General features: G+C 56.2%; 3 protein-coding genes and 1 long non-coding RNA gene across 9 annotated transcripts; 2 read left to right on the forward strand and 2 right to left on the reverse strand.

Annotated features, from left to right (window-relative positions):
• Nucleotides 1-906: 906 nt before the first annotated feature.
• On the forward strand, nucleotides 907-95,367 carry PARVB (parvin beta). Of its 5 annotated transcripts, XM_028115396.2 has the most exons (14): nucleotides 25,341-25,392; nucleotides 36,978-37,646; nucleotides 43,482-43,571; nucleotides 46,345-46,415; nucleotides 61,474-61,576; nucleotides 66,728-66,868; nucleotides 67,928-68,043; nucleotides 70,819-70,877; nucleotides 73,733-73,752; nucleotides 79,623-79,684; nucleotides 82,235-82,303; nucleotides 86,817-86,918; nucleotides 90,925-90,997; nucleotides 92,488-95,367. In XM_028115396.2, exons 3-14 carry the CDS (start codon nucleotides 43,526-43,528, stop codon nucleotides 92,562-92,564), a joined length of 939 nt encoding a protein of 312 aa, XP_027971197.1. In that variant the 5' UTR covers nucleotides 25,341-25,392; nucleotides 36,978-37,646; nucleotides 43,482-43,525; the 3' UTR covers nucleotides 92,565-95,367. The 5 variants fall into 5 exon arrangements, with proteins under 5 accessions (XP_027971195.1, XP_027971199.1, XP_027971196.1 ...); XM_028115394.2 differs by lacking the exons at nucleotides 25,341-25,392; nucleotides 36,978-37,646 and adding an exon at nucleotides 907-1,089; XM_028115395.2 differs by lacking the exon at nucleotides 36,978-37,646 and having other exon boundaries at nucleotides 25,305-25,392.
• Nucleotides 25,788-29,154, reverse strand: LOC114218364 (uncharacterized). Its single transcript, XR_003611189.2, has 3 exons — nucleotides 29,033-29,154; nucleotides 26,954-27,039; nucleotides 25,788-26,236 (listed from the first exon to the last, which is right to left on the reverse strand). It is a non-coding gene; the product is annotated as an uncharacterized LOC114218364 (long non-coding RNA).
• Nucleotides 95,368-98,008: 2,641 nt separating the features above from the next.
• PARVG (parvin gamma) lies at nucleotides 98,009-121,298 on the forward strand. 2 transcript variants are annotated; one of them, XM_028115722.2, is made up of 13 exons: nucleotides 98,009-98,056; nucleotides 99,529-99,623; nucleotides 101,882-101,946; nucleotides 103,718-103,820; nucleotides 104,781-104,921; nucleotides 105,842-105,957; nucleotides 107,420-107,475; nucleotides 109,822-109,844; nucleotides 113,111-113,169; nucleotides 113,367-113,435; nucleotides 115,471-115,572; nucleotides 119,474-119,546; nucleotides 119,996-121,298. In XM_028115722.2, exons 2-13 carry the CDS (start codon nucleotides 99,545-99,547, stop codon nucleotides 120,103-120,105), a joined length of 996 nt encoding a protein of 331 aa, XP_027971523.1. In that variant the 5' UTR covers nucleotides 98,009-98,056; nucleotides 99,529-99,544; the 3' UTR covers nucleotides 120,106-121,298. The 2 variants fall into 2 exon arrangements, with proteins under 2 accessions (XP_027971523.1, XP_027971522.1); XM_028115721.2 differs by lacking the exon at nucleotides 98,009-98,056 and adding an exon at nucleotides 98,147-98,416.
• A 52,978-nt stretch (nucleotides 121,299-174,276) lies between these two features.
• On the reverse strand, nucleotides 174,277-188,790 carry SHISAL1 (shisa like 1). The gene is made up of 3 exons (XM_028115643.2): nucleotides 188,547-188,790; nucleotides 184,968-185,181; nucleotides 174,277-174,598 (listed from the first exon to the last, which is right to left on the reverse strand). Exons 1-3 carry the CDS (start codon nucleotides 188,611-188,613, stop codon nucleotides 174,277-174,279), a joined length of 603 nt encoding a protein of 200 aa, XP_027971444.1. The 5' UTR covers nucleotides 188,614-188,790.
• Between the last annotated feature and the right edge of the window lie 92,227 nt (nucleotides 188,791-281,017).

The following is a 281,017-nucleotide window of genomic DNA, read 5'->3' on the forward strand; positions in this document are numbered from 1 at the left end:
CTGACCCTAGAGTCCAATTATTTGCCAAACGTTGGGGTTTGTAGCCCTGAAAGCTCCTTCTTGTCTGTCCCTTCCCTCTGCTACCATCTTGTACTCGGCCTCGGGGACTCGGGGCTGGCCTGTTCCAGTAGCTTCTGAGTTGCTCTCTGGCCCTGGCTTTTCCTTCCATCTCTCCTCTGCATCAATCTGACAGGCCAGGCCTCCGCTCAAACTCTCTCAGTGGCTTGGGGCTCTTCGAATGGGGCACTGATCTCGTTCCTTTCACCCCAAATGCTCAATCCATACCAGGCAATGCGCCTTTCCTTCTTGTCACTTCACACCCCTGGGTGCCTGTCTTTACTTAGCGTTTTCTCCCCATCCCTCTCCCCTCTGCCTGCTGAGTCTCCTCTCCCTTCACTGAACAGAGGCAGAGGCTTATTTTATCTGTGTCCCAGGTCAGATGGCCCTTCCCCGGGCAAGCCTCCTCTCCCCCCCACCTCACTGGGCTCCTAACCGCACGACCCGTGAGTCCTGTGTCACCGCAGGTTGCTTGTGCTGTCCTGGAGGGCAAGTCTCTGTCCCTGCGGTCCGTGCAATCCCACGGAGGACAGGGCTTGGCACCCACCGCGCTCCCCGCAGGAGCCGTGGCACCATCACCGGAACCCGCGGTCGCAGGGCGCAAACGTGTAGGACGAAAAGTGGCAGTGAGCCCCGGGGGACGGTCCCACGCGGCCCTCGGGAGCCGAGCCCCTTCACTTCTCGGAGGGGAGCGGACGCGCGGCCCGGGGGCTGGAAGTGGCGACAGCAGAGCCGGGGACAGCGCGGACCTCGGCGGCGGCGGCTCCAGGGCCGGGGGCGGGCGCGGGCGCGGGGCGGGGGCGGGCGCTGCAGCCGCGCCCTGCGGGCCCCTCCCCGGGCGGCGGCGGCGGCGGCGGCGGCGGCGACCGGGGCGGCTCCCACACGCGCTGCGCCCGCCGCTGTCCCCCGCGCGGCCCATGTCCTCCGCGCCGCTGCGCTCGCCCACCCTGCGGCCCCACAGGATGAAGAAGGACGAGTCGTTCCTGGGCAAGCTCGGCGGCACGCTGGCGAGGAAGAAGAAGGCCAAGGAGGGTGAGTGCGCCGGCCGCCGGCCTGCAGCCGCGCAGGCGTCCCCGAGCCCCGCCGGGGCCACGCGCCCCCGCGCGCAGGCGTCCCCGCGCTCCGTTGGGGTGGCTCCCCGCCCCGCGTCAGCTGCCCCCGCCGGGCCCGCGCGTCCCCGCCCCCTCCGGGCCCCGCGCGCGCGTCCCCGAGCTCTGCCGGGACCACGCGTCCCCCGCCGGGCCTCGCCGGGGTGGCTCCCCGGCCCGCGCGCTCCGGGCCTTCCCCGCCCCCGACAGACCCCGCGGGCCCGCGCGGCGCGCCGCCGTGACCTTCGGGAGCGCCCTTGACCCTCGCTCCTTCCTGCTGCCAAGACCTTTAAACACTGGCGGGGAACGTTCCCTCCCGGGCCCGGCCGCCCCCGCCCCGGCCGTCTGCAGATGGCCGCTGGTGCGGGAGGCGGACTTGGAGCGAGAGCCCGGGACCCCCCAGCACGTGACGTGGAGAGCGGCCCCGCGCCCAGGCTGGCTGGAGTCGCCCTTCGCTTAGCACCGCTCGGGAGCAGCCCCGCCTGCAGGCCGACGTCTAGCCCTGCGTGTGACCCTCCATGCGCAGAGCATTTACTGGTCACTTAGTGCCGGCTGGGTACGGGCCAGGGGCCCAGTTGGTGTTTTTGGTGCGGGAACCCCCCGCAGGGGACGCGGCCCTCGCCCTGGAGCCCGGAGGAAGGAAAGGGGCACAGCGCGTGCAGGCCACCCGCCCGGGTGGGGGGTGGGGGTGCCGCGCCCGGGGGCTACAGAGCTCCCCTCCCCCTTTTGCGCTTACGAAAATTATTCTAAAAAACTACCTGCGTCTTCTTACAGTTGAAAGTTTTTTCAGAGTTGCAAGGGCGGGAACTTCTGCGGGCCTGTGTGTGCTTTAAATACACCGCTGTTCACCAGGCCTCTCTGAGGACCGCATTCCTGAATTTTCCCTTTGTTCAGGCCTGGGGCAGATTCCGGATGGGTCTGGGTGAGCTGTGCTTGCTAGGAACAGGGCGCGGAAGAGGCAGCCAAGATAAGGCAGGTGGGGGAGAAGGCCCTGGGGCTGACCTCAGGTCGGTGTCTGGGGAAAGAAGGGACGGGAGAGGGGTGTGTAGACTGATTTCCATAAACCACCCGAGGCTGATTTATGCCCCAGAAAGTCTCCTTGTAGGTCCAGGTTGAGTGTACCCCAAGGATGCATACCCGCTGGGACACTGGACCTCCATTAATCTCTCCCTGGGACCTGTGTACTCCTAGGGATTCGTGTGACACTTCGACCTCTAGGGGACGTGTGTACCCCCATGCATTCCCCTCTGGGATTTTTATGGCTGGGGGGAGGAGTACCCTGGCATCTCCCATCAGGGATGCTTTTACCAGATTACTTGAGTCAGTTCCTTGTGGGTAGGGCCTTGTCATCCTTCCGTGGCTTCCAAATACCCCGGAACAAATTGGCCATTCCTCTCTCGCAAGCCTTACAGTTTAAGGGGCCAAACTGGCTTGTATTCGTCTCTTATCAAGTCATACCTCCTAAATGAGATGATAAATGACGGTGACTCCTCTGTCATTTCTGCTGCCTCGGTGATGTGTGTCCTCACCTGTTGTGACGTCGCCCTCGTCGAAAGTCATTTCAGGTCCCCTTTGTGACTTGGAACAGTTATGGACATAAATGCCACTTCCCTCTCCCAGTTTGTTTGGCCTGGGAAGCAAGGATAGCCCAGGCTCTTGCTTTTCTGGAACCGGGCGTCGGTTGTGATGAATACACAGACCAGTAGCGCGAGAACACAGAGCGCCGCGAAGAATGTTTGAAAGCGCAGGAGGGGAGAGAAGCGCTCAGAGCGGGTCACGTTTGGGTTGAGATCAGAAGGAACCGGTGAAAGAAATCTGCCACCGAATAGCAAGTAAGCGGAATGTTCTGGACTGTTACGGCTTTTTATGGGTGCCATTTATGCCCTTGGAATACGAAGAACATGTGCCTGAATAATGGGCTCGTCCCCAAGGGAAATGCTTCTTGTCTTTGCCTCTAGGAACTGGTGTGTGTCTAGTACCTTGCGGGCCAGTCTGGCCTGGTGTCAGTGTGCCTAGAGCCCCAGTAGTCCAGAGCATACTGTGATGAACAGCGGGGGGCATGAAAACAACAGCAGAAGGAGCAAGATGCTTTTGTGTGTGAGTTGGCTGGCTCTCCTGCCTCAGTTCTTAAAGTTTGGGTGCCTGGCCTGCTTGGGGTTCCCCCATATAAACAAAAGGCCGAAAACCCTAATTGGGCTCAGAGGCAGGAGTGGGGGTGGTGAGGCTGGGCTGGGAAGGGCTTAATGGCTTCCCGCTGGTCTTCTGGGGAGCGGGCAGCAGAGAGGCAGAGCTGGATGGGTGATGAGGTCCTGGATAAATGAGAGTTGTTAGTCCTCCCGCGGGCCTGTTCTCTTGGCAGCCTGCCCTCCTGATCTCTGTGCTATTCGTGCAGATTGTGAGCCGGGGCGGGTCCTGGGCCCCTGTGGGATGACACTCACATTTGCCTAGCCCGGAACCATCAGGAAGAGGGTGGGTGCTCAGAGATTGACGGGCGCTGTCAGGTGCAGCAGGGTTTCATTTTCCTTTTTGTTAGAAAGTTGACGGTGAGCTTAGGAGCCTGAGTGGTGGTGAGGCCCCTGTAAGGGAGGGTGTGAAGATTCAGGGAGGTTAGAGATTCCGGGAGCCTGCAGGCGCTGGCCTCTGCCTGCCCCTCCAGATTGTCAGAACTTGTGGTTGTGACAGGGCATGGAGGGACATGCTGGGGTGAACGTCCTGTCATCTTCAGGCAAGATCATTTTAGGAAATGCATTGCCCTGGGGTTTGGAGGAACCGATGCAGGAAGTGCCCGTGGCTGAATTCACGGCGTGATTCAGGCTGATGGGCTCCGGAAGGGAACCACTTCGGGTCATGTGGTGGCCCGCTTTAGAAAACAGAACTGTGACTAACTGCAGACATCGGAAAGGGTGGGAAGAACGCTTGACAAACCCCGTGGCTCCCCATAGAAGGCCCAGAGACTTTCAGGAGCAACTAATTAAAAGCTGGTTTGGACAGACTCCCCTTGCCAGGTCCCCCTCATGACCTCGGATGGAAGGCCCCAGAGGTCCAGCAGACCCGGAGGTGGGGCCAGGGGGCACTCCAGGGGCTGCAGCTGCCCTGTGAAGTCCCTAGAGGGGCGCAGCCAGCTCCGGGGCCAGGATGGCCCTGGATGCCTCCCGATCTCCTGCGCCGAGGACCTGCCCTCATCCCAGACACCAGTGACCGGAGCCCAGCCCGGAGGCTCTGTCCCTCCTTCTCTCCAAGGAAAGAAAGCATTTAGGAAGTTCCCCTTCTCTGACAGTTTTTTTGTTTGTTTCTGTAAATGTCCTTTTTATTTTTTTAAAGATTTATTTATCTATTTGAGAGAGAGATCACGAGTAGGGAGGAGGGTCAGAGGGAGAAGCAGGCTCCCCGCGGAGCAGGGAGCCCGAAGTGGGGCTCGACCCCAGGACCCTGGGACCATGACCTGAGCCGAAGGCAGACGCTTCACCGACTGAGCCACCCAGGCGCCCCTGTAAATGTCTTTTTTCCTAGCAGTCTCAGGCTCCCGTTCTCTGATGACTTACGGACCTGCAGCATCTTTTCGTGTGTGTATGTGCCGTGTGTATGTCGTCCTCTTTGGTGAGGTGTCTGTTCAGATCTTTGGCGCGTTTTTATTCCAAGTTGTTTGATTTCTTAGTGTTGGATTTCAAGAGTTTAGGTGCAGATCCTTTCTCAGATTAGGCTTGCTCCCAGTCTGTGGCTCGTCTTCTGCTCCTGTCCCCAGTGGTCTTCCAAGCGTTGGATGCGGAAGCATCGATCAATGAGCACGGTATCATGAGCCCTCCCTTGGGATCTAAATCTCAAGGGATCATGAGGCGGCTGTGACCTTGAACTGAAGGTTGAAAGTATTACATTTCTTCGGTAACGTGCAGGAGAGACTATTGTCTACACCACCCCCGTTAACGCCCGTGATCACCTTGACCTTCACAGATCGATCAGCTGTGTCGACGCCGCATAGACCCCAGCACAACCCACTTAAACACTACTCTGTAATAATAGGACCTAATACGATAGGACCTGGACAGAGATGCTATGTAATTTAGTCCTGAGACGGAGAAATTCCTACCTAGCTGCAAAGTCTATGCAAGGTAGAATTTCCCCCTCATTTTATAGTTGAGAGAACACAACCTTACTCAGTAGCCACTTCACGGGTTTAAACCAGTGGTTCTCAACTGGGGGTGATTCTGCCCCCAGGGGACATGGGTGGTGTCTGGGGGCACATTGTGCAGTCACGACTGGAGGTGGGGGTGCTCCTGGCATCTATGGATGGGGGCCAGGAATGCTGTAAATACCCCCTAATACACAGCCCAGTAAGAGTGCCGAGGTGGACAGCCCGACTGTTTCCTTCCTGGGCTGTCTCAAGAACTCCAAGAGAAGGCCAAGGGGCCCCAAGGGGTGGGAAAGCTACTCTGGGCCCTCAGCCCCGCTGTGAACCTCCCTAGCCCGGGGCTCAGCATCTGGGGCTCTCTGTTCAGTTCCTTGAGGGGGCGAATCCACGAGGCCTACCTGGGCCCAGGCACCAGTCACAGCCTCCTGGTGTGCAGGGCCCGGAGGGGGGCAGATTCCCAGAGTGCGGAATCTGGGTGAGAGCTGCTACCGAGAAGAAACGAATTTTTGACTTTTCCATGATAGCTCTGAGGAAATGTAGCCAGAAAACCTGAAAGGGGGAGGTGGAGGACAGCAGAGGGAGGAGGTCCCCCTGATCTGGGGCCTAAGGACACAGGTAATGGAGTCCTTACCCACACTCCCTGGCAGGCTGGGAGCTGGTGGTGGGCAGGGATGACCCCAGGCTCGTCCTCAGAGCTGGTGACCGTGACCTGTGGGGGACACACAACCTGGCCATGGTTCTGGGTTCCAGCTGGAGGAAGGGGGCCCTGGTTGCATGTAAAGGATGGCTGGGAATGGGCCAGAGGACGGGGTGGAGTATGGGGCTTCCCACCAGGGGTGCTGTCAGAGACCCCCCCCCACTAGCCGCTCTTCGAGAAGGGCAGGCAGTTCATGGCGGCAGGGCACCCCACATGTGGCGTGTGGGTCGTGGTCAGACGCAATTGGTGTTACTTTAGAAGGTCTGGAGGCCGCAGTGGGAGCAGTGGGTGGGAATGGGTTAGGAAGTGGGTGGGCGGGCGGGCATGCAGTCGCTGGTGGGCCTCCTCCAGGCAGCTGCAGATTCATGGCCCCACCCCTCTAAGAATGAAGACATTTTGCAGGAACACAAATTAGCTGAGGCCTGCCTTCTCTGCCCAGGCCCCATCTCCCGTTCCTTGCAGGGTGTAGTCGGTGCAGGGCTGACGCATCTGGGTCAGTGGTAGTTTGCAGCCGGTTGGGGACATTTTGCAAACTGTGAAGTGACTTCTGCGTGCTGTTTTATAGCAGATCTCAACAGCCCTCTGGTTTACCTTTAAAAATAAAACCGGAATAGTGTCTTTCTTTGCGGCAGCATACAGGAAAAGGATTTGTAATGAGTTTGGTCTCTTTGGCCAGGGACGTAGGGCTCTTGGAATTCTTTGCATTTCCGGGCACTCACGTGATCATTTTGGTGCTCTGTAGGACCCTTGGAGCATTGAGTGCAGGTCATGTTTAAGGTCAGTTGGCCTCTTCATCTGTGAGAAAGGAAAGAGTGGCTGGTAAGCCCGTAGAGGGATGTAAGTAGGTGAGAACCAGGGCCACGTACATGGTGGGTTCTAGAACGGTTTATTGTAAGAGAAACCAGTGTAGGTCCTGTTTGGAGCCACTGGGCCTGTGAGGTTCTCTGCAGAACCTGCCATGGAGGAGAGAAGCAGGGAAGCGATCCCTTTCTCGAGACCCAGATGCCTCTTGGAGCCGCTTCTGTCTGTTGGGGGGGGGGGGGGCAGCTCGTGGTGGGAGAGGAAATGCACTGTCTCTGCTCAGCTCCTGGATTGCAACCTATTCCTTAGGGGGAGGTGGGGTGGAAATCACTGGAAACCGCGGTTCTGTTTTTCCTCTCTCTGGCTGAGAGGAAGTGGCGTTCAGGGGAGCTTTTGGTGTGGCTTTGTAAGGTTTCCTTTGATTATTTATCCTGATGGCAGTCTTCAAATCCAGCCTTTCTCCTTGTTTGGTCCATGGTTGTTGGGAGGGGGGACATTTATAAGAGAAACCCACATAGGTGCATCAACTTATTCCAAACTGGGCTTTTATTCTTGGTGGCCCACTAAAATCCCTTGGAATTATTTGCTTCGGTAAGAAAGGGAAACTGATCCTGGGCCCAGAGCAATGACTTTTATGTTCCTTACCTTTCTGTACTGAGACGGCCGCTTTAGGAGTGGCTAACTCTGGTTCTCCTAGCATCTCAGCTGTCCCTGCATGGTCCCTGAAGAGTCGGGTCGCCCTGGCAACCCCATGCTCATTAGATGACCTCTGCTTTGAATTCCAGTCTCCACTCCCTGGAATGAATATTTATCGCACATCCCGAATTTAGCTTACCATCATGCTCCCTGTCCGGTTTTCAGAATAATTAAGGGATGTTTATAAGATATAAGTGGGTAAGTGCTTTCTGTGAGCGGTTTTTAAGTGCTCCGTGTGATTGATGCCCCCCTGCTGCGGTTGGCCAAGGGCAGGTAGGTTTACCTAGCGATTGTTTTCCAGTACCCTAAGGAAGCGTGCTTTCTCTTTGCATCAGCTGTACACTTTTTAGGTTTCAGATGCAAAATCGCTTTACTTCCTGGTGAGTGTATTTGCTATTTATTATAGTACATAGAGGCTGAAGGACAGATTAGTAAGCTTAGGAGTACGTTGCAAACATATGTTGGCGGGGTGGTGTTAATCTCCTTCTCTGCACTAATTGCTGTGGGGGTAAAGAGCGTAACATGGAATGCACTCCATTCTAGAAGTTTCTGACAGCTTTTGCATCCTTGAGATACTTCTTGGGTGACATGTACTCAAATGAGAGGCTGCTTTCTGGTTCGAATTAAGCATGGAAGGCGCAGCAGGCCCTGGCATCCTCTGTGGGGCTCACAGTACCTGGGAGTCACCGGATGGCCTCTGGGAAGCCGGGGGAATCCTTTATTTTTCTACCTGCTCTGAGAGTCGGGGCCGTGGGAACCCCTTTGAGGCTCCATGCGTCAAGCCTCGGAGCCTCTCTTCCTCATTCGTGAGGTGGGGAAGTGGAGGGAGATAGCACTCCGTGCTTCTGAGCTGGTTTGTCCTCGCTGATCCCCAGAAAGGCAGCGCGTTGGCAGGGCTAGCTCTCGGCTCGCCTTCTTGCTGGTTGGGTCCTGCAACTTCATCCCCGAGCCTCTTTCCTGATGGGGCTCACATGGAGCCCGGGGGCACTTGCCCTTAGGTGGTGTGAGGATACCTGCACTGAAGGAGGTGAAGCCTTATCAGCCATCGGGGGAGTGCTCAGTAAGTGTTAGTGATGATGTTGGCAAGTAGGGCATTGGCACGGACATCAGAGCTGGTTGGTTAGTCGCAGAGCAGGGGTGGCAAGGCGGCTTCCCCTTGAGAGCACACTCAGCTGGATTTGTGATGACTGCCTGTCCTTGTGTTAAGAAGGATTCAGAGGCTGTGCCTGGGCTCAGGGGGGAAAGAATGCTGATTCTGACGGACGCCGTTTCAACAGCTCTGGCTTCTTTCTTAATGTGTTCTAGGAAGCAGCTAGGTGGCTATTGGTAACAAAGTTACATAAATCCTTTAACAATATGCATTTGAGGGATGCGGGTGTTCTCCTTCTGGCCCCGTGTGACCACGAGGCACGGTGCCTGTGCAGGTGAGGTGTGCGCTGCAGAGAAATGGCAGGTTCCTTGCGTTTGCTGAGCAGCTGGTGTGTCTCAGTCGGATGCTGCGTCCCCGGGGAGTGAGGCTAGCTCAGCATTAGGAGGGAGGCTCGTCCGCCTCGGTCTCTGATGGTGCTCCCTCGCCAGCTTAAAGCCTTAGAACGGTTGGCAAACTCAAAGCAGTGTTATGCTTTCATGTGAGTAGTGGAAAGTGAACTCATTTGAGCTCAGGTATTTTGAAAAATGACCATTCTTGGTTTGAGTCTTTGACCCTTTAATTCTTAGGCAACCAGAATCCGTCACCAATGTTCGTTCCCCCCAAGTAAGGCCATCTTAATAGTTTATGCCTGTTGTTTAAAAAAGTTATGCATGTTCATACTTTTACTTGAAGACTTGTAATTCCAAAGGATCTAGGCTTTGCTCTAATAGTTCTTAAGAAGTTAAGGAGGAGGGGCGCCTGGGTGGCTCACTTGGGTGAGTGTCTGCCTTCAGCTCAGGTCCTGTTCCCAGGGTGCTGGGATCCAGTCCCGAATCTGGCTCCCTGCTCAGCGGGGAGCCTGCTTCTCCTGCTGCCTGCAGCATCCCCTGCTTGTGTGCTCTCTCTCTCTCACAAATAAATAAATGAAATCTTAAAAAAAAAAAGTTAAGGAGGGAATAGATGTTCCCTAACTCCTGGGGTGTGCTTGGAGCGCGCTTGAATCCAGGCCTCCCGGAAGCAGCTGCGGGGTTCAGTGGAACTGTGGTTGCCCTCTGTGTCTGCTGCTTCCACGGTCACCGTGGCATCCGCCAGAACCAGGCAGGCGCCGCTTTGTATGCGGGCAGAGCATCCTCGCAGCAGAGAGGATGGCGTTCGTAACTCATGGTTGGTACAGGTGGAATTTAAGGGAACTCTTTCCCAAAGCTTCACTGGAAGTGTTTTCACCCCTCTCTTTTTTCTTGTTTTGAAAATTAATACTGTGTTTCAAAGTGAGAACGAGTCCATACTTGATAATGGGTTGATAGAAGATAGAGAAATGAGGGAAAACATTTAAAGGGGAGAAAAAAGCCAGAATGGAGTCTCCAGCAGCCAAGCTCATGGCTAAGCCGTGGGGGGCCCTTGTGACGTTCCAGGCACCGTGCCCACACCGCGTGCATTATCTCATCTCGGGCTCACACAAAGCAGGGAAGTGGGTGCTGTGTGCTTATTCCCAGTTTGCAGATGAGCAGACGGGGCGCAGAGAAGTGAGGTCCCTTGCAGAGGTCACACCGCCTGCCGGGGAGATTAAAACCCCCGGCAGCCTGGCTTGTGCGTGTGCAGCCTTGCAGACCAGAGAGGTGATTCACCTGTGAGTGATCGTCCCAGCGGGCTCGAAGTAAAGCCGATTTCTTCTCTAGCATTTGAGATGCACTCAGCCACGGGGGCAGGAAGGTGCTCCAGAGGAGACAAATGAGATCCATTCGGTGCTGAATGGATTCGTTGGCATTTATAGAAAGAAGACAGACCCCCGGTGGCTGCAGTCCATATCCTCGCTGACTCTGCGTCACCTGCCCCGCCATCGGCCAGCCCCCCCACCCCCACCCCCATCTTCCTTGGTTGGGGCCCTCACAAATGCTGTCCCTCTGCCCCAGAGCCTTTCTACCCCTCGGCTTCAATGTTGATCAGCAGGTAGGGGCTCCTCTCTGCCCCCCACCCCCCACCCCGGGGACCACCACATCCTGCACGTACCTGCCCGGGTTGTTGGCTCAGTGCCCAATGATAAGAAATGGTCTTTGGCCACGAAAGGTGGTCTTTGTGTGTTTGCTGAGTAAGCAGGAAGCAGTCCGTGTGGCGGTTAGGGTCGTGGATCTTGGGGCTCAACTTCCAGAGTTTGAACCGATATTGCTGCGCTTGCGGCTTTGACCTTGGGGAGGTATGTGCCTTGGTTTCCTCTTCTGTAAAGTGTACTTACGCTAGGGTTATTGGGGAATTAACGTGGGTTATTAAACGTAATGGTGTAATTTAAACTGGGCCCAGTCAAGCCATGGAGTGGGAGAAAATATTCCGAGGGTTCTGGTACCAGTTCTACTCCGATCACCAGCTGCGGCTCCGACATCGGTCCTGATGTAGGCGTTCTTCCACCAGCTGGGGGGCCTATAATTCAGCTCCATTCTGACAGCGCCCACCAGGAGACAGTGTCGTTGGGCCCCACAGGTTAAGGGCCCAGCCCTATAAGACACAGTTGCAAGTCCAGGTCCTCACCTGTGCTGCTGACCGACAGTTACGAGTCAGAGGCTCTGACCCCCTCCTTGGGTTCCATGAATTAGTTTGCTGGCACGGCTCACAGGGCTCAGAGAAGCATTTCACTTGTCATCTCACCAGCTTGCGTGCAAGTTTGCCCTCAGGAGCAGCCTCATGGAAAAGATGCAGAGGGGGCGTGTGGGGAGGGGGTAAAGGTAGGGGTAGGAGTGGGAGGGGTTGAAGAGTTCCAACTCACTAATCCCAGGGTTGGTTCCCCTGGCAACCAGCCCTTTCCTAAGGTGACTGTCTCTCTCATTGATTAGGAATTGCTAGGGTTTTAGGAACTCTGGGCCGGGAACTGGGTTGAAAACCAAATATACATGTTTCTTACCGTAACTCAAAATTCTCACGGTTCCCAAAACACACATCTGATAAAGGACTGGCATCCACAATACCTAAAGAATTCCCACAACTTGATTAAAAAAAAGACAAAATGCAATAAAAGAATAGATAAAAGGTCTGGACAGATGCTCCACCAAAGATGTACGAATGGCCAGTATGCATCTAGAAAAGCATCATTAGTCATCCAGGTAATGAACCACAGATGAGAGCCAGATCCACTCCGCACCCACCGGGACAGCTGACGTGGTCGCCCAGGCCTTGGTGGGGATGTGGGGCTGCTGGGGCTCTCACTTGAGCCGGGGCTGGTACGGTGGTGCAAACTTAGGAAGTTAGTTTGGTCATTTCTTTAGAAACTAAACATATAATAACGCCCTCATGACTCATCAGTTCCAATCTGAGACTCAGGAAATGGAAGGCTGTGTCCATAAGAAGGCTGTACAAGAATGTTCATAGCAGCTTTATTCATAATGGCTAAAACCTGGAAGCACCTCGGGTGTCCATCAGTAGGAGCGTCGAGGAATGGACGGGGGAGGGGCGTGTGATTCCTATGACAGGAGACGACTGAGCCAATGAGAAGGGACGAAGTGCAGTACGAAGTAATCGAAACAACACAGCGACCCTCAGGGATGCCTAGGGAAAGAAGCCAGACCCCAAAGAGTATACACCATGCGGTGCCATTTCTGTGAAGTTCTCCAGTGGATAAAACTAAGTGATGGTTGTTTCTGAGATGGGGGTGGGGCTTGACTGGGGAGGAGCAGGAGGGAATTTTCTCCTTTATTATGAAAATATCCTCCATCTTGATGGGAGATGCACAGGGGCATGCATTTGTCAACACTCACTGGATGTGCGCTTAGAGTGTGCGTTTCGGGACGCCTGGGTGGCTCAGTTGGTGAAGCGTCTGCCTTCGGCTCAGGTCGTGATCCCATGGGTCCTGGGATCGAGTCCTGCATCAGACTCCCTGCTCAGCGGGAAGCCTGCTTCTCCCTCTCCCTGACGCCCCTCCCTGCTTGTGCTTTCTCTGGCAAATAAATAAATAAAAATAAAATAAAAAATCTTAAAAAAAGTGTGTATTTCATTGTATGCGAATTTTAACTCAGAAGAAAAAAGAACTATAAATAAAGACTGAACTCCAGTTAGTGATACATATGCTTAGGGGGAAAGGTATCCCTGTCTGCAACTTACTTTGAAATGCATAAAAAAATAAGATGGTGTGGTAGGTCGATTAATGGCCCCCGAAGATGACCACATCCCAGAACCTAGAACCTGTGACTCCATCACATTCCACGGTCATAGGGACTTTGCATATGGGATTAAGGATTTTGGTGTCTAGGTAAACACAGGGTCCTTTTAAGAGTGAGGTAGGGGAGTCAGTGTAAGGGAAAGAGATGTGTCGATGGAGAGATGTGGGGCTGGAAGCCAAAGAGTGTGGGCATCTCTCGAAGCTGGAAAGCAAAGAAACAGATTCTCCTTACACCTTCCAGAAGGAACACAGCCCTGCCAACACCTTGATTCTAGCCAATGCAACCCATTTTGGACTTCTGACCCTCATAACTGTAAAATACTACATTTGTGTTGTTTTAAGGCACTAAATTAGTGGTGACTTGTTAGGGCAGCGATAGGAAAGGAATACAGATGGATTGCTGGATAGAGGGATGGGTGGATACATAATGAAACAGTTAGAGAAAAGTGTTAGTGTAGACTGCAGGTGGAGGGTAGACAGATGCTCAGTGTTAAGTTCTTTACGTGTTTCTATGTGTTTGGAAATCTTTTTTTTTAAACATTTTATTTGAGAGCGAGCGAGCACGAGTGAGAATGAGAGAGAGCACGAGCAGGGGGGACGGACAGAGGGAGAGGGAGAGGGAGCGGGAGAGGGAGAAGCTAACTCCCCGCTGAGCACAGAGCCCGATGCAGGACTTACCCCAGGACTCTGGGATCATGACCTGAGCCGAAGGCAGACGCTTAACCAACTGAGCCACCCAGGTGCCCCATTAATTTGAAAATCTTAATAATACAATATTGGAATTGCCTGGGCCAGGCATGTAGGAAGCCCTCCAGGGTGTTAGCTATCCTTCTGACCCCTACTGCCGCTCCCCAGCTCCCCATTTTGCCCATCACATATGGAAGACGTGCAGGAAAAGACCAGGGGACCAGCTCGTGGTAAATGGGCAGAAGTAACAAAATAGAAGAGATCATCATGATGTATCTGGATAGGTGCTTCCATCCAAGAACATTTAGAGTAGACAGGAACTTAGGTGAAGGGCTGGGAACTCAGGACCTGGAAGCTCGTCCCTTAAGTCAGTTGTAATTTCTGCCTGTCGCCTGATCAGGTGCAGGCTGCAGGCATTTGCAGCCACGGGACAGAAAACACGGTGCCCCCAGAGCTGTCATCTTCAAAACATTCTGCTCTGCTGCTGCTTCTGAGAGTGTCTGCATTTTGTTAGGGGAAGAGGGTGTTTTAGTTAAGTCTAACTAGAAAACATATTATTAGTATAATGAGATTTTAATGATTTGAAATTTTGTTGGAGCAGCACGCAGAATTTCAATCTTATTGTGTGCAGCTGGGCTTTGCTTTTATTTTATTTTTTGCTGGGGCCTCATTGCACGTTTCTACAATTATTATTTAGTTTTGCTTTCGTAGAGCCCGGTTTTTAGGCTGCTCCTAATTTTCTTGCTTACCAGATCCCTTGGGAAAAAAAAAAAAGAATATATCCTTTTTGTAGACACTGAGGTATGAGTGTGTGTGTGTTGTAGAGTGTTGTTCCTGAAGGAGATGTGTGTTTGTTTAAGGTTTATGTTGATGCTCTGCTCATTATTCAAAATTGCCAGGCAGCAAGAACAACCCAAATCCCCATCAGCAGATGAATGGATCAACACAATGCAGTGTATCCATACAATGGAATACTATTCGGCGGTAAAAAGGGAGTGAAGTACTGATACAAGCCACAGCATGGATCAGCCTTGAAAACAGGACGCAAAGGCCACTTGTTGTGTGAATCCATAGTTAGGGAATGTACAGACTAGGCAAATCCACAGAGACAAAAGGAGTAGATTTGTGTTTGCAACGGGCTTGGGGGGGATGGGGAGTGTCTGCTAATGGGGCACAGGGTTTCTCTCTGGGGTGGTGAAGATGTTCCTAAATCGACTGTGGTGATGGCTGCACAACTGGTAAATATCCTAAAACTCGAATCTCACACTTGACAAGGGCGGATTGCATGGCACGTGAATTCTTTGTCCATCGAGCTCTTAGGAAAAACAGTGCTGGGCTGGGAGTGGAGCCCGAGCTTGTCAGTTCCTCTTCGACCTTACGTCAGTGTCCTTGCATGTCTCCAAGGTGGCGTCCTTAACCTGGGTGAGGGTGGGCGATCGGGACAGACTGGGCTGGTCGAATCTTCCTCCTCATCGCCCTGTCCCTGGTCCCTGCCCTGGTGGCGGCTGTCCCCTATCAGGGACTGGTGCTTGCTCAGTGGTCTCTTCCTGTCACCAATACGATGCTTTGGGGCAGGTATGAGGCTGTCCTCATTGGGAAAGCGAGAATGGGGACCCCCAGCAATTGCATGCACAGTCTTGCCTGACCTTGTGTGCTTGGGAGGGCGACTTTGAAAGGTTCTTACGGGGCCAACACATGGTCAAGAAGCTGTGAGCTGAGACAGTGTCTTTTTAAACTTACAATTTGACTGACCTGTGGTAAGAAATGCATTTTACCCAGAAACGCCAATTCAGACCTACATTTTCATATTCATGAAATCATAGCCTACTGTAAGTGAAATACATTGACCTTTTCTATTCAATTCCGTTTCATTTCATTAGAGAAATGTGCTGGTCACACTCAGCTGATTTTACGACCCACTGGGTCCAGATGATGGTTTCAATATGTTGCTCTGAGAGATGCAAGGAGGGAATGAGGTGGTAGGTGTTAAGGGAACCAAGGAATTTGAGGACTATTATTGTTGGGTCTGGTGTCGGATGCTCCAGCCTGGCTTCTCAAACTGTTCTTTGTTCCTTGTCGTTCATTATCCTTCAGCTTCCCAGGTGGGCAGTCGCTCATCCTTGCGTTTGAGGCTTTTTGCCTCCTTGGTTAGATTTATTCCTGGGTAGTTTATCCCTTTGCATGCTCTTGTACGTGGAAGTTGTCCATGCCCGGAATTCATCAAGCGTGCAGCCCAGCCGCCCTGGTTCCTAGCGGGCAGGGCCCACGTCAGTCGCCCATGCGCTGGTTCTTGCCACTGCGCCTTGCTGGCCACTTGGCTTTCAACCAGAGGGGAGGTCGCACCCCTGCTGATGGGGGCAGGGAGGGGGCTGGCTGCAGCTCGGGATGAGCTCCTGGCACTGGAGGTGGACGAAGCCAGCTGGCTCTCCAAGTGTCCACCTGGCAAGCCCGATAGAGGCCAGGGCCGGGGGCCTGGGATGGTGCAGTTGATGATCATTATGCTGTAAAGCAGGCTGTCTTGATCATGGGTTATCTCCTTATGCAGCACCGCCTGGGTCCGCCTGATTAAGAGAGCTGCCAAGGGGTGCTCGCTGCTCTGGTGATGTCAGCCAGAGTGGTGAGTTAACCACAGAAGGTGCTGCAGCATCCTGGGTGAGATCATGGGGGCTTCTCACCAGTTCCTTGTGGGCCGCGTGGAGGGCGCGTCCGGGAGCTTGGAGGCTGAGGCCCAGGTCTGCCGACTGAAGCCTTAGGGGCCTTGTCAGTGAGGGTGGGAACAGTAGCCTGGTCTCTTGATGGTTCTGAGGATAAAGTGAGGCCTTGCACGGAAAGGCTGAGCACAGAGCCCAGCGGTAGGGAGGTCCAGGGGCCCCAGTGTCTTATCTTCCTCTTCAGCTGTGAGTGAGCGAGCGCTTCCCTGGAGCCACACCACCCTCGGTGCTGCATGCTGTGGGCGCTGTTGTGACCCATTTCACAGATGAGGAACCTCAAGGACGGAGAGGAGAGTGCTCTGCCCCGGGGCCCAATGGTGTGGACGTGGAGAGCTGGGAGCCACGTGGAGCCTGAGCCTCTAGCCACCAGGCTGTACTCTGCCTTGTCACCCTGGGTCATTGTCACCCTCATTCTTGGTTTCCTTGCCTGTAAAATGGGCACAAGGAGGCCTGCTCTGCCTCCCCAAAAGACTCGTTGGGTGGTTTCACTCCAGACAACACCTCGGACGTGGAAGCACAGGGAAGAGTTCCGGGGGCCCTTAAAGCCACTCCAGGACTCGGGTTTAACGACATTTGGGGGGGTAGCCTTAAGACCTGTGGTTCCTCCAGCTGCCTTCTCTAAGGAATGCTGTGAAAATGGGGCCAGTGATTCATTCATTCATTCATGCATTCACTCACTCCTTGGTGCCTTCAGCAAACATTTGTTGGGCAGGCCTTTGTCTACAGCCTGGACTATGCCCAGAAGCACACATGCCTTTCTGCAGAGCAGGTGGGAGCAGAGCAGATCCTCCAGTCCTGCCCCGGGAGGGGGTACCGTAAAGCACGTAGTGGGGCCGGCCCTGGCCTGGGATCAGGGAGGGCTCCCCTGCAGAGGCGGCTCTTAAGCTCCCACCAGAGTTTGAGCTGGATTTAGCCAGCAGGGTGGGCGCAGGCAGAGGTCACGGCTTTCAGGAAAGCTGACAGGTCGGGGGGGAGTCACGTCCCCCCACATTCGTGCGCTGCAGTCCCAGCCCCCAGTAACTCAGACTGAGACCTTATCTGGGTAGAGGGTCTTTGGGGGAGCCCTGATCCAATGTGAACAGTATCCTTATAAAAAAGGGGAAATCAGGACATAGGCACGTGGAGAGGGTGACCCTATGAGGGCAAGGGAGAGCGAGCCCCCCCCACCCCCCGGCCGTGTCCAGCAGTGGCAGAGGTGCCAGGGTCCCGTCAGGTCAAGGATCGCGCCAGGGAGGCCTGCTCCTTGGCCCAGCCCCCTCTTTCAAGGTGTTTGTTTTTAGAGAGGAGGCCTGGCAGAGTGGGTGCAGCTCTCCCGCTGGACAGGGGACGCAGAGCTGTTAATTTGCGGGGGGGGGGCATTCAGTGCTGGGGGCCGCTGTTGGGGCAGAGTGTGGCACTGCTCATGGACATCTGTCTCCCAGTGGGCACTCGGGGCCCTTTCGACCACAGAGATGCGGGTGAGCAGCCATGGCCCCAAACCCCACAAACAACAATCACAACCAAGGTGAAGACCAGGGCCGGGGGCCTTGCCTGTGAATGAAGTGAGATTAAACAGCATCCTTCTGTGTGGAGGGAGGGACTTGGCTCTGAGCCAGCGAGGTCAGGCTTGTTTCGGCGGTCGGTCGGTGACAGATCCAGCTTGCAGGGTTTCAAGCAGAAAGGTTCGGCTTACGTAAGCAAGCCTAGAAAAGACGGAGGAGACGCCTCGGAGCGCCTGACCCAGGGATTGGACCCTGCTGTGCCCCTGCCCTGCAGGTGTGGCTCACTGGCTTCTGGCATGACAGGGGTGGGGGGTGGAGAGCCATGCCTCCTCCCTGAAGCCCCCACCGACTTCGGTGAGCTCGGTGTGCATTGCCGTCGAATGGATGACCCCGTCCACAAGTGGGAGAGGCAGTCAGCCGGGAGGGGAGCTCTTTCTCTTCCTTCTCTGTGCATTTCAGGCACCAGGCGAGAAGCATAGGTCCATCCCTCAGGGTTAGCTCCGGTCTGATTCAGTTCGGGTGTCGCTCCACACCTTGTAGCCAGTGCGTAGACAAATACCCTCCAAGTGAAATGTGAGCAGGGGACACACACGGCGCAGACAGCATTCTGAGCTCGATTAGATTTCTCCAGCAGTAAAGGGCCCTCGGAGGCAGTGTCCCCACCGCTGCGGAGGCCCCACTGGTGGGGTTTTCTTTTCCTCCGTGTTGGAGTGATCCAATTTTAAGCACCACTTCTGAGCCCACTGTGGCGAGGAGCTTTAGAGGCTGCAGAGGCCCTGGAGATTTCGGGCCGGAAGTCCAGCTCGAATTGGTACCTCATTCCTCTGGAAGGCGGGGGGCCCTTGCTCTGCCCGGGGCCGAGGGCCCAGCCACCCGCAACGCGGAGTGAGTGGGCTTTGGTGTGCAGGCAGTGTGGGCCTCAGCCTCGGCCGCCGCTCATCTCTGGCGGGGATGGGCTCCCATGCCCACCATGAACAAGCCCGCAGCGTGCCTCGGTCCTGGGGTGCTGGGCTCACCCAGATCCCTCCCTCCATGGCTCGGTCACCACCCATAGCAGGGTCTGCAGACTTCTGCAAAGGGCCAGATGGGCGGTATTCATCTGTGGCGACTACTCGACTCTGCTCTGAGAGCCATAGAAAATGGTACACGGATGGGCGTGGCTGTGTTCCAATAAAGCTTTATTTACAAAAACAGACCAGAGGCCAGATTTGGCCCCCCGGGGGTTTATGGTCCCTCGATCTGTGGTGTAGATTGGACTTGTCCTTTCTGTCTTCTTAAACTGTTACTGGAACAGGACTCCCAACAACCCCATCCCCCCTGCGACCTTCTGTGCCCATGAAGACTCTGGATGCTACAGACCGGTGGGAAGGCACGAGACCCAGGTCATTGTCCCCTCTTGGCTCGGTGACCTGCAGCTGGTCCCATTCTCCCAACAAGGGGATTGACGGCAACACCTGTCTTACCAATACCAGGATCATTTTAAGAATTAAATGTATGACTGTGTGAGAAGAGCCTTCGTGAACCGTGGAGTGTCTCCTGCAGGTGCCTACATTTGTCCCCAGGTGCAGAGAGGAGACAGTTGGGCAGAGACATTGTGGCCGGGCATTTACCTTCACCTGGGCCATGCACGTACCCCTTTTCAGTGCAGGGTGTTTGGTTTTTGTTGTCTGATCTGCGGAATAAAGTCCCTGGTGGCCTGTCTCTCTCTCTCTCTCTCTCTCTCTCTCTCTCGCTCGCTCTCTCTCGCTCTCTCTCTCTCTCGCTCTCTCTCGGTGCTGCCAGCTCCTGAGCTCCATCTGTGCTATGCTGATGAATGGCCACGAGTGGCGAAGTGCAGATCTTCCATGACACTTTAGCCAGGAGCCGTGAAAGTCTTCCTGCCAGGTCACGGAAAGGGTCTCATTTGAGGTGCCACGTAATCAAAGACGTGTGCTTTGTGGCTACACATTCCCTGCTGCAAAATACATATAATCCTTATGAAGTGAGGGGGAGGGCCCAGAAGAGCTCTTATATCTGGCTGGCTGTTTGTAGGCACTGGGGGGATTAATAACGAATAACCTTCAGCAGAGAATGTTCTGCTGGCTGGGCTGCCGCTGTGTGTATATAGCCTGTGACTCCATTCCTGGGCGTTCGGCCATTAAGGAAGCTCCGGAGGCCCGGCCTTGACCGGGAGCCAGGTGAGTGGTTCCATGTCTCAGGGAGCGAGTTTCAGACTTATCCGCAGAGGGGAAAAGGGAGAGAAGCAATCCCCACTTCCCTCTTGATGGAGGGGGCACTTTCTGCAGTTGGCATGCATTTGCTAGGGGAAGCTCATGCCAGGCAGCACTTTGCTTGTGTTAGCATCACGGAGCAGGCCCCGAAGGAAGGAGCCGGGAGAGGAGATTGAGCGGAGGTCTCTGTGTTGGGTTGAGTTGTGTCTCCCCCCACCCTCTGCCCCCAACCCCAAAGATGTATTCAAGTCTTGACCCCCAGCGCCTGTGAATGTGACCTCGTTTGGAAATAGGGTCTTTGCAGATGTGATTTAGCTGTAGGTTAGGATGAGGTCCCGGAGTGGGGTGGGCCCCTAATCCAGTGTGATTGGAGAAGGAGACTCGGTCACACACGGGGAGAAGGCCACGTGACCACGGCAGCCACAAGCCAAGGCGCTGCCAGGGACTGACTCCAGGGCGAGGGGAAGAAGGACCGTCCCCTGGAGCCGTCATGAGGGAGCATGGCCCTGCCACCTTGCTCTCAGACTTGTGGCCTCCAGCCTGTGAGGGGACGAGCGTCTGTGGGAAGCCCCCCGGTTTGTGGTCATTTGTTACAGCGGCCAGTACTGCGGGCACCATTGGAGTCTTCCTCTGGCCTTGGGCCTGCTGACGGGCTCCGTGGTTCTCCAGCCACTGAGGCCGTGCGTGACACTGGAAGGTCGCCCGTGGACGCGGAGTTAGAGGCCTTCCACCGGAAGTGCACTGTGACAGGTCCGCCGCCCGTGGGGCAGTGTGAACGCGGACCAGGCAGAGCCAGGACCCAGGAGAGGCCGAAGGACTTCAGACTCGCTTTCCCCCCGAGCTGGTCTGAGAGTGCTGGAAACATTCGTGTCCCGTCCTCACCCCTGTCCTAAATCCCCCGCCCCTGGGAAATGTGAAAAACGTGGGTTAGGAATTCCATTACCCATGCAAAAGTCGGGAATCTGTTCTTGCGAGGGTGCAAAGAGTAGATGCCTCAGACTTGATGAGCCAGCCGGTCTCTGTAGAAACCATCAATGCGGCCGCCGCAGGGTGAAAGCCACTGCGGATGATAGACACACAAACCTACAGGTGTGGCCGTGGGCCAGTCGAACCTTTTACAGGAGGAGGTGTCGGGCCAGATTTGGCCCACTGGCTGGACTTTGCCAGTCCCGGCATAAACCAACAATTGCCAGACCCCACATCTGTCTGACACGTTCTGCTTTCTAGAATGTTCTCCAAGAGATGGCCATTTAAAGTGTTCTGTTATTGCTACCTTCCACGATGATCACCTGAAGGGAGGATCAGAGCCCAATATGGGTAGCCCAGAGAGCAAGCCGAGATTTCTTTCCACGAGAGACGGCGGTGACGGCTTGGTGCCCAGAAAGTATGCCACGTGTCTGTCTTTTTATCTAGCTCCCTCCTTCTCGGGAACACGGTCATTAAAATATATATTGTGACATGGCAGCATGATTCACAAATAGCCCAGAGGTGGAAATAATCTCTATGTCGGTCGACGGATGATTGGATAGATGAAATGTGGTCCATCTGTACATGGCACATGATTCAGCCTGAATAAGGAAGGAAATTCTGACACCTGCTACAACACCTCGAGGGCCTTGTGCCAAGTGAACCAAGTCCCAGAATGACAAAGACTGTAGGATTCCACTTATATGGGGTCCCTAAAGTAGTCTAGTTCTTGGAGACAGAAAACAGAGTGCTGGGAGCCAGGGGCCGGCAGGGCGGGAAGGGAAGTTACGTAGTGGGGACGGGGTCTCAGTTTGGGAAGACGAAGAAGTTGTGGAGGTGGGTGGTGGTGGTGATGGTTGTAGAGAGCGTGATGGTATTTAATGCTTTGAATTGTACACTTAACAGTGGTTAAAATGGTTGAGTTTTTTTTATTATGTGTATTTTACCAGAATTTAAAAAATAAAGGAAAAAATCCTGGGAAACATATTGCACATACAGAAGAGCATGCGTATGTACAGTTTAAAGAATCATTTAAAAAGTACCCACAGTCCTAGCGCCCAGCTTAGGTAAGGTTGCCTGTACCACCCCGACTCCTCCCCCAACAGGTGACCCACCCCCATCCTGAACGTGTGCTTAGCATTTGTTTGCCTGTTACCATGCACGCGCACACGGCTGTATGTTTGGTTGTGCCTGACTTTGAACGCTACGTGCCTGGAGCCACACTGTGTGCATCCCTGTACTCTGGGGGTCCTTGTTGGGTGGGCCCTGCTGATGGTCGTTTCTCTGGCAAAAATGCTCGGTGTGTAAGTTTATCGTTCCATTTGTGGGAAAATTAAACACATTTAAGAGTAGATTGAATTAGGGGTTTTGTGATCGTTAGCTGCGTAAATGCTTTTTTGAGAAATGTACCCAGCAAGATCTAGCACATGGTGGCATGCTCACTAAATATTTGTTAGAACGGAGGATAATTTGATGAGCTAATCAAGTCATAGATAATGGGATTATTTGGTTCTAAAGCTAATGAGGTGACTGAGAGCAGGAACAGCTGCTAAAAATAATCCCGTGCTTGTAGAAAACCCAAAGACGAGAGAAGAAGCTCGTGCTGGATCGCAGCCAGGAGCCAGGCCTGGAGAGCTGGTGGGGCTGTGTCCCAGGAGCCGTCCAAGGGCCCGTTTAGGACCATGGTTTCAAAGCCTGCATTTATCAGCAGTCTGAGCAGACCTGTCTCAGGGGCGCGTCTGCCTCAGACAAGCTCGGGAAACTTTCCAGTGGATAGAAACTGGAGGCCAGCACTTTGTAGCCTATAGTGTGAAGTGCTCTGCGTTCCCGAGTCCCCATCCTCAGCCCCTGGCCCCCAGGGCATGGCGGATGGGGGAATGAGTCCTTCGTTGCCTTTTCCTAGTTTCTGGTGGTCCTCGGCTTATTGACACATCACTCCAACCTCTGCCTCTGTCACCTTCCCTCCTCTGTGTCTCGTTTCTGAATTTCCCTCTCCCTATAAGCACACCAGTTGGGCCCACCCTGACCCTCTGTGACCTCCCCTTAACTTGATAACACCTACAAAGCCCCTCTCTCCAAGTAAGGTCCCATGCACAGGTTCTGGGTGGATGTGAGTTCTGGGGTTCACAGTACCCCGCACTTAGTAAGTGCCTAAAACCCGTCAGTGATTATTACTCTTAGGATTATTCTCATAGATGAGCAAGTGATAGGGATAAATCATAAACACATAATCATATTTTATCTTGGTGCAGTATACTCTGGTTCATCATGAAGTCTCTTCTTGGTTTTGAAGGGAGAAGGAGGTTTGGTCTTTCTCTTTTCGAGAAAGGTGGTCGAAGCTGGGTGCTTCGGGGCCCGCATCCCCATGTTTCAGGTGCGGGTGTGAGGACACCGGACTTCACGCAAGTCCTGCCTGCTGGGACCGAACCGGCTCGGTGTCATCTGGTGACATCGGGGCCCAGACAGAAGTCGGGATGCTGCTGGCTCCCTGGAGCAAGGGCCCCAAAGACGGAGTCTGGTGTTGCTCAGGAAGAGAAGTGGTGGAGGAGAGGGAGGTGCTGGTCTCCGTTCCATCCATCTGGAATGCTGTGGGTTCCCATTAGACATGGTTCTCCTGTTCTCCCCGCCCCTAGCCCCCACCAGTCTGTTCACTGCATCTATGAGTTTGGTTTTTTTTTTTTTTTTAATCTATCTATATCCATATATATGACTCTTCCGGAGGAGACCTTGGGGTTCCCGATTCTCTTGTAGTTTTCAAGTTTTTCAGTTGGTTTCCTTTTAAAAGCTAGGCGGCCTCTTTCATGACTGACCCTCTGTGATTTCTGTCCCTGGGGCATCTGCTCGGCTGACTTGGTGACGCCGAGGTGCTGGGAAGTACCCCACTCCCAGCACAGACTCTGTGTGCTGGCCGAAGGCCCCTCTCCCTGGAGCACCGGTGGTCTCCCGCGGGGAGGTGGCCGCTCCGTTCACGGGCTGGCGAGGGCCTTCCTGCCTCGCTCTGCTCAACCCGGAGGGGCATCCCCCTGGGCACCAGTGCCCTCTGCTGTCCTGGCGGTGGGCTCTGTGTTAATTTAGGTACCATAGACCGTGTGGCTGAAGCAACAGGAATTTTTTGTGCTCACAGTTCTGGAAGTCCAAGATCAAGGTGCCGGTGGGCTTGGTTTCTCTCCCTGGCTTGCTGATGGTGTCTTCCCTCTGCACGTGCCTGGCTTCCGTCTCTCTGTGCATTCACATTTGCTCTTCTTATAAGGGCACCAGTCAGGTTGGATCAGGATCCACCCCTATGACCCCACTCCTCTTTAAAGGCTCTGTCTCCAAATCCCAAACCACATTCTGAGGTCCTGGGGGTGAAGACTGTGACATTTGAGTTCTGCGTGACCCCAGGTTTGCATCCTGTCTAGTGGGGGTGGACTGTGGGGTGGGGCAGGGGTGCCTGGGAGGGTGGGATCCTGATGCCAATGACTGCTCGTGGCCCCAGAGCACCTTTCTGGAACCCCGCCCACAGGAGGGCGAGCTCTGGGCACTGGTGTCTCTGTTGGGCTCATGCACTCCTGCCTAAGCAGACCTGGGGACTGGCCGATCCATCACGCAACACCCACAAGAAGACTGTGTCTCCCTAGGAGTTGGGGATTGCTAGGAATTAGCACAAATAAGAGCTCCTCGTGCGTCCCGGTGCCGGGTACCACAGGAGCCCGCTTATCCCTGTGACAGCCCCAGGAGCTCTGTTATGGTTGGCAACCCCCTTTTATACATGTGGAAACGCAGACATGGCTTGTCCAGGTCACCCAGCTGGTGGGTGGCTGGGCCCGGCTTTTGAAACCTGCTGCTGGTGTGTCCAGTGGCCAAAGTGGGGAGCAGATCTAGTTCTGCTCCCCGCTCCCCCCCACCCCCGCCCCCGTTCCTGGGCCCCTCCACCCTGGGAAGTGAGCACCATCGAAAGCAAATCTGCCAGCCGCCACTGTTTGGGTGGCCTGGGCTCTGGCTTAGGCTTTCTGTTTCTGGTGTCTGATTTCTGTTGTCGTGGAAACGGGGTGACAAGTGTTCCTCGTTAGTGCGGGGGTGCTCCTGACGGAGTTGGCAACTGGAAGGCAGCCTAGGGCACCGTGGGCCTGGCCTGGCACCCTGCCCCGGAGCCCGGCTCCAGCCCCAGGCCCAGAACGAAGGCTTATCAGAAGCCAGCATCTGCTGGGCCGTCCCCCACCCCCCCCCCCCCGCCTCCCCCAAGCCACATAATCGCGACTCTTGGGTCCCACTGCAAGAATGGATACTCCCTTCCTTTCTTCCCTGTGTGCTCTGGGTCGGTTTTCCTGGAGCAGTTTGCTTGGCCCAAGAGGCCGTTGGCAGCGAGGACAGAAATAGTGTTTTGTGGTTAGCAGAGTTCTATCATTTGAAAGCAGGCCCGTCCTCCAGGCAGCCCGATCCCTCGTGGCCTTCCTCAGAGCACCCTAAAGAGGCCTTTCCCACAAACTGCAAGTCATGGGGTCCCTGCCCGTGTCCATATATGAACGTGATGTGTGTGATCTGGGTGCCTGCCCCGTGCCCGCCGGCCTGGCGCTCATCTGCGTTTCTAACGCGCCCTCCAGCCGCACCCCCTCCGGGCCAGTGAGTGCCCCCTGTTTTCTGACCATTTTCAGCAGGACTCAAACCTGGGGTTGGCCCTAATTCCTGCTCTGCTTTATGGGGGGGGGGGGTTGTTTAGACAAGAATGGGCCCTGGGCTGACCGTTTGATTGACCGGGAAGGGAACGAGGATGTTGGCGTGAGGACGGTGGGGTAAGGGAGTCCTTGGGAATCTCCCCTTGGCTCCGAGGGACAGGAGCCTGCTGTGTGCACCGCGGTGTGTCCAGATGTTTCTGTCGCCCGGGGCGGGGTGGGGGGGCTCATGTGGGTCTTTGGGCCTAGAAGAATGGCGTTTGGAATGTTTTCAGGGACAAATTACAATGATGCTGCTTTTAGGGGCTGCGTGGCATGATGGATTTCTTTTTAATGACCCTTTGGTTCTGTCTTTCCCCTTTAACTGGCTGATCTTGGCCGGGATCTGGCTCTTGTTGTCACCACTGGATAAGCGATTCATTCTGTCTTCTCTTGTGGGGTGGCAGACGCCGGAAGGGGTTCGCGCTGAGCAGGCAGCCGTGAGCCCGGCCTGCTCGTTATCCGCTCCGATTGTGCTAGCCGGCACAGTGCCCCCGATGCTCCGTCTTCCCACCCGGGAAGGAGATGGTGGGACAGGTGATGCGCCTCGTGCGATCCTCATAAAACTTCACAGTTGAAACCGAAGCCCAGAGAGGCTAACTAAGCTGGCCAAGGTCACACAGCAGTTGGAGCTCTTCACGTCAGCTTGAAGGCCATCTCCCTGGGGCCTGCTGGGGACGGTAAGATGGTGGCCATTCGGAGGCCCCCGTGCCTCTGACACGGAGAGAGCTCCCAACGGATCCTCCTTCCCAGCCCTGTGGAGTAACAAACACATTTTCCCTGGGCTCTGCCTGGTTAAAAAAAAAAAAAAAAAAAGGACACTGGGGCTTAGGTCCTCAGGTGACCAAGATCGGAGCCCTTCCCTCAAGGAGGTCACAGGCTGATTTTTTGCCTGTGTCTTGATCATTCACATTGTTTTGAGCGGGCTTTTTGCAGAGGTGTGGGGGGCCTTTCTGGAGGAGGAACTAGCAGTTGAAGAAGAGCTTAAGGAGACTGGGTGCAGGGAGGCTCTCTGCTCACTCTGGGGCAGCTCTTCAGAGACAGAAGGCCTTACCACAAGGAGCAGAAAGCGGCTGAACCAGGCCGCAGTTTCTTCCCCTGCAGGGGTGGGGTGGGGAGGGATGTGGGAATGGATGGCTGATGGAAGGGCTTGGCGGCTGGCTGAGGGGCAGACCCTGCCACCCTCCCCTCAGGCCCGGAGGGACCTTGCTCTAGGACTTTCTCACTGAGGCGCGGGGTAGCTGCGTGCACTGCCCGTCCCCGGGGAGAGCCACGAGGTGCAGGAGCAGAGTCAAGGCTCTGAGAAATTCTGCAGAAAACGTCGTCTGTTTAGCTCTGCTTCACCCACTGCTTCCTCCGCTCCCTTGACCCCAGGCTGAATCCCTACCGCACCTGGGAATGCCCAGGTGGGTCAGTGGAGCCCGCTTGGCGACCAGAAACGATGGGGACAAACAAACGCACATCTTGCTCACCTGTGCCCTGCTGTTTGCCGCTTCCTCAGCTTCTGCTGGATGCTCACGAGCTAGTTTAACACGTGCTTTCTGCCTGGAAAGTACAGCTGCCAGTGGAGGTGGACGTCTGTGAAACTCTTGGTTAGGAAAGGGTCCCCAGGCTCCCAAAGCTTGGGGACCGACCTGAGTGTGCCCCTTCCTCTGTGGCTCTGAGGCCACCTGCCCGCACTCCCCTGCCTCCCACCCCCAGCCTACTCTGCTTGGCACCCAGAGGCCTTTTCTGGAATAATGCTGGTCATCAGTGTGCTTGTCACCTCCCCAGGCTCAAGGTCTGCTGCGCCTGAGGGCGGGGGGCAGGGCAGCTGTGATGGGGCTCACGATAGTGCGCACGCGTTTATTCTGGACGCTCAGCTAGTTAGATGGCAGGGTACAGGTCCTAGCTCCATCTCCTGCCGGCCTTGGGGCCGTGGCCATTCCTCGGTGGCCCTGCCTCTGTTCTTGTGTCCTGGCCCCCTCCCTCTTCCCTGCTCTTTTACTTAACTACAGGGATCCAGGACTATAAGAACTTTCTAGGATTTCTGAAATGCCCGTGCCTCCCCTTGTCTGCTATTTGGTGGAGAGCGCTTTGTCGCTGGGGAGACTTGGTTCCAGGATGAAAGTCAGCACTTGGCTGCCTCTCCTTGGGCAGGTCGCCTGCTTGCAGAGTCTCCGTCTCCTGGTCTGCAGGAGTGGCCCCGTCCCGGCGGTGGGGAGCCTGCGTGAGCTCCTGCAGGAGCATGTGGGGTGGGCAGGCTTCTTTCCTCCGGGGCGCCAGGCCCAGGCATCTCTGTCTCCTCCCCGCAGGCCGTCGCTTCCCTGCCGCCCTTGCGGATGGAGGAGGGGTTTCAAATTGGGGGTGGAATGGGACATGAGAAGGGAACTTGAGAATGAAGAGGGGGCAGTTTGTGGATCGGGGCTTCAGAGACACTGCTGTCTGCAGGCACTTGAACTTCACAACTAGGGCAGTTCAAGGAGTCTAGAAAAGACATACGGCCATGGTAGTCGGGCTTGGTGATGTACGTGCAGACACCCGGCTCCCTGAATGCATGGTGGGGAGCTGTGGATTGGAGTCCCGGGCCCCCGTCCTGCCCCGTGCCCTACAACCCTTGTGTGCGGAGGAGATGCTGTGTTGAACGTACCTGGCACGGTGCTGGGAGAAGTTACCTTGCCCACAGTCGCAGCCAGATGGGTAGGCTGAGTCCTCCTCCTCCCTTCCCGTCCCCCTGCCTGTGCCTCCCAGTGTCCTCAGGTTGGGGCCCGTGTGGGCGAAGCCGTGGCGGGGGGGGGGGAGCGGGTAGCCTTTCCTTCATCGGTGTGCTAACATGATCCTGCCACTGGGCGTATCGTGAGGCTGGCGAGGACCCTGACATCTGGGCTGGTGCATTTACTGTGTACGGCCACTTGAACTATGACCTCGAGAAAGAACGGGTTGGAACTGGCTGGGGCTGCTGCCTGGGACCCTGGGGGCTGAGACCTGGAGCAGCAGAGGTGGGACTGAGATGATGCCTAAGGCAGGTGCTCCGGGAGGAGAGGAGACAAGAAGGTTCAGGCCCGGGGAGGCGGTGGGCCATAGCTGTGGCCAGAAAGGTCAGGGGCTTAGCACATCCCCGCCTGCTCCCTGTGGGCCCGTTCAGTAGCCAGGTGCGGGAGGAGGGGGGTGTGGTGGCCCCGTTAGCTGCTGTGCTGGCCCCTCTGAGGAGCCCCTGGGGGAGAGTGGATTTGCCATCAAGAAGCCAGTCTTCTCAGGCCTCATCGTCACATGTGCGTGACCTGCAGCGCTCGGGGACAGTTGTGTTTCTATCTGCAGCGTCCGTCGGACTCCTCCCTGTGTGCTCCTTTATGTTTGTTCTGCCCGTGTGACCGAGGCCATGCCTGTTTCAATAACGGCTGTGTCCCTGGGGCTCAACCTGGGGTCTGGCGCACAGCAGGTGCTCGGTAAAACGGGTGCAAAGAATGTTCTGGGCCTTTTGAAATGGCATGGAGGAGCTGGGGCTGTCTGAGTTTTCTGGGTGCTGTAATGAATTCCCACAAGTTTAGGGGCTTGAAGCAACACAGACTTACAGTTCTTGAGGTCTGAAGTCCTAAAATCCAGGTGTTGGCAAGGTTGTGCTCCTTCTGGAGGCTCCAGGCGAGAATCCATTTTCTCGACTTCTCAGCTTCTCCAGGTGCCTGCGTTCCTTGGCGTGGGGCCCGCCCAGCGTCTGCAAAGCCAAGAGTGCCGTGTCTTTGCATCTCTCGCTGCTTCTGCTGTCTCATTGCTCACAGCGCCACCTGTGTCCTTTTTAGAAGGACCCTTGCGACTCCTTTGGGCACCCCTGGGTAACCAGGATCACTCCCCGTCTCAAGATCCCTGACTTAATCATATCTGCAAAGTCCCTTTTGCCTCGCAGAGCCACAGGCTCCAGGGATCAGGATGGAGACATCTTTGGGGGCAGGGGGGCATTATTTAGCGGGGCCCAGAGGCCCTGAAAGAAAACAGCTCCTACGAGTTCCAAAGAGGAACACCGGAGGGGAATGTTAGGGTCCTGAAACATTCCCTTGTTCATTCATCCACAAATTCACCATTAACCTGCTGTGTGTCATCGAGTACCTCCTCTGGACCGGGCCCCGTGCGTCTGCCCTTCCAGACCACTATGGACACGCATCCAGCAACGGGTGCATGCACATGCCTCAAACATGACCGTGCTTGAAAGGAAAGCAACGGGATGGGGCCCAATGGGATTGTATGGGGTGTGATGGGGAACCTCGCTTCGTCTGGCTGGCTGCGAGAGAGTCTCCACGGGCCTCTGGCTCCTAGCCACTCCTTTGGGGCTTTCCCTCCAAAGGCTGGTCTCCAGGAACCCGGGCGGGTTGTGAAGATCCCTTTCCTCTGTTGCCTGGAGTGTTGGATCCATTTGAGCGAGGGTGGGGTTGTGCTTGCCCAGGCGGGCCACCCGAAATGCTGCGTTGGCCCCCAGAGTGTCTCAGGTGAGGACGCAGCTGCCATCACCAGGACTGCCCCCGTTGGAAGGAGCCCATCTGCCCAGCAGACCGGATTCTTTAGTTCGGATGGAACCTTTGCAGATTGGTTCTGGTCTCGCTTCTGCTGGTGGAGATAGGCCAGTAGAGGGCGCCATGCTGCTGCCGTTTCCTCAGCCCCTTCTCTGGTCCCCCTCCCTCCCCCCCCCCCCCTTTCCGGGTCTCTGGTGGCAGGTGCACATAGAATCGCTTTTTTTTTTTTTTAAACGACTTAATGATTTAATCTTCTTATTTTCTCAGCAGAACACGCTTTGGACTTCCCTGAATACGATGGGACATTACTGATCAGATTAATTAATACAAGTTTGCAGCACAGGGACCCACCGAACTTGCTCTACCAGGCTTACTTCTGCATTGCCATTTCTGTTTTCTCTTTATTAAGCACATTTCTCTCCCAGTGCGTTAAGCTCGTTGGGCTCGCCTGCTCCTGGAAATGATCAGCAGATTTCATAACCTCCTGCTTTGGTGGGGCACCCTGCACCCTTTGGCTCCATGGGGGCCGTGGCCACGGCCGATAAGCACAAAGGGGAGACAACGGTGTGGCATGTTTGATAATTCTGGGTTTCTTTGGGGGTGGTGTCAGCCCTCTGCCCCCACCTTCTGCTTATTTTAGACTCTCTCTCCCTTTTTGTTAACTCATGACGGATTTTCATGACCAGTGATTAAAATTGCTTGCACATCCTCACCAAAACCTGGCACGATTGATGGGTGGAAATGTGATAAATGCACCATCCCCAAATCAAGGGAACAAAGCACACACATCCCATCCAGATTAGCATGCACGCAGCCAGGATGCAGTGACTGCTAGGTGTTTGTGCTAAGCGGGGGACTGAGAAAGCGGGAGGCAGAACTGGATGACCCTTTTGGGGGCCTGGGGAGGCTGGCCTCTGGATCGTGGATCCGGCTGTTCATCAGATAACCTATGCCAACGAGCGCCCATTAAATGATGGTGGCCCTTGAGGTCCTTGGGAAGCTGGGGCTCTTGTGCATACCCAGAGAAGCACATTTGCCTGGGGGAGCCCTGCTCCACCATCCTTTGCTCCTGGCGTGGGGCTGCATTTTGATTTCACTGTGAGTCACTTGAGCCATGCTGCTGAGCCTCCTGTGGCTTCCTTCTCCTGGTCGCTGGTCAACCATGCATGGTGGCTGGCCTCGGCTCCCTGTTGGTGCTTTGGGAGGCACTCTGGATTTTTCAGAATTAGCGTGGTGGTGGTGGTGTGTATGGGGGGGGGTCACACGTGTTGCTAGCACCATCCAGCTGCCATCCTGATGTTTTATGTAGAGTTGAGGCTCTGTTATAATTCAGCCTAATTAGTGTCTGTTTTAAATGCTCAGCCACCATATGAAGATGTTTGTGGTGATGCCTGAGTCGTACACGAAGGATCTTTGAGATTAGGTCATACCTGATGTGCAGTGAGACGGATGTTTCAATGTCTGGATTTTTTGAGAATTGGTGACGTGACGGTACGTGGCCCCTCATCACGTGAACAGTTAGCTTATGGGGCCATTATACCCCTGGATACTTATACATACCTGAGGCTTTCGGAGTCTGGTTTGGCTCGGTGCCGTCAGGTGGGCATGCCTGCTCTGTGCTGGGCCCACCTCTGGGGGCACAGGGGTGGTAGGGGTTGGCCTCTGCCTCTGGGAGTCTATAGTCTGGCAGTGAGACATTCACACACCCCCTCGGTCGTAACTGGGAGTGCAGGGGCTGGCTGTGAGTTCATGGCTGGACCTTGCAGCCTTTTTTCCCCCCCTAGATTTCATTTTATTTATTTACTTGAGAGAGAAAGCACAGAGGGAGAGGGAGAAGCAGTCTCCCTGCTGAGCAGGCAGCCCGACATAGGGCTTAATCCCAGTGAGATCATGACCTGAGCCAAAGGCAGATGCTTAACCAACTGAGCCACCCAGGCACCCCTGGGCCTTGCAGCCTTGCAAGTACTTGGCGCACTGGGTGAGCGTGTCAGGCGGGTGACTCTCTGTCACCCAGTGTAGGTGCTGATGGTCGGACAGGAAGGAGAGACCCAACAATTACCGCTCGGCTGCTTCTTGTTAAATTAGTTGTCACGACAACCTTAGGATCGTGTCTGGTTATTATCCCCCTGCAGTGGAGAGATAGTAAAAGACAGAAGGAGACAAAGCATGTACCCAAGAGTCTGTGGGTTCTCTATTCTGCCTGTACGGCACCCGCTCTGGGCTTGGGGGGTTTTGGATGAGGGACCCTTTGGAGGGTTGGGGTGGGATGCCATGGGGAGGGATTTGGGCTTTGTGTGGTGAGGCAGCGGAAGGTGGGGACGATCTGCGGGCAGAGGAATGGCTGATGGGCTGTGTTCTGGGGACAAAGTCTTGAGACAGTGTGGGAGGTGGACTGGACGGGAGGGACCCGGAGCTGAGACCTGCAGAGACTAGAGCAGACGCCGGCCACGCACGGCCCCAGCCGCTGTATCCGGTCCCCGAGGATTCTACCTGCTGCGTCTGGGAGGTGACTTGAATAAGCTGACCCACTTGCTCTCCGCTGGAGCCACCGGCCACGTCATCCCCTTCTCCCTACAGGATCAGTCATCCTTTATGAGCGAGCAGCCCGGGCCCCTCCCGTGTCCTGGTTTCTGCTCACCAGGTGGTTTATATGGTGAACCTGACATTTCACGTCCACCCGGAGCTCTTTCTTCCTATTCTCCTTCCCACAGACAATGCGTTTCTCTGTGGTCCTCGCATTTTGCTGATCACCCGGGGCAAAGGGGAAGAAAAAGCCTGATCTGGGCCGGGGAATTGTCTGTTTGACAGCAGCTTCTGAGCTCTAGCCCTTTTTGTATTTATACTTGAGCAACTTTTGGTATTCAGAAGACCTACTTTCCTGGAGATGGGTGGATGGCTTTGTTCTCGCTGGCCTCTCTTCCGGATGCCTGCAGCAGGTGGCCGGTCGTGACGCGTGCCCCAGCCGATGAGGTTTGAGAGTGTGGCTCTAGAGGAACCGTTCCCAATAAGCCCCTAACTGCAGAGCAGAATCCTTCCTCTGAGCCCTCACCCTCCACGCAGCCACATCGTAGTAATTGGGTCCTTGGTGACCCACGACTGCCGGGCTAATGTAAGCCTTAATGGAAACTCTCCTTTTCCACCCAATTAAATGGCTGGAGGTGGCGTGTTTTGCAAGAACAGTCTGTTCCCTGTTCTCCTGACTTTGCGTCTCTTACCTGAATTCTCCCATTCAGCTCCTTTTTGTCTATGTAAACACATACTCATTCGTCCCACAAATATTTATTGCATGCTTATCACATGTTAGGTTTTGTGCAGGCTGTGAGGCCAAGGTCCTGAGCAGCACCCGGCCCCCGTGCACTCCTGGGTGGGGGCAGAGAGCACGCCCACCCTGCAGCTGCACCGACAGGGGGTAAAGGACTGTAGTTGTCACGGGCAAGGGGAGCTGTAGGGAGCCAGAGGAGGAACCCTCCCTCCGTCTGGGGCCTGAGTGCACAGTGCCATCCGGACGAATCTGGGTGGTGGCGTGGAGTTAGCCAGATAGAAAGTGGAGGGCGTCTCTGGTGGTGGGGACAGTTGGGGCAGAGATGTGACAGACGTGAGTGGTTTTGGGATGGCCTTGTTAGAAGGTGTGTGTGGAAGTCGGGAGCTGCAGCCTGATGAGAAGTAGGGTCTGCTCATCAAGTGTTTGGGGGAGCTTGCATTTTACCCTGGAGCCGGTGGGAGCCGTTATGGGTTACACCAGGGACATGGTTAGCTTTGCGTGTCGGAAGGACTGCTGCCTCCGAGAGGACTCTGTTTGCAAATGACAGAAAACTCAAAGTGGACTAAGAACAAAATGGAATTCACTGGTGCCTTTTGACAGGGCCACCGGGGGCTGGCCTCAGGTAAGGCTTGATCTAGCACACAAATGGTGTGACTAAACTGTTCTCTCAGGTCTGTCCATCCAGTGCCTTCATTTCTGGGTTCTGTTTGGTGGTAGGATGATGGTGCAGCTTCCACTTGCATCCTTGCTGGGTCACGGCCACTGGGGAAAGTGCCCGTCTCATTCGGCATTCCCAGTACAGTCTTGTAGCTGTTGACTCTGAGCAGGCCAAACCAAGTCATTCCTGACTTGATACCTGTGTTCCAGGGAGTGTAGCACGCCCATTGGCTCCACACTGGGGCTGGGGGCAGGTCCCCACCTGGATTGTAACGCCTGTGAATGAGGGGTATGTGCTGGTTCCCTCCAAGGGAAGGCTGGGTTCTGGTTTGACCAGAAGAAGGTGACAGGATGCTGGGGAGGAGAAACAGCCGGGTCCAGGACAGTCACCTACAGAAGAGGAGAGGCCACGGCGGGGCCCATGGGAGGCTGAGTGGCCGTCCTGGTGACACCTTCCTCCCCTCTCCCCACGGCTGCCCCAGGGATAGGACACAAGATGCAGAATCTGAGGAGGGTCCTGTCCAGCCTCTTACTTCCTCCCTCTGTGGTCTTTGCATGTGTCTGTGTTTGGGGGCCTTCTGCCTTTAGCCTTCTGGCTCCAGAATCAGGTTATCATTTGCAGTGGCTTTGTGTGAGGTCAGGGCTGTGCCGTGAGGTTCCCTCTCTGAATTTCTCTCTCCCTCTGGATTGCTTGCCGTGTCCCCCGAGGCTGGCAGTGCTGCCAGGAGAATCCCAAGCACCCCCTGCTCCCCACGTCCCAGAGCCATTTCTACTATTGAACCCATTTTCCTAGGGTGTAGGAACCAGCCCTTTGGAAAAGAGGGTCTTGGGAGAAACCAGGGTGGCAAGTGAACTCCTTCATTATTGCTGCCGAAACATGCAGCTTTGCCTTTGGCTCAAGATCGAGAACAGGGATTCGGAGAAGGACTGAAGTTCTGTGCTCTCCCCACAGGCAGCAAACGGTCTGTATTTCCCGCTCTGATCCCACCGGAAGCGGGAAGATGGTGTGGTTTGGGGAACTGCAGGCCTTGGGTGGGTCGGATCCATCCCTAACTGGCTGGGCCAGCTTGGACGTGGCTCAGTGTTTTAGAGACCTCGTCTGTACGGGGAGCCTCGCATGATGGCACGTGTGGGGGGTGCCCAGTAAATCTCCTTCCTTCCTGGGGAGGGAAGCCTCTGTGGCAGGTGCCGGCCAGGTAGAAAGTTGTGGAAACTTGACCCCTGTCTTCATTTCTGAAAGGAATGTGAAAGTCGCTCGCCGGTTTGGATTTCAGGAGCAGACGGGGTAGGATGTCTACTAAGTTCTTACCGTTCTAGGTGTTGATGGCCAGCGCTCACCGACCGGCATCAGCAGCATCGCCTTGGGGCTGGTTCAAGAACACCTTGTCTTGGACCCTGCCTAGACCCGCTGGATCAGAATCTTCCTGTTAGCCCAGAAGATCCTAAGTGCATTGAAGTTTGGGAGCCTGGCTGAGGGCTCAGGAGGGTGCGTGGTTAGCAGAGGCCCCTGGGCAGGCTCTGGCTGACGATGGGAGCAGGGACATGACTGGCATCTGGGCGGTGACTGGGATATCCACGGTGTCGACTCAGGGCCGGTCCTGTCTCATCCCGCAGGGTTCCCTGAGGATGCGGCCCCCCAGCTCCCCTCCACGCCTTTCCCACGCTGACCCAGGCAACCACGCACTTCCCTGGGGTCCCCTAAGCCAGAGGCCATGGAATGATCTGTTTGGTAAAAGCACAGAGGAGCCGCAGATGGGCTTCAAACGGTGCTGGGGACAGGGTATTCCAAGGTTCTGAGCTGTGTAGATGCCTCTCGCATCCAGCAGAAGGCATTTCCCGGAGCCTGGAGGGGATGACAGAATTGCCTGGGGGAGATCCATTCCTTCACCCCCAATACTCGCTTCTCCCTTGCCTGCACACGAAGGCATGGGCGCATGGCCCTCTGTGACTTCCTCGGGGCTCTGCAGCAGACACACCGCTCTCCTGATGCAGGCCGTCCTGCAGGGAAGCCCCGGGTCTGCGGCCCGGACAGGCTCGGCTCCGGCAGGCCTCCTTCCCTGTAGGATTGGCTATCACGGGCTTCGGGCCCCACGGGGGCACCGACTCCTCCCAGAGTGTCTGTTTCTTGTCCCTTCTTTTGATTTCATCTCACAATAATGTAGGAACACGGTTGTGGCCCAGCCTTTCTGTCTCCTCCTTCCCTCCGCCCTCATCCCTTCGAAGTGACACAGCTCTTGTCATTTGGGAGTGGAGCCTTTCCTTCTTTTCTCTACGAATGTAGATGCGTACACCTAGAAATATGTAGTTCGGGGTTTCCGATTGTGCCGTTTGCATAAATATCCTGCTGTTTTGTTTTGAAAGCAGCACGATGTGTATTGCACTGAGGGCATCATGCATTCACTCCTTTAGAGCCTTCTCTGTGCTGGGCGCTAGGCCAGGCTGTGGGGTGGAAGGGGCCAGGCACGTCCTTCCCCTCCATCTGCTGCCGGCACCCGGACCCTCGGCGGCCTGAGAGCAGGCCCCTTCTGTCTTGTTCTCCTGTCCCCTTAGTGCCTGGCCAAGTGCCAACGCGGAGGTGGCCTTTGACCGGCGTTCATTAGATCAGCAGCCTGCTGAACCCGAGGCTTGCCGCTGCCTCAACAAGACAGATCTTCAACTGCGCGCTCTCAGTGTCGGGGTCAGTAACGCCCGCTGACCTCCTTTGGATTTTGCTTTATTGAAATGCTCACACATTTATTTTAGCCTCGAAACTTATTTCGCCTCGAGAAATGAGATGGAACTTCGTGCCCCAGCAGAGCAAACCCCATAAATCAGATGTCAGGCTGAGCCATCCTTACAGTGTGGGCCACAGTCTTGGGACTTTTTTATTCCTGTGGTGTTGTCAGCATGGTTCAGACACTCATCCTCAGCTGAGAAATTACTGAGAGTTAAACACACATAAATACACCGAGCTCCTTATGATGGGCCAGCATCCTTGGATTCCATTCCTCAGTGAAAACAAACCAGATCTGCCACTTTAAAAGGTCAAGAGGCTCTCTCTTGTATGTTTTCCCTCGCGGATCGCTGAGAGTAATTTCCCTCTTGTCCCACATCCAGGTCAGGAAGGGCAGCTGGACTCCTTGGGGACATCAGGTCCCCACAGCCTTTGACTCCGGGCCGGATGCCGCCAGCTATCCGCTAGAATCCTGAGAATTGTGGAGATTGAACCTGGACATCATAACCTCCTGGGAAAGAACTGGCCTCACACTCCCAGGCCTTTGCAAGCGTGGTAGCTCCGGAAAGAACTCCCCATCCCATGTGGCGATCGTAGCTTGGGGTGAACACTGTCTCTGCGGAGATCAGAAAGAGTGGTCCCCCCTTCCCCAGCTGTCCGGTCTGCTCTGCGGGACACCTTCCCTGGGCCCTGTTTTAACGGAGCTGTGAGATCTTCACGGGCCGTACAACGGGACTCCCTTTCAGCAGAACCACTGAGTGAAGAGCTCCATGGCTGGTGAATTGCATTATTCTGATCAACTATGACTTCTGCAGAGAAACGACCCCTCTGAGCGCAGACGGAAGCCCTTACTGTTGGGCAGAGGCCGGGAAAGCCTCACGGTTGGGTCCTCCTAAGCACCGGGAAGTTTCTGTCCCCACAACTGCCCTAGCCCGGCCCGTGGGGGCACATGCGCCTCTACCCTCCCTTCGTTTTCCTGGCAACTCCGAGGACCACTCCGTTCCCTTGAGGACCGGCCCGGCCTGGGAGTGGGTGTGTCTAGACCAGGAAGGGTAAGCGTCCAGAGCCGAGGCAGCTTTCCTGCCATTTTCTGGCCCCTCTTGTAGACGTGGATCAGGTGACGCGCTGTTTTGTGGGGGCTTTCTCTTGGGTCCGGTTCCCACGGCGCTGCGGAAAATTCTCCCGCTGCGGAAAATTCTCCTCCTAATCTTTTGTTCTGCGCGAAAACCAAGAAGCGTAGCTATGCGTAAAAAAGTCTCCACAGGTGGCAAAACATCACGGCTGTGTTGAAAGGTCAGAAAATGGAATTGTCACTGCTTTAGCGTCCGAGGCCGCGGCCCACCCCTCGGCAGGGCTTTGTATCCGCCACGGAGCCACACGGGTGAGCCCCCCGTGGACTCCCTGCACCCCATCTTTGCAGCGGGTGCCTTGTGATCCCCCTTCCTGCCCCGGCGCCCCTCGTGGAACGAGAGGCGGAGAAGCCTTTGTGTAAGTTTAGATTCACGTGTGTCCCTGACGATGACCTTGCTCTGTGAGTCGGGCGGTTTCAGGGCATGCGTTCTCAAGAATGTCAAAGGGGAAAAAAAAAACAAGGTGTCTAAAAGCCTGTTTTTTTTTGGAAGGAGCCTGGGTGTAAATAAATAAATGAAACCCATACAAAGGAAAAGATTAAAAAAAAAAAATCAAAGATGGAACCTTTGCATTTGGCCTGGGGTGCAAATGGCAGGCTCTTTATGAGATGCTTTCAAGTGTTGAGGTTATAGTTTCCAGTTCTTTCCTCCTTTTTATGTGCTTGTAATTCCAGGCAGGAGAGTTTTTTTTGTTTTGTTTTGTTTTTTAAGCCTTGCCCAGTCCTTGGGTGGGGTGATGGAAAAGGATCGGGCTTTGGAAGCATGCCTGTATACATCGATCCAGCAGATGCTAAAAGCTAGCATTTATTGAGCGCTTACTGCATGCCAGCACCTCATGGAGTCTTGCAATCTCTCACTGAGGGGTTCCCCCATTTCACAGATGGCAGCCGAGGTACAGAGCAAATAAGTAGCTTGCCCAGGATCATCAGCTCATCAGTGGTCAAACTGGGATCTGAAACCAGCAGACCGGCTCCAGGGTTCGAAGCCTTCTGTTGTACTGCTCCTCATGTGTGAAGACCTATGGTGCGCAGGAGCTGAGCCAGTGCTGGTGTGGGTGGGCAGATGGTCCAGGAAAGAGAAAGCTGGATGGCTGTGTGATGTGAGCTAGGCAGAGAGGAGCCCGGCTTGGGAAGGTAGCACCCAGGAGGGCTTCCTGGAGGAGGTTGCCAATAAGCTGAGGCTTGAAGGTGCGTAGGACTTAGCCAGGCATAGTGAGGTGCAGGACCATGTAGAACCGGGTTCAGTCCTGACTCTGGGGCTCACTGGGGGGTGTATATCAGGTGCCTTCACATGTAACAGGTGCCGGCCCTGCTAGGACCCAGCCGCTCCCTCACTTGTTAGGAGATGCGATGAATGGGTGTCACGGAAGTTGCCTGGTGCATAGTAGGTACTCAGGAAACATGAGCAGCCCTCTGTCCACTTCCCAGGGATGGGTGGGAACGTGGATTGTACATTCACTGCGACCTGAGGTTGCAAACTGATGGCTCCGGGTTGGCTCACAGAATTGGAACGATGTGCTTGCATTTATAAATTGGGAGATTCCACACTAAACCTGAAATTTGAGCTTTTCTGAAAGCTTGTAAGACGTGATTGCTGTCTGCATGTCCTGGTCTGCCCTCTGCCCCCGCTGAGTGAGGGGTGGCCGTCCCCAAAGGGGCACTTGTGATATCAAACGCCCCCCACCGCCCCCCCCTCCCTTAGCTCTGTCTTCTGACCTGGACTCCATCCTTCCTCTCAACCTCCTGGCTTTTCCCTCAGCCCTGTGTCCCCTGTGCGGCCCATGGCCATGCAGCCACACCCCTGGGAGGTGGACTTGGGTGCAGCAGGAAACTTTGCCATGGATTTCCTCGTGGCGGGCTGTCAGGTTTTATGTGGACAGGGGCATTCATCTCAAAACAATGGCGCGCACTCAGGAAATCAGTGTGTCCTCAGCCTCATGGCATCGAGCCCCCGTCTGTTTGAACGTCCACACCCGTTGTGCGCACCAGACGCCAGCTCTCCCAGGCCAGCAGATCTTTCTCCGTGATTCAAGGCAGCCGGCATTTTGCATCTTTGAAGTGTTCGGCTTTCTGGCAAATGGACCAGTACTTTAAAAAAGAGAACATTCCAGGGATTAACGGAAAGCCACTAAACTGGCAGAGCGGGGTCCTTAGGGAGAAGCCATGGTTCAAGAGGAGCCCCTCCTTCCAAATGTCAGACTGACCCTTGGAAGACGGTAATCAGATATAGACAGAAAGGTCCTCAGCAACGGGGCTGTGTCCCCTGGGGAACCCGGGCTCTGAGAAATAGAGTCCCCAAGAAGTGTCTGTCAAACCCTCCTGTGGTTCAGCATCGATGTGGCTGCGCGGTGGGCTTCCAGAATCCAGGCTCCAATCTGTCTGTCACCTGTATGCTTTGCAGAGAGTCCCAAAGTCCCTTCTCCAGATTCTTGCCATCTTTCAAAGTTGCACTCAATTGCTGCCTCCTCCAGGAAGCCTTCCCTGGTTCTTCCTGGGGTGCGGGAGAGCCACGCCTTCCCCTTCTCCACTCTTTCCTTTGTCCCTCTCTTGGAGCCTGCTTTCCCACCTCCATTCCTCACCTTCACAGAGCTTGTGCTCTGAACCAGGAGCTGAGCACTCATGGTCTCACTTACTCCTCAGAACTCCCTGTGAGGCAGATACTGCTGCCACTCCCATTTTACAGCTGGGGAAACTGAGGCTTGGCAAGGTGAAGGGACGCCTCCAGGCCACATTGCCTGCGTGTGGTAAAGTCGGATTCGGACCCCCGGCTCTGTGGTCACAGACCCGGGCTCGTCAGCGCTGGCCCTGCCCTTGTTTCCTTCGGAGCTTTGCACACAACAAGCTTCTTTGGAATGCGCTGTCGAGCCAGAGCCCGGGCGGTTCTGTGAGAGCGTTTCTCGTTTATTAAGGTCGAGAAATCTCGGGTCCTGTTTAGTGTTATCTTTGATGTTCAAGGGCGGAGTGGAAATTTCTGTTTCCATGTGACCCAGTTTCTGTGCTTTGAAAATGCTGTTTGCTTTCTCTTCCCCCTGCTCCCCGTGTCTTTGAGATCAGGCGGGAGGGCCCCCTGGAAGCATTCCTGCGTGTCCACCCTTCCGCCCTCCCCCTGTCGCACGGCCTGTGTCCCGGTGAGCGCGTGACTTGTGCGGCATCTTTCTGAGCCGAGTTGTGGGCTTGTCATGACTCACCTGTGTGGCTCACCTGCGCCACCCTCCGCCTTTTCTTCTTTCCCGGGCTGTGAACATAACCATATCCCCGACCACCTGGACCCGAAGGGACCCCCCTGGCCCCTTTGTCCTTCTGTGATATCGGCCTGGGAAATGGGACTTAGGCGTTCAGGGTCTCCGCATACACCCCGCTCAGTGTTTCAGGAGTATGCTCCTCGTGTATATGTGACTTCCGTGAAAGATCCCTTTTTCTGCCTTTGGAAGCTTTTTGCTGGCTAAGATGCTTCTCGTAACTCGTTACATAGTAAAAGCGATTGCTGAAATGTGGTCGCTGCTTTCGGAGCTGGCCTGGGCCCCCCGTGGGTGTCTGTGGACTATTGCTGGGGAGCAGGGTGGGGGCATCTCCAAAACCTACCTCTGCATCATCACACTTAAAGGGGCCGAGCGTTTGTGTGCGTCTCGCACAGGGTTAAGCTAAGGGGTCAGGGATACAAAGACGGCTGTGCGTGCCGTCTGTTCCTAGGACGTGCCCTGGGGAGGTGGGTGTGGGATTAGAGGGTGTGCGTGCGCGGGGCTGACCGCGGGGACGACTTCCAACTTCCAGACCAGGATGTTGTTGGCAGAGGGTCCACTTTTCTCTTTCTTTTCTTTCTTTCTTTCTTTCTTTCTTTCTTTCTTTCTTTCTTTCTTTCTTTCTTTCTTTCTTTCTTTCTTTCTTTCTTTCTTTCTTTCTCTTTCTTTCTTTCTCTCTCTCTCTCTCTCTCTCTCTCTCTCTCTCTCTCTCTTTCTTTCTTTCTTTCTTTCTTGTGGTAGAACATACATAACATAAAATGTATCATTTTAACTCTTCGTGAGCGTGTGCATGAAGTCCATTCATGGTGTGGTGTGACCGCCACCATCATCTCCTGAAGCTTTTCATCATCCGGCGTGGAAACTCCATCCGCGTTAAACACGGGCCCCCCTCCCCCCCGCCATTCGACTTTACGTCTGAGGCTTGATGACTCTGGGTCCCTCACTGTGTTTGTCCTACTGAGACTGTACCAGGCGTCGTGCTGCCCTCGAGGTTCATCCGTGTGGTAGCAGGTGTTAGAACGGCCTTCCCTCCCACAGGCAAGTAGCGTTCCGTTGTACGGGTAGATCGCCTCTCGCTCAGTCACCCACCCATCAGTGGGCTCTTCAGGTGCTGCCGCCTCTTGTGAATCGTGCTGCTAGGGGACATGGGGATGCGAGAGTTTACTCTGTGAAAAGCCTCGTCTCAGGGCCTTCTCTGGTGTGAGACATGGACATTCTCGCGCAGGGAGGAGGGCTGGCCATCCACGGAGCCCACTGTGTGCCTGGCTCTGGGCTGGACAGCTGACATTCATCATTTCGTCCTCCCAGGGGCCCTGAGGGGTGACTGGGACTTGCCTGGGGTCATACCACTAGCAGAGTTGGGGGGGACCGCCCCAGCCTGCCTGCTCCAAAGCCATCAGGCCCTGTCCCCTTGGTTACCCTTCAGATGCCCGGGATAGGTGGTGTGAACGGTTCGCAGTGACTCTGGTAGTGGAAGAGGAAAGAGGTTTTCACGTATGAGAAGTTTTCATGGAAGAGAAGGCCGGAGCTCACCGGTGACCCGGGACCACCAATGGGGAGGCCAGTCTGTGGCATGTGGTTGGGGACTGTGGCCCAGAGCTCTCAACCAGGGCTGTCAAAAGCATCAGGTGCCCAGGCCCCACCCACTGAATCGGACCCTGGGGCTGGAGGCTGGAGTCCCAGGAGTAGTTGGGCGCCAGAGGAAATGGTGGACAGGGTGAGGGTGTTGGTCCCCAGGGGTCCTGGTGGTGCCCTCTGGCAGATGTGACTTGAGGCGTTTTCCTGGGGGGCAAAGGATCCTTTCTGCCCCTGGTATCCGTGCTGTGCCTCTGATCCTGTAGCCCTCTGCACCCTGTGATTATTGAGTGTTCCCCCAACACACACACACACACACACACACACACACACACACACACACACACACAGGCTGGTGCTGTCCACACCGCAGGTCATGGTACCTCCAGCTCGAAGCCTTGGGTCCGGTTGGTTAGATTCTAGTGCCCCAGTGCTGGCCCTTATCTGCTCTCAGGCTTCTGTTCCCTTGAACCTGACCATTGACAATAGCATCACTGTAAATTTGGGACTTGCCTGTGTGCACGTTGGGAGCGGCCTCCACCCCCAGATCCCATGGCTGAGGACACAGCTCTCCAGGGAGCAGGGGAGAGCCCGCCATTTCAGGCCCTGTCTCTGCGGTTCCAGCTTGGTCTATCTCAGCAGGCCTGGGCGGATCTGGAAGCATCCAGAAGCTTCCGTGTCTTAGTCATGTATTCCAGAGAGCAGCGGAAACAGACTGGCAGGGCTTGGCGGGCATCGGGAAATAGTTGGCGCCAGAAGGAGGAACTGCAGAACGTATTCTCAGTTCGGAGCATTTTTGCTCGGACTCTTTCTGGGCGACAGGCCATTTAGGAATGTTTGTTAAATGCTTAAAAAGCAGGAGTTGATTCCTGCGTGTTTCCACTGCCAACATGCGAGGCCACGGTACTCCGTTGACACTGACCCTCGTTTTCCTTTCTCGACAGTGACTGACCTGCAGGAAGAAGGCAGACATGCCATCAACTCGCCGATGTCCCCCGCCTCGGCAGATATCCATCCCGAAGACACCCTGCTAGGTACCGTGGGCTCTGCCAACCCCCTGTCATGATGCTGCTGAGCTCCCCCGGTTGGTGAGGCTGAGGAGGAGCACCAGGGCCTGGTGACCAGACATCACACCAGGTGGCATCCGAGAGTCTGGGCTCTTAGCTCAAGGTCACGTTTAGAAAAGTCGGTAGGAAAGAAAACCCAGTCTTCCTTTGTAAGTTTCTGCCTGTCTGATTTCCAGCGTCAGTTGTATTAGTAGTTACGTACGATGAGGTCAACGGATTGAGAGTTGAACAGCGCTGAAAAAGACGGCTTGTTATACACCAGTTCCCAAGGTGGGGGCACGCCAGGGTTGGGCCGGAAGCAAGAGTGAGGGGAAGGCGTGGCCTTTCTTTTCTTGTGGGAAGGACTGGGTGGGGCAGTGTAGGCAGGTGTGGACTGGCTGGTTGGGATAATCTCGGGGGGCTCTAGGGGCTCTCCTGATTGGTGTGTCCTGGGCCCTGGGAGGGGCAGTGTCTCTAGGTCCCCAGGCCCCAAGGTGTCAAAGCATTCGAAAATATAGAAAGTAGGAAACATAATTAATACACCCCAATCTCTGCGCAAGCCAGAGCTGTCCCGAGGCCGTGGGCTTGCTGGGTGGGACCCACCAAGTGGTGAGGGCCCCGGTACCCACCTCCTTGAGGCCACATCACAGCCAGCACTGATGAGGTGACAGTCTGGACACATTTTTCTTTTTTTTTTTCCTTTTTAAAGATTTTATTTATTCATTCGACAGAGACGCAGCGAGAGAGGGAACACAAGCAGGGCAGGTGGGAGAGGGAGAAGCAGGCTTCCCGCTGAGCAGGGAGCCCGATGCGGGGCTCGATCCTAGGACCCTGGGACCATGACCTGAGCCGAAGGCAGACGCTTAACGACTGAGCCACCCAGGCGCCCCGGACACATTTTTCTTAAAGCGTGTTTTGGGATCTGATCAGTCTGAAAGGCAGTTGTGGAACATTCTGATTATCTCTAAACCCTGGTTCAAAGGGAAGTCCCGGTTGGTCCCTCCTTTGTGGTCTCCACGACAAGGCCAGGCCAGCAAGAGCGTGCGGAGAAATGCAAACAGGTTCAGCTTGGCGGACCTGAAGCCAAGTGCTGGACGAGGACCCTGAGATCCTGCTGGGGTCCACTGCGGCCCCTCTCCTCTTGGAAGAGCATGACTCTTCACTGTTCATGCTGCTGGTCATCTTCCGTCTGGCTGAAGAGCAGGCTCCTGGGTGACCCTCTCTAAGGGGAAATGGGGGACTCGCTCGTGGGTCTGGAAATTAGCTGGACACAGAACAGGATGCCCCATCTCGGGATGGATATCTGGCACTGGGTAATTCTTTACCGTGGGGGCTATCCTGGGTCTTGTGGGGTTTGAGCATCCCTGACCTCTACCCATGAAGTGCCACCAGCTGGGACAACCAAAAATGTCTCCAGACATTGCTACATGCCCCCTGGGGTGGGGGAAGGACACAGTTGCTCCTGTTGAGAACCCTGATTTAGACTAACAGGGGGCTAGAAGGTTTATCCTAAACACATGACAGGCTCTTGTTTTGTCAGTAATGCCTTGAACTTGCCTTTCCCTGGGCCATAACCCTCCTCATTTTGCCATCTTTATAAATAGCCGTTCTTGGGCAAGGGGAGTTGGTGTCCTTCAGTTTGTTCCATAAGGTTCTGCTTGTCCTGAAGCTCGTGTGACCTTGATAAGGACTGACCTGATCAGCACCTGGAACTGAGATCTGAAAGGTGAAGGGGATGTGGAGTGGAGGAAGAGGGTATCAGACAGGGAGCAGCATGTGCCAAGGTCCTGTGGCAGGCAGTGGTGACGCTTGCTAAGGAGCTAGGGAAGGCTGGAAGGGCTGGAGGGTGGAGAGTGCCAGGGACAGCTGAGGAAGTGAGGCTGCAGAGGGCCTTGGAGGCATGTGGAGGGTGCTGGCCTTGGTCCCAGGAGCACTGGGAGGCTGCTGAGGGCCTTATATCACAAGGGAGCCCCGTGTGTTCTCCTGTGTGTTACCTGGAACATCCCTCTCAGGCATCAGACCTGTATGACTCCAAAAATAGTTTTCCATTTTGTGAGTTTTTAAAATTTGCTACTGTGAATTGTGAAGCCAGTCCTGTCAAAGCCATTCTGTTCCCACTGGCACGGACAGGGGCCCTAGCTCTGTGGGAGCCTGGTCATCGCCACCTGTGTGTCCTGCGGGCTCTTCCCCTGCTCAGGTCCCGAGGCCTCCCCCTCCACGTCCCCGTGTGTGGTCCGCAGTGCCTCCCACGCCCTCTCCTTCCATGCGGGCGCGGCCAGTTTTGTTCTGGATGGTGTCGGGCCGTCGGGGGGCTTTCCTGTGTGTAGCCCCTCTTCCTCACCCTCATGCCAGCCCCTCTGCAGCGGCTCCTGGGCCCCACTGTCCGTAGATTGAGGCCTGAACATGGAGGGAAAACGGGTAACAAACAGAACAGAGCTGAACACATTTTATTGTGAAACATCATCCACCCCCTTCCTCTTTTTTTGCGATTTTTTTTTTCTAAATTTTTGGTCTGTCCTATTTTACGGAGCGGGGAGCTTTCTCGGTGTATGTATTTATTAACAGCGGCTGCCAGGAGCTTTTCCCCTGGATCCGATTCAGCCCGTGTGTGTGCTGTCCTCCCAGTGCGTGACCCACTGAGGGAATGACTGGCTTCTCTGCTCTCAGTCCCTCTCCCTGACTTCGGGCGAGGGGAGTTGGCCGTCCCCACAGCCCTGCCACGCCCCCTAGTGCTGACCGTGACTCTCTTCCCCCCCGGCAGAGGAGAACGAGGAGCGCACAATGATTGACCCCACCTCCAAGGATGACCCCAAATTCAAGGAGCTGGTCAAGGTAAGGAGCACCTCGGTCAGCACCTTCCTTCTGGGCTGTGGTGGGCGGACTGCTAGGCCAGGTAGGGGGGTGGAGGGCGAGGGGCGGGCCCTGGAGCTGGTCCCCCGGGTCAGGGAAGCCACGACGGGAGGGCTGGGGTCCCATGGCTAATTCAGAGTGTCAGCAGCAGCTTCCGTCTCCTTAGCCTGGTTTCTGAGCCGTGGCTCAGCGGTGAGGCTTTATTTGTGGTGTCTGTGCATCTTTGAGTGCTGATTGCAGTTTTGATTGTTCTGATCTGAACCACAATGGGGCTTCAAGAGTTAACCGCCCCCCCCCCCCCCATGGACGAGCAAAGCCTCGGGCGCTGACAGCCTCCTGGTCCCGTGAGACCCAGCTCCGCGCCAGAGCAGGTGGCCATGGAAAAGCTTTCACTTCAGCAGCCCGAGGCAGACACAGGTGACCCCCAGACTTTGAGGACGCTGTCTGTGACAGTCCATGCCACAGACACAGACTATTAGAAGTGCTCTTCAAAACATTTCTCCACCCGACGTGGCGCAGAACCGCGTTCTCATGGGGGCTGGTGCAGGATCAGGAATGCTTTCGCCAAATTGTCTCCTGGTACAAATTGACCTTGAAAAGGCCTGTGTTAGGGTCCACCCGAAAACCTTGATTCCTAACAACTGACATTACCTGGTTTACTTTATTAAGAACTTTTTTCCCTCGAATATTCACTCTGTTACTCTGAACACAAGAATGTTGGTGAGGAAAGGGATCCTGTTTTGAGCCACCAAAAGACTGTTATGGGGATGTTTCAGTAGTAGGTTTGCACTGTATCAGTTGGGCTTCTCCAGAGGAACAGAACCAACAGAGTGGACCCATCTATCTGTCTGTCTATATCTAGTTATAATAATTATTATGACAGATGGGCTTACGTGACTGGAGCCCCACGATCTGCTGTCCACAGCCAGACACCCAGCACAGCGGGTGCCGTGGTTCCAAGGCGGGCGGGCCAGGGGGGCCGAGGACAGGGTTGACGTGCAGCTCAGCCGGCAGGCCCAGGAGGGTGAACCCCACCTTCCTCCACGTTTTTGGGCTATTGGGGTCCTCAGTGGATTGCATGAGGCCCGCCCGTGTCATCCATGTCGGGAGAGGCTCCTCTGCTTTGCTCAGTCTGCCAATTCAAATGCACATCTCTTCCGGAAACATCCTCGCAGACCTAGCCAGGAGGAATGTTGAATCCGGTGTCCAGGCCTTCCGTGGCCCAGCCCAGCTGACAGGATTCACTGCCACACACCACCTTTTGGCTTTCTCCTTCTTCAGCGTTTGAGCAAAGCCAGAGAGTTTACAAGCATCGCCTCCCTGAAACACCCCCAGGAGAGCTGGTGCTGTCCTCACGTTCACATGAGGACAGAGGGGAGAGGCATCCCACCCCCCACTGCCCGGTTACACCTGTTAGCGGTGTGTGCGGGCCTGAATGGGTCTAGTCAGTGGCACCTTGTTCGCTGAGCCCGGGCTGAACGTTTTGTGCCGTGCATGGCCCTGGGCGTAGTGAGATGAACAGATCGCCTTCCTTCTGGTGGGGGCTGCTTCATGCTCCTCTCAGATTCACCTGGCCCCACATCCTCCGTTGTGCCGCTGTGACTCCCAAGCCCGCAGGCTGTTTCGGACCCCATGGGGTGAGGGCTGGTCAGCTGCTTGTCCTTCATCAGCCCATGTGGAGGGGTCCGCAGCGTCTCCGCATCCGGGGCCAGCCCAATGGGACCTGTGTGGGCTTGGCTTCTCCAGCTCTTCTGGATTCTGGATTCGGCTGAAGGACCATGCTGCAGGGAATGGGGTGTGCTGATTAGAGGGGCTGGCAGCACGGGCAAGGCCATGCCCCATCAGACAAAGCAGGACCAGAAGGCACCAGAGAATGAAAGCCTCTCCGTTACTTCCCCGCTGGGTGGTTGGGAGGCTGCATGGCTGAGCACTGACGGGTTTTCTTCTGAAGCTGTGGTCAGCTCAGGGGTGCACCTGCCTCACCTCCTTTCCTGCTCACTCTTGCCAGCCTGGGATTGCCCCCACCCCAGCAAGGGAGCAGCAGTGAGCTTGGCCCTGGGCTCTCTTTCTGGGAACTCAGGGGTGGTGGGCTGAGTCATGGCCCCCCAAGGTGTCCATGGGAATATTACCTCCTTATGTGGCAAAAGGGACTCTGTGGACATAACACAGGGCTCTTCGTTTGGGAGATGATCCTGGGTCACCCCAGGTGGGCCCAGTGCCGGCACAAGAATCCTTAGAAGGGGAGGGGCAAGAGGGATTTGCCCCCGCATGAAGGTGCAGCATGATGACAGAAGCAGGCGCTACACCGCGGGCTTGGAAGGTGCTGGAAGGGCCCAGGTACCAAAGATGCAGGTGTCGTCTGGAAACTGGAAGAGGCAAGGAAACGGATTGTCCACCAGAGCCTCCAGAAGGAGCCAGCCCTCCCAACACTGTGACCGTAGGGCGGGGCAGCTGATTTTGGACTTCTGACCTCCAGGGCTGTAAGACGATACATTGGTGCTGTGTGGGCCACCAAATCTGTGGTCCTTTGTTAGAGCAGCCGTAGGAAACTAAGACACCAGGCTAGGTCACCTGCCTTCCCAAACTGCTGCCCTCCCCCCCCCCCCGCCAGCTCCTGGCTCTGATGGCCACCTGGGCTGCGCCAGGGGGGCCTTGCAACTTCGCCAGGTTCCTGGAAGGGCCAGCTGCGAGACACTGAGCTGTCTGCTCCTCTGGCCGTCCCACCAGCCTGGAGTACCTGTGCCAGGAGATGGGCAATTTCTGGAAGGTTCTACCTGCTCTCAGACTGCAGGCAGCATCTTGAGGCAGGCTGGTGGCCTGTTTTTCTCTTTATCAAGCGTTTTCCAAAGCAAGCGGGTTGGCTGGCTGTGGATTGTTAGTCGCTGTGGTGGCAGTGTGGAGGAGTGTGCGGGAAATATCAGTTATCACCAACTAGAGCCTTTTTCAACAGAGACTCGGGCGGGCGGTGGCTCGGGAGATACATGGCTGAGCTTGGCTGCCCTTGGTTCACTCGTGTTTGCCGGGCATGTGGGGCCTGGGTGTACCCCTGAGTTGGGGTCTGCTGCCATCAGCAGCAGCTTCTCCTCGCTGGGGGAGTAGCTGGTCCCAAGGCCACTGTGGCCTGTCCCCGGGCGTGCGGTGGGGGGGAGGGCAGCCCAGCTCACGTCACTTCCTGCCTCCCCTTTTGGCTTGCCACTGAGCCTGTGCCCACCCAGGTGTGTGATACGAGAGGCCGGCCCCCAAGCCCACCCTCACTTCTGACACTAATTGCAAGTTTGGGGTCCCCAAGACGACCTGTAGGTTTGACACTAGAAAGACTCGCAGGACTCACCGAATGCTGCCATACTCGCTGTTATGGTTCATCATGGTGAAAGGACACAGGTGAAAATCAGCCAGGGGAGGAGGCACCTAGGGCAGGCCCGGGAGGGCACCGAACGTGGCGTTTCCAAATGTCTCCTCGTGGCATCGTGGACACCGTCACTTACTGGCAATGAGAAGACAGCATTCTCTGAGCATCGCTAGCCAGGGAAGGTCCCCAAGCCTCGTGGTCCAGAGTGTTTATTGGGGTGCCATCCTAGAGGCGTGTCTGACTGCCCTGGGGACCAACCTGTCTTCAGCCTTACCCCGTGATGAAGAGAGTGTGGCCCAAAGCCCCCACCCTAAGCCATGTTGGTCCTTTTTGGCCAGCCCAAGGCTCCCATGTAAACCATCTGGCAGGACACTCCAGCAGCCTAGAGATCACCTCCCAGAGGCTAAGGCACACACCCCCTGCGCTCTGGGCAAGGTTGCAGTCTGCACCTAGCCTGTGCACTTGCAGCCCCTGGCACGGAGAACTCTTCGCCACCTGTCCATTCTCTCCCGATATCCGCTCCTCAGAGACATGTTCTCCAGCCCCCTCCCCTCCTCCCCTGTGCTCCACACCCCACCTTCCTTGCCCTGGCTGGTTCTCTCCGCCCAACTTCCCCTGGCCTGGAGCGGTGCACTTCTCGTCTCCTCCCTCTCGAATGGAAGCCCGCGCAGCCAGTGTCAGATTTTGCTCCCAGCTGAATCCCCAGTGCTGGGAGGTGTGCCCGCACACAGTGGTGCTGATTCCCACTGGCAGGATGAGTAGTGAGTGCACGAGGTTGTGTGTCAGAACCACCTGCAAGGGCGTGCGCCTCAGGGACCAGGCGGGTCTTTTTGCCCCATCACCAGACCAACGGAGTTGGAATCTTGGGAAAGGGGCCCTGGGATCATGGGGCGAGGGTTGGGGGCCCTTGTGAATTGGATGCTGATGCAGGTGGTCCCAGGAGCCCCGCCTTGGGAACCGGGGTGGGGTATGGACGGCTAGTCTTGGTGGTTCCAACAAAACCACTCCATGTGCTTGACCTGCGTGATTCTTACTGCTTTTCAGACCCGCTTTCTGCACCGCGGACTCTCCTTGTCCACGCTGCTGGTTGGTTACGTCCGAGGAGGGCTGCCGGTGGTTCTTGGCAGGGATTCTGCTCAGAAAGGGTGTTTTCGGTGGGGAGCATGGGCCACACGCCAGCCTGAGCAGGTCAGGGGTGAGGTCAGCTGACATTGGCCACGTCCCAGTCTGGGCACCCGAGGGACATCTCTGAGGCAGCACGGTCAGTCCCCTTGTTTTCTTGCTCTGTTCTCAGTCGACTGCTCTTTTTCATCTCTTGTCTTGGCCCCTGCCCTGTCTCCCTCTGTAGACTTAGCCCTGCTGACCCTGCTGCCACGGGACTGTCACCGTTGAAAATATTGTGAGCTGCCCTCTGTTTCCTATAAAACAGAACCCTGGCTCCGGCTACGCCAGGCAGTATGAATATAAGGCCGTTCATTCAGAAATTCTCTTTGAGCATCTGTTGAGCCTACTGTGGCGTTTAGGGGTGAAGGGGTGAGGTGTGCTTGGAGTCTGGCTTCCTCGATTCAAATCCGGGCCCAGACAAAAGTGGGGGCGCAGTAGCGTTGTGAGGGGCGTGGCAGATCCCGCGCGATTGCCGTCTGGCAGGCGCTGTGGCGGGTGGGGAGCCCGGGCGCCGTGGGGAGAGGGGGAGGCGCAGGTGTGCCGTGGGAACTGGGAAGGGGGCACGAGCGTCCTGTGGGTTCAAGAGCCTGAAAGACTTCCTGCCACCCCCTCCCCGCTGGTGTCCTGTGCCACAGGCATTTTCTCCAGCATCCTCCAGAAGCTCCCTGGACTACTTACAGGGCGAACAGCTCGTGCAGCCCCGGGCAGATTGCAGTTAATAGATGAGATACTTTATGTTTTTAATGATCCTCGAAAGACAGCGTGGCAACTGTCATGCTTTCCAGAATGAAAAGCCAGAGAGAGGGCCTGCGCGCTCATAAGCACATTGGTCCAAGGTGAGCGGATTGTGTCGTTAACTGGGGTACACGGTTCTCCCCATGAGCAGATTTCACATCTCATTTCCCAGTTTATTGGACAAGACTCTTCCTGGCTGTGAAGTTCTGTTTTCTTCCTCCCTGTGTCCCTGTGAAGAGAATCAGCTGCAGAAAAATGATCCTCTGGGCGGAAGGCGGTGCTGTTGGAGCGAGAGCTGCGTGGAGACACCCCTGTGATGCGTCCTGGTGTTTGCACCCGGCTCGGGCCGGCCCCCTGCCTGTTGCAGTCAAGCCCACATCAGTGGATTAAGCAGCGACGAGCCTGTTTGGAAGTGATTAAAACATAACTGTCATAGCTTTCGGGAGACAGGCTGCAGATCCTGATTATCATTCAGAAGGAACGAGAGGAAACATAATTTTTTATTCTGCTTAAGGCAAGCCTGTAAAACATATGTGCCAAGGGCATCATTAATGTATGTCCTAGACATTTGCCTGCAGGATTTGGGGTTTGCAAATGATTGGTGCTATCTTGAAAAAGTCTTGCATGAAACAGGATTAAGACGGGCGAGCAGGGGAATAGAATTGCTGTGCTTTGTGGTGTCCGGGGAGGAAATTGCATCTCTGAAGGGGCGGCGGCAAAATTGGGTGCCAGATTGCTTTTGCTTCCCAGAGCTGACCCCCGTGGCCTGTTATGGGGAATGGGCTCTTCATCCCTTTTGATCCTGTTTTGTAATCGTTCAGGTCAGCGACCTGATTTCTGCAGCTGATTCTCTTCATGGGGACACAGGGATTTTTAAGTTTTCGTTTCTTCGTAACAGAAATGGTGTGTCTCGTGTGTTTGCTGGCAGGACTGAGCTTCGGGCGAGGCAGCCTCTGGGACCAGATGTCTATGTGCCCAAGAGACCGGCCCAGGTCTGTAGGCAGTGCTGCAGGTGGTTTGGGCACCTTCTGTGGGTCTGTTCCAAGTGTAGCCACTGGGGATATGTCACTGAGCAAAACAAAGGCCCAACCCTTGTGGAGCAGACAGGTCAGCTGGGGAGACAGATTTGGTGAATGAATGTATGGCCTGATGGCCATGTGTGCTTTGCAGGGGTCTCAAACAAGAAGCAGGGTGGTTTCCTCTCCCTCAGAGAGGTGGCTTTGAACTGAGAGCTGCTTGTTTGTACCTAGGGCAAGAGTCTCACCGCAGAGGCAAGAGCAAGTGCAAAGGTCCTGTGGTATGCATGTACCTGGCATGTATAAGGATGAACAAGGAGGACCGTGTGGCAGGAGCCTAGTGAACAAGAAGGACAGTGGTTAGAGATAAGATCAGAGAGGTGCAGGGTGTTAGACTCCCTGCAGGGTGGGGACCAGCTCTTTCTAGTAGCTGAGGGAGGACGAGATGGGCCTCCTGTGTATACCCTTCCTGCACATGCCCTTCCCAGCAAGCAGCTGTGACGCCTTCACAGCCCCATGTGGGGGCAGAGATGAGGTCATGTTTATATCTCCCATGCCTAGGGCGGTGTCTGGCATATATACTAGGTGCTGCTGGTTATGCTGAGTAAATCAGAAAGGAGCTTTTGACACGCCAGGATCTCCAGGGATGGTCGCGTTAACATATGTGTAGACCACTATGGCTGTTTAGAACCAAACCGTTTCACGAATCCTCAGAACAGCCCTGCAGAAGTAGGTGTGGACATCTGCATTCCAGAGATTAATCGAATAACTGCTTTGTTGAGATAGAATTCACATACCATCCAGTTGAGGGGTGACTAGTCTCCTCCCATAGTCATGCGACCTTCGCCTCAATCAATTTAAGAACATTTTCATCACTCTCAAAGGAAACCCCACACCCATCGACAGTCGGTCCCTCTTCCTTCCCACCCCTCCTGCCCGCGCCCCCCTCCCCCCCCCCCCCCCCGCCGATGGTAGCCACTCTGTCTCTGTGGAATTATTCTGTCCCCATAGACTTGCTGATTCTGGATATTGCACGTAAGAGAATCATTCAACATGTGGCCTTTTGTGACTTGTTTCTTTCACTTGGTGTAACGTTTGAAAGTTTCATCCATGTTGTAAGAGGTGTCAGTACTTTATTCCTTTTTATGGCTGAATAATATTCCACTGTGTGGATAGACTACACTGTGTTTACGCCTTCATCTGTTGATGGACCTTGGGTTGTCTCTGCCTTTTGGCTGTTTTGAATAGTGGATGTTTTGAATATCCGTGTATGAGATTTTGCATGGACATGTGTTTTCAGTATTCTCTTTTGGCACATACCTGGGAGTGGGGGTTGTTGGGTCAGATGATAATTCTGTATATAACCTTTGGAGAAACTGCCAGACTGTTCTGCAAAGTAGCTGCACCATTTTACATGCTTTCAGCGATGTGGGAAAAGTTTCAGTTTCTCCACATCCTTGCCAACACCTTTTATTGTATGCCTTTTTAATTATAGCTACCCTTATTGGTATGAAATGGTGTCTCACCGTGGTTTTGATTTGCATTTGCCTAATTGCTAGTGACTTTTCACGCGTTGGGGATGTGTGTGCTTCTTTGGAGAAATGTCTCTCCAGATCTTTTGCACATTTTAAAATTAGCTGTCTTTTTATTGTTGAGTTGTAAGAGTACTTTATGCATTCTAGATACAAACCCTTTCTCAGGATTTTGCAAAATCATTTCCCATTCTGTGGGCTATCTTTTTACTTGCAGGTATCTTTTTTTTTTTTTTTTTTTTTTTTTTAAGATTTTACTCATCTGTTTGAGAGAGAGCACAAGCAGGGAAGGAGCGGGGGGGGGGGGGCGGTGTGGAGAAGCAGGCTCACCGCTGAGCAGGTTGCCCGACGTGGGGCTCGATCCCAGGACTCTGGGATCTGACCTGAGCGGAAGGCAGACGCTTAACTGATTGAGCCTCCCAGGTGCTCCTTTGCTGGTATCTTTTGAAGGACAAAAGTTTTTAGTTTTAAGTCATTTTATCTGGTTTTTTGTGTGTGTGGTTTGTGCTTTAGGTGTTGTAGCTAAGAAGTCATTACTTAATCCAAGCTCATGAAGGTTTATTTTGCTTTCTAAGACTTCTGTCGTGTTCGTTTTTATACTGAGGTCTTTGATCCATTTCAAGTTGATTTTGATTTTTGTGTGTGGTGTATTCTTCTGCACGTGGACACCCAATTGTCCCAGCACCATTTGCTGAATTGAATTATCATCTTTACTGCTTTCTGTAGACTTTGGTGGGAGGATGATTGGTGGCCTCTCAGCTGCATTCTCTTGGTCTCTGTGTCTCTCCTTATGCCAGCACCACGCATTTTTATTACTGTAGCTTTTTGGTTTGGTTTGAAATCTGGAAGTGTGAGTTCTCCCAACTTTTTTCTTCTTCTTTGAGATTGTTTTGGCTATTTGGGAGCCCTTGGATTTCCATATGTGTTTTAGGATCTGCTTGTCAATTTCTGCAAAGAAGCCATCTGGAGAGTGATTTTTTTAAAGGGTATTTATTATTACTTTTTCTAACTACCACAGCAGCATAGACTGCTGAAAACCTGGAAGACAAAAATCAAACAGAAGGCAGTGGTAATTTTCTTTTATTGGTGTCCCTTCAGGCTTTGTCTTCTGTGTATATAGTTTTTCCTACACAAAATTTGGAATCGTTCCAGAGTTAGTAAATGTCTAGGGGCACTTTTGGATTATACCTTAGCAGAAACGTCTGGAACTGGAATTGCTGGGTCATGTAGCACACACAGGGGTAGGAATTGGTTTGTCTTCTTTTTAACAAAGACTCTGGGGACCAGAGAGGTTAAGTGACTGGCTCCAGGTCACACAGCTAAAACTCGGTGGGGCCTACGGGCAGCATACTGGGTTTTGTAGGTGGTGGTAGTGGTGCTTGTTTATGAGGCTGATGCTTGAAAGTTGTGATAGCGAATGCCCTTTGTATTAGTGTTCTGTTGATGTGTAACTAACTATCAGTTCAACAGATTAAAGCAACATTGTTTATTAGCGCACAGTTCTGCAGGTCAGAGGTGTGGCTGGGTTCTCTGCTGCGGGTGACATCAGGCTGAGTTCTTTTCTGGAGGCTCTGGGTAAGAATCAGCTCAGCCCCTAGAGGCCTCTCCTCTCCATGTGGGCCCTGCTGCCTTCAGAGCCAGCAACGGAGGCTCTCCCCTGTGCTTCCCCTTTCTTGGCCTGTGGTCTCTGACCCCTCAATCCAGGTTCAAAGGGTTCATGTGCTTAGGTTAGGCCCACCTGGATAATCTTCCTATAACAGCCTCATCATGCGGTGCACACCATCATCTTCACAGCCCTAAGGGTGATAGGGGCCTGTACACAGCAGGCTGGGATCTTAGGGGGCATTTAAAAATTTCTGCCTACAAAATCATTTTAAAGCTAGTAGCCGAAAATTATAGACAACACGAGGAACGTTATTAGTAGTCACTTATCTGGTATCTATAACCCCTTTAGGGCTCGGGGCTTTGCTGGGGGCTGTGGGGAGGCTAAAGTAGCAGGTGCTATCCCTGGCCTGAGGGAGTGCTAAGTCGGCCTGGGGGGCGGGGGTCAAGGGCCAGCCCTTTGTGGCTGCTGTGAGGTGCGGGGTGCCCGGCCCGGGTGGGTGAGGAGGTGCAGGAGCAGGGGATCTGCAGCTGAGCAGAAGGCCGGCAGCAGGGCAGGCTGGGAAGACTGTGGGAAGCTGGTGGGGAATCAGGCTGGCCAGAGAGGGGAACCAGGTGGGGGAGGGCTCTGAAGACCAAAAATGGGGGGTTAGGGTTGCTGAGCCTTGTGTCCCCACACTCATTTTTATCTCGTAAGTTTAAATGACACATTTTGCAAAAAATATACACCAGTAAAATCTCATCAAGCAGCCAGAACCGGCCCTGGGTGGGGAGGGGCATAGACGCAGGGGTCTCAGTTCTGTGGCTGTGGGAGTGGGTTCAGGGTCTGGGCCGTGGGTCAGCTTTAGAGAGCCACAGTGGGGGGCATTCCAGGTCTCTTGGTCTTAGGGGAGAAGCAAGCCATCCCCATCCCCTGTCCTGAGAAAGTGTGGTCTGTGCAGTTGTGCCCGGGACCGTCAGCAATGCAGGGAGGAGGTGGTTCTCTGTGACTCCAGCCCCGATGGAGGCGGCGTGGGCTGTAGCTTGGCTCCTGTGGGGCACCCGGTCCTCCTGCCCTGCCCACTGTGGGTTTGCCTTCTGAACGCCCCCGCCTTCCCTGAGACGTCAGAGGCATAGCTTCGCGCCTCCACGGCCTGGATTTTTGCCATTTCCCCGCTTGTGCTCCTAATTCATCTCTGCCCACCTCCCAGGTGGAGCGTCAACTCCTGGAGGTCGGGGACACCTTTGCCCCCTACCACCAGGCACGAGGCAGGTGCTCGGTGATAGCTGGTGAGTGGGATACTGTCACTTGGTTCCTATAATTGCTGTAAACTTGCTGATAAAAGGACCATGGTAGAGCTTTGTAGGATTCAGGGATCGAGGATGAGGTCCTTCTTGCCACGAGCCAGGTCGCTGGTGGCCGGGGGGAGACAAAGGGATGGGGCAAGTCTTCCTGTGATAGCTGGCAGCTGTGTAACCAGGGTCCTGGGAGGGTGGGTGATGGGGCCCGGATGGCTCGGTGGGTCTCCCCCCCCCCGCCCCCCCCCCCCGCCGTGGATGTTGGGGCGGGAGGGTGCAGATGTCCTCCCAGCTCCAGATGCTCCCAGCTGCTTCTAGACCTTTCCCTCCCTCCTTGAACTGTCTCCCCTTATTCTCCCCTTCCTCATTGGTGCCTCCAGCCTGTGGCACGGGTCTTCCTCTTGACTTTCTACACCATTCCCAAGACCTCAGCACCCTGGAGGCGTCCCACGCACCTGCCCAGCCACGCCCCTCCTCTGTCCATCTCCTGGTCCTCCATCCTGCTTCGCCTGCCCATTCCCAGGGTCATCTCCAACCCTTGTTCCTGCCCCACCTGTGCCCTCTGTCATGTCTGGGTGCTTCCCCATCCCGCTAATGCCCACGGTCGCTCTCCTCATCCACCACCCTGAGCGGCTTCACAGCTGCTGCCCTTGAGGCCAGGTGGGCATCTGGGGCTGGCTCTGCATCTCCCTCCCCCGGCTCCCCAACCTCGCACCTCCCTGGTTGTTCTAGGTGGCTGCACGGCTCATCCCCATCCTCCTTCCTCTCTCTGCTCAGATGCCACCTTCTCCAGGAAGCCCCCTGACCTCCTGGTCCCCGATGGCCACTGTACCCTCCCCATCCCCAAACCCTGCCTTATTTTTTTCAATAGACTTTATTTTCTAAACAGTTTTAAAGTTATAGAAAAATAGCAAAGGAGAGTACAGAGAGTTCCCGTATACCCCACACCTGATTTCCTCTCTTGTTAACATTCTAGATCAGCGTGGCACATTTGTTCAGTATTAATACGTTGTTAACTAAAGTCCCCCTTTTAATCAGATTTCCTCAGTTTTTTCCCCACTGTCCTTTTTCTGGTTCAGGCCCGCATCCCGGATCCCACGTGACAGTTCATCATGGATCCAGTCTCCTTAGCCCCTCTGGGCTCTGGCAGTTTCTTAGACTTTCCTTGTTTATGATGACCTTGCCCATTTTGATGAGTATTGATCAGGAATTTTGGAGAATGCCCCTCTATGGGAATTTGTCTGATGTTTTGCTCCAGATTGGAGTGGGGTAATGGGTTTTAGGAGGAACACCAGAGAGGTAAAGTGCCCTTCTCATCCCATCATATCAGGTCAGGGCACCTGCCATCACCGTGACAGATCCCTGTTGGCGTTTGACCTTCATCACCTGACTTGGTGTCTCTGTCAGGCTTCTCCACTGTACCCTGCCTTGTTTTTCTCTTTCACATTGATCACAAGTCTGAAAGTGTGTATATTTGTGGATCTTTTCATGTCGGATTAGAATGTAAGAACAGAGGCCCCATCTGTCTTGTTTATTCTCAGAGTCTCGCACAGAGTGGGTGCTCCGTAAATTGGTTATTCAACTTGGTGGCTGCTTCTGGCAGGCAGTGAGCCCCGAGTGCTGGGGACGGAGCCGCTGGTGCCATAGTTCCCACCCCCAGAGAGCTTCGGGTCCAGTGGGGGAGATCATTACACACGGAGATGTGTGCCCATTGTAAATGTGAACAGGGTCAGGGAAATGGTGCTCGGCTGTGCTGAGAGGGCGATGGGGCGCATGGCCTGGATGGGACGCGGCGGTCAGAGAATGATAGGGAAGTTTGAGACCTGAAGGATGAGTGAGAGCTGGCCAGGCCTTGGTGTGGGGGGGAGGTGTGTTCAGGTTGGAAGGAATGGCATGTGCAAAGGTCCTGAGGCAGAGAGGAGCTTGGGGTTCTTAAGAACACCAGCAAGGAGGCAGGATGCCCAGTTGGAAGTGGCCTTGGTTCAAGGAGGTGGTTTAGTCAAGGATGGTGAAGAGGAGAAGGTGAAAAGTTATGAGGTGGGCAGAAGTGGGGTGAGGGGTGAAGTCCAGGCTCTTCACACTGGTGGATGGTATTCTGTGTCTTTCCCAGAAGGGGAAAGGAGCAGGTTTGGAGGGAGATGAATTCTTTCAGAGATGCTTTTAGGGACACCTGAGCAGTAGGATTGCGGAGGTGGGGCTGCATATTTGGGGGTTTCTGACTTGGGGACAGCACTGGAAGTTGTGGGAAGGCATGAGCTGGCCTTGGAGAGAGTGGAGAGTGAGAGGAAGAGTTGTCCATGGCGAGGCCTCAGGAGGCCTGTAGCAGTCAAGGAGGACCCTCGAGGGAACTGGAAGGGAGGTCAGAGAGGAGGACACAAGCCGGGCGAGTGCGGTGTCTGTGGAGGCGGGTGCTGGAAGGCGGGAGGGGAGGCAGCTCAGCTAGGGGCTGATGGTGCAGTCATGGCCCTGGGCAGGGGAGTGAGGTCCAGCTGCCAGACCCCGGGCCAGGCTCTCAACCCAGGCAGCTGGCCCTGGGGAGGGAGAGGGAGGGAGGGGAGGGAGCCGGGGGTGGGGGCACGGTGTGGGAGAACTGCACCTGGCTCCATCTTGCTGACCTTTCAGGATGGCTTTGTTGAAACCAGAATGCCACAGAGCTGCTCGCCTCTTTCTTCCTCCAGACCTGCCTTTAATTTATGTTCACTTCTATTCTTCATGGGATTGTGTGTCTGATGTAATATTTTTGAGTTAGTGGGAAAACAGAAGATGCTTCAGAGAAATTTGCCTTGTGGCCAGTTTTGCAGGTTACATCTGTTTCCAAGGGTGACAGAGAACACTATATTCTAGACTTGTGCCCTTTCGTTTATCTTTGAGAAGGCCCATAAAGTCCCATCTCCAAGAGGTCATTGAGACCAATTAGGTAGTTTTATTAGTTTTGCCTGCACAGGAAAATCCTGCACTATTTTTGATCGAATCTGTTCGGGCAGCCATTTTATTTCGTGGCTGAAGCGGGATTGGCCGAAGGGAATCCTGTTTCTCCATAGATCTTTTCATAGCTGAAGCTGTCCTCTTTGATGATACATCGCCGGCAAGGAGAACGGAAACTTGTCGAGAAAAGTCTCCAGCGGAAGGCTGGCCTAGAGAAGCGAGTGCATGTCCACAGCAGCATGACTCACCAACGCCACGAAAAGTGGCGACAATGCAGATGCCCATCAGCTGTGATGAGAGGATCCGTGAAACCTGATAGATCCGTGTGCTGGGATGTCATTCCGCCACGCGAAGGAATAAAGTTCTGATGCGTGCTTAGGCATGGACGAGCTTTGAAAACATCATGCCCAGCGAGAGAAGCCAGACACAGGAGATCACGTATTTTTTTTTTAAAGATTTTATTTATTTATTTGACAGAGAGAGAGACAGCGAGAGAGGGAACACAAGCAGGGGGAGTGGGAGAGGGAGAAGCAGGCTTCCCGCGGAGCAGGGAGCCGGGTGTGGGGCCCCATCCCAGGACCCTGGGATCATGACCTGAGCTGAAGGCAGACGCTTAACGACTGAGCCACCCAGGCGCCCCGAGAGATCACGTATTATATGAAATAAAGTTGATGTGAAATTTATAGGAAATCAATCCCATTTGCACGAGATTGCATTTATATGAAATATCCAGAATAGGCTAATCCACAGACCAAGAGCAGAGTTGAGTGGTTGGAAGGAGGGGTCGGAGGGCCTGCTACTGGCTATGGGTTTCTTTTGGGGCGATGAAGTTGTTCTCAGTTGATTGTGGCAATGGGTGCATGATCCTGTGAAGACCAAACACCCCTGAATTGCACACTCTCAAAGGGTGAATTGTATAGGATGTGAATTCCGTCTCAATAAAGCTGTTGAAAAGAAGAGGCGCTCAGAGCTGTCAGTCACGGGCCATCTGGGGCTGCCTTCTCTCCACGGCTTTAGGCTCAGGGTGACGGGGGCCTGCTCTGGTGCAGACCTCGTGGGAGGGGAGCGATGGACGTGGTATGGGCCACCTGTCCTGCCTCGGGCTGCGAGGGGCGGTGCTGCTGTTACCCGTGTAACCCCCTCCTCCAAGCCACAGTGAACGGTTACCCTCATTTCCTTTTCCTGAGAGTGTCCCCGTCCACCCAAGCTCCTGCCAGGAGGATGCCCAGGGTTACCGCGGTGGCTGCCCTCCGCCGTCCCCTCTTGAAGTCCCACGGGAAGTCCCGCAGCCCAGGCTTCGTCTTTCCCTTCCTGTCTGCCTGGCCGCCATGCTGGGGCAGGTTTTGGTGCCCAACAGTGCTCAGTTCCTGGGCTTGCTCTGGCCGTTGCCCTGGTCTGCCTGGCACGGCAAGCGAGGCCATAATGCTCCTTGTCCTCAGGTTCTCATCGACTGGATCAACGACGTCCTGGTGGAGGAGAGAATCATCGTGAAGCAGCTGGAGGAGGACCTTTATGACGGCCAGGTGCTGCAGAAGCTCTTGGGTGAGTGCACAGGCACCCCAGCAAAGGGCCACCGTGGGGTGGTCTCCAGGCTGGACCACTCGATTCTCTGCAAGGTGGCATGGGTCAGATGTCTTCAGGGTAGCCTGAGCCCATGCTCCAGGTGGCAGCTCCTGGGCTGCAGCAGGCCACACCCAGCTTCCAGCACTTTCCCATGGGGACAGGGAGATGGGGCAAGAACGGTGCCACTTCCTCTGTGGGTCAGCCCTCCTACAGGGACAATGGGGAGGGAATGGCCCACGTGTCACGCCCTTGCTCAGTCTGTCCTCCAGAAGTACATTTGGAGGGAAGAAGTTGTGTTTGTCTTGGTTGTTCCTCTGTTGGACGAAGATTCACCTTGTGGCAGGTGTGGATCTAGGCTCTGGGGATGCAGTGGTAGCAAGGGGGGGGTCCCCTCGCCCCCCTGTCCCCCTACATTCTGGCAGAGGGAAGAAAGAGAAATGTTATGGGACACGAACAGATGCTTTAAGAGAGTGGCACGCGCTAGGAAGGAAGCCAGAGGGTCACGGGGCGGAGAGGGTTTGGGCAGTGGGGGTGGGTATCTGGGGAGGGGACATCTGAGCAGATGTTTGCACCACCAGCCTCAGAAGAACATTCCAGGCCAAGACTCGGATGTGAGGAAGAGTCTGGAGTGTTTAAGGATTAGTGGAAGGAGGCTGCAGGAGGTGGGGGAGAGGGGTCGTGGGGGTGCTGGACGGGGCCGGGAAGATGGATGAGGCCAGATCACATCCAGCAAAGGCTTTTATCCCAAGTGACAGGGAACCGCTAGAGCTTTTGAGCAGGGCCGGGACTTGATCTGAGCTAAGTGTTTTACGAAGTCACCTGGGCTTCTGGGTATAGAAGGCGGGGGTGTCGGGAGCAGGAGCTGAGATCTGTCAGGAGGCTGTTCCGGCAGCCCAGGCATCAGATGAAGTGGCTCAGACTAGGGGGAGGTGCAGACCCCGGGAGGGATCTTGGAGGTTGGAGCTGCCAGAGGTGTCAAGGCTGACATGACAGCCAGGTTTGTGGCCTGAGCAGCTGGGGAACCAGGAGCCCCTTGGGAGGAGCGTGGGGGTGGGGAATGAGGTTGGTGTTGCAGCAGCCGGGGCCTGTTCTACCTGAGTCAGCGGCCAGGTGAGGGTGGAGAGCTCGGCAGCACAGAGGTGATGCTTAGAGCCATGGTACCTGGGGGCCTGACCTGGAGAGGATGGTCCAGATTCATTAGGTGGCCTAAGGCCAAATGGCCAAAAATTTCTCAGTATTTGGCTGAGCCAGTCATCCCCATCTTGGAATGACTCCCGCGGTACAAGAATAAATTTGAAATGTTATCGGGATTGGTAATCGTTATCACCAGTTTATTATTAAAAATGGCAGTCAGGTGGAATCATTATATTGTATGCCTGAAACTAATGTAACACTCTACATGAATTAGGTGTGGATTAAAAAAAAGCGTTGGTCAGAGTTTTGATGTTTTAGATCGTAGTGTTGGTGTGGTCATTCCCAGGGTCATCCTCGGCGCTGTCGGGGGGCTTCGGTCCCCTCAGGGTCATTATACCGGACATTCGTGATGACAGATATTTACAGTAGGCAAGGGGTGGGGAGCGCATGGATCTTCGGATCCGCCAGCAGGGATTCTTCTGATGGGGTTGCTGCCCGGGTTACCAGCTGTCCTCCTTGTCTGCGGTGAAGACCGAGCTCCCCTTCGGCTCTTGGACGCAAAGAGCTGGCCATGGGTGACGCCGCTGTCTTATTGAAACGGTCCCTTGAGCAGGTGCCTGGTTCCCTGCCGGAGGGAGATACTTCCTAGCATTTTCAGAAGCAAACTTAAGAGTGTTGCACTCAAATTTTTTCCTTCCGATGCTTCTGCACGCCCCTGTGGCTTCATTCACCCAGTTGCTTGAAAAAATCGTGTCCTAAGCCTGAGTTCTAGCGGGGCGGGGCGGGGGGTTGCTGGTACCATCACCGGATCATAGGCCAGGCTCTGAATTTGCCTGTAAATGGTGCCCGGCCCTTCCCAGGCGACGAGTGACAAGGGGCATCTTTAGAGCAGGTATCAGGTAAGAATTCTTGCCCCTCAAGGCATGTCCTTTGGTACCCCCCTCGGCTGGCAAATGTCACACTCGATCTGAAGCTGCGTGATTGTCCGTCATCCTGCGTCGGCTGTGTTACCCTCTGTGTTGTGGGAGGCTAGTTCTGGCAGCTGACCTCCATCCCGCGTGAATATCTTACTTGAGTACTCAATAAGGTGATTCCAAAATCTCTCGTATGTCAAATGGGTTGACACACTCCTCTGTTGGAGGAAAAGAACCACGGAAGAGAATTTTCGGATCTGAACAGAAAATCAGCATGTCTTGCCTGGTTGTTGATTACTCGCTGCTGATGTCGCTGCACTGATGAGCTGCAGCAGGGACCTGTGTGAGCATATAGTCCTCGAGCCCAGGGTTAGCAGGAATGACGCCCGTGTGGACTAGACATTCGGCTTGTCACCGTCTCCAAAGGCAGAAGCCAAAGCCAAAAGGGAGATTGTGGCCGAGTGCCGAGGCCAAAGCTGACTTCTGTGCATCTGGAGAGAGAAGAAGGGTGCGGTTGGGGCCCTGGGTGGTCAGGAAGGGGTCAGGAAGAGGAGGAGCCAGCGAAGGAGTCTGAAGGGTCCAGCTGTAGGGAGGAGGCAGGGAGGGGTAGGGGAAGGGTGTTTCAAGGAGGCGGGAGTGAGGACAGAAAGTGGACCTCTGGATTTGGCCATGTGAGATTACCAAGGGCGAGTCAGCAGCAGGACCCCAGCTGGGTCCGTCTTCTTGAGAGCAGACCCTGGAAGCAGCTGCCGACTCTGCCCCATGGCAGGTTTCGGCGGGTGTAACTCTTCCGCAAGGTGGGCCACGTGTGGGCAGAGGGAGGGTGCCCCTGCCGGGGTCCCAGGAGCCTCCTGGGCTGGCTGTGGTCCTGCTTCTAACTCATTGCACTCCCTTCTTGCAAAAGGCAGGCCCTTCCCTGCACAGGGAGTGTTCACAGCCCTGCATTCAGCCTCACCACGTTTGCCTGCCACATCTGAGGATCCACCCCAGCTTCCTCCGTCCCTCTCTGTGCTCTGAAGCCAGGTTTGGCCGCAGCAAAGCCAGCAGAGCCCGGAGCCGCCCCTGGGGCCCATCGGCAGGCAGAGTGATGCCGGCGACTCAGGCAGCCAGATGTGTGATCCTCTCCCACGTGGCAGGGCTATAGCGGGACCAGCCTCAGGCAGCACCCAGGTGCAGCCAGCCTCCTTGGTTCCTGTCATTGGCTGAATTGTGTCCCCCCCGCCCCCAGAAGTCATAATTTGAAATCCTAATCCCTAGGACCTCAGAATGTGACTGTATTTGGAGACGGGGTCTTTCTAAAAGTCATTAAGTTAAAATGAGGTCATTGGGGAATGGGCCCTAAACTCATACGGCTGGTGTCCTTTTAAGAAGAAAGGATCAAGACAGACACACATAGCGGGACAGCCGGGTGAGGACACGGGGAGAGAGGCCTCAGGGGAAAGCAGCTCTGCCAGCCCCTGATCTCAGATTTCTAACCTCCAGGACCCTGAGAGAAAGTACATTTGCATTGTTTACGCCCCCTGGTCTGAGGTCCTCTGTGACCGCAGCCCTAACAGGCTGGTACAGTTTCCTCTCCGCCTCCAGCACGCCTCCTCCTTCAGCCTGGGTATCACGGCCATGTTCAGCCTGCAGGGGCTGCAGGGTTGGCTGGTGGAGGGGACGGCAGAGGCGTGCCGGGCTCCCCGTCTCCCAGCAGGCGAGGCTCTTGGACCACCCAGCTCTGTAACCCTCCTTCCTTCCCCAGGATCCTCTGCTCTGCCCTGTAACACATGGGGAACCTGCTGTGTATTTTCAGGGTGTTCATATGGAACAGCTGTGGCTTATCCAGCTAGGATCTATCAGATGCAGAGGGACATCAAAATATATAAACAGCAACCACTTCTAGCCCCTGCTGGATGCATTTGGTTGAGTTGCTTTGTTTTGCTTCTAGCACTCGCGGCTGCAGCCCGATGTTATGGAGGTGAGGCTGCCTCCCCCCACCGGGGAGCCTCTTGTCTGTGCTGCGTCCAGCCCCAGGACAGTGCCTGGTGCACAGAAGGTGCTCATGTAACTATTTTGTGAGCTAACGAAGGAAGGGAGGAAGGAAGGAAGCAAAGGAAGGAGCATCCCAAGCCCCACAGGCATTGCTCTATAATATTATCCTGGGGGGAATATTAAAATGGCTTGCTCTTGTTCTAATCGAGGGAGGGGAGGACATGGGGAGAGAACGCCGAGTTAGCGGGCCTCCAGACGGAATGCCGTACGCAGAGCTTTGCTGGGGACCACTTGCAAAACGGGAGCCTCACCGTGACCAGCCTGGACTCCACTGTCTGCTGTACCCCCCTTCAGTGCCACAGCCAGCAGCCACGTCCTGGCTTGCGGCCGGTTGGGCTCTGTGCCAGGCACCGTGGTCACCCTCCTGGGGAACAGGTCGCCATGTTCTGCGATGCTGCTGCTGTTGATTTGCTGAGGAGAGACATCCCATCAGGAGACACCTGGGTCTTAGAGCCCCTTCTTGCCTTGCCCCTTAGCAGGTGGGGGGCCCACCGAGGCCGGGCTCAGGCGGCAGTCGCCGGATCTCGGGCAGGTGTGGTGGTTCTTGTCGGGCTTGCTTGCTGGGGTCCTCCAGGTTGCTTCCGGCTCACTCCCGGGGATAAAGTCGTTCGTGGTGGCGTCTGTGAACATCTCGCCATCCTTACCGTGGTGTCCTGCTGTTAGAGACACAAGAGGACCCCCTGCACCGCCTCCTCCGCTCAGGCCCCGTACCCGTCCCTGCAGGTCCCCTCCCTGCCTCCCGGTTGCACCTCGAGTCATTTTTTCCATGTCACGTGCCTAGAATGTTCCCAAGTGGGACACCTCCAGTTCTGCCCTCGACCCCCACACCCCCTTTCCGCTCTGGCGTACTTTTCCAAGGAACACAAAGGACTAGAAAGCTCGGAGCTCCGTGGCTCCCCGTCCTGACAGCACCCCACTGCTCTGTGATGACCTGCTCGCCCCGGGCCGGGTGGGGGAGGGCCCCCTTGAGGCCGGGGCACCAGGCGGCCCTGAGACCCTCCAGCGTTTCCTGACGCCGTGCGTCTTACTCTTGTCTTCCTCGTTGCAGAAAAACTGGCGGGCTGCAAGCTGAATGTGGCTGAGGTGACGCAGTCTGAGATCGGGCAGAAGCAGAAGCTGCAGACGGTGCTGGAAGCCGTGCACGGCCTCCTGCGGCCCCACGGCTGGGCGCTCCAGTGGACCGTTGACTGTGAGTAGTCTCGGGGGACACCGAGACTGTCCCCTCAGCTCTCCATGCTGTCATTCATCGTGGCCTCTCTGGGCTTGCATGTTCAAAACCCATTCCTGTTGCTGCTGTATGGAAGGCAGCTAGGATAGGCCAAAGCCAGCGTCCCCGCTCTTGGGAGCTAGCTCCGAGGTGAGAGACAAAGTCACGCCTGCCATTGCCTTTTTTTCCCCCTTGCTTCCGAGAGGATAGAAATTGTTTCTGGTCGGGTGGGGCAGGGGAGGCAGTCTCCCAGAGGAAGGAGGGGAAAGAGAGAGAAGCTCTGTGGGGTTTTTGGAAGGGACCCAACCCCAGATACCCATGGCACCAGTGAGCAATGAGCAACAGCAAATGAGCTGTTCTAGCCATGACCCGCCGGAGCAGGTCCTCAGGAAAAGATTCATTCTGGCCTCTGGGATAAATCACAGAGCGTGCTGCCATGACAAATACGTGACATTGGGGTATTCTCAGCCAAGACCTGAAGCCAGAAAGATGAAGAACTAAAGCGAGAGGGTTCTTTGTTGGGGGCTGCCCCGCCCCCCGCCCCGCTCCATCCTCAGTGCAGGGGCAGGCAGGGCCTGGCTGGGAAGCTCTCCACCAGCCCCGGAGCACCATCCACCCTTGCTTGCCTCCCTTGTGCAGGAGGCTGATAGTGCAGAGGGAGAACTTTTAAGCGCCAGGGATAATAATGCACATTATTGTGACGGCTAAGTGGTCACGATGACCCATCTTCCACAAAATTCTCCCTTCCCTGTGCTAATTTCACTCTCCTGCCTGCTCTATCTCCTTATCACACCACCCAGTTGACCCCTTTTAAAAATGCTGTGCTTTTGAAAGTGGTTGCACATGTCACCTGAAAGCCAACAGGAAGGGAAAAAATTAGAAAGAAGTAAATTCGCACAAGGCGCTCATCATTTTCATTTTTCTGTGGCCGGTGCTTCCCCCCCCCCCCCCCATGGTTTTTCTCTGCGGTCTCGTTTGGATGCAATGTCTTTATTGCCTTTTCTGATCTAAAGCAGCTCCCTTCTTCCCTCCCCCGACAAGCAATTCATGGGAAGAGCCTGGTGGCCACCCTCCACCTCCTTGTGTCTTTGGCCATGCACTTCCGGGCCCCGATCCGCCTCCCGGAGCACGTGTCTGTACAAGTGGTGGTCGTTCGGGTGAGTATCGGGCTTGCCCTCCATGCTACCAGATGCTTTCCTCCCGTGGCTTCCCTCCCTGCTGCTGCTGCTTTTTTTTTCCTCCTAAGGGGCTACCTTCTATTTTCCCCTCTTGACAAAATGTGTGTCTCGCCCTGGCTTGGAGACAAATGATTGGAGCCGGAACAATGGCACTGATTTGGAGAGAGGCAGATTCAAAGGCATGAGTGTATTGAGGTTTAATTTACCAGATTTTTTTTTTTAAGGAACATTCATTTCTCTCCAAAGCCAAGTAGTTGGAATTCAGTTCTCTTGAATGAGCTTATTACTCACCGGAGAGGGTTGAGACCAGCGGTATGAAATAGATACCCCAATTAAAGCTCCTCTGCATCTGCTCTGCATTCTATCCATCATTCCCCACGATCTCTCTCTTAGGGTCGTTTCTCTTGCTTCCCTTGGAGAAATGTCACCGGGAGCCAGGGTCCTTCTGACAGGGACAGAGTAGCCTTTCCTACCGTGTCCCCTGCTTTTAAGGGGACAGACCCAGCCCTGGCTCTGTGTTTGCGGTCTTGTCCAGGAAATGCGTATGAAGCACCTACTGTGTTCTTGGCACCGGGCACTGGCTGTCGGGGACACCAAATGGGGAAAACACTCCGATTGCGAAAGCACCACTCTCCTGCCAGACCGATGAGGTTTCGCTCGGAACCCGGATGCCTGTGTGTTTATAGACTCGCGATGTGCAACTCCATGCTTTCCCTTGCTGGCCCCGTGCTCTGCGGGCTGCAGGGCTCTGGCTGGTCCCGGTCCTCCGAAGCCATCTGACCCCCCCGCCCCCGTTCCCCCGGGAGCTCGGCCCTGACCCGGTGGGCGGGAATGCCCCTTTCTGGCATCAGGCGAGGGTTACCCCCCGCCGTGTGGCCCTGCTTGCTTCCTAAGGCAGGATGTTTGTGGTCAGTGGTGGTGATGGGGTCAGGGACCATTCCTGCTGCCCTAGCCCTGGGCGCGCACTCGAGGCGGCCAGCCGGGAAAGGCTTCCCAAGGACACGTGGGCATGTGGTTCCCAAACCCGTGTCCGTCAGACTTGAGGCCCCATGAGCGCCGTACAGCTTGGTAATCAAGGCATTTCCTTTCAGGCCTGTGCTTTGGTCCAAGAAAATCTTTTGGGTTTTCAGGAAGTTTTACTGACTCAGGCAAAGCCTTCCTTGCTGGCGCCTCCTGCCTGACCAGGGTTACAGAAGGATTCTTTGGGCCACACCCAAAGGGGTATGAATCAGGGAGCGGGGGTCCCGGGAACTGGCCGGCCTCTGGCCTCAGAAGCCCGCCTCCCAGACCCCAGGGCCTGTCAGTCCACGTCCGCTTATCTGGTCGGAGATGGGAGATGCAAGGAATATGGGGGTCCGTGGAGGGAAGGAATGAAGACAGGGGCCTTGGGCGATCACTGGATTTCTCCGAGTTGCAGTGGTTTCCCCAGAAACCTGAGATTGTGCTATAAAGCTCTGAAATGCTTAGCTTCATGTGTCCAGTACCTCACCCTGGGCGTGGCATTATTAGGTGCCTAATACGTGCATCGATGCGTAAGTGAGTGAAGTGTCTCTGCACCTCCCTCGGTGGGCTCTCCTGGGGAGCCGTGAGGCCGCTGATGGCCGCCCAAGGGTGGTTGTCTGCATTTGTAAGAACCAGCCGTGAGAATTCCCTGGAGGCCAAGTTCAGGAAGGGTTGGGGAGCTCAGATCTCGGGAGGTGTCCACGGTGGGTGGTCCGGTGGGAAGTGAGTTCGCCGTTTCTCGAGGGGTTCACGTAGGGGCTTGCAGTGCTTGGATTAGCTGGCTGCCGAGCACCACCCTGAGGTCCGGGGATGTCCAGGCTGCCCCCCATCCCCGCCCCCCCCCCCCCCCCCCGCCACCATCACTGCGTCTTCACACCTGTGGGGCTTCCGGAGAAGTCCGTCACACACAGTGTCATGTCCTAGCGCTTCTATAGCAAAATACCATAACGTGGGTGTTTTGAAACAACAGACATTGTCCCCTCACCGTTAGGGAGGCCAGAAGCCCCACTCGGGGAGTTGGCAGGGGCCCGCTTCCTCCGAAGCCTCCAGGGGAGGATCCTTCCTTCCCCCTTCCTGCTTCTGGTGGCTGCAGGCAGTCCTCCGTGTTCCTGATTGTAGACTCATCTGTCCAGGCTTGGCCTCTGTTGTCCCTCGGCCTCTTCCCTCTATGCCTGCGTGTGTCTGTGGCTCTGTTTTCTCTTATAAGGACTCCAGTCATGTTGGATTTAGGACCTACCCTAGCCCCTTATGGCCTCATCTTAACTAGCTGTATCTGCAGACACCCTGTTTCCAAACAAGGTCACGTTCTGAGGTTTGGAACTGTCAGGACTTCGGGGCGGGGGGGCGCACCCTACTTAGCCAAGTGCGCATGTTCTTACACTGGGTACTTCCCTATGTTATGTGGGTTCCCTGTGCCCCTTACCTTTCCCAGCTGCACGGCGTAGGGGGTCCCTTTGGGAGCTAGGGTGTTTCTCCTGAGACCCCGTCCCCCCAGCTGCCGGCTCTCAGAGCAACGTGGAGAGCCTACGGGGAGGGGATGGGAGGGGGCAGTTTCCAGCCACCAAAAGGGTCACCCCCTGTGGTCACCTGCAGTCCGCCCCCATGGGCGTGGCTTGGATGCTGCCCCTAAGGTGGTCTGTCCCCAGGGCCGTCTGCACACAGCTCAGCTACCCTGCCAGTGGTGTCCTTTCTCCCGTCCCCTCTGCCTGCCCACGTGTTTATGTATTTATTTGTTCTTTTTGGGGTTTGCAGAAGCGGGAAGGCCTGCTGCATTCCAGCCACGTCACGGAGGAGCTGACCACAACAACGGAGTAAGTGGAAGTGGACCCCCCCGCTGGGGACCCACGCAGACGCAGGGGCCCATTTCCATACACGTCCCTCAACCCAAGGATGAGGTTTTCACACAAGCGCTGTCCGGGCTTTACGGCCTGCGTGCACTTTTTTCAAAGAGTTTTTTCCTCTTCTCTGGTGAGGAAGGGCAAGATAGCAGTTTGGTTTGGTATTTAAATGAGAAACTCTCCCAAATAGAAAAATACACAAACTACGTGCGGCACAGGAATTAGAACGTACTGAAGCTGCCCGACATCTTTTCTGGAGTGGCACCGAGAATGATAAGCAAGTGAAAATATAACCGATCCCATTCAGAATCTCTTAGGAGGAAAAGGCTAAGGGGAATTTAAAACATCGAGCTTTTGTAGGGTAGGTATGCCAGCGTCTTCAGAGTTTTCCGTGTGAGGATGGATTTCTTCTCCGAAGCCTTTGGACGTTTATTCCTTGTTCTAGAAGGCGAACGTCAAGAATGTCAGGTGGGCGGAGGAGGTGTTCAGACTGGTTAGCGACCCCTTGTCCCGGCTCATTTATTCATCCGTGCCTCAGCTCCGTTGGGAGAGGGAGCCACCCTTCTGAACCAGAACTTGGCCTTTGAGAGAGAGCTGAGCCGTCGCTCATCTCATAGAGAAAGCCAGAGGGCAACTTTTAAGAAGTCTAAAAGGCTTTAAATCTATTGAACGTAACAAATCAAATGGGCTATTTTGCGTGTAGCTTTTAGGCGCCCCCATGACACCCTGTTAAGGATCTTTAAAATTCGCTGCATTTGTGCCTCTCCACCAAACCCGGTTCAGATGAAACAGAACATTAAAGATTGATTGTCTCCATGAACCCTCCTGCTCCATTCATGGAGTGATTAATTACTGGGTCACCAATTGACGTCTGGTCTTTCACAGATCCAGGCTGACACGGGAGACCGCTCCTGACGTGGGAGCTGCTCGGTAAATTGGGGAACCATTGCCATGTGGCCTGATAGGCAGCACGTCTGTTCCAAGCCCATGGGGATTGGGGGTGGGGGAGGGGCGGCATGAGGGACAAGGGACCCGGTGCTCAGCCCGGTCTATAGTGGCTGTTAGGCCTGGCCTGTTTGGGAGCAGGAGGAGGGGAATGAGGAGTGGAGTGGTGCCTTAGTTATCCATAATTGCGTAACAAACCATCCCAAAACCAAGCGGCTTAAAACGACAGTCCCTTTATCTGCTGACAGTGCTGTGGGTCAGACCGGGCCGGGCTTAGCCGGGCAGGTGTTCAGTTCGTCTGGTGGTTGGTGCTGGCTGGTGGCAGGCCTCTGTCCCTGCACCTGTGCCTCGTCCTTAGGGAGCTGGGCTTCCTCCCAGGTGCCCTCAGGGTTCTGCCCCCTCCCCCCACAGTGTCCTCACATTCTGTGGGTCAGAGCAAGGCACAAGGTCATCCAAGGTCGGAGAGGGGGAGACGCACTGCCGGGCACGTTGCAGCGGGCCGGCGTGCAGGCCTGGGAAGGAGCGTGGCCACCTCCTGCAGTCTCCCATGGGGTTTGGTGACCTGAGGGAGGGCAGCTGGGGGATCTGGGAGCTCTGGAGTCGGGGCTCGTGGGTGGGCGAATGGCCCCGACAATTCACAGCAGTCAGCAGCACGAGGGCCTCCTGTGCGCCGGGCGCTGTGCTGGGTGCCCGAGAGGCTAAGGGGTTTGGGACAAGGGCTGGCGGTCTAGCTGGCCAGAAAGGCGTGTCTGTAGAAATGTGAATTCCAGCCCAGGCAGCTTGTAGGAAGTACTGTGTGGCCCCAGACTCAGCCTCCTGCCTGGTCTCCCTGACTCTGGACTTGCTCTCCCCAATCCCTCCTCCTCTGTGTGGCCATAGGGGATTGGATGGAGCATTTAAATCCTCAGGTGTCTGCAAAAACCACAAAGTACTGCCCCACCTGCCTCCTGGCCTTCCTGCTCTATCTGGCCTTGGTGCTCTGGCGGCCCACCCTCCCGCAGCCCCAGAGATTCTCCCCACCTTCTGTCCATTTCTCTTTCTAGAGCCGGCTCCGAGGTCCCCTTCTCCAGGAAGCCCTCCCTGTTTGCCAAACACAAGTGGGCTGAACTTCCTTTTAGTTCCCCTAGCGCGTCTCCTATATGTGACACCATGGGCTGTGTTGAAATGTGGGCTTATGGGCAGGGCCACGGGGTTTATGGGAACGGGGTGTTTATTTCTGTATTTCCAGGCGTGCACATAGTAGCTGCTCAAGAGAATGTTGTTAAATAAGATGGAGCCTAAGGGGACTTGAGTCTAGAGGGATTTGGGGATGATATAGAGACTTCCTTGCCTCTCAGGGGGCTCATGCAGGGGAGGGCCTGTGCACTGGGGACCTCGCAGTCCTCATGGAGGGACTAGCCTCTGCGCCTGGTGGTTTCAGCCTCTGCCTGCTAGACTCAGGGTCCCAGTCTGGGATTCTTCAGCACCCCTAAGTTTCCTGATCCCTGAGTGTGCAGCGTGCTTGCTCACCACAGTGGGACCCTCGGGTAATCTGCACCCTTGGACTTCAAAGCTTCCCATTCAGCGGCTCCAGAAGACCCCATTTTCTGCTGAACTGTTCTGCCTATTAACTGCTCCCATGATTTAAATTCCCCCCAAAACGGCATTAAAGGGGTGGTTTAACTGAAGGTGGCCGCTTGCTGCCGATCCTGTGCAGACATTTAGAAATCCACACACGCACTTGTCGTTTGTAATTAGAGGGACAGAGAATCTGTTAAAACAGGATTTACATTTTTACAAAAAGCCCTTCAACAGGGCAATTTGGGGTTCCCTTCATCGTGACCTCACCACACTGTGTTCTGAGCGACCTACTGACAGCTCTCTCTCTCTGTTCTCATTTGCAGGATGATGATGGGTCGCTTCGGTAAGTACCTGTGGGGGTGGGGGGCCCAAGGTCACGGGCACTTTGGGGCTGTGGCAGGAAGCTCCCGGATGCGTGGATACGCGCTGTCACATGGGGGTCAGGGCCCGCAGGACCCCGTGGGGTCTCCTGTAGCTCCCCCTGGGGTCTGTCTGCTTCTCCGACCTGCCACAGGCGGCGGGGGTGGGGAGAAGAAGAGCGTAGTGGGGGGTGGGAGGGTGGTTATTCCCGTTAGTTTCGGTGACTGTTCCCAAAGAGCTGTTCCCGACCCTGTGCCAAGCAGCATGACCCCATCTTCATCTCAGCAAGGGGTAGCAGATCACAGGACAGCTTGGGGCCGCACTTAAACCCTCGGGGTGGGGAGTGTGTTGTCCCGTCCTGTACCCCACCCCCCTCTCTGCCGCAGCCAGAGGCCATGTGAGTGAAACTCATTGCTTTGGGGGATATTTCAAAACAGAAAGCCCTCCACCCCCAAATACCACCTTCTGCAGTGAGCACGGCTGTTAGCAGGGGAAGTGGAAGCCAAGTAGAAGTTTTCCTGTGTGCCCTTCGAGCCTGCCCGGCTGGAGCTGGTCCTGCAGCTCTTGGGGGGAGGGGTGCCACCCCGGAGTCAGCCACGGGCCTGGCCACAGGGCCCCGTTCCCTCACGGGTATCACGGGAACCCGTGGCACGCCACTGTTGCTTGGTTGTGAAGAGGGGACGTGGCTCCCGGTGATGTCCTCAAACTTCCTGCAGTAGCCCGAAGGCCGCGCTGGGCAAATTCACCATCTTCACAGTTTTTAAGTAGCAATCCAGTCCTTTCCACGTGTCTTTGTTATTTTTAAAGAAAGGGAGAGAAAAGGCAGTGGGGAGTGGGGCCGGCATGGGCTCCCGGAGAGGACAAGGCGTCAGGCCCTGTGCCTGAGGGGGGCCATCAGAGCATCATTAAGTGTCTTTGATTTGCTGGGCGGTGTCCCGTCCCTGTTTGGCACAGGCCTAGTTCGAGGTTTGGGGGACCCGGGGAGCGTCCGTTCCGCGGGGGGCCGTGTGCTGCTTCGAGGGGGCAGGAGCTGGGCCGAGAAGCCCCTGCGGCCCTGCGAACAGTGCATTAGGGTCTGGGGTACAGGGTGGCAACTCGCTGGGAAACAGCCCGGTGTCACAGTATGAAAAATGGATTCAGCCACTCTGCCGGCGAGCACGGGAGACGCGTGAGCCTTTGGGGCCATGGAACCACGAGACGCCGGTGAATGTTGTTATGTTATAGGCTCACCCTGCTTAGGAAACGTGAGCAGGCTATTAGCGGGTGACAGGTGGTGAGTTCCGCCCCTGGCTTCTGCTGGCGCAAGCGCCGAGGTCCCCTGGGTACCCAGACCGGCAGCCTCTGCCGCAGCTGGGCCTCTGCCGGCCCTTCTCCCATGAAACCCTCCGGGGCCCCTGCAGCCCCTTGCCCACCGAGGTTGGACCTCCTTTCTGCCCCCCCCCCCGGATCCTGGTCCCCAGCTTGCCCCTTGAGTTGGGGGTCAGGCTTCTCCTAAGGCACCCCTTTAACCCTTCACTTCTCCTTACTGTCCATCTTGGCTTAAGCTCAAGCCACAGCCCTGGAGGTGGCCTCCCAGCCCTTCAGATCCCCCCTTTGCTTGCCCCTCGCCTCCTCCCCTGTTCATCCAAGAGCACCCCAGGCTGCCCCCTCCAGCTCTTGCCCTTGCAGTGCCCTCTGCTCGGAATGCTCTCCCTCTGGATTCCCCCATGGCTCACTCTTCAGCTCCTTCTCAGGTGGACTTCCCTGACTGCCCTGCCTCCGCCCAGCCTGTCTCTTTACTTCACTCGCTGGTGCTCATGGGGAGCTGCCTGGCAGACTCGGGGTGCTGGGACAGTCTGGGGACCCTCGGCCCCTCACCCATGGCTTCTTGACTGTAAGCATCCTGTGGGCTGGAGCTGTGTCTTCCTCAGCGTGCCAGCCCTGGGCCAGCCCTGGGCCACAGACATTCTAGGCGCTTCCACAATACCAGGTGGACCTTCCTTGGCTCATGTCTGCCTACTGGGTTTGGCAGGGGGTCCTGTTCTGTGCTCATTTCTCACCTGAGCACTCTGAGCTCGGGAGGGAGGGCTTGCCCTGCCCCCTCCAGAAGCCCCCCTTCCCTGAGTCATCCCTGTCCTGGCTGAGGTGGGCTGGGAGGCCCATCTCCCCAGAGGAGCTGGGCACTGCTGCCTGGTCTCCATGGCAACGGGCTTGCTGGATGCATCTGCATCTCCTCCGCGGGCGGCCCCTCCCCTGCCCTGGGCTTCCGGACAGGGGAGAAGTGGGGAGAAGCTCTCCTCCTTCACTCCCCATCTCCTCCTCGGGTCTCCCCCTTTCCTGCCAGCAGAGCTTGTGCCCCCACCGCAGCCTGACTGGGCCACCACCCTCGGGGCCTCCTCGCCCTGCGGGACCCAGTCGCTCTGAGCCTCCCTCACAGGCCACACGGCCTGCAACCCTCCCTGTCTTTCCTGTGCTTCTCTTTGTGCTTTCTGCTCCCTCGGTCTGGAACGCCCTTCCTCCCCTTCGTGTTCCAGCAAACCCCGGCTCAGCCTCACGTGATGCCTCCCTCCGTCCCCTGGCCCTTTGTCCATGGGCCCCGGACTTGTGGGTACCTCCAGGGACCAGGCTGCCAACATGAACGAGAGAAGTGGCTAGAACCCTAGTGGTCTTCTGCCCCTTGGCCTCTGTGTGGGGTGGCGGTGGGGCAGACTGGGGGAGCCCGCACCCCCACTTCCATGGGCGGCGCGTTGATGCCAGGCAGGCAGGGATGCGGGCTCAGTGTTGCCACACTTCCAGTTCCTGCAGACAAGCCAGAAATTCCAATTTATATTTTAAAAATGTGAAACAAAACCACTTTATTTGGACTGAAGTTCCCACCTGTGAGGGTTGCGCTTGGGCAGACACTGGCCCGTCCCGGCTGACTCAGCCCCTTTCTGTGTCCTTTCTGGCTTGTTTTGGCTACCTGTCCTCTTTTTTGCTACCTCAGTTTACCCATCTGCCTCCACCCAGCCTGTGTCCCTCCCTGTTTGTCCCTGTGACTGTCCCCAGAGTCTCCAGAGAGACATTAGGGAGGGCTGGAGTCAGAGGGCATCGAACGAACTGAGCCCGAGCCCCAGCGCCACGCTTGCCAGGCGGTGGGCTTGTCCCCTGATGCACCATGTGTTTCATTCTAACACCAACCGTGAGCTGGGGACTCTTTACTCCCATTTTACTGAGGAGGAAACAGGGTTAGGGAAGGAAGCAAGTGGCCTGAAGTCCCGGCACTTTGAAGGCGGGCGACCGGGAGCTATTTTAATTCCCGAGGCCAGGCTTACCGCAGGGGTGCGGCAGAAGCTGGCTGGGCGATGCTACTCCTGAGCCCTGGCTGCAGGTAAGGGCGGCACAGGGGCGGCAGGCCTCCACACCCTCCCGTGGCTCCCCTGCACGCCTTCGCTCTGTGAGCCCAGCGGTGGCCCAGCTAAATATACCCGGCTGACGTCAAGCTCTCTTCTGTTCCCAGGGTTTTTCTCAAGCTACATTTAAAGTTTGTATTTTGCTTTGTAAAGATTTAGCTTCCCCCCCCTCCCCCTTAGCAGGCTGTCATATTGACTGGGATCTGACTTAAACGATTGTAAAAATAATTTACAGCTGCCTTGGTAGAAAAGCTGGAGGAGGGGCACTCCGTGGGGTCGGGCCTTTTGGTTGCTGTTGGCTTTTAGGAGAAGGAAGCTGGGCGGTCCTCCCCCCTGAACACACGCACCCCCACGCGCGTGTGTATGCATGCCGTACACACACACACACGTCACCTGCATGCATGGGTGCATATATGCACACACTGTACACGCGCATGCATGCCTACCCCCATGCACGCGTGCATACGCACTGTGTGTACCACACACGCACGCATGCGCACACATGCCCCCACATGGGTGTGCATATACACACCACACGTGCTCACACACACACAGCCCTTCCACCTCCCCCTTCCTCTTTGCCTCCCACCTTCCCTCTCCCCAACCCCAAGGCCAAGGAGGATGCTGCCTGGGCTGGGCTGGGGCTGTGAGTTGCCTTCCCACACGCTAGACCTTGGACACCGAGGGCCTTCCTTTTGGGCCAGGCTGGGGGGAAGGGCTGGGACGCTTCCTCCAGGAGACCTGGTTCTCTGGCTTACTTGGGTATCAGGCCATCTTCTCTCTGATTTCTCCTTCCTTCTCCCTCTCCATGGGCCAGGCCGGGCAGTCCTGAAGCAGGCCCTGGGTCAGCTCTGGTTCTGGGCTCTCGACCATCTCCAGAGAGGCAGTGGAGGCTTCCTACCCCCACCCCACCCAATCTGGCTGGACTCCCCAGCCCCCAGAATTCCATGCTGGGGTTTGCCCTCAAGCCCCTGCTAGTAATAGTGGGTCTGTCTGCTGGCTGAGGTCCTTGGAGCATATGTTGCCACCAACACCTTGGGGGGACAGCTGGCTCCTGGAAGACAGAAGTCAGGGCCCCGGGGCCTTCCAGATGCCCTCCTCCCTTTCCCTCTCTACCCCGCCAGTGACTCCCCATAGGTCTGCCTCCACTCTGACGCCTCAGTCTTCCTGCCTGGACTCTGGGCTGCAGCAGGCTTCTGTCCTGCCTCCATGAGGCCCCATCACGGCAACAACAGCCTAGAACCAGGCACCCGGCTCCTTCTTAGCCACTGAGAGCCTTGTTGACCCGGCTTCCGGTGGCCTCACGTTGGAAAGGGAAGGCATTGATTCTGTGTTGATTTGGAGCGCATGGCGGGGTCCTCGAGTAGCAGAGTGGGTTGGGGCTCACCGGGAAGAAGGAGGCTGGGTGGGACACGACGGAACAGGCCGCCTCAGGCCCTGTAGGTGCTCCCACAGAGGGGGACACCCCTGGAAGGATTGCTGGAGAGAGATTCTGGGGCAGGGTTTCCTGGTTTGTTCATTCGTTCTGAGGCAGTGGAGGGAACAAGCGAGACAGGGGTTTCAGCCAGCACGGAGCTGAGAGACCAGCAGCTACTGTCCAGCAGATGCGTGATAATAAGATGTACTCTCAAGTAGTGATTAAGTGCTTTGAGAAGTGTACTAGGGCCAGAGGACAGGTAGCAGGCGTGGGGCACTCTTCTAGATGTGGATGGTCATGGAAGGCCCTTCAAAGGAGGTGACATCTGAGAGCAAGCTGGAGGAAGTGTGGCAGGTGAACAGCAGGTGCAAAGGCCCTGTGGTGGGTGTGTGATGGAGGAGAAGCCGGGGAGCCGGTTGGTGGAGTGAAGTCAGGGAGGGTGCATGTGTTGGGGGGGTGACTGCACCCACTGGATCCCATGGGTCACGGGAGAGGGAATGAATTTTATTCTAGGAGTGATGAGAAGCGGTTGGAGAGTTTTGGTGGGGGCAGGGGTAGGGAGGGGCAAGAACTGATCCAGTCTACAGTGTTCCTGCTAGGAGAAGGGATCAGAGGGCCGGGAGTGGAGGAGGGAGGCCAGCCAAAGCAGGAGGTTGCAGCCGCTGAGGGCTGTGGGGCTGGTGTGGGGCTGGCAGCCGTGCCGATCAGGAGACATGCTCGGAGGCACCAGCGAGATTTACTGGTACGCAAGGAGTGTGGGGAAGGAGAGAGGCGGGCAAGGAGTGCCTCATGTCGAGGACGTCCTGGGCGGGTGTCCCGAGTGCCACCTGTGAATTTCACATTACAGGATAGAAACGGGGTGGGGGGGGGACCTAGAAGCATCTTTTCCTTGATTTTGCTCTTCGACCCCACCTGCCCTTGGGTTCTGGCGGGAATGAAGAGGATTCTAGGTGGGTGGGGAGCGTAGGGGCGGGACATCCCCGGAGGTCAGGAGCTGCCTGGTCCCCGGGACGGGCGGGGACATTTCCATAAACCCTGCCTGTGCCTCTCCACTTGCCCACGCAGAGCGGGACGCCTTCGACACCCTCTTTGACCACGCCCCAGACAAGCTCAGCGTGGTGAAGAAGGTAAGCTCCGGGCTGGGCTGCTTCCCTCTGTGTCCAGGCTTCTGTCTACAGCATGCACTCCATGCCGGGAAGAAGGTGGGAACATGTTTGAAATCTCTGAAACGTTTGCCACATGGATTGAAGTGTAATTATAGTCAAAAACGTAACTACAGTGCATAAAATTAGCACCTTTTAACTCAACATCTCTGCTCCCTGGGTATCTTCCTGCCCACCCGCCCGCTTCTGTTGAGTGAATTAGCCAGCCCAGGCACCACCGTGGCCCTTCATTCCGACTCAAGGCTTTTTCTCAATGTGGAAATGTTTTTAAGTGTGTCAGCCTGCTGGCTCTTGCAGGCCTCATTACCACGAGGCTGTATTCACAACCTGCCCGGTGCATAGGCAGGCCTTTGCCGGCTGAGCTGCTCCGTGCGTGCATTTGGCCCATTTCCCTCCACAAAGGAGCGCAAAGACAGGCCCTTCATTAGCCCAGGCAGCCTACGTGTAGGCGACGGATGGAAACAACAGAAAAAAAAACATGCGAACTGAGGCTGTGGAGTCAGGGGCTGGGGAATGAGTTTCCAGGGGGATCTGCCAGGAGGGCTTGTTCTTACCCAGAAGGAATCGAGACTCAGCTCTCTGTCTGTGGAGTTACCTGAGCGCCTGCAGACATCTCACTTGGGGAGGCAGTGGGAAGATGGATGGACTTTCCACCTCCCTTTAGAAAATCCAAGGAGCAGTCATTTCTGCCCATGCCCTAGGAGGGAGAGGTCTTTGTCTAGCACAATTGCCCAGAACAGGTTTCCTAATGCAGGACTTCTCAGGACCTTTAATATGCTGGCATGCGTTTGGAATGCTCCAAGAGGGGACTCGGTAGGAAGGATTTTCCAAACTTGTTTGTCAATGGTTTGATCTGTTTGTTTATCTTGTGATTGAGTGTATTAAATTCCCATGGAAACTACTTTTGGAAAATGCTGGTCCAGCCAGGGACAATGAGATTATTAGTTCTTGGAAGCACTTTGCAAAAGGCTAGCAGAACGATCCCGGTGGTCCTTCTGGGGTGGAGCCGTCTTAGCGTCCTTGGGTCACGAGTGACGCACCTCGGGGCCTCTGAGCAGTGCCCCCCAACCCCTACCCCTGCCACATCTGGCTCCCAGGAACCCTGACAGAACCCATCCGTGAATGCACAAGAAGATTCAAATCTCCCCGCCCCCCACCTATCAACTGTATGACCTGAAGCAGATTATAACTCCTACCTCAGTTTCCCCATCTATCAGGACTGAGGCAGGACCCACCTCTCAGGGGTGCTGTGAGGGTAAAATGTCGTCATGTCCGTGCAAAGGCCCAGCGCACAGTACATTGGGTAGCGTTGGGTAGCCATGGCATGGCATGAGGTCTGTCTTTCAGAGATACGATGTTAATTTATTCTTTGAAAAGACGTATTTTGGGCACTAGGGACGAACAAGACAAAATCCTTTTATCTGCCTGACAGCTTCCTGCTTCCAGCCTGGCCCTTCCACACCCCCACATTGAGAGTTGCTGTGTTGGTGGCTCCTTGTACCCCAGGATAAAAGCAGGGGGACCCTGTCCACCTCTCCAGGGTCACCCGTCCTACCCTCTTCCATCCCATCCACATCCAGATGCCGCCTGAAGATCCCGAAGTGTTTGTGTAGGTGCTCGGGGCCTGGGTGCCTGCCCTACCCGCCCCTCCACTCCCATCTCCCATTTGGCCTGCCCCGCAGCCCCACTCAGATGCTCCCTCCCTCGGCACCCTGCGGGGGAACACACACCACCTCCTCGTGCTCAGCAGACCTCCCCTCCGTGGCACGTCTCACACGCTGGGCCTGGCCCCGACTTCTCTGTCATCCCCACCAGGTACATATGTGGAGAACTATGCCACGGGCTCTCCAGGTGGGACCCTGTCTTGCCGTCTTCATGCCGCGGTGCCAGGCAGAGTACCTGGCACGTAGTAGCTGCTCAGTAAATTTGAGTAGCAGGAATAAGGAAAGGCAGTCGTGTCGCGGGGTGGGGGTGGGGTGGGGTGTGGCTGCGTCCCCCTGAAGCTGGGTTTGCTGGGGGAGAAAAGTTACAGGCGACAAGTTTTAAACTTTGGCTAGAGAGGAGAGGCCGGTGGCCCTGCTTCCGAGATCAAGCTTACACAGGTCACTGAAGCGGATGAGCGTGGCCCCTCAGGTCAGCCTTCTCTCATTCCAGGTGGCATCTAGGACGCATCTAAAAACCCAGTCATCTCCCCCTGACGGTTTTGTCCTTCTTGAGGAGCTGATTGTTCTTCTACAGGATTGTTAAATATGTACGTGTGCGTGGATGAGCACGTGTGCGCCCGGGTTGGCGGACAGAGATGCACGTTCTTCTCCGACGGGGGTAGATGGAGGCATTGTTCCATTAAAACCAAGGGTCGCTGTGAGAACCCGAGCCTTTTATTTTAGCAAACGGAGGAGGTGACGGGAGCGTCTGACAAAGCCGGTGGTGCCCAATGTCCGATCCATCCCGTCGGATGGGAACGGATGAGCGGACTCTCTCACTCACGGCTCCTGTGTCTTTTTGCCTTCACAGTCTCTCATCACGTTTGTGAACAAGCACCTGAACAAGCTGAACTTGGAGGTGACGGAACTGGAGACCCAGGTGAGCAGTGCTCTGGGGTTCGCGTTTTCAGCCAGCTGTCCGATCCCGGGCAGCAGGCGCCATTCTTGTTCGTCTGACGAGGAATGGCCACCTGGCAGTTGGGACGGCAAAGCCCAGCTTTTCTGGCCTTCTCTCGGGCCCTCTGTCTTAATTTCCTGTGGCTGCTGGAACCAGGTCTCACAGACCGAGCGGCTTAAACCACAGACGTTTGCATCCTCACCATCCTGGAGGCTGGAGTCTCAGACCCATGTGGGCAGGGCTGTTGCCTTCTGAGGCTGTGAGGGGGGTCTCTGTGCCAGGCCTCTCCCCCCGCTGCGGGGTTTTGCTGGTGATTCTTGGCTTCTGTTGGGTTGTAGACGCCCTGCTGGGATCCCTGCCTTCATGGTCACGGGACACTCCCCCCGTGTATGCGTCTGTGTCCAGATTTTCCATTTTAGTAAGGACACTGGTTGTTGGATTAGGGCCCGTCCTGGTGACCTCATCTTAACTCCGTTACTTTCAGTAATGACTTCTTCCATATAAGGTCACATTCACAGGTTCTGCGGGTTAGGACTCCAACACATCTTTTTAGGGGGACACAGCGCAACCCTAACACCCTCTGATGCGTCACACCTCCCCCACTGAAGGGCCTTGGCAGGTGCAAGTCTAGAACGTTCCGTGCCCTCCCCCCCAACCCCGCTTCTGTTCTCCATCACCATGCTTACTGCGCAAATGCTCGCCGAATACCTGTCCAGTGAGTGTGCACAAAATATTTCTTTTGCAGGAATTATATAAAGTATACTCCCCCACTCCACTCAATGCTCATGCAGCATAGTGAAAATATGTTTCAAGCACTCAGCAGGCATCAAACCACAAAATATAATTTTCCCAGGATTAGCTGGGTGCTCGAATTCGGAGTTGTTACAGTTCTTGGTGCAGATTCCTCTAACCCCCAGCTGATCCTTCTTAAACCCCTGGGTGATTGCCTCTGTTCCTGCCTCTTTCTTTGCCTTTTCTCATTTGCTTTTCTAATTAAAAAAGTAATTCAGGTTCATTGTAGAATGTCTGAAAATGCAGATAAGCAAAACAAAAATCATTCCTAATCCCAATGCCCAGAGATAACTGTGCTGAGGGTTTTGTTCCAGACCTTTCCTCCACCTGGCTGGCTAATCACGGACTGCACGGGTCTGTCCTGGAAAGCCGAATGGACCATTTTTAATGAGTATGTTTACTTGTGCATCATTTGTAGCAGTTTATGAACATTGCACACTTAGCCTCTGATACTTGCCGTTCGGTATATTAACAGTCCCGGAGTGTCCTAACCTAAAAGTAACAGGCCTCTCTCCCTCCCCACCGTCTCCCTCCTTCATCCTCTCCAGACCTACCTGACTGCTGTTAATGGTTGGATGTGGGCTCTTCTAGATGTTTTATATGCACAAGTATATTTTGTTAATGACAGTGGATCATACCGTGCAGCTCTTTCCACATGTGTTCTTTCTTATGTAATTTTATCATCGGCATCTTTCTGTTGGAGGCTGTGCGCGTGATTCCATCTCATCCTTTTTCCGTTGCCCGGTCTGTTGGTCTGTCTGTGCTGCTCACCTCTGAGGACTGCCTTCTGTTCCGTCCTGGTGCACTGCGTGAAGCCCGCTCCTCATGATGGGGCGCTTCCCACTCTCGTGGCGGGCGGTGCAGGGGCTCTCTGTACTCAGCTGCTGGTGCCTTTGTCTGCTTCGGCAGGACACATTCCTGGAAGGCAGTGATGCTTTGCGGGCCCAGGAAGGCTTGCCCGCCTGAACGTCCTGGGCCCTGCGAGCCATTGCCGACTCTTACTTCCTGCTTGGCCCACATGCCAGCAGGAGTCGCCAGACACCCCGGACCGAGACTCTGCTCCTCAGTTTGCACTGATCTGGATGTACCCAGTGTCTCCTTTTTTCTCTATCACCACACTTAAAGTAGTATCCTATAAGTGTATTTAACCAGTGGTCCAGCAGAAAAGAGGTATTTTTATAAACAATGTTCATCATCAGGGAGACCTGGGCTCAAAGCACTGCTCGGGTGTGTGTGTGTGTGTGTGTGTGTGTGTGTGTGTCCGCACGTGCATGCGCGTGCGCGCATTCATGTCTTTTTCCCTCCTTTGTAAAACCGCGTCTATATTCTGGGCAACTTCCTAGCTGTGTGATACCAAGCCAGCTACTCAACTTCTCTGAGCTTCTCTCCTTATGTTGAGGGGGCAGCAGATACAGGGAGGCTTAATGGAGGTTATGCCTGTACAAGCTGGGTATTGATGAAGACAGTGCTGTGGGAGCCATGGGGGCAACCATGGGGGTCTGCGCTAGAGCACACACCCACCCAGGACTGATGTGTGCTCTCGGGAGTGTGAGCTGGAGGGTCGGTTTGCTGATAAGCCGCTGTGCTCTCCTGGCTCTCAGTCTCCTGGGCGCCCCCCTCCTTCCCATGCCTTCCTCTGCGGTCACCATCTCTCCCACCGCCCCATGCACGAGGGGGCCTGGGCTGCGTTTGGGGATGCCGTGGAAGGGAGCAGAGGCTCCCTACACCTCCCGGGCAGGTGCTGCGGGTGGGATCTTCATTCGTGGACGGCCTGGAAATGGGCCCATGCTGTGGAGAGAGCCGGTTTCTTTGGGCCTGTTGCTGGCGCGGTGTCCGTGGGGGCAGTCCTGCCAGCACGCTCTACCAGAGGGCTGTCCTCGGCAGGCCCGGGAAGGACGGCGTCCCTCTGCCTTGTGCTTTGTGTCTTCGCTCCCCTTCGCCTTTCAACATGGTGATACTGGACACTTGTGATTTGGAATTTTCATCTTTAAATCGGAGGCCTTGGTGGCCTGCCTAGGATGGTGGAGGGAACTGCTATTTTCAGTAAAGTCCTCCTTTGGCTCATCAGTCTCCGGAGCTGCAGGGCTCCTGGGTGCCCAGCCCCTCACGGCTGTCCTGCTGTCCTGCATGGCGCTCTTCTAGACCAGGGGACCACGCCGGCCAAGAGGGCTTCCTTTTAGTGTTGGAGGGGTCCTGTCGGCACGCGTCTGCTGTAGGAGCTGCCTGCTATGGGTGGCCGCTGAGCACCTGAAATGTGGCTGGTGTGATTGAGGAACGGAATTTTGTATTTTCGTTAATTTAGACATTTTTTTCAGTTTAAGTGTTTTGGAACTTGGTTATGTAATAGCGTGAGTGTACTTAAGACTGAACTGTATGCTTAAAAATGATCAATATGGTACATTTTATGTATGTTTTATCATGACTAAAAAAAAAAAAAAAAGTCAGCATACGCCAGACACAAAAGGATAAATCTTGTGGCAAATTCAGAGAGACAGAGCAGAGTGGTAGGTGCCAGGGGGAGGGGGATGGGGAGTTGGTGTTTAATGGGCACAGAGTTTCGGTTTTGCAAAATGATGTGAGTGCTAGAATTGGATGGTTGGTTGGATGGATGGATGGATGGATGAATGGTTGGTGGCACACAGTATGAATGGACTTCATGCCAGTGACCTGGATATTTAAAAATGGTTAAAATGGTAGACTTCATGTTACATATATTTTACCGCAGGAAAAAGAATAAACCAGCAACATTCAAACAAAAAAATGTCTAATTTCAATAGGTACATGTGGCCAGTGGCGGTCAGGTTGGATGGCACAGTTTGAGACATCTGGAGGCTGGGGTCCTCTCAAGTTCTGACCGTGCAGCAGACCCCAGCAAGTCTCGGCCCCTCAGAGGTGCCATCTCTGTGCTCCGTGGGGCCTTTACTGGTCTCCATTGCTTTATCTTTAAAGGGAGTAATTGTTCCCTGGCTTATTGGGGGTGGGGGAGGGCTGTCTGCCAGAGTGGGGCCTTTTGTTCTAGATTCCTGGTCCCCCTCCTGTGGATGGATGGCGCTGCTGGGCTGGGTGGCAGGGAGAGAGGTCTGGATTGAGGGCTGTAGCCTGCAGGCCTTTCCCTGAGCCAGTGCCGCCCGGTGTTCAGGGCCCAGCCAGGATGGACACGAGAGGCTCATCTAGATGGACAAAGGCTCGTGGTCACCGGGGCTCAAGCAGGGGAAAGTGTCTGGCGCTGTGAGCCTCGCTAGAAAAAGGTGCTCGGACAGCTGACAAAGTGAGCAGGTGGAACAGGGCAGCAGACCCCAAACCAAAGCATAGGGCACCCTGCAGGTCATGCAAGGATGGATCATTCCAGAAGCCGACACTGATGGGGTGCTCACTGTATGCTGGGTCCTCGTGCCAACCCTGAGAGATGGGAGCCAGTGTTACCTCGAGGTCCATAGTGGGGGGAGGGGCCCTGTGGCCAGGCTGCCTGCTTCCAGAGCCGTGGCCCTATCCACGTGGATGCACTCCAACCCCAAACACATGCATGGCCATATCCAGTCCCGAGTGAGATGCTCTACACCCGGGTCCTTCACTTAATTGCAGGTTCATGCCTGAGCGAGGCACGGATTTCATACTTTAAAACATTTTCCTTCTTTGGAATGAATGCAGAACATTCACCACCTCCCTGTACAGCCCGGAAACATCACCACGTGTTTCTCTGTAGTTTGCAGATGGCGTCTACCTGGTTCTGCTCATGGGCCTTCTGGAGGACTACTTCGTCCCCCTGCACAACTTCTACCTGACCCCAGACAGCTTCGACCAGAAGGTATGTGTGTGGTCTCCATCCTCAGAGCAGCCCCGGACGTGCTCGCTAAAGCGCACAGCCTAGACCTGCCCCCGATGTTCTTTTAGGAGTCTAGCTGGAGTCTTCAAAAAAAATAAAGCTGTCCCCAAAACGGTACTGCAATGAGACATAACCCAACCCTCAGTCATAGAAGTAAACCCATCAGTAGTGCCAGACATACCCGAGCACCGTGTGCCGTGTTCTCTTTGGGGTCTTTCCCATGGGATGATATCAATTTTAATCATGGTGGTCGGATGTTGTAGACTTGCAGATCCTTCCACTGTTGAGGCCATGCATATGTCACCTCTGGTTTTCCCAGCTGCTTCCGATCTCCCCAAGTGCTGTCCTCAGTCGTGGCCCAGAGTCCCGTGGCTCTGACACCACTGTCTCCCTGTTCCCCCCACTCTTGGACGATTAACTTGTTTCTGTTTTTTTATCCCCATTAAAATAATAGGGCATCTTCTCGAGTCTATCTATTGATTGATCTCTCTGTATATCTATCTCCATTCCTGTGGATTGTTTTCTAGGGGAAATTCCCCACATAGGATTGTTGGGGTCAAAGGGCCTAACCTTTGGATTTGAGTTGCTGAGCCCCCCGTGTCCCTGTCTGTGCCTGGGTGTTTGGCCTGCTGCTCAGGGCTCCCCGGAATGCAGCCTGTCCAGACAAGAGTTAGTGCGTTGCCTTTAGAAACTTGGCTTTTGCACTGTCCATATTGCTTTGGACTCACGGGCATGTCATTGGATTTTCCCAAAGTGCTAGACCCGTGAGTCAGAGAGGCAGACAATGCTAGCATGTGGTGGCAGCCAGGGAAACATCTGATAACGGGGCCAGTGTTTATCAATCTGCATACTTCTAGCACCTTCCAGGCGGTTCACTGGCGGCCAAATGTTGTTCCTGCCTCGCCTGCTGAGATGGAATCAGAACAGATTAGAGAGGGCCTGGCACGGGTGAGCCAGAGCGAATGGGGAGAGCGCGAGCCAGAGGGGAGCGAGCAGAACTCCGTCAGGAAACAAGGGTGCCTGTGCTATTGTTCTGGAAATGAGAACACAGATAATGTGGGGAAGAGGCTCATGCGTTTCCAGGCCCGACGGGGCTGGTTGCAGAAGCATTGTTCGGGGAGAGAGATTTCCTTTGTTCAAATTAATAATGATGCCGGCAGGAACGGTGAATCGAGCCAAGGGGCCGGAACTGGATTTCTTTTTTTTTTTTTCCCCAAGATGAGACTGTGCACATGGCAGGGTAGGGGAGCCTTCTCTCCGGCCCCAGCCTTAATTCCCTTTGCAACAGGGGTGAAAGTTTTTGTGGGTTGCCGCCCTGGCCTTGGAGGTGTGAGAGGCCCGAATGACCGTCTGCCTTCGCTTCGCCTCTGCCCGAGAGCCGTGAAGGAAAGGCTGTTTTAGGGGCAGCGTCCAGCACGCTGGGAGCCCGTTCATGCTCGTGAAGGGGTGGCTCCGCTCAGGGAGGACGCTGGAATTCCAGTGCATTCTTATCCAGCTTCCTGGATTCTCTCCCTGCCCGCCGTGGGGAGTGAGGGTCATCGTGGCAGCTACTGGCAAGTTCTTTGTGAGCTCGTCATATTTATTAGCTCTCGACCGGCTCGTGGGCAGAGACTGGCGTCTCCCCACTGCACGGACCTGAACTCGCTCCAGGCTGGGCCCCACAGCTGAACTCTCAGGCTGTGGTGGCTGCAGGGGACCTCCCACGGGGCATCTCCCCAGGGCCCACACGTTTGCCCCAGTGCTGGGAATCTGCAGCAGCTCTGCGTTTCCCGAGGGAGGGCACAAAGGTTCGGTGAGCGAAATCGGACACGTATCAGGGGCTGCTGTCCCCCAGCGGAGTGATGACCTGTGTTTTTAAAACAATTGCACTAGATTTAAAAAAAAATGAGACCAGACCCCCTAGGTTCCTGCACACAAACACACGGCACCCTTTGAGCTTTCTGAGACATGGATACGACCCGTGGCTTTTGTTTTATGATCTTACTCCATGGGAGCCACTTTGCTGAGTACCTTGTGCCCATCGGTCATCCTTCTGGAAGATTCCACAACATTCCTCTCTCTGGGGAGTGGAAGGCGTCCCGGAGACTCAGGTTCTTACCGGCAAATGCAAGAAAGGGCTTCACATTCTCCAAGTGCTTTCGCTCCTATCCCCTCATCTGATTCCCTCCCTGGGGACGAGGAAACGGGTCTCAGAAGGGCCGAGAGACAACCCAAGCTCCCACATTCAGCAGGGCAGAGGTGGAAGAGCCCACCCCTATTCTAGAACCTTCTATTCTTCTGTCACCTGGCCAGGTTTTCAAAAATCCCTTGACTTGCGGAGGGAAAGGATTTCAGGGTGTCCTGGCTGTGTGGCTGGCTCCCAGGGGTGGCATGGGGCTTTGGGGCACAGCGTGTGGCCTGGTCCCCTCGGGTCCGGGGAGCTGTTCGCTGCTCTGTGTGCCCTGTCCCAGGGGCCTGGGCTCAGGGGTGGCTTCTCTGCAGGCATGAGGGGTCAGTGGAGGTGAGGGGGTGGCTGGGGCGAGAGCAGGGTGGCGGTGACTTCCCATCGGGTGGTTTCCTCAGACTGAGAAGGAAGCAGAAGGAAAGCCTTGCACTACGGAGAGGTGGGTCTGGGCGAGAGCTGTTGTTGGTGTGGGGCAGGCGTGGGGTTTCAGGAAGCCTACCTGCTCAGCGCCGAGCAATTTCAAGGGGCCGTCTCTCCCTGTCCTAACTCCTCTCGGCCCCGGGGCCTCCTCTGAAAAGTGGCCTTGGTGCACCCCACGCCCTTCCTCTGGGCTGGGCTGGCTCTGTACACCTGGACGTCTGACACCCTGCTTGGCCTTTCCATTGGGCCTTTTCCGGAGGGCCTCTGGAATGGCCCAGGGTCCTCCGGGCCCCCTGCATCTGGTCATGTGCAGCCCCGCCCAGCCCTGGTGTGAAGGGCCTGCGGGGTCCGTCCCCACACGGGGCCCCTCCGAGCACCACCTGCCCAGTGCTGGTGCTGCCGAGGGTCCTGGAGGCCACTACGCGGTCCCTGAGCTGCTGGGATTTTGACCAACAGCGGGTTATTTTGTCAAACATCGTTTTCCTGGTTAATTATTAAACTACAAGTAAAATGATCATGTTTCTGGTTCATTTACCCTGAAATCATGAAGATATTACTGTTGAAAGGATATGTGACTAAGAGCCCCGGGGTTCTCTCTAGCTCGGACTCTATGATCTATTTTATTTTTGGTGCCCCCTCCCCCCCGATCCTACCCCCTAACAGCCTTTGCTCCCAGCAGATGGTTGGCTGTGATTTGGTTGATCACCTGGCGTCTCTGTGATTCAGGTGGATAAATGCAGCAGAGAAGGTGTTATTTTAAACCTCTTCAGAAGTTGTTAGTGGAATACAAGCTTCCAGCATCCTCGTGGGCTGAGTGGTACTTTTCATTTCAGGGAGAAGCCATGTGGGGGGTGGGGGTGGGGTGTCCACCTTCTGTGACATCTAGCAAGTTGAGGCCAGGACCAGGGCCCTGCTGCCTGCCCCTGCAGCCACCATTGGGCTGACTTCTGTTCCGGCAGGGTCCCCAGTGCCTGCCTGGTGCCTGGGCCACCACTGCCCCGAGAGCAATGTCCTGCCCACAGCAATGCACATACAGCTCTGGGAGACCCTTCCAGCACATGGTGGGTGGCCGCTCTGTGCTGGGGACAGTGCGTAGCGCTGGGTGTCTCTGGGAAGTGGCTTGTCCTCTCTGAGCCTTGGCTTCCTCGTCTGTAAAAGGGACAGAGTCACGGTCACTTCTCATCATGTGGCCTATGACAGAGCAGACACTCAGAGACCCCGGAGCCCTCTAGGGTAAGCTTTGTGCCTTCAGCCCTGCATCTCTGAGCTGCCCCCTGATCCCTGGTGAGGGGAGTAAGGACCATCTAGTGAACATCTTCTCCCGACGCCCCTGCCCACCCTGTGCCCTGCGTGGGGCCGCTTGGGTCTGGGAATGTGCCGATTCTACTTTTGCTTCCTTGGCAGGTCCACAACGTGGCGTTTGCCTTTGAGCTGATGCTGGACGGAGGGCTCAAGACACCCAAGGCTCACCCTGAAGGTAATGCCCTGCCCCAGCCCCACCAACCCCAGCTCCCGTGCCCCCTGTGCCCTTAGCTTCGGGGACCAGGAGGACTGTGCTGGTGGAACCACCAACACTGGTCTTTAGTAACTGCTTGACTTGGAGGACATGACCTCTGCCCACGAGCCTTGGGATCTGCATGTCCCTGCAGGTGCCGGGCTCAGGCTAGAGATGCTGTTTCACGCCTTGCAAGGATATTAAAGGCTTACCACAGTTTGATGCGTGTTGGGTTGATGTCCCTGCAGGGATGAGGCACGGTCATGCCGCGTGTGGGTCCGAGCCGCAGCGGGGAGGCACGGGCAGCCGGTGGTGGCACCACCAGGGCAGCGAGGCTGGGGAACCAGGAGCAGGCCTGGCTTAGCCCCCTGCAGCCCCTTCCTCAGACCTGCCCCTTCACAGAGGGCATCGGTCCTGCCGGCTGCCTCTGGTTCGGTAGCCACTGGTCTCCTCCCACTGCAGTGTTGGCCGGCCCGGGGGGTGGGGGGTGGCTGAGCCGAAGCCTCAGGCCTGGGAGACTCTGGGAGCCCTGGGTGCACGTGTGAACCCTCGAGTTCATTGTGAGGGTAAACTGGCCGGCAGGCTCTTTCTCCTCGGTGAATCTTGGTCTCGTTTGCAAAGGGAAGGCAGGAAAGAGGGTTGTGCCGGCTCTCCGTGCTTCCCCCCCCGCTCTGACAAGCTGAGATTGGAGACATTCTGGGCCTCGGTATTAGGACAGTTGTTGGTTCACGGCAACCACTCAGCTAGCCTTCCTCTGGAAGACATGCTATTTCTTGCTCTGGGGTTGAGTACCTGCAGGGGGAAAGCAAGACCATGATCTTTCTGTGGCCCGAGAAGGGCCTTGGGCATCACCTCATCCGATGGGCCAGTTTTATAGGCAAACAAAGACCCAGAGCAGGGAGGTCACTTGTCTGAGGTCACAGGGCAAGTGAGAAGAAGACCCAGGTGCCCCTCCCACCAAAGAAGGCAGCCTGGACTTCCTGGGCTGTCGGATCCCCTGAGGGTCCTGCCGTGGGCCACATCACATGGCCCATTGCTTGACCTTGAGGGGGCAGGAGGGAACCGCAGCTCCCACCCCGCCCTGCCCCAGAGGGCCCGCTCTCTGTCCTGGCACAGGTTGGCCCGTGGGTGTTGGACCCCAGTAAGCATCCTTGGCTGTTGGAGACCACACGTCCGTAGGCACCACTGGTCCCCAGACTTGCCCGACGCGGGTCCTAGAAGGGATGCAGGAGCATCCTGCCACCTGTCTTGCCATCCCAGGTGCTCATGGAGAGGGCTGGTGGCCTGGGGCCTCTCACAGCAGCCAGTGTCCTGGGATGGCGCTGCCCAGGGCGTCCTGGATGGGGTGGCTATCGGTCTTAAAACCGAAGCACTCTGCTGTGGACGTGACAGGTGCCCCGTCCCTCCCGCATGCCGGCACCAGGGCCCAGGTGCTCTCGCCCCACCAACGGCGTCTCTGTTTCCTTCCGCAGATGTGGTGAACCTGGATCTCAAATCCACCCTGAGGGTTCTTTACAACCTGTTCACCAAGTACAAGCACCTGGAGTGAGCAGGGAGCGGCGGAGACCCTGCAGGGCCGGGAGGCCCACCAGCCTTGTTCCCACCCCACCCCTCCCCCACGCCACCCGGCCTCTTCAGGTTATTGCTCTTAAGCTCCCCTGTGTAGCCCACAGTGGGCAGGATTCTGCACCCCAGTGCTGGCATGTGGCCCCATCGGTGCCGAGACACGTGTCAGCCCTGATCCCCCCCACACCCTTCAGCCTGTGTGTGTGTGTGGGGGGGCGCCCTGCAAGCCTTTCCATGCAGCAGTTAACGACCACGGCCATGGGTGATCAGAACAGCACCCACAGCTCTGAGGAGCCATGAGTCAGCCTGACTATGGCGGGGGAAATCTCCTTGGAAGAGAGGCCTTTTTAGTAAAAAGCCTTTTGTAGTTTTAAAAAAACTTCCCTCTAAAGTCCCGGGGGCTTTTGATGGGACAGGAGGGCCCGCCCCACATTCCGTTGCTTGACCAGCCAGTGTTTCTCCTTTACCTTTTGCACAAAAATCTAAGACCCGGGTGACCCTCAGTGCCACCGAGCCGGAGGCAGGATTTGCTGAAGTGGTTTCTGATTTTTTTTTTTTTTGGTGACGGCCAAGTGGGCTATGTCGGGAGCCGGATCTAAAGTGTTGCTTGATACATCTCAGGGGCCCTGTTTGGGAATAGATGCATTTTTAAACTTTTACAAAAAGCGGAGTCTCTCAGTTTGCAGGGGCCGCCGTTAACAAAGGGCCACAGGCGGGGACTTAGACAACAGGAACGGATGGTCCCCCAGCTCCGGAGGCCAGAAATCCAGCATTAAGGCAGGGCTGACTCCCCCTGAGGCCCCTCTCCCGGCTTGCGGATGGCCTCCCTTCCCCGTGGCCTCATGTGCCCCCTCCCCCCGCCGTGCCCGTCTGCGTCCTAACCTCCTTTTACAAGGACACCCGTCATAATGGATGAGGGCCACTCATATGACCTCATTGTAACATGCCGACCTCTGTAAAGACCCCATCTCCAAATACAGTGACATTCTGAGGTACCTGGGCTTAGAGCTTCAACATATGGATTCTGGGGGACGCAGTCCAGGCCTAATTGGGGGAATATGACGTCTTTACCCCCCTCCTCCCCAGTGTGGCATTCAACCCTGCTGGTATCCCCCGCTGAGCACCCCTGAAAGGAATGCTGTTTGCCCCTTCCCCCGCTCACTTTGGCTCAAGAGAGAAACGGGGCGGGGGGGGGGTGCCTGCCCTGTGTCACCCCCCCCCCCCCACACACACACGGCAGCCTCCTTCCTGGGCTCTCAGCTCTCAGGACAGGCCTTTCTCATCTCCAATTTTCACCTTCCTGCTGTTGATCGGAGCAGTCGTGCTGGTTGTTAATATTAAATCGGATGCCAGCGCTCACGACTCAGGAAACACCGATTCCCCTGTCCCCTGTCTCAGCTTTGCCGCTGCGAGTCTGATGGAGGTGGTTTCCCAGCAGGGGACAGAAATAATTAAAACAGTATTACGGTGTCTCCTGCGGGACGCGGCGACATTAAAGGGCCACATTGACAGAAGAACCAAGGCTGGAACAGTCTGTGCCGACTTCATTACATGTGTAGGATCCCTGCCGGCCGCCAGAGCCACGGAGGCCGGTCTCCTGGCCTTTACAGGCGGGTCTGGCCAGACTCTGCCCATCCCCGGGGGTCCCGGGGACCGAAGGAGGGGGCGCTGACATTTGGAAAGAACTTGCAGCAGCCTTGGGGTTTTCAGTGCAGGTGGGCAGCTCCGGTGGACTCCGTGCCTGGAAAAGGAGGCAGTGGTCCTGGGGGGCGGGGAGTGCGTGCGCTTCAAGCCCTCTGTGTTCCTGGTAAAAGGGATCCCTAGATATGGGCCAGCTGTGTCATGGTGCCAACTCTCTAAGGCCAGGGTTCCAGCAGAGCAGGTGATCTGTCATCCAAACTGGCTTTATTCAAGTTGGTTCCCTGCCCTGAATGCATCTCCTTCCCCCCGCCCTTCACTGTCCACTCTGAATCAGAGTTCAACGCGAGGCCTGGGCATCCGCGTCGGGAGTGCAGTCATGAGACAGAGAGCAGGGTGAACTCTGGGGGCGGCCTCTCCTGTGATCAGCCCTCCTGGCTTAGCGACCATAGCTGTGAGTTTCAGGTCTGTGATGCTGGGACATCTTCTTGGGGTAACTTGTGCAGAAGCCACTTCCCTTAATCTTGAAAGTTCTAGAACCCTTCCTCCTCAATTGACCCACCTTTTCAGTGCATTGTTTTTTGGTCGGGGGTGGGACCCCCCACAGGAACTAAGTGAAAGTGAGATCATTTGCGCCCGAGTGGCTCCGGCTCAGGGTCTGCAGGGCCCAAGTGAGGGCCCAGGCAGGGGCCGTGAGATGGTCACCTTTTATCCTTCTTGGAGCGGCTGTTTGAGGCTCCCACTGGCCATGGGGAGGCTACCTGCAGCTTTGCTTCCCCCGTGACAACCACAGGGTCTTATGCATGCAGAGCCCTAATGTCCTAATTGGATGTGACAAAGAGCTGTGTTTTAAAGGAACTGAATGCTTTTTTCACCCCCTTTTGCGGGCCCGTGTTTCATTGTCCTTTTAGCTGTTTTAAGCGGTGGCGCCTTTGGATGTCTGGATATCGAATAAAAGCCGCTAAACCCCTGGCTGTGTTGGCAATGCTGTCCGCCTGGCCGGCAGCGGGAAGCCGCGGCTCCTCGGGTCTGCCGTGGGCCCTGCCGTGAACCTGACCTCCCAGGAGCCAGAGCCTTGGTTAGGGAAGTGCTGTGCGGTGTGAATAGTGTGCTGTTACTTATTCCAATAAAGACCTCGAGAGAGCGGGGCTGTGTCTCCTTTTGCCTTCATGTGCTTGCTGGCCCTTGGTCGCGCCAGCCCAGTGCTTGGGCCCAGGAGCTTCCAGTCAGACCGGGAAGTGGGCCCAGGAGCTGGCGTGCAGCCCAGTGTGGGGGATGGGCCCCATGGGGGCTGAGGTCGAGGGGTTCCTGGGCGGGAGCCCCGGGGGAAAAGCTGAGTCACAGCAGCGGATGTGCAGTAAGGATGAGCCGAGCTGGGCGAGTTGGCCTATCTGTCTGGGTCCAAAGCAGAACGGGGGATACCGGGGGGCTGGTGGCGCCGGCTGGACAGCCCGCTCCAGGGGGATGGTGTGCCCCATGCGCTGCAGGACGAGGGGCCCGGGTGACCCTCGACGGTGGCCATGCTGTAAACCTTCCCTGCAGAAGTCATGGGGGGATTCAGGGGCATCGAACTTTCCTGTCCGCAGCGTTAAAACTCACTCTTGAAGTACCACTAACCGGCAGAGTGAGGCCTCGGTGCTGTAAAAATACTAAGGATCCCAAAGAGCTGCTGGGAAGGACCCAGCTTCGGAGGGACGCCTGGTCCAGCGCCACGTCATTCCCGTGCGACTTCTGGCCAGCTCGTTATCCCACACTTTCCGCGGTGGAAATTTCCCTCCAGTTTCCCTCACCAGATCCATCATCCCTCCCTCACTTAAGATCTGCCTTCCTCGACTGCTAACACATCCTTTATTAGCCCAGGTCCAGTGGCAGATAACTGGCGTTGCCATAGTTGCTTGAACAGGAAGGAGTCTAATACCGGAGATGAGGTGACCCCAGAGCCACCGGAAGGCTGGAGCCCCAGGCTGGGAACAGACCCCCCATCAAGGACTCGTCCGATGACCCCGCAGTGCCGGCGGCCTCTGCCCTGACCAGGAGGCTGCCAAGCCGCTGCTGTCTCCCGAGTCGTCCACGTTGGGCCAGATGTTTCCCGACCTCCCCTGAGGACCCCCCCCCCCCCCGCCGCGGTTTCTGCAGCCCTGGCCTCACCGACTGCCTGGGCGGGCGTTCTTGCCGCTGGCTTCCCCTGGGATTTGGCCAGTGGGAGGCCCCAGCAGGAAGGAGGGTGGGGGAGAGTGAGCGAGATCAGGGTGTTAGTTGTCCCTCTGCCGGGCCACCGTGGGTTGGCGTGCCCCCCTCTACCACAGCCCCTGGCTGGCGGCCGGCTCAGAGCTCCAGCCATCTCTTTCTGGGCTCTGGTGTCCTCCCTGTCCTCTGCCTTGCTGGGCTTTGGAGTTGCCCGTCTCGGGGGGCAGCACTGTCTCTTCTGGATTCCCTTAACCTGGCCCCAGCCAGTGCTTTATTAAGCACTCTTCAGTCCCCCATTCGGACATGCCATCTCTGCGGGGACTTGGCAGCACACTGACCCCCGGGCCACGCCGCGCCCGCCCCACTTGCCCAAACCAAGTGGGTGTGTGGGCACCACTGCTTCCCGGCCCACTGCGCCACAAACCCCGGGCTCGCACAGGGCCATCGGCGGGGGTGGGGGCGCCAGAAACAGAATCCTGCCCTTCTGTGTCTTCATCTGCAGGCGGAGAGGAAAGCAGCACCTGCCGCAGAGGCTGCCCCCAGTAAAATTAAAGCCCTTAGAGCGATGTCTGCTGCATCTTCAGTTACTCAATAAATATTAGCAGTAATAATCACTAATGCTTTCTGTCATTTTTGTAAGTTCTTGGGAGCTTACGAAGCAGGAACAACACCGCTTTCCTGCTCACGTGTGCCCTTGTTCCTGCTTCCCACCTGCTCTGCCCCTTTTCTGCCTGATTTGTCAGCATAGAAAGGGTGCTTGGCTTCCTGGTCCCTCAGCACAGTTGCTGCTGCCGTGAATACTCACAGGTTCATCCTGGCCCAGGAAGGTTCAAGTGCAGGACCCCAGCTTGGGTCTGAGCTGATCGCTGACTCTCCTGCCGTCCCGGGGCCTCTCCTTCTCAAACTCCTTAACACCTTTGCACGCACTGTTCTCTCAACCTGGAACATTCTCACACATCTCTAGCGGGCAAACTCTTACTCATCCATCAAGGCCCATTTCTTCTCTGGAAGAACTTCGTCCTCCAGGCAACAGTAGCCGGCTGCATTTATGCATAGAGTCCGCTTGGTGTCAGGCCTTGTTCTAGGCACTGGGACACAGAAGACCTTCAGAGCTGTGGTAAGGAATCCTAAAGACGACCGCTTTTAGATGATGCGGTTAGGGAAGGCTTCCTAAAGGAGGATGCATTTAAGCTGATGATGAAGGAACTTAGCCCCTTTAAAAGATGGGGCAGGGGCTTCTAGACAGAGGAAATAGTAAGGCATGTGGTGTGTTCAGGAAGCAGAAAGTCGGTCAACATGGCTGGGAGGTTTGGAGATGGGGATGGAGATCTAGCCAGCAGGTCCATCAAGGACATGCGCTGGGCTGTGCAGAGTAGATTTTATTTTAAGAACGATGGGATGCCATTGGTGGGTTTTGAGGGGTCTGGGACATGAGCATCCCAGGCAGGGGTTGGGGTGTAAGAGGCTGGCTGTGGGGCTCGAGCACAGAGGCTGTGGTCCAGGCCAGAGGAAAAGGGGAAGAGGGGTTGGCTGGGTGGGGCGTGGGGGTGGAGGGATGGCCCAAGGCAGGGCTTGAAGTTCCCTGGGGGTGGGGAGGTGGGGGTCTCTGGCCTCGGCGGCTGGCTGGCTGGTGCTGGCCACTTGGAGATGGTGAGGCCGGGGAGGGACTGGCTTGGGCTGCGTGGTGGGGAGGGGAGAGGGAGAGAGGGAAAAAAATTGCAGATCTAAGTTGCCTGCGAGGCATCTGAGGGCCAGGAGGTGTGGCTGGGTGGTTGGGGCTCTGGGGACACAGCTTTCCGGTGGGGCTGTGGAGGCAGCAGGCTCTGCGGCCCAGCGAGGAGGAAGCTGCATGCAGACGCCTCCGAGCAGGCCCTGCGGAAGCCACAGGCCTGGAGGAAGTGAGCAGCGCGTGGCCCCTCCAGCCCCCCACGGCTAGGAACTTAACTTTTATTTGGAAGCCAGTGATCACGAGCTACAAGCTTCATTCCCTGGTGTGAAGGAGGCAGCTGGGTGAGTCCTCCTGGCATCTTAGCTCACGGGAGCCCTCGGCTTGGGGCTTTCTGCCTCTCTCTAAAGCTCGGGAGTCAGAGCTCAGTGAGGGAGGAATCCCGGGGGCTTGTGGAAACGGACCCCAGAGGACACAGCCTCAGCTGAGGCTGCACAGGGAGGGAGTCGGGCCAGGCGAAGCCCTGAGCCCCTCTGCCCCTCCGGTCCCCCAGGGTTAGAAGCAGCCATTCCTCCCTCCTGGGGCCGGACAGGCAGACGGGCACCATCCCACTGCGTAGCCAAGCGGGCAGCCTCCCTTTCCCCCTGCCACCTCCCCTGAGCTTCATCCAGCGTGTGGGGAAGAGAGGGCACCCGGTTTCAGCTGAAGAAACTGAGGCCTGGGGCAGGGAGGGGCTGCCCGGGGCGGCTGACGGCTTGAGGTCGTTCTAGCTCTGTCCACTCCAGTGCCTTCGGTGAGCTCGGAGTCCGGCCCTGTCTGTAAAGATCTTTGGGGCCAGAAAGGGAGGGGATTTGTCCAGAGTCACAAAACGAGAATGAGGAGGAGCCAGCCTGGAACCTGGGCCGCCTAACCCCCAGGCAAGGCTCTTTCCTCTTCTGTGGCCGTGTCCTTTGAACTGAATCCTGTCCAAAAGGAGCTTGGAGGCCTATCCAGGGGGTAGGGTTGGATCCTCGCCTCAGGGCAGGATGGAGCTGCCAGCAGTGCCCTGGTCCCTGGGCTGGCTGCTAGGGTGATGGGGAGGCTGCAGCCCCGGTGAATGCCCCCATCTTTGGGGGCCTCCCTGGGGGCTATAGCTGGCCACCATTCTGATGCATGACACCCCAGCCCCAATGTCTGTTTGGGACCAGAAACGCTGGGGGAAGACGCAGGGGGTGAAGAGGGTGGCTGAGCAGGAGAGGAAGTGAGCCTAGGGGAACAGGAAAGAGGCCAGGGCCGGCTTCTGAATCTGCCCGGTCCCGCGGGGGGTGAGCCCGGCCCCCTGCCCATAGTGAATACGCGGAGGGGGCTGCACACACTCTGTAAATGTTGACCCCTCCCGTGCTGGCACGAGCAATGAGACCCCCCCCAAACCACAGAGAGGTCGAGGATGATAGCCTTCTATTCCCTGCACCCCCAGGGCCAGCAAGGGACAAATGGAGTCAGAGTCCTTGTACAACCTGCTGCAGCTCCCTAAGGTGACGGGCCCGCCGGCGGAGGAGGAACTCCCACAAGGTGCCGTGTCCAAGTGGGGCTGGGGGTGCGGACAGGGCGGGGGAGGTAAGGGTCTGCACGGGAGGAGCCCAACAGGCAGGTCTGGGCGCTGTCTTGCTTTCCAAGTTGTCATCTGCTTCTGCCTTCTGCTTCATCCTTGACAGCCGCCTGCCCCCGCTTCCAGAAACTTCGGCAGGCATCCCCATTCCCCTCATGACCGCACATCTCAGGTTGATGGTGATGTTAAGAGGAGATTCCAACTGCTGCTATTTATTTAGTAGCCTGGGTCCTTTTGCAAAGGGGGGGTGGCCGTAGGACGGGGGAATTCCGCAAGTCTGTTTTCTGAGCTTGGGGAGCTTGTGGCCGCTGCCCCTGAAACCTCCCTCCCGGGAGACGGTCGGAAAGGACAGGGCAGGTGCCCCAGGCCGTCCTCACCCTGTTGCAGAAAGAAGCAAAATAGGGAGCAGCCCAAAGGTCCTGTTCAGCAGGGGCTTTAAGCGAACTCACTGGAATTTATGTCACCTTTCAAACCTAAGTGTGATGACGGAGAGAAAGGGTAAGATAATAGAAGTGAAAGAGCAGAATGCAACTTGATCGAGATGCTGTGAAGACAGCCTTTCGAGATAGGCACTGTGGCCGAGAGACCCCTGGGGGCGGTGAGCGAGACCCTGGCGGCCGGGCGGGGTGGGGGGGCAGGTGTGGGGGTGGCCCAGTGTCACGAGGCTGACTTCCTTTGCTGTCCCGGGGCTCTCTGTTCATAGAGGGTTTGAGGCTGGAAAGTGTCATGAGCAAAACTGCTGTTAGCAGTAGGGTTCAGTTATTTGAAAAAATATTTATTTTTTGTTTTACAGTTGATTTAGAAATACTTGAAGTACTGGCAGGCAGAGCTGGAACGTGTGATGATTGAGAGCGGCAGGGCACCTGCTCAGGGAAGGGGTGGGGTGGGGAACCCACCCACTCCCCAAGCGTTGGTCCAGAGTCGGCTGGTGCCCAGCGGGTTAGATAGCCCTCCTTCTTGTCGGGAGATATGGGGCTGGGTAGTACTTGAAGGTTTTCAGAACGCCTAGGAAAAGTCCCCAGCTGCGTCATATGAAGACAGAGGCATTGCATTTTGTGAATTTGGGCAAGGCAGTCCCCACAAGGTGACTTAGTTTCCCCCATATTCATTGAGACTAAATGATCTTGCAGTTCCCTCTCAGCCCTGAAAAGGGTGGGTTCTGTGAGTCTAGAATGTCAGGAAGCTGCTGACCAGGATCCTGGGGCTCGGAGAGTCAGCCGGGGTGGCCTCCGGGTCCTGCCCACACCAGGGAGCCAGAGAGATGCAGGAGGACTCCTCCTCGACCCCTTGGTGCTCAGCCTCTGGGCTTGTGTGAACCCTGCATCTTCTTTTTTTTTTTTTTTAAGATTTTATTTATTTATTCGAGAGAGAGAGAATGAGAGCTAGAGAGCACGAGGGGGAAGAGGGTCCGAGGGAGAAGCAGGCTCCCTGTGGGACTCGATCCCGGGACTCCAGGATCATGACCTGAGCCGAAGGCAGTCGCTTAACCGACTGAGCCACCCAGGCGCCCAACCCTGCATCTTCTTAAGTGGGTAGATTTGCCAGATAAAACACAGGAGGCCGAGTTAAATTTGAATTTCAGACAAGAAATAGTTTTTCAGGCTAGGTATGTCCCCAAAATATAAATATTGTTGTGCCTGAGGATGAGCTGGTGCTCCTGAGGGAAAAGAGAGGGAAGGGCGTTTAGGGTGTGGCGGGAACAGGTTGGCAAAGGAAGAGGCGTGGAGGACCAGGCGTGTCTGGGAAATACGAGTCGCTTTAGATGTTTGATGCTCAGGGTGTGTGTGTGTGTGTGCGCGCGTGCGTGTGTGTATCCGTGACTGTGGGTGTGCGCGCGCGTGCATGTGTGTATCCGTGACTGTGGGTGTGCGTGTGTGCGTGTGTGTATCCGTGACTGTGGGTGTGTGCGCGTGCGTGCGTGTATCCGTGACTGTGTGTGCGCGCGTGCGTGTGTGTATCCGTGACTGTGGGTGTGCGTGTATCCGTGACTGTGTGTGTGTGCATGCGTGCGTGAATCCGTGACTGTGTGTGTGTGTGTGCGTGCGTGTGTGTATCCGTGACTGTGTGTGTGTGTGCCTGCACATGTGTGTGTGTATGTGTGAAGCACAGGACCAAATATCCCTCGTGTCAAGGTGCCTGCATACAGGTGACCTGCAGGGAGGGAGCTGCCCAGCTCCCTGCAGTGTCCCCACACATGTGTCATGCTCACCTCTGCTTCCAGGGGAAAAGAAGAAATACCTGCCCCCCACTTCCCGGCAGGATCCCAAATTTGAAGAACTACAAAAGGTATGGCAGCTTTCTGTGGTCTCTCCTGATTTCTCTGGAAGCAGTCTTTTCATCTTCTTGGGGTGGGGACAGCAGGCCACCCCCCCCGACCTCAGGCCAGCGGTGGTGACCCTGCAGGTCCCTGGCAGACCTGTTGAATGACTACATGAAAGAACATTTATTGAGCACCGACTGTGTGCCTTTACATAGATGATCCCAGCAAGCCTCACGACGGTCAAGAGGCATCTGCTGTTTTGCATCCCATGGAGCGAATAGTGAGGCTCGGAGGGGTGACCTGACCAGTGGGGGACACATGGCTGGCCAATGGCTGCCCAGAACTGGAGTTTGACCCAGGCCCCAAACTGTGTGCCCTTTCACCTGTCTGAGGCAATGGAGAGCTGGCAAAATGGGCAGGAACGGGCGTGAGTCACCCAGGTCACCCGGTTTCTCCATGGCTCTGAGTCTGCTGCTGTGGCTGCTGGACCAGCTGAGCACAGGCAGGCTCAGGCCTCCGTTCTCCTCCACCCTCCTTCTCCAGTCTCCACATGGCCTTTCTGTTGCCTCCTCCAGGGAGGCCTCCTGGCCTATACCGCCTTCCACCCCCAGACTGTGGCCATTTCCCATCCCTTCCTTTCTGCCTCCCGTTCCCTCGCTCCCTCCATCAGGCACTGGGCTGCAGGGTAGAGCCAGCACGGTCCCGCCTGGGAAACCTGATGGGGCACTGAAACGTCTTAGTTTGGGCTCCCCCAAGAGCTGATCCTGAGATAAGGGTTTGGGTGTAAGTAGTGAGTTGGCAGGTAATAGAGGAGACAAGGAAAGCAAGAAGGGAAGGGAGATGGGGAGGGAAGGGGCCCCTGGTGGAAACTGAAGCCTGCTAGGCCCCTCTGGGAGCAGGTGCGGAGGTGGAGGCGCTTGGCGGGGTTTCCTCACCAGCTCTGGCGTAGCTGGCGCTGCTCCCTTAAAGGCACAGGGCTCTGCTTCCTGCCCTTCTGGCCTGTTGAGCCCAGGCAGGGTGGGGCGCCCAGGCAGAGTTGCAGAGGGGGTGCCCCACAGCCGGAAGTCTGGGGGATCGGGTGGGACACCCACAGCCCCTGTGCCGGTGTCCTGGGGCTGCCACCACTAAGTACCATGAACCACGTGGCTTAAAACAAGGGGAGCTGATGGTCTCCCAGCCTGGAGGCTGGAAGTCCTAAGTCAAGGTGTGGGCAGGGCGGTTCCTCCTGGAGGTTCTGAGGGGGAACCCATCCCAGGCCTTCCTCCCGCCATCAGAGGTCTCTGACAACCCTTGGTGTCCCTTGGCGTGTAGACGAGCCACACCAATCTCTGCCTCCTTGTCACGGGGCCTCCTCTGTGTTCCCAGTATCATGTCCTTCCTCTCCTGAGCTCTTACCAGAGGGGCCTGCTTCGTGTCCAGATTTCTACCAACAGCCTCTTCGAGGCAATTTAGGCTTTTCCTATCAAGGGCCTTCAGAGCTCTTACCAATTATCCAGTCCCACAGCCACCTCCCCACTTACAGGTACCAGTTACAGTAGCTTCCTGGCACCGACACCTTGCACAGGACAAAAGACAGTCCCACCACGCCCTGGTCCCTGGGAGCCCAGAGTGGGCCCCTAACTCAGCCTGGGAGAGCAGAGAGGGCTTCCCAGAGGAGGTGACATTTGACCTGGCCTTGAAGGATGGGTAGGAGTTGGCAGGTGGGAGGAGGGCATTCCAGGTTGAGGTCAGAACTGAGCCAGGCGGGGGACCAGGTGAGGAGTGGTCCCGGGTCAGCCGTCCTCTTGGGGTCTGCAGGTGCTAATGGAGTGGATCAATGCCAAGCTCCTCCCTGAGCACATTGTGGTCCGCAGCCTGGAGGAGGACATATTTGATGGGCTCATCCTGCACCACCTTTTCCGTAAGTGGCAGCTCCCAGGGCTGCGCGGGTCTGGGCCCCAGCCCCCCAGACCGGCCCCACCAGGCCCCCAAGGGTGGGCTCCTCACTCAGCTTCACTCTCCTGCCCCCTGCTGAGTGTCATGTATGGAGCACCTGCTGTTTATAGGCTGCTGTGGATAACAAAAGAACACAGGCCCCTGGCCTCGGGCTGCCCCCCCGCTGCTGGAGAAGACAGGCCAGCAGTGAGAGCACCAGGGCGGGTAGAGGCGGGCTGGGCTCCTGCCCCGGGGGGGCCCTGTCTCAATCTGGAAACACCTAGTGCTCCCCAGGTTGCCTCCACTCTCAGGGCTGCCTCCTGGCCCCAGACAGGACCCCCACCCTGCCCCCAGGTACCCTACCCCCTTGCTGTTGAGATGTCAGGTTTGGTCTACACACCTGCCTTCTGCACAAAACTGTGAGGTCCCAGAGGGCTGGGGTGGGCCCGATTCTGGTCCTCAGCCGGCCTGGGAGCCCTTTGTAGTTGGCTACCGAATGATCCTACCAGCCCCTTCCCCAGCACCTGCCATGGAGCAGGTGCGGTTAATCCTCAGAAAAACTCTATCCTGTTAGTGTCCCCATTTTACAGACGAGGAAACTGAGAGGCCTAGTCACTTGTCCAAGGTCTCAGAGTGAAGAAGGCGGCGGAGTCAGGATCTGAGCCTAGGAGTCTAGGCCACACTGCCTTGCCGAAAGGAGGTGCACAGAGCTATGCAGAGGGCTAAGGGAGCAGGCACAGGGTGGTCAAGGTGAGGGGCCAGTGGAGGGCAGCTCAGAGGGTGTGGGCTTGCTCAGGTCACACAGCTTATGGAATGGGGGGTCCCCCAGTGCCCTCCCCTTCCCCCCACACGGTCCTCCCCCCTCCCTCCCCCTCCTCCCTCTTCAGTTTCCCTCCACCTCTCCCCCAACTCCTTCCCTGGCTCTCCCGCTCTCTCCTGCCCTTAGAGATGCTGACCGGGCTCAAGCTGGAAGTGGAGGAGATGGCTCTCACGGCCCCGAGCCAGAGGCGCAAGCTCGAGGCGGTTCTGGAGGCCATCAACGGCAGTCTGCAGGTGGAGGAGCGGCAGCTCCAGTGGAGCGTGGGAAGTAAGTGGGGCCTCGGCTGGGGCAGGGTCCAGAGGAGGGTGGGGGGCGCCTGGGTCCCTTTGCACCCATGACCTCTGTTCACCCAGCAGCTGTGCTCACCTGCCTTTGGTATGGGGACACCCCGGGGACTTGGAAGAAGCACGGCCTCCTGGGCAAAGTCGTGCACCTGTTGGGACTGCCGCGGTGTGGGCGGCATAAACTTGGTCAACCATGCAGCCCCTGTTTGGATCCCAAGCACCGCGAGCCCCCGCTTACCTTGTCAGATGGGTGCTGCCAGTCCTCTTCCATTAATTGGTTTAAGTTACACCTGCAGAGCTGGCTTGTGGGGAACAAGCGTGAGCACAGCACCCAGACCCGACCCCAGCCCATTAGTGGCTCAGTATGACCTTCCCGCCATTCGGAGCCCCACATTCCTCCCATTTTCCAGATGAGAACACTGAGGCAGAAAGGGGTTCGGTACCTTCTCCAGGGCTGGGGGTGATGAGGGAGCTGTTTTCAAGCCCAGTTTTGGTTGGGTCTCATGCCACTGCCTTCACCACTTGGTTTAAAGACTCACTTTCAATGACCAATGGGTATAATGTTGGCCCTGAATTAAGTCACACTCATCTGAATCCAGTAGTTTCTCTGGCTGGGACCCCACTGTAGGGCATCGGGTTACGCACAACTGTCAGCAGGGACTGCCTCTGAGACTGAAGCCCCGCCCACACGGTGCCTTGTGCTGCATTCGCAGAGCGGGGTGACAAGAGCAAAGGGTGACTGTTTTGGGTTCAGAATGAGTGTCTCCAGAACTCTGCCTTCCAGAAGTCTGGACGCAGAGCTCCTTGGTCTTCAGAGGGTGGTTGTGACCACAAAGAGAGCTCCATGTGGCCCCAGGTTTGGGCAGCCCCTCAGCTCTGACCTGTGCCGCCCCCCCCCCCCAGCCATCTTCAGCAAGGACCTGCTGGCCACCTTGCATCTGCTCGTGGCCCTGGCCAAGCACTTCCAGCCCGACCTGCCCCTTCCGACCAACGTCCAGGTGGAGGTGATCACCATGGAGGTACGAGTCTGGGCCTCAGGGGACCCCTGTGTATAGGCTGAGCATTTTGGGTCCATATCACCATACCCTGGATTGGGGGTGCTGCATGGGAGGGGGCTGACCCTCCCTTGAGATAGATCACATCCCTCCAGGACAGCCATGGGGGCTGGGCTGGAGCTGTGGGTGGAAGATGTCGAGAGTCCAGGGGGGCCATAAGTAGGTCTGCGGTCTGGCCAGTCCCACCTGCCTCAGTAGATAGCATCTGCTGGTGGGGGCGGTGTTAGGAAGGTCCTGGCTGATGGCAACCATGTCACATGGGCCATAAGTGGTCATCTGTTCATGGCCTTTTGGGAGCCTTCACAGCCTTGGCCCATAGTGCTGCAGTGTTGTCCCTTGGTCACTATGGATGGCTGTGACTATGCAAGGGAGCCTTCTCAGGTTTCTCCACCTGCACCTCCACCTCCACCCTTGCTCTAGCACACTCACAACTGGTGCTGAAGTTCATGTCCCTGGAACCCACGGCTTCTCCCTCAGGCAGAATTTGAGCGCCACAAATGGGCCCCCACCTACTCCTGCTCTCCATTACTCCTTCCCCCAACCTCCGAGTACCTGGTGAGCATTGGGACTTCCTGTCTTCGAGCTTACCGTTCACTCAAGTGAAATCATTCTTACTTTTTTCAAAACCATTGATTGAAATTCTCTACTAAATAGTGTTATGACTTTGTTTATCATTCTTATGTAAATCAGAGGTGACTTTATTCCTTCACTCCTTCACTTATTCATTCACTCATTCATCAATCCATCCACCCACCTGTCCACCCGCCCCTCTGTCCACATCTATCCATCCATCCACCCACCCACCCCTCCACCATCCATCCACCATCCATCCATCCATCCATCCTCCATCCATCCATCCACTCATCCATCCATCATCCATCCATCCACTCATCCATCCATCCATCCACTCATCCATCCATCTTCCATCCATCCATCCACTCATCCATCTACTCATCCATCCTCCATCCATCCAACCACTCATCCATTTACCCATCCATCTACCATCCATTCATCCATCCATCTCCACTCATCCATTGATCGATCCATCCATCCATCCATCCATCCATCCATCCATCCATCCATCTGTCCATCCACCCATCCATCTGGTCATCATTCATTCATTATTCAGATCAATTCATGTTCTTTGACTCCCTACGAGCCAGGCACTGGATGAGACTCTGGGGATATCTGGGGAACAAGACAGACATTGTTCTCATCCGCATGGGGCTCAAGGCTCATGAAAAAGAAAGACATTGAGCCAGGCCACAGTGATGAGAGCTGTCCAGGAACCACCTCTGAGGAGGGGATGAGGTAGAGTGAGCTGGGCTCCTTGGTGCTGCTCTGGCAACTACAGTCTGTTAACGGCTGGCATGGGTCCCTGAGTTTTCTGGAATTACTCAATTTCTGCCCCTTTTTTCTTTCTTAGAGCACCAAAAGTGGTCTGAAGTCAGAGAAGTCAGTGGAACAGCTCACTCAGTGCAGGTGAGGGAAGAACCAGAACCGCAGAGAGGCCAGGTTATGTTTTTTCAAGGACGGGCAGTGGGGCCTGAGGCCAGGTCCAATCTACCTGCCCTTTGAGGGAGGGGCCCTCACACCTCCCTAGCTTCCTCCCAGCCCCCAGAGGGCCTTGCCGACCCCTCAGGCCTGCTGGGAGCCCTTCCATCTTGCTGGGCCTCACAGGGCATGGCCCCTTATGGGCTGTTAGGCATGCCCACCCCTGCCAGCTCATTTCATCCTCTGCACAACCCAACAAAACAGGCAGAATTGGGGTTAGAAAAGGGGCTGTGGCTCCCAGTCCTGAGGTCACACCACAGCCATTGTGGGCCAGGAGGAATCCAGAACTGGGGTCAGAGGACCCCGATGCCATGTTGGTTCCCCTTTGCCTGGTGCCCAAGCGCTGGATATGGGTGAGGGAATCATCCACGGCAGGAAGATGCTGCAGTTGAGCACAAATGTTATAACAGGGTGAAAGAACCCTGCTGGCCTCCCATTGCCCAGAGACGAGCACACCAAACACTCCCTCATACCACCAACATTTATTGAGCGCCTACTGTATGTGGGGCAGGAAGCTCTGTCCTTGGGTGTCCATGTCAGTCAGCTGTTTACCTGTTTACCTCCCGTCTGTCTGTGCAAGCAGGATGCTCAGCCAATGAGCTCTTCCCTCTGCCCTCCTGGAGGGAAAGGCTCTCCCAGGCAGTGCTGGCCAGGTCTTTCTGGGTTGGTCTGAGAGTGGGCCTCTTGCAGGAGGTTGTAGGTTCTCCTTTCTCATCTAACATTTGCTAAGGGCCCACTGTGTGTGGGGTGAGCTGTGTAGCTCCTGTGACCCGTTTGACCCTCACAGAGCCCAGCTCGAGGAGTCAGTTCACTCCAGCTCATAGGGTTGGCACGCAGCCCTACCTGGGCTTAGCTCCCCCTCGGTGGTATATGAGCTGTGTGACCTTGGACAAGTCACCTCCCACCATGTTGAGCCTCCGCTCCTCTGAAAAATGGACACCATTCCTACCTCGTGGGCTGCTGTGAAGGTTATAAGTAATGTGTGCTTGGGGGCCTTCCTCCACCTGGACTCCCTCCAACCCTGGGGTCCCTCCAGTCTATGGCTCCTGTGGGGAGTGGAAAGTTGATGACCAGTGTCCGCTGTGACCCAAGCATGTGTGCTGAGCAGGGCAAAGATTAGGAGGAGGCTGACTTTTGCTGGTCCCTCATGCCAGGGGGTCCAGTTCACACGCAGGCCCGTTTAACCTTCCCCAGGGCACCCCGGGAAGAAGCCTTGCTCCCCTCTGACTCAGTGAGGCTGAGTGACCTCGCAGTCACTCAGCTCCTCGGCGACCCTGACCTGGCTCCTCCTCTGAGCCAAAGCTTCAGGGTCTGGAAATGAGTCTGGGGAACTTGAGTGGGAAGGTGTCATCTGTTCATGATGCCACATTCCTGCCCCGCTTGGGGTCCTACAATCATCCTTCTTCACCCCTTTATGAACTTGGAACTCTGTGATGGCTCCCCTCGGCTCCCAGCCGGTGTCTTGGGCAGCACGGGGGTGTCTCTCCCTCTGGCACCCTGGTTCATGCTGATGAGCTCCGGGTCTCTGCTTTAGGCTGCCCACTCTGTCCTGCACAGCCAGTCCCCTGCTGAGGGCCGTGGTCATGGCAGGGCGGGGGTGGGGGGGGCACCTGGCTCCCCTGGGACCACCTAGCCTGCCTTGGGCCCACACCCTTGCTTCTCAGGGGCGGGGCTGGCATGGAAAATTTAACACAAAGTCAAAGGAAAATGATTCAAAACAAGAAACACAGAGTGAAAGAAGCCAGACCCAGAAGAGTGTGTGCTGTGTGATTTCACCGACACGGACTCCCCGAACAGGCAAAACGCATGCACAGTGGGAGGGATCAGAGCAGTGGTAATCCTGGTTGGGGGGTCATGGGGGCGGCGGAGGGGAGAGCACGTGGCGGTGCTAAGAAGGGTCTCTACCTCTTTGGAGTGCTGATCCCACAGGGGATATGTAAAAATGCACCCGTGATATACAATTTGTGTGTCTCATTGCACGTATGACGCCTCCCGCCCCAACAAAAATGACAACCACAGAAATGACAAAAGCCAGACATAACTCAGTGCGGAAACCTCCAGGGAAGGGTATGGTCCTCTTTCTGGCTGTTTGCTCTGCACAAGGACCCTCCCTGCCTGCTTACGAAGCTGCGGGGGAAGAATGAGCCCACCAGCTTCGTTGTCAACTCTGCCCGTGCCAAGTCTTGTCATATGAAGAAACTAGATGTCTGAGGATGGTATATATATATTTTTTAACCATTTCTTTGCCTTTTTCCCCCTACAATTTCCCTTTAGCACAGACAAGGACCAACCTGCGAGTGAGTACTATTGTATCTTAAGGAGATCTGTTCCTCTCGGGCGTGTGTTGACACAGATGTGATGACGAGGGGTGACTTGCTGGGTGTTCTCACCCCCTTTGTGCCCTGCTATGTGTACCTCGAGCCTTCTTCTGGTCCATTTGTCCCTCCTCCTGTCAGTCCGTCCCTGGATCTGGCTGTTTCCTCTCCTGGTATTGCTCGTGTGGGGGAGAGATTTATAATCCCCACTGGTGGTGACTGTGGGGCTGTTACACACACGTGTGGACTCTGGAGCCAGATGGCCTGGGTTCGAACACTAGTGCTTCCTCTCGGCAGCTGTGCGGACCTGGGCAAGTGCCTTAGCCTGTCTGTGCCTCAGCTTTCTCATCTGTAAAGTGGGATTAATGACGGCACCCACCTCTTGGGCTGGTGATGAGGGTTGAAAGAATTTGCAAATGCGCTTAGCACAGCGTGGGTACCTCATCGTGGCTGGTCTGGGACGTGGCCGCTGCTCTCGTGACAGACCTCTTCACCCATTGACTGGTCCAGCCATTCCTTCCTTCCTTCCTTCCTTCCTTCATTTTTTATAATTGTTTATTTTAGTTTTCTTTCTTCTGTTTTTTTTTGGTATTGATGTGAACTCGTGGACTTTTTTTTTTTTTTTTTTTTAGAGAGAGAGGGAGGAGGTGGAGGGAGAGGGAGAGAGAATCTTTTTTTTTTTTAAAGATTTTATTTATTTATTTTGACAGAGAGAGACACAGCGAGAGAGGGAACACAAGCAGGAGGAGTGGGAGAGGGAGAAGCAGCCTTCCCACTGAGCAGGGAGCCCGATGCAGGGCTCGATCCCAGGACCCTGGGATCATGACCTGAGCCGAAGGCAGATGCTTAACGACTGAGCCACCCAGGCGCCCTGGGAGAGAGAATCTTAAGCAGGCTCCCCACTCAGTGCAGAATCCAATGTGGGGCTTGATCACATAACCCTGAGATCATGGCCTGAGCCAAAATCAAGAGTCAGATGCTTAACCGACTGAGCCACCCAGGCACCCCCAGAACGTGTAAATTTTTATTTGTTCCATATGTTTTAATCAGTGCAGTGTTTTTCTTTTTTATGCTGACATTGTACCATCTATAGCCGATGAGGATTTTATTTATTTGTCAGAGAGAGCACGAGAGCACGCACAAGCAGTGGGAGCAGCAGAGGGAGCGGGAGAAACAGAATCCCCACTGAGCAGGGAGCCCGATGCGGGGCTCGATCCCAGGACCCTAAGATCATGACCTGAGCCGAAGGCAGACGCTTAACCGAGTGAGCCACTCAGTGTCCCTCATTCATTCATTCTGCAGCCGGTTGGCCTGATTGGCTGTTCATCCATCCATCCAACCACCCACCCTTCTATTCATCTCTCCATCCATCCGCCCACCCCACCTCCTATCCATCTCTCCATCCATCCGCCCACCCCACCTCCTATCCATCTCTCCATCCATCCGCCCACCCCACCTCCTATCCATCTCTCCATCCATCCGCCCACCCCACCTCCTATCCATCTCTCCATCCATCCGCCCACCCCACCTCCTATCCATCTCTCCATCCATCCGCCCACCCCACCTCCTATCCATCTCTCCATCCATCCGCCCACCCCACCTTCTATCCATCTCTCCATCCATCCAACCACCCCACCTCCTATCCATCTCTCCATCCATCCGCCCACCCCACCTTCTATCCATCTCTCCATCCATCCGCCCACCCCACCTTCTATCCATCTCTCCATCCATCCGCCCACCCCACCTCCTATCCATCTCTCCATCCATCCAACCACCCCACCTTCTATCCATCTCTCCATCCATCCGCCCACCCACCAGTGCATCCATCATCCAACCATCCCAACATGGTTTTCCTCCCAAGCCCTCCCCACTTAAGACACATTGCTGTGTGGGACGGGGGTTCCATGAGGGGCACCCCACCTGGAGGGCTGGAAATAATGGCTTATGAGGGGCTTCTGAGAACAGGCTGAGGGAGGATGTGTGGGGGAGGGAAGGAGAGGGGAGGTGCAGGGAGGCTGGTGTGTGTGTGTGCGCGCGCGCGTGTGTGTGTGTCTGTGTGTGTGTGCATGTGTAGGGCAGCATGAGGACAGGGCTGTTGCTCAGGGAACAGAGCTTGCTGGGGGGGGCAGCGTGAGGGTGGGTCACACGGTGAGGGGCAGGGACAGGGAGCAGGACCTCCTCACAATGCTTTTCTAGCACATTCACGCTGTTCTGGCTCCTGTCAACTGAGCGCACGTTTGCCTTTCATTTCCTGGCTCCTTTAGGGACACAATTCCCCTGAGCACGGGCCAAGGGGTCTGGAAGGAACCACTGGTGTTTCCACTATGTTTATGGGTGCCTTTGGAAGGGCATGATGCTATCTGGTGCTACCTCTCCCTTTCACTAAAGAGGGAACCGAGGCCCAGAGAGGTGAAGTGACTTGCTCAGGGTTGCACAGCTGCTGAGTGGCAGAGTCGGAAGGTAATTTCCACTAGCTAGCTGGGGCATTTGGTGCCTGAGGACTGGTCTCCCCCAGGGAGATGCGTGGGCTGCAAATATTAGGAAGACAGCTTGTGGGAAAAGGGCATTCATCCGAGGACTCTGGTGTCTGAGGCGGGCCCAGGGCCTGAGCTGCTGAGCTGCCAAGATGCCTCTTTTGTTCCCGAGTCTCACAGGCATGACTCAGCTGCTGAGGGTGCTGGCCTTTTGCATGGTGCAGGGCTCGATGTCCTCATTCTGCCAATCCAGAAATGCTGGGGAGGAGAGCGATGGGCCGAGTGTCCGTGTGGGGCTGGCCCCTGCTCAGCCACCTATGTCTGCTCTGGAACCTGTGGGCAGGGCAGGGGACTGGGAGGAGGTAGGGCAGCTTCCCGAGGACGGGATGGTGGCGGAGCAGACACCTTAGGCATCCACTACAGAAAGGAGGACCATTAGTGAAGCCCTACTGTGTGCCCAGCCACCAAGCCAAGTGTGTTATGTGGCCCCAAATTTCATCTCTGCAATGACCCCATCTAGTAGGTATTATCAGCCATACTTTGCAGATGAGGACACCGAGGCACAGAGAGGGGAGGCAGTTCTTCCTGGGCCACACAGCCAGTGGAGCAGTGACCCAGACAGACCCAGGCCCGTTTTTTAAATTCAAGAACCCGGAGGTAGAACGACAGCTCCCTCTGGACTGGGGACCCTGAGAAACTTGTATGGAAATACAGTCCCTGTTTGGCCCAAAGATAACGGCATGGTAATGAGGTGTTTATTGGATCTGTCTGCAGAGGACGTCTTTGATGAATTATTTAGGCTGGCTCCGGAGAAAGTGAACACGGTGAAAGAGGTAAGAGAGATCAAAGCTCCCAGTTGCCCTCCTGCTTGTCCACCCTGAGTCCTGGGGGATGAAGGGGAAGGAACAAGGCCCTCACTCCTCACCTGCTGTGCTTCGGGCACCGCGCAAGGGGCTTTCTGTCCCCTCCCGAGCAGGAAGTTGGCAAACCGGAGCCCTGAGCCTTAAGGTCCTTGTCCTTCCTCGGGTAGGCCATTGTGAACTTTGTCAACCAGAACCTGGACCGCCTGGGCCTGTCTGTGCAGAACCTGGATACCCAGGTAGGGACTCAGGCGTGGGGCCCCCGGGCAGGGAAGGGCCATGGGGTGCAAGTTGGGGAAGAGGGTCCTGCGGGGCCCTGAGAGCCGGGGCCTACCGTCGTGTGGCCCAGGATGTGTTGCCTCTCAGAGCTCTGGGCTCCTCCTCTCTAGTGGTGGGGGGGGTATTGCTGGGAGGTAGCCTCACCAACCAGGGACACTGCAGGGATCTTGCGAGGCAGGGACTGTGGGTTCCCCCATGCAGTTGGAGCCCCCCTCGTGTGACTGCATTTGCTCACGGTGTCATGTGCCCGGCGCTGCCTTAGAGCCTCTCTGGGCCCAGCCCGGCGCAGCTGACTTCACCGAGTGCTGCCGTGGGGCAGGAGCAGAATCTTACCCAGTCAGCCGTGTGCAGGGGGCCACAGCCTTCCACGAGGATACTGTGCACCCGTAATGTCCCCTCAGCACAGAGGGGAACGGAGAAGCTGAGAGGCTAATCGTCAGCGCAGGGCCTTCGGGGGGCGATGGAGCCTGCTGGCCACTGGCCTCAACCACCTGCCACCCTGTTTCCGCCCATGCAGCGTGGTGGCCGTGGGCGAGTGAGGTGGAAGGCAGGTCTGGCCCCCGGTGGGCCAAATGGCTTATGGCGATCTTAGCCAGAGCTGCTGACTTCCGACACGCCTGGCATTAGCCAGCGAGGGACGGGGTGCCAGCTATCTAAAGGCAATAAAGCCCTCACTATGTGCCAGGCCCTGAGCAAAGTGCTTTACATCCAGGAACTCCTGAATCCTCCCGGCAGTCCCTGCGGGGGGAGCAGATACTACCCCGTTTTATAGATGAGGACACTAAGACACAGAGATGTCGATGAACTCATGCAAGGTCACCCAGCGATAGAGCAGAGGACCTGGGATTTGAATCCAGGGTGCTGAGGCCACAGTTTATGCGCCTCACCACGTCTCATGGTGGCCACAGGAGAAGCCCGTGTGTGATGTGGTGTGGTGACGTGGTGGGCTAGCGATACCAGGCTCTGGACCGATGGGTACCAGATGGACACGTGTGGCCTGGGCTTCAAGGACACCTCCTTCACACGATCTGTGTGGCCTTGGGTTGGACTTCTCTGAACGTCAGCCTCCTCTTCTTTTAGTATGAGTTTAAGGAGACCAGCCTCATAGAATTGGGAGCAATAAATAAGATGAGGAGCCTCTGGTGTTTACCGTAGGACCTGGTACACTGTGGACATGCCATAAATGCTGAATTTGGGGTTTTATTATATCTTATGTGGGGATATAAGGATGATCCTGTAGGTTTCCATTTTACCTGCTTCTCATTTTTCTCTCTCCCTTGGTGAAGGAATGGCGTTCGGAAAATAATGATATGTGGGAGCACTGTATGTAGAGACTGTCGGATAAAGGGAGAAGTTGAAGTCCCTGGTATTTTGGGGGTATTACCAGAGAATACCAGCAGAAAAGATTTCAGACCGAACTAATAACATCGGAAGAGACCTAATGTGAGGAAATTCTATTAAGGCCTTCGAGTGGTGGTTTTCCCTCCGATAGCTAATCTTGTGTTTTGTATCTTTGAAGAGATTGAGTAAGATTATGCTAGGATATGATATGCTGGTGGTGGGCTGACGGCTTTATCTCTGAACGTACAGCCCAAACAGGCAGAAATATTAATGTGGCAGCCAGCAAAATGAGCCCCGTGTGCTATTCTCTGCCTCTTCCGGAGGAATAATTTTACACTCAACTCTGTTTTCTCCTGTGCTCCTGTAGCTCATGGATCAGTATGTGGTTTAAAAAGCGATATTCAGCTATCTCACAAGATAATGTGTAAAGAACCTATTTTATGGAGCGTGTGGTCTGTGCCAGGTGGCCAGTGAGTGCTTGCTACTTGCTGTCGCCGATGTTTACAACACACTGCAAAGGTCGGGGATGTTGTCTTTAAGTCTCAGAAAGACAGCTGAGACTCAGAGAGGTGTGTGCCTCCTGCAGCGCCACACAGTCCGCGGGAGGCAGAGCGGGAGCCCTGGGCCGTCTGCCTCCAACACTCTCCTCTGCAGTTTGCAGATGGGGTCTTCTTACTCTTGCTGATTGGACAACTGGAAGGCTTCTTCCTGCACTTGAAGGAATTCCACCTCACTCCCACCTCTCCTGCGGAAATGGTAAGTTTTCCAGAGGTTTCCCTGATGTAGACCTTATGGAGTTGGCAATACCAGTCTCCTTATTCACTTCCAGGTGAAGTGAAGGGTGGAGGGGGAGTTTGTTTGGTTGTCCATATATCTACCCATCCATCCACCCATCTACCCAATTCATCCACCCATTCACCTTTCTGCCCATCCATTTATCTGTCTGTTTATCTACTCATCTATCCATCCATCCATCCATCCATCCATCCATCCATCCATCCACCCTCACACATATCCATTGACTTGCCTATTTGCCCATCCACCCAATTCATCCACCCATTTACCTACCTGCCCATCCATTCATCTATTTATCTACTCATCTACCCACCAACCCACCCACCCACCCACCCATCCACCCACCCACCCACCCACCCATCCATCCACCTTCACACCTCTCCATTGACTTGCGTATTTGCCCTTCCACCCACTTCATCCATCCGTTCACTTGCCCACCGATCCATCTATCTGCCTACTTATCTGCTCATCCATCCATTCACCTGCCCATTCATCCATCCATCCATCCATCCACCCTCACACCTATCCTTTGACTTGCCTATTTACCCATCCACCCAGTTCATCCACCTGTTCACCTGCCCACCCATCCATCCATCCATCCATCCACCCACTTATCTGCCCATCCATCCATCCATCCATCCACCTATCCAGCCCCCATCTGCCACCTGATCCTTCATTTCTTGAGGTCCTGCTTGGTGTCAGGCTGTGGCGTGTGGGTCATAAAGACAGTCCCACACAGCTCCTATTTTTGAGGGCCTTTTAGTCTATACCCACTGTACTCTCAGTGAGGTGTGGTTCCCCAGGGCCACGGTGAAGAGTGTTGGTTCCGGGTGGGTGGGTCCGTTGGGGACCCGGAGGAAGGAGTGGCTGCTATGATCTGAAGGAGCCTGGGAGGGCATAAGAGGTGACACATGTTGTTGATCAGCGTTTGCTTTGCAGAGTGAGGGCACCCCAAGGGGCGGGAACAGAGCATCAGCAAAGGCTCAGGTGTGGACAGAAGCACGGAAATCTCGGGGTTGCATCATCTGTGGTTTGCGCTGCTGCAGGGGTGGGCCAGGGCGTGGCAGGGGTCGGGAGTCCCCCTGTGGCCCCTGCAGGCTGGCAGGCTGCTTGGGGGATGGTTACACCAGTCCAGGCAGGGGGTTCTGCGTCCTAACTGGGGAAGCCGGGGAGAGGATGACAATGCTGGTGGCTTGCCTGAGTCCCCACGCACAGCCTCCCCGCCTGGCGGGCTCCTGTTCCTCTGCTCTGCTCTTCAGCCCGCCAGCCTCCCCAGCCTTCCCACGGGGTGCCACAGTGCTAGAGCTCCTCGCGCTCTCCCTGCTCGGGGTATCGCCCAGGCTGTTCCCCTGCCGGGAAGGCCCCTTCCACAAGAGACATCGATCTGCCAGTGAGGGCAGAGGATTCTCACTACTCTGCAGATGAGGGGCAGCACTGGACCCCGTCATCCGGCCCCACGTCGGGGCAGACGTGGCAGAGGAAGCAGAAGCCTCAGTCTGGTCCCTGCTCCACCACCAGCTCACGGGCTGCACCTCGGGCTTCTCGTTTCTTCCCTGTGGGCTCACAATCCCCGCCCTGCCCACCCCTCAGACCACCCAGACGGAGTCTGGAGGGTCACAGAGGGGAAGCATCGAGGGCGGGTGGTCCCTGGGGCCCCTGGCCTGCTCGGGACCGGCCAGGAGTCTTCGTGAGCATCAGCCCTACCGGAGGTGATGCTGGGGGCGTGGCTGAGATGTGCTAGAGCACTGGGCAGGTGGCGGCCTGCCCAGGACCCCAGGTGGCCTGCTTAGCTCTGTCCACGCCACGGCCGCTGTAGCCCGCTGGGAGGCACCCCCTTTATCTCTCCACAGCAGTGGCTCCTTCTGTAGAGCGGGAATACCAAGCAGGGCTGCAGGCCAGTTCCCAGGGCCAGCCTTGGGGCCATTTGTGGGAGAAGGAAAGATGTCTGTCCCCTTTGGCCTGCCTGTGGCCCTGGGGAGGGTGAGAGCCATAGTCCTGGGGACGGATCAGACCTGTGCTGGGCCACTGGGAGGGCCAGGAGGGTCAGAGCCCGGCCAAGGTGGCGGTGCTGACCCTACAGCCAGAAGGCAGAACACGGAGGTGGGGGAGAAGGCAGGAAGATGGAACAGCACGGGCCACTCGCAGGCCGGGGAGCCTGGGGAAGGGGCTCAGAACCGGGACCCAGAACAGCACAGGTGTCCCCTCTTTGTTACTCGGGTGTTGGGCTTCATGGGACTTCAGAGCCTCTGCCCAGGATTCGGCACACTCGCAAACCCCAGTTACAAGCCAGGGACAAGCGTTCTTACTCCTGATGTCCCTGGGGGCCGTGAGCCCGCTCTAGCCACCGATTTGAGAACCAACTTCCCAATCTGAGCCACACTGCATACAGGGGGCGAGAAGCAGCCTCTTTGCTCAGACCCAAGGATGAATTTTTGTAGGACATTGTAGGTAACCTTAGCCGCAGGAGCATATGATCAAAATGCCAAAGAGGTCATTAGCTGGAGGGCGGGGACCACAGCCCTCTCCGCCGGTGGGACACCCGAGGAGTCGTACGTAATCTTGGCAGAGTGGTCCCTCAAAATTGGATGCTTTATTCTCAGATCTTCCTTGCCACTGGTGTTTATGTGAGGCTGTCATCCCTTCCAGGAAGACAAGTGAGGGACAGAGGGAGGGAGGCGACCGTCTGCTCTGCAGAAATCAAAACACCGGCACAGGGAATCATGGGCTTCCTTCCACATTCAATTATTTCTCCCCGGGAGGATTTGAGCACATCCTCCTGGATTACAACCTTCCCTCAGCTCCGTGCAACGTGGTGGTTTTACTTTTATAATCTCAAGCCGTGCACGGAAGGGAAGTGACACCTGGGGTAGAGCATGCTGAGACGTCTCTGGAGACTGCAGGGCTCAGGTCGAGTATGGGCTTGATGAGCTGAAGCAAGTGTGATCATGTTTATAGTGTCAAGAGACGGTTCTAAGGGCACCAACTCCATGAGGGCAGGGAGGGGGTCTGGTTTGGCCCCTGCTACACGGCCAGCCCATAGTAGATGCTCAATAAATGTATTTTAAATGAGCGAGTAGACAAAGTGTTTCCAAAACACTGGTCCCACGAGGTGCTCCACGACAAGTGGATCCTATGGTCAAACAGCTTGGGAAACCGGCTTTAGACCTGCTTCGCCCCACACCAGGCTGCTGCCCCCAGGAGAAGGGCAGGGTCTTTTTGGTTGTATTGAGGCCCAAGGGAGAAACTAGCCACGAATAGGGAAAACCCCACTAACAGAGTGTGTGCTTTGAGCCAAGGGCTGTCCGGGCTCCCTTGGGCTCCCACCCAGCACCCCAGATCAGGACACGGGGGAGATGGTGGTGACTCCACTCTGCAGGTGAGCAAGGTAGGTCCAGGGGTGTCAAGCCACTTGCTGGAAGTTACCCCATGAGCAGGGATTTGAACCCACGAGTCCCTTAGCGTGGGCGGCTGCTCCAGCCTCCAGCCCACTTTGCACGGACATCAGAGTGAGACAGACCTGGTCCTGCCACTTTCCATCTTGCAAGCTCGGGTGAGCCCCTTGGCCACTCTGCACCTTGCTCTCCTTAGCTGTTTCCGATGGGCCCTCTGCTGCCCACGGTGCTGGGGCTCCATCAGAAAAGGCCAGGATAAACCTGTGTTCTTTTCCCTGCCTAAGTCCCCTTGCCTGGCAGGACTTACCTCTAGGTGTCACCTCCACCAGGAAGCCTTCCCTGACCTCTGGACCGGATGCCCCTCCCCATAACTGCCTCCCCACTAGAGGTGGCCTCCTTGAAGTGTGAGGCCTGGGGCTTGGGGGCCTGGGCCTGGGTTGGGGCTAACATCTGGTGGGGTCTTACCACAGCTGCACAACGTCACCCTTGCCCTGGAGCTGCTGAAGGACGAAGGTCTGCTCGACTACCCCATCAACCCCGAAGGTGAGCGCGTGGAGCATGTGGGTGCTGCGGTGTCGGGGGACAGCCTATGTCGGGGTGGTCCTCTTGCTTGGCACGGGGCCTTCCCACGACGGAAAGATGGCTTCCACCCACCCTGCTGGAGGAGGGGGCCTGGGGAGAGGACACAGGGGGCTGGGGACCCTGGGGCAGGCTGTCCAGATGGATGAGACCTTGAGGAATTATATGTGGGGGGCACCGCAAGAGGGGTGCAGGGGAGGACTGGGGGGGAGAAGGAGGGAGGCAGGGCCATGTGATGGGTCCCGGGACTCAGGCCTAGTGTGACCCACCGTCCTGTTTGACCCCGGGTTTAGCACTGACGTCCCGTGTCCCAGGAAGCCCCTCGGTCCTGGGCCAAGTGGGACTGTGGTCACCTCCCCCTCCTCGCCCCGGCCGAGGCCTCACCGGCTGTCCTGCTCTCCTCTGGCCCGCAGACATTGTGAACAAGGACGCCAAGAGCACGCTGCGGGTCCTCTACAGCTTGTTTCGAAAGCACAAGCTGCAGGAAAGCACGGATAGCTTGCCCCGTGGACCCCCCAATTAGCGGTCGCTGCCCCCAGAAGCTGCTTCTCGGAGCCCGCCTGCCTGCAGCAGCAGCAGCAGGAAGACCCACTGCCCCCGAGGGACCCGCCCCACCGCACGGCCCGTGCCCCCCGTTTCCTGTGTGTCTGCGGCGTGCCGGCCCCACCCCCACCCCCATTCCCGTGTCCATCTGAGTATCTTTGAATTCCGCAGGCAGGCATGGAGGTGTTTTGAGCCACCCCCTGGCCTCACTCAGTTAATATTAACAAGTATTATTTCTGGGAGGGATCTGGGGAGGCCGTAGTGTCCTGGGAGAGACGGTTCAATCTGCTTGTGTACGAGCTTGCCCCCCACCTCCCCCCCAGTGCAGCTCCCCTTCCCACGGGCTGGGCATGGAAGGTGCTCGGAGTCCCATCTCCGAGGGCACCCATGGGGGCCGCTGAGAGCCCAGTGATGCTGACCTTCACTCGGGCTCCAGGGCCTGACCTTGGGAGCAGAAAGGACTCTCGGGTGTCAGGGCAGATGGCCAGAGGCCCCAGCCTGCCCACAGTTAGCTATTGCTAGCCTGTCTCTCCCTCAGGGGGATGGACGTGGCTCCAAAACCAAGCCCCCGAGCCCCTTGGGGCAGTTAAGTGGGTTACTTGCCAGAGGAACCGTGGGCCAGGCCCAACCCCACAACGGTGGCAGAGAACCTTGCCCAGAAATCCCGAAGGAGAAATCTTTGTGGTCTCCCAGTCTGTCCCAGGGAGGGGACTTGCTCTCTCTCTGCTGAGACTTGGCACTTGCTGCCTATGTTTCTCGAAGAATAAGTCCCTGGAGGAGTGTTGACCATGGCCGTCCTAGTAGCCGACGTGGGGGGGGGAACCAACCAGGACAAGGCACAGGGGGCAGGGAGTCAGGCCTGGCGGGGGAAGGCTGAGGTGGGCCCCACGGGGCTGCCGCTGGGCTTCTCCCCTGCATTCCCAGCTCAGGACCCCCATCGAGGACAGAGCCTGCTAGGTCTGGGGTCATCACAGTTTGACGGCCTTGGACTTGGGGAGGGGCTTTGCGGTAGGGGGCTGGTGTGGGCCAGGCCATCTCTGCTCCCTGGGGCCACTGCCGCCGCTGTGCCCATCGGGAGCATCACCTGTGCCTCCTTATCCTCCGGAATATCTCCTGCTCTGAAACCTCCTTTGTCTGATATTAATACAGCGAGGTATCTTTTCCGTCTTTCTACTTTCAAACTCTCTGTGTCTCTGTATTTAAAGAGGATTCCTTACAGACACAAATAGTTGTATCTTTCTGACCAATCTGAATGCCTCTGCCTTTTAATCACAGGATTCAGTTTTTTTTTTTTTTATTGTGGTAAAATATACTCGATAAGCTGGCCGTTTTGGCCATCTTGAAGTGTATGGTTCAGTGGCATTAAGTACCCTCGAGCTGCTGTGTAACCATCACCACCATCCGTCCCTCGAATTCCTTCCATCTTGCCAAACTGAGACTCTGTCCCCCTTAGACAATAACTCCATCCCCCACCCCCTGCCAGCCTCTGACACCCCCCATCCCCCTTCCTGACCAGACCCACGGGCACAGCTTCCCTTGGGGGACCCACCCCACTCTCCATGTCCAAGTCAGAGCTCGCCCCTCCCCCTGTCCCACCTCCTGACGCCCCGTCTCAGCCTCCTGGCCCCCAGGCCCCAGATCTGTGGCTCATCCAACCCCCCTCTTCCCCCTTTCCCGGGGAACCAAGTCTTGCCCTCGGCTTGCCTCTCACACTCACACTCTCCTCTCTTCCCTCTGCCTCTGGAGTGGTCCAGGCTCTCACCCCCATGGGGGGGCCGGCATACGGTGACTCCTCAGCGGGCCTCTCCACCTTTTTCCCCTCTGACCCCAGCTCCACACCAACACTTGGGGTTTTTCTGTCCTGGGATCATGACTACATTAGTGTCCTGCTCTAAATCCCTCCTGGTCTCCAGCCTCCCCACAGCATCCGATGCCCTGGGCCCTCCCGGCATGCCGGCCTTGTGGTCTACCCCCTGCCCCACCCCAACCCTTCCCGTCTGCTTTCAGCTGAGTTTCCAGGCCTTTCTGCTGCCGCGCGCCTGCCCGAGATGCCCATCCCCCTGTTCCAGGAGCTTAGCTTTCACAAAGGGGCGATCCTTGAGGAGTCATCAGTGAGGGAGGGGGAACCCCCAGTGGCACGGGATGGACGCCTGGGGGTCCCGCCTGGCGCTTGGAGGTGGTGGAAGCCGTGGGTCTCACAGAGGAGACCAGGGAGGTGGACAGGGAGCCCTTCCCTCCGTTTAGCTGGCTGTCCCTGCCCCCCACCCCGGGGAGTCTGACTCCTGCAGGGGTTGTGGGGGAAGTGGGAAGAGGGATGATGACAGTGGCTGAACGGGAGGACAGGCAGGCCTGAGAAGAAGCTGGCAGTCTGGGGCCGGGTGTGCAAACAGCTTCAGAGTGACGGGAAATGCCTCGAAGGAAGGCCGGGGTGCTGTGGAGTTGAGCCGCTTCCCAAAATAATCCAGGGGGGCAGCTGTTGCAGATTCTGAAACTGGGTCTGGCTGCCTGAGCGGCAGGAAGCCCCGGGCCCCACACCAGCCCCACTCTGGGAACAGATGGCACTAGGAATATTTTTTCTTTTACCAAAGTCAGCTGGTAAGCGAACAGCTTGTCTGGAGAGAAGTGTGTTCCTCCCCACTCTCTCTCTCTCCGGCAACAGATCAACGCTTCTACCTCCCCTCCTCCAGTCCCTGCCCCTATGGGCTCTTTCTCTGTAAGAGGCAGGGGGGCATCACAGGCCATTCTCACCTGGGAGCTCATGGGGTCCTCACCCACGGGTGGGTTTAACTTAGGGAGAGGCCAGGGTGCCTTGATCCTGGGCAGCAGGTTCTGGGAGGCCTGGCTGGTTGGGCAGTGGTCAATGGGGATGTCCCGGACATGATTCTTCCAGGGAGAGCCAGCCAACTGATCTGGGTTGGCCAAAAACTGCACAAATTCATTCAATTATCCACAAGCATTTCAAATTGATCGGTATGCTTATTGCTTGCAAAGGTGATGCATTAAGGCACAGGTGGGATTTTACATCTGTACAAATCATTGTGCACAAGCCATTCCTAATAGACCTTCCCTGAGCACCTGCCAGTGTGCAGGCCCTGGGCTCAGAGCTGCGGATATAGAGACGGTCAGATGGAGGCCCTGTCCTGGAGGAGCTCAGAGCCCATTGGGGGAGGCAGGGAGGTGTGGTGGTTTCAGTGCAATGCTTGAGTCAGATTCTGGGCGGGAATCCTGGGTACATCCTCCACCTGCTCTGTGATGCAGGGTGAATCACTCACCTCCTTGAGCCTCAGTTTCCTTCTCTGTCAGATGGGGGCAAAGGAATCTGCTTTTTGTAGGGTTACTATGAAAGTTAAAGAAGAGAATCAATCTGACCTTGTAACATTGCTGGGCACATAGCGTTCAATAATGTCAGATGGCATCACCACCATCACCACCACCACCATTATCATCATCACCATCATTATTACCACTACCACCATCACCATCATCACTACTACCAGCACCACCGCCACCCCCATTATCAGCATCATTATCATTATCATCACCATCATCATCACCATCATCACCACCATCACCATCATAACCACCATGAGCATGACCATGACCATCACCATCACCATCATCACCACCATCACCATCATCATTATCATCACCATCATCATAACCATCATCATTATCATCACCATCATCATAACCATCATCATAATCATCACCATCATCATCACCATCATCACCACCATCACCACCATCACCATCATCATCACAACTATCACTATCATCATCACCACCATCACCATCATCACCACCATCACCATCGGAATCACCACCATCACCATCATCACCACCATCACAATCATCATTACCACAATCATCATCATCACCATCATCATCACCACCATCACCATCATCACCACCATCATCACTATCATGACAATCATCATTACCAACATCATCACCATCACCATCACCATCATCACCACCATCACCATCATCACCACCATCACCACCATCAGCATCATCATCACCATCATCACCGTCATCACCATCACCACCATCACCATCACCATCACCACCATCACCATCATCACCATCATCACCATCATCACCACCATTACCATCATCATCATCATCACCATCATTATCACCATCATCACCACCATCATCATCATCACCATCATCACCATCACCACCATCATCATCACCACCATCACCACCATCATCACCACCATCACGATCACCACCACCATCATCACCACCATCACCATCATCAGCATCATCATCACCACCATCACCATCACCATCACCACCATCACCATCACCATCACCATCACCATCACCACCATCACCATCATCATCACCACCATCACCACCATCATCACCACCATCATCATCACCACCATCATCATCACCACCATCACCACCATCATCATCATCATCACCACCATCACCATCATCATCACCATCACCATCACCATCATCACCACCATCACCATCATCATCACCACCATCACCACCATCACCATCATCATCACCACCATCACCATCACTATACCTGCAAAAACAGAACGGAAAGACCCTCCGTCCATGGGTTCTGGTGAGAATGCCATCATATGAGGTCTGGACCCAGCACATAGTTGGAGTTCAGGGCCAGACACTAAAGAGCTAGCTCATCAGGTAACCTTACCTGGATTTTGCATGTCCCCTGCCCCCAGGCTCTGCTTGTTGAAACCCACAACACTACTCAGCACTCCAGAGGTACTGGATAAATATTTGCTGGCTGACCCAATGACAGGGACTGCTTAGCTCTACTGGGGTGGGGCAGATGCAGACCTGATGCCCCAGGAAGCCAGTGTTAAAGCTGAGCTCAACTCTAGACTCACTGCTCTGACCTCCAGTTGGTCTCCTTGGCCCCTGGGTTCACTGGCCCCTAGGCTGGTGGGTTCACCAGCTCAGCTGAAAACACAGAGGCATATGGAGGAGCTCTGGCTCCGTGATCCCTCCCCTTTCCCCCTGTCATCTGGAGAGAAAGGCATCAGTGTGGTGTTGTGGGAAGTCCTGCTCTTCTCTGAGCATGAGTTTCCCTACTTATAAAATGGGAAGGATCCTCCCTGCTTAGCCTAATTCCCAGGGTGGGAGTCGGTAGGATTAACCGAAATAACAACGGGCAGGGCTTTCAAGAGTGCAGTTAGCAAAATAATAGCTGAGGCTCCCATTGACTGGACCTTCACACTTCTTCACCTGCTGTGGTCCAGACAGCCTGGCCGCTCACCGAACCTGCTTTCGCTTGCTCCTGGGCACAGAGTTAGACCACATTTCCCAGCCGGGGAATGAGTCCTAGTCACTGAGATGTGAATGAAGCAAGATGCAACATCGAAGAGGCTGGTACCCACACCTGGTCCCGCTATGGCCCTTGGTACTCCAGGATGCCTGGGTGATCCCCAGGTGATGCGGGCAATGTGGTGACCTTGGTAGCCATGTGCTGAAGATGGTGGAGCCACAGGTGGGATTGTTCTGGGGGGAGAGCTGCCTGCCATAAAGGAACACCAGCTTTGAATTGTACGTGAGCAAGAAATGCTTGAACTCACCTCTCTGATGGGTTGCTGCTGTAGCTGGGAGGCACCTTGACTATAACAGCTGCATTGACTTTGCTGGTTACTCCATTTTATTTCAATTATATAGGTTTTTGTTGCTAGAAGTTTTATTTGCTTTCTTTTCAAAATTTCATGGCCCTTTTATAGTCTCTTATTCCTTATTCATATGTTTGTTCCCTTCTTTTAATTCTTTAATTCCTTAGGCACCTTTATTTATGTTCTGTGTCTGATGAGCTAATGCCTAAAGCCTGTCTTTTTGGTCTGATGCTGCTGCCTGTTGTCTACGCTGACTCTTGCTCATGGTCCTTTCTCCCTTGTGTGTCTTCTGTGAGCTTTGCCGATGGGCCTTTCTACTTAATCATCAGAAACACTTTGAAGCCTATGTTGCAGATGGGAACCTCCAGAGATAATTCACATCTACTTCAGCCAGATACTGAGGGTCACTTCGATTCGGCTCCCTTTAAATTAAAGTCTTAGTCTGAGCGTTATGGGCCACACAGCTATATAATATCCACATTAGGGCTGGCTTGTGGTTATGACTTCAGGGGAGGGTTTTTTCCTTTCTTCCCATGCCAGGATTGATAAAGGCAAGTGTCCTCTTTAGGGTTTCCCCCTAACTTATTTCAACCGTGACAGCGCAGCCCTTTGGGGACCCCAGCTTTATGTGGCTCCCTGTCTGACTCTTGAGCAGGGCAGGCCCAGGCTTTCCTCTCACCCCAGAGCCAAGTGTGGTCAGGTGACCTGGCTTGGCCAGATGTCCCCAGGACAAAGCCAGCTTTGGCAGCAGCTTACCTCTGGGGAATTCCAGTTTCACTTTTAGTCCCCAGGCTTGTGAGAGAGTTTTCCTTCTCCTTGCTTGCCCCATGTGATGCATATTAATATTTATATTATACATATCTATGTGTGCATGCATATATATGTAAGAATACCTTCATATATGCATATACATATGTTACTTTTCTGTTGCTCTGCAGGGTGACCACTGCTTGGTGTATTAGTCCCTCGTACTGTGGGAAATGGGAGACATTCTCTGGTCTCACATAGTAGATTTCTAACAGGCAATAACGGATCTTTACAATTCTCTCTCTCCATTTTTGGGTCCTCCTTGAGTCTCCACCTGGAGGTTATCAAGATCCCCCTTGCCCCGTTCTGTCTCCCATCCTGGACCCTGCCCTGGGCAGCATTTGTCCATGGCTCGTCTTCCCCACCACACTGGTATATACCGCTAACAAAAGGCTTTGGGTGCTTTCTTCTCGGGACAAAATTAGTGTGGGTGTGCTAGGGAAATAGAATGTTCTGGGGGACAGGACCTGCCTCGGAGCACCGAGTGGGCTGAAGCAGCAGTTCTGGAGGAAAGAAATTGGCCTGAATTTCCCAGGCAGAGAGCGGCAAGAAACCAGTGTGGAGGAACTGACAGCCTGAGGTGGAGACAAGACCTCAGCAGCTTCCCCCAGGGGAGGCAGAGGCCCCCAGGTGTCAACAGCCAGGGGATTCTGTATCAGATCAGGCAGAGCTTTCCAATAGGCAAGGCCATGCCAGGAGGGTGTGGGTTGCCTCAAAGGTGCTGCCTGCCCATCTGTTGGGTGTCTGCACAGGGTTCTAGTGTCCTCTGGCAAGGTGGGAATGGAGCACTCCTAATGGGCTAGGTAGGTGCAGCCCATGGGGCCAGGTGCCTTGCTTGGACCACCCTGGGTCACCAAAATCTGGGCTGTGCTGGTCACACAGGCCCACCGGCTGATGTCCATCCACCCCTTAGGGCCTACGCGGACAGGCAGTACATCCTGGGCTTTATATTATAAACCAGGCAACCACTCAGAATTTACATGTGCGTGACTCATCTGGGCGTTCGATGCGGATTCTGCCTTGCTAACGAGCTCTGGGCGATCTGGATGCTGCCAGTCCCCGGACCACACTTTGAGTGGCAGCTCTAGGATGGTGGTTCTCATCTTGGCCACGCTGGGACTTCTGATCCTGGATCTCACCTGTAGATGTTCTCAGTGCCTGGTCCAGGTGCGGTTTGGACGCTGGGAGGTCTAGACCCTGTCCCCCTCTTCCTCCTCCTCTTCCTCCTCCCCTCCTTCCTCCTTCTTTCCCTGTCTTTCAGACCCCTCCCCTCCCACTCATGCAACAAACCCACGAGGCGCAAGGTCAAGGAACACCAAAGCAGACAGACTAGCCCTTAACCTCAGGGGTCCTAGGTCTAGGGGACAAGACCTTTCCCCCTTAGTCTCCCCACTTTAGGCCCAGGGTGCTTGAGCTCGAGATTCCGGTGGGATCCCCTCCCTGCTCTGGACTCTTAGAAGGGCCCCTTCTATCCCCTCTCACGCACTGTAAGTGGCCATATAGCCCCAGACCCAGTGTTGCGGGGAGCAGCAAGCCACCGGCGGGAATTTTGGGGTATGTGCGGTCTGTGATGTGGTGTAGACAGTGCAGTGATGAATCCTGGCTGACACAGGGATGGTTTCTGGAACAAGGGGCAGCCTTTTAAAAAGGCAGAGGGAGGGAGGGCAGGCAGGAGCCTCAGGGTCTGTCCCTTCCCCGGGCCCCTTCCAAGGTGCTGGGAGGGGCCTATGTCTCAGTACAGTCTGCCAGCAGAAACTACTTTCATGTTCCTTTTGTTAAAGTGCCCCTGCCTCCCCTTCCCCACCCCCATCCCCCGGCTGAACTGTAGATGCTTGGGCCCCAAAATTCCTGGACTGGGTGCTGCTGGAATGGGGTCGCTCCAGAAACACTGAGCCTCGTTACCCCCAGGGCTGGAACACTTTGCAACTTCTGCAGGGAGCCCCTCCAAGTCTCGCTTTGGGCCTTCTCCCTCTTCTGCTCAGACCTCCCTCCCTGCCATCCCACAGCTTGGGGGTCCTACACGTCTAATCCAGCCCTTTGATTCAACCCTCAAACTGCCCTCTTGCAACATAGGACCGGGCACCAGGGGAGGGCGGGGCTTTATAAGCAGGACTTCTGTGTTAATCTGGCTCTGCCCTTTATCTGCCTTGACCGTGGGGGGAGGGACTGGAGCTTTCTAAGTCATAGTGCCTCCTTTTAGGTGGAGGGTGGAGTCTCTTGATACCACTTCTTCCCTTCCAGTTTCTGTGGCTATCTGGTAACCCCCCCCACCCCCGCCCGCTCCCCGCCGCTTACCTGCTGGTCAACACAACAGCTGGAGGGGGCCATCAACGTCATGCTCCTGGCCTCTGCAGGTTCGGGGGAGGGGGGCAGCTCAGCTCTGCAGTGTGGGGGCCTCAGGGAGGAAGGCCAGAGAGGCTGGGGTGGTCAGAGCCATCCAAGGTGTCCCACAGGCCTGTCTGGTCCCATGCTGGGCCCGGCTGGCTGACCGGCGCTTAAGTACTGTGTGTGGCTGCTGGGCACGCTTTGGGCTTCTCACGGCAGGAGAGCCGGGCTCTGAGCGTCCCTGGAGGAAGCTGGTGGCCTTTGGTGACCCAGACTGGAAGTCCTGGGGCAGGGGTCCACCGGGGTCTGCAGCTGATGTGGTCACAAACTGCTGTGGACTCGGCCCTGCTGAGCTTGAGATGAAAGGGGCGGGTGTTTCTCAGCCACTCAGGCGAGACAGAGACGAGACCCCCGGAGGGGGGGGCACGCAGACAGCAAATGGGGCTGGAGACAGGCTTCGGCCTGAGATGAACCTAGCCAGTGACCCAGCAGGGGACGGTGCCTCAGACAGGCCCCATGGGCACCTCGGCTGTGTCAGGCTATTTTCTGATGGTGGACAACCCAGGTCCTGTCTTGGGTGAAGACAGAGATTTTAAAGGCGGCTTTCCTCGACAGCACGGCTTCTTCTGGGCCAAGTTGGCTTGTCCAGTGGGAGCTGAGAGGAAGACGGTTGGACACTGGCCCAGACAGAGAGCCCGGCCGTGACAGGCGCGGGGGGCCGGGGTCTGGGGCTGCGCCCTGGGGACAGGGGAGGCATGTGGTTGGACAAAGGACGCCTGCCCCCACTCCATTTGTAAATGAGTTTTCAGAGAAACCCTTACACAAGTGTAAAAGCCTTTAAATACACTTAGCTACGCATTTTACAAGCTGCCACTATTGGTAAGAATAAAATTCCATATAAGAAACATCGGCTTTGGGCAGAAATACCCTCCAATCAGCACATGTTCATTTGGTCACTTGCTGCGGAGCCTGAAGGCGCATGGAGGGGTTTGTGCTCGGCAGCCACTCCCTGGGCACCTACTAAGTGCCTGCTCCTAACTCTGTGGCTTGTGAAAACTTGGGATCCACACAATAGCCTTCAGTGGGAGTTCTCACACACTCATTTGGCAAGAGCCCAGAGAGATTGATAACATGCTCCAGGCCACACAGCCGTGATAGAGCCAGGAGACCCAAGTCTGAGAGCCCTGGGGTGGCCCAGGGCTGGGACTGGGGGCTGGAACCAGCCGCTCAGAGTCGCTTGACCTCGTGATGTTGAAACAAAGAGGAGGCCCAGGGTGAGGCCCCTGCCCTGGGCTGGTTGGTCCCCTAGCCACCCGTTCTGCTAGTGGTCTGCCGACTCTGCACCTGGCAGGCCGGCCCTCTTTCTGGAGCTCCCTGGGGCTGTGGTACGAAATTACCACCCACGGGGTGGCTCAGTACAATGGAAATGTATTGTCTCCGTCAGCAGACCAGAGTCCTAGGGCAGGTTGTGGGCAGGGCTGGCTCCTTCTGGAGGCTCTGAGGGAGAATCCGTCCCAGGCTTTCCGCGGGCTTCTGGTGGTTCCCGTGGTGTCCCTGGCTTGTGGCTGCGCCCCTCCGCTCTCCTTCTCACAGGGCGTCCCCTGTGAGTCTCTTCTGCGTCTGTGTCTCCAATATTCCTCTTCTTTCTCTTAGAAGGATGCCAGTCATTGGACATAGGGCCCGGCCTAAATCTAGGGTGACCTCATTTTAATTATATCTGCAAAGACGCGCTATCCAAATAAGGTCACATTCACAGGTCCTGGGGGTGAGGACGCAGACATATCTTTTTGGGGACTCTCTTCAGCACACTAGAGCAGGGACAGGAGTCTGTATGGGGCTGACCCGCAGCAGGGAGCAGTCGTGAGGGCCCTGGGGGGAGGGCTGGGCCGGGGGTGAGGCAGCTGGATCCCAGCTTGATGCAGGAGGGGCTCCCACAGAGTCCACTAAGCCTAAGCCGGGACCCCCAAGGCTGCCAGGAAGGAGGGTTTCCAGGGGTAGGGGATGGGGGCAGGTTCCACTCAGGGAGAAGGCTGCAGAGACCTAGAGGGGCTGGGGGTGGGGATGGAGGGCGTGGGGACCGGAGGGGAAGGGCACTGCCCGTGGGTAGCACACACTCACACCGTCCCTCTAGGCTCAGAGAGGAAGTGCAGCGCCTTGCTGCTAACTGTCCTGTGGCCCCTGTCCCAATTCTGCTCCTGGGACCGAACCGACCCCAGCAATGACATTGAAGATAGCCATCCACATCGGGTGGGGGTCCCCATCCTCAGAGGCCAGTTGGGTCCCCCCATACTACATCCTCTGTCCAGAACACTGTCCTCTGATATTCGCATGTACGGCTCCCTTTGGCCCAGTGTTCGTGAAGCTGTCACGGCTCCTGGCCACCCCTGTGACCTGTCCTGTCACTGTCTCACCCTGCCCTAGCACCTCTGTGCTAGGTATCTCCTCCCTGCTCTCCTTCTGCTGTCTGTGTGGGTTCCTGTTTGTCCACTGCGGGCAGGGACCCTGGAGGTCTTATTCACTGCATCCTGTGTCCAGAGCAGGGGTTAACACTGTTTTTCAAGTGAAAGAGCTTTCTAGCATTTTTGAACCATCTAACAATGAAATGGCCTGCTTGTGGTAGTGAGCTCCCCATGGTTGGTGGTATCCAAGCAGTAGTCGGATGAGCCCTTGTCAGGGTATGTCAGAGGGATGAAAGCAGGAGGTAAGGGGAAGCTGAGGGCAGCCCCAGATGCCCTCTGAGGGGCTCTGACCCTTCCCATGCTCCCCTCCCTGTCTGGGACCACCTTCCTGGGCCATGCTGGGTAACACCCTCTCCCTTCCTGGGCCCCAGCCTCCCCACCGTTCTAGAAAACAAGAGGTGGCAGTATCTATCTGATTGAACCACCCAAATGGAAAAAGCTGCAGAAGGAAAGACCAATATTTATTCATTATCATATTCAGAAATTAGGCTGGGGAGCCACAAATAGACATTTCTAGCGAGAGCCCGTCTGGCCCTGCCTCCCCGGCTCATATGCCACAGATCCCAGTCCCCGTCATGTCTTGCTGCCTCCCGCGACGGAGTTTGGCTCGAACATTTGCCAGCCGCTCTGGGTATTTTCTGAGGCCGTTAATGGGAAGGTGGGGGATCTGACGCGATCCGGGGAGCATGCTGTCCCCAGCAAGGCCCCACCCCAAGTGCCAGGCCTCTGTGTGGTCCAGAGGCTCCCCCTCTGGGAGTGGCCAGCGGGCAGGCAAGAAGGAGGGCGGGTGGGGTGAGGATGCCGGCTCAGCACGGCTTGGAAAGAAGGCATCCAGCTCTTCTGCCCATTCTCAACAGGCCTTCGCCCCGCTTCTGCCCTCCACGGCTGTCTTCTTCCCTCTCTGGAGAGCAGAGCTCCCTGAAAGAGCAAAAGCCCTCCCTATCCTTCTCGAATCCCCCAAAGCCCTCCAAGCAGGCCCCTGACCCCACGGATTCCCTGAAACGGCTCTGAATGAACTCAGCAGGGGCCCCCACCCCACTGTCAGACCTGGGCTCCCCGCCCGCCAGCAGCAGCCGACTCTGTGGTTGGGTCCCTCTCTCCTCCTGGCTGCCCTCTCCTCACCTGGCTTCAGGACCCCGCACACTCACTCCCCCTTGCCAGGGCTTCCTTGTGCTTGACCTTGAGCACGGTGCAGTGTCCCGGGACGCAGTCCTCTGACTGTGCCTCCCTTCATTAGCCACAGGCTCTCTTAGTGATCCCGCTGAGTGGATTTAATCACCATCCAGATGCCAATGACTCCCACATTATCCTCCAGCCTGGGCCTCTGTCCCGACCTCCAGCCAGGTTTCTAGCTGCCTCCGTGACGTTTCTCTGGGATGTGAACCACCTCTCAAGCTCAACACGCCCAGCGCTGAATTCCCGGTCTCCCAGCCTCGCCACCTTTCAGTGGCTCAGGCCAAGTACCTTGTGCTCACCCATGGTGCCTGTCCCACACCCCACACGCAATCTGCAGGAAATCATCTCATCTGCCTTCGAAGCACATTCAGGACCTGACCGCTCTCCACCACGCTCGCTGCTTCCACCCTGGTGCAAGCCACATTTATCCTTGCGCCCTGCAGTCCGTCCTCAGCACAGGACTCAGAACAGGAAGCCAGGGCACCTGGCTGGCTCAGTCAGTTGAGCATGCGACTCTTGGTCTTGGGGTCGCGAGTTCAAGCTGTAGAGTTTGCTTCAAATGAATAAATGAATGAATGAATGAGTGAATAAGATCTTTAAAATAACCCAAACAGGAAGCCAGAATTTGTGACTCCTCTGCTCAAAACCCTGCAAAATCTCCCACTTTTCACTTGAAATGCGAGTCGAAATCCTTGCAAGTCCTGCAAGGCCCTGTGTCATTTTCCTGGCCCTCCTCCAGCGCCCCCCACTCACTCCCCTGCACCTGGTCACCATGCCGTGAGGAAGCCCAAGCAGCCACGTGGAGATGACCATGTGCAGACAGCTCGTGGCCAGCCTCTTGGGGAGCTCATGCCAACCTCCTCAGCCTTCCCAGCACCCCAGAAAACCCACACTCTGAGCCCACAGAATTGTCACAGTAAATGGTTGTTGGCATTTTAGGCTACTATGTTTTTTGCAGGGAGCCCAGGTCTGACAGTGGGGTGGGGGCCCCTGCTGAGTTCATTCAGAGCCGTTTCAGGGAATCTGTGGGGTCAAGGGCCTGCTTGGAGGGCTTTGGGAGATTCGAGAAGGATAAGGAGGGGTTTTGCTCTTTCAGGGAGCTCTGCTATCCAGAGAGGGAAGAAGACAGCCGTGGAGGGCAGAAGCAGGGCTGAAGGCCTGTTGAGAATGGGCAGAAGAGCTGGATGCTTTCTTTCCAAGCTGTGCTGAGCCGGCATCCTCACTCCACCTGCCCTACGCAACAATGGATAACCTAACAATCGTCCCACGGAGGACCTGGTTTAAAATGTACTTTAATGAGGGGCACCTGGGGGCTCAGTCGGTAAAGCATTTGCTTTCAGCTCAGGTCATGATCGCAGGGTCCTGGGATCAAGCCCCACATCCAGCTGGCTCCATGCTCTGCAGGAAGTCTGCTTCTCCCTCTCCCTCTGCCCCTCCCCATGCGTGTGCTCTCTTGCTCTTTCTCTCTCAAATAAATAAATAAAATCTTAAAAAAAATAAGATGTACTTTAATGACATGAACACATACATGCATATATTATGCATAATGCCAGAATGTGTTAACATATGTGCAATTTGTTTTATTGGCAGTCTTTTTGTTCTGTTTTCCTATTTTGCTTGGCTCCCTTTCCTCTCTCCCACACATCACACCCTATGTCCTCCAACCGTGTCGCCTTATTCTTCGGAATGCTCGTGCAACCACTAATTAATGTGTACACACACATGTACACAGCTTTTGCTGGGGGCGGTCATTGTGCTGCAAAAATGGGATTGATATTATTCTCTCTGGTCTGTATTTTGCTTTTCTTATTTGGCAATTCTTTGTGAAAATCCCTCCAAATCCTCTGTAGAACTTCAAAATTTGTTCTTGTAAATAGTTGCCTAAAAATTCCACTGCATGGCCACTCCGTATTGGCCAGCCATTCCCAGGGCTGTGCTGGAGCCAGCACGTACTGGCTGGTGAGAGTCTATTGTTAATTTTTCAGGAATTTTGTGAGCCGCTTATTCAATGCAGTCAGCAAGAAGATTAAATTCCATAAACTACATATCAAATACATTCTATTAAAAAACAAAGGCAAATACTTAAAATGATCGCTTCCTAATTATCTTACTATAACTGATGCTCGAGGTTATGGACATCTACTGTCAATACAGTATAATGGCACGCTTTTGTGCGTCTCTTCCCGAGTTATGATCAGACACGTCATGCACCTAGTTTACAGGTGGCCGTGGTGAGAGGGTACACACCACGGAAATTGCCACGCATTACCCATTAGGGCTTGATTTATTGTCTTGGTGGTTGTCTAGTACTTAAGAAATGCTAACGTTGATAATGCAAATCAACGTCCAAGGGTGTCATGTTTGTAGCTATTACATTGGGAATCGCACAAAAAAATGGAGGAACGTTCTCTAAGGACTTGCAAACTTATTTAACTGGACAAAGAGGGTATTCAGGCCATGAACAGAAGAGTGAAGTCTCAACACGTCTTGGTTTCATTTTCTTCTTCCTCTTGCACTAAAACGGAATTATCCATGAAAGTTCACACTGGATCTACACTTGCTCACCACGGCCACCTGCGTTGGCTACAGGTACAAGAGTTTGGCAAAAACCAACAGAAGCACTCTCTGAGAATTATTTGACTATATAAAATTTATAACCAAGAGGATTGTATATTTTATTATTACTCGTAAACTCTGTGCCGCATGTCCTTTATGTTAGTTAATTTTATGATAAATAAAAAAATGCATGCTTTTTTCCCCCCTTGGAGATGAAATTGTTGATGACTTAACAGCACACCACTGAGTCTTTCCCCTGTTGATAAGCATCATTTTGCTCCCTTTCCCACTTGGAATTCCATTCCATCCATGCTGGGTCAAATGGGGTACAGCTTTTAATTTTAATAGATATTTTCAGATTGCTTCCAACAAAGGTCAGTGTGGATCCATTTCTAGCATCAGTGCACAAAAAGTACCCTTTTCTCATGCGGCTGCTAACGAGAAACTGACAGATTTATTTTTTGCCAGTCTGATGGGTGTACAATGGCAACTCTTTATTTCGCTTTGCTCCCCGGCCCCATGTCTGTGTGTTTGAAGGTCTTTTCATACATTTGTTGCTACTTGGATTAGTTCTGTGAATTGCCTCCTGGTGTCCCTTTTCCTTTTTATAAAAATTGGGTTGTTTATTACCTCTCGATTTGTGCATGCTCTCTATAAATTAAATATAAGCCTTGTATGTGTTCTCTGTATTTAAATCTCTTTTTCGCAGTGTTACCTTTTGCCATACAAAAATTAATTTTTTTGTTTATCACTCCTTTAGCTACACCGGGTGTCTGGTCCTGGTTAAGAATTTTCCTACATTGAGGGGCGCCTGGGTGGCTCAGTTGGTTAAGCGACTGCCTTCGGCTCGGGTCATGGTCCTGGAGTTCCGGGATCGAGTCCCACATCGGGCTCCCTGCTCAGCGGGGAGTCTGCTTCTCCCTCTGACCCTCTTCCCTCTTGTGCTTTCTATCTCTCATTCTCTCTCTCTCAAATAAATAAATAAAATCTTAAAAAAAAATCTAAAAAAAAAAAAGAATTTTCCTACATTGAGAATGTTCCTATATAACCCTTTAGAATTTCTTGCTGAATTGTTATTGTAAGTCTCTAATAGGAAGTTGGTTTTCAGATATGGCTAAGATAGGGGTCGACCTTTCTTTTCCCCTGGATGGGTACCAGTCAGTATCATTTGTAAATACTTGTGGCTCAGTCAAACAATGATAATAACTATGTATTAATTAATAATTCCTCACTGTATTGAAACACTACTTTTGTTATATTAAGTATCATATATGCTCACTTATATTTCTGTATTCTAATCTATTTGTCTAGTCTCAAGCCAGCAGCATATTGTTTTGATCATAGTGTCTTTACCGTATGTTTGCATCCAGAGGACTTTGGGAAGACGGTACATAACACTGGGATGAGGTCATTAAGAATGCTTCTTTCTCTCTCTATTCCCTCCTGGTGCATTGAGATCCAGGAGGCTCCGAGTGAAAACTGTGGACACAAGATGGAAGCACTTGGATCCCTGAGTCACTTTGTGGAGTGGAGTTTCCCTGTAGCTTAGTCTGATTGTACCATCTTTGCATGAGGGATGGAGGAGCCTTTATTTTGACCTCCGCATAGCCTTATCCTGTCCTGACTTACGTCGGTGTTGAGGCATCAAAAAACTAAAAGATACGGCATTAGCTTAGTGGCTGGTGGCAGATGCCAAGGAAACACTGGATCTGGGGGTTGGGGGTCAGGTTGTGGATGGTGACACATTCACCTAAGTCACCTCTGCATGAACCCATACCCTATTAAACTTGCAACATGAAAACAAGAGGGGAGAGAGCAGGAGAGTAGGAGTGCGTCTTGGCTGTTGACGACACTCAACAAGATTTTGCAAGAAAGACATGAGCTCAAGAAAGAGGTGGCTGTTTGTGAGTAGAAATAAAGACAATAGAGAAATTCCAGAAATCTGGGGCTTAGCAAAATTAGAAAGCCAAAAATAACTTGAGGGTGCCTGGGTGGCTCAGTTGGTTAAGTGACTGCCTTTGGCTCAGGTCATGATCCTGGAGTCCCGGGATCGAGTCCTGCATCGGGCTCCTTGCTCAGCAGGGAGTCTGCTTCTCCCTCTGACCCCCCACCTCATGTGCTCTCTCTCTCTCTCATTCTTTCTCTCAAATAAATAAATAAAATCTTTAAAAAAAAACTTGGAAAGGGATTTAGGGAGCGTTTGAACAATAAAGGCTCAAACTACCTCAGGGCAAAAAGCAGATTAGAAAAGTCCAGATAGACTCCAAGTGGCTGCCATTATATTGTGAATGAAACATGGGGACAAAATGGCAAGTAAGCAAAGTGGAGACCTGTATCCCAGAAAGACCTTTTGCACTGATGGATAGAACATGGAACTCATTGGAAACAAATATATCAATGTTTGCTACATTTTTGAGGAAACCATATTAGAGAGGAACCCAAAGCTTGGACTAAAATACTCGACTGTTGACTGTTCACTAGGTCCCCAGTCTTCTGTGGGCAGACAGTAGCTGAGATCCCACAGCCCCCAAAGGGCATACTCCCGAATATCCGTTTCAGGTGTGGCCAAGGAGCCTGATGGCAGGACATAGTCAAGGGCCAGGGAGAATGACCAGCAAGGTACCTTTTCAGAAGGAGCCTAATCAAGAAAGCTTGGCCACCCCAGGGTAGGGGTCTTGGCCCCAGGTAGGTCTGCCCAGCAGGGTGTGGGGATCCTATACAGCAGAGATGGCCACCCGTCTGCATTTTCTCCACATGGGAATGTTCGTTGCACTTGTCACCATCCTGCTCCATCATTGAATATGGGGTCAGTATCAGAGGCAGGGCATGTCTTTCAGTTTATAGGTGTCCAGAGCAAGAGGAGGTGGGCACAGACCCTCTGAAGAGCTCTGTGCAGGTCACTTGCTCCAAGAGCCGAGATTTCAAGCTGGATTCAGTGAGCACGGCAGTTGGGTTGACTCTCTCTCGAGGTGTGAGTGTGTCCTACACGTGGGACAAAGTGTGACTTGAATATTTGGGGACCACAGGAGGATGACTCTTCCTAGCTCCCTGGCAGTTAGGTGGGGCTGTGTGACTGGTTCCAACCAATGAAATGTGAGCAGAAGTGACACTTCTTACCTCCAGCCCAAAGTGTTGAAGAGCTGACAAGCGACCCTCGTGCTCTGTCCTTCCTCACCATGGTGACCCTGGAGGCCTCGGAGTGAGACAATGGTGAACAGGTCAGAGGGTGCCTAGGCTCCTGAATGGTGTATATTAGAGGGTTCTCAGCAACCCACATCAGATTTTGTTTGAATGACATATATATAATGCTTAGCTGCTGGGTTTAATTTAAATTAGATTATTTTGGATTTCTCACCTATGCAATCATATCATCTTGAAAGGTGGCATTTTAATTTCTTCTGTTTTAATCCTTACACCTTTGATTCCTTGTCTCTGTCTCACAGTGCTGCTGGGTGTTCTACAACGTTGGACAGAAGCGGTGAGAACAGGTGTCAGGGGCTTATTCCTGATCTGAAAGGAAAGCTTTCAAGTTTTCAAGTATCAAGATCCATAAGGTGTTTTTTATACGTTTTTCATGGGTATTGGCTATCTGGTTTAAGAATGTCCCCTTGTGCTCCAGCATTTTTAAACTTGAACGGGTGTTGACTTTATTATTTTTTTTCTGAGCCTATTGAAGTGATCATACATGTTTCTCTTTAAGATGCTGATGCTATGGGATCACAGTTATTGTTCTCTGATGTTCAACCAACCTGACGTTTCTGGGATACACCTGATTAGGTTGTGCTGAATTCCACCACGTGTTCTATTTTGATTGGGATTTTTGCATCTGTGTGATGACTGGGGCTTGCTCTGCAAGGGTTTGGTATCAGCATTCTTCTGGCTTCAAAAAAATGAGTTGAGGCCGTTTTATGCTCTTGAATGTTTATCTTATTTTTCCCTCCTGTTCTCCAGAAGAGCTTGTGTAAGATTAGCTTGATTTCTTCCTTACCGTTTTCATTGAATTTGCAGGTCCTGGAGTTTTCTTAGTGGGAATAACTTGCTTATGGATTCAGTTTATTTAATAATTATAGGGCTCTTTAGATTTTCATTTTCTAGTATCAGTTTCGGGAACTTGTAATGTTTTAAAGAAACTTACCTGTTTCTTTTCAATGTTCAGGTGTTTTGGATATGAATTTTCCTCTTATCTTTTTTGTTTTTTTGGATGTGTAGTGGTGTCTTCTTTTTCATTCCTAGTCTGGGGAACTGATGATATCCCTCCTTTGTCCCAAACCTGCCCACAGTGCTCCACAGCCCATTCGATCAAGTCCAAGACATTTGGCTGGGCACCCGAGGCCCTGAGGGATCTGAAGCCAACCTCTGTCCCTTCTCCTGTGTGGTCACCCTGCCCACAGCATAAGGGGCACCTGGGAGAGAGAGCGCAGCTTTCCAGGAGGACAGTCTTCATTCAGGAAGGTTGTCCCCGGCCCCTCTCCAGCGCCAAGTAGGGGAGGTGCATGAGCGTGTGCGTGCGTGCGCCTGCGTGTGTATGTTCGTGTGTCTGTGTGTGTGTGTGTGTGTGTACAAATGGTTGCATCCTGGCCTGGTCCTCCTTGCCTGGGAATAGGGGCATGGGGAGACCCCACACGGCTCTCCCAAAGAAATCTCCATGTGCCCCAAGAATGCAGAACTTTCCTGCAGCAGCAAAAACAGTGACATCAAACTAGCTCCTTCCCTGCCCCCTTTTCTGGTCCTTTCCCCCACCTTCCCGCTCCAGCCCAGATGCTGGCTGCCCTGGGGAGGAGAAGGATGCGCTGAGTCTGGTCTCCGCCCTCTAGGCCCTAGGATGGGACTCCAGCCTGGGGGGTTCGGAGGCAAAACTCCGAATGGTATTTGAGGCTGGAGCTTTGAATGGAACTGGATACAGCGCCAGCCCTCATGGGCAACACTGCTCTGGCCAAATTGTTCGTGGAGTTGAGACCCGTGCGGAAAGAGGGTCCGACGTGGCCCCCGTGGGTGGCAGGTATGGGAGGCACAAAACCCCCCTTTGCCCAATAAGGGTGTCTCTCCCTCCTGGAGAGCAGGGGTCCGGCCCTCCTCCGAGAACCCACAGGATGGCACTCGGTCATCTAGGGCCACCTTCTGAGCCAGGGATGGGAATCCACCTGCCAGCTCAGGCACAGGGTTCAAGGAGATAACAATGTGCAGCAACTGTCCCCAGCCCATCCTTTGTGCTCACAGCTCCAGCCACCACCCAGGAGACCGGATGGCTCTGTCTCCTTTCCCACCTGCTCTTGCCCCTTGGGAGGTGGTCCCCGTCTGGCATCTCCATCTGCCCTTGGGGCTGGACCCCTAGTGCCACCCTAGACAGCTCCTCAGCTCAGCCTCCCGGGCCGAGAACGGAATAATCACGAAGGCCGGTTCCCACGAGTGCATTTGGAAACGTTAAAGCACGTTTTAACACTGGGAACAGTTGACATGACACTCCTTTATTAAAACCTAAGGACATCTTTATAAAAACTACTGTATATAAAGACAAAAGCAGCGTAGCGCAGTGTAAAATACATTATTATTATTATTACATTATTATTATCAGGAATATTGTTGGTTTTTGGTTTTCCCGGTTATCAGCTCTCAGGGAGACCCTGTGCCTGCTCACGGAAGTCGGGGTGTGCAGGAGAGAGGAGCCGCCCTGTCCGACCCTCACCTGTGTGCCCTAGCGTGGCCGACCCTGGCGTGGACGCACCTGCCTGGGGGGGCGGGTCCTGGCTTGTTTAGGCGACTGAGCCCCTCCCCCTCGGCGTCCCACTCAGTTATTACACCTGACCCAGACTGACTGCTTGCCGATCTGATTGTGACGCATCCCATCAGCTTGAACATACAGAAGTGGGGAGAAACAGAAAGAACACACGTGAGAACCCAGGCGAGGCTCCAAGAAGACATTCTCTCAGGTCACCAGTTTGGTCCCACTGGATGCCCCCGGTGGCAGTGCCAGCCGCGACTTGCAACCACGTGCCCCAGAATTTCACCCACACCCAGGTTCGTCTGACTTCCATGGGCTCCTGCGTATTTTGTTGGATGGTGTAGGGCAATTCACAGGGCACCTCACTGCACAAACCTGGGGGTTGCTGTTCCCGATGCGGTCCACAGAAATGCTGTTCCTGGGAACCCATGACCATTTCCGTGACCGCGTTGTGAATGATGCCTCTGGGGGGTGGGCCCTGCCGCAGCCCTGAATGTCACCCTGTCAAGGGCAAACATATCAGGGTTTTGATGTAAAGATAGGAGTTTTTGGTACAGTGTGACTAAGGGTCAAAGTGGCTCACTCAGCAGGCATCTCTCTAGCACCATCTGGCAGGGTCCTGGGAACTTGGGTGGGGACAATGCCACCTCCAAGGCCACTCTCATGGAGGGTATAGGTAGGTGTTGCCCATTTGCTTTGGGGATCTGGGCGTTCCTAACTGTTAGGCACAACTAGTCACTTCTCAGGGGATCCCAGCCTCTCCCATGGACACACGCATGTTCCCTGACATCTCTGTGTTCGGCAGGAACCACGCCCAGATGCGTGCTGGGTTCAGAGCTGGATAAATATCTGTTGAACAGACGAAGGAAGGCATGCATGGGCGAACGGGTTTTCTAGGACCTTCTACCTCTCTCTCGCCTGACCGCTCAACTTCAACATCTGTTTTTCAGGCCACAGACCCCAAGGTTGTACCCATTCCCTTGACTGCCATCTAGGGCTGTGTGCGCCGCAAGGCAGGCTGGGACCCTCGTGGGCTGTCAGTCACACAGCAGGTGTGTGGTCTTTATGTTCTGGAGGGTAAAGGGCATCGCCGCAGCCTGGTCTGGTGATGGGCTCTGGGGGTTGCAGGTGGCAGTGAGCACGGTGTCACCACTCACTCGGGGGCTGGCTGCCCTCTGACCTTACAGCTGGTTTGTGGGGACCAGGCAGACACCATCTGATACTCACCAGGTAAGCGGCAAGGTCAAGAATTCCTGAAAGTCACCTCTATTATTCCAACCTCAGGTTCCCATAGCAGACGACGGGGGTGGGGAGGCATAGACGTCTCTCTGTGATGACACGGCTGCCCCTCGACACTGACAAGAAATGCCCCCAATAACTCCCCTTGGGGCGGTCACGTGAATTTGGATTGTTGAGGGATCTACTAGACTCTAGTGGACACGGTGGGCAAGATGTCAGCTGGGCTGGCGGATGGGGCCTGGGCTGGAGGGACGGCGGAGGGTCTGGGGGTCTGCGTGGGAGACGGTGCCAGGCACGGCCACACCCACAGCCTCGCTGTGACTGAAATGCTCTAGAGAGAGCTTTGGATTTGATGGTGAGCCAGGAAGCGTCTCTCGGCCCCACTCCTCACCATGTCCCTGATGCCCCCACCCCCAAGCCCTTCTTTCCAGCCTCGGGGACACACCTGAATGGTGTTTTGGACAATGAAGGGAAGGACCACCCACCCTCGTTAGCGGCCTGCCTATTTTTCTAAAGTATCTGAGACCGCAAGAGGGTCCACCTGCATGTGCACGTGTCTACGTGTGCGTGTGTGCATGCGTGTCCCTATGCATGTGGGGGTGCACGTGCGTGTGTTTTCAATTAAGGCCTGTTTCATACTGGTCCTGGTCAGCGTCAGACGGCCCCCTGGCCCCTGGCAGCTCCGGGCCCGTCTGCAGGAGCAGGCTGCTCCTGCCTGAGGCTCAGGGCGACTTCAGAGGTAAAGGTGAGGGCAGAGGGCCTGAGGATGCTACCTGGTATTGGTTCTGAATCGGTTCCAAAACACACGGATCACACCATACACCGGCGAGAGGAAAAGCGTCAGCTGCTTGTCCATGATGCACCGTTCCCAGTAGGAAGAGGTCCTTACAAACGGGAGTCAGGACACAGACCGGCGTCGGGTACAAACTCCTCGGTAAGGTATGTTGTCTTCTTCTTTCTCTGCTTTTTATTTTTCTTTTTGTACTATGATTATTTTATTGTTACAAATTACGTGGTGATAGCCAGAAGCTTGCAGTAGAAAGTAAACATAGGCAGCTTGAAAAACCGGGTTTGGGAGTCACTAAAAAACACTAACTCTGGAAATCTCTACTTGAACTTGTCACTACCCTGTGTCTTATTCTCGGGGACACTCTACCGATTGGCATGGTGGCCTGCCACAGTAGGGGGGGGGACAGGATTTTGCTGGGGCAAGCCGGGCTCCTGCAGGGTTTTGAGGAGCCCTGGACGTTGGGAGGGACGGCCCTGCGCACAAGTGCCTTCCCTGCGGCTGCCCTCCACTCGGGGCGCTCACACCCGGCGCCCCGTCTCACCCCTCAGCCACTGAGAGAGCCAGTGACCATTGTTCCCTCCTTCCCACGCACCCCCTGCCCCCTGACAGGTGGCAAACAGGCTCGGAGAGGAGCGAGGAAGGGCCTCTGCCCTCCGCATACTCTGTCCCGCACTGGCCGGCTGCGTCTGTGATGTCTTCTGAGCTACACGTGGGAAGCCTCCATTCCAACAGAATATTCCGTCCCAAGCCCCACGGGGTTATCAGTCACTCCCGAGAAGATTGCTGGCAGGGGCCAGAGGCCTGCAAGTTGTAATTCTCGGGGCTGCCAATCAGGTGGGTCCTGGCCCAGGCTGGTCTAAGTGAGAGTAGCCTCCGGCTCAGGCAGTCCGGCCAGGGAGGCAAGGCAACCAGCTCCTTCCCACCAGAAGAAGCACCCCCTGTGGGATCAGCTGTGTGAGCGTCACCCTGGACCACAGGAAGCCAGAGATGCCAGCCCCCTAATACCTGGTCTGACTCCTTCCTCTCACCGAGGGGGAAACTGAGGGCGGAGAAGGCACAGGACTGGCCCGGGCTCACATTACTCTTAGTGCAGAGCTGATGTCACAATCCAGGTCTTGTGCCCCCCCCCCCCAAACCTCGGGCTCCCCTGATTCCCGAGGCTCTGCACATTGGATTCAGGTGAGGGTTGATCCCCCTGGGCCGGAGGGCAGCTGTGCCCCTTTCCAGGGCTCCCCACAGTGTCCAGGGAAAGGAAGACATGCCCCTCCATACTCAAGACCCCAAAGTAAAGTTTTCCCACTTTGCCTCTGCCAAGCCACACGCTTGGGCACCCCTGTCCGGGGAGATGCATGGAAACCGTGGGTCTGGTCTGCCACAGCCTGCCTGGTGAACTGGGGCGGGTCACCGGACCCATCTGAGTCTCAGGTTCCTAGTCCACGAAATGAGGAGAGTCCTTTCCTTATGGAGCTGTTGAGGGGATGGAGAGCCAGGTTGCCTGGAAAATGCTTTATCAAAGGACAAGGTGTTGTGTCTGTGAGGCCTTACAGAGCCTGGACTCCCTCACCCTCAACCCCTTCTGCCCTCCCTCTGCGTCCCAGCCATCCTGGATTTCTTTGGTTCTTTGAAACCATCAGGCATGCTACTGCCTGAGGGTCTTTGTGCTGGATGCTCTTCCCCTGTGTCTAATGCCCGTGGCTGGCTGCTGCTTATCATTCAGACCTGGGCTTAAACATCACCCGCTCAGAAAGGCATTCCCAGACCACCCAGCCTTGACAAGCCCCTCACTAACAGATTGTTCTGACTGAATTCTCGGCCCAGCGCGCCCCGTCCTTATTCACGATTCACTTCTCCCCTGTCCTCTCTCCCCACCTAGCCAGCCAGCACCAGGAGCTGGGGCCTGCCCGCTCCCTGCTGTGTCTGGAGCGCAGACAGTGTGTGTGCAAGAGCACTGGGTCTGGCTGAGTGAGGACACGCCATCAGAGGGACACAAGTTTGCTGAGCCGTGTCCACCACGCTAAAAGCTGGGGGAGATCCGGTTATCACCAACACCAGTGGAATGAATGTGTCTACACTGGCAGTGTGGTCCTTGGGGATTTATGTGATCCTTTCCCAGGCAGTGACCTTCCGTGTGTGCACCTTGGGCAAGCAGTGTGGGTGGGTGGGGGGAGCTCTGGGGACAGATGTTATAGGCATCCGGGTTTACGTGGAAGTCTAGAGAGGAATGGTTTCTGGAAACTTCCCCTGGGGCTTCCACAGTCCTCATCACCGTGTTCAGCACAGATCTGTGTGTCTGTCTATCCCACCAGATGGCAGCCCCCCTCCAGGGCAGGGACCAGGCCTGCCTGACTCATGGCCAGTCCCTGTCACTGCCCAGCCTGGGGCCTGACACACAGCAGGTGCTCAACCAGAATTTGTTGTGTGGATGAGGGTTTCAGGGCAGTGATGGTGGAGAACTTGGGGCAACAGTCAGTCCACTGAGAAACTAGTGGGGAGATGTCCCAGGGATTGTGCTGAGGGGTCCCCTGGGATGGGGAGTGTGGACTTTGGGTTCCTACACCCCTACGATCAAACAGAAGGGCTGGTTTCCTCCTGGCTGTGTGACCCTGGGCAACTTCCCTTCTCAGAGCCATTTCTGCAGGGGGCTCACCACACCCCTCTCCCAGTGAGAGGGAGAGTGCATGAAGGCACACAGCCCAGTGCCTGTTCTGTGGATGGCCCAAGATGCATCATCCCCTATTATTACATTGTTATAGGAACAAATTCCATAAGAACCAACCCTCACTAACATCTTCAAATCCCCAGGGCCCTCAGACGCAGCGGGGCAATGCCTCATGCTCACTGACTCTAGTGGGTTCACGGCTGCCAGCCACAGCCAGAAGTTTGAACGGGGACGCTGACCAGGGCCCCCGCCACTGGTGGCCTATGCCCATTAGAGGACTCGGGGGGGACTCCAATAGAAACCGACCAAACAAACACACAAAAAGAACGCCCAAATCACATCCACCCACACCCCCCCACACACACCCACACCCACACCCACACACACCCACACCCACACACACACACACACACACACACACACACTCACATTCAGTATTGTGACACAGATAGGCCCACAGGCCACAGCTGGAGGGACAGGAGGCAAGGGGCCCACAGGTACGATGCACAGGCCTAATCCCTGTGGCTTGAATTAGCCGGAGCAATTTTGTGCTGGTCATCCTGAGTCCACAATGGCGTCACCTCTCAGAAGCCACCAGCCCAGAATGGGACTATTGCTTGCGGACAGGTGGCTCAAGACCCCCTCCCTTAAGATCCCTGGCCCCCACCCCTGAGTTTGCTCCTAATATTAGAAGTCCATGGAAGGGGCTTGTGGGTACAGGTGGCATTTCCTCCTCTGCCACCGCCGCAGCCACCTCGGCTCTCCCTGGGGTCTCTGTGGAAGTTGTTCTTCTTGGAGGCTGTGCCAGGTGCTTCGGGTCTCACCTCCCCCATCCTGAGGCACGGCAAAAGGGCTTTCTGGGGAAGCAGAAGGAAAGAAAATATCACACGGTGTCTCCTCCGTGGGGATTCACTGAGGACATTTCTGTTGGGCGTCATTGCCCAGAGAAGCCAGGTTTTCTCTGAGTGCATGACTTCTGGAATACTGAGAAATATTTGACGTTAAGACTGGAAGCCAGACAAGCAAGCCTGCCGCCACTGTGGCTCCAGTCAGTACCAGCACCCATGGCCCATGTAATAAGACAAGAAAAAAAAAAAAAGCATAGCATCTTAGGAGTGGAATAGAAGAACCTGAATTACAATTAATGGCAGATAATGTGCACAGAAAATCCAAGAGAATCAACAGGCTAATTATTAGAACAGAGTGTAGATACAGAGTTATGATCTTTAATCCTAGAGATAAGCAGATTAACTTATAAAACCAACAGTGTTCATCTGTCTCAACAGTTACCAGAGTGATTATGTGTCTTAGTTTAGGTCATCCCAGTTAACACCTGTTGTTTTGACATAATTTTTAATATTGTTCCCCTTTCATGTTAGTAAGTGTTTTCATTTGGATGATAAACTATATGGTCACCTTGCTATAAAAAAACTAGAAAATATTGGGGCGCCTGGGTGGCTCAGTCAGTTAAGTGTCTGACTTCGGCTCAGGTCATGATCTCACAGTCCTGGGATTGAGCCCCACTACAGCTCTGTGCTCAGCAGGGAGTCTGCTTGTCCCTTTCCCTCTGCCCCTTCCCCACCTCCCCACTCATGCATGCTCGTGCTCATTCTCTCTCTCAAAGAAATAAATAAAAATTTTTAAAAACCTAGAAAATATTAAGAACAGATACAGATACCATTCATAATTATAGTAAAAACCATTATGAGTCTTGGAATCATATCACTGGATGTGACCGTATCCTACAAAGCCATGGAGAGGAAACCAGGGTGCTCCTGGCACAGGGATGGGCCAGGACACCAATGGGCAGTGTCAGGAGGGTAAACACTGGCCCATGGGGCACTTACAGCTTTGACTAGCGAGTCCAGATGGCAGTGTGAATTCCCTGACCTATATCCATTTATAAGGGCAACTGCTCAGTCACAAATACTTACCTTTCCAGACTTCCTTGCAGATGGGGTGATCCCACAACCCAGTCCTGTGTAAGTGGAAGTCCCTTGGGAAGGGGATATGAATCCAGATAAGACCATGAGAAGAAGGGACACTCACTAATGTAGGTGAAGTGGAAAGCAGGGAGAAACCTGGTTCTGGTGGTGGCCCCTGACTTCCCCCCTCCATATCACTGCAGCTGGACTTCTGCTACTTGCACCTGATTATAGCTCTTAACTGATAAACCATCTTCGGCCAAGCTCCAGTGCAAGTTAGGAAGGGGGCAGGGGGGCAGGGGGAAGTTGAGGGAGGGGCTCTGTCAAAGCCAGCACAGCACATCTTTCCAGAGCAGGTGAGAGTCCAAGAAGCAGAGCCAACCTCCCTGCTCTACATCAGCAGGAACACGTGCATGGGCTAAGGGTTGGATTCTAGAGAGCCTTCTCTGCTGCTTTCCAGAACAAAGCCAGGTCCAATGATTCCCCCCACCACCTGCTTTATCTTTCTCCATAGCATCCATCTCTATTCAGCACACCACAGATTTTACTTACTGGTCTAATTTATTGTTTGTCTCCCCCACCTAGAAAGTAAGCTACAAGAGGGCCAAAGTGTCTGTGTGTCATGTTCACATCTGTATTGCCAGGGTCCGGAACAGTAACATAGCCAGGATCTGGAATATAGCTTCATAAATATTTGCTGAATGAATGAATGAACCAAGAAGTTAAAACCCAGATGGACCATCTTTCAAGTTTAACATCAACAGAAACACTTTTTGAATCTATTTTTGAAATATAGTTTGCTTGAGTCCTTCTTATATAAATTACTAGAGGACACACTTGGGATAACCAAGGCCAAATGGGGTGAGTGTGGCAAGGGCACCAACAGAGAGAATCTATTGAACTGTAGGACCATCTGAAACAAACCCAAGGATTGGGACTATTATAGGCAAGAATGAAAGAGAAAACAGAGAACTGGGGTAAATAACAATAGATGGCAGGGTAGAGGTGAGAAGCGGGGAGGGAATTTACGTAAACTATGTCTCCATCACTTATATTTAGGCATCTCAAGAATTGTTCAGAGGTTTAAGTAAAATTAGAGGCACAACAGTAAACAGGGAAAATATCATAAAATATAATCAACTAAAATCATTTGGTGGAAGGGAGAGAAGGGGAAGGAAAATAGAAATATATTCTAATTTGGACATTCTTCATATGTGGGGAGAAAAACACCGTCTAAAGCAAAAGAGAATTAAGGGTATCATATCACAGTAGAATTATAAAGCTAACCACAGGATCAAAAACACAGCTTTGCAAATTGTCAGAAGACATATACACAAAAAATAAAACAAAGATAACAGAGACCATATGGCGGAAATTGACAACCCCCACAAAAGCTATAAAAGCAGAAAGCATATCACAAACCATGACAAAAGTAACACCAAATGTATTTGCCATGTAAGTAAATGTTAATGAGCTATACACACTGGCTTAAAAAAAAACAAAACACTCAGACCAGATTACAAACAAGATCTACTGAAGGTAGAATGAGTCACACAGGTTTCACATAAAAGGATGGACGGATGATGAAAATGCCCCGGGGGACGACTGTTCAACAACGTCAATGTATTTAGTATCGCTGACCCACACACTTCAAATGGTTACGGTGGTAAATTTTATGTTATGTGTTTTACTACAATTAAAAAAAAATTAAAGGATGGGCAGAAACATAACAAACAAATGCAAACCAAGAGAAACCAGGGGTCTTGATCTGAATATCAGATAAAGCTGAAGTCGGGGCAAGAAATATTGAATGAGAAAAAGAAAGGATCTGTGCAGGGATCAGGCTGAGAGTCACCACGAGGATCTCAAAATAATGAATGTCTATGCACCAAATAACACAGCCTCTGCATTACAGATTAAGTTGACAAAAGCATAATTAAAAAGACAGGAGGCCAAATACCTAATTAATAACATAGTGTGTGTACGCGTGCGCGTGTGTGTGCATGCGTGTATGTGTGCATGTATGTGTGCGTGTGCATGTATGTGCATGTGTGCGCATGTACACGTGTGCATGTATGTGTGTGCGTGTGAGCGTGTGGTGCATGGGTGCATGCATGTCTGTGCATGTGTGGTGTGTGTGTATGCATGTGTGTGCATGCATGTGTTTGTGCATTAAACAGAATCTACCTTCTATTCGAATGTTTTTGAAAAAGAACACACAGAAAGTGACTATCAGTCCACAAAGAAAGTAAATTCCAAAATTTAAAAATCAGATAACATTCTCTGATCACAATACACTAGAATTTGAAAATATTTATAAGGAAAACCACAAAACAAAACTCTACCACCAAGAAATTTAAAAACTCTAAAATAACTCGTGACTCAGAGAGCCAAGAAATGAAAATTTCAGAATAGGTAGATAATAAAAATAAAAATACCATATCTCAGAACCTGTGGGATGCTCAGGTAATGCTCAGAGAAAAATTTACAGCTTTAAATATTGATAATTAATAAACAGAACATGAATTATCCAACTCAAAAAGTTAGAAAAGGCCAAATAAATTCAAGGAAAGCACAGGAAAGCAACTGATAAAACTGAAATGAAGTTAAAAATGAAGGAAGGAATAAATAAACCCAATTTCGGGTTCTCTGAAAAACACTGAAACGTTAGCTGTTGGTGAATCTGGAGGTGGAAAGAGGAAGTGGCCACGTGGCAATTACCTATACTTCTGTTTTCCATTTCTACTCCTCCACTGTCCCTTCTTCCCTCCAGACAGGCTTTTGCCCTCGCTATTCTGCAGAATTTGCCCTGGTCAAGGTCACCAAAGTCCTCTGTGTTGTTAAATCCAGTGGTCAATTCTCAGATCTTTTCTTACTTGCCCCCTGGGCAGCGCTGACCCAGGGGTCACTCCTCCTGCCTCTGGGACACACCGGACCCTTTCCTGGTTCTCCTCCTGCTTCTCTGGAACCTTCTCAGGCTCCTCCCCGGGTCCCTCCCCATCTTCCCATTTCCTCTCCTCTCCACCTCCACTCACTCCTGAGGAACTCCTCTCCTCGCAGGGGCTCACTCTATATGCTGATGACTCTCTGGCCTCAAGCTCTCACATTATCTCCACACTGTCCACCTGACATCAGCAACTGGAGATTTGCCACACCTCTCAAACTTAACCTTCTCAGAACTAAAACCTGGATCTTCTTCCCCAGTCAACCTTTCCACGATCGTCCTGACCTCACTAAATTCAAGTCCATCCTTCCGGTTGCTTGCATTAGAGCCCCAGGGCTATCTCTGGCCCCCTCTTCCTCTCAAAGTCCACTCCGATCCATTAGCTGCTTCCTGTACCCCCTTCTCCCACCACAGGCTCAGCCCACATGGTTCCTGCAGGGGCTTCCTTGGCAGCCAGAGGGATCCTATGAAAACCTGAGTCAGATTATGTCACTGCTCAGCTCAAAACCCTCAATGGCCCTCGTCCCATCAGAGTGGAAGCCAAAAGCTTCCTCTCCATCTTCTCTGATCAACTCCCTGTCTTCTCTCTTTTATTCACTCCACTCCATCCCTGATGGCTCCTTTTACGGGTCAGCTTGACTGGGCCAGTGGGGTGGGGCCAGATATCTGGTCAAATATGATTCTGAATGTGTCTGGGATGGTGTTTCTGGGAGAGACTCACATTTGAGTCGGCAGACTGTGTAAGCAGACAGCCCTTCCCAGTCTACTGAAAGCGCGAATAGAACACACTGACTGACGGGGGAGAAGTCCTTCTTTGCCTGGCTGTCTTCCAACTGGGACCTCGGTCTCTCTTGCCTTCAGACTTGGACCCATACTGGCACTCACACCATCAGCTCTCCTGGGTCTCCAGCCTGCCAGCTACAGATTGTGGGACTGCTCAGCCTCCAAGACTGCATGAGCCAATTCCTTGTAGTAAATCTCTTTATACACTTATACCTATATCTACAGGGTGTCAATATCTATACAGTGTATCTATACCTGCAGCGTGTCTATATCTGCAGCGTGTCTATATCTGTAGCGAGTATATCTGCAGCGAGTCTATATCTGCAGCGAGTCTATACCTGCAGCGTGTCTATACCTGCAGCGAGTCTATATCTGCAGCGAGTCTATATCTGCAGCGAGTCTGTATCTGCAGCGTGTCTGTATCTGCAGCGAGTCTTTGTCTGCAGCGTGTCTATATCTGCAGCGTGTCTATATCTGCACCGAGTCTATATCTGCAGCGTGTCTATATCTGCAGCGTGTCTATATCTGCAGCGAGTCTATATCTGCAGCATGTCTGTATCTGCAGCATGTCTGTATCTACAGCAAGTCTGTATCTGCAGCGAGTCTGTATCTGCAGCGAGTCTGTATCTGCAGCGAGTCTGTATCTGCAGCATGTCTGTATCTGCAGCATGTCTGTATCTACAGCATGTCTGTATCTACAGCAAGTCTGTATCTGCAGCGAGTCTGTATCTGCAGCGAGTCTGTATCTGCATTGTGTCTATATCTGCAGCATGTCTGTATCTGCAGCGAGTCTATATCTACAGCGTGTCTATATCTGCAGCGTGTCTATATCTACAGTGAGTCTATATCTGCAGTGTGTCTATATCTACAGCATGTCTGTATCTGCAGCATGTCTGTATCGGTATCTACAGTGTATCAATATCTACTTACATCTGTCCATTGGTTCTGTGTTTCTGTAGGATTCAGACTAACACACCACCTGCACCCATTTCTTCTCAGATAATCACATGATTCTTCCCTCATTGCCTTCAAGTCACCTGTGCCTGAGTCCCTCTGTGACTATTGTATCAAGTTGCACTCTTTCTCAAACTCTTTCCCTGTTCTCATACTGTTTTTCTCTCTAGCACTTACAGCACTCTAACAGTCCACAGATTTTACATACATATTTTAAAAAAATATGTGTACATAAAAGTAGCACTTTTCATTGGTTTTGGTGCACAACCATATCCCCAGGGCCAATAATGATGCTGGACGCACAGCAGGTGCTCGGTAAAATGAAGTGACCAGACAAATAATGAGAGAAGAGCAAGGGAGCCTACCCACTCAACTCCGTCCAACTAAATCAGAAAACCTCAACAAAATGAATGAATTTCCAACAAAACAGAAATTACCCAAAGGATCCAGGAGGATAGAATCTAAACAGACCAATTACCAAGAAGAAAAACTGTCAAATCGCAAATCCAAAGTCTATAATACGAGCAATGCAAATTAAAGCCATAATGAGACAGTATTCTGGAGCACAAATAACAGGACACATCCACATCCTTCCCGGCATCCACACTGGCAAAGATCAAGAAGGTTGAGCGCTCATGTGTCTGCTGGATGATGGCAGGGGGATGGGCAGAGAACCTCTGCTTCACTCTTGGTAGGAGGGACATCAAGGTCATTTCTGGGAGGCAGTTTGTGCAGCAAAGTTACAGATGCACGTGCCCTCTGGCCCAGCAATTCCACTTAAAATTTATCCTCCAAATATGCACACAAGGGCAAAGTATGCACAAGCTCATTCATATGCAATAGTGGAGCTTAGGATCAATGGAATGTCCATCCGTAGGGCACTGGGTTCAAAATTAACAGCTCCCCATACGTGAAGGATGCAGATATCAGAAAGGCCTAAGCAGCTGTCCAGGAGGGCAGTCTGTCGGCTGTCCCAACACGCCATGCTCACACACTTCCCATTCTCCCATCTCTGTCCCAGCTGTCATTGGGGTTTGTGACTTTAATCCCATCTACATGCTGAGGACTCTTCCCTGAACTGTAGTCTTGAACATCCAACCACCTCCTGGATATTCCCCTCACGTGCCTAGCAGGTGTCATTCTTGACACATCCCAAACCAAACTCCTATGTTACCTTCTAAACCCGCTCCTCCTCAGTCCCCCTCTCAGCTGATGGCAGCTCCATCCTTCCAGTAGCTCAGGTCAAAAGAATGGTAGCTGTCCTTGACTCCTTTGGTCTCATGCCCAGGTCCAACCCATCAGCCAATCTCATCTACTCAAAATACACACAGAGTCTCACCACTTCCAACATCGCTGCCATGGTCTAAGCCACAGTCCTCGAGGATTTCAACACCCTTAACTGATTTCTCTGTCCTTGCCTCCCTACAGTGTACTCTCAACACAGAAGCCAGAGTTCCCTGTGTTTTTTGTATATTTTCAATATATATATTAAATCTTCTCTGTCTGAAACTCTCTAATGGCTTTTTATTACCAAAGCTCTGGTGACTCTCCATGCTGCCCCCTCATACTTTTCTGACATGGCCTCCTGTCATGCACCTTTGTCTTCCTCTCCAGTCACATGGGCATCTTTTTGGTTCCTCCAACATGCCTGGGTGCTCCTGCCTCAGGGCCTTTGCACTTGATGTTCCCTCTAGCTAGACATCTGTGCACGGCTCATTTTCTCAGCAACTTCAGGTCTTGGTGCAGATGGCTCTTTAGGGAGGCCTTCCTGACCCCCCTGCACCCCCCAAGGCCCTGCTTACTGCTCACTACCATGCTCCTCAAGGACTGATGTGCTGTCTCCTTCATTTGAGGGCTCTCTGTCTTCCCACCACCCCGTCTGTTCCACGAGAGCAGGGCTTACCTGGTGCTGTTTTCTGCTTTATCTCAGCCCCGGGAACCTAGATGGGGGGGAAGCATGGAGTAGATGATTCAGACTCTGGCCTTGGGGACCCCATATGAAGGGGTAGATGGTGACATCAGGTAGGAAAATGCTGAGACAGAGGAAGCCCCAGGGGCCAAAGGAAGAGGAAAGTCAGAGGAAGCTTGCAGAGGAAGTCCACGTGGTTGTCTAGACTTTGCTTGGCTTCCCCCAGGGACAGGGAACTCACTACCTCGTAGCCCATTGCCCTTTCAACTGTTCAGTTAGTTGGAAAACTTTTATAATGTGGGTCAAATCTCTTCCATCATTCCCAGCTTGGTCCTCCCTGCCTCCGGTGGCCCTTCTGAGACATGGCGCCAGCAGCAACATCCCTGCTCCCTTGTCTTCACTCTTCCAGGCTGATGTGGAAATGAGGGTCCCCTTTCTCGGAGGGGAGGCAGCATCACTCCTGACCTTGGCCAAGGCCTCCACGAGGCTATCCCTGCTTCTGGGCCCCACGACCAGGCTAGCCCCTGTATTTCCCCAGAGCCCTTTCTCTGGAGAGCAAAATCTGCTCCAGTCACTGCCCAGAGGGAGATGTGTGGGGATGGCAGGCACGAAATCCAGGCTGGCGGCACCGTGTGTGCATGCGTGAGGAGGGGGGCGGGGCATGCGGAGGGCCTCTTGATATCGCTGTTTCACAGTGGGAACATGGTATTGACTTCACTGTTTTTTATGCCTCATATATACATTTTTACATATATTCTTTTATCTTTTATACAGAATGAAATATTTTGAAATCAATAATGTTAAAAAAATTGGTCATGGGGCGCCTGGGTGGCTCAGTCGTGAAGCGTCTGCCTTTGGCTCAGGTCATGATCCCAGGGTCCTGGGATCGAGCCCCGCATCGGGCTCCCTGCTCTGCGGGAAGCCTGCTTCTCCCTCTCCCACTCCCCCTGCTTGTGTTCCCTCTCTCGCTGTGTCTCTCTCTGTCAAATAAATAAATAAAATCTTAAAAAAAAAATTGTTCATGGTTTCTTCAAAGGGAAAGTTTTGATGCCTTAGTTGGGCACGTGGGGCCTCTTCCCACCAGATCCCTATTCCTGTTTCTACATTTGTGGTCTCCACTTCAAAGGACTCTCCAGAATACCTGAGTGTGCTCCCACATGCTGGGAACACTTCCCCTTTGTCCACTTGGCAAACTCCTACTCATCCTTAAGACCCTGCTCACAGGGCACCCCTTCCACGCAGCGTGTCTTTGTGGCAGTCAGTACCACATGGCACTGTAGGGGGGTGGGGGTGGTAATGGCCACTGGCCTTGGGGCAGGCCTGGGTTCGGATCTCAGCTCTACGCCTTGCAAGCTGTGCGACCCTGGGCAAGTCACTTAACCTCTCTGAGCCTCAGAACCCACCTGATGCCACTCCAGGCATGTGGGACCATCCTCATCGCTGGCCAACAGGGACTTTCCCTGCTGTGGACACCCCCTGGCCGGTTGACAGCTCTGGCTTGGCCCATCTGGACACCACCAGGCCCGTCACCCCACTGCAGCCCCTGCACTGGGGGACACCGTGCCTCAAAACAAAGCTTCAGCAAAGGTCAACTTCTGTTCTACTTTTGTGGCAACCACACCTCGGCCACGCAATGAGTGCAGGAAACTGTCCAGCTTGCTCCCACTGCCGAGAGCCACGTGCCCCTGTCCCTGGGGCTGCTGGTCCTCGCAGGCACTTTGCAGGTGGCCTGGCCCCTCATTACCAAAAGTCCGGCAGAAACTGGGGCCAGGCTCCCGATGTTCCTCTCACTCAGTACCAAGGCCAAGGCCTCCTACTAGGCCCTTCTGGAAGCCCTCACCGGTGGCATCTTCTGCCAGGCCTGCATTGGGTGCTGAGTCAGGTGTGGGCCCTGCCTTTGAAGGGCTCTGAGCCGGTGGAGGAGTCACACGGGGATCCCCAAACAAGAGCGGGAGGTCCACGCGGCATCAGGGGTGACGGCCTGGGGGCCCCAGCGGCAGAGCCTGGACAGAGGCAGAAGGGGGACTCAGGGAAAACTCTCGGGGAGTCGGTGCTGAGCTGGGGCCTGGGCAGGGTCAGGCAGATTAGGAAGGCGAGCGGGAGGCGGGCACAGCTCTGAGTCATTCAGAGGCTCTTAGCGGGTGGCACAAGATGCTCCTGGCAGGGGCGCGTCTAGATAGGTGGCAGCCCCTGAGCACGTCCCCTGCCAGGTGAAGGCATTTGGACGTGATCCTAGGGCTCCGAGAGCAGACACGGGCACTGCTTCCTAATTCTGATACGGGCAGGAGTCTGGGCTGATGTGTTTTGGGTATTCCACACACAGTCTCACTGAGCTCTGCCTGCGAGGCAGTCACGTTATTTCCCCCATGTACAGACGGGGAGACTGAGGCTCGGGGAGGAAATGGAACTTGCCCAGGGTCAGTTGTCTAGTTAGCGCCGAGCTGGGGGCACAGTCTGGGCTGCTCACCCCTGTGCGTGGCCATAGCTCTGGTGCAGGGTAGCGGGCTGGCGGGCTGGGGGCAGGGAGCCTGCAGGGCAGTGTGGCCACTGTCGGGCCCCCTCCCCTCCCCCCCCAGTGGAGAGGTGCAGAGCCTGGAACCTGGGGTGGAGGGCCCACCGGGGGGAGGAGGAGTGTCTCAGCTGGTGTCTGCAACCTAACTGGGAAGATAAGACAGAGCACCTGGCAATTTGAATAACAATGAACGCTTCCAGAAGGCTGCGGAACGTCGGTGACAATAACAGTTAGCTGACAAAAGCAGAGGAGTCACAAGGCCCAACATGACTAATTGCCAGGTGAGCTGCAGACAATGTGGCCCTCAGAGTGATGATAGCTCGGTTTGCAGTTTGCGTGGCGCTGACTCTGCCAGGTGCGGAGCTAGGAGCCTTCAGCACGCCTTCCACCGCATTCCCATGGCAGCCCGGCGGGGGTGGGGTGCTGGTATCCACGTCTTACAAGGAGCAAACAGGGCCGGCATCCTGACTGGACGGTGCCGGGTAAGCCGGCAAGCCCGCAGAGGTGAGAGCAGAGTCTCCTAGGGCAGAGCTTTTAGCCAAGGAAGAGGCGGTCTTGGGAGGCTGCCTGGAGGACGTGTGTTTGTGTAACACAAGCATTGGGAATATGCGACATAAAGCCACGATGAGTAGCCCCTCACAATTCAGGCCCCCAAAGAGGTCCCCGTCCGGGTCCCCAGAAGCTGTGAATGTGGCCTCACACAGTGGAAAGGGAGTCTGCTGGTGGGAGTAAGTTGGGGACACCTCTATGGGCAGATCTTCCTGGGTTATGCAGGTGGGTCCAGTGTCATGATGAGGATCCTTCAAAGCGGGGTGCAGGAGGGCCAGGGTCAGAGAAGGCAAGGTGAGGACAGAAACAGGTCAGAGCAGAGCCACGATTGAAAGCACAAGCCACAGAACGTGGATGCCTCTGGAAGCTGGTAAACGCAAGGGAGCAGATTCTCCCCTAGAGCCTCCAGAAGGAGTCAGCTCGGCCAACACCTCGACAGCAGGTGTTCCTAAGACTCATCTTGAACTTTTGGATCATGGCTTCATGTCATCCTTCCCCGTGTTAGGTGAGAGCTGGGAGGTGAGCTCGGGCGCGGGTCCCAGCTCTGAGCACCCAGTGTGGACGCGGCTCATAGCAGGTGGAACGGAGGGCAGCCCTCCTCTCCAAAGTGCCCCAGGGAATCCGTCATTGCCTGCTTACTGGGTCGCCAGGAAAGGTAGAAGCTATCCCAAAAAAGATCTTATTTGTGGACAAACTGGAATTACTTTGCATTTTATAGGACATTGTGTCATTTGAAAAGAATGGAATGTGAAACTTCACTTTCTTTCCCTGAGAAAGAAGATGACTGTCATCCCAGGGAGTGGAAGACCAGATGGATGCGGGAGCGAAGGGCGATGCTCTGGTGTCGGCTACTCCCTGCAGATTCCACAGACAAGATGCTGTGTCTGTGTTTCTAGGAGCACACCGACTGCACTGGGGGATGGGGGCGGGGACGGGGCATCATGGGAGCGATGGGCAAAGGGCAGGGCATCTGGCCCTGGCATCTGAGGCCAGGTCCCCACATCCTGTCGGCTGACCCTGCTCCTCTGAGGACACCCCCTCTTTAAGCCTCCAGACCCCACGCCTCCCGGTTTCCTCCTGCCTCAGGGGCTGCCCCCCCCGACTATTTTGCCAGTTCTTCCCTCCCCCACCAAGAGCTCCCCCACACTTCATCCTCCCCCCAGGCGACCCCCAGCCCCTCAGATTCCATGACAAGCACCCTCGGCCAAGCCCAAGCTGGGTTGCAGCCTAGACCTTCCCCTGAGATGCTCCACTGGTCTGTGACCCTAACATCACTCCCTGATGCTCACAGGCATCTCCGACCTCGGACATCCCACGCAGCTGGTACCCAAAGCCACACCCACCCGAGGGGTCGCAGTTCAGAAAATCCCATCAGTATAGCCCCAGCGGCTCGGTCTAGGGTCCTAGATATCGCTTTTGGAGCCCCCCTCTTCCTTACCATCCCCTCCATTCCCCCAGCCAGTCTGGTGGGCGCTGCCCCCTGCTTCTGCCACCTTCTCTGCCCAAACTCCTGCACCCCGACTTTCCTTCTGATGCACGAATGCACCAGCTCTCTCTGCCTCAGCGCCGAGGGCCTGGCTTATCTGGCAGCCCCGGGGAGCCTGGAAGGGCTGACGGCCGAGGAGGGCTGACCAGCCCGGCACCTCGCAGACACGGGACTGGAGGCTGCTCCGGCTTTGGTGGCAGGGGCCGAGGGCCGGTGGGGAGCTGTGCCTGGCTTGGGGAGCTTCATTATCCAAGCCCTGTGTGCAGCCTTCCTCCCGGCCCTTCGCCCTCCTGACTTCCGGACGTTTCTTGGGGAGCTTGGGGTCTTTAAACATCTACATCCTAAAGGTTAATTTTTAATGCTGCTTTGGTAAATATTTGATGCCGTGGCTTTCACGAGAGAACGGCGTTCTGCATTAAAGGCCACAAAGGGCTGGGGACGCTGTCTTCTTCCGACCGCAGCCTCCGTCACAACCCCACCTCCTCTTGCTCTACAAAAATAAAAGACTCTCCCTTTGCCTCCTTGTTATGAATTTTTCAAGTGCTTTCCACATCCATTCTGGTCCCTGATCAGTGTCTCCATTAGCCAGAAGAGAAGGTCAGAGGGGTTTTAAGTTGAAAGACACTGTGGAAGCATCCCGTCACACAAGGGGAAAGCGGAGCCCAGGGAGGGACAAGGCTGCCCTAGGTTAAAGAGCAAGCCAGTGGCAGAAGGAGTCCGACAAGCAGCCATGATTCTGAACCCAGGGCTCTGCTGCAGGCACTAGGATCTGCAGGAGGACTCAGACTGTCCCTGGCCTCGCCCCATCCAGTGGGCACAGATGTGATAACAGACCACGTGGGCCTGGCTGTGTTGAGGGTGGGGAGCAGGGAGAGAAGACCTCTGCAGGAGGGTGGGAGGCCTCGGGGAGAAGAGCAGCCTGAGCAAGGTTTTGAGGGATGCGTAGGAGCTCACAGGGGAGCTGGGGTGGGGAACCCAGTGAGGTGACCAGGCTTGGAGGCACGTCTCCTGGGCAGAGATGGGGTCTGACCCATTCTGTGTACCCAGCCCTGGCCGGGAGGGGAGCCCAGGCTTTGGTCCATGTTTTGCAAATGCTTGTGAAATGAATGTGCCTCCTAGCTCCAGGGCTGTTTATACTTTGCCCTTGACCGTCCATGGCTCCTGGTCCCCTGTGCAAATCTCTGTGCTCCCTCCTGGCGACCGATGACCTGATGCTGTTTTTATGTTATGGCATGCCTGGGCTGCCTCAAATACCCCAGCCTGTGCCCCAGGCCCCTTTCCTGCCCTCGGTGGGGGACAGATGTGGCAGGAGGGGCCGAGGCTGGAGCCAGGGTCATACCCAAGCATGTGAGCATGCACACAACATACACACTTCTGCACACACACAAGACACAGGCATCATACTACACGCACACTAAGCCCAAACCACAGAGCCACACTACACATGCACACACACCCCACACACACCGCACATGTGTCCCCAACACACACAGCATATGCTACATGTGTACGCTACACCCACGTGCATCCTCATACACGCACACTCACGCTGCGTACACACGGCACACACACGCACACACACCCTAGTCTTTGGCTTTCCTGGCTGGCCCCAGAGCTAGGGAGAAGGCTATATATCCTGGGCAGTATGTCCCGAGGCCACCATCCCTCCTGGGGCCTCCTGCTGTCCACCTGGCACACATCTGTCCCTCTGGCACCTCCCCAGCTCCTGCCCACCTGGGACCCGCCCCAGGCCTCAGGATGCACGCTCAACCTTTATACGTCCTCACCGGTCGTGCATAGCCCAGGGCTCCGGCCGCAGCCAGCAACAGGCCCCACTGTGCCATGCCTGGGACCCCCGCTCCGCCTCTTCTCCAGCGGGGTCCTTCCTCATCTGTGGCAATACCGCACGTCACTCAGATCAGACCTTACAGCCATCCGGGGTGCCCCCATTCCCTGCCCCCGGGTCCAATCCCTCTGTAATCCTGGCCGCACCACCTCCAAAACATCTCCAAATCAGTCCACCGCCCCCAGCCTAAACTACCATAGTCTCCTCCCTGGGGCACAGCAACAGCCTCCCCACGGCCTCCTTGCCTCCACACCCCCGTCCTACAGTCAGCCCTGCCCATCGCGGGGGGCTCTCACCAAAGCTCCCATCTGACCAAGTCACTCGCTGCTCAAAGTGCTTTGCTGCCCCGTGGTTTCCCTTAAACTAATGGACACGATCTCCCCCCATCGAGACAGCCGCTCTGTGGGGTGTCCTGCATGTCCTCCCCCTGCTGATGCCATCAACCATGAGATGCACCATCGCCTGAGGAATAGCTTTTCCGGGAAGAAGTAAGCAGCGCTGCATTAAATGGCCACCTTGGCCGGGGATACATCTGGACGTCAGAGGTGATGAAGATGTGCCCCTCAGGGTCATGTGAGTGACAGCCTCCGGCAGGGCCCAGGTGCAGGGGGTGGCACAGCCGCTGGGCTGTCAAAGAACAAGGCGTTTACTCTAGGAACCCCTGTTTTTACAGAGGGGCAGAGAAGGTCGAGAAAGGGGAGTCGAAGGCTCAGAGGAGGGTCCCTCAGCTGCACTGGATGGGAGAACGGGACCCATCTGCAGGGAGCTGGGACCTGAGGGGCAGCCGAGGGGGCCTGGGGTCCATGGAAGGGTCTTGCCTTCCATGTCTGCGGGATCTGCGGCCTGTGGTCAGCAGTCCGGAAGAAGAGCCGGACACAGACGGAAAATCTGCAGACACACGGGGGCCTGGGGCACCTCTGCAGCCATGCCTCCCTGGCTCTGAGACTTCTAGGGCCCAGTGATGTTGTTTGGGGCTTCCCAAAACTCAGACAACTCTGGCCGGCCTTACCAGGGCAGTGGATTCTGGGATATGAAGACCCCAGGCTAACCAAGCTGACGACAGAACAATCTAGCACAATACCCTTTTCTTGTTTGGTTGATGAGCTATGACATAAGCTCTCAGCAACCTCAACCCGGGGGGGAGAGGGTAGAGGAGGGGTTTGGCAGGGGCCCCTTTTCCTGTTGACAGAGTAGACAGAGACAGGGACAGGGGAGACTTTGGAGGTCCTCAACACATCCTCAGACGGCAACCCCATGATATCCCTGCCACGGGGGATTATTTGCTTCCCCACTGCTGTCTCAGAAAGGTGAAGCAGCCTGCCCAAGGACACACAGCTGGGCAGCACAGAGCTCGTGCGAGTCCAGCCCAGGGGACCTCGGGGGACACCGGGGTCCTTGTTGCCACCTGTAGGCTGCCACACCCAGCAATTCCTGAAGCCACAGGTCCCAGTACTTGAGCAGGTTGGAGCCACACCTGGAGCCCGCGGCCAAAGCCATCTGGCAAGGAGCTCTCCCTGGCACCCTCCGGGGCGCCTCAGAAGTAACAGGAAGGGTACTCTGGAGGGCATTTATGAGGAGCCGGCGCCCTCCCGGCCCGAAGGCCAGAGTTGGTTTCCATCATTCTGACGGCAGCGGGATGCCCACGGTGGGAGAGTCTCACTGCGCCAACAAGCATCTATTCTTGGAAGCAAATGTTTTCCCAGTTAAGGCCAGAGTTTAATGATGGAGGGAATAAAGAAGGAAAGGTTCCTTGGTCCTCCCTGGCCCACACCGATGGAGATAAATTCCTGCTTCTCTCGCCTTGGGATGCCCGATCTGGGAGCCAGGCCCGTCCAGAGCCCCTGAACTAAATGGTTTTGGGGACACATAACAGCTGTGGGCCCAGCCTCGGCTTCCCTTCATGGCAATCCTGTGGTCTCCACATTATCCTGCTGCAGCCCAGGGGGCAATCGGACGGAATTGCTAAGCAATTGATGTGAAGGAACACCCCCTCTTCTCGCAGGCAATGTTCCCCCAGCTTTGTCCAGGCCTCCGTGGAAACATCTCTTTGTTAATTGCTCACTCAAACTGGCATCTTTCTTTAAACAGAAGCCAGCCGCAGTGACTGGGTTAGGGAATCTTAATTGATTCCAAGCTAGTGTGCTGGCTGGGCAGTATGGGTCCCCCCTGGGCTGGGTGGCTGGGGGTGGGGACAGGACCGCAGGAGCCCCCTCCAGGATGAGGCATGTCTAACCAGGCCACCTGGCAGCGTGCTGCTGGGAATGGGGTGCCTTGTGGCTGAGCGCCGGCTCTGTGCCAGGCTCCCAGTGGGCTCCATCTCTGTCCGCCCCCCGCCCCCATTTTCACGTCCAGGCAAATGGGCCTGGGAGGAGCAAGTGACTTGTCCAAGGTCACAGGGCCTGCGGATCCGGTTGGCTGGACTCATGGCCCTTGCTCGTCCACTACACAGAATTGCGTCCCAGGCCCAGAGGCGGTGAACTTCTATCTGGAACTTGAGCTGGAAGAGGGTTCTGCAGATAGTTAAGTCTGGTCTAGTTCATGCTGGAAGAGCATCTTCAAAGAGACTTTGCCAAAACCTTCTCTAAGGTATATTTGCCCTGTGGCCAAATACATTGATTTTCCAGGTAAAGTAAGGGGCCAGGATTGATTTTCTGCACATCACTGGCTGGGGTTGTGCCTCTCTTATATTTTAGGCCCTGCACTTGGCCCAGGGCATGGCCAACCCTCAGCAAGCACAGGTTGAAGGAGTGAATTAATGGTGTCCGGCTGCATCCTCACCACAGTGCACACTGGTGCTGAGAAGCAAAAGCAGATGGGGTTGGCGAGTTTGCAAAGGGACAGCCCAAGATGTTCCCTCCGGGGACGAAGGGCCAGATGGATGACAGGAAGTTCTGACCGGTCCTCCTGCCTTCTCATCTCCCTTACTTTCTTTGCTCTGGGAAGGAGCATGAATCTCCTTTTCAGAACTACCTTGCCTCTTGCCCCAACTAGAGCCGGCCAGGATGCCTGTCTATGGGTGTTCCTTGAAGCGCTGGGATCCAGTTTCATAAGCCCGTAAGGACACGTTCGCAGCTCTGCACTAAGATTCACAGACCACGGGGCAGGCAGATGGTCGGAGGTGCTGAACACATGGGCGTTTGAAAGGTTACGTGCAGTCGCATGCCAGTAAATTTTCAATGACCAGATCTTGAGAGGATAGAGCCCTGATTTGTAACATTTGCTGCCCATTTCCATGGTGTAAGTACTGTTAACAGTGTTGGGAAGAGATGCACAATAGCCAACGTTATGTAAGTTTCACTACACTGACACAATAGATAACAAAAGCTCAAGAGCATAGATCGTAGGAAATGTAGCAAAATCACTAGGAAGCGATGATTTCGAATGTCTGTTACTTTTGTGTTTCATAGAATTTATTTAATTGTCGGCTTATAGCACTTAATTTTTATAGTGTCTGTATTCAACAACGGGCTCACAAAATTCCTAAAAAATTAACTACTAACTCTCATGAGCCAGTGCAAGGTGACCCCAGCACATCTTGGCTATGTTTATATATTTAAGACTTTTTTTTTCAAGATTTTATTCATGTATTTGTCAGAAAGAGAGCACAAGCAGGGGGAGAAGCAGGCAGAGGGAGAAGCAGACTCCCTGCTGAGCAAGGAGCCCAGTGCAGGACTCAATCCCAGGACCCCGGGACCATGACGTGAGCCAAAGGCAGACGCTCAACCGACTGAGCCACCCAGTGGTCCCCATACATTTGTTTTAATGTGTATTGGGAAAAATATAACTCTTAAACCAAAGATACGATTGCTTAGAGCAAGTCTGAGTTGCTTTAAAAAGCGACTTGATTTAAAGCCAATTAAAAAGGTATTAAGTAAACAGTACAGGGGAAGGAAATACACAGACAAGAGTAATACCCAGGAGCTGAAATTTGGAAAATAAAAGTTGCTTTATGGAAATGCCTTCAATTACCACCCGTCTTGGGGGTGCAGTAACATAGATGGGCAACCCACAAGAGAGGAAATACAGTTAATTAACAAACGAAAGGAAAGATGTTCAGCCTCAGCTAACAATCAAAGAAATGCAGACACCTAAAAACGAGGGGGGCCCATCCTCACAAGCTGCTGCTGGTGACAGTCCTCTTGGGAAGGAGGCTGGCATTGGTACAAAGAACCGTACAGCTGTCACGCCCCTCGACTCAATCATTTCCCTGCCTGGAATGTATCCAGAGGAACTAATTCATAAGAGGGAAAACCATAAACACTTAAAGGTGTTTATTGCTGCCCCTAATCTTCTGGAGTATGTTTACCCTCCCGCAATATTATTTGTCATAATAAAGACAATTGTAAGCTATACAAATGCCTCGCTGTAGGGGAATGGCACAGTTAATGCTAGCACGTGGGATCAGGACTACTGGGTAGCTACTAAAATTATATTTAGAAAAATTAAGTAAAACCACAGGTAATGGCTAATTTAATGCTAAGTGAATATAATTAGAATGCAAAACGATACATACATTGTTATTAGAAAAGTATTAAGCCACGTGCATAAGAAAGCGGAAAATGCAAAATGGCAGGGAGGCCAGTGTGGTTGGAGCAATTGGGGGAAATGAGGACGGAGGGATCAGATCAGGTTGTGGGCCATTGCAAGGACTTTGAATTCTTCCGTCTTCTAGAGAGAGGGGAGATATCCATGGGTTTCGATTTACATTTTAAAAGGATTGCTCTGCTGCTGTGGGGGGCAAAGGATAGAAGCAGGAAGAGATTTAGAAGGTGCTGCCTCAGTCTGGACAAGAGGATGGACCAGATGGTTGGTTTCGGTAGAGGGGTGCAGAGGGCGGATGCTGGGTCCGTTTTCCTGATGTCCCTGATAGGATGTGTGAAGCGGCCAAGAGTCAGGGATTCTGTCCTGAGGAGCTGGTGGGAGGGCAGAGGACACTGGATGTGCCAGTTTGCAATGTCTACTGAATACTTGAAGGGCTGCCTGTGAAGACTCAGGATTTGCAAAGCCGAGTCTAGGGTCGGGGCGAGGTGGGTGCGGGGCACCGCCCTGGAGACAGACCCAGAAGTCAGGTGCAGAGGGACAAGTCTGGAGCTGGCATGCCAGCGGAGTTCCCAAGGGTGGGTGGAGATGGAGAGAACAGGGTCAAGGAAGGAGCCCAGGGCTCTCTGGTGCCTAAGGCCACGTTGATGAGGAGGGAGCAGTGAAGGAGACCAGTGAGGGGCTGGGAACCACGTGGGGTGGTACCCAGGACCTGGAGCTCCCCAAGGCTCCCCACTTCTCATTAGCCTTTCCCATCCTCTGGGACTTAGCCTGAGCTGCACTCTGCCTAGAGGGTCATATCTCCACTTCCAGAAAACTCCTACTCATCCATTGAAACCCTTTCTGGGTGTTGACTGCTCCCTGGCCAGCCAGTGCTCAGCTCAGAGGGGACCCTGAGACAGCTGACTGGTGTCCTCAACATCACAGAAAGCCTGCCACACCCTGACGTGATGCCGGGGGCGGGGGGCGGACAGGAGGAACAATGGAGAGCGGTTTCTGCATGCCACGATCTTCTGCGTCTCCTCTTGCTGAGCCAGACAGCACTGATTCTAGCATCCTGCTTCCAGGTGAGGCGAGTTTGGCTACATCACCTGCTGGAGGTACTCCAGGAATCAAAAACTGGAGGAACAAGATCTGAACCCAGGTCTGTCTGCCTCTAACAGGTTTTGCATCTAAATGTTCTGTTTCCTGCCTGAAAAAAAAAAAAAAATAGAGCTTTGTAGCAGGTGGGGTTGTTCCACTGAGGCAGGTGGCTTCTGGAGGGAGTGAGCGATCCATCACTGGCCGTGCTCACCTGGGCAGGGATGCTAGATGCCCACATCTGGAAACCCTCTTGTCCTGGAGGCGGAGGGACCCAGCGTGAGACGGAGCAATGCTCTGAGAGGTGGAAAGAGAACCGCTGCAGCGTGTGTGTCGGGGGGGGGGGGGTGCTCAGAAGCACCCAGTGGCCCGAGTCAGGGAAAGTGGGTCACTGACTACTTATGGCCCATCACCTCTCAAAGACAATTAAGGCAGCCATTAAAACAGTGTTATGAAGACTTAATAATGCAGGAACCTCGTTGAGACAGAATGTTGAATTAAAAACCCAAGACACACAACGTGATGTGCAGATGGTAACAGCCGTAAGGTGGAGAGAGAGCTGAGAGCTGCAGGGGACGGCGGGCTGCACTGGGCTGGGGTCTGCTCTCCGCCCCCCGCCCCCCCGCCGTGTTGTCCAGTGAGCAGGGCAATTTTATCACGGAAAATTAGGCGTAAAAGGGAAGGAAACCGTGACCACTCCTTGGTGGAGGGAAGTAGCAGGGGAATAATAATTAGGACCAGCCATCAGGACCCGTGTGCTCCGGCTCTGGGCAGCCGGGATCCTCGTCACCCTCTCCTGATGACCCCTGAGCTTCTGGGGGCCCAGAGGGGGCAAGAGGTTGCAGGATCTGCCCAGGTCCCAGGACTCAGGAGGGCAGACATGGGATTTGAAGTCTGGGTTGCCCGTGGCTTTCCTTCCAAACTGCTTCCTTCAGCCCCTCCCCTCTGCTCCAAGAGCATAGCTTGCTCGTTGTTACGAGTAAGAAAATCTACCAGCAGAGACCCCGGTGGCTTTGGATGTGGTCCAGTCCTTTGTTTTGGACCCTGAAGCCCAGTCTGTCCTAAGTACCCTGACTGATTCCTTCCGGTTGAATTGGGGTCTCTGTCTGGGTCTACAGTGGTCCTTGGGGCAGGGATAGAGCAGAAAGAGAGAAGGCTGTGAGCCCCAGAAGACTTTCAGGGGGTCTTTCTGGCCTCTCGTGGAATATTATCGGTAAAGAGGCTCTCACCAGAAAAAAAGAATCTGATTATTCTATTAGAGAAGAGAACCTTGAGAGGATCTCTGTTCCAGGACGGCTATCCCCTGTGGAGACCCTGAGGGTCCTGACCCTGACCCTGACCCAGGCCTTTGTACATGCTCTTCCTCCCCTTTAGTTTTTTTGCCTAATTATTACTCATCCTTGAAGATCATTCCAGCTGTCACCTCCTCGAGAAAGCTCTCCCTGATGCCCCATCTGGACAATGTGCCTTCTGGGCTCCCTCCTATCACAGCTGATAGCTCGTTGCCGTTGTCTGTCCCCAAGTCAGATGCCCGGCTCAGTGCCCAGCGCAGGATGGGGGTGGGAAGATTGGCTCCTGTCCCTGCTCCTCTCTGGACTGGAATTGGACCCCACACCCCGTCTTCCTCCCGGCCCCTGACCCCTCCCCCTGCCCTGGGTCCTGCTCTGGCTGGCACCTGCGGCAGAGAGCCAGTTCCTGCCCATAAGGGTCACGATGTGCCCAAGGCTTCCTGGGGCATCTGAGGCCCTTGAGCTCTGTCTCCTGACCCCTGCCTGCCTTGTCCTGTCTGGCTCCCCAGCCTAGGGGACGAGGCTGGACACCTGGCCCTGAGCGGTCCTCTAAGCCGGCCAGAGCTAGACTGCCTGTGCTCAAATGCTGGGTCTGCCAGTAACCAGCTGGGTGACCCTGGACCACTTACCTAACCCCTCTGTGCTTCACTTTCCCCATCTGTAAAATGGGGATTCATCAAATAAGTGTTTGAGAGCAGGGGACGAGGCAGCCAACCAAGCAGACAAAACCCTCATTCTTACACTCTAGCAGGGGTAGGCCAGGAACGGAGGGCACCCTGTCTGAGTGCTCTGCGTGGCTCCTGCTTTGCTGTGATTTTAAATTTGCTCCCTAGCATCAAACCCAAGCATTCCTCCCTGGGCCAAGCATCCGCGGGGTAAGGAAGGACGGGCCTGCTGGTTGCTGGTGGAGGGGTGAGGACATGGTTCTGGAAAAGGAATCGACATTCCCTGCAGCCCTACTCTGTGCTCAGCACTGGGTGAGGTCCCCTCCTTCACCTCTCATCGCCACTGTCGACGGGAAGTGCTGAGACGCAGAGAGGGCCGGCAACTTGTCTGAGGACACACAGCCGATGACGCGTCTGGTCCTGGGCCTGTCACCCCACCCTCGTGGTCCTCCCTGATTGTGGAGCAGCCCTGCTGAACAAACACCTTCCTGGGTTTTCCCCAAAGCCGTGAGCACACGGTGGAGACAGGTGGTGAGGAAGCGGGTGGGTGCCTTCCACGTGCACAGGGTTGGGACGGGAGGAAGCCAGGGCCCCAGCTGGGAAAGACAAGGGTTCTGGGGGACAGGCCCAGGGTTTCCTAGGCCAGCTGAGAGCCCCAGGATTTGAAACTCCACCCACACGCAGACATTCTCTGTCTTCTGAATTCTAATCACGGACGCCTCCTTGGTATTTGATGTGATGCCAAGAAGATACTTGGTCTCCCTTTTTGTCTTCTGGCTTTCTGGAATTTCTCCCTGTTGGCTAGTGGCCTCCTACAGAAACCACACATCAAGGATCTGGCCCCAGAGCCGAGAAGAAAGTGATGCCCGAGCTTTATCGGGAGGAAGGTTCTGGGGTCGGGTAAACTCCAGAGACCCACGGGGGGCGGCCTATGAATAAGTTCATGAAGAGCCAGAGGGTGTTCTGGGTTAGGGAAGCAGGAGGTAAGAGCGGCAGCTGCTGCGGGGGCTTTGCTGCCGGGCAGAGGCCTGTGGGCTGAGAGGGGCCCTGTACATCAGGGCCCAGAGCCTGGTTCTGCCTTAGGCCACATGACATCTGCAAGCTTCTCGCAATTTTCAGGGTCACCGTGGTCTTTACTTGTGCTGTTTCCTCTGTCTGAAGTGGCTTTTCCATTTTGTTCCAACCCGGTGAACTCCCCCTACCTCACCGGCTCTGCCCCCACCTTGCCTCCTCCTCCTCCAGGAAGCCTGCCCTGACTCCTCCTTCTCTTGCAGTTCATCATGGCCTCGCCCAGCTTCTCTGGGCACTTTGTGTAACTGCGGTTGTCCTCTGTCCTGCCCCATCAACCTGGGAGCCTCCTGGGGGCCGGGCATCCCCTCTACCTCTACAGGCACCTGCGGGACAGGTCAGAGCCTGACGCAATTTGGTTCTGCATGGTCTCAGGTGATGTGCCACTTTCTGTGCACACGCAAGCCCTGCCCTGGCTGGGGCTTTCCGAGCTGCTCCTCTCCTGCCTGGAGGGCCAGGTTAGCCAGAGTCCCCCCATGGACTCCAGAGATAGCCCCCCTGGCTCCCTAAGCTCCTTCCATCAATCCGAGCCCTGATATCTCAGAGACCACCATGCAGAGGAGCTCCCAGCTCCACCAGCATGGCTCTGTCGCCACTCCTCGAGGGGCGGTCCCCAGACTGGCAGCATTGGCACCTCCCAGGCCCAAACCAGATCATGCACATCAGAACCGGCAAATCTAACGAGACCCCAGGGGACTGAATGCCCACTGAAGTTTGAGATACACAAACAACCATCTTCCCAGGCCAAGTCAGGAATTTCCCCCTGAGCGCTGAAAGATTGAGAGGCCATGGGGGCTGGGCAGCCGCCTCTCCTCCTGTCACTGCCCCATCCCACACCCCCCGACTAGGCCTCAGGCCTCTAGGCCTGACCAGGGCCTGTGACCTCAGGGAAGGTTTTGCGGGATGAATAGGAGTGTTCCCCGGGGAGGTGTGAATTGGCAAGGGCCAGAGGGCGCCAGGCCACAGGGGAAGGAGTGAGGTGGGATGAGGCAGGCAGCGGCCTGTGGCACCGGGGTCAGGGTCCTACTTGGTCCTGGGAGACCTGGGACCGGGGAGATCTGGCTCCAGCCCACGGACTTACCGTGTGGTCTGGGCAAGTCAATTCCCCTCTCTGGGCCTATGTTTGCTCATCTGTGAAAGGGGACAATAACCGCATTGCGCTCAATTCCCACCGCAGGAGTCGCGGGGGTCAGCCAATGGAAATGATCATGGCGGGCGGCGTCTACGCGGTACGTGCAGCCATGGCTCCCAGCGCTCGGCCGGCTCCGGGTGTGGGTCAGAAGGGCGCCCCCTCTGCACTTCGAGGAGGACATGAGCCAGGGGAGCAGCGGGGAGCTGAAGGCCCCAGTCCCTGCAGGCCGGCCCACAGCGCAGGGACTGAGGGCCCGGGCCACACTGCGTGCAGGGATAATCGGGCCGCTGGCCAGTGGCTGGAACACAGCATTTCTGGAGCTGGAGCTGGATGGAGTGTGTCTGGGGCCACGGAGGGGGGTTGGGCGGACGTGCACCTCCTCCATGGAGCCTCCAAGACTGCTTTCTCAGTGGCGGCTTTGGGCGGCTGCCTCAGTCCTAATGCACTGGCCCAGGTTCTGACAGGAGGCTCCCCCTCCCCCCGTGGGCGAGCCCCCGACAGAGAGACCACTGACTCCAGGGTGCCACTCAGCCCTGGGGTGGGGCCCTGCCTCAGTCTCCACTTTGCTGGGTGATCCGGGCAAGCCAATGACCTCCGAGCCCCCCAGTTTCCACTTCTGAAAGTGGGGCACAACATCCTTAGCCCAGCGGGCAGACGGGAGACGACACAGTGGCATGTGGCCGGCCCGTGCAGGGCACTGGGTGAGTGCAGGTTGCATGTCCCCGTCAATTCTGGGGGGCAGGACCCCTACGACATTTTTCTACCCACCCGAGCAGTGACCACGAGGATTGACAACGTGGGGCCAGGTGGCGGGCCAAGCCCCTCCCTAAGCATCCTCCCCTTTAATCCTCAAGGGATTAAAGGTATCTTCATGGGGAAACTGAGGCACGGGAGGTGGAATGACTCGCCCGAGGCCGCAGAGCCGGCAATCGGTATGGGCAGCTCTTGGACCTGGGCGGTCAACTCCAGCCCCAAACGGATGTGCTGCTTGCAGTCACGCCAGGGGTGCTGACAATACTCAAACGACCCGCTTGCGGCCGTGTCACGTGGGGCTGGGGGTCCAGTCGCGTTACAGTCGGAACAGGACAAGCCGTCTGGCAGGACTCTGAGGGCTGCTAGTGGTCTCAGCCACGGGCAGGGGCAGGAAGGGCCAGAGCGCCACTGACAAGAAAGCTGCGAACCAAGGGGCAAGGCGGCAGGTGTCCCCAGGGAGGCCACCTCAGGTTGTGGGTGAGGAAGGGGAAAAGCAGGGCCGCTGGGCAGGTGGGTAGGCGGCGGTCACTCTGCTGGAGAGAGAGCTGGGTGGTGGGGGTGCCGGGCTGGAAGGGGGCCCCGGAGGTAGAAGAGCAGGGGAGCCACTGGCGGGATCTGTGCCCGAGGGGGCCGCGTCGCCGCGATGACAGGGACGTGCTCAGGGGGCTGCTTGGAGGACCCAGGGTGACAGTTTGGACATGAAGTGGCCCAGACACTGGCTCTTGTTCTGGGAGAAGCGCTGAGTACAGCCCGCCCCTGCCCCAGCCACACCCCTGTGCCACCTGCTGACACCCCGGCGGCCACACTCACCACAGGGTCACAGCCCTGGCTCTCTGCCCAGGACACCTGCTCGGATCTGCTCTGGCCGTGCCCCGCCCCCCATGCCACTGGCACCGCCCCTAGGCTGTGTCACAGCCTTCTGTCTTCCCACGGTGGTTCACTCATGTCTTGTGTGTCACTTGTCCCCTGTCCCCAGCACCCGGCACAGGGCCAGGATGGGGTGGCGGCCGGTGGGGTAACGAGCCCCCGTGAACAGTGTGAAGGAACATGGGTACGCACACCCTGTCCTTTCTGCTGTGCTCACGGGGGGTGTAGGGGTCTCTGTCAGCACACAGGGCTGCAGCCTGATCCCCGCTCCACCGCCAGCCGGTGACTTTGGGGAAGCCACTTCACCTCTCTGCCCTGGCACCGAGCCCATGGGGGTGGAGCAAGACAGAGATGGCAAGCGTGGTGCCAAGGGGCACAGCCAGTGCTCAAGAGATGTTGCGAGAACCATGGGCTCCCACCAGGAGGCCGGCGGGAGACGGTCTCGCCAAGTCCATCCCCTCTCCCCGTGGTGGGTACGGTGGAAGCCCAAGCAGGAAGCCCCTCACCCAAGGTCACACTGGGTGTCGAGGGCAGACCGGAGCTGGAAGGCACCAAGTGAATCCTTTATCCCCCATCCCCCATCCTCGCAGGCTTCTGATGATCTGTTTTTCGAACGCTCATATGGTTATGGGAGCACCATCTCGAGTCCGCAGTGGGGGAGCCAGGGGGGACACGAAGATCCTCCGAGCTCCGAAGTTAAGGGTCTCCCACTTAGACAGCAGGGCTCAAGGACTGCGAGCTCGGTCTCTGGTTTGGACTTGATGCACAAGCCCAGCAAGCTTGGCAAGCCCGTTGCTCAGGGAGGCACGAGGCAGTCCAAATGGGGGAGAGAGAAAACCATTGTTCACGTGGAAGAATCCCAGCTCTCAAAACACTTAGCCCTGTGTAACAACATTTTCCAGGGGTTCTCAGACTCCGGTACCTCAAGCACTACCCCCAGAGTTTCCTGGTCAGGGGGCTCTGGATGAGACCCAGGAATTTATTTTGACAAACACCCCAGGTGGGTCTGCTGCCAGAGACCCACATTTCAGAAAACCCCACCGCCGGGGCCAGCTCTGTTTCATGGTCTGCAGCTTTGCGTGGGTTTGCGCCTCTCTGTCCTTCTCAAGGTTCTCCACCCATCGCCTTGATATTACCCGGAGCCCGGCACGGGGGAAGGGCCCAGGGGACCGCCTCCGTGGGCATTTGTCAAGCTGAGCTGAACAGGGCTGTGTTTTTGTCTTCTGCATGATAAATGGGGCAATTATTTGATCAATAAGCTGATTTAAGTGTATCTTGTGAATTATTTAAGTCATTCATTATTAAAAAGGTCGCTACCTGCTAGCTATTTAATGATCATTTACTAGCTTGGTGGCATCTCCAGCAAGGACGCACCATGGTTAACTGGGCACCTACTAGGTGCCAGACATTTCATTTAACCCTTCGAGGACCCTGGCAGGGGACCATGCTTACTCTCCACTGCTTCCTAAGGACGGGAAGGTCAGCAGGGCTGAGGTAACTTGCCTGCACATAGAGCTGGTGAATGGCAGAGCTGGGACTCGCACCCAGGTCGGGTTGCCTGCTCACAGACTCGACAGTAATCACTGTACTGAAAACTTGTGCACCTGCCAGCAGGTGGGCTCTGGGATGGATCTCGCAGCCTGGGCTCAGTCTTGGGATGTTCCGGGGTGATGTGCCCCACATCCCACCTGCCCGTGGCTGCAGCTCAGCCTCCACAGAGCATCTGGACCCCGCACCCCACCTCTTCCCTGGGGCATCTGCCCTCTGCCTGGTTCCCGTTCCTTGTGAGGTCCTCCCTCACAGTGGGCTCCTGCTCCAGAATGTACAGCCCTCCTCCCTTTGTCCAAGTCTGTACTGCCCAGGGACGGTCGGTCCTCCCCCACCCCCCACTGGCCTGGGACTGGGCAGAAATGAGAGTCACGGTAGAGAAAGTCAGGTTTGAACATGCAGCCAGGCTACTAGGCTAACCCCCTGATATCCCACCTCCCTCGCTGCCTCCCTTCCCTTCCCCTGAGCCGTCATGAAGCAGCCTGCCTGCGTTGCCTCATTCTTAAGAGACTCAGTGCATGTGAACATAAGGAACCAACCCAGTAATATGCCTATCTCCTAACTTCGTGCTGAAAAAGCTTATCCCCAGCCCCCAAAAACCCATTTGCTTCATTTGACCATGAAAACTTGGAAAGCCATCCAATTTCCCCTTTTGCCTTGGCAGCCAGGAAACTCACAACTCCATTAACTGCTCAGTGGCAATCACCCCCGCACCAGTCTCTAAGTGCAATAAACTGGCAAGCCGGGCTCCCAAGCTCCGTTTCCACCTCGCGTTTGACTCTGGCCCAGGTGCGTGCTATCATGGGCAACTTCAAATCCTTCTTGGCAAATAAGATAAGCAAACGATCAGGTAATCAAGGAGCCAAACACAGCAGCAATAACGACCCAATTATTTTCCAAGCTTGGCAAAGACGAGTGATCCACCATGGCAGCCTCGATCGCAAGCACTCACCAGGCAGACGAACTCTGGAAGGTCATCAGTGGTGGGCTGTGAGCATCTCCCTGAAGCGTGTGCACGGCCTGGGGGGCTTGCGGCAGCAGGCCTGGGGGAGGCTGGGGCTGTGGGGCGGGCTGCCCCGGTGGAGGGGGCCGGGCAGCGTTGCCCCACCGCCGGGGGTCCTGTTTCATCCATCGTCCGTGGATGCCCCACCGCGCCAGGTAAACTTTGCAAATGTCGTAGTTCATTGCCGAGTAATACAAAAGATCCAGGACCAGGAGCATCAACACGAAAAAGCCATAGATCCACACTCCCAGCAAGGCGGTGTAATTGCTGGAGGAAAAGAGACAGACGCTGAGGGGAAAGAGGACAGCAACCCCCTCCCGACAGAGTTAATCCACGGGGCTACTTCAGGGTCCCAGAGAGGAGGGGCCGCAACCTCCGCTGGGGGGCAGGGAGTCCAGGCTCCCCACCCTCACACCCACCCTCCGCTTCCTTCCCTCCACCTGCCTGATCGCCTCCTCCTAGATCCTTGGAATCCACTCCCCTGCACCCTGGTCCCCTGGAGCGTCTCCCCCCCGGGATCCTAGCATGGGCAGGGATCCCAGGGGGCCCCACTTCATCAGGGCTTTGGAAGGACCTTCACCCTCATGTCTCTCCCAGCATGGGAGCTGCTCCTGGACCTGCCAGCTGGCTGCTGTGGGTGCCCCCCCGCCTGCCTGCCCCCTGGTTCCTTATGCCGTTCCTCCCTCCTGGGATGCTCTCCTGCATCCCTTACTGTGTCTTCCGCCCCTTGTCCCCCACAGCCCCTCCCTACCTTACTGGACCCAGGGCCAACGCAGGACGTCTTAGGACAAACCAACCCAACTTCCTGAGCCATAAACCCCTGGCCCTCAGCATCCACACTGGGCCACCTCACAACCCCCCATGCCGCCAGGAACTCAGCTGGTGCCCCCCTTCCCCTGGGGCAGCCTCCCCTTCAGCCTGCTCCCTCTTGCCCTTTCTCGGAAGTCCAGGAAGCAGAGGTGGGCTCAGCCTCCCTCCCCACACCCCACAGGGCAGTCCACTGGTCCTGGCTGCTCCACCAGCACCTACCTCCACTGCCCCCTCCCCCTGCCCCTTCTCCCCACGTGTTTGGGGCTCTCAGGCTCCCCTGACACGGTTTCTCCTGTTCATTCACCCAGCATTTCCCCGCCGAGCACTGCTGCACCCTCTAGAAGTAGAAGTGAGGGTGAGTTCTAGGCTGCTGGGGCTCACGGCTCCTTTGCGAAGCCTGGCTCCCCGCCACCCCATCCCTTCACTGAGGACCATGCCCCGCTCGCTCAGACACTGGGCCTTTGCACGGGCTGTGCCTTCTGCCTGGGCAGCTTTTTCCCTTTCGCTGCCTCCTCCCTTCCCTGCCTGGCTCCCACCTGCCCCTCTCGGACACCGCTTCCCCCAGGAAGGCTTCCAGACGCACTGCCCCTCCTACATGGCTGGGCTGGGCCCCTCCTACATGGCTGGGCTGGGCCCCTCCTCTGGCCCAGAGTCCTGAATGCCTGTCAAACTGAGCTCCCACCACCCAGGACCGGGCTGTCTGGGTCCTTCGGTCCCCCTCTCCCAGGCCAGGGTCTGAGTGTCCCCTGGGTGCCCAGGGAGGGCTGTTTCCTGGGCTGGCCAGTGCAGCTGGGACAGCTGTGCTCTGAACAGTGCCCGCCGGGGACGGCGGCTGTTCAAAGGGACTGATTTATTAATCGCTCCGACACAGCCTCCATCTGCTCCCTGCTGCGGGCATCTGCGCAGGAGGGTGTCCTCAGGCTAGTGTCCTCAGGTGGGTGTGCTCAGGTGGCTGTGTGTACGTGGGTGTGCTCAGGTGGGTGAGCGCGGGTGGGTGTGCTCAGGCTGGTGTGCGCAAGCGGATGTCCTCAGGCGGGTGTGCGCAGGAGGGTGTGCGTGGGCGGGTGTGCCCAGGCAGGTGTGCTCATGTGGGTGTCCCCAGGCGGGTGTGCACAGGAGGGTGTGCTCAGGTGGGTGTGTGCAGGCGGGTATGCTCAGGCGGGTGTGTGCAGGTGGGTGTGCTCAGGTGGGTGAGTGCGGGCAGGTGTGCTCAGGCGGGTGTGCGCAGGCGGATGTCCTCAGGCGGGTGTGCGCAGGAGGTTGTGCCCGGGCGGGTGTGCTCATGTGGGTGTGCCCAGGCAGGTGTGTGCAGGCGGGTGTGCTCAGGTGGGCGTATGCAGGAGGGTGCGTGCAGGCGGGTGTCCTCAGGCGGGTGTGCTCAGGCGGGTGTGCTCAGGCAGGTGTGCGCAGGCGGGCGGCAGAGAGGAGGCACACTGCTGAGAGCCAGCGTCCAGCCTTGCTGCCCCTGCTCACGAGGAGGGACCCCCCGCCCCGACCAGCTCGTGCCCAGACAGGGCCCCTTGGTGTCCTGGGGCCCCACGGCAGATCCCTCTGGACCTGCCTGAGGCTGGAGAGCACAGGCCCCCAGCCAGGGGGCCTGGGCCAGGTTCCTCCATGGCCCGGCTTTGCTGTGTGGCCTGGGAGAACCCCTACATGTCTCTGGGCCTGCAGGAGACGACTGAGTCCATCTCAGTCTCAGCTCTCCCCCTTCCCAGCCTTGGCCTCAGCAGTGAGGCAGGGGCTGTTGCCCTCTGACCCCCGGGCCTGGGGCCAGGGCTGCTCACTTTTGCCCACATGTGTGCTTTACCTGGAACGCCATCCATCCCCTTACTTGGCCAAACTCCCCCCGCTCCCCCGAAGACTTGGCTTGGGTGCTTGGAGGCCCCTCAAGTGGGCGGTCTCTGGGTATCCAAACACTTGGCGTGGAGCAGGCACTGGTAAGTGCTCAGGGCTCGGTATCTGCTGGAGGGGCGAGATGCAATTCCGTATCTGGGCCACCCCCTTTCCCTTGTGGGGTCCTACCTCCAGCCACCACCTCCACGGGGCCTGCAGCAGTCTTGGGGGCTTGTTCACGCTAAGGTGTGAATGACTGACAGCCAGGCCCCAAGCTGCCTCACTGCCAGGGGAGGCTAGCTTTGCCTGGCTACATCAGGGTGTGGAATTTCTGTCGGGGAACAGGGGCCGGCAGCCTGGCCTGGCTGGCAGAGGCACGAGTCCTGGGGTGGATGCCCACGTGGCCAGAGGAGGCAGGCCTGGCTCCAGTCTCCGGCCCTCCTGCTTTCCCCAGCACCCTCTCTCCAGGCTCCCTGAAGCCCCCACGGCATGGCTGCAAGCATCAGGCCTCTTCCTGGTGGTTCCCATGGCAGCAGCTTCAGGGCTGAGGGAGGGGAGCGGGAAGGGGGAGGCAGGGCAGCTGTGTGCAGATGCTGCCCCGCAGAGAGGGGGACCGTGACGCCAGCCGGGGGTGGCGGCTGGGCCGCAGCTGGGCCTGGAGCCAGCAGGATTGAGAAACAACCAGAGTCAGGAGAGCGGCAGGCAGTGCGTGTCGGTAGCCCGTTCGGCACCCAGAGCAAACACAGAAGGAAGCGTCGCTGCTGTCACCACCAGCCCCATGTTATAAATGGGAAACTGAGGCTCAGAGAAGTTAAGAGACTCATCTAGGATCTCATAGCCATTAGGTGAAGAGCCAGCATCTGAACTCAGAAGCCTCGCTCCTGTCCTCTCAGAGCAGACAAGTCACCTCTAGGCCTTGGTCGACGTGGCTCCTCTGCCTGGGGCTCACTCCCTACCTCCTGTGCACCCACGTCTCAGCTCAGCTATCACCTCCTCCCAGGAAGCCCTCCTTGATGACCCGACTCCTCCTTCGGGCTCCCAAAGTCACTGGGTTTCCCAGAACACACGGTGTTGTCTTGGCTGTTTTGTAGGACTCAAGTTGGCTCCTCAGGGAGCTCTGAGCTCCCTGAGGCTAGGGTCGGGGTCCCACGGATCTTTGCGTGCCCAACACTCAGTGCAGAGCGGCTGCTGATGTCACTGAAGCTGACACGCATGGAATGCCGTGGTGAGCTGGTGACAATGGTGGCCTTGATATATTAGCTTCTTCACTGGGTTTTACCTCCTCTCTACATATTCACAAACAGTGAAGAGCACTGCTAGCAAAGAGAACACGCCAGCACCCCGTGTTTTTCAGTCCCTGCCACAACCCCGGGAGGGAGCAGACGGGCCAGCCTGCCCCCTGCACAGATGGGGAAACGAGGACCAGGGAGGCCAAGTCACTGGCCTGCCGGGAAGTGGCCGCACTGGGATTCGGACCCAGGTCACCTAACCCCAGAGTGTGCTGAATCTTGGGAAAACCCCAAGCTCACGCCTGGATGTCCAGGGAGGGATTTCCCGCAACTGCGTGGCGTGCCCACTTGTCCCGGTTCACCCCGTACCAGGACCTGAGGACCTGAGGACCGAGTCCAGTCCCCGCCCCCAGAGCATCACGCATCTCCACGTGTCACTGGCTTTGCGAGCGTGCGTGCGCGCGTGGGCGCTGCTGGGCCCACAGGCCTCTGCAGCCGCCTCTTCCAACTGGCATTCGGGGGGGATGCGGAGTGGTGGCCCGCTCCCCCTGCTCTCCCCGCTCAGAGAAAGCAGGGGCGCACCTGCAGGAGACCCCCCCCGTTCGCCGACTCCCACTTCCCTTCAAGGGAGCCCACACGGGAGGCGGCAGCTGGCTGGAGAGCCCAGGCCACAGCCCCCAGCAGCTCTCCCGCCTCTCTCGGCCTGCCCTCCCCGTGGTTGGCCGGCTGGAAGCGTTCTGGGTTTTTTAATTTAATTTAAAAAATGTGATCTGGAATTAATTCCATCCAGATGCAGGGGTTTTTGTTGTGTGTATGCATATGTTTTGTAAAGGGCAGAAGATAAAACGGAGGCTGTTTTATGGGGCAAGATGGGAAGCCAGCCAAAACCACAGATAGCAAATTTTCAGTGTGTTTCGGGATATTTACAGATTCGAATTCTTTCGGTGTCTCCCAAGCAATAAACAAAAAGCTCGGCTGGAGGAGTCTCCTCGAATACCTACTGGTTACAGGAGCAGGTACATCCGCAGGAGAGGGTGCTGTGGACAAGAGGGAGTCCCCACTGCGGACGGAGGAGATGAGCTGCTGAGGCCATCAGGCCAGAGAGGAACAGGGGCTGCGCTGGCTGGGAGGAGACCACGGCCCCTCGGCCGACCTCACTTATGCTATCTGAGCCCTGAGCCCACTCACGGGGTGGCCTGTGGGTCAGTGTGACAAGCTGGTGACCCTGGTGGCGACATTCTGGGCCCGAGACGTCAGGGCTGCGTGATTCAAAGCCCAGCTCTGCACCTTTCTCTCCCCCGAGCTTTACTTTCCTCATCTGTAAAACAGAGATGACAATGGCCCTCCTTGGTGGTGTTATTTATGGGGCTTAATGAGACAACATGGGGCTGAGAGGGGAAAAGACGCGGTGAGTGCTGGCTCATATGAGTCAGGCGCACGGGAATGCTCGGTCGATCTGGGCCCTGAGAGGCCAGGCGACATGCCCGAGGCCACACAGCAGGACCCAGGCTATCCCAGGTCGTGGAGGAGCATGGGCTCTGGGCCACTGAAGCAGAGCCCACGACTACTATCAAAATACTCGCCATCCCTCCCTGCGTCGGTCTCCGCACCTCTTCCCACCCTGCTGGTAACAGGCTTGGCCAAGTGATGCGCTTTGGCCAACAGAGTGTGAGCAGAAGTATTGTGGCTGCTTCTGAGCAGAAGCCCAAGAGTCCCCTCGTGGTTTCACCGCGTTCCTTTCCCTCTGCACAGGGACATCCTGCCCCAGATGGGATGCGCCTCATTGGCCTGGGTCACAGAAGGCTCCACGCACAGAGCCACAGGTGACCCCAGAGGGACACGGAGTGTGAGCCCAAAATCAGCCTTTGAGTCTCGAGCGGTGGGGACTGACGCACCTGTCCCCAACCCTGCTCTGCCCCATGCGTGCTGTGTGACTACGGGCAACTTTCCACCCTCTCTGAGCCTCAGGCCTGGTGTAAGGGGGCCAGGGGACCTTCTCCACAGATAACACCTCTACGTGGATCAAAGGGGCTAGCGAGGCCCCTCACACTACAGTAAGTGCTCACAAATGTTCATTTGTCTCCCTCCCCCTGGCTTGGCAGAGTGTATTAGATCAAGAAACATCATGATTCTAGAACCGCTTCAGTCTTTAGAAGACTGCCGGTGTGTATGCATGTTTTGTGCCTAACAGGGCTTGACGGGGTTGAACAACGGACAAGAACATCCAGAAGTTTCTGACCACACTCAGGGGCTGCTCTCAGAACTTGAAGCATCTGGACGGGGCTATAAATCCTGCAGGACAGGGCCCGGGGCTCTTGGGTCCTCGGGCACTGGGGAAAGGAAAGCTTTTAGGGGACAGAGGTTTCACCTGCGGCCAAGGGAAGAACGATCATTCATCCACTCCGTCCTTGGAGGACCCTTCTGCCTTCCTAGAATCCGTCTCCCAATTCTCCCCCTCTTGCAGCCCACCTGCCCGGCGGAGGAACGCCCACTCACCACACAAGACTCCGCCCCAGGACACCCCTGTCCCCAGGGAGAGCTGACCGCGGGCCCTGCTGGTTCAGGGCTCTGGGTCTGGGTCACCCGGCAAGGGACGGTGTGCCGCACCCTCTCCCGAACACCCAGGGCCTCTGCCCGCACGGCAGGACGGGGCACCTTGCCGTGGCCGTGGGCCTGGCGAGGCTGCTTCCTTCGCTCTGCCTGCCTTTTCTGCCAGGCAGCGAGAACCAAAACAAACCATTCTGTTCCTCCGGAAAAACACAAATAAATAAGTCATCAGAAGCGCTCTCTTTTTCCCTGTCACCAGCCCTGCCCCCTCGCTGATTCACTGGTGGGGTGGGGGAGGTGGGCGGGTGCCAGGCGCCATGGCCGCCAACGGACCCCGTGCATCTTCAGGAAGCCCGGGAAGGGGCATGGCTGCCCCGCGCCGTCCAGACAGGCTGGGCTCACACGGGTCCCCAGCCCCCGCGCCCCTCCCCATATTTCCCCTTGCACTTCATACTCAGGCCGCAGGGAGACCTGCCTGGAAATGCTCATTCTTCTGGACCACGTGGCTCCCAACTTCTGGATGCAGGGGAACCCAGCAACATGCCTCCCTGCACGAAACGCAAGGACGATGTGTGTGGTACAGCCTGGGTGAGGAGCAGAGCCCAGTCATTCTGGGGTAGGCACAGCCCCTCTCTCGGGCTCCGTCCACATCTGTGGGAAGGGAGGTGGGAATAACAAGGAGGAATCCCTCCAGAGCAGTGGATCCCAAGCAGGGCCATCCTGCACCCCCCAGCTGGCAACGTCAGGAGACACGGCTGGTTGTCACAGCTAGCTGGAGGGGTGGGGTTGCTCCCAAAGTCTCGTGGGTTGTGGCGAGAGAGGTTGCTACACACAGGGCAGCCCCCCCCACCCCCTGCCCAGAAAGAGATCCAGCCCCAGGTGTCAGTGGTGCTGTGGTGGGGATCCCCACTCTAGGGCCTCCCCCCTCAGATCTGCCTCCATTGGGGGAGACCCCAGATTTATTAAAGCAGCCTCCAGACCCAGCTGGGCTCCTGGCTCCCCCACTGACGGGCCGCCTCCATCGGGCAAGTTACGCAACCTCCCCGTGCCTCGCCTTCCCTATGTGTGACGTGGGCTCAGGATGGGCCGTCAGGTGCCCTCAGTGACATGGCAAGGACGGAGCTGAGCACTGGGCTGGCCCCGTGCCATGCACTCCGTAAGTGCTTTCTGAGATTAAAGAATCAGAACTAAGCTAAACTTCTTTAATATTTCCATTGTTCCCCAGGGGAATGGCTTTATTGTATGGCTGAACCCTTCCTTCCTCACAGCCACGAGGCCCCGCGGTGCTGAAATGATGGAGTATTCTGCGTGAGATCCTGTGGAAATGTGCAGATTATAGAAACCTGTGGGCTTCAAAACGAGGATCCCAGACACCAGTCACCAGAGCTTTGGAAAAGTCTGCTTGCCTTGCCAAGCCTCTGTCTTCTGTCTGGCTTTTGGCCGGCAAGGACAGCACTCCGGGGTGCTAACCTCAGTGCTGGCACCACTCCCCATGCTCAGGGTGTCAGTCTGTGGTCTTATAGAAGACTTGGGTCAGATTCCAGGCCTGATTCCAGCCCTTGTGATGGACAGGACTTGCCGAACGACTTCACACACAGAATTATTCTAAGGCCTGAGCAGATGGCAAGATATTCAGGGGAAGCACCCATGCATTTGAGGAAGGAAGGCTGGGGAGTCGGCCTTGGTGGGAGGAGGCAGATTTGGATGATAGTCAAGGAGTCTGCATCTCCTGCCTGACCAAAGGGAAAGGAGATTTCCTCTGAGGGAGCACAGCACAGTGGCAAAGCGTTCAAGCCCCAGCATCAGACAGACAGATTGGGCCTCAGACCCCCCAGTGGTGCCACCACTCCCTTCCACAGTCACTCAACAAACCCTCCTTCCAAGTGGACTTTTCCTTGCCATGAAAAAAATAGAGCCACCCAAGAGTCAGCCTCAGGCTTATTGGGAAAATATCTGAAGCAGCCCAATTAATATCAGGAAGAAGAGAAGAGCGCTCGATAATTCCAAAGATGGTTTTAGAGGTACTAGCTAACATGACTGGACAAGAAAAAGAAATGAGGCACAAAAACTGGAAAGCAAATAAAGTTATCATTGTTTGCAAAGAGCATAATGGGAAACTTAAGAGATTATCAACAGAAAAAGTATAACAAAGATAAGAAATTTCAGTAAGGTGGCTGGGTATAAAATTCATATATAGAAACTGTTAAGTTTTGTCATCTAAATGAGAGTCAGTTGAAAGATGTAAATGGGAGAGAAGACCCTATTTATAATAGCAGTGTACAAAGAAATAAGTAGGAACAAGTGCAAAGATCTGCATACAATATCTCTGAAGATTATTCCAAAACACTACGAAGGACAATTTGAACAAGTGGAAAGACAAACAGATCTTCCTCAACTTATGATGTGGCTATGTCCCAATAAGCCAATTGTAAGTTAAAAATATCATAAGTACACACTGCATTTACTACACCCAACCCACCAAACATCAGAGTGTAGCCCAGCTGACCTTAAACGTGCTCAGAACACTCACATTAGCCTACACGGGTGCAAAATCATCTACCACAAAGCCTATTTGATTATCAAGTTGTGGACTATGCCATGTAATTTATTAAATACTGTACTGAAAGTGAAAACCGGAATGGTTGTACGGGGACAGAAACTTGCAAGTGTGTCAGGTGTCGAACCTCATGGTTGCCTGGCTGACTGGGAGCTTCAGCTCACAACCACTGCCCAGCATTACAAGCAAGGGTGTTTTTGGACAATCGTACTGTATTCTGCTAGCCTGGGATGAGATCAAATTTCAAGGTATGGATTCTACTGAATGCATGCCACTTTCTTACCATCGTAAAGTTAAAAAGTCGTAAGTTGAATCCTCATAAGTCAGGGATTATCTGTACTGTGTTCTTGGATTCAGTACCACGAAAAGTCCATTCTCTTTGAATTAATCTATGAATTCAACACAATCTCAGTAAAGAATACTAAGTGGATTCTTGGAGGGGCAAGACCACACAAGCTACTTCTAAATTTCGTATAACCAAAGAGCCGAGGGAATAGATTAAGAAGGCATTAAAACATATCAAAAGCTGCAGGAGGTGACACAGTGAGATACTAGTGTATGGATAGACAATGAAAGCCATGAAAATGTATCATGATCTATCTAGATACTCAAATCTAGTATATTATAATATATAAGTTTGCAGTTTACATCAGTGGGGGAAAGATGGACAATTCAGTGAATGGTATTGGAACAACTGCCTACCCATTTGGAAAAAAAATAATAAAGTTGGATTCCTACCTCAAAACTTACATCCATATAAATTCCTAACAGATCAAAGATTTGAAGGTGAAAAATTAAAACATAAAAAAAGTAAAGGAAAACATGAGTGGATCTTTAATGACCTCTGAGTAGGGAAAGCTTTCTCAGTCTGATACAAAACCCAGAAGATATAAAAGAAAAGAAATGGATCCAATTTGATTATATAACAACTAAAAATTAAGCATGAGATAAAAGCATCACAAATTTAAAGACACATTGGGAAAATACTTGCAACTCATTGTATTTCTTTCATATATAAAGAGTCCCTACAAATAAATAAGAAAAAAGCCAACAATTCAATGGGAAAATGGCAAAGGACATAAACAGCTGGCTCTCAGTAAACGAAATACAAGTGGCTCTCAAAGATGTGGAAAGATGCTTAGTTTCTTTCACTCATGATGAGAGAAATGCATCTTGTTTCAATCCTGCTTGCCTTTCCTTAGCATACCCCCACTGCTTTTCTGCAGGGTTAATTTCTCTTTCTTTGGTCCCTTCCATTAGAGCCTTGGTCTCTTATGTTTTAATCACTTTAAGGAAAGAGGCTGCCTGGGATTAATCTCTGGGTCAGAACCGCCAATCGATATCTGTTGCACAAATAAATAACGAAGGGAAAGAACGTGGATTCCTGGTCCACGCACCTTCCATGCCTCTAAGCCTTCCATTCCCTATCCCCGACTTCACTTAACTTCTGCAGCAGCCCGGGGAGGTGGGTATCGTGCCCATTTCTCAGAAGACAAGGCTAAAGTCAGAGGACAGGCAGGCCAGAAAACCTGTCACCTGAAGACCTCCCCAGAATCCTTCCAGGCCCACCTGTCCTGCTCTGGTTACCCGACAGCCGCCCCAGAGGATGGGGTGATTGAGTGGCCCCCTGCCGCCACGGGGGCCCCAGCGCGGTACTCACTTGTGCATGTAGCCCTCGGAGCCGGCCGTGAGGTTCGCCTGCATCACCGCCTGGAACTCTGTCTCGTTGCAGCAGTATTTGAAAACTGTGTTGTTATGGTGACAGCAGAGAATGAAGGTTTTGTTGTCCGAGAGCCGGGGGCAGTGGAAGCCAAAGTGATAGCGGCCTTTGTGGTCCGTATACGGCTCACAGACCCGGAAATGCGCAGACAAGACTGGAAAACAGAGTCCCGGGCTCAGTGGGGGGCTTCCCCAAGCCCGCTGCCCCGCGAGTCCACGAGCGCCGGGACAGGGAGTCCCAGTCAGTCTGTTCTACAGCGCTGCTAGCCTCTTCCCTCCCCAGGAAGGCTTTGTGGTCCAGCTTTGTGGTCCAGGAAGCTGGCTCTAGGCTGCTGTCACGTCCCAGACCTCCCTCGACACCAGCCCTGCTTCCACTGTGTCCCCTAGACGGGGGGCTCCTTGCAGGCAGGGCTGCATCTTAAGCCTCATGGGGATCCCCTCCAGGGGCTCTGCACACAGCAGGCGCTCAACTAGGACACAATATTAACTGAGTGCCTACTATGCACGTCATACGCTACATCCCATTTAACCCACTTGGCAGCCTAGCAGCAGGTCTGGGATCCCACTGAGGCTCCGTGATCTGAGCTGGTAAGAGGTGGTGGGAGGGAATCCAACTCAAGACTGCCTGGGTCTGACGTCCAGCCCTCTCCACTCCTGTCACCGGCTTTAATGACCTCTGCTACCGGGTGGACTGGGGGCGGCTCGCCCCCAAGCCCAGGACACCTGGCTGGAGAGCAGCATGGGCACAGGAACGGGGTCGCCCTCCTGAAGGAAGCAGCATCTCCTCGGGACCACGGTTTCTACTAAACCAGTGCCCCAGCCCCAGAGGTCCCCAAGGGCCTGCCCTGGCCACCCTCATCTTACGGTCACAAAGCTGCCCTGGCTTTGGGCCCTCCCTCCCCTGGCTCAAGGCGGGAGGCCCCTATTCAGCCACAGAGGCTGCTGCAAACCCAGGACAGTATTTACCAGTCGTGCGGATGGTGATAAATAGGAGCGAAAGCCTAAGCAAATGTAACAATGGAAAAAAACCTGGAGCCCGCTGTCTCTGGCTTAATTAGTATCTTCATAAAAGGCATCGCTATATCTAATTTGTATCGCTGAAAAGGGGCTTTGTCGGCTGAATACATGTCTCTAACCACAAAGGCTCTGGTTTTGCAAAAGCTCCTCAGCTAGTTGAAAGCTCTGTCTCTGCGGAGCGGTAACCAGACAGCAGCCCACACGGTTCCCTGTGCGCCCGCCCGGGGCTGCCGGAGGGGAGTCCCCGCTGCGCTGGGCTGGCCAGCGGGCAGACGGGCCTCACGAGCCGGAGTGCTGAGGCCGGCTTGGGTGGCCTCCTGAAATCCTGTGCCCAAAGTACAGCATCGTGGGGATAGACGTGAGCACTTTGGGAAGAGGGACCCAGAGTTTCAGGGCCTAGGGGAGCCCTCCAGGCCCCCTTGCTCGGCCTTGACCTTGGGAAACAGAAGACCCTCCTGTGGGGAGACAGGGGCACTAAGGATGCCCCATCCTCGGCGGGGCATGCCCCATCTCATTTAATCTCATGTACTCCCATTGTACAGAGGAGAAAACTGAGGCTCAGAGCAGGGGTCTCACAGCGTGGACCTGACCTACTGCATCTGCATCTTCTGGGGACGTGTCACAAAGCAGCTTCTCAGGCCCCCCAGCAGACCTTCTGAATGAGCAACACTGGCGTGGGAGGCAAGCCCTGCAGGGGAGGCCAATGGGCTGGGGCTTGGGACCCGCCCGCCCAGAGGGAGGACGGGCCGGTGGCTGGATGTGAGGGTTAGAGGCAGGAAGTCCAGTGTCTGTCCAGACAGGTGAGGACGCCCCGCTGCGGGTCCGCTCGCTGGGAGCTGGATGTGTCTGCGACATGCAAGCAGCGGGTTAGAAAGACTAGCTCAGGCCCTGAGGCTGGATCGGGAGGCTAGGACCTAAGGCAGGAACCAGGGAGGCAAGGGGTGGAGCGGGGAGGTGGCCTTTGAGCTGGGCTTCAGGGGAGCCCACTCTGCAGAGCTGGGGTGGGGAGGGAGGCTGGGTAAGGCAGGGGACAGGAGACGTCCCACTGGATCACCTGGCCACCCCAGAGGGTCAGCGCCGATTGTGTTGCCATTTGGCAAAGACAAGGAGACCACTGCCGCTTCCCAAGGAAGAATGAGCTGAAGTTGCCTAGAGCTAGGAGCCGGGACAGCGGGCTCCGAACCCGTGGAGTACACGGGATTACCTTTGCTATCACAACCTCTCTGGGCCTCCTTCCCCCCACAGATGGGAGACCCCTGGCAGCCCGGATGGCTGGGGCTCCGAGGAGAGTTTTGTAAACAGCAAAGCTTCGGCCTTGCTTCGAGCAGGGAGGTACGAGTGAGTGAGTGAATGGATAATACAGGGCTGCACCTGCTGGCTTCCAGGCTCAGTGTGGTTCTCAGCCCGTGCCTGGGGGCCGAGGGCAGAGGGACGCTCTGTTAGGAGGCCAGTGGGTGCTGAGTCGCCAGGAGAACAGGTCTAAGTGGAGAGGGGACACCAAGGAGAGAGCCACTCTCTTGGGCTCCGAGGGACAACCACAGTGCGCCATCATCTATCAGCCGCGTGACTGTGGCCTCGGGCAGCTCACAGTCCTTCTTTGAGCCCTGTTTCCTCACTTGTAAAAGGGGTGAAGGCCTCCTCCTCTCTCCCAGGAGGCGGTGAGGACCAGACGCGCTAATGCATGGAAAAGGAGTCAAGGAGGGACTTGGTAAACAATGGCCCCCAGGCCCTTGGCCTGGCTTTGGCTCTGCTGTCCTGAAGCCCCCAGTCCCCAGGGCCCTTCATGGCCTCCCTCTGAGCCAGGCCCTCAACAAAGAGGCAAGGGGGCATGAGGAGGTCCTGTGCACAGACGCACGAACAAGAGAGACAGGGAGACAGAGACAGAGGGAGACACAGAGCAGGTGCCTTGCTCAGAACAGGGCTTAGCCAGCCGCTGCTGCTGTCGGGAAGTAAGGCAGGCTTCTCCAGGCAGCCAGCTTTAGTTTGGAGCAGCCGAAGGACTTGCTTTATGCCCATCTTTGTAAACAGGAATGTGAGAGCCCATCTGCTGCGTTAGGGGGTGCCTAGGAGGTGGTTGGGTGCTGGCAGGCGGGTAAGAACCCCAGCCCCTGCACTAGCTGTGTGGCCTCCTGCTAGCCAGTTCTGCTCTAAGACTCAGTTTCCTCATCCATACAATGGGATGACCACGACATTTTGGACTTGCCTTTCAGGCGTAGGTAGAGAATTCATGGGAAGGCTTTTCCCAGGCTGGCAGCCGCCATTAACTCCACTGCGCCCAGGAGGACATTCAGTGTGGCTCCTGCCATAGGCACGTGGGGCGCAGCACACAGTAGGTTCTCACTGAACAGCACCGAACGTTAGCTCCTCACCAGGGGGATGCCGGGGGACTAGGGGCACCCCCCCCTGCCAGTACCCGGAACCCCCACTGGGCTAGTGCTGACCCCGGGAAGGGACCCCCTGCGCCCCCGCTCCCTGCCCCGCTGGGCACCCACGGAGGTTCTACCTGCAGAAATCAGCAACGAGAGGACGGTGAGCACGTTCAAGGACTGCTGGCCACAACTGGTCATCATTTGGCTGGCATCGATCCGTCGGGAGCTGCCTGTTTAACGAGATCCGGCAGAGGCTGGGTGTGGGTTGCCTTGCCTGCGGGTGCAGACACTGGCTCTGCTGCCCACAGCGGGGGACGGGCGGGGAAGCGTGTTTGCTGGGAGCAGGGGCTGGGCCGCCGATGATGGAAACACTGCCATCCAATTTCCTTTCTGGAATGAATGACCTCCCCCCACCAGTCAACTGTCACCTCTTTTTCCTTTCACGGCAAAATGAGACTTAATCAAAGGAGGACCGATGGCTCAGGTGGTGGAAACAACCGGTGAGCTGAGGCCAGGGGGCCGGCGCCCGGAGTGCGGGGGGCCAGAGCGGCCACTTGGCACGGGGGTGGGCGGTGGGGTGACTGGACAGGCGCTCACGCACCCCGGGGGGCTTGCGGGACGCAGGTCTCCCTGCGGTGCCGATCGCAGCGACTTCCATTAACCCCTCCACCAGTCCGCACGGAGCCGGGCACCTTCCACGCACTAGGGACACAGCCGTGGACAAAACAGACGCCAAGTAGCACTAAGCGGAATCTGTCCCTGCCCGGCTGGCACTCCGGGGAGGGGGGCTGATGGCTCACAGACGAGCAGATGAATATCTGAAACGCTACGAGGCTCCTGGGGATACACCCTGAAGAACTGAAAGCAGGGGTGCAGACAGATGCTTGCACACCCATGTTCACAGCAGCAAAAGGTGGAAACAACCCTAGCGTCCGTGGACGGTATGTGTGGAAACAAAAGGTGGCCGACTCACATGGCGGAATAGGATTTGGCCTCAAAAGGGAAGGGGGTGCCGACACGTGCCATGACACGGACGAACGCCGAGGATGTGGCGCTCAGTGACATGAGCCCGACACGAAAGGACAGCCCCTGTGTGATTCCACGCCATGAGCTCCCCAGGGTCGTCACGTTCCTAGAGACGGCGAGGAGGATGGTGGGCGCCGGGGGCTGGGGACGGATGGGAGTTCGTGTTCCATGGGGACGGAGTTTCAGTTTGGGAGGATGGAGGGAGTCCTGGAGACGGATGGTATCGATGGCTGGGTGGACGGAATGCCACTGAACTGTGCACTAAAAATGGTTAAAAGGTCAATTTTATGTTATGTGTGTTTTACCACAATAAACAAAGTATGAGAAGGAATAAAGCCAGGTGTGTGTGTGGGTGGGCGGGGGGTATATAGCAAAGCCGGGGGGCTCCTTCAGACAGGGTGGTGGGGGAAGGCCTCGGGCAGAGGTGATGGCAGGCAGACCCGAGTGAGGCAGGAGTGAGCAGCATGGCTATTGGGAGGAACAGTGCTGCAGACTGGGGAGCAGCAGGTGCAAAGGTCCTGAGGCAGGAGCAGCCAGGAGGCCAGTGGGGGGTGCTGGGGGTGGGGGGAACAGGAGGCCACCTGAGGCAGGGCCTTGGCCCTCGGGGACCACTTCACATCAGGTTGTTGAAGCCCCGGGACAAACCTGAGGGCACCTCGCCATCACCACCCCCTCCCTGCAGGGGTGTGGGAATGCAGGCTGGGGACAGGAGAAGGCCTACGTGTGCTCTGTGTAAACTCAGTGGCCCAACCCGAGTCCCAGCAGGCTGTAAGCTGCCTGTGGCTGTAAGAGGTGTAGACACTCGGGATGGGGATTAATTCGCTGAGCCCCTAATATGTGCCAGGCTGATCCTCTTCCCTCGTGGCACCTCATCATGGTGTATGAGGTGTGTCTACCCAAATCCTACGTTGCAGTCCTAAACCCCCCGTACCTCAGAACGGGACCTTATTTCAAAATAGGGTCATTGGAGATGTAGGTCACGCTAGAGTCTGGTCGGCCCCAACCCAATACGACTGGGGCCTTATAAGAAGGGGAAATTTGGACACGGAGACACGCGCGGAGAGGGGACCATGTGAAGACAGAAGCAGAGGTTGGGGTGATGCCTCTAAGCCAGTGAACCCCAAAGATCTCCAGCAAACCTCCAGAAGCTGGGAGAGGGCCTGGGCAGACTCCCTGGCAGCTCCCAGAAGGATCCAGCCCTGCCCACACCTTGATCCTGGACTCTGGCCTCCAGACTACAAAAGCACACACTTGGGTTGTGTGGTGCTTTGTTCCGGCGGCCCCAGGACACCGCCACACACCCTCCCGTGGGGGTTGCCCCAGCACGGGTTGGGACGGACACTGAGGTGTGAGGGGTGCTCTCGGCTCACCTGGGAGCTGGAGCCTGGACAGGCCCCTCACCACCACTCCGCCCCTGGTGGAGACCTGCGCGCCCTCCCAGCCAGGCTGTCCCCTCAAAGGCAGAGCAGGTTTGGGGGGGCTTCCTTGACCCCTCCAGTCCTGTCCCCTCGTTTGGTGAAGGCCTCCCCCTCCCAGGGGAAGGTCTGAGAGCAGAGGACACACTGCAGAGATTTGCTGCCAGAGAATATAGTTCTGGAAGAGGGCACTGGGAAGGGCATGGCACAGTCCACAGGAATGGCCTTCTGACAGCCCAGGCTGTCCCGGGGCACCTGCTCTGGGCCCCCGCCAGCCTGTCCTTACCCTCGGGAGCTCACAGCTCGGTCAGGGAGGGCACAGGGCCACCAGCTGGGGTCCGAGGAGGCCCTAGTCCTCCTGAGTGGGGGCAGGCAGAGCAGGGAGCCACCCTGGGTAACCCGGAGGCTCGAAACTTCCGAGGGAGCAGACACGACTGGACTCCAGGCCAAATGCAGGAGGTGGATGGCCGGGCCCTGCGGGCGGACCAAGGATGCCAGGTGCTGTTCGTCTGAAGCGTGAGCCAGGGTAAGAGGGGTGACGGCACGAGCGGAAGATGGAGCCGAAACGCCTTCGTTCGTGCTTACGCAAGCTGGCGTCGGGGCAGCCCCTGGAGAAGGGCCCTCCTATCTCTCCCCACGGGCCTCCCTACACCCCTCGGAGCCCCACTGGCTGTAAGCTGCTTAATTGTTCTGAGCCTGGGCCTCCTCCCGGCCTCCCTCAGGGCTCTTCTGGGAAGATGAAGGAGATTAAACATTTCAAAGTGCTTAGCCAGGATTTGCACCGAGGAAACCCAAGGATCCACCCTGGAAAACACAGGGCGGGGTGGGGGGGGTGGAGGGGGGGGGGAGTGACAGGTCCTCTGAGATGGTCCCCTCCGAGCCTCCACTCCGTAGGTGAGCAAGCCAAGGCCCACTGAGGGCTGACACAGGTCTGCAGACTGCGGGCCCTCTGGCTCCCGTAGGATGGGGCTGCCCCACTTTGGGAGCCAGGCTCAAGTCCGAGGGCCAGTGGGTTTGTTGAATGAATACAGGGAGGGGGGCTGCACCTCTGCCTTGTACCCAGCACCCCCTCCTGCTGCTCCAGGCCCTACAAAGCCCTCCTCATAGTAGGGGGCTGCACGCACACCTGGGTGTCCCCCTCTTTCTCCCGTGAGCCCAAATCCTGCACCACCCTAGAAGCGGCTCCAGGAGGCCTGCCTCGATCCTGTCAGCTGGGAGAAGTCTGTCCCTCCATGAGACACGTCATGTTCCATCTCTTCTTTCATTCATGTGTTCATTCATTTACTCATTCACGCATTCTCCCGACAGCCACTCGTTAACCCCCAGTCTGGAGCAGGGTCTGGGCTGGGGTCTAGGGGCGGGGAGGAGGGGGTAGGCCAGGCTGGACGCCCACCAAGCTCTCCCTTACGTGATGGGTCCCCAGGCCCTCCTCTGATAGGCCATGAGGGTCCTGGGCCAGGGCCTGGCCAGCTGGGGGCCATGGCCGTGGAGCTTGGGTTCCAGAGTCCCACAGACTGGGTGAGAACCCCAGCCTGGCCAGCTCCGGCCTCGGGTCCTCAGGCCTGTCTGGGGGCACTGAAGGCCTCAGGGGCCAGCATACTGCAGATGTGTGGGAACAGGCCGCATTTGTCCCCGCCCGGGACTGGTCTGCTCAGACTCCACGGCTCGGCGGGGCTCCCCACATCCACCTGGGGCTGCCTGGGCGTGACTCCATGGCAGGGGTTGGCGGCAGCAGAAGCCACAGCCCTGTTTGCTGGACAAAGGTTGGGGTACAGGGACTCGGCGGGGCGGAGGGGGGCATGGGGGCCTATGGAGAGGAGCTGCTCAGGCGCCAGAACTGAACGCCAAATCTACGATGGAACAAAGCCCACCACATTAAAAACTCCATTTCTCACGAGACAGCAAAACTCAGAAGCCGGCCACTCCAGCCTGGCAGGGTCAGAGTGGCTTTGGAAACTCAGTGGCCGGCAGCAGCTGTGATCCTTGGTCTGTCCTCAGGGGTCACGCAACTGACAGCACCAACCTTCACAAGGCCAAAGCCATGCCCTCGCGCCCTGCGTGGGGTCTGCAGAGGGGGACGTGTGCTCAGCGACTATGAGCTCAGGTGTAAAGGGCATGTCAAGCCACCAGGTACGGCCACCTGGGACCCCCACAGGTGACAGCTGTGGGAAACGGGGAGCCACCTTCTTCCCACTGGGCTGCCCCAGAGCCGGCTTTCTCAGGTCGTTCCCACACCCACCCCCGCCCGAGTCCTGGCCTCTGACCTTTCTCCACGTAGTCTCAGGGAATCTCGCCACCCAGCACTGACAGGTCATCAAACCCCATCTCGTAAAGAAGGAAACTGAGGCTCAAGGTCACACAGCTCCTCAGCGGCTCAGGCGGGAGGCCAACCCGGCCTAGATCCTGCTCGCCACCTCTGCGCAGCGGGAGTTTCCACCTCCCCCCGCAGCCCCCCGAGAAAGCACATTTACCACAGACAGATTAGATTTATTGTCCTGGGTTCTAGTTCTTTGAAAATTGGTAAACGGTCCATGAGGGTAGCTCGGGGCCGACAATAAAACTCCAATAACTGAGAGAACATTCTGGATGAGTAGGACTCCCCCTGAGCTCTGGCCGCATCCAGAATCACGAGTCGGGTACGCATCTCTGCGGTCCACCCCTCGGGTCAGCCGGGGACTGCTGTTCCCAGATTTGAGGATTATTTTTAAACACCGAATTTGGCGAGGCTGGAGAGGAGGAGAAGGGCATGTGGAGAGAAACAGAGCTGATGAATTACAGCCCACCGGGAACAACAACAGATCTGTTTTCTCGTCAGCCCGGCCGGGCGAGGGAGGGACGTGGGGTAGGGCCTGGCTTCGGTGCAGGGGTGCTGCCCAAGACGCCTTGGGCCCAGTACCTGGAGATATCTCCCGCATCGTCTCTGGGGCTTCCCCCCACCCCTTCTCAGACCACCACACCCTCCCCTGGGCGGGGCCAAGCGCATCCTCCTGCCAGGACTGGGTCAAGGGCAGCGTGGCCTGGAGGTTTGGTCCTTGAGCTTGGACCACACTGTCTGGGGCCAAGTCCTGGCTCCACCTTTGTAACCACAGCCCGTGTGGCCTGGGTCAGGTCTCCCCAGTCTCCTTGGACCTCGAATGGGGATAAAAATGGTATCTAATTCACAGGGTCCTTGACCATTGAATGAGGTGATGCATCGAAGCGCCTGGAACAGAGCTGGCGCGCAGTGGGCGCTCAGAAAGGGTCCGTGCTGAGTGCTCCTTGAGCTGTCTCTGCCCCAGGAGCCATCCAGGGCCAGGTTTTTTCTGAAGTGCCCGTCTGACCAGCAGCCCACTCTCTCAGGAGTCCTGGCAGCTCCGGGTTCAAGTCTCCATGCTCCTGAGGCCCCGTGTGGTCTGGCCCTCGCTCCTACCCCCTTACTCTCTCCGCTCCTCAAGGGTCAGCCCTCTCCTCTGCGCCTTGGCACATGCCGTTCCTCCACGCCTGGGACACCTTTACCCTCTCCTGCAGCTAGGCAGTTTTGACCCAGCTTTCAAGGCTCAGCTTGGGGTGTCCATCTCTCAGGAAGCTTTTCTCCCCCTGACTCTCTCACTCCCCTGGGTGGGCTCCTGAAACTCTGGGCCTGCCTCTGCTCCAGGGCTGTCCTGGGCTGTGTGGGATTCACCCGCCACCAGAGTGGGCAGGAGCATGGCAGGGCACAAAGCCTCGAGTGCAAATCAGGAGTAGGGACAATGAGGGGTAGACCTGGCCCTCTTTAGACCTGGCCCCCCAAGCCCTGAATTTCCTGGAGTTGAGAACAAAGACGGACATGTGACTAGTGCTATGCCTGCCACCCAAACATGTCCCACCTTGCCCCTCCCCTGTGGGGGTGCATGAGGGGCAGGAGAGGTGGAAGGCGCAGCTCCGTGGCCAGCCCTTTGGCAGGGCCAGGATAGGTCCTGCCCCAGCCTCCTGGGTGCCCGGTGGCTGGAGAGCAGAGCACAGGAATCAGGACTTTGGCTCAGGCTGGCCCTCCCTGGGTCCCCCTCTCCCCAACTCCTATGTCCAAAGCAGACCAAGCTGCGAGGCCCGGCTCAAAGGCCACCTGGTCACCCTCCCCACCCCACTGTCCGGGGAGTGGTTCCTCTTCCGGAGGCCCACTCAATGAATACCTAACAGAGCTCCCCTGGGGGCCAAAACCAGGGCAGGGCAGGGTCGGGGGCATGCAGACAGAAGCAAGAGGGACACAGTCCGGCCCCCGTGGGACCACGGCCTGGGGCAGAGTCACAAAGCAACTGTTTCCGTGAGGAATTAGTCAGGAAGCTTGGACGTTCTTCTTCCTGCTAGTAGCTGTAGTGTGAGGACTGCGCATTAGTAAAAGTAATGAAAACTGGGCGGGGCCCTTTGCGAGCAGCAGGTGCCCAGGAGACAGGTGTTGGCACGGATGGGAGGTGGCAGCTAACAGCTGTTGGGGACCCTCCCTGGGCTGGCGGTGCTTCACTCAGGAGCTCAAGCACTGCTCGCCACACCCCACCCCTGAGGCTGTACCCCGCCCTCCCCAGGATGCAGGTGGAGGGTGGAGGCAGAGCCGGGATTCAAACCCCGTGCTCTGCTCCTGAGCCCTGTCTCCACCGACGGAAGAGCACGTGCATGCCCCAGGCAGCACACAAGGGCACACACATGCCCACACACAGTACACGCCTGCACACGCACGCGCACGTGTGTAAGTGCACATGGTATCAGCAGTGATCTTTAACTGCCAGCCTGGTCCCAAGTTCCCAGGGTGCTAGCGGTGCAGACCTAACCCGGAGTTTTCGAACTTTTGTTTTCAGGACAACGCCCACTTCAAGGTTATGAAATCTCACTCTGAAATGTGAAGTCTGGGAATAAACATGTGGGGAGGCGAGATGCCTGTGTGAAGCAAGATCAAAGTGGGTCCTCCTGACCCCTGCGCGCCTGCAGGAGGGAACAGGGAGGGAGGGAGGGAGGGAGGGAGGGATGCGCTCCCTCCCCGCGCCGGCCAGGGGCCAGGGCAAGGTGGCTGGTGCACACGCGTGGAGGACAGACATGGGCCAGAGATAGACACGCGCACTGAGCCCCTGCACCAGCCCCTGCACCAGCCCCCTCACCCACGGCTTCCCACTGAACCTCGAGCTGGCCCCCGAGGTCCCCCGTTGTTCCCACCTCCATGCAGACCTGTGAGCCCGGGACGAAGTCTGGCCCCCTCTGGACCCCCTCACTTCCTCTCCCTTGCATCCGTCAAGCACCATGGGGTCCCCCCCGCACTGCTGCTGTACCCCCAACCCATCCTCACCTTGAAGCCAGAGAGCTGGCTTTCAAAAATCAAGCTCTGTGGCCCTGATCAAAACCCTGCCAGACTCCTGGCCCCTCCCTGGCTGGAGGGGTTCCCCTGTAGCCACACTGGCCATCTCTCTGTCCCTGCACTCTACCCCAGCCCGCTGTCCCTTCCCTGCACCTGGCAGTTCCAGACGATTCCCCCGGGGCCTGGGGCCTCCAAGAGGCCTTCCCTGAGCCCTGCTGCTGGGCTCACTGCCCGCTCACCTTGCCTTCAAATGCAGATGGAGGTTCTAGTTGCACACTTGGAGCGGCGGCTCTGAGTACATTCGTCTCTTCCATTGGACTGTAAGTTGGATGAGGGCTGGGACCCAGAACCAGGGACATAATTTGCAGGGCCCAGCACAAAATGAAAAACGCAGGCCTTTGTTTAAAAAAAAAAATGATTAGGCATTTCTAGATAGCTACCGCAGAGCATTTAAGCCAAGCTTGGGCCCTCCTGAGCGCCCGGGCTCTGTGGGACTGCGCCGATCACGCACCCTCGACGCTCGCCCTGCTGAGACCACATGGTCGCTGCTTGTCACTGTAAGCAGCATGGGGCCTGGCACATAGTGGGCCCTTTACAAACACTTGCCAGATTGGTGAATGACTGTAGGCATCATCAGCTCCATTTTTCAGATAAATAAACCATAACTTAGGGCGACTAAGTGGTTTGTGTCGACCTGGAGGGTGGCAGGGCCATGACCTGAACTCAGGTCTGTCTGACTCCAAACAGGCTCATGGTGGGTTGAGGGTGACAGCACCTAGCCTGGGATCCCAGCTCTGCAGCTCACTAGCTGGGAATTCTAAGCAACTTCCTTCCCTGGGCTCAGGTTTCTCATCTGTAAGATGGGAACCATGCCCCCTCCTTGCTGGGGTACAAAGGAACAGAAAGGACCAGAAATGCTGGCAGAGCACCCAGCGCATAGACCACGGACTCCACAGATGGCTCTTACCTGGTGTTGCCCACTGTGTTTCCAAAGCCAGTGGTTTAGGTACCTGAGAGTCTCCTGGGGTGCCCCTTAGCAAATGAAAGTGTGTTTGAACAGTCGGCCTGCAGGTGAATTCCTCTTCCTGCTGTCTGTGCCTCATGTTAGCACTAACACCCTTCCACCCAGCCTGCTGGCTAATCGCTTCCCTGCCTGGTGCCAGGTTCTGGGGCAGAGGGGACCTCTGGGCCTCTTATCCTCCCCTGCCTTGCTTTGCATACAGTAGGTGCTGACTAGATGTTTGCTGCCCAAAGAGGAGGAACTCTGTCCACACTCACTGGCCTGGATGCCAGGTCCGCCTTATCGCAAAGAGCAAGCTTTCAGAGGAAGCAGGGTAGAGCCAGGCAGAGGCCTTTAGTGCACCATGCCTGCCCCTCCCGCGGAGATGGGGGGCTTGACTTCTCCTGTCATTGACAGTGACCTTGGGCATCAGCCTCATGGTGGAAGCCACTCACCTTAGCCGAGAAACCCCAAACCCCAGCTCTGCGGCCAGGGCACCCAGGTGGGACGGCTCAGAGTCTTCTATGCTCCCTGTCCGCCCCCCCCCCGTCACCCATATCAGGTGGGCATGATAACGCCCGCTCCCGGGGGCCCCTGGACGGTCAAAGGGATCTCTGCAAGCTGTAGTGTGGGGTGTTGGAAAGAGTGTTGTAACGGGGACAGAGTGCACATTACCACCAACTTAGAAACCACTGCTGCTCCCCATCCCCCTTAGAGAACACACTGCAGTCTCTCCTTGATAAAGGGCTCTCTCCCCTCTTCGACCCCCTGCACCCAGCCAGCTGGGCTCTGGGTTCAAGTTCTAACCTCGGCTTGCTTCCCTGGTTCCCCTCCTTGACCCCTGGCCCTGGGCCAGGTCTGCACACACCATGTCCTTCCTGTATGTCCCGTCCTCAAATGCTGGAGGCCGGCACGGCCGCTCTCCCCACGTCCCAGGTGAGGACACTGAGGCCCAGGGAAGGGCACACAGCAGGCAATCCCGGCCCCCGGAGTTTCTGCTCTCCGCCCCCCGCGGGGCCACGCCGGGTCACAGGGCTAGCAGCTCCCCCAACTCCACCTCGGTTTCCTCCCTAGTTGAGGGGAGCGCTTGGCTGAAGCCATCGAGGGACACTCCGTAACCTGACATCCCTCTGCCTCTGTCTGTTCCCTCGAATTATTTGGCGGCACCATGGAGATAAAACAACCCCTGGAAATCCCACAGGCATTCCCCACCCCACCCCCCACCCCCCGCCACTGGAGCAATACAAAAATATCCCATGAAGAATGAATCACTAAAAGTGTCAGGGCAGGAAGAGGAAAGACAGGCCCACAGAAGGCCTGCTGGAGGGTGGCCTCGATTTCTTTCCCGGCCTCCATCAGTGTGGGGGGCCCTGGCCCCGGGAGCCCTCCTCCTGGGGGAGAACAGAAGCCGGAGCCAAGCCTCAGTTTCCCATCTGTAAATGGGGATCACACACTCATCTTGAAAGGGTGCTGGGAGGGACCAAGCAGGCATGTGTGAATGTATTCATTCATTCATTCATTCATTCACTCCCTATGAGGTGTGAGCTGGGCGCTGGGCAGGGGACAACAGATGGCGCGCCCAGTGGGAACAGACCCGTCCCAACCCTCACGAAGCCAACCAAGCACCCACGTGAGTGACTCAGGGCCTTGGAGCAGATGGGAGGGCCCTGACCTTGTCTGGATCGGGGGGCGCTCAGGGAAGCTGAGTTCTGAGGTAAGCAGGCTTTCCCCAGACCAGGAGAGGGGGGCCTGGGGGAGAGAGCACGCCAGCCAGCTCGGGCAAAGGCCGAGAGGCGGGACAGAGCTAGGGGACGAGGCCAGTGCAATGGGAGTGGGGTGGGGGGAGGAAGTGGGGGGAGGCCCGGTTCACCTATCAGGGCCCAGGTGAGCACTCCGGGCACAGAGTAGTGCTGATGGGCTCACTCCCATAATTCATGAGGACCACCATAAACTAGGGGTGCTACACTCTTGGGTGGGGAAGGGACAGGGAAACAGAGCAAAAGACAAAGCAAGTCAAGTGGGGAGCGGGGAGCCATTCGAGCACCTTCTCTGCATTCTTGGGTCTGTAATCAATGGGTGGGGGGGAGGGGCCGGCCCACACTCATACAGCTATGACCCTGTGGTGGGCCCCTATGTCTGTCCACTCGGTCCTCTGTCTGGCCAGCTAGGTGTGCACACAGGCCACCCTGGGGAGCTGGGTGGACGGGGTCGGGGGGGATGTTGAAAGAATTTAGAGCTGAGCCATCAAGGAGGCCAGCTCCCCCTCCCTCCCTTCTATCCCTCGAATCCTGCCTGTCCTGAGCTGGGCCAGAGATAAACCCCCCCCTTTCTCATCCCCCGAAGAACGGGTGCTCTGCTTATCACCAGCTTCAGACTGGCCTGGGTTCCCCTTATCCAGCCACGGCCCAGGCGGACAAGGGCCCCCAGGGTGACCGTGCAGTCAAGGGGAAATGGGAGCCGCGGGGCCCAGGAGAAGTGTCGACCCCGCCTGACGAGGGTGAGGGGCAGGCAGTATTTATTTAATTCTCAGGATTAGGAGGGGGGTAGATTATCTGTACTTTTTACAAGTGAGGAAATAGGCACTTTCTTATCTCCTCAACTCCACGAGCTTCATCACTCATCCTGGGCCACCAGCTAGTCGGTGGCAGAGCTGAGACTCGATGTGGACCCCAGGGTCTCATAGTGGCCTCTTGGGTGGGGGGAGGGGTGTTCAAGGAACGAGACTTACAAACGGGAGGTGAAAGTGAGGGCTGTTTCAGTGTAATGAACGTGGGAGCTATTTCTGCGCGGTGCTTACCAAGGTAGGAGAGAGCCAGAGGGCAGGCTCTGAGCCTGGGATCCACACACTCGGATCCACTTCTCAGCTGTGTGACCCTGGGCAAGCCCCTGCACCTCTCTGAGCCTGGGCCACCTCAACATTTTTAAGCTACTGTTCAAAGCGAACCTCCTATGTGCCAGATCCTGAGAACCTATGGCACATAAACATGTAGCTCTAATGTTCCATTACTCTCCGTGATTACCCTGCACAGGAGTTCCTATATTCACCTTTGCAAGGGCTGGATTCACAGCACAGACCAGCCAGCCTAGTAGGAGTACGATCCCTCCGCAAGCTCAGGGAGGCCCCGGAGAGGCTCATTTCACTACATCCTCTTAGACGTGGTGGGTGCCCAGCCACGGCATGGTAAGTGGCACCAACACACCCCCTCCTGGGCTCAGGGGTGCTGGCCCACATGTACCAGGTATGAGAATGTTCCTGGCAGCACAGGTTTAGAAGAGCAAAACCCTGGAGGCGAGCCAAATGGATAGACGGGAAAATGCACTGTGGTATGCCCAAACACTGAAACACTCCAAGCTGCCGAGGGCACCACAGCCACGCCGAACATCTCAGGGCACTTTAGCAACACAGGGCTGAGGGAGAGATTCAGGTCCCCAGATCAAACATGGCAGAGTCCACTTGCTGAGACTAGAAGGAGCTGGAGAAACACGCACTCTTGTAGAAAACGTATGGCCGTGACCAGGGCGCAGAGGGGAGCCAGCACAATGCTCGGGCCCTGCAGAGCAGGGGTGAGGGAGGGCACTCGGGGCCAATGTTCCAGCTCCTGCATTGGGCGGTGGGCTCGAGAATGTCTATTATGTTATTAATAGGCAAACAAGTCAGTAAAGCCGCTTTGACAGGACCCGTAGTGGAAGAACACCGGGAGAGGGACTAAGCTAATTCCCCAACCTGGAGTCCAGGCAATAAAATATAAAATCAGTGCTAAAAAATATGGACAAAAATAAAGATGATGTCCCCTCCCCCATCGACCGCAAATAGTCTCAGCTCCCAGACTCTGGGGGGGGCGACACCAGGGCCTGGGGAGGGGCCCCAGGTGGCTGGCTTGGCAGCGTTCTCTGGAAAGGATGCCTGTGCTCAGATAGGCCTCCTGGACCCTTGGCCTGGTGCTGGCATCTCCCCACTCCAGCAAGGCTCTGTCTCCGCATGGATCCCCGGCCTCCTCGCAGGCACAACCCTGTCCTTTCGAGTACTTCCTGGTCATCAACTCTCTGTGCCGCGGCTTCCTCGCCTACAAAAAGGGACACGAACCGTCCTTCCGCGATTTGGCCTGACCGGGCTTCTTCCTCTGTAAGTGGGTGCCCTGCCTCTCCCCTCTCTGGGTTTGGGGAAGACTAAGGAGATGAAGAGCATGCTGATCATTCACAGTGACCAGGTGACCCAGGGGTGGCAGGACAGGTGGTCACTGCTGAGGGAGTGAATGACGCCAAACGGATGTTGGTAACTGAACACACAGCAAATCACCAACTGCTCTGCAGATGTTGGCAGAGGGCAGACAGCAAAGCCCCCACTGGATGTCAGGTGCTCTCGGCTGTGCCCTTGACACCCTGACCTCCCATGATCGTGCTTCCCTAACCCAAAGAGGATGATGGCACTCTGAGCCTGGCTCAGGTGTTGCTGTTACTAATAGTAAGCCCCAGTCGTGGAACCCAGATTTGAAACAGACCAAGCTAAGTAACTGGGGTGTATTGTACCTGGGGTGTGTTCACCTTAGGGTGAAGTACCTGCATCAAGGGTACAGTATGTCGTGGGGAAGAGCTAGCGCTTATCAGTCCAGGACCTTGGAGAGTTAAGGGACCTCTCAGACCCTCAGTTTCTTCTTCTGTCTAATGGGAATGGTGTTCAGAGCAGGACAAGATGTGTGCAGAATGTTGTAAGAGATGCCTGGACCAGGGTGCCTGGAGTGTGGCCCTGCACTTGACTTGGGAGCTGGCTAGAAACGTAGGATCTCAGAATCTGCATCTTTATCCCAGCTCTTCAGGGGAATCTGACAGACGCTCAAGTATGAGAACCACTGGGCTAGTCAGAGGTCAGGAGACGTTTTCTAGAAAGAGCCAGATAGTACTTATCATTGGCTTTTGAGCCACTGGGTCTTGTTGCAATAACTCAACTCTGAGATCAGAGCAAGAAAGCAGCCATACGCGATACTAAGCACATGGGAGGGGCTGTGTTCCAGTAAAACTTTATTAACAGAAACAGGCAGGCCCAGCTTGTGAACCCCTGCATTAGAGCCTTGATACCCACCATTAAGTCCACGGACAGCATCCAGGGCATGTCCTGGGAGCTGGCTGGAAACACAGGCTCTCGGGCTGCCCCACCTGCCGAATCAGGGACTGTGCCTGCTAACCAGTCCTGGTGCCTGCTAACCAGTCCCAGCACCTGCTAACTGGTCCCACCATCTGCTAACCAGTGCCTGCTAACCAGTCCCCGCACCTGCTAACTGGTGCCTGCTAACCAGTGCCTGCTAACCGGTCCTGGCACCTGCTAACCAGTCCCAGCACCTGCTAACCAGTGCCTGCTAACCAGTCCTGGTGCCTGCTAACCAGTGCCAGCTAACCGGTCCCAGCACCTGCTCACCAGTGCCTGCTAACCAGTCCCGGTGCCTGCTAACCAGTGCCTGCTAACTGATCCTGGCACCTGCTAACCGGTCCAAGCACCTGCTAACCAGTGCCTGCTAACCAGTCCTGGTGCCTGCTAAACAGTGCCTGCTAACTGGTCCTGGCCCCCGCTAACCGGTCCCAGCACCTGCTCACCAGTGCCTGCTAACCAGTCCCGGTGCCTGCTCACCAGTGCCTGCTAACTGATCCTGGCACCTGCTAACTGGTCCAAGCACCTGCTAACCAGTGCCTGCTAACCAGTCCTGGTGCCTGCTAACCAGTGCCTGCTAACTGGTCCTGGCCCCCACTAACCGGTCCCAGCACCTGCTAACCAGTGCCTGCTAACTGGTGCCAGCGCCTGCAAGTTTGAGAAGCCCCAGCCGGGGCACATACCAGGGAGCAGGCCGCAGATTCTCCAGGCAGCCTCCAGGCCCTGCCGGTTCCCTGGCCGGGGGTGGGGGGGGTGGGGGAGTGGGGAGGGTGGGGGGGTGGTGTCTGATGAGCAGGGGCAGGGAGGGGGGAGCTGGGGGAGGGGCTGCCGAGCGAACTAGTAACAAACCCTGGCACCAACTCCAACTCGGCTAATGGGCAGCAGCTGCTGTTGCAACCAGAGACTCGTCAGCTGTGATTAAGCGAAGTTGCCTTTAGGCCAATCAACTTCAAAATTATGCAAATAGGGCCATATAGGAGACCACAGGGATGGTGCGTGCGAGCTGGCCCCCCCCCCACTGCCCTGACATGGCATTCTTAACCCCCCACCGCTGGCCTGGGGGGCCCACGTTCCCCTGAATCACCCCTCGACCCACTCCACTTCTGGGGGGGTTAACGAGCCTCCCGCCCACACTCCCCATAATTGGCACCAAAGCTGCTGAGCAGGAGGTGAGCCAGTAGCCGCCAAAAGCCAAGCTAGGCCCTGCTGCCCCTCTCAAAAGCATCTGTTGCCACCCCCCGTTAGCTGGCCTGGGTCCCTCTCCAGCCCCCAGTGAGCCAGGCCTGGCCTCACCTGGGACCCTCCACACCCAAGAGGGCTCCCTGGTGGCAATGGCCAGGCAGCCGGGGGACACAGGTCGCTCGCAAAGGTGGCAGGAAGTGGCTCCTGGCCGTCTTCCCCTTGCTCACCCCTGCAGCCCAGACCTGAACAGACAGGAGTCCTCCTCTGGCTCATCTCCACTGCTGGGGCCCCTGGCACCCCAACCTGAACTCCTCGGCCAGCCCCAGCCCTGTGGTTCCCCACCTTGGGCTTTGCTGCCCCCTCTGCCAGCCATTCCTGTGACTGATCTCCCAGGAAGAACGAGGGGTCGGCCACGAGACTGGTGTGAGAGGTGGAGGGCATGGGGGTTCCAGGAAAGTGGGAAGACCCCCGCGTCAGACACATTCCCCGCATCCCCATGCCATCCAGAAGAACAGCAGTATCACATGGTCTTAGGTGATCTGGAGGGAAGCCAGGCCTGGGGTCACCATGTCCAGCCACCGTCAGGTGTCTGGTCAGGAGCTGGGCTCTGGAATTGCACGGAATGTTCTGAGCCCCTGGCGCTTTTCTCTTCCTGCCTGCTTCCCTGCTCTTCCCAGCCTGGGGGCTCCTCCCCAGCCCAGCCAGCACCTCTTCCCCGAACTGGAGAGCCATTCTCTTGAGTTACCACTCCGGAAACCCAAGACTCACTAAGAAACCTGTCTGCCGGTGTCCACGGAGCGGCTGGAGCCCTCTGACCATCCCCCAGGTGGGCTCTGTGTTCATCTTGGCACGAGAGATGCTGGAGAGGGAGCGGGGAGCGAGGGGCCGAGCACAGGCCCTGCGGGAGGGAAGGCCCTGCCATCAGGCCTACACCCGCCTCCCCAAACGGGAGTCCATCCCGGTCCACCGTGGTGATGGGGCAGAGCCCAGCACAGGGAGGGCGAGCCTTCCCCCCACCCCGGGGGCTCCTGGGCTGAAGGAGACGTCCCGGCCCACCTCAGCAGGCTTCCCGCTTTTCCAAAACTGAACATCGCTAAGCATGGGGAGAAAATTGCTCAATTTTAGAGCGTAGGTTGACATCTAGGTAAACAGTCTTATGGAGGTCTAATTAGTGTGCCGCTTTGGGGAATGTGGGCTCCAAAATTTCTGGGGAATGGAGAGGTAACATCAAAAAGCATTTATGAAAGAGCTCTGTCAGCAATGAAGCCAGGCAGAACCAGGGTGGGCAGGGTGGGCATCCACGAGGAGGCCGGTGCTGGGCCGAGCCTGGCCGAGGGCGGCCGCAGAGAGGACAGGGGCGCAGGCTGGCCTGGGGGAGGTCCCACGGTGGTCCTGTGCCCCCGGACGCCTGACCTAGTCTGTCTGGGCCTCCCTCCTGCCCGCAAAGTGGGGTGCTGGTCCCAGCCTCATGGGGGTGGCCTGAGGGATGAAATGAGGTGGTATATGTGAATCCAGGACCGGGCTGGGGGGTCAGCGGGTGGTCAGGAAATAGGGTTTCCTTTCTCAGCCCCTCTGTCGCTGGGGCTCGGGGTTTGCTTCTGGCTGTTCCATGTTCTCTAACGTGAGCTGCTCGTGACCCCGAGATGTGGTCCAGGGAGAGATTATTAGCCTCAGATGTGGACACGGAGGAACGGAGGATCAGAGAGGCTGTCACTCTGTTGGGAGCTGGGGGAGGTTGTCACATAGCTCATACAAAGCCGACCTGGGACTGGCACCCGGGTTTCCAGATTCTCGGCACAGGACTCCCTCCACAATGCCACACTGGCCACAACTGGCTCAGTCTGCACATCCCCGGCGTGGCTCGGGGGAGACGTCTTGGGGCTCACAGGGCTCTCTGCGCCGTCGGGGCCGGGGGGGGGGCACCGTCCTTGGACCAGAGCCCACAGGCTCCAGGCTGTAGAGGCAGAACCCACACAAGAGTTAAACTGTATGTAAGAACTGACCTTTCTGTACAGTGGAAACAAGAGAAAGAGACTATTTCTTGAGCACCTACTATGTGTCCAGCCCTGGGATTGGCATCTGACAAATACTGTCTCCTTTAATTTTCGAAAAGGGGGCGGGAGGCTGCTGCTCCTAGTGTGCAGATAGGAAAAGTAAGACCCTGAGAGGTGGTGTCACCAGGCCAAGGTCACAGAGCCGCTGACCTACGGGCACTTGGCCCCAAGCTGGTCCAGTTTCCAAGTCAAGGTCCTTTCTGGGCCTCGGGCTCTTGGCCTTGGGCAATCGGGAGGAAGTGGTGTTAAGGGAGAAGGCTGCCACTCTCCCGAAATGAAACCACCGGGAATTTCCCCCTCTCCCGAGGCCCGGGGGAAGAGCAGAAGAGAGACCATTTTTGGAATAAGCTGGTCCCATTTCCCACCCGGCGCTGGAGGCCCGGCCCTCCGCCCACACTCAGGACTTCCCGGCAGACCTGGCCCCTGATTGAACTCCTCCATCCACAGACCTCGGCTCACCACAGCCCCTGGGGCCCCGTTCTCCTGGGGGGGAGTCCCACAGGGAAGCTGGGGAGGAGGGATCCGCACTCCTGCTCCCCCCGCCACCCCCCACTCTACACTAGTCTGGCCTCGCACTGAACAGGCTTATTTTAAAACAATCAGCATTTGGCTCAAGCTGTGAAAACGAAATCTACATTTGGTGGTGTCAGGAGAAGTGGATAGGCCATGCCTGGGAAAGAAGGGGGTCGTTGGCGGGAGATCCCCCGAGTGTCTCAGACCGAGCTCCCGGCCTCACGGATGGGGAGGGGGGAGGGGGGCATCCAGGCCTCAGGGTGACGGATCTGGTTCCAATGTCATCCCCACCACTAACTGACGTGGGACCGTGAGCAGGTCGCTCCATTTAGAACCCGTTTTCTTCTTGCCTGCCTCCCTCCCACCCATCATTCAGCCAGGAAACTTTCACCGAGCCCCTGCTAGGTATCACCCCTGACTCTCAGCCCTGAGGATGCAGGAATGAACTAGACAGACACTTGCCCTTGGCATGCGGAGGCCTCGGTCTGGAGCGGGGAGCGGGCCTCTCCATCCCTCCCCACCTGCTGTCTGCGCAGAAGGGACCGAGCTCAGCGGTGCCCATGTTGGCTATGCCCACGCCTGAGGTCCCTGTGGACTGTTGGCTCCTGGCGGAGGCCGGAGCCAGGGCTGGTGCCCCTCTGAGACCCCGGCTGCCCAGCCCTGCCCTGGGCACGGAGGAGGAAGAGGCCGGGAGTGGGCGAGTCGGGGGCCAGGGCAGCGGTGCAGGGGCAGCGAGGAGCTAAGAAGCCCCGGCCCCGGCCTTGGACAGTCCACAAATAAACTGCTCATCCCTCTTCCCAACTGAGAGAGAGAAAATAGCTTTCACACTATATTTTCTGATTTTTTTTTTCCCACTTCACTGCTTCTAAATCGATCCAGAACAGATTGTCCAATTGTTTGAATTTCAGGAGAAAAGTCTCCTAATCTTTCCCTCGCCCTGCCCAGAATTCTGCCAGGCCCTTGCCCTCTCCTGGTGACCCGGCTGGACGTTCCCACCTGCTGGCCTGTGGCCCTGCAGGAGACGGACGGGGGCTCACCCGGGCTGGGGGTCTGTACTCTCAGGTGGCGCTCATGTTGGGCACCCACTGGAAATACCCTGGCCCTGGAAGAGAAGGCTTTGCTTCCCCAGAAAGGACTGAACTTGGCGGGGGGCTCTGCAGGCAATGGGGCACCCTGGGAGCCTGGCAGACTGGGTGCAGCTGGAGGCTGCCACCTGCCTCCCCACCCCTCTCCCGTCAGGAAAGTTCTCTGGATGCTGGGCTGAGCCACAACACAAGCAACTATGAGGGGCCGTCATCATCCCTGTTGACCAAGTGGCAGGACAAACGCTCCTTAACTTGCCAGAGTCCCTGGAGGTCAGGCCACTGCTGAATGCTACAGCCTCCCCTGCCCAGCCTCTACCACCATCACGGGACAGCCGTGCCCAAGCACCCAAAGTGTGCCAGCTCCTTTTCCTGGGCTCCATATGCATTGTTCCTTTTGCCTTGATGTCCCTCCACCCTTGCTCATTGACCTGGTCATCTCATACTCTACCTCCTGGGGTGCCACCTCCTCTGGGAAGGCCTCCTTGCTGCTCCGGCCCCTCTCTCCAGGCACAATTGCTCCTCCAAACCCCGTCATCACCCACACTTGCTCAGTCCCTTACGTGGGACTCAGACCCGTAGGACTCAGACTTCCTGCAGACCACAAGGCCTGGGTGCAACTTCAGGAGTGAATAACCATGCCACAGGGCATCCGAGCAGATGGCTTATGCACTCCTGACACCTGGCCCCTTCGGAGGTGGCCACAGGTGGCAGTGGAAACCGGGTGCCAGATATTAAAGACCCCACAGCCCTCGACCTTCGGGCCCAGACGATGCTGGGGCAACCCCAGTATAACCGCACTCAGACCCCATTCCCTCCCCAGGGTCTCGCTGCCCTGCATCCCCCTCCCCAGAGAGAAGGAGCTCTCTGTGATGGTGACAGACGAGTGGAAACGTGTGAAGGGCTTGCTTCTGGAGCACTCTGCCTGGCCCCTCAAGCACCCAGGACCCCAGAGGTCCCGCTGGGGACCCCAGTTTACAGAGGATACTGAGACAGAGAGGAGGCGGCTCGGCAAGGCCACACACTGGTGACGGGTGGGCACCACAGGTGCCCCGCCCCCCATGCCGGCGCCTCCCCCGACCACGAAGCGTATCCGACCTCCCACCGTGGAAAGAGTCGAAGCTGCCAGATCCAAATCCTGGCTTTCTGCTTAGCAGCTGTGTGCTCGCAGGGAAGTCATCACCCGGGTAGGAGTGGTAACCTGTCCTTCCTCATGGAACGTTCCCAGGATTAAATGGGCTGGTGTTTACAAAGCGCCCGGGACGGGGGCTCCGTGGCGACTCACGGGTCTCCCCAGCAGGTCGGGGCGCCTGCAGGCCTGGGAGCCAGTGTTCCCGTGCCCAGGGCCGGCAGGCCGAATTCTGCCCTGGGTTGGCAGTGCCCTCGTCCCTGCCCCTTCCCTGACCCCGCGCTTCGGGCCCCTTCTGGAAGCCACCAGGTGGCTCACAGGCTGCTCCATAATCTCGGCCTGCGGCGTGTGGAGTCCAAACACCTCCTCCGACTTTCAGTGTAGCTTCACAGATTACAAACTACGCTCAGACACGTTATCTTTGCGCACCACCAGCCCCCAAAGGAAGGCAGCGCTCAGCCCGCATTATGGAGGAGGGAACAGAGGTTCGGAGCTGCACCCGGACTTCGCTGTGCGAAAGGGGTGGAAGCCACAGCCCGAACTCAGCTCTGTCCGGCTCAGAACCAAACTGGCAGGGACACTGGTGGCCTGGGCCCCCGGACTTGGGCCACCATGCCCAGTCCCGGGGAACGGGGACAGTAGACGTTTGCACAGAGAAGAGAGAAGGCCACAAAGCCCATTCCACCTCATTGCCAACGGCCTTCAGAAGGAAGCCCCTCCCCAGCTGCCCCGATCCTAGGCTTGTGACGTTTCCTGACAGCTGTCCATCCTTCCTTCCTTCCCTCTTTCCATCCTCCATCCAACCCCTCACTCGCTCATTCACCCACCCATCCACCCATCCATCCATCCATCCACTTGCCCATCTGTCCATCCTGCCCAGGCACCCCTGGGCTAGGCACCGGCCCCAGAACTAAATCAGGAATGAAGTGGTCTCCACCCTTCAAGCACAGAGAGAAGCTCCACTGCCCCTGGGCCTCCTGGGTGTTTCTGTTATTAAGTGGACCCGTGGTGGCAATGACAATAATGTTTACTGAGCACGTAACTACACGTCGGGCTCTGCACCAAGCAAGGTCCTTGGATTTCCTCATTTGAGTCTTGAAAGAACCTTGTGAGGTGGGCGGTATCCCCATTTTTAGATGAGGACACCGAGGCTCCAAGAGGTCATGTAACTCGCCCGAGGTCCCACAACTAGCAGGGATGGAGACGGGGGTTCCAGCCCGGATGGTCCCTCCAGAGTTCTGGGATAATAAATCATGGTCATCACTGTGATGGACCCAGGAGCCCGGAATATTATGACTCTTAGCCGTAACCCTCAAAAACACCCTTGTAACGTATTATTATCATTACCAACGTTATCAGCCTTATTTTGCACACGAGGACACTGAGGCTCAGGGTGAACCGAGCAGCCCGACACTGGAACTGGGGCGTGAGCCCAGGAGGGTGAGCTGGGCCGGCCACCAGCCGTTCTCATGGCCCCCTTGACTCATTTCCTCATTCAGTCAACAACCACGGCCACGGAGGTTCAGGGACGACCGGCTGTGGTTCCTGGCCGCTGCAGAAAGGGCTGGAGCAGGGTGAACAGGATGAACAGTACCACAGTGACACGTCTGTTCGCCGTAATAAAGTGAGAATAGGGAGAGCTGACGCAGTCGTCAATGCACACTCTGTGCTCACTAAGCACCTCTGCAAACCTTATCCGGTTCTCACAATAACCCACTTTTGCAGGTGAGGAAACAGAGGCCCGGGGGTTAGAGAAGCTGCCCAGGGTCGCAGAGTTCAGAACAAGCGGAGGGGGGACTTGTCCTGGCTGGAGCCCCGGGCACAGGTTCTCCAGGGATCTGTGGGTCTGTGCCAGGAGCCTCCCTCCGGCTCCACCCGTTGCCCTGACGATGGGCCTCTGCTCAGAGGCTCCGCTCATTCCCCAAAGGCCTCAGGGTCCCAGGGATCAGATTCCAGGCAGTCATACCCAGAGGATGCCACATTCCCGACCTGCTCCCTGAAACACTAAAACAGCAGAGACCTTGGAAACCAGCCCATGGCTGCGGGGGCATGCTGGACTGCCACCCAGAGGTGAAGGTTGGGCCTCTGGGGCTCAGTGATGATGCTGGGCTTCCTGCAAAGGGACACAGAGGCTCCCTCCCTGCCCCCATTTTCTGGATGTAGAGACTGAGGCTGAGTGCTGGTAGCTCTAGCACAGACATCCCAGGCCCCACGTCCTGAAGCCCAGCCTGGGAGGTAGTGGAGAAGGAGCAGGGCTCAGAGGGAAGGAGAAAGGGGACTTTCTAGACTTTGGTATTAGTGTCTGTGATTCCATGATTTGATTTTTAGAATTTCCACTTTTAGCGTCCTATACTTATTCCCCCACCCCAAAGGGCCCTGTCTGGCTATGACCCCCAGACACCCCGCTTCCTCTCTCTGGGCTCTGTTCTCCTCAGGGAAAGGGAGACTCAAGAGGTTGGCCCTGGGGTTTCCTGAGGGTGCTGGAAGGTAATGCACATGAAGGGGATTTGTAACAAGGGAAACTGCCAATGTGAAAATTGGAAGATGCCACTGGGAGCCCAAACCTCTGCGAGACCTGCTTCAAGACTTTTCTCGGGCTGCTCCTCTTCTGGGCCCGGCACACTCCTACTCACCCTTTAAGACCCAAGCCAAAAGTCATCTCCTCCAGGGAGCCCTCCCTGCCCCCTCAGGCAGGGTAGGACCTTGCAGATGCCTGTTTAATTCTATTCTGCCCCCAACAATCACACAGCAAAAGCAGGTCCTGTCTTCATTGTCTCTGGTCTCCGGGGCCTGGCACTGTGTCCGGGCACAGGGTAGGTGCTCCGGAAATGTGGACTGAATGTAAGCTAAATTGCATTGGCTGTTGGTCTACGAATCCAGCTGTACACGGAGGATTCTTCCCGAAAAGAAAAGGAGCCTGAAGTGAAAGCAAATCACCATCCTTTCCGTAACAAGCTCGGGGAGCCGCGGAGGAAATTCTCACACTGGATTATGGAAGGAATTTGCCTTTATTTTTAATTTGCGCCAATATCTAAGAAAGCGGCACTTAATTCTGAGCCCATCATGCACCGAGGAGCTTTGACTCTGGCGCAGGAGGCAAACTTTCCCGGCCCAATTTCCTCATGCAAATCTCTCGGCGGCGGCGGCCCGAGCCATCCCCGCCCTCCGCCGGGCATTTCTCTGACGCTTGCCAGCCAGGAATAATCAGATTATGTAGCTGGGTTTTAAAAGATCACGGTTTGTCTCATTTTCCAGGGAAGTGTGAACAAGAAATTTTTTTCCTCCCAGGGCTCTGTTAAGAGCTTCCAGAACTTAATTCAGTGTTAAATGGGTGTAATTTGGGAAACTCATGCATTATTTCTTAATTTCTCAAGGCGAGTCTGCACGCATCTGCTGAGGTACGTGTGCGTGAGGACAGATGGGCGGTAATCGGAGTGTGCGCCCTAGTCGGGGGAGGGAAAGGGGCAGGCTGTCGAGAACACGCAAAGTAAACGCTCCATTCAGGGCTGACGTCCGGAAATCTGGGATGGGAGGCATTTGCATTTCATCTGGCTTCTGCTTTTCCGCTCTGATGGCCAATGGCCTGGAGGGGGTGGGGGTGAGGGTGGGGGTGTCTGAAGCCTTTGCCGGAAGGGAGTGCAATTTTACCATCCAAGCCCCCTCCCGATCCCCCAGCCCAGGCAGCCTCAGGGGCCTCTGAAAAACACCTTCCAAGTCTGCAACGGTATCACTGAACATCCTTGGCCATCAAGGATGCTCATTCACTGTAACCTTGAGCACATCCGGGGCAGGCTCTGGACTCAGTGTCCCCATCTGTATCTGGGTACATGGACAAGTTTCCAGCTCCCTCTCGGGACCCACAGCAGCAGCTCCTGGGGCTTCCCTCTAACTTAGCATGGCACACAGGCCCCAGATGTGCTGGGGTCCCCTTCTTTGCCTGATACCCCAACTTTAGGCTATGGAGAGTGGGGGCTCCCACACCCAAGACGCTACCAGTACCCCTTCCCCCACAACCTTCATGTCCTGCGTTGCTGAATGAGAAAATAGGCTCAGAGGGCAAGTGACTCGCCAGTGAGTGGCCAAGTCAGGATGCCCAGAGAAGGCTCTCCAGAAAATTTCCAACCTGGTCACAGCCAAGGGGAAAAGGAGGGAGGGGCTTGTCACAAGGGGGCCTAGCTGACACGTGGGAGGGGGTACAGTAACAGGGTCAGGGGTGCCAAGACAGCCATTGTCACAGCCAGAGAATTATCTATTTATACACTCAGTCACCCAACAAATTGAGCGCTGGTCATCTCTAGGCAGGGACTCCATGGGGACAGGTCTGAGGGGGCTTTGGGATCTTCTCTATATCTCCAATGGGGGTCACACATAAAGAAGGGGTCAAGGAATGTGTGAGCTGGAGGAAGGAAGTCGGGAAGGGAAAAAAGAGGGAGAGAGGAGAGGGAACTTCCTTCCTGCCAGGCTTTGTGCGGAGTGAGGCCAAAACCAAAAGAGTGGGTGGCACCTGCTGTCCCCAGGAGGCTGTGGCCCAGGCCTCTGGTCACCCTCCTCGCTTTTGGCGGCTCCAGATGTTCAGGACTCCGCCTTACGGAAGAATGTTTAGGACACAAGGCCCTCCCGTTCTTAGAGGTTGACTGGGATTTCAGTAACTTCTAGAAAGAGCAGCCGGGCTGGGAAAAGCCACTTCTTGAGGGAGCCGGGGATGGGGCTCTTAGTTCATCCTAGGATCAATGTGAATCTGTTGTGTGACTCAGCCTGGGGCGAAGCAAACCAACAGAGGCCGAGTTAATAGAGGCAGAGTGTCCCTACGAAGGGAGGAGATACCTATCACCCTGAGCATCAGATGGGCCGTGCTCTGGCTCGGTCCAGAGCAGAGGAAACAGAACAATGTCTCGTAAGTGAGTCTCCAGAGAGCCTGACCCGCAGCAGCTCACAGCGCGGTGTGAGAGGGCCGGGCTCCAGGTGGAGCGGCATAGTGGTTAGGAGCAGGACCCCAGCTGGGTTATTCGGAACCCCTCTGAGGCTGTTTTGTCTGCACAACAACATCCATAATGGCCAGTTCACGCAGATGGCGTGCGGATTAGGGGGTGCTGGGGCTTGGGGCTTGCTCAGCACAATGTCTGGCACGTAGTAGGCCTTCTGGCCCCTGCCATCAGATGCCAGCCTAGTGCCGTGGAGGCGCCATCCTGCACGGGTGTCCGCAAAGTCGTTTGTCATATGCAGGCGGCTGAAGCGGCCAGAACTGGCGTCTGCTTGCTCCCTCCCTCTCTTAGAAGGCAAGGGCCTGGCCATGAGGCACTCATCTCCCGCAGTGTGGCCGGAAGCGGGGAGGGCTGTCGAGGGCTTGGCTGATCGTCCTAGAGAGTTGGAAACCAGATCCATCTTCTTGTCTTCCGAACTAGCCCTCCCTCTGCCCACCCCCACCATGGGTTCCCACCCGTGGGCCACGTAAGTGTCCGAGCTCCAAACCCACCCATCCTCCCCACCTTGCCGCCCCACTCCTGCTTCTGAACCCTCCCCCAGGCTGGGGGCGGGGGGTGTCCAGCTCCCTGGCGCCAGGCCTGCATGGCGGCACCATCTGCTGCCTGTCCCCCTAGTCCTGCAGCCCACCGCCCCCCCACCCCAGGCCAATCTGCATCATCACCCATAGAGGGTCTCTGCCCAGAACACCTTCTGCTCCTCCCTTCTGGCTGCTTCAGGCCTGCCTTCTGGACCAGGCCCCCCTGGCACCCCTCCTTGGGCTCTCTGGGGCAGACCCTTCCCACCTGCGCCCCCACTGCCTCGGCTTCCCCCAGGCAGGGCTCCAGTCCTGCTGGCTCGTCAGGGGCTGTTTTCTCAAGAGCTGCCAAGGGTAGAGCTGATGCCCTTCAGCAGCAGCGACACGGGGGCTCGCTGGGCGGTCTGCGTGAAGGAATGAATGGATGGATGGCTAACAGGAACAGGGAGGGGCTCTCAGCGGCTCCCTGGGGCCGGCCTCCCTCCCCCCTTTCTCTCCCCCACAAAAGTCTGAGCAGCGCTGGCCCTGCCCCCAGCCCTCCCGTCCAGCCTGACAGGCTTCAGGCTGGGTGGCTTGGGACTGGGGGTGGGACACACGCTCACGCTCACACAAACACATTTACACACACACTCACACCACCACACACATTTACACGCACACCATGGGTGCTACAAACTCTCACGCCACACACACTAACACGTCCACATAGTCTCACACATACACTCACAGCTCCAAGCTGAACTGCTTCTCCTCACCGCCCCGTCAGTCCACTACCTCCCAGATGCCTGAGACAGAGCCAGGAACCCCGGGTGACGGTGACATGAAAGAAACTGGCAGTGCCCTCTACCTGGGGCTTTCACCTTGAGCCCCGAGGTGCAGGGGCCACCTGGCTCCAGGGAACTTTCTGGCCATCTCCCGCTCCACACTCAACCCCCCCGTCAGGACAGGCACGGCAAACAGCCTCTCTGTGGAGACGGATGGCTCGCAGGGGGGTGTCCTGCCCCGAGCAGCCACAGATTCAGGGGTTGGAGGGACCCCTCCCCATCTGGACAACCCTGACCAGCTTGGGGATTGTCCTGAGCTGCCACCAGGGGCCCGGGGTTTATTGTGATTCTGCTTTGAAAACCATTTCCAACCATACCCTGAAGACTGCCTGGCAGTGAAATGTCCCGCGGGGCCACATGCTTCCTGGTCACATTCAAACCATCTGACAGGTGAAGAAACAAGGGATGATGGAGGGACCTCCCCCTCCTTAGTCTGGCTCTGAATGGGGCCTAACTGGCTGGCTCAACAGCATTTCAATCACAGCCCAGCATGGGATTCACAGGACACCAGTGACTGAAGATGTGGTAGACCCATGGGGGTCAAGGCCCTCGTTCAATAGACTGGGGAACTGAGGCCCACAGAAGGGCAGGAAACCGCCTGGGGTCACACAGCCAACAGCACACCATCAGAAACTAATAGTCCCTTCTCAGGGCAACCTCCACCAACCTTCAGAGGTGGCAAGGGCTTCCGTGCCACTTTACAGATGGGGAAACAGAGACTCTGAGGGGTCAAGCACCTTGCTCAAGGTCACCCAGCCAGGGAAGAGAGGGCTAGAGGCCACCCACTGTGATTCCTGATGCCAGGCACTTTCTGCTCCCCCCTTCCAGCTCTGGGGTTCCCTGGGCAGGAGCAGTCACCAAGCCAAGGGATCAGAGAGGCCGAGAGAGGGAGGGTAGACACAAAGAGGCATAGAGACATACTCCCACGGCAGATTATGTAACTCCCCTTCCCTGGCCCCATCGCCCCAGGGGTGCGGCCCGCCACCCACACCGACCCGCCGGGCCTGGCCCAGGAGCCCAACACTGGCTCTCTCCAAAGAGAGGACAGTTGGAGGCGCCAGGACGTGCTGGCATTTCTTCCTTTCTTTTTTCCCTCTGGCTGACTTAACAAATACTAATACTGATAATGATAATAATAATTAGAATAAATATAACCTGAAGACGCTTGGGGTCTCGTTGCCATGGCAACCGCTCCCGCTAGTGAGCTTCGGAGGCCGCCGGGCCACCCGGCCCCAGGCGCGGGATCAATATTGATTCGGCCCCGGGAAGCGGCGGCGGTTCCATTGGGGCCACGCGGCAGGCGGGGAGCCAGGGGCGCGCTCTTGGAGGGGGGTCTTCCTGGTCGCCCGCGCCGCCCAGCTGGGGCCCCCGGAACCGGCTGGGTCCCCCCTATTGTGCCTCCGGAACTCTGTCCGGCGCGCACGGGGCTCCTGGCTCGCTGCGCTCCGGGACTAGGTCCTCGGACGCCGGTCCCCACCTCGGACGCGCATTCCGGTCCCAACTGCCTCGTACCGGCACGACGCGCTCCGGACTGCTCCTCGGACCCGGGCCCGCCTCCTCCCCAAGGTTCAGCGACCCCGACCTTGATTAGCCCTGGCGCGGACCCGAACGCCAGAGCACCGGCTACCCCACACGGCTCCCGCCCCCAGACTCTCCGCCCGGCGTCCCCGGCCCCTTTCCAAGGCACCGCCGGACCCTCCCTCCGAAGCACCCAACGCGGCTCTCCCAGTGCGCCCACCCCTCCGCGCCCCGGGCGCCCGCACCCCTTTCCGCGGAGCCCCGGCGCCGAAGACCCCGCCCCCCCCACTCGCCGGGACCCTCCCCCTCCAGGAGCCCCGCCCCCGGCCCCCTATGCCCGCGGTGCTCGGACCCCGGCCCGGCGCGCCCTTCCCCCGCGCGGCCCCAGCCCGGCCCGCCCCGGGACGCCGCTCACCTCGTGCCCGCCGCCCGCTCGCTCCTCGCTCCGCCGCCGGGAGCCGGCGCCCGCGGGGCTGAGCCGCCTGCTGGGGCGCGGGGCCGCCCACGCCCCCGCGGTGCCCCCGCCGCCGCCGCAACAGTTGTCCCGGCCCCGGGGGCTGCGGGGACTCGGGGGCCCGGGGGTGGGGGGGGGGAGGGTCGGGGGCGCCTAGACGCGCGGGGCGCGGCGCGGCGCTGGGGCTCCGGCTGGGACTCCGGCTCGCGCTCCGGACGCCCGCTGCCCGCCCCGCCGGCGCCCCGCGCGGCTACTGGGCGGCCCGCGCCGCCCTCCCGCCCGCCGGCCCCGCGCCCCGCGCCGCGCCCGCCGCCGCCGCCGCCGCCACCGCGCTCATGCTCGCCGGCCCCGCGCCCGCCGCCGCCACTTCACTCTTTGCCGCTCGCCGCTCGCTCCGCGCCCTCTGCTGCCCCCTCGCCGCGCTCGCGGCTCCCAGCCGTCCTGGCCTCGCCGCCGCGCCGCGCTCCCCCTCTCCCAGCGCCGGCGTCCGCCTCTCCCGCCCGCCCTCCTCCTCCCTCGCGCTCTCCCTCTTTCTCGCGCTCGCCGGTCTCTCTCCCTCTCTCTTTCTTTCTCTCTCCCTCCCTCTCTCCGCGCCCTCCCTCCTTCCCTTCCTCCCTCTCGCGCGCTCTCCCTCTCGCTCTCCTCCGCCTCTCGCTTTTTCTTTCGCAGTCTTTCTCCTTCCTTTTGTGGCTCCTTCTCTCTTCTCACTATCGTCTTTTCTTCCCTCCCGCTTTCTCTCCTTCGTCCTTCCTTCCTTTCTACTTTTCCTTCCCCTTCTCGCCTCCCTCCTGTCCTTTCTGTCTGCCTCTCTCCCACGCCCCTGATTCCTGTCTCCCCCGCCCCCCCCTCCCCGCAGTCACTTGCCTCCTTCCAGGTGCTCCCGGCCCCTGCCCACGGGAACACAGACCCCCTTCTGCCAGGTGGACCCTGTCCTGGCAGACGTGCGGCCGCCTGCCGCGGGAGGCTCCCTAAGGGCGGGTTCGGGCGGGTTCCCTCCCCAGGCCCTTCTTTCAAGGGAGGCATTCCTTCTTGGCAGACCACGCCCCGGGGGATCGGTGGCAGGGTCGGGCTGAGGGTGCTCAGTGGCAGGGTCAGGCTTGGGCGAGGGGATCCATCACATCAGAGAGGATGCTCTCTTCAGTTTCCCACGGGCAGAGCCCAACTTCCCTGACCGCGGTGACCCCTGCTTGGGCTCCCCTCTCCTGTTCCAGTCCTTGTCTCCCCGTGTCCTCCCCAGCAGCCCCTACTTCTAATTGCCCCCCCCATTTAGGTGTGCTGGGTGCTCTCTGTGGCCCTGAGTCAGAGAGCTAACCTCAGTAAGCCCGTCCCCCCACCCTCCTCTGTCCCAGGCCCCCCGACCTCCGGTGGTAGGGACTGTGGGGGGACATTGCAGGGACCCCACAGAGGGAGTAGTGATGAGGATGGCTATCAGTTGGTCATCTGGGGAGGGAGAGTGTGTTCGAGTGCCCTGGAGGGCTGGTCAGTCCCCCTAGTGCCAACGCCTTGGGGCTCTCCCATCCTTGGATCTGGCTTCTGACATGGGTTGAACCTCACCAGAAACTGGGCTGGGCACTTTATGCACAGTATTTTATTTATTTCTCACCACAGCACTGGGTGGTGTCATCCCCTCTTTACGGACGAGGCAGGCAACTGGGGCTCAGAGAGGTTAGGACACCTGCCCCGAGCCACACAGCCAGCAAGAGGCAGAAGCAGGGCTGCAGCCCAGATCCCCCTGACTTCTGATCACAGGGCTCTCCACCTGGGGCAGTGTTCTTCCCTAAAGAGATCGCAGCAGCACCTCCCTCCGGGATCTTATGAGGATTAAACGAGGCAGGATGCGGGACGCACTTTACCTGGCACCTGCCAACCCTCCCGAGAGGGGGTCCATGGTCACCCCATGTTATGGTGGAAACCAAGGGCAAGAAAGGTTAAGAAACAGGCCTAAGAGCTCATGGGGATGGTATTCAGGTTGAGAGGTGTCTGTCCTCTGTAGCCAGAGGCTGTGTCTTGGGGGTCATTGAGGCTGTAAAGAGTGGGGTGTGTGTGGGGGGGTATTTGTGCGTATGTATGTATGTGTGTGTGTGTGTGTGTGTGTGTGTGTACCTGGGTATGGCATGTTCAGGGTATACTGGAAAGCCTTGTGGTTCAGAACAGTCTCCCCTCCCGCTTCAGGTCACTGAGCAGGGCTCTGGGCCTGTCCCTTGTCTGGTGCGAGACACCCAGAGATGAGATGAGCTCCCTGTGCCCAAGAGGCTCAGAGCCCAGTCAGGTGATGACTCGGGATGTTAGACCTCCATCCACCCCGATTTTCTACCCGCTCAGACACCATCACCCCTTCCTGGCACGCAGGGCCCAGCCTGCCTTCCCAGCCTGCTCTGCAGCCAGGTGCCCCAAGCTCCAGCCACATCGAGGCCGCTAACTGGGGTTTCCCTAGTCAGCCTCAAAGCTCCACTACCCAGCTACTGTGTGCCCGCGGGGCTGCCCTCACTGCGCTCCTAGGCCTGCACCTTCTCCTTCCCCACAGTTGGCTCCCCCAGTGTGGACAAAGCGAGGTTGTCTCCCTGAGCCTCAGTTTCCTCATCTGCAAAATGGGGATGATTTTATCCGCCTCAAAGGGTCAATACAAGGGTTAAATGAGAGACTGGCATGAAAGAAATGAGCGCCTGGCAACTTCGTTGGTGCTGGATCTGCATCAGTGTCCCTTCTTCCAGGGGGTCCTGAGTGGGCAGGGAATGGCGTGGGCGGGGGGACGGTTGGACTGGAGCTTGGCTCTCAGCGTGGCTGTTCACCAGCTGTGTGACAGAGGGCAAGTTCATTCACTTCTCCCAACTCCTATGCACTGGTTTCTGATGGCTGCAGTAACCAATGACCCCAAACTTGGTGAATTAAAACAACACCTATTGATTCCCTTATAGTTCTGGAGGCGAGAAGCCAAAAATCAGAGCCACTGGGCTCAAGTCAGGGGTCCACGGGGCTGTCTCCCTCTGACACTCAAGGGGAGGACCGCTCCAGTTCCTGGTGGCTGCCCGCGGATTCCTTCTCTTATGGCCGTGTCCCTCCAGCCTCCAAGGCCAGCATCTGCCCGTCTCTCTGTGTGCCCTGCTCCTCCGTGTGCACCAGACCCCCCCTCTGCTCCTTCTCGGAAGGTCCCCTGTGATGGCATTTGGGGTCCTCTGATAATCCAGGATCATCCCCCATCTCAAAGCCCTTCCTAAATCACATCTGCAAAGCTCCTTTTTTCCCTTCTTGCCATAAAAGATAACATCCCCAAGTTTAGGGGCTAGGGCGCAAGAAGGTATCTTTGGGGTGGGGAGCATTTTCAGGCTTCAGAGCTACAGCCAGCCGGCTTTGCATCTGCAGGAGGTGAGCTGGAGCGTGCATACTGGCATCGGGCTACCCAGACCACAAATATCTGTGCCCCCCTGGGGGTACAGGCTGGGGGAGGGAGAGGGGAAGGGGTATGTGCCGGTAATTACACAGACTCCCCATTTCTGAACCTACTGTGTGTCAAGCTCCACAGGCACGGTCGCCTTTAATACCATCCCTATTTACTATTTCTCTGCCTTCGGGAGGCTTGCTCCCCCGCAAACGCAGCCGCTCACCAGGGCGGGCGGGAGGGAGGCCTGGGGATGACTCACACTCTCTCCGTGGAGAGCAGCTTTTGCAAAGGGCTGGCTGGGGAGGGAGCTAAATTTAAAGCCAGGCCTCCCGAGAAGATCACCTGCCACATCAAAATCACGGCCATTTAATTAGAAGTTGGGGACATGAGGCTTTCAGCAGAGGTCTGTACAGTGAGCCTCCTTTGGGAGGGAGTGAGGGCCCTTGGAGACTGAGCCCCTGCGGTGGGCAAGGGGAGGGGCCCCAGTGTGAGCACCACCAGCTGGCCCCCAGCCTCGGCACCATCTCCTCTTATTCCCCCCTCCCTCGGGGAGCAGCCTCTGCCCTCCTGAGGGCCCCTCCGGTCCCTCTTTCCTCTTCAAAATCTTAGGGTTCTGCCCCCAAGCCCCTATTTCCCGAATTCAAAACAAGGAACGGAGGCTCAGAGACAGTTGAAACCTCAGCCCCCAGAGTCATCCCTGGAGGATGTCCCCAAGCCAAGATTTGAAGTGTTGGCCTGGCCTGGGGCTTAGGTTCTGGGCCATCTAGCCACTTGGTCCCTCCTGTGGAGTAGACGGGGGTGATGGGCAGGTCACTCGCTTCCTGCAGCCCGTTCCCTTCTCCATCCAAAGGGGCGGAAATACCAAGCTGCCTCCACCTCTGGACAAAGCACTGTGAAGGGTCCTGGGGCGGGGGGCATCAAGTCCACCCCTCCCCTTGTTTTCAGAGGACACAAGCCCCTGGAGGGGTGGAGGAACGGGCCAGCAGCCAGGCCTCGGCCTCCCAGCCCTGACCCCTGGGAGGCGGGAGGCCAGTCAGATCATGGCCATCCTGGGACCTTGCTGCTTATGCTCTCCCAACTGGCCAGGGGAGTCCCATGTGGCAGAAAAGCTGCAGCCTCCCTGGGGTTCCAGGGCCGGGTCGGTAGGGCCGCCCAGCACTGAGCCTGAGCTGCCTGGGCCCCGCTCTCGGCCTGTTGGCTCATCTGGAAGTTGTCGTGAGACTCAGAGCCAGGCACAGAGTAGGTGCTCAGCGTGCAAAAGCCGCTGCTGTGGCTGACTGTCGTTCTGGAGATCTGGGAGGCCGCGAGCGGGTCGCCAGGTCCAGGAAGCCAGGGTCCAGGGGCGCGGCGGTGACACGGACCAGTGCTGTGTGCGGCAGGCCATGTGCGCTGGGCCATAAGCTCACCGGGCGGCCTCCGCTCAGCCTCCCGGTCCTCCCCGCTCCTGCCTGCCTCCCTCCTGGTCACAAGGGGTGAGCACAGTTTCTGTTCTGGCCGGGGCAGGGAGCCTGGCAGGACCACTCAGAGAGCCCAGAAGAGACCGGGCTTCTGTCTGCCTCAGAAGTGCACACGGCAGGCCCTGTTCTAAACCAGTCCCACCGGCCTCCCCGCCTGGTGTTCCTCCGAGATTCCATTATGTGGCCAAGGGGGTTTTACAGATATAATGAAGATTACTAATCACTTGACCTTCAGATAAGGAGATTATCCGCCGCCTAAACTGATCACAGCAGCCCTTTAAAACCTAAGGGTTTTCCCGGCTGGTGTTAGAAGAGGAAGCCGAAGAGAAGTCAGTGTGAAGAGCGTCCCCAGGAGGGAGGCTCCTGCTGAGCTGGGAGGTCTCAGGGCAAGGAGGTGAGAGCAGCCCCCAACCCACAGCCACTAAGAAACGGGACCTCAGTCCTGCGACCACCAAGAGCCACGTTCTGCCAGCATCCTGAAGGAGCCCTCAAAAAGTCTCCCAGAGTGTCCCCACAAGGGCCCATCTTGGCTGATGCCTTGATTTCTACCTTGTGAGACCCGAAGCAGAGGACTCGCCGAGCCCACCCAGCCTTCTGACCTACAGAGCTGTGGGATAATAAAGGGGCACTGTTTTAAGTTGCTGCATTTATTAAGTGCTAATAGAAAAACCGATTTATATATACATATAGGTACCAGTATACTCGGCTACCACTCAAGCCAAATGCTTACTTAATTTTTATGGGGTGAGGATCCTTATAGCCATCGCTCCCGCTGCAGACCCCCGGGGCGGTCTTTGTACAACATGACCCTGACCTAGCCATCTCGTTGCCTGTGGCCCTTCGGTGGTTATGTCTTTGGGGTGAAGTTTGAGTCCCTAGTTTGACACTCAAGGCCCTCCATGCTCTGATCCCTGCCTTCCCACATTCCTACGAGTGTCCCTGCCCCACACGTGCCGTGGGCAATGGTGTGTGTGCAGAGGGCTGCCTTGGTCCCTCATCAGACTCGAGTGTTGGATCATGATGGCTCCCTGCTTTCAGGTAGGGCACCTAGATGTTCCCAAGTGTTTCCATTTCGTTCAGTACGCCCCCCGATAGCCGGTTATGTGGATATCAGGCAGATGTAAGGCAATAATGTTAGGCACAGTTGCAAATCCCACATTTCAGAAAATTCAGCACAGGGATGAAAAGACGACAAGCCAGCAGCGAAGCCCCTGCTACACGCTTGGGGGCACTGGTTCTAGCAGTGGGCCTTGCTCCCAGGAAAACAGCAGGACTCCAGAAAGTGGCCTTTGCAGATCTGCCTGCCCCAGACCCTAAAGCTTGGAGCCTGCAGATGCTCAGCAGTCCGGAGCTCAGGAGCTGCCTCAGGGGTGGGGGGCGGGGAGGGGCAGCAGGGGCGGGGAGGGGCAGGAGTGTGTCTGCCGCAAGGGGGCAGAAGGAGCTGGGAGGGGCTGGTGGACAATACCTTCCAAACGGCAAAACGAGAGTGCCCAGGGACTCAGTTTACTCATCTGTCCACGTCACCGATGATAACCCGCCTTCAGGTCACGCCAGGCTGTGCTCGGGGCATGGTGTGTATTAAGTCAGGACAAGCCCGTGGCTTCGGAGCCAGTGTCCTCGGTCATTGTGACGGTCTCACAGGTGGGGAATTTAGACTGGGAGTGGCGCATTGTGATGCAGAGCTCTGGCCGCTCAGCCGCGGGCCCTGGGCCTGAACCCTGGCTCCCCCAGTGCCCGCTGGTGGTCTTGGGCAAGTTGGTTCTGCTCCCGCAGGGGGATGGTGGAGAGCTCAGCCCAGGCCTGGCTCCCAGGAGGCACGGCACAGTCCCCCCCACCCAGAAGGCGGAGAGGCTGCGTTGGGGGCGGTGAGGGACCCCCAGCCAGGCCTCAGATCCCCAGTGGGTCTGCCCTGGCTGATAGGACCCCTGTTCCTGTGTCTGTCCGGGTTCCGGCTCTGCTGTGGCTGGTGGCTCTTGGGCTCCCGTGTCTCACCAGCATCTCCAGCCCAGAGCTCAGAGGATGAGGATTCATATGATGCAAATTGGTAGGTTGAGCCAAGCACCAGCCTAATTTCCACACGGCCCAGCCCTCCCCAGGGGCAGGCTCCGGAGGAATCACAACAGCAGTGATAATCCGGATAATTGGCATGTGCATGCAGGGCCTCCTCAGCTCCGCGTGGGCTCCTCCCTCACGTTTGCACTTAGAGACAATGTGGGGCATGGGGGCAGCCCCCCCACGCCCCCCATTGTCCGAGCTGCAGGAGGGGGCCTGAGGGAGGTCATGGGAGGGCCTGAGGGCATGCCACTTGTGAGAGGCAGGCCCTGGGGCAGAACTGTGAGGGCCTCACTGCCCAGGGGGCCCCTTCTCAGAAGCTCTGTCTTGGGGAAGTGGGGCGAGGGCTTTGCTCCGTAGAACCATCGTTTGAAGAAGTCTCCACTCGGCAGCAGCTTGGCCCTGGACAGGTCACCTGACCTCTCTGAGCTGAAGATCCATCTTTTCTCTTGAATTAAGTTGACAACTGCTTTGGGCAGGAAGTATGCCTTCTCTCCTCCCCTCCCGAGGGGGCCCAAGGCATTAGCCCCGTAAGCATGTGCTTGACCGAAACAAGGCAGGGTTTCCACTTACTGGGTGCTCTGGGACACCCCCCCCCCCCCGTGTCACTTCGATGGTCTCCCTGCATCCTCATTACCATCCTAGGAGTTGCGTCTTTGCATTTCTGTATACAGCTTTGTCGACAAAGCAGGCCCAGAGAGGTTAAGTGACAAGCCCAGGATCACACAGCTAAGACGTGGTCAAGCTGGGCTTTGAACCTGGGTCTGTCCTTCCCAGAGAAGGATAGGATTGGTGCCATGGACACAGAGGCCAACCTATGTGGGAACTCTGCCCTTGACAGTGCTCACGCCCTCACCAGTCCGTCCCCAGGGGTGTTGGCTTCATCGGGCAGAGCCTTTAGGGTCCTCTGGCTTCAGCCTCTCAGCCATTCGCCCTAGTACCCACTGGTGCCACCCAGCTCAAACCTCACTCCCTCCTGCCTGGACTCATGCAGTAGCCAGCAGCCTCCCTGACTCCATTCTCTGGCCCCCTGGGAGCCAAAGGGATCTGTGTGAACCACAGCTGACAGCTTCATTCTCCTGCTCAGGACCCTTCTACGGCTCCCCGCTGCCTTCAGGACATGCCACCCAGCTCCGTCTCCTGCCACAGAGTCACCCGAGGCTTGCTCCATCTCTCATCTTTCCTGAACTTACTTCACGCCACCTGCCTCCAGCTCTTTGTTTTCTCTTGCTGGACTGTGTGTCTGGTTCCTTCCCATCCTTGACGACCCGGTCACTCGTTTTCTCCTTCCGGAGGCCTTCCCCAAGCCCATCACAGCCCCGGTCACCCTGAATGACCCTGCCTGTCTGTGCTCTTGTCACCACCAGGAGCCTCCGGAGGGCTGGCCTGGGAGGAAGCGTGGGGTTGACGGCCCTCCCAGCCACCCCCACCCCGGGACACCCGGCACACAGTCTGGCCGCACCTTCAACTCGGCCCCGATATTTTATTAATAAGCGCATTTGGCACTTGCCTTGCACCTTTCATCTGCAGCTCTCTGAGGCGTCCCCAGCCTTAATTAATTCTCCCTGCACCCCAAACAAGCTGCTCATCCCACGGCAGATAATGATGTGTGAAGTTCTTCCCGTAAAGGTGCTGTGATTAATCCCACCGTGTAATTAGGTTCCTCTCGTCGCTGCCTCCCTCCCTGCAGTGCTGTTCCTCCCTCTTGCAGCTGTCAGGGAGACCTGAGGCCATCTCCACCCCTGACTTCAGCCCCCACCCACTCTTGCTGGACCGGGCCCCCGCCCCCCTTAGTGGTCCCGGCCTCTCCCGTGACCCCCTCCCCAGGGCGGCCAAGGGGCTCTCGCCAAAGCACAACCCTCATCCTGCCTCTTGCCTGCCCCCAAGCCCTCCCCTGGCCCCCCAACACCTGGCCTTCCTGGTGCACCCAGCATCTCTTAGCCAGCCACTGCGGATACACCAAAGGTCCCCAGTTTTCTCCACGACAGGCTCCCGGATCAGTGCTTACATGCCGTCTCTTCTAGAATGCCAGTCCCCACCGTCCACCTCAGGGCCCAGTGAGCTGGCCTTTCCCTCTGGAGCTCCATCCTAGCCTGCCAGCTTCAGGATGGTTTCCAGCCTGGGGTCTGGAGTCACTGCCCTGGGACCCTTGGCTTCCCCACGGCCGGCGTCCTGGTGTGGAACGTGAGCATAAGCAAGAGTTCTGGTCTGTTTGCTTGTGGCGAGCACTGAGGTCTGGCTGTCCTTCCTGCGGCAGCTGACGTGTAGACATTGCTTTGAGACTAGCACTACCCTTCCTGAAACCACTGCCTTCCCACACCAGATAATATGGTTCTCAAAAATGAGATCAGGGCTCCTTCACGCATTAATCAATCAACACATTCCATGAGTATTGAGGGAGCCTTTTCTAGGCTCCAGGTGCCGTTCTGGGTACCCCAGAACACATCAGTGAACACAGGCACCCCGGGGCTCAGGCAGATCGCTCGGTGGAGCGGCGGATCTGCCTCCGGGCTGGGTTTCCACCTGGCTGCCCACCCTGGCCCAGTCCCTGAACCAGGAACGGCCCTTGCCTTCTGGAGCAGGGCAGCCCGGGAACCAGGCACTCTGTCAACTTGTCCAAATCTGAGTCCCTTCTCTCTTGGGACAGCAGGGTGACCTTGCTTGTGGGCCCCGGGAGCTAAAGATAGCCTGGGCAGCCGCCCCTCCCAGCCCTGCGTGCAGTGGGGGCGAAAGGACCCGGCCACCCACGGAGGGGACAGCTGCTCCTGGCATCTTTGGGCGCAGGGCTGAGCCCTGCTAGCTGTTTGGAAGAGGCGAGGAGCCAGACGAAGGGGGAGTCTTCATCTCCAAAAGTGCCTAGCCCACGCTTGGCTGCTGGGCTGAGGTCCCGCCGGGAGGACGGGAAGGTGTTTGAACGCTGGCTCTGCCGCTTCCTGGCGGGTGACCTTCAGCAAGCCACCTGTCCTCCAGGCTGGGGTCCCCCCAGTGAGGAAATGGCCACACCCTTGCTTCAGCAGGTAGAGCTGGTCCACAGCCCCTACCCTGCTGGGGAGAGTAGAGACCTTCCTCCCAGGCCCCCGCCCCCACCCTCCAGCTCCTCCAAGTGCACACTGTTGCCGTGGCTGCCGGATTCTGTATGGGCACCTAACAGCCCAGAACATTGCTCTGGAACCTGAGAGCCTAGGGCCAAACCCCAGATCAGCCACTCACAGGCTTCGTGACCTCAGACCAGTGACTTTACCTCTCCCAGCCTGTTTCACCCTTTATAAAACGGGGATCGTGGCCCATTATGGGGGCATGGTGCTGTGGTGTGAGGTATGCACAAAATGTGGCACACAGTAGGTGACTCTGAAGCGCACAGCGGGTGCTGGGTGTTAGTATCATGCCTCCTTCTGGGATGGGCACAATGGATGACCCCTGCAGGGCCGAGCTGGTGAGGAGAGGAAATGGCCATGCTCTGTGTCTCCGAGGGGCAGGGCCGGGACCACGGGAATACCCTGCGGGCAGATTGGTAGGAAGAGCCCCACCTAGCTGAGCAGAGAGGGATGGTCCCCTCGGGTAGAGAGCTCCCCATTCCCAGGGGCTATCAATAATCTGGTGCTCCGCTTTGGGGGATATCAAAGCAGTGATTCACACATACCTGGGCCAGGGGCTACCCTGGGTTTTCATGACACTGGGTTGTGTCTGGATCCGGGGCCAGCAGAGGCACGCCTGTGTAGACTGTGAGCTAAAATCAGATGTGAGCCTGCCAGGCTGCTGCCAGGGACCGTCCCAGGTTTCCACCGTCCCAACAGGCAAAGGAGGGGAGGAGGCAGGACAGAATGAGGGTGGCCCTGCGCCCTCCCAGTCCCGGCCCCCCCAGGGCTGGGTGGGAGGATGGACTTAAAGCCAATGCTACAGGCTGGGTGAACATGGACAGGGTGGACCTGGTCTCCGAATGTGGCTGGAGGGCTGGGGGCTCATCTTAGAGGCCAGAGAGGACAAGGCAGAGGCCGTGATTGGAGCGAACAAATGTTTCCTATCCGCCCAGAGCTCCGGTCGTGCAAGTCACTTGCCAAAGTTGCTGGGCTCTTCCGGCCACCCTGACTCACAGAGGAAGAGCCCGGGGCTCAGAGCGGGTGGGTGACTCCTACAGTCTCCCCAGCTGCACTCAGCGTGTGGTGAGCACACAGGTCTGCCCATCAGGGTGTGTGTGTGTAGGGGGGTGCTTCTTCCTACCTGGGACTGCGTTCTGGGTCTCAGGGACCTGAGGGCACCTGTGTGGATATGCCGCATGGAGGTCTTTAGACCGTGGGCAGAGTCTGGCCTTGGGGACCTAATGAGGGACCCATTGCTTGCAGCTAAGTTCCTGTTTGTGGAGCGCTCAGGTGGCCCCACCCCTCACCTCCACTCCCTGTGCCTCCAGACAGGTGCGTGGCAGGTGCCCTGTGGATGCATGTCTATCCCAGCCCCTTCTGAGGACTTGCCCGGGCCAGTCAGTGATGGCCACAGGACTCACAAGGGTGCTTCTCAGAATGCAGAGAGCACCCGTATTTGGTCCAGCACATTCTCACCCACTGCCTCACCCACACCTCATGGCAGCCAGCCGGGCCACGCCGTGATTAGACAGAAGCCATCCAGAGGCTGCCTGACTTGTCCGAGAACACCCAGCTGCAGAGCTGTCGGGAGAACCACTTTGTAGACCTCGATGCCCTGTCGTCTCCCTGACCCCGGGCCTGAGCCCCACAGAAGCTTCCAGGTCATTTGAGGACCACAGAATCACACAGTTGAGATATTTGGAGCGGAGCTGTAACTCAAATACCCCTCTGTCCCCCAGTCTACTCTCAGCCAGCGGCCCCAGGGGCCCCTGTGTTCCCTCCATGGCCCCATGCCACCCAGAGCTAAGGTCAGCTCCCTTCTCTGCAACGCTCTTGCCCTAAGAGACCCACACAGCTAACTGGCTCACTCCGTGGAATCTTTCCTAATATGTCAGCTTCCTCAGTAAGGCCTCCGCTGCCCCTGCTGCTCCTCCCCCTGCCCCTCCCTCCCCAGGAGGACTCCCCCTTCCGGGGTTCTGTCTTGGCTGAAGCACCTCCTGCCCATCTGGGCACCTTGCTCCTTTGTCACGTTGTTACAAATACTCCATTGATCTGGGAGTTCCCCAACAGGGCGGGAGGGGTGTCTCATGTATCTGCTTGCTCTCTGCTGTGCCTCTGGGGGCCTGGCACACAGTAGGCCCTCAGCAAAGATTTGCTGAACGAGCGGGGACGTTTTGCAGAAATGTTAGGCAGACCATGGGCAGGGAGCGGGCCTGCTGTTCCCAACTCTGCCAGTGTTCTTAATATTTTTGTTTCATTTATCAGAAGTCAAGCACGGTAATACATCTAAATTGGTTGATTAAAGCATCAGGAAGAAAGTGGTGCCCGGCGGCAATTAAAGCAGAGCCATGGGAAGATTTGGAAATATTGTGATCCCTTCTGCGGTTTTTGCAAATGGGGTTTCTATTCATAGCGAGTCCGTTGTCTTTACTTCATTATTTCTGGGGGTTTTCTTCCCGGCTCCTCCCCAGGGTTTCATGATATTGTTATATAAAGTGATTTCTATCATGACAACTGCTCACTATTTGCTCTTGCTGATTTGGGAGCTGGGCTCCTGCAGGCAGGACAGGCCTGGGGGCCTGGGTGTGGCTCGGGGCTGGGATTCCGACGTTGAAGCTCCTCTTACCATCAGATGGGGAAGTTGAGGGGAAGCAGCCTGGGTCTGAGATTGCCTCCTGGGCCAGGGGCACACGAGGTAACCCACTCATCTCCCAGACCACCTTTCCTGCGTCTTTCCCACCTGCTTCTTTCCTCCACTCCACTGTCTTCCTTGTTGCTCCCGGGACGTGTCGTGCACACACCTGTCCCAGGACCTTTGTACTGGCTGGTCCTGCTTACCAGCTACTTCTGCTCTCCTCCAATACCCCGCCCCCCTGGCTTCCTCCTTCCTCCCTCAGCCTCCGCTGACACACATGCCTCTCTGAAGCCCCCTCCCCTCCTGACACTTAAGCCCCCTCCCCTCCTGATACTTCCTGCCTGTCTTCTCGGCTTCTCCCCCTGAGGTGTTCACTGCCATCTGCTATAGTACATACGTACTTGCTTATTTGTGAGAAGTGAACAGATCCAAGAGTTCTTGAGGTGATGGGGGTCCAGATCTGGGGGCCGAGGGAGGGGCAAGTGTTTATGGTTTGAGGATGGGGGTGGGGGGCCGTGGAACCATTTGCCCTGACGGGGAACCCAGGCAACACTTTCCCGAGCAGCTGCTGGTTTCCCCAGGCGCACTGGTGGCCCCAGTGCCTCCATCATCCCCTCCTCCCACTGGCCTGTCCCCAAGTGCCCACCTGGCACTCAGCCTGACCTCACTGATGCCATGCTTGGCCCAGTTTCCCGGAGTCCCGCCTGGAGTCACTGTTATGGGTTGAATTTGACCTCCAGCACTCATAGGTTGAAGTTCTAACGCCCCGTCCCTCGGAATGTGGCACTTTACATGGAAATAGGTTTGATGCCGATATAATTAATCACGTTAAGATGAGGTCATCCTGGAGTATGCCCTAACCCGAAATGACCGATGTCCTTATAAAAAGGGCAATTTGGACACAGGCACGTGCACGGGGAGAAGTCCACGTGAAGACAAGAGGCAGGGATCCGGGGACGCGTCTACAAACCAGGGAACGCCACACGTTGCCAGCAAACCCCCAGAAAGGGAGAGAAGCCCGGGCAGATTCTCCCTCACAGCCTGCCAGCACCTTGATCTCAGACTTCTAGCTTCTAGAACTGCGAGAGCATAAATTCCTGTTGTCTTAAGCCCTCTCCCCTTGCCCCATCTGCGGTCCTCTCAGCAGCAGCCCCGGGACACTAACCACATGACCCGACACCCCCCTGTGCACCCCTCCCGGCCCCCCCCCACCAGCTCCAGGGCCGCCCTCGCTCATCAAGGGAGTCAGCTCTCTGAGTCTCTGGTTCCTCATTTGAGAAATTAGGATAATAATACCCACCTCCCACGGCTGTCACGAGCCTTCAGTAACATACACTGGGACATGCACCTCGTTCGTAGTAAGGCTCAGTAATTGGTGTAGCAGGAGTGTGGTGGTGATTTTTATTGTTGTTATATCAATAATATTATTGTAATTAGCTGTCAGTTTCCCGGCCCGAGCTGGCCCTTGTGGGGATAAAAGTGCCTCGCGGTTGGGCCTCTGCACGCCACGGTGTACAGGCAAGGGGGCTGCCTGTCGGAGAGGGGAAAGACTTCCAGGTAGTCATGCTTTCATTTATTCAGATGTATTGTTGCCACCTCTGTGCTCAGACACATCTGCCCCCAAAGAGGGAGCTACGTTGAATGCAATGGGGCATGATTCGGGCTCCGATGTGGGACCCTGAGCCAGCCTAGGGTAGGGGGTGGAGGCAAGGAAGGCTTCATGGAGCAGGGGACATTTGAAGTCGGCATAAAAGCAAGGGAATCCATGCCTCTGGCCCCAGCTCCCGCACCTATTCAACCTGTGACCCTGCGTGCCAAACGCAAGCTCGCCAGTCCCCCAGGAGAGCTTGGGTGTCACATTTGCTAAGACTCACTGCCCCCAGGCCCTTCCCTCTAAGCCAATCGAGGTAAAGACGCAGGTTGCCCGCAAAGCCCTCGAGTGGGTAACATTCCAGCCGGTTCCAAGAAAGCTGCCTGCCTGGGGTAAGAGAAAGAATACTCCTGACAAACACCTGAAATATTTCATCGACTCCCTGCCCTGCTCTTCTAGTGGAGGGGAAAACAAAATACCAAGCCAGACTTGCTGAAGACCCACACCCCACCGGGGCTGCGCCTGGACTGTCCAATACCTTCCCGGTTCTTTTATTCAATTTCGGCTCTGCGGCTGGCCACCTGCCTGTCCTTTTGAGCACCGAAATAGAGAGATAAATAGGGAAGCAGAGCTGGGCAGATGTCACCATTTCTGAGGGTTGCCACTTGCTCGCCACCTGGGATTTTATTTCCCCCATTGGAAGACAGAATATCCCGGCAGTGTGGCATCTCTGCTGGCAGATTTAAGGCATCTTATATACAGGAGCCTGAGAAGGACAAAGAAACACATGTTCACTGAGCACCTGTTCTGCTCAGAGACCTGCCTTCTGGGGTGTATGTGTGTGGTTTCTTCTCTCTTCTCTACCCACCTTATAGACGTGGATGAGGGTATAAGGAGCACCCTCCTGGGAGGGGAGCTGAGAAGTGAAGTCGGGTCTCTGAACACGCCACACTTGCTGTAGACCAAGACACAGAGTAAGATTTCAGGGGTGAGCAGCTTTGGGGGAGGACGGCCAGGCTGGCGGTGGCTAAGGGGGCGGGGAAGTTAAAGAGAAGAATTGTACCAGATGCTTGCTAAAAACAGCAAGGAAGACTTTATTCAGGACTATTGCTATAGGGGTCAAGACCATTGCACAAGATCAAGAGACTGAAGTCACTTCCAAATACAGCGAAGACAGCTGGGGATTTATGACCATGGAGTGGAGCGAGGGGTCAGTGGATGGAAAATTACTGAGAGGGGCTTGATTAGACATCAGGGATTGGGGAATTCCTGCTCAATGGCCCAATAACATTCTTCCCAAGGGCCAAGGACTTAGACACCGAGGATGGGGGATAAGGGACTGGGGGATCTTTGATAAAGCGGCTTAGCAGGATTCTCTGCTGGAGCTGGGCTCATGTCGAGGGCCGGTCAAGGAGGAGAGTGCTCAGAGGAGCCCCAGGAGAGTGTGGGCAAGGAGGGAGTTTGTCATGTGAAGGGGGAGAGGAGAAAGAGGTCGAAGGCCATAGAGTCCCTGGGGACTTGGCAGGGCTCAGAGGTGTCCCGCGACGTGGATGCAGGCGCCAGGAGGAGTGTGATGGCACGCCGAGGCCACGCTGAGGACCCGGCAGATGCCAGGGCCCACAATTTCAGGGGGACCCAGTGTTCGTTGGCAGAGCCAAGGTTTCCAGCCACAGTTTGGGTGAGCAGAACAAGAGCTGCAAAAGCCTCACGGTGGGTGTTGACGGGTTACCCATCCATACCCCTCAGCCTCCCGAAAGTGCAGGTTTTGGTGTGGTGGCCAAGGGCTCAGCCCCAGGGGAATCAGCCAGGGTGAGTGATCTGGCAGAGGGTGGTCTCACACAGCTGGGCTGGGCCAAGCACGAGGCACTCGCGCCGCCCGGGTCACCACCTGCTCCCTGGCGGGCCACGGCATGGTTGACCCCAGCACTCTCCTGGCTGCAGGGCTGAATCCCAGTTCAACCACTTCCTGGCCTTACCCAGCTCCGTTTCCTCGTCCCCCAGACAGGTAACCAGAACACACACTCCTCTAGGAGGGCTACGTGGCCTAAGCCTGGCCCATCATGTCAGCGATGATGATGGTGATGATGATGATGATGATAAAGAAGAAGAAAGAGGAGGAGGAGAAAAAGAAGAAGAAGAAGAATTAGATACCCCACTCCAAGCTGTGGCTCTGGCTGGCCTGGCTACTGGGCTCTGCAAGGCTGGCTGAAGGGGAGAAACCCTCATCTACACTCCCACGAGCTGCAAGGGAGTATATGCAAAGGCCCTGGGGCAGACTGGTGATGACACACTTGAAAGCTTTTCCTATTTTGAAAAGGCTTTTCTCATGTTACCTCTCACTGACCCTCTCACAGCTCTTAGAAGGACTCAAATCTATTCCCGTTCTATGGACGCAGAAACTGAGGCAGGAGGCTCAGAGAGGTGAAGGGGCCCGCAGAGGTCTCAGGGGAGATGCAAACCTGGGCCTGGGGACCCCGCACCCAGCTCCTTGGCCCCGAGTCCTCCCCAGGGCCTGCAGTAGGGTGGGCCTGGGAAGGCCATTTCAGGTAGTAAGACCAACTTAGGCCAAGGCTGGGAGGCAGAAGGGACCTGAACACTTGGGGGGTAGCAGTGAATGTTGGGGGAGCACAGAGCAGAACTGGGAACAGCATCCCTAATGGTGGAGCTGGGACGACCCAGCCACACAAGTGTCGGAGCCCTAGGTGTGAGTGGAAATTCCTGCCCTGGCCCCTCCCCGGCCGATGCTCCATGATTTAACCCCGACTCAGTTTCCCAGCCATTAAGTGGGGCCCCTGTTGCTGATGAACTGAGTACCTCCAAGGAGCGGCAACAGCTCGTAAAAAGGCACAAATTCACGAAGGCTCGTCCTGATGGAGCGCCACCCCGCAGCCTGGGGGAGCGGCGGGGGGGGGGGCACTGAGCTTCCACCCACCACATCCGATGTGCTTTGGCAACACCACTCCAACGGGGACAAAGACATGTTCTTTGCTACCGCAGCTCCCTGCCCTGTGGGACTGTGGGGTCACGCTGCTTACAGCCGGCAGCCACCCAGGGACCCCAGCAGGGAGGAATTCAGAGCTGGGGCCGGCTGGGGTTTTCACGGCGCGGGCACATCTGGGCTGGAGCCCCTGGCACGGAGGGAGGCAGGCAAGAACATGTGGGGGCCAGATTTACCCGCCCCCCAGCCCCGAGGAGTCCTCCCAACCTCTGTCATGACTCAGTTCTGGGACAGTTAGGGCTTGGGACATGGGAAAGGCCAGCCCCACATGGGGCCCAAACCGGAGGGGGGCCGCGGCCCCGCTCTTGGCTGCGTGTCCTGGGTGTTCAGATGTGTGGCGAGCGGCCTCTGTGCAGAGCGAGTGTGTGCCCCAGGGCCGTGACCTTGCCGTGCGTCACCCACGATTCGTCCCAGTGTTTCCCAGACAGCCTGGCGGGGGCCGCACACTGTGGGTCCCAGGCAGGCTCCAGGGCTGGCCGGCTGGCTGGCGTCTGCACCCTGCTGGAAAGCCATGGACGGTGTCATGGCCCCTGCAGGAGGCTTCTGGGGAGTCCAGAACGTTCCCAGACCATTTTAGGAAGCCGTTGTAGCAGGATGGAAAGCCAGCAGGCTCTGGGATGAGCCAGGCTGGGTCCAAGTGCTGCCTCAGCCCCTGGAAAGTCATGGTCTCTCCCAGCCTTTGTTTCCCTATCGGAGGCAGGGTTCTTGGTGGTGCTGAGGGGCGGCGTTCTTACGGGGGTTCCCGGGGTAGTGATCCTGAGGCTCCGCCTGATTGGTGCTCCCCAAATTCCAGAATTAGGATGAGTCACCCACGCTATGGGCTTCATATGTTGAGGTCCTAACCCCTTCACCTAAGAATGTGACTCTCTTTGGAGACAGGGTCTTTAAAGAGATCATTAAATTAAATGAGGACATTAAGGTGGGTCTTAATCCAATATGCTTTATGTCCTTATAAAGAGAGTTTAGGACACAGACCCACACGGGGAGAGCATGGTGGTCTGCAAGCCAAGGAGAGGGGACCAGAAGGAGCCAGCACGGCAAACAACGTGACCTTGGACTGAGGGGGCAAACAACTTGACCTTGGACTGAGGGCGCTTGGGCTAAGCCGCCCCCTCCCCCACCCCGGGTTCTTGTTACGGACGGACAAGAGGTCGAGCCAACGAACACAGCCGACCCTGGCGATGCGGGAGCACGCAGGTGTCACGACCCTGCAGGCTCGAGCCCACCTCGCAGCGCCCCAGCCACGGGACCCTTGATGACATCCGTGGAGCGTGGAGGAGGCAGAGCCCCAGCCCCAACCGGCCCCCTCAGGACCAAATTGTACTTGTCCCGGACAGTTCTCCGCCCCGGGGAGGTGCGGGGGGGGGGCTGTTGGCCGGGAAGCTCTGGGCACCCAGGCATTAGCCGTGCATTGCCGCGGGCACAGATCATCTGCAGAAACGGTAAAGGCAGCCGTGCGGGTCCATCCCAGGGAGTCTAGAGCAGCTGAAGCTCTGAAGGCCTGGCAACGGGGGGGGGAGCGGACCAGAGGGCGGCTGTTTGTTGAGCGGCTCTCCAAGGCCTGGCCCCGAGGGACATTCGTTCTAGGTTATCTCATTGCTTCTCCTCTCATCCTACGGCAAGAGAGTTTGATCTCTACTTTACAAGCTGAAGAGCAGGCCCAGGACCCCTCGGCAGAGAGTGGCAGAGCCTGGGGCAGGCCACGGAGAATGAAACACACTGGCAAGGACACAGGGGACGTGAAGTCCGTCCTGGGACGGAGCCGGGAGCCAGGCATCCAGAGGGTGTCCGTGCAGTGAGGGGCACTGGGATCACGGGGTTCTTTCTCAAATGCTCCTTCAACGTCCCTTTGCTACTCACAATAGAGAGAAAAAGGGTGCGCCCCGTCTCGGGGCAAGGCTAGGGTCAGTGTCCCCTCCGGTGGAGGACCCTCCCCTGGGCACCTGCTGGCCTTGGGCTCGGGGGGTGGCCGTGGCTTACACCCTGGGGCATCTTGAAGGCAGGCACGTTCCCTCCCAGCACCTCTACAGGTCTCCACACAGAAGGTGACACGTCACAGCGAACGCCGGCATCGTTGGCCATATGCCAGCCCGCACCGCATCCCTTGTGCCCAATACCAGCGGCAAATGCTGGGATTAGACCCATTGCACAGATGGGGAGACTGAGAAGCAGAGAGGCTGAGTGCCCATCCACCGCAGCACTGTGGCCCACGGAGGTGGCGTGGTGACCGTGGGCACCCTGCCTCGCAGCGTGCTGCTGAGTGACAACGTGTGCGAGGGGTGTGGGGCCCGGAGCGGTCCCGCTGCCTCCCTGGGCTTGTTTCCTCCGCTGAGGGATGGGCGCCCTCCCCACCATGTGCCACCTGCGCTGTGGAGAGGCAGGGGGAGGGTCAGCCTGAGCTGGTCCGTCCCGGACGCTCGGCTTCCAGAGGCGTGGAGCGCTCTGAGACGGAGCAGGCCGGCGTCCAGGGCGTGAGGCCCTCTGCCTGGGACAGCCCCAGCCCTCTAGAAGGGCCGGCCGCTGGGTCAGGGCCACTGGCCCGGCTGGCAACTAGGGTTCCCTGCGCAGTGAGGTTGGCGGTGGCGCCTGGATGGCACCCAGCATTCTTCCAGGACATTCCGGAATCCCGGTCCAGCTCCTGTCAGACGCTGAGTCAGCGCTCACGCCAACTGCCTGCTCTGGGCTGGCCAAGAGGCAGCGGCTGCATGTGTCACAGGAGGGGTGGGGTATGTGGGGACGCCTGGAGCTGCCTGATCTGGAAGGCTCTTCAGTTAGACAGAGCTGCTTCACTGCTCCCATTTCACAGATGAGGACCTTGAGGCCCAGAGGCGGAGACCTGCCTTAGTCCCGCTCCTGATGCTACCCATCAGTCATCAGAGTGGCTGAGCTGCAGGGCTCTGCCCCGACCCAGGCATCCCCCAAACACCCCCCCCCCACCCCCAGCAGCTGCTCACCTTGTCCTGCCCTCATTCAAGATCCACCTCCTGCTGGGCGGCTGACCCTGGCCTAAGGCAGGAGGGATAAGGCTGATCCTGTGGCCTCAGGCCTGAGGAAGAGGGCCTTGTGACACTGCGCAGACAGCAGGAGACGTAGTAAGGGGACACTTCTTGCAGGGGAACCCATCCCTGGAGATCGCCAGCTGCCACCCCCCAGGCCCCATCCCCCAAGGTCATGATGGGCCCTGCCCCATTTTACAGGGAGCCTTGGCTCCTCCCCAGCTCACTACTTAGCTGAGACTTATGGAGCCCCACTGTGGGCAGGCCCCGAGCCAGGAGGCAGTGTCTGCCTTCAGGACATTGTGTGGGGCGGTGGTCTCCAGGCCCGGCGCAGGGTGCTGAGATGGGGGCAGCGCAGGGTGACAAGGGAGCCCGGGGTGGAGGCGTTGGAGGGGTGCATACCCAAGCCAGCCTGGCCCTGGGGACAGGTCCCACGAGGTGCAAATGGGGTTGGATTCCAGCCAAGCCTCCAAGCCACGCTAAGCCAGGGGGTCAGCCCGGAGGAAGGGGCCTGACTAAAATGTGCACAAATTACTTGAGGAGGATGGGTGTGGGTACCAAGCAAACCACTCCAAGAGCTTGACAAGTGTCCTGGGACCTCTCAGGGATATAGTAGGTGTGGGAACAAGAAGCTGCCTGGGTAGAGCCAAGAGGCTGGGCCGTGCTAGGTATTGAGGAACAAAGGGGTTCATTCTTGTGGCCCGATTAAACCTCGAGAAGGGTGGGTCCTCGAAGCTGGGGCAGAGGGCAGAGCATTGCCTAGGGACTGCAGGCTGAGGGGCCCTTGGGAAGGGTCTCCAAAGACTGTTTAGGGGGCCCTGACCCCAGCTCACAGCTGCCCCTCCTCACCACCCTGCCTAGCAGTGGGGAGGGAGACGGGACAGAGGAGAAACCAAGCAAGCCCCTGGTCCCAAAACTAGCTCGGCGGCACTGAGCTAGAGAGGGGCAGGCAGGAGCTTTAAATTCCACCAGACTCTCCCAGAAGAGTCCGGATTACCCAAAACTGCCTGGAAAAACTAGGAGAAGTACCTGCCGTGTTCGTGCAAACGTGGGAATAATGAGACTGCCAGGTGGGAGCAAGTGGCCAGAAGCAAGGAAGAATGAAGGTGGTCCCACCCCCAAGCCCCCAGCCCACACTGGACCCACGGTGGGGGCTCCTGGAAAGAGCACATGAGGAGGCCCGGCGCTCAGAGAGCAGGGCAAGTCCTGCCTGGACCCACTGGGAGGGGGCAGGGTTCCACTGGGAGGTCGTGTGCTGCAGGATGGAGCCCAGCGCAGGGCCACGCACATGGGGCGGTGCGCTGACCCTGGGTGAAAGGTCAAGTCACCAAAGAACCCAGTCCCTCCAAAGGGGGATTGAGGACGGGCTCTAACTGTGCCCTTGTTAGAAGCATCCCTCCAGGATGTCAGTGACCGTTCACAACCTGCCTGTTCCCGTCCCATAGGGGGCACCTGCTTCCTTGCCCCCTCTCAGTGCGCTGAGTCCCCTGGAGCTGTGCCATTATAACCTGAGTCATTTGCCTCGGAAAGGGCTCTTTTGTCTTCAGAAAGCTTCAGACTGTTTTTGAAATAAGGACATCTTTTTGTGGCCTATGGATGCTTGAAGAAGGTGGGCTTTGGTTTTCCATCTGCACTTTTGTACCTTCGTCCATCGATCAATCACCAGCCACTGACTGAAACACAGATGCATGCACACGCACTCACATCCACATATGTGCATGCACGCACACACGAACAATCACGTGTGCATGCACACACACTCACATCCACATATGTGCACTCACATACGCGAACACTTCCCAGGCCACCGTGGCCCGTTCTCTGTAGAGGGGCAGCCTCCTGCCCATGGCACCTGCGGGCTACATTAAAATCAGCGTTCCCTCACTGTTCTATGCCTTTTAAGAAGGTCAGCAGTTCCTAAAAAGGACGACCTCTGTGAAAATTGAGCAAAGCGAGAGAGAAGTGTTCCTGCCTCAAGCCTTTGCTCGTGCAGAGGGCACACCCAGGGGTACCCTCCCCAGGCATCTGGGCGTCTACACGGCTCCCAGCAGGTATAGAGTGAGCCTTACCCGTGGATCATATAGATCTGCAGGAAGGGACCTTGGGGTCTTTCTCTCATGTCTCTGGATCCAGCTCAAGAGTCTGAGCCTTTCCCATCCACCCCCTGCAGGCTCTTCACACTTCTGCCCCAGATTCCTGCCATGACCCATGTCCCTTGGGCATGAGGTGCGAGTATCAGATAAAGGGATGCGTGAGTCCTACCTGTTGCACAAATGGGAAACCGAGCCTCAGGAGGAGGAGCCGCCTGCACAGGGTCCCACATGGAGCTGACTCACCTGGAGCCCCTTCCAGCCCCGGGGTCCCCATGTCTCAGCCCTGGCACGGGGGCCCCGGGGGCTCTCTGGGAGCAGATGTTGGTCCGGATCAGCTGGTGACCCAGTGACTTGCAGGATTCGCTCCAACCTGAGTGAGGGCATGAAGGAACCGACGGATGGTTTTTGAAGAGCAGTGATAATAATAAAAGGATAAAACTGATTCCTTCCAACACCCACCATGGGTGGGGTGCGTCTCCCACTGCTTTAAGGAGCTACCCGTTCGTCCTCACGGGGCCTTTGAGTGGAGCCTATCATCAGGCCCACTTTCCAGAGGCGGCTGAAGCGCAGAGAGGCTAAAGGACGCCCCAAGGTCACACAGCAGAGCGGGGACCAGCCCCCAAGCGGACGACACGCCCTCTCAGTCACTGCGACGCCAGCATCTAACGGGGACGTTCGGTGAACCGCGGCATTCTGCGCCCCCTACCTCAGCAGATGGAAAGCCCATCGACAGGAGAGGGAACATGCAGCCTCAACACCAAGACTGCACCCCCAAGGCAGGCAGGTGTGAGAGAGGTTTTCAGAGAGAAGTCCCCACACCTGAAGACCCGTGCTGCAGGGAGCCTTCCCACAGCCACAGAAAAAGCTCAGGGCTGGGAGCGGGGAGGCTTGGGTTCAAGCTCTAACAGCGACAGAGGAAGGGATAAAGAAGATGTGGGATATATACACAATGGAATAGTGCTCAGCCATCCAAAAAGGGAAATTTTGCCATTTGCAGCCACGTGGATGGAACCGGAGGGTCTTATGCCGGGTGAAATAAGTCAATCAGAGAAAGACCCTTATCATATGATCTCACTCATATGTGGAATTTAAGAAACAAAACAGAAGATCATAGGGGAAGAGAGGGAAAAATAAAACAAGATGAAATCAGAGAGGGAGACAAACCATGAGAGTCTCAATCATAGAAACAACTGAGGGTTGCTGGAGGGGAGGGGGTGGGGGCATGGGGCAACTGGGGGATGGGCATTAAGGAGGGCACGTGAGGTGATGGGCACTGGGTGTGATATAAGACTGATGAATCACTGACCTCTACCTCTGAAACTTATAGTACAGTATATGTTAATTAATTGAATTTAAATTGAAACAAAAACAAAAGAGCAACAGTGTGTACCCATGCATGCCCTGCATGCCAGGCACAGTTGTAAGTGTTTTACACAGATTACCTCACTAAATCCTTCCCTCAACCCTGGGATAGAAGGCCAGTGAACGGACCCAACTTACAGGCAGGAGACTTAGCCCCAAGAGGTCAAGGGCCCCACCCAAGGTGACGGAGAATGAGGCAGCCAGAAGATGGCAGAGCCCACCCTCCCTCTCTCCCCTGGGCTGTCCTGGGCGTCTGTGACTGGGTTTCCCCATTGTGAAGGGTCTGGGGGTCGCACCAGACCTCTCAGGTCTCCCGTACTCTGAGATCCCGCCCCCAGCTCCTTCCTCTCTCCCGATTCATCCTCTGCTCACTGCTCACTTCCGACTGCCCAGCGCAGCCTCATCACCTCACATCCGATGCCCTCTCAGAGTGGAGTTGGCTGGGTTTTTGTTTCTTAATAGATGTTAGCTTTTAGAGCATTTTAGGTTCACAGCAAATTAAGCAGAAGGTACAGAGATTTCCCATATACCCCCAGCCCCCACACATGCATGGCCTCCCCCATTATCAAAACCTTGCTCCTGAGTGGGACATTTGTTACAACTGATTAAGCTACATCAACACATCACCCCATGCCACCCATTTTGTCACCCAAAGCCCACTAGGGTTCGCTCTTGGTGTTGCACCTGCTACGGGTGTAGACAAAAGTACAATGACACACATCCACCATTACAATATCACACAGAGTAGTCTCACTGCCCTAAAAATAACTCTGTGCTCTGCCAATTCATCCTTCCCTCCCCCCTCCCTCTGGCAACCACAGGTCTTTTTAGTTTCTCCATAGGTTTGCCTTTTCCAGAATGTTATAGAGCTGACATCATCAGACTGCCCTTCACTTAGTGATAATTGGCTGGTTTTAATGGCACCTTGGCTGGGACGTTGCTGGCACGTGTCCCCCCCACCCCCAACACCACCAGTCAACAAAGACAGGATGCCCATGGCCACTTGGGAAGATGGCTCACCTCCCACTTCCCCTACCTCCTGTCATGAATCCTACCTTCATTATAGAAATAATAACGATCTGAGGCGACAAAAACAGCCACCTCCTCCCCCCCCCCCGCCGTCTCCACTCAATCTGTGTAGTCCCTCCCTCACCAAGGCTGGGCTTGCCCAGGGAGCTTGCTTTGTCCACGGGGACATTAGCCAGTGTGATGCAAGCAGAGGCTTGGAGAACACAAGTGCACTGGGGTTTGCCCTCACGTTGCACTTGGGACATTGCGAGCACCAGGTGAATTAGCCCCAGACAGCCTGCCGGAATGGCCATGTCGAGGGACTAAGGTGCTCCAACCGGCCGCCTGCCAACCACCAGTCATGTGAGTGAGGACATTCTAGATCATCCCATCACCAGCCAACCTGCCAGCTGACCACAGATGCATTAGAGAGCCCAACAGAAACGAGCTGAGCTGACCCAGACCCAGAACTTCTCGGGCCACGCGCGGAGTCATGAGCTAAGTAAATGGTCGTTACTTTAAGCCACGAAGATTTGAGACGGTTTGTTACACGGCAGGAGCTAACAGATGCAGTCAGTAACATTTGATTTGAGAATTGGGTCTTGGGTCTCGGTGTTCAAAACTTCTGTGCATTGGCGGAGTTGCTTTCAGTACAGACTTGCCCGGAAATTACTCCTCACAGCAAAAGCTTCTGCAGCTAAATGCTTGGTGCCCAGCACCGGCCTCAGCAGCCAGCTTCCCAGACGCAGAGCGTCCAGTCATTCCCGATGACTTCAATCGGGCGGCAGGCATCTTGCAGACTCCTAGCAATGCAGCTGGTGAAGACCACGTGAACAGCTGACACTGACCGAGAGCCGGGACGTTCTCTGCAGTGAAAAGTCAGCATCCTGACGGAGTGTGCAACTATTCCAGTGGGGAGTAGCTCTGGACACAGAAGAGCGTGGCCTCCCTTTTGACCTTCAAGTAATTGTCTTAGCCAAGGGGCTTCCCCAATCCCTAAGTGGGGAGGGAATACAGAACCTGGAGATTTACTCTTATTTCTTATTGTGTGAATCTATGCATACCTACAACAGGATACAACATGTATTTAGATAGATATTACAGTTAATGGCCTAATCAGCCTTATACATCATTCTTGCTCTAGGGCAGACATCCCTAACACACTTTTCCTTTCCTTCATAAAGTCCTAACTTGAGAAACGCCCTCAGCCACCGTTCCAGACAGACACCCCCTGCGTGGGCAAGGTCAGGAGTCCCTTCACCAGATGAAGCCAGGAGATGTCACTGGACTCTCAAGACAGTGGCGTGATACAAGTGGGAGCCCATTTTACAGATGAGAACACCAAGGCTCAGAAAGAGGAGGTGGGGCGCATAAAGTCCCAGCTGGTACAGGTCAGGGCTGGGACGTCAATCAAGCCAGCACCTTGGACTGCACAGCCAGTGAACCTTTCTCGGAGTCCCGTGTACCAGAATTGATGCCCCTGCTCCCCACGCTGCAGAGGGACAGATCCCCGTTCCCTCCCGGGCCCCATAGCCAGCCCCTGGCTCTGGCTCTCTGAGCCAGGAGCCCCCTTGGGCAGGGTCTGCATCAGGCCAGCTGTGGATAGTTGCCAATAAGCACCTGACCTCGAATTGTTCCTTGGGCTGATGGCAGGGAGATAATTGGGCGCCGGCTGGGGCTACCTCTTGGGAATGACACAGGGCGGGAACATCGCAGTTTTCGAGGCCTGTATCTGCCCAGGGCGGGGAGCTGGGTTGGTGTATGCAGTGGGGCTGGGGCTGTGCCTTCCTAGTCCGTGGGTACATTTGGTGGCTGCCTCCAGCCTGATTAATGCCTCTGTGTCTTGGAGGCACCTGGAGGCCCAGGCAGCAGCTGGGGCCTTCCTTGTTTCTGAGTGTGCAAGATGGGGAGACAGCTGGAAGGGGTGGGTGTGTGTGTGGGCACCCTGGGGGTCAGGGCCGATCTCCTTCCCGCTCCCCACGAGGAGGTTTAGGGGACTGGGGCGGCTGGGATGGAGGTCTCCCGTGGTCTGCCTGGGCACTGATCTGCTCACCGGGTCCAGCTGGACAGTCTGGGGGCTCGCCTCTGGCAGGGTCAGCAGCCAGCGGGGTTTCTGGCCTCCAAAAGTGCAGCCCAGCCTTGTGTGGCCGCCAGCAAGCTCAGTTAGTTTTAGGATCCAGCCCAGGGCAGTTGGCACCCAGCCAAGCTGCCAGGTTGGAAACAGCGCCCCCTGCAGGGTTGCGGCTGGTGATGCCCACCACCCTGGCCGCCGCACCTGCTTGGCTGTTAGTGTTCCTCGTGCCATTCACCGTCACCTGTTATTTGGTCATATTGCCGCCGCTGTCCCTCCCTCTACCCCCCGCCCCCACTGCCAGGATGTTCATGAGGACAAGGATCTTTGTCTCTTTTGTTTCACTGCTGCTGTGTCCCCACTGCTTGGAAGAGTGCCTGGCACTTCGTAGGGGCTCTGTAACTATTGGGTAAATGAATGAGTGAAATAAGATGATTTTGAGCCTCACACCATCCTTCTAGAAAGGCAGGCCGGCCAGGATTAATAACCCCATTCTGCCAGTAGGAGAAACTGAGGCTCAAAAAAAAAGCCATTTGCCTGAGGTCACAGACAAGTAAGGGGCAGAAGCAGATGGGAGGCCAGAGGCCAGCCGGCCAAAGCCAGGGACCCTTCCCAGAGGTGTTCAGCAAACGTTCGTGGAGCACCAGTGATGTGGCAGGCGCAGGACTAGGCAGAAGGATACAGTGGTAAACCAGTCTTTGTGGAGCTTGTAGTCCCGAGGAAGGCGGGGGACACCGAGAGGTCATCACCGATAATGCACAGTTGTGAGCTGAAGAGTGAGGAGCCGGGCCTAGGCCAAGGACATTCAAGCTAAGACCCAAAGTGTGGGGAGGAGTCAAGTGGCCCCTCGGATGGGGTGAGGAAGAGCATTCTCAGACTGGGAAACAGCCTGTGTAAAGGCCCTGAGGCAGGACCTCAGGTGTATTTGGGGCAATGGACTTTCAGGGTGGCCCAAGCTGAGGGGAGGGGTGCTGGATGGCCAAGGGCTGGGCAAGGACCCGTGGGGCCTTAGTGGCCATGCTGAGATATTTGGTCTTTACTGAGGGCAAATGGGGCCCTTGAACGTTTTATCTGCAGTGATGTCACCAGGCCTGAGGACCTCAAGACTGGACACTGGGGACTCTCTCTGGCCCTAGCCCTGGTCCCCTGGTGGCCCAGGCCCCATTCTGCATGGAAGAATTAGGGCACTTCTCAAGCAACATCCAAACCTGGTGCTGTGGCCTTGTGCTGTGTTTGTGACCTGTGGATGCCTCCAACACGGGGGATCGGTCCGCTGTAGCTCTGTGGCCAGAAACTGGCTGTGGGTGCCCTGAGTGAGGGCAGCACACACGTAGTGTCTCGAGGGATGACCTTGGGGGAAGTGATGGGCTTGGGGACCCATTTCAGGTTCTCGGGGGCAGCAGTGGGCTGGGGCGCCCACCCAGTGCCGGGCCCTGAGAGGAAGGTATGGCAGCACGTTTCCTTTGGATCAATCACAAATACTCACTGAGCTCCTCTACTGGGTTGACTGGTGTCCTCACCAAAATCATGTCTACCTGGAAACTCAGAATGGGACCTTATCTGAACCCACGATCTTTGCAGATGGGTTTAGTTAAGATGAGGCCATACTGGAACAGGGTGGTCTAGGGACCGGTGTCCTTATAAGAAGGCCACGTGAAAAAGACAGACAGACAGACAGACAGACAGGGAAGAAGCAGAGCCTGGAGGGATGTGGCCACAAGCCAAGGAACAGCAAGGATTGTCGTCCCTAGTTCCAGCCCTGGGGGACACCTAGAGTTACCACGATACAGAGTCCTCTGAGTGGAACTTGCTTTGGGGTCTATCGGGCACCTGAGCCTACCTTGGTGGCTGCCACCGGATTACTACTCTCCCTAGGAAGGGCCCTGCAGGCAGCTGCGTCAGGTGACCTGGCTCGGCCAATCAGAGGCTCGCCTGGGACTCTGTATCTGGGGCTCATGGGGTGATTCAGCAGCAGGCGTCGTTAGAGCATATTCTTGGTGGAGACCGTGCTGCCAAGCGTCCTGGATGGCAGTGCCAGTGCTGAGCACCCAGGGGGCCACAACACCAGGCTGTTCTTGGTTCCTAAGCCTTTTCCTGGCCGGGCTCTGAGTTTCTGATTCTTAGAACCCCTGGATATGCTTCCTATAAAATGTTTATGCTGTTTACAACCAAACCCCCCCTGATGGTCACCCCCTGATGTGGGCTCTACCCAATTACGGCAATTGGGAAAGTGGCATGACCCATTAGCTAAGGGGAGCAGCTGAACCGTGGAAAAGGAGAGGAATTTACCCAGGAATCCACAGTGGGAGACACAGAATGGGAAGAACCCAGTGCTGGGGATGGGGGTGGGTCTGCATGCAGCTCTTGTTGGCTGAGATGAGTAAGTCAGGTGTCCAGTGGCAGGCAGCAAATTTTCGCCTTTCCCTGCCCTTCCTCCAGCCTCCCCCTTTCCACAGGGACTCCTGGGAGCAGCAGCTCTGAGCCCGACTGCATGCGGGGTGTTGGGAGCTGGGGATGGGGCTGGCACAGGTGAATCAGACTGTCCCCACAAGGCTCATGTCTGAGCAAGGGTAGACAGTTGCAAGGACAGCCCACCCGGCGTGAAATTGAGTCAGGGAGGAGTCTAGAGAAAGAATGGCCCCTTCTCAGGAGGAGTGGGGAGGCTTCCCAGAGGAGGCAGCCTTATAGTTTTGAGGGGTGAGTAGGAGTCCGTTGGGCTGCTAGGGTTGCTGGGTGAGGCAGTGGGTAGTGGTTAGGAGCTTGACTCTAGAGCCAGAAACTGCTGGAGCTTTGAGAGAACCAGAATCTAGTGTCAGAGATCCTAGCCCAGTTTCCTCCCCCACACAACGCTACCTTCCTGCCCCCCTTCTCTGACCCCACCTCCCTGCCCAAAGCCATCCACAGCACCTCAGAAAAATCTCCACCTGAGACCAACAAACAGCTCTGGAGAAGGCAGTTTCCCCATACTCTGCCACCAGCTGGCTCTCCCAGGGGTGCCTCTGTCCTCCAGCCCCTGCCCTGCGGGGACTTTAGTCTCACAGTCAGAGATGTGTGGCACCTGCTGGGCCTGCTCTTTCCCATGTGGTGCGGAGAGAGAAGCAGGGGGCAGCTGGGAGGGGGTTGGCAACTTGGGGATGGAGTGCTCCAGTGGGGGATGCAAGAGGTTGTCCTGTTGTTGGCTTAAATCCTGCACCCGCCCAAGGGCCAAGGGAAGGCTGAGTCATAACAATCAGTGCTCACTCCTCGTTCCCTCTAGGCTGCTGCAAACACCTGCTCTCCACAGCCCCTCCTACTGCCAGGGAGAGGCCTATCTCTGGCATGCACCTGCTCTGACCTGAGACAGGGGTGGGACAGTGAGAACGTGGCCTGGCCAGGACTGAGCAAGGGCCAAGGACAGCCAGGAGCCCAAGGATCAGCCTTGGGAAGAGCCTTGGGACGCATCCAGTGACCCAGTTCGAGCTGGGAGCAGGCAGCCAGCGGCTGGGGCAACAGAGGGCCTGGGGCCTAGGGAGCACCTCCCGTAGAAACCCGGCCTCACCACCCCACTCAAACCCAGCTGGGTGCAGAACAGGAGGTCCCGGTTGCCTTTGGACCCAGGATACACCGGTTTTACCATTGCTCATTATTGGCCAAATTCACATTTCTTTAGTTAATTTATTCCCTCAGTGACCTGAGACCATCTCTTTGCTGAGCAACCCTGGGGGAACATGGAGACCAGCAGACAAACCCCTGCCTTTGGAGGAAGTGGACAAGGACACGAATGATGACCACAGAGTGGTCAGGGCTATAGTGGGTGTGGGGGGGTGTGTGTGCAAGGAGGACTGGGTGCCCAGGGGAGAGGGCTGTCAGAGCCTGGGTGGGAGCAGGCATCAACCTGGCATTGGTATGTGCTCAGTATCCCAAGGGACAATCTGTGTTCACCATTGACTCCTCTCCCCTCAAATAAATCAGCACATCTCTCTATTGCAGCCATCTTTGCACCATCAGCATCACCTCTCGTCTGCCCTCCTTCCTGCCCTAACGAGGAGAAAAGTGAGATAAAATGCAGGGAACAGCTGCTTAAGAGGCATGGAAGAGTGACAGAAGCAGCCCCAAGAGCCCAGAGAAAAGAGAAGCTCATTTACGTGAGGCTGATTATCTACCCTGCTTTTTCCCCCCGAGTCACCTGCCCATTTGTAGGTGACGGTTCCAAGAAGCCGAGCTGCTGAGCAGAAACTGGCATCTCTCAGAGCTTTTGGAAACCTCCCGGGGCTGGGAGAGGAAACCTGGGGTTGATGGCTAGCAGGGCATCCAGGTTTTGAGGTCTAGATTCCAGAAGAAAAGCACAAGGGAGTGAGCCCTGTGCTCTCTCTGTCTCCCCTTCGAGAAACTTGCCATGTCCTTAGCAGAATGAGCCCAGCACAAAGTGGCTGCCAACAGACTGAAAATCTTAGCAGAACTTTCCACAGATTTGTTGTGGCGGAAAAAAAATATTAGAGTTCGGGGACTGCCAAGGGGTTGGGGGGGGGGACACCATAATCTCAGTTTGATCCTGAAGCTAGCTATCCTTGAGGAATTAAGGTAAGTCAGAGGTAAAGCATGCCCAAGAAAGACTTACAGTTATCTTGCTGTCATCTAAATGCCTTCAGAAGCTAAACCCTATTGAAAGGATTATAACATTATCTTTAAGGAGCTGAAAGAAAATCAGTGCCAACCTAGAGTTAGATATCTACAAGTTCATATCCAATGCTCAATATTCATTAAATAATCCCCAGGCTTGAAGCAATAGGAAAAAGAGGGGGAAAAAAAAAAAAACTAGACAAAACAAACGACCCACTGGCTATCCAAATATTGGAGTGACCAGATGTAGACATCAGCATTATTGTGATTAGTATGTTCAAGAAACTAGATGACAATGCAAAGAATTTCAGTCCAAAGCTGGAATACACACAAAAAAGAAGCAAATGGAAAATCTGGATCTGAAAAATATAATAACTGAAAACAAGAACTCTATAGTTGGTGTTGAGAGCAATGTAGGCTAGGCTGGATAGAAAATGAGTTAACTGGAAAATAAGTGGGAAATATCTACAGTAAAGCACAGGGTGACAAAAGAAGGAATGATAAGGGACATGGGGATCAGTTAAAAGATCCAACATGCACATAACTGGAGACCCAGGAGGGGAATCTGGGGGTGAATCAGGCAGAAACACTCTTTGGAAAAGCAGTTTCTAAGGAGTTTCCAAATCTGATGAAAGACATCAAACCAAGATTCAAGGAGCTTGATGAACACCTCCAACCACACCAGGCATGTCATAGCAAAACTGCTGACAACCAAAGACAAAGTCTTCTGAGCAGCCAGAGAAAAAAGACACATGACCTTCAATAGCGCAACATTAGGACTGGCAGGTGGCTTCTCGACAAAAATGATGCAATCCAGAAGATGGGCCTCTTCAAAGAGCTGGAAGAAAATAACCGCCAACCTGGAACTATACCTCCTATCAAAACATCCTTCAAAAATGAAAGGGAAGGACATATTTTCAGACAAATAGAGCTTACAGAATTTATGTCTAGTAGACCTTCAAGAAAGGAAATGCTATAAAAGAAGCTCTTCAGGCAGGAGAAAGTGACTCCCAGGCGTCCTGATGAAGACACATTAACAACACAGGAAGAATGGAGAGCAGGAACAAGGGTAAGCCTCTAACTATGCGGGTATAGCAGGACAACAAGGAAAATACGTGGAGGGGGCAAATCAAGTTAAAATGCTCTGAGGCCCTTGCAATTTTGCATTTTCTAGGAAGTGGTAAAAATAGTACCTTCAATTAGGCTATAGTAAGTCAAAGATGCATGGTGTAACCTCTAGATAACCCCTAACAGACTAATTTAAATATGTATAACTGACAAGCTAATAGAAAGGGGGAAATGGGAAAAAATATTTCATTTTTCTAAAATAAAGAAAGTAAGGGTGGGGCGCCTGGGTGGCTCAGCTGGTTAAGCCACACTGACTCTTGATTTCGGCTCAGGTCATGATCTCAGGGTTGTGAGATCAAGCCCTGAGTCAGACTCCGCGCTCAGCACAGAGTCTGCTTGTTCCTTTCCCTCCTTCTGGGTGTGTGTGCTCTCTCTCTCTCTCTCAAATAAATAAATAAATAAATAAATAAATAAATAAATAAAACCTTTTTTTTAAAAAAAGGAAAGGGAGTAAAAGAACACAGGATGTCCAGAATCAGTAGAAAATAAATACTTTTATTTTTTTAATTAATTTTTTTAAATGTTTTATTTATTTATTCATGAAAGTCAGAGAGAGAGAGAGAGAGAGGCAGAGGCAGAGGGAGAAGCAGGCTCCCTGCCGAGCAGGGAGCCCGATGCGGGACTCGACCCCAGGACCCTGGGATCATGACCTGAGCCGAAGGCAGACGCTTAACCATCTGAGCCACCCAGGCACCCCGAAAATAAATACTTTTATTAAAAGACATCATTTCACAATTTTAACTGGTTTAATTTTAACCCAGCTGTATGCTGCTTAGAAGAGGGATCTTAAATACGAGGACTTCTAAGATAGGCTGAAAGTGGAAAGGTATGAAAAGTTCATGCAAACTCTAATCAGAGGAGAGCAGGTTTAGCTATGGTAATATCAGGCAAAGTAGATGTGGGGCAAAAATCCTAAGTAGAGGTAAAGAGGGACAATTAACCAAGAAGATCACTGTTAGAGGGTCAATTAGCTAAGACGATGAAACAGTTCTAAATGTGTATGGACTTCATAACACAGCCTCAAAATAAATGAAGGAAAAAATAAGCAGAATGAGAAGGAGAGATGGACAAAGTCATAATCCTAGTGGGCAATCGATGCATTTCTCTCAGTAACTGATCAAACGAGCAGACAAAGACGTAGTCAGGATATAGAAAATTTTATTTTTTTTAAAGATTTTTATTTGAGAGACAGAATGAGAGAGAGAGAGATCGCAAGCAGGGGGGAGGGGTAGAGGGAGAAGCAGAGTCCCCACTGAGCAGGGACCACGATGTGGGACTTCTGGGATCATGACCCGAGCTGAAGGAGACGCTTAACCGACTGAACCACCCAGGCGCTCTGGATACAGAAAATTTTAGACAATGGGATTAATCGGCCTGGCCTCCCTGATACGTGTAGAACATTGTGAAAGTAAGCAGCAGGGTTGATGTTTCTATCGAGTGCTCCTGGAACATTTATCATAAGAGATTATACAATAGGCCGTAAAGGAAGTATCAACAAATTTCAAATCATTAAAATCGTATGTTCTTTGGCATTAAATCAGTGGAATTAAACCAGAAATCATTAAGAAAAAGGCAACTAGACTATCCCTGCCATTTGGAAATTAATAAATACTCTTCTAAATAACCAAGGAGTTGGACAATGAAGATCAGAAAATAGCAAAAATGAATCCCCAAAATATGGGATGCAGCTAAAGCAGTGCTTAGAGGAAAAAGTATAGTCTAAAAACTTGCCATTTGGGGGGAAAAAGACTGAAAAGAAATATCTAAGTACACATCTTAAGAGGCAAAAAACAAACAAGCAAACAAAAACAAAGTAAACTCAAAGAAATTAAAAGGAAAGAAATAAGAGAGGGAACTTAAAATATTAAAACAGAAAATAAACATATAATAGTGAAAAATCCACAAAGCAGAATAATTTTTCAAATGCGTAATAGATTGACTAATCCCTAGCATGACTGATCAAAAAAATGAAAAAGCAGTATCAAGAATAAAAAGAGGACATCTTTACACTCCTCACCAACATTTTAAAGAAGGATAATATGAACACCTCTTCATGCTAGTAAATTAAAATTTCTGGTTGAAACAGACTGACTCCTAGAAAAACAAAACTGACCAAAACTGACCAAGAAGAAATAGGAAGTTTGAATGGTCCTATATCTGTTTTAAAAATTTAATCTGTAATTTAAACTCTCCCACAAAGAAATCTCCAGGCCAGCTGGCTTCTCTGATGAATTCTCCCAAACACGTAAGGAAGAAATAACACCAATCAGATACAAATTACACACAGAATAAAAAAGTGGACTATTTCCCTATTTGTTCTGGAGGCAGAACTTAAACCTGATAAGGACCTTACAAGAAAAGGGGTAGAATGCATTTTCCAAAGGCAACACGCCAATAGATTTACCCCATTCCACAGGTTCCTCTTACAATGGGATGGACATTTTTCTTACTCCCTTTGAATCTGGGAGGGGCCCGGGGACTCCCCTGACTGATGGAGGGCTGCAGAAGTGATGTTATGTGCTTTCCCAGGCTGGTCTATAAAGGATAAGAGAATATAGGGTATGTCTCTCTGCCTTCCTCTCTCCCTCTCTGCCTCTCTCTGTCTCTCTCCCCCTCTCTCACTCTTGGGACATTGGCTCTTGGAATCCAGCCACCATGTTGTGAGGAAGTCCAAGCTGGGTTTCTAGCCAGCAGTCAGCATCAACCACCGGGCATGTGAGTGTCTGAGACCTCATGGGATTCCTGTCTGTCCCAGTCTTCGGGTCTTCCAGCGGAGGTCCCAGACATCATAGAGCAGAATTCCTGACCCACAGACTCCATTAGAGATAAGATTACTGCTTTAAGCCAGGATATTTAGGTACAATTTGTTAAGAAGCAATAAGTAACTACTACACAAAAAAAGTGAGTGGCCGATTTAAAGCCAAAAGTTCAAGATGCAGAAATCTTAGATAAGGGCGCCTGGGTGGCTCAGTTGGTTAAGCGACTGCCTTCGGCTCAGGTCATGGTCCTGGAGTCCTGGGATCGAGTCCCGCGTCGGGCTCCCTGCTCGGCAGGGAGTCTGCTTCTCCCTCTGACCCTCTTCCCTCTCGTGCTCTCTATCTCTCATTCTCTCTCTCTCAAATAAAGAAATAAAATCTTTTAAAAAAAAGAAATCTTAGATAAAATATTAGCAAAGTAGAATCTGGCTCTATATACAAAGAGCAATATATCATGATTGGGTATATCCTGGGAATGCAGACTGATCTGGCATTTGAAAGGGGAATTCACTGCATTTTAGAGAATATAATGATACGTTTGCCCAGTGGATGTAGAAATCGCATGTGATACAAGCCAACACTCATTCATGATTTTTACAAAATGCTTAGCAGTTTACAAGTAGAAGAAACTTCTCTCACCTGATCAAAGTACCTACAAAACCTTCTGTGAACATTGTACTTAATGACGAAGGATTGAAAATGCCCCCCCACCCCGAGGTCAGGCACAAGTCAAGGGGACCCACTATCACTACGTCTGTTCAGCATTAAGGGGTTTAGCTAGTACAATAAGGCATGAAAAGGAAAAGTGCAAGGACTGGAAGAAAAGAAATGACATGGTCAGCGTGTACAGGCGAATGGTTTGTGAGGACAGACAATCCAAAAGAATGTACAGACAATCTGATAGATCTGATCAATTTAGCAAGATCGCTGGATACAAGGTCAACCTGCCCAAACCAACTGGATTTCTATGTGCCATTCACAAATAGTTGGGAAATTTTAATAAATCATTTGCAAATATATTAAAAACAAAGCACCCAGGAATGAATGATGAAAGATGTACAAGACTCCCGCACAGAAAAATCAGAACATTGTTGAGGGTAATCAAATAAAAATCTGTTTTAAAATGCAGAGATACACCATGTTCATGGATGAGAAAGCTTAATATTGTAAAGCTTTTAGTTCTCCCCAAACTGATCTGTACACTGAACATTGAATGCCATCCGGTCAAATTCCCAGCAGGTGTGTGCATGTGTGCATGCGTGTGTGTGTGTGTGTGTGTGTGTGTGTGTGTAAATTGATAGGCTGATCCTACTATTTATACAAAAATGAAAAGGACCTATAGTATTTTAAAAACCTAAGAAAAGAAGAACAAAATGGGAACTCACAGGAGTGGAGTCAAGAGTTACTATCAAGTCCATCACCAGCGTTCGCTCGAGCATGGTGTGCAAAGGCGAGGGGGTTTATGAGGGTGTGAAAGGCGGCAGCCTTGCCGAAACGGGGTCCGTATAACCCCCTGAAGAAGATGGGCTCAGGAAGCAGCAGGTAGGGGGGCAGGTGCAGAGAGTTGCTGTGGGCAAGGCACCATATTGAACACTCTGCAAGTTCTCTCTCTTGGAATCCTCAGCACAGCTCCAGAAAAGTGTGTCACCACCCCATTTTACAGATAAGTAAACTGAGGCTCAGAGAAATGAAGCCCCTTGCCCAAAGTCATGTAGGGCCGTGATTCAAACATAGACCCAACTCTATGACCTGTGCTTCCAGGAACAGAGACTGGCCCAGGCCCGAGAAGGGACCCCAGGAGTGAGCAGGGGCCACACGGGCGGGTCTGCGTCCTGACAAAGCAGGCACTCCCAGCCTGGCGTGCCTGGCATCTCCAGGGCAGGGCTCCTGCTGTCTTCCTCCTCCTGGCAGGCCTCTGGCCTCCACAGCCCCTGCAGCTGGATCGCATACAGCCCAGATGTTCTCTGCTTACAAACAACACTGATTCCTGGGCGGCCCGACGGGGGAGTGGGGGCAGAGCTAATGGCACAGCCGCCGTCTTAAGAGCCGGTGAGTGAATCAAGTCTGCACTTTTAAGCTAAAGCTTGGCCAACACTCAAGATGCAAAGTAAAAATGATTCTCAACAAATTGTGTGCATCCCGTACTCATCCAGCCCATTTCAATCATGCCAGAAGAACGCTGGCCATGTGTGGGCTCCACACAAGTTTCTCTCCTTCTGTGGGCCCCAGGGTCACCAGGGGCCCTGGGAGGAAAGCGGCCAGGGGGCCCTGGGAATAAAAGCGTGGCGATGGATCTGGGAACAAGGGAGGGCTTGACCCCAGAACCTGAGCTGGCGGCAGGAATTGGAGTCAGCAAAGTGAGGGCCAGGTCTGCCTCATCCTTGTTCGGCCCTGGGCACGGGGGACACTCACTTACTCCTCGGTGAGGGGGCGCGTCACCCCCCTCGCTGGGCTACTGGGAGGAATCCTGGGGGCCCTGCTCCTCAATGTCATAGGAGCCCCCCACCAGGGGCCCAAAGGCCCTATGTCTTCCCGGTCACCAGCCAATGAGAGCAGCTTCTTTTGCTCCCTCACCTAGGGAGCTGTGTGGTCTTGGGCAAGTATCTCAAGCTCTCTGGGCCTCGGTATCCTGAGTGGTAAAATGGCATCAATACGGTGTGTTCCGCAGGGGATGGAGGGAGGGTTCCCGGAGGTCACACATGTGGGCGGCTGATGGCAGGCCCAGCACCTGCAAATACTGAGCCTGTGTTCACGGCTATTCTTACTGTTGCTGCTGCTGTCTTGGTGACTTCCTGGCACCGAGGGTGGACAGGAGGCCTAGGGGGAGGGCAGGAGCTAGGGAGAGACAGGACTCTGCGGCAGAGCCGTCCCGTGGCCAGGTGGCCCCAGCGTGTCACTTCTCAGCACCCCTTAGACAGATGAGGGGGACCCAGGAGGACCCTGGGGTGGGGGGTGGAAGGGCCCTCGGGGACGGCTGGCGCTACAAGGCTCTCATCTACCCACTTGGTTCCCCCAAGCCTCCTGGGCCAGGCAAGGAGTGACGCTGGTGTGGGAGCAGGGCAGAGACAGAGACGGGGAGAGGCCACTGTCAGATGTGACGTCCTGCACTCACGTGGTGGTTGGTCAGTGCAGCTGGATCATAAGGACTTTGAAGAACGGTAGTGAGCACCCTGTCATCAGAGGTGTGCAAGCCTCGGTGCTGGATGTAGGCATGGAGCTCCTGGGCCAGGGGGTCCCCACCTCCTGAGAGGTGAGAGGCAATTTGATACAGTGGAGGAGCCCATGGGCATCTGTGCCTCAGTTTCTCCACCTGCGAAGGCTAGGGTGACAGCAGCCCCCTGTTGTGCAGGCCTGCTGTGAGGACTGAGTGCGCTCCCATTTGCAGAGGCAGAGTGCCGGCACGTAGGGGCGCCAGCCAGGGTGACTGTCACATGCGTGGAGGGTCAGGACAGACGGGGCTCAGGCGTCTTCATGGCGGGCAGCCCAGCCAGGAGGCTGAGCGGTGGGGGGCGGGGAGCGGATGTTCCCTCAGTGCATTAGTCTTGTTCCCGGATCTCAATTATCATTCCTACACCACAAGGGTGGCTTTATGGAGTGGGAAAAAATCCATTAAGGTTTTTAAAGCAAAGCTCAAGACATAATCACCTCATTGTCAGGATCTTGGCGTGGGGCTGGCAGCCCCCTCCCCATCCCCCCCCGCTGGCGTTGCTCAGGTGGGGGCCGCGCCTCTGGGGGGGGGTGACCCAGGTCCCTGCTCTAAGCCTCACGCGGCCCTGGCCACCCTCCAAACAGCACAGATGACTTCAGGGTGCCCTTTCCAGAGCTTTCTGACACAAATCGATCTGGCCTCTCCTGGCTCATCCATCCCGCACCAGAGTAACCTTTAGAAAGTCGGACTCTGACCTTGTCTTTCTCCTGGTTAAAGTCTCTAATGGCTCCCGTGTGCCCTCCGGACAATGCGCAAACCCTCTGTGGGGAGGATCAGCTATCCGCCGGCCGATGTCTGCCCGATGGCCAGGCTGAGCGCAAGGCCCTGGTCACTCAGCTCGGGCCGGCACCCCAGCTCTGCCACTTCCCAGCAGGTCGCCTGGCCTCCCCGAGCCCCAGCATCCTCATGTGTAGACGGCATCAATGTTAACAGCTGTCTGGAGGCCTTGCCAAGAAAATAATGCGATGACACAGGGAGAGTTCACCGCGATGCCCAGCTCACTGTCCCTGGTTCCTGCGCCCCCTCCTGCCCGCCTCCCGCCCCCCGCCCCCCATTCTCTCACTGCTCAGCCTTGCAGTGCCCTGGCGGTGCCTCCTTCCGGGTCCATTCAGGGTGCACTCTTCCAGGAAGCCCTCCCTGATTGCCTAGAGTAGCCCTGGGCTTTCTCATCACAGAGAGGGGCACACAAAGACATCAGTTTTCCTGCCTCAGTGAAGACAATGTGCCCTTCAAGAGCAAGGCCCAAGTCTGGGTCCCCGGTACCCGATAGGCCCGGGCACAGAGGGGTGTCACTGTGGGCTGGATGATCCAAACCCTCATTCAAACTCTTGATGGCCCTTAGGCTTGCCCCCCTGGCCTGGCATTGAAGGCCCTCTACTGTTGGCTCTAAGAGGTTCTTCCAGGCCCTTCCACACCCAACCCTCCCGGCTTTGACTCCGTCTGGGCTGGTTCACCTCCTTCCTGCCTCAGCCCTGAGCTGAACCCTTGCTTACAAGTAGCTGGTGGGGCTGCATCGTCCTGGAGGGAGGAAGGGAGGGAACAGAGCCTGCAGGACACACTGCACAGCTCACTGAGGCCCCTCAGGATGTTGCTGGGCAGAGACTCAGAGGTAGGGCCCCACCCTGGGTCACACAGGGAGGAGCAGGAGAGCCAGGGAGGACTTGGACTCGGCCCAGCCCTGCCGGCTTAACCCTTGGCCTCCCCTGACTGCCCCCCACCCCACTCCTCTGGACCAGCGTGAGGGCCTGGCTGGGGAGAGCAGCCCTCGGGAGAGTGAAAGTGCAATTACCTTGAATTAATGGTGAGGGAATCCACCTCCCCCCTAATTGCCCCAATTCCCATGTAAACAAACTGCTGATCTCCCCAGGTTCCTGGCTGGCTTGCCAGAAAGAGCGTTAAAACCCCTGGTTTCTGCCAGGTTCCTGTGAAGGGCAGCTTCTCTGAGGGGTCAGATGTGAAGCAGGCAGAAGGGTGAGGTCAGTCATCGATGCGGAGAGCCCAGAAAAAACCTTCCGGAAACTTCCACAAGCCTGGAGAAGGCCGAGAGCTGGGTTTGAGGACGAGCCCAGAGGTCTGAGTGGCTGGATCCCGATTGGGGGTGGGTTTGAGATTTTGTCCCACCTTGGCTGGAGGCCACAAGCCACCCAGGAAGGAGAAATCACGTGATGCTAATAATGTCTTAAGAATCTCTTGGCAGGTACAAAGTCCTGGGGGTCCAGGGTGGGCAGGGGGCTGACTAAGGGGGGCGATCCCCAGGAGCAGGTGAGAAATGAGCAGCTGGAAATGTTGGCCAGACAGAGCTGGGGGCCATGGAGAGACTTGGATGGATTTGGGAGATGTCTGGAAGGCAGGGCTGCAGGATTTGCTGATGCACTGGGTGTTGGAGGTAGAGACAGGAGGGGAAGGTACCATTCTGGGGGAGAGGGAAAATGGGGGGAGGGATCACAGAAGAGTTGGTATCTGTGAAATGTCATCCCTGCCCCTCAGGAGCCTACCCCTTCCTCTGCTATGGGAGGTGGGCTGAGCCTGCCGGCGACACCTGCCGAGCTCAGAGGCTGGGACTGTCTGTCCACCTCCTGGATCTCAGTGGCACACGGGAACTCCTCCTGGTGGCTGGCAGCCCTCCTTATTCGTGCTTTCTGCTCTAGGGGGCTGGTGTGGTTGCCCCCATCCCCATACCTCTGGCAGAGGTTGGCGAAATCCCCCTGCAGGTCCCTATGCCCTGGACCCTGCATCCACCTATGCCCTGGACCCTGCATCCACCTCTGCCTGCTGTGTCCACACCACCCCGATCAGTGGCCCCACCCTGGCTTTACCCCCACTCGAGGCCTCGGGCCCCCACACGTGCATGTCCTGCCTGATGCCTCCCTGAGCTCCAGACCCATCCTCCAGGCTGCCCCGACCCCTCCCACGGGCATCTCGGGGTAAATGTGTGACCTTCACATTCACAGGAGCCGCCTCCAGGCGTCTCTTTGAGGAGGCGAAATCTCTTTTGGTGCTTTTCTCTATTTTCCAAGAGCGCTCTTCCCCACCCGTGGAATGTCTATGCGGCTGCACCATCTGGCCCTCCAGAGCACCTCCCGCCACATCCTCCCCAGGAAGGTCTTCAGAGAGGAGAGGTGGCTTTCCTAAGGACACTTAGACAGCGTCCTGTCCGCCCAGCTGGTGCCCCCAGTGCACCCCGAGGACTGCCTGGGAGCCAGGGTGGATTTCGGGCTCCGCCCCCCTACACCAGCCCCATGCGCCTCCGGCAAAGGGCCTGCCCTGCCCTGCCTTCTGGTCTGTTCCCTGCAGCTCACACGCACAGGAGGATTTCACGGGCCACATAAGGAAGAGGGCTGTGTAAACAAGAACGTGTTGCACAAACATGCTCGGTCAGGGACTGAACAGTTGCAATATTGGGGATTTTTAATGGTTCCTTCCCTGGCTCAGATGCTGGAGACAGTGGTGGGAACTCCCTGCGGGGTCCCTGAAGCGCCTCGGGGGTTCTGGCCCACACGCGTGTGTGCGTGCACGCACATTCGTGTGCCCATGTGTGTTCTTTACCTGTGAGGCCAGCTGTTGTCAGGGACGCGGCACGACACCTCCATTTGTCTGGAGCTGTGGGCTGGGCAGGTGAGAGCCCACGTGGCGGCTTCGTGGCGCTTCCTCCTACCTGCCCCACTGAGGGCAGGGCCTCGGCCTGGCCTGGCGGACGGAAGCGGGTTTGCGGGGAGGATGCCCGGGCGAGGGAGGATGCCCAGCTGCACCCCGGGGAGAGGGCATCATGGTGCAGGAGACGGTGGGCGGCTCAGCCTGCTGGCAGCTCCTGGCGCTAACCTGCCTCCTCCCAGGTGGCCGGCCTGCCCTCTGCCGCGGGGGCCAGGGAGGTTGGGGGTGCCGTGTGCAGAAATGAGTTTAATCCAAAGAGCCTCAGTGGCTCAGTGAGGAAGACGCTCCAGCCAGGGCCCCTCAGCCGGTTCACGCAGAGAGCCCCTCCCCAGGGAACTTTGTGGAAAACAGCCACAGCCAACCGAACGGGTGTAGCCAGCACGCATGCGCATGCCCCGATGACGCCAAAGGCTCGTGTGTGTGTGTAGTGTGTGTACATGCGTGTGGAAAGCGTGTGCCCCTGGGAGGGCCTGGGAGATAGGCAGGAGGCGGGAGAGGCCAAGTGTGGAGCCCGTGGCCTCCCTGCCTCCAACCTGTCCTCACCCACCCCTCCACCTGCACAAGCCAGGAACCCTGGAGGCACCTCGACCCCCCCACACACCTCCCATGGGCTCTGGCAGCTAAGTTGACCTCCTGGACAGCTCCCAGACTTCATCACCCTGCTCTACCCAGTTTGCCGCATGGGGACCAAGGGGACTGAGCCGCCACCACCTCTAGCTGGGCCTCCTGGTCACATTGCCTGCAGGGTTCTTTCCTTGCATGTGCCTGATGCTGTCAGCTCGTTGCAGAAACCACCCCCCCGCCCCGTGCCCTCTCTTAGGAGAAACACTCAAATCCTCCCCAGACTTAATGATGCATCATCCAAACTGGGAGTTCACTCTTGAATGTAAAAGGGAGAGCTATTAATAATGAAGCTGGTCTAACAGGTGTAAATGGGGCTGTCCTGAGCCACCCCAGACCAGTGCTCACCTCAAGCGAAGCCTCTGTATAAGGCTTTGTGGGAACTGCCCACTGCCCACAGCCACATCACACATCCTGCCCTGCTGTTCTCTGAGCTTTTCTCTTCCTGAGCATTTTAGGTTCCTTCCCACCCCAAGACTTTGCACATACTGTTCCCTCTGCCTGGAATGCTTTTCCTCCCTCTTGCCCTCATCTCCTCCTAGTTTAATGTCCATCCATCCTTGGATCCCAGCTCAGGGATCTCGCTCCCCAGTAGGCTCAGAGTAGTTACCTGTCTTGTTGCTACTCATCCCCTTGGGTAGCTAATGTCTCCCTCCTGCCCATGGGTACATGCCTGTTTGGGGCATTAACATCTCTCCAGGCAAGGCCTGGTACACAGTAGGTGCTTACTAAATATTGCTTAAACTATCTAGTAAGGCAGATCTTACTGTTATTCCTATAAGTGGGGTGAACCCGCGTCTAGAGAGGTAACGACCCACTCCATGTCCCCGGCTTTTCAAGGCATAGCTGGGGTTTGAATCTTCCTCCATCCTGCTGCAGAGCCAGAGCCCCTAATGACCGGACACGGCTGCCTGAGATAAGATGTTGGCAGCGCTGGGGGCTTCCGCAGGCAGGCGTCCTGCCACCCCCCGACACCCGATCATTCCACCCACCGGGGGCAGCCCCAGAGACTTGTAGTTTCTGTAAGGCATAATTCCTTTGACAAAGCACACCCTGGACCCTGGACTTCTCGGGATTCTGGTTCCTAAGACCACTCCAGGCTCAGCTCTGTGGCACCTGGCCACTTGTTCCTGCAAACAAGAGCACATCCCCGCCCCTTTTATGCAGGGTTTCAAGGTTCATGTCACGGGAGGAGGGAAATCTTCCGTGGGTGGCAGCCTGAGGTGGGAGCCAGCGGTCCCTTTGGACGAGCCGGCTGCTAACTTTCTGTCTGTGAACTTACACACAGAGATGGGGCTAGCTCCGCCCTGCCGTCCCGGCCCTCCCTGGACACCGCCTGGCCAGCCCCCTTCCACACTGATTCATCAGAAATGGGACCCGGGGCTCAGGCGGCCGCCCGTCTTCCCACCCCCTCCTCCACCTGCGCTCCTCTCTCGGCTTGCCCTGGACGCCTCCTGCCAGAGCAGAGGCCACCATCCCGTGTGTCCTTGTGCCCCCCCAGGATGAGGGACCGTTCCCCCCACAGGGTCACTTTACCCTTTCCTTCTCTTCACGGCCTTTGCCTGTATCTTAACTTGTCTCATTTGGGTTTTGATTTATGGCTGTATTCTGTTCCCCTCACTGGATCATGAGGGCTGCAGGTCAGAGACTTGGTCCCATCTCTTTACGGCTCATGGACGGACACCAGGTCACAGCCCCCAGCAGCACCCACGTCCTGATCCTGGGACCCTCTAAGTGGGTCACCCCCTCTGGCAAAAGGGACTTTGCTGATGTCGTTAAAAGCACGAACCTTGAAATGGGGAGATTATCCCAGGTTCTCCAAGCAGACTCAATTTAATTCTAAGAGTCCTTAAAGGCACAGACCCTTTTCTAGCTGGGTGAGTGACGGCAGGAGGAGAGGGCAGAAGTGCGAGAGGGCGTCGCCCTCCATTGCTGGCCTTGGGGAAGGAGGAAGGGCCCAGGAGCCCAGGATGCGGTGCCCCTGAGAAGCTGGAACGGCCCTCAGCTGACAGCCAGCACAGACCTGAGACCTCAGTCCTACGAACTCCAGGAACCAGGTTCTACCAGCCTCTGAGTGAGCCGGACACAGGTCCTCCCCTAGGACTTCCAGAAAGGAGCATGGCCCTGCCCACACCTGATTTTAGCACCGTGAGATGAGCCAGACCTCTGACCTCCGGAACTGTCAGAGAATAGATTTTACTATTTCAGCCACCAAACAGCTCCAGGCAGTGTCCCTTTCTGTGGTCATCGGTTACACAGCAATAGAACGGCTGAAGTACATGGTGAACGTCCCTGCCTAGAAAGGCACCAGGTGCAGAGCCGGGTCTCTATGCCACCTGCTGGGGGCTGCCCCCGCCCCCGAGGATGCTGCCACCCTCCCAAGCTCAGAGAGCTTCGGAAACCTTCTGGAGGTCAAACAGCCAGTAAGTGGCAGAGGTGGGACACAAACTCCTTTCCCCTGGAGGAGGGTTTCCGCCCGGGAGCCAGAGGAGCCAGGCTGGGGAGGAGCTGAGCGTCAGCCTCCACCTGTGCGAAGCCTCACAGCTGTATTCTCATTGCTCAGGGTGTGGATGGCGCGCGGCCCTGCACCCCCAGTGGACATGCTTCAGAAAGTGACCAGTGCTCCACACTGGGTGCCCATCATGCCTTCCCATCGAATGGCTGCCGTGCAGTCAGAGCCCCCCCCGAGTGACCTGGGCAGATCTGGGTCCCGGGAAGTTCTGCCCAGCACCTGGGAGGAGGCCGGGACCCCGGCATCCAACTGCTGCTCTTTGTCAGAGAGCCTGACCGGCCTTTCCGGGAAGGACTGACAGACGGGAAGATATGAGGAAGAAAGACCCCCACAAGTGTCCAGAGCGTGGCTGGGAGAGGCAGCCCACCCTGTCTTCCTCCCCTGCCCGCAGCATTCCCTGATTAGGAGAAACCAGCCTTGCCCAGAGGCAGCTCTCCCCAACAAGCCATTTGAAAGTGTTCCTGATTGAAAGCAGAATAGTCAAAAAATGGAATTCAAACATAGTCAAGCCCTCCCTTTGCCTGGATTAGCTGCCAGGAGTGTAATGATTTTCATTAATACCATCAGCTTTCCTCAAACTTGATTATAATTACTCTCAAGCCATATTCCCCTACGCGGTGTGATGCTGAGTGAAATGTACATTAATCAAGTCAACTGATGGCGTCTGAATGCTGATGGCCTGAACTCACAGCCCACGGCCAATGGGAGAGGCCAGAAGGGGGTGGCCGGGCGCCGCTCTCCCTGGGGCGGGATATCCATATGGATGGAGGAATGAATGAATACTAATGCCTTTGTGATGAGCCTCCTCCCGAAGCCATCCACCTGCCTGCCTCCTTTAACAGGATCGGTTCGCATCGATCACCTGTTGGGCCCTCACCACAGCTCCTGCTGGCAGGAATATTGTTTGCGCTTTCAGCCGAGCCAGAGCCTTAGCTCAGAGAGGTCGAGTGACTTCCTGAAGGTCACATAGCAGGTTGGATGGAATTCAGTTTTAAACCAGAGTCTGGTGATCTTTCCCCGACATCTTGATTGTTTCCCCTGGGAAGCAGGGTGGGTAGGGCTGGGTGCTGGAAGGAAGAAATAGAGAAAGGGGGCAGAGGAAGTGGGAGGCATGCTTCCTGGCCTGGCCACACTGGAATCCTAAGCACTGGCTGACACCTGCCCTACCCCTGCAGATGACAGTCCCCTCACTCAGGGGCCTCCTGTCACTGCCCCCTCTGTACTCTGCGTCCGTTTTAAATGTACATGTGGCTCTGGGCCCTGAAGACCAAGCCCCAGCCTGCATCAGCTGGGACTCCAGCTGCTTGCCAAGACCCCCCGACCCACTACTGTGGGCACCCTCCCCAGACAGCTCCAGGCAGGGTCTTTTTCTGGTCTGGGGGTCTTCAGGCACATGGAAACGGTCCACTGCCAGAGCTGAAGGCTGACAGGTAGGTCCGGCCCTCTGGTAGCTCCGGCACCTGCCTGGCACCTCTAGGCCTCAGCTTACTCATCCGTAAGGTGGGGTGATGAGAGCTAACCTTTGTGGGGGCACTCAGGATGAGGGTGCAGAGGTGCTTGCTCTGGGCACTTGGCAGTGTCTCTGAGTAAGTGATTCTCCGTGAGGACCTGGTTGCCCCCCGCAGACTTTCTAAATGGTGAGAACATGTATTTCTTTCCTCCTGCCTAGGCATTTTCTGAGGCCCAGGCCCTGCAGGTGCTCAGAGGCAGAGGAGGCTGGCCCAAGTCACATGCCTTGGAGGACCTCACCGTTCTGTGCCGAGGACACACCCAGGGCTGTGCAGCTGGGCCTTGGGAACAGAACCACACACTGCTGTGCAGATGGAGGAGCGGCCAGAGGCTCCCCAGACCCTGCTCTGGAGCAGAGAGTAGGGAGCAACCCAGCACGGGGGCCAATGCCTCCCGGCCAGCCAAGGGCAACTGGGCAGAGTGATGGCACAATCATGCAGCTGTCGGGTGACTACCTGATCACTGTGCTGGACGAAAATAAATAGGTCAAGTCACACCCCCCAGCCCTGCCCCGGCTCCCCTGAGCTGCCAGGGAGTGGCTGAGCCACACATGCCTCACAGATGACGGGGAGGACGGGGCCTCCCTGCTTAAGCCGGGGAGAAAAGCAATGCCTTAATATTTACTTTGGGGGAAAGAAACAAAAACATCGTAATGCTACTTGCCAGGAAAAATAGCCGAGGCACCCTGTTGGGGTGGGCTTCCTGCCCAGGACGGCACACGGGGCTCGGCACTCTGCCCTCCCCATGCCGGGGCCTCCAAGCGCAGAAAGCTTGTTGTGCATAGAGGGGTTGACCACCCAGGCTCGCTGGCGAGGGAGGAAGGGGCCGCTGGTTGGCTCCAGGCGGGTTGGACAGCATCGGCTGCGGTGGTTGGAGGCAAGGGGAAACGTGGTTCTCCCTGGTGGGGTCTGATGAGGGCAAAGGGCGCCACTTTCAGGGTGCAGGAGTCAAAGGGCCCATTTGGGATGGGGGCCGCGTCCAGGCGCTCCTCTCTTGTTAACCAGAGTTGCTGGCGACCGTGACCTTTGACTCCCCCCCAACCTGGAGCCCGTGGGCCTAAGTGGGTCCTGCCTGGGTGCTGAGTGACCAGAGAGAGGCACGCAGGAGAACCTTTGGGATGTTCAGAAGGCTGAGGATTGTTGCAGAATGGAGGAAAATAGTCTAGCAGCTGGGCTGACTAATCACACAGGCCCGCCTGGAGAGCAGGGTGGTGTTCTGGAGGATGAGGAAGCCCCGCCTCCCCCCCCCCCGCCCCCCGACCCCGGGACGCAGGACAGAACGATTCAGAGGCAGAAGTGAGCCAAGGACCAGGGACCTGGACACGGGATCTTGGGATCCAGTAGCATCTGAGGGCAGCTCCCGAGGCAGTGAGTGAGGGATGACGGGGAAGAGAAAGCAGAGCTTAAGAAATAATGATGGAAATCATGATGGAAGGAGATTTTCCCCAGAGCTACTGCCAGACGCATGCTGACAGATCGCATGTGCCCGACACGTGTGCGCAGGACTGACGCTGGGGAAACCCACACCTGGTGATGGTCGGAGGAGAACAATAGCAGAAAACCCGGGAAGCGCACGTGCGGAAGAAGCAGTCGCTGGACGATGGAACAGGATGAGACCTGGATGGGACTCCTCCCCATCAGCCACGGAAGCGGGAGGACAATGGAGCAAGGTTGGCAGCGTTCTAAGGAAGAGGCTGTGAACAAAGTTGTATGCCAAGGATGAAAGCAACACGGAGACTTCTCCAGACGAGAGCGAGGCAGCGGCAGTGAGGCCAGAAAGCAGGTCACAAAGAATCCAAGTATCCGTGGAGCTGGGCCCTAGGCAGGTTCTCCACCCAGGGGCATGTTTTCAAGAGCTGGGATCATACTTCCTAGTCTGCAGATCTAATCACACTTCATAGTTCCTCAGGGCATGATATTTACATAAGGCTTACATCATAAACCCTGTTTATGAATTTCCAACTCATAGATGCGGTGTACTGAGAAAACACAGTGATAAATGAATCCACCTGGAACGCAGCTACCTTCCACCTTGACGGGGGAGCAGCCCCGGGGGTAGCGGCAGGCGAAGAGGGAAGGAGTCGGCAAATAGAGGAGCTCAGATCCACGTCTCTTCTCACGTGCTCGGGGAACTCTCTGCCCGGTGCCTCCCGAGGGCCACACGCTCTGGGGCTGTAGCCCACGGTCAAGAGCAAACTAGTTCCTTCTCTCCTGCAGGAGTCAGACAAGAAACCCAACGACACAGGAGAGAGACACCAACAGTGGCCAAGAACGGCCGGGGGCCTCTGGGTGGAGAGCTCTGGGAGGAGAGCTCCTTGTGAGGCCAAGCAGGGGCTGCCCTCTGGGTATCAGGAAGGAGCCAGCGGGGAACAGACTTCGTGCCAGGGAACAGCCCAAGTAGGACCAGGCCTAAGGCATTGGGAGAGGCAGTAAGGCTGGGCTGGAGGTGGAGATCCGGGGGGGTGGGGACCCCTCAGGGCCAGGCCACGCGGGCTCTGGACTCCACCCTGGGTGCTGTCGGTGTGTGTTGGGAGGTTTTAAGCAGGGCCCAGCCCTGCTCCGAGGAGAGCTCCCTCTGGCAGTGAGGGACAGATTCAGGCAGCGGAGGGCTGCGTGGGGAGGCCAGGGCAGGGCCGGGCGCGGAGTCAGGGAGGCCGGTACAGAGAACACTCCAGCCGGAGGTGGAGGCGCGGGGGGAGAGAGAGACGAGCGAGAGCGAGCGTGGGCGAGCCAAGCCTCACGTTCAGAGGAGGAGCGGCAGATACTGTGTAACGTTGATAAGAAAGAAGGGCAAGTGTATTATTTAAAGTTATAAAGAGAAGCGCAGAACTAGAAGCGAAAGCAGAGAACAGCCGTTGGCTTATGGGAGAGGGTCTGGGCAGGAGGATGGGCACGGAGGCAGCTTTTACTCTTCCTTTTTACGCATTTCCATAAGATTTGCAAACGCATTATACATAACCATGTGCCCATGCAAGTTGTTTAATTGAAAGGAGGGGTGGGGAGAAACTGGGAAGGAGCAGTGGGGTCCTCCTTTCAGAGTGAGAAGCCAGCTTAACGTTAGAGGAGGGGATGGGGTCACCGTGGGTGCTGCGCAGAGAAGCTCATCCCTCCAGGAGGTGGCCCTGAGGCTGAGCCTATGGGATGAGGAGGCGCCAGGCCTGGGGTGGGGGCAGTGGCGACGGATATGGAAAAGAATAGAAGGAACAGCAAGTGCAAAGCTCAGAGGCTAGGAGGGATGTGTGAGGTCCCCCATGGAGGGAGGAGCGAGGCCACGGAGGAAGCAGGTGGGCAGGTGAGGGTGGTGGGAGAGCTCACCCAGGGCCTGGGGCTGGAACTTCCCCCTGCGCATTACTTGTGTGATTCAGAATAACATCACAACAACAATGGCTAAAGCTTGTGGACCTCACTCTGTGCATGCCCCACACTGAACTTTGCCCATGATTATTTCATTTGTTCCTGGCGACAACCCTGCATAATTTCGCCCATTTTACAGATGAGAAAACTGAGGCTCAAGGGGTGAATTGGCTCACCCAGAGTCAGAGGGCTGGTAAATGGCAGAGCCGAGATATGAAGCCAGGCAGGCCGGTGGTCAGCTCTCTGTCGCCACCTCTTACAGGGGGACAGGACCATCCGCTGAGGATCCCCGAATCATGGCCACCCGTCCAGCAGGCTGCACCAGCAGGGACGAAAGCCCCACTCCTACCAGGAGGCTCCCTGGTCCTGGACCGGCCACATCCCGGGGTTCCCTGGGAGCTTGAAATTCAATTACATTATAAATGCATTTAAAAATCATCGGAACTCGGAAGCCTTCTGACTGCAGAAACAGCATCAGGGAGCGAGGCAGGATGAGCCTGCTCACTCCTCTGGAGCTGCCTGCTGCTCTTTGAGGAAATAGTTCGGAAGCGCTCACTGAGGCAAAACAAAGCAGCGCCAGCATACCGGGCAATAATGGATGCTAAACACTGTTTCTTAGGCCCTGCCTGCAGGCACCCCGCCGAGCGAGGGCAGCCAGGCACCTGCAGCCTCCTGGAGAGGACGAGCCGGGCTTCTCCCTCTCCAAGAGCAGGAAACCGACTCTTTGCCGGCCCCACACATAAACACCATGCTGGCCGTGCCTTGGGGTGGAAATAGCACAGGATGAAGTCCAAGGCCTACAACTGTGCCCTCTCTCTCTTTGCTGTGTGACCTTCGGTAAGTCACTCTGTCTCCCTGATCTATCTCCTCCACTGTAGAAAGGAGATAATAGGAGAGCTGCCTCACGGGGCTTTCCAGCCAGGCACATCAGAGAATCCCGGTAATGCAAGTGAGCTGACACGATCCTGCCCCCAGGGCCTTCCACATGCTGTTCTCTCTCCCTGGGATGCTGTTCCCTGACTTCCCCTGGCTCTCGAAGCTCTCGGCTTAAATGTTACTTGCTCATTGAGCCTGTTCCTCGCCTTCCAATCATTTTTTTTTGTTTTGTTTTTTAAGATTCTCTTTATTTATTTATTTTAGAAAGAGAGAGAGAGAGAGAGCATGAGCAGGGGGAGGAGCAGATGGAGAGGGACAAGCAGACTCCATGCTGAGCAAAGAGCCCGACATGGGGCTCGATCCCCCGACTCCAAGATCACAACCTGAGCTGAAATCAAGAGTCAGACACTTAACTGACTGAGCCACCCAGGCACCCCCTTGCCTTCCAATCTATGCTGTGAGATTATTGTCCTTTCTTGAGGTGCCCTGTTCTCCATGGATCCCTCCCCTGGCAGGGCCCTGTGGCTGTGGGGGGACCCCCCCCCACCCTGCCTGGAGGACACTGCAATCTGGTGACAGAGAGCAGAAGCCGAAACCTGGAGCTCGAACACAGTGCTGGGGTCCCACAAGGACAGCCAGTTCCCACGGCTGTGTCGCCCCTTGAGGAAGGAGTCTGGTTTGCACAGAAGCCAAGGTGGGGGTATTTCAGGTGGGGGCGGGGGGGGAACGGGCCGGGCAGAAGCCCAGCGGGTTCTGACCGCACAGAGAAGTTGGGGACCGGGCTGCGGGCTTGTGTGAGTGCAGGTGGCGGAGACTGCGGACCCCATGGTGGGGCTGTAGCCCTGAGCCTGCCAGGAGTCCCCATAACCAATCCTGCAGCAGCGGGTCCTTGCAGCACTTAGAGCTCGCGGTTAGAGGGCAGTACACAGGGGCAGGTGGGGTCTCCGGGGCCTGTCTCTCTGGGGGCCAGCCACCGCTCTCCCGAATGCTTGCACAAATACCATGCTATCAGTCACCCACAGGATCTCGGCCTGGAGCCCACCAGCGCCAGGGCTTGCCGACACCACCAGGTGGGTTTGGGGGCTTGGAAGCCAGGCTGACCAGGCTCCCGGCCCCTCTCCTGACATTGCCGTTCTAGGGTCTGGGGCCAGCTACCTCCCTCTGAGCTTCTGTTTCCTCGGCTGCCAACGGGTCTAATGAGAGCACTTGTTGACTGAGGAGTCAGCAAGTGTGAAGTCCGGGGCCGGGGCCGGGGCAGGGGTGCTCCAGGGTGCGTGGTGGTGCAGGGTGGGGGGGAGGGGGGAGCACAGCATGTGCAAAGGCTCAGCGCCCACCGGGGCAGACAGCCGTGGGGTAGAGGCTGCAGAGGCACCAGGGGCCAGAAAGGGGGTCGGGCTTATCTGAGGCAGGGGCATGCCAAGTTGATCTGCTGGAGAAGAATACGACAAGAGGTGCTTTCCAGAAGAAGACACCGACCTGAGGGCAGGGGGTGGGCCAGAAGGGTCCTAAACTTGGCAACAGAGAGCAAAGGCACCAAAGAGGAAAGGCTGAAGGGGTGCTGTCCCAGAATGAAAACAGACAATGCATGTTTATCAGGCACGTGTGAAGGGCCAGGCCCTGTGCTGCTATTAACTCCAAAGCGATTGCTTCAGCATGCTCCAGATGAGGCACACCTGGGGCACAGAGATGTTAAGTGCCTCACACAAAGTCACACAGCCCTGCTCGTCCACGTTCCCAGCACATCTCCTAACTAACCACTGGACCACACCTCGGGAGAGCCCCCTGAACCATCAGATCCCCAGCAGGGAGCCTCTCTTACCACCAAGGCCAGCCCGCGGCACGCGTGTCATTACTGGATGGCCTCTGGCGACCACCCGTGATTGCCCCACACTGCACAGTTGGCAAGGCATCCTCCCCTACCTCACATGACAGGACCCATACAACAGCCCCGCCCAGCACTAGTAGCCCTGTTTTTCAGAGGAGGTCGAGGGACTGGCCCCGGCTCGTGCGGTGAGCAAGGGTGGCACCAGGACCCCCGGCCAGGCCGGCCAACCTCCTATCACATTCTTGGTAGGATGTGGTACCTATAACCTAACAGTTGCTACCATTCCCCAGCCTCTTCCGGGTGCCAGGCCCTTCTAGAGCCTTCTCCTTTCACTCTGCCATCCGTCCCAGGAACCCCATGGTGTGGGCATTCTGGGCTTTGCTTTATAAAGGAGGCCACCGGATGCTCGGAGAGCTTGAGTCGCTTGCCCACGGTCATACAGCTACTAAGTGGGGATGGAAGCTTGATTCAGGGAGGCTACGAAGCCCAAGCTCTCCCAGCGGCATCCTGCAGAGCGGGGACCATAAACTGATGGGCGACTGAACTGGCATCTTCCTGGCTGATCCCTCCATCCCGTCAGCTCTGCCCACCCCGTTCCCTGATTCGGGATGGCAGGTCCTGGAAGAGGGTGAGTCTGAGAAGGACTGAGGGGTCCCAGCGAAGCAGCTCGATGACATACTTGCTCTTCTCAAGAGCATTAATGAGGAGGCACCACGAGCCTTAATTGTCTCTGGGTCTTTCATCATGTAGGATCCGCTTTCCCTGCGGACCTCCGCAGAAGCTAATTGGCGGGCGGTGTAGGGCACTGGCACTGGCAGGGAGCAGCTTGTCTCTCCCGGGCTGATCTCGGAGAGATCCCACAGTTGGGATTTGCACTTGGAGGACAGCTTGGCTCTGAGGCACACACCTCAAAGCGCTTGCTGCCAGAGGGGCAGGAAAGGGATTTCTAACTTCTGTGCTGTTACCTGGAAGAGGGGAGAGTTCACTTGTGTGGTTGGTTGGCCTGGATTAGACGGTGTGGATAGGAACCCTAAGGGTGACATTTGGGGGTACAGTGCAGGCCGAGATGCCTCTGGGCAGCAGGATCCCTGGTTCTTAACAACACGATGTAACGCAAAAGGATCTCATGGCCTCATGCAGCCCCGTCTCGGCGGAGGGCCCCGTTCCACCCCGGACCCCGTCCTCCCGCACTCTGCTGGCTCCTCCATCTCTCCCTCCGTCCTGCTGCCAGCTCATGATCCTCCCGCTGATTGCCTGGGCCTCCTGGCTTTATGTTCCGCTCCGCTCTGCTCATGATCGGAATGCTCTACCACAAAGGAAAGCTGAGGGACTGACCCAGTGAACGGGTTCTTTCCCCTTCTCGTCTCTCAGCTTACTTCCCCAGTTCTGCATCTCAGAAGTCCAGGAACTGGCTGGCCCCTCCGGGCTTTCCCTGGGGACGTGAGAGAGGGAGCAGCTGAGTGGAACAAGGCAATGTTCTCTTTAGCCGGGAGGAGATGCGGGAGCTTCCCCCATGTCCCCATAGCATCGCCACGTCGTGGTAATAGCAGTCACTGTTCTGGAAGGGCCCCTCCACGCCGGGCTCGGTCGGCCACTGTCCCCGCCCTCCAGCAGTCGGTCCCCTCTCGTGGTTGGGGAAAAGCACCGGGCCTCCGTGTGGAGCCCCTGACACTGTGCTTTCCTGGAAGTCTGCACCGGTCCAGGGGGACTAGAGGGGAAGTCCGGACTGCTTCTTGGAGGAGGTGATGTTTGCACCAGGGAAAGCTATTTAGCAGGAAGACAAGTGCCCCGGGAACAAGGGAATGGCAGGAATGGAGGCAGGAGGCCAGCCGAGGGCAGGTACAGGCACCGAGGCTGGTGGGGGCTGCCGGCTGGCGGGGGCGGGGGGGGATGTCGCCACGGTTTCGCAGCTAAGGACATGGTGGCCAGGCGTTCTGGGGGGCACGCCCATCTCTGCCTGCACCTCTGAGCCCCCACCCACCCCCCAAGCACCCCGAGAGTCCTGTCTGTCCCTGCAGCACACAGCACAGGCTCACCCAGCCCCGGGTCACTCCGCTAACCCCGCAAGTATGTGCAGCAACAATGCGAGCGAACTCCATCCCCAGCCTGCGGAGCACACGTGGTGGCTAAGTGAGTCAGCGAGGCTCTCCCTCCCTCGGGGCCTCCTCTGCAGGGTGGAGATGGCCGAACGGGACACTCTGGGATAAAGCGCCCGGCGGGGGCCTGGGGAAGGGTTCAGCCTGCTTCTAATGCTTCTCTGCTACACAGGATGTGACAGGTGGCTTTGGACGAGCCCCCCGGGGCCTCGGAGCCCATTGTGCCCCCATCCAGAGTGACTGTACCCGTGCCCCAGGGCAGGGCCGCGGAGGGAACCAGTAGAGAGATGTGCGCAGCGGAGGGCGGGCATGGAGGACTTGGGCAAGGTGCTCCTGCAGCAGTGGCCATCACCCGAATTACCATCTGGGGGCGGGGTGGGGCAGGTGGGGGCACAAGGTCCTCAAGGAGCCCAGTAGGGCGGAGGTGGGCCGCTGCTGCCTGGCCGCGGCCAAGGCCCCAGAGACCCAGACGTGCATGTTCTTGGCATTAAGTGGATCCTGCTGCCAAGTGGATGGGATTAGCGTGAATGCTGACGAGGACCCAGGGCCTCTGTAGAGAGGGCAGCAGGAGAAAAGAATCAATTAACTCATTCGGTGGCTTTTGTTGTACTTATTTGAGAGAGAAAGAGAAAATATCCCACTCATCTGCTTTTTTAAATTAAGAACCGAAAACATGTAATACATTTAAATTGCCAAAGAGGACACTTGAGTTTGACACAGGGCCACTCCAGGCTGAGGTTGGGAGGGGGAAGGCCGGAGGGAGACAGAGGGTCTAGAGAGAAAAAGGGGCAGATTTGGGGTGGCGTGGGGAGACGGGTGGGGACTGACCCCGTGAGGAGGGGGCTGAGAGGGAGCAGCCCCGGGGGGGGGTGGGAAACCCGGGGGTGGTCCCACTGGCTGGCGCCTCCTAGAACCCACCCCTTCTCCTAGCCTTGCCGGGTGGGTGGGAGCCCGCCCAGGACAGGCCTCTGGGAATGTTCTCTGGAAGGGAGGAAGGTTGAGGAGGGCAGGCCCTGAGCCCGCTGGGCTCTCTGCAGCTTTGTGGGATTTGGGATTGGCCGGAGGTCTGACTGGCTTCAGGCCCGGGGGGGATCCCAGGGGAGATGCTCTCTGCAGGGCGTGGTCGAACCGTGTCCCCTGGCGAGCGGGAGAGCTCCAGGGGTGCGGGCCCCACTCTGGGGGAGCCAGTGGGTGCCCTCCCTTCTCCCCCAGTCGGAGCACCCCAAGAAAAGGTTTCATTTGGAAACCTGCCAGGAGCACACTCGAAGCTACAAGGCCATGGTCCGGCCTCCCGGCTGCCATGCACCTGCCCCTGACAGCTCACCCAGGATTAGATGAGATCCTCCCAGAGAAGTGTCTTCAAAACAGCAACCAGCATCTTCTGGAGAGCTCACTGGCTCTGTGCTAAGTGTTCTCAACAAATTAATGCCTGGCATCCTCGCGATGCCTCCACAAGACCCCCATGCACAGGTGGGGAAACTGAGGCTCACCAAGGTCTCACGGCCGAGAAGCAGCAGGGCTGGGGTTTGAACGCAGGCTTTCTGGCTCCAGAGCCCCCAGTCCACACTTTAGGCTCCCAGTGATGGCCTCTTCTGAGGCACAATAAGGGCCATAGAAAGGAAGCCGGTTCTCACCACAGGACCAGATGGCAGCTGATTCACGTTTGCTCCTCGGCCGGCTTTCCTAGCACTCCTTACAAGTGCAAACATTCATTTTTTTTTAAAAACAGGGACTCAGTTCTTTCCCTTTGGGGCAGGAGACAATGGTGAAGGTCCCCCACCGGAGGACAGTGAGGGAGGGCAGGGTCTGGGAGGGGGAGGCACAGGGTCTCTGTCGCCTCGGCCCTGCTGGCTAGGGTGTGCTGGGGCCTCTTAGGGCCCCAGTCCCCACTGTTCGCTCCTGCAGGGAGAGCAGCGGGGGCTCTCTCTCTCCACCTTCGGCCTTCCCTTCCCCCACCCTGTGCCCGCTGGTCCCTCATTGCTCCCTCCTCCCCCAGCCCCCGTGCAAGGGCTGGCCGACCTCCTTGCACTGCCCTGCCTCCCCTCCCCCTGCCCCTTCTCCCAGCCCTCCTGGAGGACTGGCCCCATTTTATAGATGGATAAACAGAGGCTCGTGAAAGCTAAGGAAAGTGCACACAGCTACAGTGCTAGAGACGCTCCTTAATCCAGCCTTTCTTATCCTCCCTGCCTGGCAAGGGGTGAGTACAGGGACCGAGAGACCTGGACCAAACGCCTCTTGGATAGGATTCCTTTCTACAAGTGATCTCTCTGCCCGGGATCTTTCTTGAAATCTCGGGAGACAAGACAGTATTTAATTTGGAAAAATCACGCTGTTCCCTTTGAACGGCTGGTATTTAAAGACCTTCATAGCTTCAGGGCATTTGGGCCGTGTATTCTTGATTTTGTGAATTAATGTGAACTGGAGTATTTGTGAGTAACCTTTAAGTCTCCAGCTTCCTGTTCACGCTGCTGGATGGCTAATTCTCCAGAGCCCGTGTCTCCAGGCTCAGCCACCAGGAATGATCCAAAAAGAGCTGGACAATTATAATTCCCGTAATGAGATCAGAGGTTCCTGGTTACTACTTACCTCAGAGCGGGAGGCAGACGAGCTCAACAGAGCTCTTGGGGAGGAGCTCAGATGCAGGGAAGGGCTTCTGGAAGGGCCCAGATGTACCCTCTGCAGGAGCCAGGCCCAGGGAGGGCAGGCATTCACTCAGCAAGTGGCAGCAGAACCAGCCAGACCAGCGATGACACCTGCTTTCCTGCCTTCAGGATGCCCTCCACCCTGTCCCCTGCCCTGTTGGAATCTTTTATGGGGCCACCTCCCCCGTGAAGACTTTCTTATCCCCTCAAGGACACCTCAGTGCTCCCCGGTCTCTGCTCCATTCCTCTCCCTGGACCCACCCCCAAGCTGGGAGCAATGCCATTACCTGGCTGCTAGCTCCCTCTCTTGACCCCCAACTTGACCTCGTCTCAGATATTTACAACATCAGGGCCAGGTGGTCCTGGGAGAATCAGGTGTGCAGGTGTGGAAGATGAGGCCCCTCATCCGCTGACCTTACGGTGCCCCTTAGAGAGTGGGTGGAGTCTACACCCTCACCGCATCCACTTGGGACGACGCAGGTGGGTGATAGCCAAGGGACGTGCGCAGAGACCCTTCGTGAGCTGAGGCTTAGCTGCGGCGGCTCGGCCTCTTGCTCGTCGGCTGCACCAAGAGGAAACCAGACCCCAGCCTGTTGAACGTGGGGCAGACCCGAAAGGGATTACAGCCTGGAGTCAAGTGCAGCTAAACCCAGCTCGGCCCAGCCAGACACAACCAAGATCAGCCAAAGTCTACACCCAAGAGCAAGAAAAAATACATGCGGTTGCTGTAAGCCCCCGAGATGTGGGGATTGTTTGTCACCGAGCATCGTTGCAAGCAAAAGCTGACCCATACAACAGACATGCACCTGCGTCAGGAGCAGGGACAGAGGCACCCCTCCTGCCAAAGGGGCAGAGTTACTGGATGAAATGGCAAAATGCTCAACCCAGCAGGGCACCCACAGAGCAGATTTTACCCCCAGCATCTGCAGCGGTGGGGAGTGTGACAGAGGGCCGGGCCCCCAACCAGTGAGGCAAGGGCCGCCGCGAGGCTGGAGCCTAGCTTTGGTGCGGAAGGCGGGAGTTTTGTCAAGGCGGCTGGCGGGCACCGTGTGTTTCCAGGACAGCCTCGACTTCAGATACACATCACATCATTATTAAGTACACACAGCTGCATCGTTCTGCTGACTCGTCTCTTTCTAGAGCACTTTCTTCTTTGCAAGAGGACTGAGTGGTTAGATGTGCGAGGCAGTGTCAAGCCGCCAGCCCCCGCCCGGCATTTGGTGGCTGGCGAGTGGGCTTGCTGCGGCTAAGGCGGGAGCGTGGCTGGGTGGTCAGGCCCCTTGCTACAACGCTCAGCATGACCGTGTCCGCGGGTCTTGGCACAGCCACCACGCCGGGCACCTCCCAACCTTCCTGGGTCGCCACACAGGTTGTGCTGGGTCAGAGGGGGCTCTTGGGGATGGACTCACTTCAGAGGCACCAGAAGTGGGGGGAAGGCTGGGTGTTCCCTTAAGAGAGGAACCAGATTAACCAGATCGGAGAACAAAGATGACGTTCCCAAGACCAAGGCCAGCGCCTGAACGGCTCACAGGATGTAGGGCCTTGCGCTTTCCCAGGGCTCCGCTCGCCTGCTGGAAGGAGGAGACCTGCGTACCCTGGACCCAAATCCATCAGCCAGCGAGGCCCGTGCGGGGCAGGGGCAGCACCAGGCGCTGGGAGCAGGGAGAGGACACTTCTGCAGGGCGTCGTGACCACATCCTGCTCAGATGGGGTTGGTGCTAATGTCAGAGCCCGAGCAGCCGTGCCCTCACCTGCGTGCAGGTGTGCGTGCGTGGCTCCCACACGCGCTGGTGCACGCCTACTGTGTGCCAAGTCCTGCCCTCGGGGACACGGCCTCGAGCACTGGGAGAAGTGGTCAGGAGATAGAAGACTCACTGCTCCCGAGCATGCTGCCCCGCGCCCTGGGACGCCCTTCCTACTGAGATTTCCGCTGCTCCTCCAGCACCCCCGTGAGGAAGGCAGCCTCATTTTACTGGTGAGAAGCCTGAGGTTTGGAGGGGCCCAGCGCTTTACCACGACCCACACAGCAGGGGAGTGGGGGCCTCAGTCCCAACAGTGACAGCACTGTGAGGGTCTAGTGACGCAGGCCACAGGTGAGGATTGGGAGTCACAGCGAGGCTGGGGCAGGTGGGCTCGATTGACTGGGCAGGATCGAGCACAGCGGCCCCTGAGCAGGGTTCTGGGGGGCGCATGGGAGAAGGTCGAAGGGCACCAGCTCCCGGGACATGAGTCCGAGTGACTGTGTGGACAGAGGGGACGGTGGCAGGGGCAGGTGCATGGGTGTGGACGTCTGACCTGGAGCGTCCTTGGGTGTTACAGGAAGACACGCTCGATCTGAGATCCAGGAGTGGCCACGTGGTGCTGTCCACGGACTACCCCTTCCCCGCAGGCCCACCCTCTCTGCAGCCAAGTGTCTGGACCCGACGCCGTGACGGCCCTGGGCCTTCCGCGGAACCAGTGCGGCCACGGGACTTGCTCACCCTCAGGCTGTGAGAATTCGTCCTGATTCATCCCACTCCCCAAGTGACTCCCTGCCGGGCGCCCGGAATAGGCTCGGACCGCCCTTGCGGGTCTGGCCTGTCCCCCCCAGCACCTGCCCTCCTCTGATGAACGGGTGAAGGTGGCCAGCAGTCCCCCTCGCCAAGCCCGTCTCCCTGCCTCCCCATCCATCGGGCCTGGCTCCGCGCCCAAGCAGCCCTCACTGAGACTCATTTCTCTTTGTAAACCTTGAACCAGGGATCTCCAGACCCGTTGGGGAACCCCTATGCCCCTGGGATTTCTCCCCATCTTTCTAGAGAATTTTCCCCAGACAGTGGTCTTGAGAAGTCCGGCTCCCCGGGTCCCGTCAGAGGCAGGCTTGCCCCCACCTACTCCCGGAGCAGAATGGGGAGGCCCGTCTCCCCTGAACCTGGTGCCGGCACCCGCCTCCAAAACTTTTCAACCTGGCTCCTGCCAAGCCATTAACCTGCAGTGGCTTCTAATTATGCCAACAGGAGCTCACATTTTGGCAGTGGCTGAGAATATCCCGAGCTGCAAAGGGCAGGCTGTTCCCCACCAGGCTGGGGGCATGCAGAGGGGAGAGAAGAGGCATCACACCCCCTCCCCATGTCGGGGCTCCTTGGAGTCGAGGGCACAGACAAGCCCCCAGAGCTCCCCTACCCCAGCCTCACCTCCTCCAGGGGGTGAAGCGTCCCCTTACTTGTGCCGAGGCTTGTTGCTATCCAGCACGCAGAGGGTAACTCTGGGTGTCCCGGGAGCCCGCCACCAGCCCCTTCCTCGGGAGCAGCCCTGGCCAGGCTCTGTGGAGCTCGTCCCAGCTTGGGGCGTTTGCGCGCGTGTGCCTGAGGGGCTGGGAGTGCCTCCAGGCGCCAGGGGTCAAATATTCCTGGCTGCCACCTGCCACCGGCCCACCCCAGGGGCCAGCTGCCGGAGAGGGGGTGCGCTCCGGCCGGGCTGGGCCCGCCCTCATCTGCCAAAAGCTTCAGGCGGCGGCTTTGCTCACCAGGCTCCCGCCGGCTGCTCTCCCAGGCTGAGGCGACTGGTTTATTTTTAGAGCCCGGCCCTTCCCCAGACGCCAGGATCCCAGCTGAGATTTCCAGCGGCTCAAACGAGCCCATTCCTGGGCTGAGTTGTTGCTTACTGGGAATGTGTTGGAAGAGAGACGGAGGCCCTTAAAGGTTGCGGTCCTCAGTGTTCTCGTCTGACAAGCGTGGGGCTGGACTGGGGGGTCTCCCAGGCCCTCTGGAGCAGACGGCCCCTGGCTCAGTGGCCAGAGTGGGATTCAGCTTGGAACAAGGTGCGTCCCCTCCCGAGGCTGCCTTAGTCTCCTCATCTGGAAGACGAAAGGCCGCAGCGGCAGCCCTGCCCGAGCAGGATGGGACGGGAAAGTGGGCTGGAGAGAGGAACCGCTATATTGTCCACTGTGTTCTCCCCAGCTGGACGGAGGTCCCCGTCGGCTGTGTTCACCCCAGGGTGTCTATTCCACGGTGGGTGCACGCAGTAGGTGTTCGGTAAATGCCCATCCTCTCAGAGCCACACTACGAGTCTCCTAACTAACCTGCAAGGTCACTGGGAGTATCATTTGGTAGGCGTGGAGCCTGAAGTCTAGAAGGGTGAGGGGCAGGCCCGGGGCCCCTGCTAGAAGGTGGGAGCCCCGGGGTCCCCTCAGGGTGGCTGGGGTTCTCACCCCTCCATGCTGTCTCCTGATCAGACAGCCGTCCCCTGGCACATCTCCTTTCCCGGTCTCAACGCTGCCCACACGGTCCCTGCCACTGTCCCGCTACACCCCCCCCTGGGCTGTCCCTGCCGCTCCCACTCTCCCTCTCTTCTGTTGACCCACTGTGCACCAGGCACTGTGGAAATGCCATCTCTTTTGCAGACCAGACGGCCACTGATGGGCTCCTGGGACTCGGCCACAGGACCCCTCTGCCTTCTGCAGCTGCCTGATGTCTCGAGGGGAGCACACCTCCCAACCCGCCTGGGCCTTGCTGTCCTTCTACCAGGCGCGGGGCCTGCCGCAGCGAGGAATGGGAAGGTGCCAGGCACACAGTAGGCGGTCAGGGTTTGCTCATCCACTTTGACTCCCCTCATCGGCAAAGAAGTTTGCTAATCTGTGTGTGTGTTTGCCGAGTGTGCCTGAGCCAACAGAGTCACTCAACCTTGGCAGGATCTGGCCCCAGTGCAGAGTGGGGGCCAGGCTGCCCCTCACGGAGTGGACATAGCCCTTTACTGACCTGCAGACCCAGCCGGCTTGCCCGCCCCACTGCCCACCTCCCTCTTCAAGGAGCCACTCTTCCTTCTGCAGCCTGCCAGGCCAATGCCACCTCCTCCGTATGTTGGGGCCGGGCTGGCCAGCCTCCCCAAAGGGGCGGGGACTGGGAATTCTTGCCTCTTTGTCCCCCACCCCCAGGGAAGAGGGAGCAGCTTGCCTGGATGCTGCAATACAACTGTAGCCATGGTGGGGGTGGGGAGGGTGGGGGGGGTGGGGGGGTTCTCCCCTCCCTCCACCCGGGACACTGATGGCAGCCTGCCCCAGGGCCTCCTCCAGCCCCCCGGGCTGCTTAGAAGGTCTGGGCTCTTACTGCTTAACCAGGACCATCCACCCCCAGGGTGGCCAACCAGGCGTGGCCAGTGGTCCCTTCTAGGAGCCGGTGAGGCGGGGAGATCAGGTCCGCCAGCACTGCCCTCTGGAACAGCTAGCAACCCTGCCCTGGCCCTTTGAAGCAGGTCTCCCTCCCCTGGTTCTCTCCAGGCTCAGATTCTTCAGGGCACCCGTCCAGGAGATTCTGTGCTCTGTGTCCTTGGTCTGGCTCACAACAGTCTCCTCTATTACAGTAGAAACTCCCCAAAGTCAGAAACATTGCTTATGCGGGGCTCCAAGGGCCCTTGGTTCCTCTTTGTTGGACAAATGAACAAATCCCCCAAAGGAAGCGTGCGGGGGGTTGTGACCATCTGCACGATGTCACACCATGAAGCCATTCCAAACTGTTGTCTGCATACTATTTAGTATCCAGACAAATTCCACGATCCGAGCTAAGTGAATAGATTACAAACTGTAACTATAGAAAGACCAGTTTGGCCAAAGATACGTGCTGAGAGTTACAGTTTGGAGGGGAGTCACACCCCCGCCCCCGGCCGAGCTCCCCATGCGCCACGGTCCCTTGCTTCCCGTGGGTGTGCATTCGGCCAGCACGCGGTGGTCATGAGCAGATGATCTCAGACACCAAAAGGCAGGAGACGTGACAGCAGAGCCCGAGGGTTGAGACAGAAAGGACAGGGTGGGTCGGAAGTGAAGGGACCCCCCAGGGAGGACATGTCCCCTTTTACAGAAGAGGAGCCCCTTCAGTGCGTCTCCAGGGTCCGCAGCCTGGCACGCTGCCAGGCTGATCGGCTTGGCCCGCTCCACGTGCTGGCAGAACCCCCGGCCACCCGTGGGACTCCAGCTGCCTGGGGGTCTGCGCTCCAGACCGAGCAGCTGAGAAGCCTGGGACCGAGCCCAGAGCACCCCCACTCCCACACACGGCTCCTGCCTGCCCCGCGTGTGGGCATCCGGTGGGCCACGGCGTTCTCCCCCCAGGGGGGACCCCCACCCCACCTGTCTGCGTGTCGACGGCCACGGCTCTCCACCCGGGGCTAAGTCAGGGTTTCGACTCCTGGGTCTCCCTTGCCCGGAGGGAGAGCGAGGTGCTGACCTCGCCTACCCGCAGGTGGGCAAGCTTCTCCTGAGGACGCTTGGGGACACTTGGGGCCTGGTGGCCGAGGGGTCGGGGGGAAGGGCCCCCTGACCCTCCCTGTGGATGGAACAGGGGGCTGCAGACCCTGCTCTCTGCGGCAAGACCACAGCAGAATGCCTGCGGGACACCTGTGCCCAACCTCGACAGCCCTGCCCGCGATGATCCCGCCCTGCCCGCCACCGCGAGCTCAGCAGCGAACACGATGCTTGGCACGCGCCAAGTGCTCAGTGCTGTTTGCTGCTAATCTAATCTGGGGGGACAGGGGACAGACAGCCCCGGGGTTCTAGAAGGTGACCCCTCTCCTGGCTCCTGGACCCCTGGCCCCGCTCAGGTGGCTCCTTCCAATGGCGGACGGCGTGGCTGGATCCTGCTGCCTTCCTCTACCGGTGCTTCCCGCTTCCGCCGGCAGATAAATGAGCAGCAGACCACCTTGAACTCCTGCGGGCCTGGTTTATCTTTTGTTCGCAGGGGCGTCAGGCCTTACCTCCAACTCGGTTTTCCCTGTAGAGCTGGCAGGGGGCTTGGTTTTAGGCTTTCTTAGGGGGCGTCCAGTGTTAACTCTTACCCTGAGCCATGCTCTGGGGGCTCCGCTGGATGCCGGGGTACTAACAAAGCTTTCAGATTTCTCCCTTCTGGCCACGCTGGATCTCCCCCCAGTTCAGCTCAGACCTCTCCTGTTTCCGTTTTCCTTTCAACCCCGTGGAGTCCACTCTCCGCAAGTCTTGGGTGGTCTTGCTCTGAGCG

This window comes from Eumetopias jubatus, unplaced genomic scaffold, assembly GCF_037043125.1.
Source record: "Eumetopias jubatus isolate StellerSeaLion01/CBP00866 unplaced genomic scaffold, mEumJub1_p1.0 scaffold_8, whole genome shotgun sequence".
In the NCBI taxonomy this organism is placed as follows: domain Eukaryota; kingdom Metazoa; phylum Chordata; class Mammalia; order Carnivora; family Otariidae; genus Eumetopias; species Eumetopias jubatus.

What these genes read in the sequence shown, in the direction of transcription:
- SHISAL1 (XM_028115643.2), bottom strand. Translation starts at nt 188,613, where the DNA reads ATGATGACCAGTTGTGGCCAGCAGTCCTTGAACGTGCTCACCGTCCTC. An exon ending in CTCGTTGCTGATTTCTGCAG is followed by an intron (nt 185,182 to 188,546) that starts GTAGAACCTCCG and finishes TCTGTTTTCCAG; the next exon opens with TCTTGTCTGCGCATTTCCGG. An exon ending in TCCGAGGGCTACATGCACAA is followed by an intron (nt 174,599 to 184,967) that starts GTGAGTACCGCG and finishes CTTTTCCTCCAG; the next exon opens with CAATTACACCGCCTTGCTGG.
- PARVG (XM_028115722.2), top strand. Translation starts at nt 99,545, where the DNA reads ATGGAGTCAGAGTCCTTGTACAACCTGCTGCAGCTCCCTAAGGTGACG. An exon ending in TGGAGGTGATCACCATGGAG is followed by an intron (nt 105,958 to 107,419) that starts GTACGAGTCTGG and finishes TTTCTTTCTTAG; the next exon opens with AGCACCAAAAGTGGTCTGAA. An exon ending in CCACCTCTCCTGCGGAAATG is followed by an intron (nt 115,573 to 119,473) that starts GTAAGTTTTCCA and finishes GTCTTACCACAG; the next exon opens with CTGCACAACGTCACCCTTGC.
- PARVB (XM_028115394.2), top strand. Translation starts at nt 975, where the DNA reads ATGTCCTCCGCGCCGCTGCGCTCGCCCACCCTGCGGCCCCACAGGATG. An exon ending in TGACGGAACTGGAGACCCAG is followed by an intron (nt 82,304 to 86,816) that starts GTGAGCAGTGCT and finishes GTTTCTCTGTAG; the next exon opens with TTTGCAGATGGCGTCTACCT. An exon ending in CAGACAGCTTCGACCAGAAG is followed by an intron (nt 86,919 to 90,924) that starts GTATGTGTGTGG and finishes CTTCCTTGGCAG; the next exon opens with GTCCACAACGTGGCGTTTGC.